The sequence below is a fragment of the Panthera onca genome, chromosome F2 (assembly GCF_046562875.1).
Source record: "Panthera onca isolate mPanOnc1 chromosome F2, mPanOnc1 haplotype 2, whole genome shotgun sequence".
Lineage (NCBI taxonomy): Eukaryota > Metazoa > Chordata > Mammalia > Carnivora > Felidae > Panthera > Panthera onca.
The window spans coordinates 41,748,513-42,036,870 of NC_138356.1; the positions used below are offsets into that span (position 1 = coordinate 41,748,513).

The following is a 288,358-nucleotide window of genomic DNA, read 5'->3' on the forward strand; positions in this document are numbered from 1 at the left end:
TATACACCAGTTTATTTTTTATTTTTTGGCTGTTACAAATAAAGGTGCTGTGAACATTCTTGTTGTGAACACTTTTTTGTGGACAAACATATTCATTCCTTTTGGGTATATACCTAAGATTGGAATTTTGGGGTCATAGAGTAGGTATATATTTTAGTTTTATTTAAAAAACAAAAATAACGGGGTGCCTGAGTGACTCGGTTAAGCATCTGACTCTTGATTTCGGCTCAGGTCATGATCCCAGTGTCATGGGATCAAGTCCCATGCTTAAGATTCTCTTTCTCTCCCTCTGCCCCTCTCCTCTGCTCGTGCTTTCTCTCGAAATAAAATATGAAATAAATAAAATAACCAACTTGTGATGAGCACTGGTGTTGTATGTAACTGTTGAATCAATTCTACACCTGAAATATTACACAGTATGTTAACTAGCTGGAATTTAAATAAAAACTTGAAAAAAACAAAAACGAAACCTGTCAGACTTTTTTTGAAAGGTCCATCTACAAAAGAATGGGTAAATACATTGTGGTATAGTCCTATTATGGAATACTGTGTTGTAGTTAAAATGAAGTAGAACCACATGTATCAACAATGGATAAGTTTCAAAAATATAATGTTTGGAAAAAAGTAAATTGTAACATTCGGTATGATACCATTTATATAAAGTTCAAAAGCATGTGAAACAAATATCACATATAGTTATTGGTACATACTTAGAATAGCATAAAAGCATATTTTGCAAAAATAATCATTGATTTTTACTATCCAAAGGTAATAGTACCTTGGGATGGGGCAGGAAGATGAACGGGATCATATCATACTTTCTGGTTCTCTGATTTCTAACTTTGTCTAAGGAGCTTCTCCTGAAGTATTTATCTCATTTACTCCTTCACCCCTGGCCTGTACTTCTGTACTAGTTAAGATTGGGCAGAATCAGGATTCAGGAAACAGGAGCTGCTCACTCAGCTTCTGAGCCCCCTCTGGTGGCAGCATGGTGCTGGAGGGGCCCCAGGAGGCCCCAGCGGGGCAGGTCCTGGCGGAGGCCGCCCCTGACCTGCCCGCTACCGCAGCCTCCAGATGACTTCCAGCCCTTCCTTCCCACCTACTTCCTAAACTTAGTTCTGTGATCTGGCCCAAGCTCTCCACCCAACCCCAAGTACAAACCCTCTTAAAACTGAGCTGTATCTTAAAATGTTTTGTTCCATTCGGGTTTTTTTTTTTTTTTCTTCAGGGACTCTCAGTTTACATTTGTGCGATTTCCTTTGTCTTCTCTATCATGCCTTCTCTAATGATTTTATTTATTTCTATTTTATCTTCTTCACTTTTCTTGTTTTCCACAGTGTCCTTTAGCGTGATGCCTCTTCTCTCTTGTGTTTCTTGTAATGTGGTTTCTGAAACGTTGTGTTTTTCTTATTTTCTAAATCTACCAGTTCCTGTTTCAAGTCTTCCTGTTGTCTGTGGCCCTCTACTGCCCGACCATCCCTTCCTTGAGTTATTTCTGCCCCTCAGCTTCTTGCATGGCCACAGCCTGGTTACATGTTTTAAATGTTATAATAGGATATTGGTTAAATTTTTCTTCTGCTTTTTGGCAACATTTTTCTGATGAGTTTTCATAGTCTGCGGGAAAGTTTTGCTACTCCCTTTCAGATTTTTTTCTGACAGTACCTTTGTACAGATGTTTTTTCTTACGGTGCCTCTGACTGGATGTTGAGTTACAACTTTTTATCATTTATTTTTACATGCGTTGGATTTTTCAAAACCAGCGATTTGCAAGAGAATGCTGGTGCCTGGAGTGAGGAAGCCTTCCTCCACAGGCTGTCTTCGTTTCTCAGCTCAAGGGCTCCCTCCGGTGTTCCCACGGAGATGTCCACTTTCTTTACTACATGGTGCCTCTGTAGCTGGGCTTCCTCTTTATTTAGGATTCCAGCCTGGCTCAGGAGGCCTCCTACGACCGGCTCCTTCCCCTGATGGAGCCCCCGACAACGAGGGCCCTGCCCTTCCTGCCAGCACGCTCCTCACTCTTTCCTAACTTGCACCTGTGAGCCCTCCAGGCACTTGATTTTTTTCTTCCTCCTCTTTCCTTGTCCTGCTCATGGCAGTTCCCAGCCAGACTGGGTCCTCTCTTCCTGGGGTTGAATTTCCACTGTGGATTGCTGGGACCTGCACCACCCGGACCTCCATGCGGTTTCTGGTCTTCCCTGTGGCAGCTGGCAAACCACACATTGTAGTTCACTCTGCTGGTTCAGGGGTGACGCCACACACAATATGAAGTTTGGGACCTTTCTCATTTCCTCATTTCTCTGAAGATGTAAGTTTGTAGAGGAGTTTCACACCTTCATGCTTGTTGCTGAATGGTTTTCAGGAGAATTGCAAAGACTCTGAACAAAGCTGTCAACATGCCCCTGTCAGGCTGCTCTGGAGCCGATGGGCAATCATTCAGAGCCCTCCACAGTCTGGTTGTCCTCCCAGCTCTCTGGTGTGACCACTGCTCCGGCCAAACTGGTCTACCTGCCATCCCGGGAACTCATCGTGCCAATTTCTTTCTCTGTGTTCCTGCTTTTTCCATGGCTGCAGTGTTCCCTTCAGGGGCCTCTGTGTGGTAGCTGTTGTTTTGGTGACTCAGCCAGCATGCATTTCTCCCTCTCCCTTTCTTCTGCTGTCAGAACCTACCCACCGTCCACCAACAGGGATAGGTGCACAATACGAGCTTATTAATCATGGTGTCCCTTCCGTGGGCAACAGTTGTTTCAGGGAGAGTTGAGTGGTCCAAGCAGGGCCAGAGTCCCTCCCTGAATTTTCCTTCCCTGAGAGCCAGCTGATCTCTTGCTCGAAGAGTCTCTTGCTCCAAGGTCACTGTATCAAGCAGTGTTCATTTGGAGGAACACCCCATCGGCAGTATGAAAGGCTGTGGTGACAGTAGAGCAGAGAGAGAGAGTTTCCTTAAGTCCTGGATCCACTCTGAGGTTCCTAATAACATAAACCAGTCTATTACAGTCTATTACAGGTTAGCATAAGAAACTGAGTCAGTTTTATCACGTGCAACTGAAAGCACCTTTGTTTCCTATCATCCTGGTGCTTTTACCTATTTTAACACACAACACACTGTTTAGTAATTATAATTGCATGGTTATTGTATTTGTCCGTATCCCCCACTGTAAGCCCTTTATTACAGGGCCCACACTTGTTCACCATTGGGTGCCCAGTACCTAGCATTGTGCCTGGCCAGCATTTGGCAGTCAATAGATATTCAACTGAAATTACATTTCTGCCTTTCTTAGTTCCTCCCGTCACTCAAAGTCTTAGAGTCCAAGTCATTTGTGGAGCCTTCCACGTCAAGTGAGAGAATCCATGTAAAATGTCCAGCACTGTGTGCAGCACTGATGTGTGAGCAAAGCTCTCATCAGAGCTGCATCCTTCTCGCCCCTAATTCCTTGAGTCGGAAGTGGTATCTCCCTCCTTTATCTCATTTAATCCAGTGCTTATACCAGAGTTATTTGCATTTTTCTTTTAAATTTTCAAATATTACAAATGCCAAGAAGCAAGGACCTGGCACAGTGCCTCATACAAAAGAATCTCCAGTTGTAGAATATCCAGCTGGATGCATAATGATCAATACTTTAGAGGTGACATAGAAGCTGGTGGTCTGTTATTAGCTATGGGAGTCCTCATGTTAAGTGAGCCATGGGGTAGATCCAGAGGAACCTGAAAAAAGAGGAAAGCTGAATCATACATTTGCAGAATGTATGGATGAATGCTGTTTAAAAATCTAATTAAGCTGTGACAACTGACCATGGCTGAAAAATAGCTGTGATTATTCCCTATCCCCAATATCTCACTACTTGGTAAAGACTGTTAACTTGTCCAAACTGAATACTTGGAATTAGAAATGAGGCACAAGGGAAGTGTAAGTCAGAGTTCGTAATGCCTTCAGTTCTGATAAGGGGAAACTGAATGTTGCCAAGAGGCTGGAAGCTCTGGGTCCAGAACTAGGTTTCCTACCTCTCACAATTGGCCTCATACCTTTCTTTGGCTGTATCTTCCATATGTGGTTAGTATAGTCTGACCGGTTAAACCTTCTGATAGAATGTAAACTCCAAAAGGCCAGGGACTTGGTCTGTGTTGTTCAGTGTTCAGTCTCCCAATACCTGAAACAGTGTCCGATCACTATGGGGCCATAGGAGGAACTCTGTTGAATTCGTCTCTCTACTGGAGACATTTACTGGCTATATACTGGATACAGCTTTTTTACCTTTTATGTACCTTGCTGAAATATTTATGTGCACAGATTGCCTTATCTGATCCAGATGTTAAAAGAATTTTCACATCCAAGTCCCGTGATGTCAGTGAATTCCAGTATCTTATTCACTAAGGTAACTCTAGTGCCCCAAACACTCTGTCAGTATTTATGGAATGAATGATTTGGAATGAATGATTTAAGTATTTGTTGAGTGAAGCTTAAATTGAGCAAAGAAACGGAAGTGAGTGGCTCAGATTTAGTAAGAACACTATACTACATTTGTCTGAACAGTGTTAGAGTTTACAAATGCTCTCATAAATACCCCTTCATTTGAGCCTTGCAACAGTCCTTGAAGCTTTATTTGGTAAGTTTTATAGATGAGCAAAAAGGCTCAGAGGAATCAAAGGGATTGTCTAAGATGGCATAGCTTGCAGGTTGGAACTGAACCCAAGACTTGACTCCAGGTTTTCTGATCGTTCTGCTTTTTCATGGAGACCAATAGAAGGTGAGACAAGGGTAATAGAAAACAACGTTTTATAATTGGAACTGTAGAATCTTGGAAATGGAAGTGGCCTTGTACATCAACATTTCCGAACTCCTCCCTCATTTTTCAAAATAGGAAAGTAAGATTCAGAGAGGTCCTGTGATGTATCCAAAGGGACACCTCCAGCTGAAGAAGGAATTACACCTTAGCTGGCTCCTCCCCTTACTGCCTCTGGTTTGTCCTCAGGTTTCACTCTCAGCTGGAGAGAATGGATGGAGCTTGCAGGAGGCCAAGCTGCCCTCTGCTTCCCTGCATCAGAGCCCCTGGAAGCCTCTGGAACTCCAGCCCCTCTGGAAGCCTCCAGCTCTGACAGGAGTGTGGCCCTGGCTGAAGGTTCTTCTGTCTCCCTCTTTCTGTCATTTCTTTTTCCTTCTTTCTTAATTACCTTGCAGGTGAAGGGTGAGAATTGTGGAAGAGGCATCTAGCCAAGGTTCCCTGCTCCCTCCCCTGGTTTTGATAAAGGTTGCCGAGAGTTAGTAAAAGTAACCTCATTTCACTCTCCATTTATTTACTGGCTTTGAACTGTTCACAACTCAGAACCTAGTTTTGTTTTTCTTTCTTTCTCTGATGCCCTCTGCTGTAGACCCTGCATACTGAGGGTTTGCGTTGCCTGGAATCTAATGGAATCTTGCCTCTGTCCAGTAGGAGTGAGTTTACCAGGCCTTAGAGAAGATAATTCCATTGATTGGCCTTGTACGTCACTCTTTATGAGTGAGAACCTGACAAACAAGAGCACAAGCCTCAATCTTACCAGTAATCAGAGAAATGCAATGAAATGCCATTTTTCAACCATCCAATAGGCCAAAAAAAAAAAAAAAAAAAAAAAAGATAATATTTTGTGCTGGCAAGAGGGTGAGAAAATGAACACTCAGATATTGCTGCTGTAAACATGAATTGCTGTATCTTTTGGGAATGCAGCCTACTATCTATTAAAAAAAAATACAGAGATTACATTCAGCAGTGTTATTTTTGTTCATTCATCCTGTGGAAATCAATGTTCCAGTTTGTAAGGTCATGTGTTCAAGAAAGTTTACCACAGCATTATTTATAATGGCAAAAGCCTAAACACAATTTGAATTTCTGTCAGGAAGTGTGGTTTATCTGTAGTACAGAATATGTCGTGCAATTATTTTTTAAAAACGGAATTAGGCTTCCTTGTGTGGACTAAGAAAGCTGTGTTATCATGTGAGTATAGTAATAGTTGCAGACTAATATTAATGAAATGGTCTTACATTTTGGGGAAAATAAATCTTCATACGTGTGTCTACAGGATTACATGAGTATGGAGAAAGAAGTGACAGGATACCATCTCAGCTAGACTTGTTACAACAAACATGCATTGATACTGTGATTTTTTTTTTTTTTTTAAATAAAGTGAAAAAATGTGAGAGAATGAGTTTGAGAGATAGAAACTAGATTATAACCCATCTGTCTATCCCTTACTACTTGTGAGAGGTTTGGTCAATTACCTAACCTCAGTCCTCATCTGTAAAAAGGGAATAATATCTACCTCAGTGTGTTTGATTAAAGGACGTATACAAAGCATGTCTCATATTGTAATCCTTCTGTTTCTTTTTCCTTCTACATGAGCAGTTTGGAGTAGAATATTAGAACACGCATAAAATGTGTTGGCAATGTTACCAGGCTGTATTATCCCAATGTTCTCAACTTGACATGGGCTTACCAAAGAGGTGGATTAGTGCTTCTCTGGGAAAAAATATCCAGGTGATAATCTCTCTTTCCCTCCTTAATCCTTACAGAAACAAAATAAGAGTAATGCATGATGTTGCCTTGGCCCTCTGGGGGTTATTTACCTGGAACCTCAGTCAGTAACCCAGGTGAGAAGTAGGAAGGGGTGAAGGCCTCTGAATAGCCAAAACAGATGTTCTAAAGTTCAAGGTCTTACTGGATCATTTATTCTTATTTTAGACAACCCCAATAAGCTTTTCCAGCCCTAACACATTAGTGAGGACGCTATGACAGGCAGCACCCTGACAGCAGCCAGGAGGGACAGCTGGTCTGAGCCCAGGGGTGCCTGGAAGATGCAAGGACTGTGCAAGCTGGATGGTCTGGAGCCAGGCCCTGTTTTCACAATGCATAACTTATCTTCATGGTGGTGATGCTGAGTTATTAGGGAGAAATTAATTCATGCTTAACATAATATTTTTAAAATTCTTCATTTACTTAAATAATCTCTATACCCACCATGGGGCTCAAACTCATGACCCAGTGATCAAGAGTTGCATGCTCTTCCTGCTGAGCCAGCCAGGTGCTCCTCATCCTTTATATGATCTTATAAATGCCCTAATTAGAGTGTAATGCAGTCCAGAAGTATTACCACCAGAGATGATTAAACTTTTTCAGCTTTGCTGCTTAAAAGGTAAGTTTTGGGGGTGTCTGGGTGGCTCAGTTGGTTGAGTGTCCGACTTCAGCTCAGGTCATGATCTCATGGTTTGTGGGTTCGAGCCCCACATTGGTCTCTGTGCTGACAACTCAGGGCCTGGAACCCACTTGTGCTCTGTCTCTCCCTGTCTCTCAAAAATAAATAAATGTAAAAAAATAAAATAAAAAGTAAGTTTTGGTTTCCTATTAGTGACAGAATATAACAGAGGTCTTTATACTGTGAGGGCAAGATAGAAAGCTGCATAGTCAAGAGTGACATTAGAGAGAGGTAAGAGAGGCATTAGAGATTGTTCAAAAAGGATATTGACCTGGAATAATGGAATGATTTCCTACAAATGAGTTATTTGCTTTTTTGCTAAAATAAGGTCCACAATCTATAATCCAAAATCCTTGGGACCTGGGGGGTTTTGGAACTCAAAATTTTTCAGATCTCTTGAAAGGTAGCATGTATATAACATTGTATGTTATATAATAGCCCCAGCAGGGTTTAACTCAGCAAATCATAATCAAACATACTAATACTTCTACAGTGAAACATCCATTAGGACAAATAGTATGTAGTTTATTTAAATAATAATAAACCACTAAATGAAACAGTGGGATAAAAATAGATTGTAAATACTCTAATGTTATTTTTTTAAAATTGTTTAATGTCTATTCATTTTTTAGAGAGAGAGAGAGACTGAGCATAAGTGGAGGAGAAACAGAGCACACAGAATCCAAAGCAGGCTCCAGGCTCTGAGCTGTCAGCACAGAGCCCGACGTGGGGCTGAAACTCACGAACCGCAAGATTGTGACCTGAGCTGAAGTTGAGTGCTTAACTGACTGAGCCACTCAGGCGCTCCTAATACTCTTATTTCTAAGAAAACATTTTATAAGTCTTTTAAATATGCCAGTTCAGATTCAGCTAAATATGCCTGTACATGTGCAAACCATGAACATCTATTACCTCTGGTTGCCTGAGCATCCAGAGAGGAACCTCAGTGCCTACTGCTGGCAGCAGGCTAAAAGGAGCTGGGTTACCGATGACATCAGGAGCTGGATCAAGGGAAGCACTCTAATAGGGGCTTCTTTAAAGACTTCTCCCCATGTCAGATGGTTAATTAATTTAGATTTCCATTTAAGCAGTTCCTCATTAATTACAAAAACCAACATAAACTCACGTTCATTGATAAATGTGCACGGTTCAAGGCCAACTACTGACACACCACACATTTTCACCATATCATTTAGGTATTTTTTTCCACCTGTTTACAATTTCATGTTCATCATCACCATTATCCTCATGATTACCTGTATTTAACATTTTTTTAGTGTTTATTTTTGAGAGAGAGGGGGACAGAGGATCTGAAGCGGGCTCTGCACTGACAGCAGTGAGCCCAATGTGGGGTTCAAACTCACGATCCGCGCGATCATGACCCGAGCCAAAGTCTGATGGTTTACCGACTAAGCCACCCAGGCGCCCATGATCATCTACATTTAAAACCGTTTCACACACCCATAAGGTTGGCTACCATTAAAAAAACAGGTATTGGTGACGATGTAGAGAAATCCGAGCCCTTGTGCACTGTTGGTGGGAATGTTAAAATGATGTAGTTACTGTGGAAAATAGGATGACATTTTCTCAGAAGACAGAATCACCACATAGTCAACAGTTCCATACAGTCAGATTTCTGGGTACTCAGAAGAATTAAAAGCAGGGTCTCGGATATATATGCACCCATTTTCATAGCAGCATTATTCACAATATCTTAAATATGGAAGCAACCCAAGTGTCCACTGACGAATGGATAAGCGAAATGTAGAACATACAATGGAATGTTAATTAGCCTTAAAAAAGAAGGAAGTCTTGCAATATGCTACCACATGGATGAGACTTGGGGACACTATGCAAAGTGAAACAGGCTAGTCACAATAAAGATAAATACTGTATGATTCCGCTTATAGAAGGTACTTCAAGTAGTCAAAATAAAAAACAGAAATTTTAATAGTGGTTGCCGGGGGTGGGGGGGTGGGGGGGGAAGAATAGGGAGTTACTGTTTCTAGGTGTAGAGTTTCCGTTTTACAAGATGAAAAGAGTAATGGGGAAGCTTAGTGGCAAAGGTTGCACAACAATGTGAACGTACTTAATACCAATGAACTGTGCACTCAGAAATGGTTTAGATGGTAAATATTACATGCATTTTTTTAATGTTTTCTTTACTTTTTGAGAGAGTGTGAGCAGGGGAAGGGAAAAGAGAAAGGGACAGAAGATCCAAAGCAGGCTCTGCACGGACAGCAGAGAGCTCGATGTGGGACTTGAACTCCCAAACTGTGAGATCATGACCTGAGCTGAAGTCGGACACTCAACAGACTGAGCCACCCAGGCACTCCAATTTTATGTGTATTTTGCCACAATTATAAAAACCTTTGTGCACACAAAATCTTCAAAAACACTTCAGCAATTTTCTCACTCAAGACGTACAACAGGAGGACTGTTCGCAATGAGGAACATTCTTTGATGTCAGCCTAATACTTTTAGCTGAGCTGACAAACTTTTGGCATAAGATGGTCTTCTCATTAGTGATATGAAATCCTTCAAAGTTTTTATAGATTTGGTTTCAAACATCACCCTAAGCCAAAGTCCATGCCAAGCATTTTCAAAAATAAATTTCTATTTTTGAAGTAATCTTAGATTTACAGACAAGTTGCAAAGACAGCACAGAGTCCCGTGTGTTTGGGACCCATCTTCTGCTAACATTAAATAACCATAGCACATTTGTCAAACTAAGAAATTAGGGGTGCCTGGCTAGCTCTGTCAGAAGAGCTTGCCACTCTTAAGTTTGGTGTTGTGAGTTTGAGCCCCATATTGGGTGTACTTAAAAATAAAATATTTAAAAAAAAATAAAAATAAAGTTTACTCAGATTCACTAGTTAACATTTTTTAAAAAGCTAAGAAATTAATAATGGCACAGTACAATTTACTAACGTCCACATTTTATCAGATTTCACCAGTTTTCCGCTAATGGCTTTTTTTTTTTTTTTTTCCTGTTCTGGGATCCCGTCCAGGACATTTCACTACGTTTAATCATCGTGTCTCCTTTGCCTCATCAAGTCTATGGCACTTTCTCAGTCTATCCTTGTTTTCCACAACCTTGAAACTTTTGAGGAGTGCTGGTCACATATTTTATAAAATGTCCCTCGATTTGAGTCTGTCTGTTTTTATGTTTCTCATAATCAGTGTGTGGTTATGCATCACATCAATGCCAAGCATTAAAAGAATTTTTTTTGATATTTATTTTTGAGAGAGACAGAGTGTGAGTGGGCGAGGGGCAGAGAGAGGGGGAGACACAAAATCCGAAGCGGGCTCCAGGCTACTAGGTGTCAGCATAGAGCCAGACATAGGGCTCAAACTCACGAACTGTGAGATCATGACCTGAGACGAAGTCAGATGCCCAACTGACTCAGCCACCCAGGAGCCCCATCAATGCCAAGCATTTAAAAAAAAAATTATTTTTTTTTTACTGTTTATTTTTGAGCAAGAGAGAGAGAGAGAGACGGAGCGTGAGTGGGGGAGGGGCAGAGAGAGTGAGGGAGATGCAGAATCTGAAACAAGCTTCAGGGTCTGAGCTGTCAGCACAGAGTCCGACACCAAGCTTGAACTTGGGAATAACAAGATCATGACCTGAGCCAAAGTCGGATGCCTAACTGACTGAGCCACCCAGGTGCCCCTAGCATTTTTAATAGTAATTTATCAACATCATTCCAAGCTTTAGTTAACTGTATTAATGGCATCCCGAAGGCAGGAATGCCCCAGCCCCAGGAAGTCTTTTTATTTCTTTTTTCAAGATTTTATTTCTAGGTAATCTCTACACCCAACATGGGGCTTGAACTCACAACCCCAAGATTAAGAGTCACACGCCTCCACCCACTAGCCAGCCAGGCACCCCTTCCAAGAAGTCTTTGACTCCGAGGCCCTTATTAACTGCAGCAAGCAAGCACCTAAGACAGTTTTAATGTTTTAGGTGCTTTTGCTTCATCACAGAGGATACGATTGCACATCGGCATCACGAGAAGTTATGGCGGTTGTGGGGAGTACCTCTGTAGGAACAGTAAAACCTCACAGGCCTTCCTGACCAGCCTGCCTTCAGGAAGTCCCACTCCTGCCATACAGTCATTATTGACCAGTGGGAGGATTTCTCTGGTTACCGTGTTTTGTTTGCATAGAAAAACCCAGGGAAATTACATACACCTTTTGAATAGTTTGCCTGTTGCTCTTTCTCATTCACTGGTCACCCACCAGTGTTACTGAGGTTTTTCCAGGAATGCAGCTTCGGGAAAGAGCTGTTTCATCAGCATTGTCCGTTTTCTCAAGAAAAATGTTTCACTCAGATAGGATTTCATCAGATTCATTAATATAATTTTCCGATGCTTCCTGATCATTAGAAGCTTCTCCCAGCTGATCTGCAGATTTTACACAACGATGCCTCTTCGAGTTCTGTAGCTACCTTGATGAATGTTCAGATGCACCTTCAAGGTGCAGTTCCTCAGGATGTGTTCTAGCTGTATTCTAGTTACATATTCACTTTCACTCAAGCAAAACGTGGTCAAGATCTTAAATTCTGGGGGGGCAGCTGGCTGGCTCACTCGTTAGAGCACGTGGCTCTTGATCTCAGGGTTGTGAGTTCGAGCCCCACATTGGGGGTAGAGATTACTTTTAAAAAATCTTAAATTTTTGTCCTATGCAGTGTTTTCTTATTTTTATTGATTCTTGTTCATCCATCAGTATAAAACTTAGCTTCTGTTTCTTCAGCTCATATGTAGTAATGACTCTAGTCCATAATCTTTAGTAAAATGCCTCACAAACACATCAGGATCAAGCTTCTGTAATAACTTCACTCTCTGTGCTATTGTGAATGAGAGGTGCTTCTTTTCTTCTTTTTGTCTTCTCACTATTACCAGAAAGGTGTCTTTGACTCTGATGTTTCATGGTTACCAAAGAACAACAACAAAAAAAAGGCAACAGAATACCAGCACTCAGCAGATATTTTGAGAGGGATGTTGTGACAGCTGAGTCTTTGGTCAGTTCAAGCCTGTTTTGCTGCAAAATAAGTTTTGGTGCCAAACTTATGGGATAACTTTTGGTTTTAAGGGCTTTTCAGATCAGAATTTCAGATAAGGAATTGGGGGCCTAATTTTTTTGCAGAGAATTTTTTATGCAGTGGAAGAAATATCAGTTTCCTGATATATTAAGAAATGCTTCCTGAGCACTGAGGACAGGGACTCCTAATTTTTTTAACCAGAGACCCCTTTAGTCTTGGAACAATGTATACATAATGGTCAAAGGTTCTGACTGCTGTGGATAACCAGCCTAATCACACTGAAAGGTTGTCATTTATAGGAAGAAACATTTTGACTGGCATACCAACTCAGGTTATACAGAAAATATATTGGCTTTATATTGTAGTTTAAATTTTTTTAATGTTTATTTATTTTTGAGAGACAGAGTGTGAGTGGGGGAGGGGTAGAGACAGAGGGAGACACAGAATCCGAAGCAGCTCCAGGCTCTGAGCTGTCAGCACAGAGCCCGACGCAGGGCTCGCACTCACGAACCGTGAGATCATGACCTGAGCCAAAGTCGGATGCTTAACCGACTGAGCCACCCAGGTGCCCCTGTATTATAGTTTAAATATATATTGAACATAACACACATTCCTTTTTACTAATCTTGCCGGAAGTCCGAGGGTGTTAGGCTGCAAACTTCCACATATGTGTCAGGCTCTGCACTCAGAAATAAACGTATGGCCCTTACTGGTGCCTGGGTGGCTCAGTCAGTTAAGCGTCTGACTCTTGATTTCAGCTCAGGTCATGATCTTATGGTTCATGGGATCGAGCCCCCCATCGAGCTCTGTGCTGGTGGCATGGAGCCTGCTTGGGATTCCTTCTCGCCGTCTCTCTCTGCCCCTCCCCTACTCTCTCTTTCTAGATAGATAGATAGATCTCTCTCTGAAAATAAATAAACATTAAAAAAAAAAAAAAGGAAAGAAATGTATGGCCCTTAAAAGTACAAAAGTGAGTAACATGAGAACTCACACATACAAAGGTGAGTCATAGGTGTCCATGGTTCAGGACTTACAATTTAGAATGAGACCTGAATAGAACCCAGATCATGTCATCATAGGGCAAAAAGCAAGTAGAGATAAAAGGGGGACTTGAGAGCAGTGAGTGATGAAGAGTTTGCCCAGAAGAAGCAGGGAAGACCTGTCGGAAGTGACGCCAGTACTAGACCTTGTAGGATAAGGGGGATGTGGGGGATCCCCCTCCCCTGACACCTGTCAGTAATACATCTAATTCAGCTGCAATAAAGACAGTTTCCCATTCTGCCTTGCAGCGAGGGGAGGCCACTGACTGAATTTGAGTTAGTGCAATATAGGCAGAAATGGGGTATATAACTTAGGCAGTGAGGCATGAAAGTGTGGCTGGTCTGAAGGTCACAAAATAGCAGAGGGAAGTAGCAAGATCGGTATAAAAAAAGAGCAGAAATAAAGCCTTGTGCAATTTCTTAGAGCCTGATGCAATGCTTTTCTCTCTGTGATTTCTCAATAGCAATTCAACACTGAATCTGAGGTGGTCCTAACACAACAAACAACACAGAGGCAAGCCAGACCCTTGTCCCGTGAGATCAGTACCACTTAACAACTAGAAACTTCCTTAATAGAACCATTGTCCACTAGTCCACCCGCCCAAGGGGAGGGCCAGTGCCCTGCCTCATAAATGGCCCAGTCCCTTTTCTATCCCACTATCATCCTGTCGGCCACTTAGGTTTTACTTAGTATTTACATGTAAAAGAATTACTACAGAATAGGCCCAATTTCAGCTTACTCTACCTATTAAACAAGAACAGCCACAAAGAATGGACGCAGAAGACAGATCACTGGACAGTGTAGTATCAGCTTATAAATTCCTGTGGTAAAACTTAACCCCACTACAATAATCTAAGGATTGCAATCCTCTGGTGCCTACCTTTTCCAGAGTATCCCGTATGAGAGCGGCAGAGGCATTTACCAACATCTTTGCATTAGCCGCACATCCTCTGGTACTTTAACACCCTTCCTGGAACACCCTTCCTGGAACTTCAGCTACAGCAGAGGCGTTGCTATGGTATACAACAGGAACCCACATCTCCCAGTTTCCAGATTAGTGTATTTTCCTCCAATATAACAACTGAGAGAAGTAAAAGTAAGCTCTGTCAAAATTTGACAATGAAATGTATAACGCTTTTGGTCTGAAATGGATTATTTTTGTGTAATGATAAGATGGTTGAATTATAAGTATATTGACAATGGCACCCTGCCCCCAAACTGGCTCTAAAATAGAAAATGCAAAAGGGTTGTCTGGGTAGCTTAGTTGGCTGAGTGTCTGATTCTTGACTTCAGCTCTGGTCATGATCCCAGGGTCATGGGATCGAGCCCTGCATCAGGCTTCACACTGGGTGTGGGGCCTGCTTGGGATTCTCTCTCTGCCCCTCTCCCTGCTCATGCGCTCTCTCTCTCTGAAAAATAATAACAAATAAGAAAAAAGAAAATGCAAGGATAAAAAGGAAAAGAAAATCCAAAAAAAAGTAAATAAATAAGGAAAAGAAAATGCAACCACAAAGAATCTCTAAGAAAAAATTTAATGTATCAACACTATAGAGATTTTAGAAAACATCAATAAGTGTAAAAATTCTACTTAAAAAGTAGGGCAAAAATTCAGTTGCAACATAAAAGTAGGTCATCCACTCTTTGTCAAATCTTCCCCTAAATTTTATAACCTCATGTGTTAATGGCTTACCAATCCAATTTTATAGCAAGGGTATAAGAAATAATTCTTAAGTTTATTCACTTTCCTTTAAGAATGTACATCAATTTTGGGGTGCCTGGGTGGCTCAGTCGGTTAGGCGTCCAATTTCGGCTCGGGTCATGATGTCTCAGTTCCTTGAGTTTGAGTCCTGTGTCAGGCTCTGTGCTGAAAGCTCAGAGCCTGGAGCCTGCTTCGGATTCGGTGTCTCCCTCTCTGTTCCTCCCCCGCTTGCACCCTGTTTCTCTCTCTCTCTCTCAAACATAAATAAATATTAAAAAAAAAAAAAAAAAAAGAATATACATCAATCTTGTTCTCATGTTTGCTACTTAGGTACAAGGTATCAACAGCAGCCTCTGTGTGCTAATAGCAATCCCCTTACCCCCGAGAATTTCTGCAGCACTCTGGGGCTGCAAATGGACATTCTCTAGCACACGTTGTTGCCAAACGCTTTCTTTGTCAAATGTTTTAGGATCAGCAAAGCTGTCTCTTTGTTTCTTTTCAGTTGTTTTTTAGTTGCAAGGCTTTCTAACTTGCTCTGGATTACTGGATAAATATCTGTAATCTTTCTTTTCCCCCCCTCAGAAAAAATATTGCCTGACCTGTAAAACTCAAGAACTTCTAAGCATGTTGGACTCCCCTCCTGATCACTGCCATCAACACGATCCAGGCTCATCTGGGAGAAGGCACTCTTCTTCGTGCTCCCTGGGGCCCAGGCTTGGTTTGAAGCAGGTAACCCTGGCCTGGGCCTCCCAGGATTTCCGAGGCAGTGGTGACAGGGTAGGTCCTGGGAGGCTGGCTGAGAAAGAAGTTGTCCGGGGAAGCCACCACAACAGACTCTATTAGTGTTATTTTAGAGGCTTTGTTTATCACAGATAAAGCCTGGTCAGCTCTTTAATTACCAATCCATTTTTCACCTTTGTAAACTTCTCTAGAGGCTATTTTTAGCCTATGAGATAGCTGTATAAAATATCACTTCATTGATTTCTGTATGATGATTTACTCTTGAATATAGTTTTCGAATGTTTCTTTGACACGAATAATTTTATTCCTGTAATTCATTGTTCAGAGCACCCCACATGGAGGTTGGTAGAGTGTATCCTTTTTCTGTCCCCAGGCCTGCCCGAACTAAAAAGCCTCCTTTTCCTATCCTCTTCACCCCCACCTCTATTACACATAGTTCTGTCCTCACAGGACCCCCAATACCCTCCTCTCCAACGCAGACTCCACATTTTGCCCCAGGGAGGTGTTCAGTAAATGCCGAGCAACTGATAACATCCATCTCCCTTTTCATTCCTTATATTTGGATAGGAGATTAATTTTAATTTAGTTAAACATTAAATTTTATGCAAAACCACCAGGCCAGGGTGTATTGAAGCAACTTTAGGACATATTCTCTTCAGGTAAATCATTCAACATCAAAACAACAACAACAACAACAACAACAACAACAACAACAAAAAGTTCAAAGTTTTATTCCTCTTATAGGAAACAAACCCCTCACTTCTTGTAGGAATCCCTTTGGTTCCTATCCCTTTGAATACGTAGTTTTTAGCTTATAGAACTTGAAAATAAAATATCACCCCACTAGATGCACCAGCATAATCATTTGAATAAAAGCATTTAAAAATACCCATCACTTTCCTCCTTATCAAATGTACCCCATAATTACTGATTGTTACTTATTCTCAAGTAAGAAATCAAGTACTTGGGAATGTCATTTGTTTGGTGTAGTCGCCATGATTTGCTCTATCCTTTTCAGAGAGACCAGGCATTCATATCTTTGAGCCCACCCACTGCTTTTGTCTATACTTAGTCCATCCCAGCGGCAGAGAGGCTCCTGTAAGACCTTTCAAGAGTGATGTCCCCTCTTCCCAATCCACCAGGCCCCCCGACCGGTGCGGAACAGTACTAGGTCTCCCACAGGCCAGTGTTCTGCTTCTGCAGACATCCTGAGTTCCAGATGGTTTGTATTATCTGAGTTCATTATCCACAATCAACACTATAAACCAGTCAAGTTAGCAACAAAGTCTAAAATACAGCAGTGAATTTAAAAATAAAATATAGTAGAGAAACACTCAGAAATCTACACTTGGAGCAATATATTAGGACCAAAATTTCTAAATAAAATGGAGCTGATTCAGGAAGTATCCATGGAGATGATAGATATATAGATAGATATTTTTTTAATATACAATCTCTTATAGCCTTACTCACTTTGGCAGGTCACACTCCAAGTTTAGAGGAGGTAGCCAAGCAAGAAGGAAGAATCTTAATAGTCCCAGTTTCAAATGAAAACGTGAGTTAAGGTCATGCTGAGGATCTGCTAAATGCAAGACACTGGCGATGCTCCAGTGAGTGACCACCACCTGTGGCCAAGCTCCAAGAACCCCTAAGTGAAGTAGGATTACATGTGTTCGGAGAGATAAGCGTGCTGCCCAGAGAAGGGCCTCATTGCATCGGGTCTCATTGCATCTAAGATACCACGAATTGTAAGAAAGCCCATTTTATGTGTCACTAAGAAAGAACAAACAGTCACTTGTGCTATGGCATGCCACTGACTGTGGGACACATGTGGATATCACAGGTGTTAAAGTGAGAATCAATGTGCATCTTAAAAGTGGTGGAACACGGAAGTTTCCACAACAAGGGGAATGGAAGGAAAGAAATGTAGGCAATTCAGAGGGAATAGAATACCTAGCAGGAAAAACAGATTTTTTTTAAATTTTTTTTTTTAACATTTATTTATTTTTGAGACAGAGAGAGACAGAGCATGAACAGGGGAGGGGCAGAGAGAGAGGGAGACACAGAATCGGAAGCAGGCTCCAGGCTCTGCGCTGTCAGCACAGAGCCGGACGCGGGGCTCGAACTCACGGACCGTGAGATCGTGACCTGAGCTGAAGTCGGACGCTTAACCGACTGAGCCACCCAGGCGCCCCGAAAAACAGATTTTTAAAAAACTCTTTTTTTTTTAATGTTTATTTTGAGAAAGAGAGAGAGGGAGCAGAGGAGGGGGAGAGAGAGAGAGGGAGAGAGAGACTCCTAAGCAGGCTCCCTGTTAGGGCAGAGCCTGACTCGGGGCTCAAAGTCACGAACCATGAAATCAGGACCTGAGACGGAATCAAGAGTCGGACGCTTAGCCAACCGAGCCACGCAGGCACCCCAGGAGAAGCAGATTTAAACAAGAGCAGCAGATAAAAATTTTGGACCACATAACACCAGATGTTAGGACATTGCAAGACAAATTTAGTGAGCTCCAAGCACCCCTTCTACTGGCTTGCGAGAGAGCCCCTTGTGTCCCTCTCCCAGGATCAGGCAAGAATGCCAGCAGATGGTACAATAAAAGGGGGGGGGGGCAGCTGGAGCTGGATCCCACTGTGGCTGCCGTCACTGCCAGGCAGCCCCACGTTGCAGGAGCTCCAGTGCCCTTCCAGAGCTCTGCCTCCCAGCTCTCAGCCCCTTGCCCTCAGAGAGCTGTTGCCTCAAGGGCTGGGTTTTACACTGAACAGCCTCTGCCAGCAACCCCCCATGTGGGGTACCACACTCAGCGGGGGGCTGAACCTCCATAAACAAAGGTCTTTCACTCCTGTCCCTGCTCATGGTCTCAGCCACGCTCCTGGGCTCCCAGCACTCATCTCTACCCATTCTCTAGGGCATACCCAGCTTAACCCTGGTCAGTGAGGCTGAACTAAAAGCTCTTTGATTGCTCTACTAGGAGCCAAGAGGGCATAAAGAGAACCCAACCCAAATCAGTTTAAGCAAAAAGAGAAATCTTACTCACCTACACAATAGTCCAAAGGTAGAGCTTGATCAAGGCAGTAGGGTATATTACCAAGCAGGGCCGTCTCTCCTTCCCTTCTTCACTTCCTCCACACGGGCTCTGCTCCCAAGAGCTTCCCCGTTTCTGGGCTGAGAGCATGGTTGTAGTTCTAGGTTCAGGTGTTCCTTGACTGAAGTCAGGTGGAAATGGGCCTCAGACTCTCTCTCTCTGCAGGCCCAGAAAGAATCTCAAATGCATCTCATTAGCTTTGGGTAGCTCACAATCCTATCCATGGGCTCACCGCTGTGGCCAAGGGGAGTGCATTTCTGCCAGGCCAGGCCTCATTCATACACTTACTCCCAGATCTGGGAACGTTCAGGCCATCTGTAACTAATGTGGATCATGGCAGGAGAATAGAGGATCCCTAGCTGAAAATAGGGATGCTACCATCAGAAGGAAAATGGTTGAGAATTTCCACAAAACAACCCATCTCTGCTTCACTCGATGTTTTCCCTAGTAGACATATTCTTCCTCTTGATAACATCCTCCAGTGGTGTGATGGTGGCTGCAGTAAGGGAAGGGTGCCACAGGAGCCCACGCAGGCTTCTCCCTTGCCTTTGTCAGAGAGAAGACACAATCATCTGCTGAGAGATCAGGACAGCTTTGGGTTTGAGTGGTCTCTCAAAGTGTGTTCCCCGGACCCACAGCAGCAGCCACACCTAGGAACTTGCTAGAAATACACATACTGGGGCCCCAACCCAGAATTACTGATTACACACTTTGGAGGTGGGACCCCGTGATCTGTGTTTGAACGAGCTCTCTAGGTCATCTTTTTTTCCCTCCAAGTTTTTATTTAAATTCCAGTTAACATACAGTGTAGTATTAGTTTCAGGTGTAGATTTTTTTTAATTTTTTAAATTTATTTTTTATTATTTTTTTTAACATTTTATTTTTATTTTTGAGACAGGGAGAGACAGAGCATGAACAGGGGAGGGTCAGAGAGAGGGAGACACAGAATCCGAAACAAGCTCCAGGCTCTGAGCTGTCAGCACAGAGCCCGACATGGGGCTCGAACTCACAGACCGTGAGATCATGACCTGAGCCGAAGTCGGACGCCCAACCGACTGAGCCACCCAGGCGCCCCTGTAGAATTTTTTAAAATAATTTTTTAAGTTTATTTATTTAATCTCTACACTCAACATCGGGCTCGCACTCACGACGCATGCTCTTCCGACTGAGCCAGCTAGGTGCCTGTCAGGTGTAGAATTTAGTGATTCACCCCTTATATATAACACCTGGTGCTCGTCACAGCAAGCACACTCCTTAATCCCCACCCACCACTTATTTAGCTCATCCCCTGCCCCTACCTCCCCTCGGGTAACCATCACTTTGTTTTCTGTAGTTAAGTCTTCTTCGGTTTTCCACTCTTTACCCCCACCATGTTCGTTTCTTTTGTTTCTTAAATTTCACACGTGAGTGAAATCATATGGTATTTGTCTTTCTCTTGACTGACTTATTTTGCCTATCATTAGACTCTCTAGCTCCACCACATTGTTGCAAATGGCAAGATTTCATTCCTTTTTATGGCTGAGTAATATTCCATTGTATATATATACCACGTCTTCTTTATCCATTCATCAGTCCATGGACACTGGGGCTGTTTCCATAATTTGGCTATTGTAGATAATGCTACTATAAACACAGAGGTGCATGTATCCCTTCAAATTCGTATTTTTGTATCCTTTGGGTAAATACCTAGTAGTGCAATTGCTGGATCATAGGGTAGTTCTATTTTTAATATTTTTTTAATGTTTATTTATTTTTGAGACAGAGAGAGACAGAGCATGAATGGGCGAGGGGCAGAGAGAGAGGGAGACACAGAATCCGAAGCAGGCTCCAGGCTCCGAACTGTCAGCACAGAGCCCGACTCGGGGCTCGAACTCACAGACCGTGAGATCATGACCTGAGCCGAAGTCGGACGCTCAACCGACTGAGCCACCCAGGCGCCCCTATTTTTAATTTTTTGAGGAGGCTTTATACTGTTTTCCAGAGTGCCTGAAGAGCCCTCCTGTAATTCTGATGCTCACTCAAATTTCAGAACTGTTTGGTTAGAGCTTTGCTACTCAAAATGTGGCCCATGAACTCACAGCATGGACATCACTTGGGATCTTATTAGAAATGCAGCATCTCTGGGCGCTTGGGTGGCTCAGTCGGTTAGGTGTCTGACTTTGGCTCTGGTCAAGATCTCATTGTTCATGAGTTCCAGCCCCACGTCTGACTCTGTGCTGACAGCTCAGAGTTTGAAGCCTGCTTCTGATTCTGTGTGTCTCTCTCTCTGGCTCTCTCTCGTTCAGGCTTTGTCTCTCTCTCAAAAATAAATAAGCATTAAAAAAAAAAAAAAAAAGAAATGCAGCATCTCTGGCCCCACCCTAGACCTACTGGATCTGAACCTGCATCCTTACTAAGATTGCCCAGATGGTTCGTTTGCACATTAAAGTTTGATAGCATTGGACTTGGGGGCTCGAAGAGAGTAGAGAAAGGGAAGTGCATAGAGTTGATCAGAGGCATGCAGAATGGCCAAAGAATGGCACTTGAGCTTGTATACCCTAAGTATCCCATGGTCCTGCTCCCCACAATTGTGTGATTTTGTACAGTAGCTCTTGAGCAGCTCGATCATAGGAACAAAGTCCTAGACTGAGGTTGACATGAAGTCATGTCATGAAGTCATGACATGAAGTCATGTTGGAAAGATAAGAGATTCAGTTGAGCATGTAGTTGTGGGAATGGCCAAATGGTGCAGAAAGAGGTGTAGGCTGAATGGGGGGATGGTGGCCACAGAGAAAGTGGGTGGGAGCCTGAATATTTCTAGTAACTTGAAGCAAGTAAAGTGGGAGAAACAGCTACATGGAGGAGTAGTGGTACTGGGTTGACTGACGAAGGATCTGCCCCCATGTTCTCTGGGTCACTGGCAGTTGGCTTTCTTTGTGGCTGTAGAATTCATAGCAGCTGTCTCTTTCAAAACCAGCAGCAAACTGCTTCAAGTCCGTGACCCCTAGAGTCTCTTTCACAGAGTTTGCCTGATTGGTCAGTCCCATCGAGGAGAATCTCTTTTTTGATCTTGAAGTCCACTGATTAAGGCTGTGATTACATCTGCAAAATCCCTACCTTTGCCATAGAATGTAACCTAATCTAGGAGCAACATCCCCTTTGTCATATTCTATTGGTGGGAAGCAACAGGTTCAGCCCTCACTGAAAGGGAAGGGATTGGTTGTAGAAGCTGTAACTTACACAGGTCGTCTTAGGTGGGTGTCCACCACAGACTGTGAGAAACCCGGCTCTCATTTTCTATCACACATTCACTGTTCAGTCCTGGTATACACATAAAATAATGACATAATTGCTATGTCTCACTGCTATGTCTGTGAGAAATAGATCTACTAATTAGAGCAGGTTATTTGTGCAGTTTTGTCCCAGCTTTGCATACCTGGTCAAAATACTGACTTCCTGTTGCTTAGTTCTCCCCCACCCCTTTCCTTTCAGTGTGGTTATGTACTCATTTCTAATAGGTTCAATTGCCCTTGCTTCACCTTTGGGGTTCTTCCTCTCCTCCAAACACCCTGGTTGATTTTCATTTTTTATTGGGAGGTATTGGAAGCATTTCTATGGTGGTGTTTTTTTTTTTTTTTTTTTTTTTTTTTTTTTTTTGCATTTCTATGGTTCTAAAAGCTGAAGTTGTACAAACGGGGATGCTCAGAGAAATGAGGCACTCCCTCATCCTCAGAGACCTGATCCACCTCCTCCCTTGTGTCCAACTCTTTTTTTACCCATCCTCTGTAGGTGACCAGTCTCTTTAGCTTCTGGCTTATTCTTCCAATATTCCGCACAAATAGATATGTGTGTGTTTTCTAACATTCTTTCTTACATGAAGGGTAACTTACTATATTCTTTTGCACTTTGCTTTTTTTTTTTTTTTTCATTTAAAAGTCTCAGAAATTAATCCAAATCAGTTCGTAGAGGTTATCCTCATTTTTTTTTGGATTGATATGCATAGACCTCCATTGTGTGGATGTGTCATAATTTTTCCTTCTATTTTTAGCACTTGATATTTATTTATTTATTTATTTATTTATCTATCTATCTATCTATGTACAAGTTAGTTAATATACAGTGTAGTCTTGACTTCAGGAGTAGAACCCAGTGATTCATCTCTTACATACGATACCCAGTGCTCATCCTGAAAAGTGCACTCCTTAATGCCCATCATTCATTTAACCCATCCCTCCACACACCTCCCCTCCACCAACCCCTCAGTCTGTTCCCTGTATTTAAGAGTCTCTTATGGTTTGCCCCGTCTCTGTTTTTGTCTTATTTTTCCATTCCTTCCCCTATATTTATCTGTTGAGTTTCTCAAATTCCACATACAAATGGAATCATAGGATAACTGTCTTTCTCTGACTTATTTTGCTTAGCATAATACCCAATTCCATCCACGTGTTGCAAATGGCAAGATTTCATTCTTTTTCATTGCCAGGTAGTATTCCATTGCATATATGTGTCACATCTTCTTAATCCATTCATCAGTTGATGGACATTTGGGCTCTTTCCATAATTTGGCTATTGTTGATAGTGCTGCTATAAACATTGAGGTACATGTGCCCCTTCGAATCAGCATTTTTGTATCCTTTGGATAAATTCCTCGTAGCGCAATTGCTGAGTCATAGGGTAGTTCTATTTTTAATTTTTTGAGGAACCTTCATACTGTTTTCCAGAGTGGCTGCACCAGTTTGCATTCCCACCAATAGTGCAAAAGGATTCCCCTTTCTCCACATCCTCTCCAACATCTGTTGTTTCCTGAGTTAATTTTAGCCATTCTGACTGTTGTGAGGTGGTAGCTCATTGTCGTTTTGATTTGTATTTCCCTGATGAGTGATGTTGAGCATCTTTTTATTGTCTGTTTGCCATCTGGATGTCTTCTTGGGAAAAGTGTCTATTCATGTCTTTTGCCCATTTCTCCACTAGATTATTTGTTTTGGGGTGTTGAGCTTGGTAAGTTCTTTATAGATTTTGGATACTAACCCTTTATCTGATAGGTCATTTATGAATATCTTCTCCCATTCTGTCGGTTGCCTTTTAGTTTTGTTGATTGTTTCCTTTTCTGCTCTTTTTGTCTTGATGAGGTCCCAATAGCTCATTTTTGCTTTCATTTCCTTTGCCTCTGGAGACATGTCAGGTAAGAGGTTGCTGCCTGTTTTCTCCTCTAGGATTTTGATGGTTTCCTGCCTCACATTTAGGTCTTTTCTTCCATTTTGAATTTATTTTTGTGTATGATGTAAGAAAGCGGTCCAGTTTCATTCTTCTGCACGCTGCTGTCCAGTTCTCTCAGAACCATTTGCTAAAGAGAACTTTTTCCATTGGATATTCTTTCTTGCTTTGTTGAAGAGAGTTGGCCATATATTTGTGGGTCCATTTCTGGGTTCTCTATTCTATTCCATTGATCTTTGTGCCTATTTTGGTGCCAGTATCACAATGTTCTGATTACAGCTTTATAATACAGATTAAAGTCCAGGATTGTGATGCTTCCAGCTTTGGTTTTCTTTTTCAGCATTACTTTGGCTATTTGGGGTCCTTTGTGTTTCCATACAATTTTTAGGATTGTTTGTTCTAGCTCCGTGAAGAATGCTAGGGTTTTTTTTTTTTGATAGGGATTGCATTGAATGTGTAGATTGGTTTGGATAGTATTGACATTGTAACAATATTTTTTCTTCCAATCCATGAACATGGAATATTTTTCCATTTCTTTGTGTCTTCTTCAATTTCTTTCATAAGATTTCTATAGTTTTCAGTGTACAGACCTTTTACCTCTTTGGTTAGGTTTATTCCTAGGTGTTGATGATTTTTGGTGTGCCATAATATTTTCAATCATTCTCTCCTGTATAAGGATATAGGTGGTTTTCGAGATGCTGCATTCACAGACAATGCTGAAATGAATAACCTTCTGGTAAGTACAAAGGAACTAGATAATCTTTTTTATTTTTTAATGTTTATTTTGAGAGAGAGAGAGAGGGAGGGGGAGAGGCAGAGAAGGAGAGAGAAAATCCCAAGCAGGCTCTGCGCCGTCAGCATAGAGCCCGACTTGGGGCTCCATCTCATGATCATGACCTGAGCCAAAATCAAGAGTCAGATGCTTAAACGACTGAACCACCCAGGCACCCCAGGAGCTAGATAATCTTAAGCCACATGTCAAACTGAAACTTTGACATGCCCATCCCCACAAAACACCTTCACTTCTAACTTACCTTACAGACTCCATGTAGTCACTGCCTTTGAGATGTGATGGAGCTGCTAGATACCTCAGTCACTCCTTTACCTTGTTAAGTAGGCCTGGCAAACACTTCTCAGCAATGACTACTCACCTGCTGTTCCAGGGTTGGGTCTTTCATTTCAAGATGCTCTTTCCACCTTTGGGGTAACCCCTCTTCATTCCCAGTCGCAATCTTTACCTCTCAGCTCAGAGTCTCAGAAATGATAAAAATCTGTCTTGACATAGGCTAGTTCTAGAATGAAGAGCTTCCCCAAGGATTCATTAACATGGGAGATATTCTTTGGGTTGTCTGAATGTTTACTGGCCTAATTAAACTAGAGCTCCACAATAAGGGTATTAATGGACACCAGGAACGTTCATATTGCCCTAAAATGTTTGCATAAGCTTGTGTCTGTATTTAACTGGGAAAGAGCCATTGAGAATTCGCCAACCTAGCTTTACAAAGGCTAAGAACTAGTGTATTAAATTCTGTATTAAATTCTCTATTTGGGGACACCTGGGTGGCTCAGTCAGTTGAACATCTGACTCCAGCTCAGGTCATGATCTCACGGTTTGTGGGTTTGAGCCCCGTGTGGGGCTCTATGCTGACAGTTTGGAGCCTGGAGCCTGCTTTGGATTCTGTGTCTCGCTCGCTCTCTGCCCCTCCCCTGCTCACACTCTGTCTCTCTCTCTCAAAATAAATGAACATTAAAAAAAAATTTTTTTTAATCTGTTTTTTTTTTTTAAACACAGATTGGTCGGAAGGAAAGGTACTGGGCTGGAAGTCATTCTCAAATTCATGTTCACTTAAATGTTCATGCATTTCAGGTGAAAAATTTTAACATACTAATTTTATACAAGTTTCAAAAACAGTATTTAAAGTGAATAGTAAACATATATTCTGGGCAAGTAAAACTAAACAGCAAGTAATTTCATTCAGTTGTATCTAGTTTTAAGGCTGATGACCATAAAGATAAAATAAGAGAATCAGACGAATGTGAAGTTAAAGAACATTTTATTTACTGACAGATTAAAAACCACAACTCCAAGTAGTGCAAAACGCACCACTGAACTCAATTACAAAGAACTGGTGTTAATACACAATGTTTAAGCAATGCTACACTTATTTTTGGCAAAGTGCTGTATTGTTTAGTCTGTGTATAAAACTGACCATCTATGAACCAATCAGTATAAAAAATTCTATAAAAACAAATTTAGACAGTGGCTCAAGAAAACAAGCTGCCATTTATGCATAGATGATGTACAGTATATAATCTAACCAAATGTCCCTTTTGAGTTTTCAAGTTGAAAAAAATCTGTGTTTAGGAATACATCAAGAAGGCACATAGTACAATCTACAATACTCTTCAGTCTCTATAACTGATGCCCTGTCTTTGAAAAGCAAATGTGTTCACAATTTTACTTGAGACAAAAAAACCAAGCCACTCAAAAAAGTAATAACAACACACAATTATTGATTAAAATTCCAAACTTCTGGAGGAAAATGCAACCAAAAAGCAAGCAAAAACCACTCATACACATCAAGCTTAGATACACACACATCTAGCTCCCCAAGTACTGATTTGGTTTTTAGAAGTCCATCTAGAAAACAAATACTAAAACTTCAGGCAAATACAGAGCAAAATGGGGCATTTAACAATTATACAATTAAAAAAATATGTTGTAAGGAAAATTCTAAACGATATATAAAACATCCACTGAAGCTGCCTTCCTTTGAATAGTAACCTCTCCTCCCCCATAAAGGATACTGTTGCAAAGAGAAAGAAATATCCTTATCTGTATGCTTTCCGGTCCCTCTTTCTCCACCCCAAACCACTGTAACTGGTGTCGTATTTCAAGTGAAATTGGTACGTGGCAAGGCTGACACCACTGAATTAGGTAGGTTTCCTAAATAAAGCATTTCATATAAAATTTTCAGCATTAAAATAAGTAGATAAGGATGCCATTGATAATGCATCAACATGGCTGACAGTGAAGCCATCCATGAGAACAGCCCAACTTTTAAAAGAATTTAGCCAGCATGAATGGGCCTTATAAAATGAAGATAGTTTTAAGGTAACATTACAAACATGCTAGTGTCTCCAGTACAAGGAGCAGTCTCTTAACTGATTCTAAAAACAAAGACACTTGGAAACTCTTAAACTTTCTCCACTAACCTATTTAAACTTCAATGTTTATCTTCTAGTTGGAGTCCTTCATTTTTTTGTTTGTTTGTTTACAATTCAAAGAAAAACAGGATAAGAAAGACACTCTTTTTTGTTCTTTTTTTCTCAAGATATAGAAAGACAATATATTTCCTTGAAGAAGAGGATAGCGAAAACACTTACATTCAATGAAGATGTAAAGATAACAAACCACTGTACTACACAGATTTGAGAAGGAAAAACAACAGGCGATGCTGAGCGCCCTCTCAAGTTTTCAGTAAACTGTGTTCTCACTAGAATCAAAGCACTGATAAAACAGAGAAGGTATGTAAACAGGAACAGCCTGCATGGGAACTGGGAAAATGTACAGGAAATTAATGTAGAAACAGCTCGCTGGAGTAGAAAGTCAAACATCCAATCACTGTGAACCTTTCTGTAAAAAAAATCCCCCACCTGCCCGGCCATATAAATGCATTGCCACAGAAGATAAATAATGCAGGGTTAATCTTCAGCTCACAGTGCAATACATAATTAGTGGAGAAAGAAAAAGTAACAAACATAGAATACACATTATAAAATGTTTTATTAATGAAAACACAAACTTTGAGAAACACGGTGCGTTATAAAAACTAAGGGACTCATCCATGAAGCACTGCTTGTGCACCACACATTCCAGACTTTTTCCAAGTAACGTTCTATATATTATCAGTTTAGAAGTAGAGCACTAAATTCGGAGGGGTCTTATTTCTCACTGCTTGAACTTTTAAGAAATATGCACTGAAGCACATTTATGTAAACCACTAATATTTACAAGAGCAAAAATAATAATTAACTTATAATAAATTGCATTTTGGCCATGTTTCAAGGAATACTTAACAGGTCAACATCATCCTGGTACCACACGTAGTAGATGCCAAACAAACCCCTAATGACCAAGAACTTCAAATGAATTACGTAACCACTTTCTTCCATTCTAACATGTGCCAATTTAAGACAGAAAACTTAGATACTGATACAAAAACCACAGTATGATATGACAGATGGCATGATAACCCTAAAAAAAATCCCAAGCCTGAAAGTATTTGTTTTCCAGGTATAAACCATAAAAAACTAGGTCCAGAGAAGGCCAGAAAAAAAGTCAATAACTGACAGAGATGTAGATGTATTTCAGGTATCAGGAAATTTGAAAAATAATAGTAAAAAAAAAAAAAAAAATCCTAGCTATGTTATACACAAATCTGTTCATGCTGCCAAACAAATTCTCATGGCTGAACTTCTGTAGCTTGTGAGGTACTAACAACTTGCATGTAATATATGAAAAAAGAGACCCCCATATAGTCAGAGGCTTACATCCAGAAAACATTTAGCTGGTATATTTTCAAGTTACCAACATATGGCCCTAGAGACAGACACGATGTAAAACATACACACCTTCATGAAAACTCTACCTCACCTCTCAACTCTCGTAAACACAAATAGTAACAAAATAACTTCTAGCTCAGTTTGACAAAACTTTACAGACTTGGCCCCTAGTTAGAAAACAAATAAATAAAGGGGTGGTTCAAATGGAAAGGGAATAAGGAAAGCAGGGGGTCTAAACTCTTGTTCTAAAGAGACATTCCTGGCACTTCGTCACAGCCAGTGGAAGAACCACCTACCGCCACCATCTGACGATGCTGTGTGACGTCTTCCACCTCCAAACTTCCCAGCCCTGGTCAGAAAAGAGCTCAGCTCTTCACTTGAAAAAGTCTCCCATAGTTCCCTGCATCCAGCTGCTACAGGGTTATTAGAAAATATAATACTTCACATAACTATATGCTGCTTTTTCCCTTGAAAACCTTGTATAGACATGTATTTACTTAATTAGGGTTGCAGAGGCATTGGAAAAATAAGCTCTTTGACCACAAAGATGATACTACTGTTTGTCAGTAGAATGTGCTTTGGATTGTCTATGTTTAGTTTAGTTTGAGAGGAAATTGGTGAATGTGGATGGCTCAGCAAAACCCATCACAATCGCTAAAAAAATAAAGTGACCGGCTAGAGGTAAGATAGATTTTCTCTAAATGATAAATAACTGGCCTCCATGTGACTCGAGCCCTGAACCCTGGCCTCATTAGCACCAACACTCTGAAGAACAGTTGTGGCCCCACCCCCACCATCAGGTTCAGTAGAGAGGCCCCTGGGATTTCACACAAGGTTCAGTCCTGGACAGCCCACTTCCATCAGTACACAGTGCGCACAACGACCGTGAGGGAGGTAAATACTACTACTCCCCCATAGGTGGAGGAAACAGAGGCCAAAGTGGTTAAAGATTCTGCCTGAAGCCCGAGTTAGGGAAAAAAAAAAAAAGAGAACTCAAGGAAGCCAACCCGTCACTCTTCATCTAGATGCTAGGAAAAGTTGTCACCAGGAATTCCTTCTCAGCCTCGCTTGCCACTCAGCAGGGCAGGCTCCACAGCAGATGATCCGTCACCGTATCAGAAATACAAAGCCTACCTCTTTTTCCTTGGACAGTTATAAATAAGAAGTCACTAAAGTGCCTGGACAGGTACTTCTGAATTTACAGCTGATGTGAAGTGCCAAGTGGGCAGAGCCGGCAGGAAAGAATCCACACAAGTCAAATGGTGGACTAATGGGGTAGGTGGAGACATACATTTTCCCAAACACAATTTCACAGATCTGACGGATCCCCTCTGCATGTGAGACAGCGCTTCTGTCCCACGATCCTTGTAATGTCTCTGTACCACGTCACACAGTCACATCGGAATTACTGAAAGCACTGTTCACTAACACTTAATGTACCTGAATTCCAAAATGAACTGTATGGCTAATCTGGAAAAAAAAAAAAAAAAAAAAACAACCTGTACACACAGAAATATATCAAGTTTTCTTTCAAGAGAAAGTTCAGCCATAATTCCATTATATCCATGGCAACTATCACCTGTTAATGCTCATGTTAGTGTGTAAAAATGTATTCGCTATATACACAAAAGATTATCAAGTACTGGTCAATAAAGTGTATGGCTGACCCTGAGAATAAATTTTTGCTTACTCGAAATATTGATTAATACAAAATAAAATGAAATTGAAAGATGCCTATCCTCATACTTGGGAAGAAATGTCTTTAGAATGCTAACTCATATACACCTTAACAGATTTAAAGACATCCCAAAACACCAAACACTGTAACTGTATTGATATGTTTCCAAAAATATTCTGAAAAAATTTACAAAAAAGTAAATGTTAAAAGCAAGGCATTATGTGATACACAGCATGTAAATCTGGTTTTCAAGATAGTGTCTAAACACATTGATAAAACTATGTGATTGGTCATCAGTTGGCTGAAACAGCATCTTCATTGTCCGTACACATACATCCACACACATATGCACAAACCAAGAGAAACCAATCAACCTTGAAATTCTTAGTAATTGTACTGACGTGGGCAGGGCTGATGGACGGCCCAGCCACTGTGCTTGACTTGCCTAGAGTGGCAGTCCCTGGTAAGATTTTGGCGACGAAGGCTATTTCTGTTTAAAGACTGTCTTTCACTATGTTCTTTTATCCACTGGGAAGGGCGAAAGCTCTTGGGTTGTTCCAGAAAAGCTGTATGAGCAGCAAGAGCTGCAACATAGCAGTGAATGTGCTGCCCCATCTCATCCTGAGCTTCCACTCTGAAACAGAAAAACACGAGGATGCATTCAGTAACAGAGTACGTTATTCATGAACTTGAAGAAGTTACTTAGTGATTCAATTTGCCACACTGATTTGTGGTTGAAAGAGATCTTACTGTCTGATGGCTGACAGACAAGTTTATATTTTGTAACCACAATGACTGATAATGTTAGAAAGGAGAAACCACCTTTTCACAGAAATATGCCATATAATCCACAGCGGGGGTTGGGGGGGATTAAGTAGACTGTCTTTTAAAAAGTGCTTTACATTTTGAATGAATTTCAATTATGCAGCATTAGATAAGTTTTTCTGTGAGGAGAACTAACATTTACTGCATATCTGTATTTGCAAATATAATGTATTTAATTCTCGACATAATCTTAAAAGGAAAACATATTAATTCTCAAATTTTACTGATCAGGAAGCTGAGGCTCAACAACGATAAAGTCACAACTACTACCTCATACAACCAAGATTCTAATACAGGTCTTACTCCAAAGACTGTTATGAAGCAGGTTGACACTGGTGAACTATGCTAACTGCACCTTCACACGTTTTCTGTCTCTAAGTAACGGTTCCAGGAAATAAGCTGCAGGTCTCTATGTAATAGAAACATGCATAGAAAATTCTACTCATTTAACATTTTTATAGATAAAAAGCTACCTGCTTACTATAAAATTTATATCACAACAGGGCACAGTTTGGAATGGCATTTGCATAGAAATGTTACAAAGACCTGAGGAGAACATATCTTAAAATCCGGCTACAAACCATGTGGTTATTATCTGTCTTATATATTAAAAGCTAATTTAATAGGATAGATGTAAACTAAATTAACACATAACATGAAGAGTTTTAAGAGTTTTAGGGTTATTTTACACAACATGGGCAGTTACAAATTGTGGCTATAATCACTAGAGGAAAATGCTATTATTTTTTAAAGATTTTTAAAAAAAATAGTAGAATTAAAGGGAATCACATTAAGAAACTAATAGAAAGAAGTTAATACAAAGAGAGCAGTTTTTAAAAGGTGGGCATTTTGAGTTCTTAACCTTCCTGTTCAGACTGATAACACATATCACACAGTCTCAAAGGGAATATACTTACTCTGTGCCAGTGAGTCTTATAAGCAGCTTTTCCTGGCCCTACAAATGTTAAATGGTGAACTATTAAATCACTAGTAAGATTTAAAATGCTACTTAATTTTACTGTTAGGACATGGTGCATTTTCTATATTAAAACTGGCTTACTATGGGTCATTAAAGGCACATGTATTACTTGAGATTATGATAGCACATAAACCTTCATAAACAATACTTATAAAGGTCAAAATGCAATAAAACACACACTCTGAAGCCCATCTACAGTAATTATGAAGCACCTTATTCTTACATGCTTTATGTAATGCTTTATGGTAATATTCCCAAGGATAGACAGGATGGAAGCAATCTAACTTCTGAAAGACATGATTTGTTTCCTGCTCAGAAAATACAGATATTTACTACATAGCCATCCTAATGTTGGTAACACCTGATCTATCTTGATTTAGTGGGCTTTTGTAAATAAGAATTTGAAATCCAGAAATAAAGATGTTAAAAACATTTAGTTTTTATAAAACTAAGATAGTTTGCAGTACTTTCCTATGTTCAGAAAGAATTCATATGAAGTTAAGGGTATTCTTTTGATCCTATATATATGGAAAAGCACATATTTGTTTAACTTTCTTACATGTTATACCAAAACATATAACAAGATATAAAAACAAACAAGATACAGACAATGAGCATAATGACTGCATCAAAACCTCAAACACATAACCAGACGCAGCGCATGGTCTTGGACTGGATGCTTGTCTGGGCAAAACTAGGTGAAATATTCTGGGCTCTGGTGCAGAAAACAGAGTATAGTTTGGGTAGTAGATGAAATGAAATTTTACTGGGAAAAAAAAAGGTGGAGACCATTGCCTAAAGAAGCAGATTACACAACTATATACAAGTATATACAACTTGATCCCTTTAGGTTAAAAATGTGTGTGTGTGTGTGTGTGTGCACGCGTGTACAAACTTGTGGGCATATAGAGAAAAAACCACCTGGAAGGATACACTCTAGGGTGTTAACAGCATCCATCTCTAGGTAGTACAAGTGTCTTTTTAAATTTTTTAATTTTTACATATTTGCATTTTCTAACTTCCTGCAATGCATATGTACTGCTTCTGTAATAATGTTATTTATAAAGTGCTGTATATACATACACACATGCTTTAAACACTGAGAAGTAAGTACACAAATCCCAGTAAGTTTATAGTGACTATTAATCATGGGAAACTCTTGAGTCCAATTCCACAGAGGTGAGATCAGAACCAGGTGGGAAGGATTTCTAAGAAGTGAAGAAATTAATTTGAATAGACTATATGGCAATTTAATCAATACCATGTCTAAAAAATCTCATTTTAAATTTTTGTTGAAATGCCTGAGACACTGATCTCTTGATAAACTTACAGCATTGAACAAAGTGCCAGTTAAAGTAACATTTCCCATCAAAGATCTTACCCAGTACAAAGCCTGGGTAACTATATAAGCAAATTATTTTTCAATTTGGTAAAGGATATGTTTATCCTCATAGAAGATGACGAGATTATCTACAATATTAAGACTTATGAGTGCAGCAAACTCTGGTAAAGTTAAATTAATGAGCTGCCTGGGTTTTGTTTATTATCTGGCAAACAGGAAATAGTAGAAAATATATACAATGATCCAGTTAGTCAAGGTAGAGCCTGGACAATCTAAAAAGAGGCCCTTTGGACTACAGGACTAACTACAGGAACATTCTGAGCTGCTCCAAAGATTCCAATTCACCTGTAGCCTTAACAGGTATTTAGAGAATTAAGTCGGTACCAACATCACCAAAACATCGTAATACCACAGGCACAGCTCACTACCATGCATCATGACTAGCCAGAATTCGAGCTGATTAACAAGGCCATAGACTTTATTTTAGCAGGTGGGAGCAATCTTGAAAATGCTCGCTGGATAAAGGTGACAGTATTTCTGTAAGTTTGCTTGGGAACATGTCAATCTTTATTGACAAGGTACTCTCTCCCTGAACCTTTCCAAGCCCTCAACCCATCTGCCATTCAAACAGAGCCTTTCAGACCCCTTGAACTCCACACAACAAAAAAGTATTGTTTGGGTATGAAGCCTTTCCTCCGTAAAACAGAAAACTCATACTTGAGATCTGCCAGGTTTTTGAGGTTAAGTGACATTTGATGCAACCCAGTTAAGACCACTTGGAAGAAAATAAGAGTTTTATTTTAAGATATACTATTCTTGTTGAATTTGATACACCAAATAACTCAGTGTATAAAGTGCCAGAGTTATATTCTAAGACACTTAGCAGAAATGCTAGTCTTTTCTTTCTGGTCACCAGCAGAGTACGGGTGTGTGTGTGCGTGTGTGTGTGTGTGTGTGTGTGTGTGTGTATAATGTTTATTTATTTTTGAGAGACAGAGACAGAGAGTGGAGGGGTGGGGGCAGAGAGAGAAGGAGACACAGAATCTGAAGGAGGCTCCAGGCTCTGAGCTGTCAGCACAGAGCCCGACACGGGGCTCGAACTCACAGACCGTGAGATCATGACCTGAGCCGAAGTCGGCCGGCCACTTAACTGACTGAGCCACCCAGCCGCCCCAACCAGCAGAGTACTATAAATGCAACAGTTCTGCATTATATAATTGGGGCTGTATTCTAATGAATTTTTTTGAAAATGTAAAATGAACACTTTTTTTTATACCATCTACTACCTTGTGCACTATAGACATGCCTTCATAAATCTCTAATATTACTCTGCATCTTCTAAAAAATTAGCTTCAAGTTGTAGTAGAAACAAATAAAATGCATGCCGAACAGACTGCCCATGGACAGAATAAAATACAGTTGGCCCCTGAGCAACTCAGGGGTTAGGGGCACCAGCCCCTGTGCAGTTCAAAATCTATGTACAACTTTGGACTCCCCAAAAACTTAACTGCGAATAGCCTACTGCTGACTGGGAAGCTTACCAATAACATTAACGGCCAATTAACACATATTTTGCATGTTATATGTATTACCTGCTGTGTGCTTACAATAAAGTAAGCCAGAGAAAAGAAAATGTTAAGAAAACCATAAGGAACAGAAAATACATTTACAGTACTGTACTGTGTTCATAAAAAAAAAAAAAAAAGAAAAAAGAAAAAAAGAAAAACAACTCTGTGTATAAGGACACCCATGCGGTTCAAACCCACGTTGTACAAGGGTCAGCTGCACTTACAACGTACCTGGGGCTACTTGGGTTATGAAATTCATCAGCCCCACAGCTGGCCTCACTGACAGCAGGGCAGGAGTTATGCACAGCATAGACAGACATGCTGGGATGTTCGATGAGAAGGTTTTCCATAGGACTGGTTTCCACCTTGAGAGTGGTTAATCCACCTGCAGTAAAACATGGGGGAGGGGTGATAAACCAGCTCTCCTCCATTGGACAGGACTCAAATTGGAGGAAGCAGGAATCGCTTGTATCAGCCAAGCACTCAAGAGATGCAGGTAAACAGGAAAAGACTGAAGGGTGCTCAGTAGGTGACTCTTCACTGATGTCTTCTTCTTCATCTTCTGCTGCTGAGAAACCAGTGCAAGTGTCTACATCACAGTCCACATACGTTGGTGAAGTCCCATGGGAGGACGGGCATCACAATGACAGCAGATTGAGAGCACAGAAAAAGAAGAGATGATACTGTTAGCTGATGTTCACATTTCTCCTTTCATTTAGGTCAGACACAAAAGCATCTACATTCACTCAATGATTATAAAAGAACTTCTGAGCACCTAGTGTGTGTGTATGTGTGGTGTATCACTGCATCAGATGTATTACGGTGGCTTTGCAGGAGACGATTTTTCTATCCTGCTAAAGTAAACATGATGAGCAATGTGGGTTACAAGGATTTCCTATTAAAGTGCATCTGATCTGAGCAGGGTATGAGAGTTGCAAAACTGGAAGATCTGACGTCAATCAATTTCACTGACTGATTATCTGGCACAGGATGTTTCCTGCAATTATTTTAGACAAATTCTTGCTTATTTACTTTAAAGGCTTAAAAACCTTCAAAGTTACTGGTTTACTTCTGCAAAAACTCAGATGCAAGAGTTTCCATTTTTGCTGTGATGATTAACTGCTGAGAATACCTTACCTATGAAGTCAACAAGAATCCATTCATCATCTTCTTTCTCACTAAATTCTGGTTCTTGATTGGAAGAAGTATTGACTTCGCCCACAAACATTTTATTCAGTCTCTGGAACATCGTTAAGGCAAGATTGAGACTTTGGCGGGATGTCTTTATAGCTGAGATTTCAAAACACTGTCTTCAGTCAGCCTGATGGCACGACAGGAGATTAAAGTGCACGAGGTGCTTATTCAACTTAGGTGGGAAGCAAGAAGAATCATTATCCCTAAAATAAAACAGGAAAAGAAGGTTATTTCAAATCAGTATATATTTATATAATGTGTGTGGTTTTAAAAGCATGTGCCCACACACACACGTGCACACCCCTCTAGAAGAAAGCTCATGCCTTAGTCTACAGTTACAGCCGTTCCCTTCCAGCAGGCATCAAACACAAGAAATGCAGTACCTTTCATCTATAAACCATTATGAATTGAGTTCTCAATGCAACCTGTGAACATCTTACATGTGAAATGAAAGGCTCTTTTCCACATCTGTGCTTTTATAAGGGATCAATCTGAATTATGTATTTCAAGGTGACATACTCCTTTCCCGTAAGAAGAGAAAAACTAGATACTAACGGTCTTGCTATATGATATTCAACTGCCCCGAAGCTGCCAAAGGAAGGCTGCAGCAGGGCCAGATGTCTGCCATGTTTCCCTGGCTCATTTTCTCTTCTGTTCTGTTCTTCTACAGGGCTGCAAGCAGACCCAATTCCATTTAAAATCAGTAGGTACAGCATGATTTGGCCTTCAAAACAATTTCTACAGCTGGCACAGGGAAATTTATGCCATAGAAAACTGAGGACGACAGCAACTAGAACTGGAAACCATTCACCGCGTGGTGGCAAGCAGGAAGGTGTTGTAGTCAGTGTGCCTGGGTTCAAATGCCGTCTCTGCTGCTTTTAGGAAGCGCTCTGCGCGAGTTAGGAAGTTACACTACTTCAGCTGGCAATAGTTCTACCTCATGGAGTTCTGTGAGTTCTAAATGAGGAACTCCAGGCTTGTCTGATCTTATTCCAGAAATCCAGATTTATATATCCATTTCTCCCTGGTTACTTGATAGGCATATCAATCCTAACACATACCAAAGAGAACTTTTAATTATTTCCCCACAAACTTACACTGTCCTTCTTTCTCTTCTCAGCAAGGAGAAGCAGCAGCACCCAGCGGTTACCCTTGACTCCTTCCACTCCCTACCCAACCCCTCAACCAAATTCTCACCAAGTCCTGTTGACTCTAGCTGAGCACGTGCCTCAAATCTGCCCACTTCTTGCCACCACTTTTATCCTAGTTGAAACCAATCTGGTGTCCCTTTGGACTTTGCCAATTACCACCTCCTAGATGGTCTCCCTGACCCCACTCTTGTGAAATGAGATAATGCAGGCAACCTACTTAGCAAGGCACTTGGCACAAATTCTCAGTCAGTGTCAACTATTATTCTACAAATATTTACTGAGTACGTATCATGCATCAAGCAGAGTGCTAAGCACAGGGGAAGACAGGTAATGTGATGAATGCCATGGAAAAAGTACTGAGTGTTCCTCAGATCTACACAGGTAGACGTCAGGAAGGATTCCTGCAGTAAATTACTTTGATCTGGAGTGGTTGAGAAGATCAAGAATGGAGGAAGGGGGAGAAGGAACACCAGAAACCTGCAGATGAGTGAGAATGTGGCAGCTTCTGTATGGCTGAAGATCCAGATGGACAGGTGTGAGAGCGCGCTAGGGGTGCTAAGCAGGAAACAGATCCTGTAGGACCATGTAAGCCAGAAATGAAAAGTCAAGGATGACCCACGTTTATGGCTTGGCCAACTGGGGAGATGGCGGGACCATTTAGTGGAAGAGGCATACTGCAGAAGGCATAGGCTGGGCATCTTGGACAAGCTGAATTTGGGAATCTGCAAGTCATGAACCTGGAGATGTCTAGTAGACTGCTAGATATAGGGCTCTGGAGTTCAAGGGCATGGTCTCAGCTGGGGGCACTGATTTGGGAGTTGTCAACAAAAGGGAGTGACAGAAACCATGAGTAGATGAGACCATCCAGGGATAGTGAAAAGCATCTTCCTAAATGATACTCTTTCTCACCAGCATCAGCCTTGAATCTAACTTCAGACTCTTGACATTTCACTTTCTTTTATTTATTTATTTATTTATTTTGAGAGAGAGAGAGAGAGACAGAAGGCGAGCACACACGCAAGCATGTGTATGCACACGAGTGGGGGAGGGGCAGAGAGCAAGGAGACAGAATCTTAAGCAGGCTCCACTCTCAGTACAGAGCCTGATGCGGGGCTTGATATCACGACTCTGAAATCATGACCTGAGCCAAAATCAAGAGCTGGATGCTCAAGCAAAGGAGCCACCCGGGCGCCACGACCCTTCTTCACTTTCAAACAATCATCATTTTTAGCAGTACATGTAGTTACAATCTGTATTTGATGAGATTCTTGGTTGAATTCTTTATGTGCAAATGGGAGTGCTACAACTGTTTGGCATGCTACTACGAATGTGTAATACTACGAGTGTGTGTTCAAATAAATGACATCTGAGCACTGTTGTGGTCACAATCCATCATCATCAGCCATTAATTATTAAAAGAGAGTCAACAGGAAATGTTACTTGCATAACCAGTCTTCCTGAAAGCCTTCTGGAAAGCAGCAGGGCCAAACCATGAAGGCTGGAGCTCTAGTACAGAATTCAAATTCAGCTTTATGTTCCATGTAAAAGAAATTAGGAGAAAAGTGGGCTTGTGTAGTTTGCTGGACCTACTACTGTGGTGTAGGTGATGAGCTACCACAAGTTCTGACATAAGTAAAGGTTTTGAGCACGTAAGTGAGGAGGGAAAAAAAGATACTTAAAAAATCCCCCCTTATCTTAAATTACAAAGGCATACATTGGTCCCAAGTACAATTCTGTGTCTGCTGAAATAGTTGAGAGAATAATCCCAATTCTCCAGAGTATAGGGCTGACTGCAGGCCCTGCATCAGCTAGGAAGGCAGAGCTGCTGGGCAGGAAGCAGAGCACCTCACAAGAAAACCCCTGCTCATCCTGAGTGAGCACCGTGTTCCCCCAAGAGCGATGTCACATCAGGGTAACTTAACAGGGCCCAGGCCAGTTAGTTAGGTGGCAGCGAGAAGGCAGAGAACAATGCTGGGGCCACGGTGGTCGGGCAGCTAGCTGCAGGTTCCTGACTGCAAACTGCGCTCCTCTAGCTCCAGCTCCAAACCCATGTGATGGAAGCCAGCTTACGCCTGGAACATATACAATTCTGCCACAGGAAAGGTGTCTCTGGAGGAACTTTCCACAGGGCAGCACAAGTCAATCTTCTTTTGGTTTCCTGAAGTCAGTGGCTGCCTTAAGATATCCCCTATTTCCTGCAAGAGCAACCATCCGTGGGTGGGCAGAGTATTCAGGAGCCCAGCCAGGCAAGGGAAGAGCTCATTCTCATCTGTCCTGAGTCAGAGCTGGTATTTACATGACACACCTTTTGAAGCCTGCGGGCAGGACACAGAGTTGTCTTAGGGAAGGAGTGCTGGCCTGGGCCCCAGCAGTAGGGGGTTCTGGCTTTCACTCTACCACAGGTGGCTCAGACTAAACAATTTAGCCCTCCTGAGCCTCAGTCTTACCACTGGAAAAATGGATCACATCTTTACTCTCTCCACAGACTCTAGCACAATGAAGAAGTGGGGTTGGGCTAACTATGCAAAGTTCCTTTACCCTGCTTTCTGTAGGTGTCACAAAGGAAAAGGAGCTGTCGGGAGAGACCCCAACATGCTAGAACGGTTCGTGAGGTGGCTGCAAGGCACCCTGGGTGGATGAACACTTGAAATATGACTTGTATGACCAAAAAACTGAATTTCAAATTTTATTTAATTTTAACCCATTTAAAATTCAAATTTGGAAGTTGACAATTGAGCTATTCTTGGAAAAAATTCAAGTATGTTCAGAACAATTGATTAAGCATGTCCAATGAAATTTTTACATGTGAATTAAGATGTGATATAGGTTAAAATATATACCAGAGTATATTTAAATTTTTTTTTAATCTTTATTTTTGAGAGAGAGACAGAGTGTGAGCAGGGGAGGAGCAGAGAGAGAGGGAAACACAGAATCAGAAGCAGACTCCAGGCTCTGAGCTGTCAGCACAGAGCCCTATGCGGGGCTCGAACTCACGGACCATGAGATCATGACCTGAGCTGAAGTTGGACACTCAACTGACTGAACCACCCAGGCGCCCCTACCAGAGTATATTTTAAAGACTTAATACCCCCTCAAAAAGAATGTAAGATAGCTCAATAATTTAAACAGGGTGCCTAGGTGGCTCAGCCAACTCTTGTTTTTTGACTCAGGTTCTCACAGTTTGTGAGTTGAAGCCCCACATAGGCTCTGCACAGATAGCATGGAGCCTGCTTGGGATTCTCTCTTTCCCCCCCTCTCTCTGCCCCTCCCCCTCCCTCTACTTTCAAAATAAAGAAATATTTTAAAAAATTCAAACATACATGTAATTCACATTACATATTATACTGGACAATGCAGTTCTAGAAAAATCTCTCCAGAATCTTGAGAGCCTATCCTGCTGACGACCCAGGGACCGTCCCTCTCCAGTCTCTGCTATTCTTCACCTTGGCTCCTGCCCAGGAATGGAGGCTCTTGATGGGCCTGGTTCTATGTGAAGCCGTAAGTCAAAGCAGAACTTCAGACTTCACTCCTCACTACATGTCACAGACTTTTTAAAAAATTTTAAGTTTTTAAAAGGTAAACCCCCAACATGGGGCTCAAATTCATCCTGAGATCTAGTTGGATGCTCTACTGGACTGAGCCAGCCAGTCACCCCTGTTGTGGACTTGTTGATATTTACAACTCTAGGGCAATGGATAAAACTAAAATGAGAATTCCAGAGAAAGAAGTTGTCCTAAGAGGACAAATTTACAAATAAAATTCTGGAATTCAGCAAAGAGGGAGGGGCAAAGAAGACTGGTAAGGTAGTACTGCTGTTTGAGGCATGTGCAAGCTTTCCACACGATAACTAACCAACCTCAGCCAACCTGCCAGGGCAGTTTCATCCCAGTAGAGAAAAGAAACAAAGTATCTGGGCACCAGCATTTTAAGAAGGCAGCTTTGTCCCTGTCTCACTCACTCACTTACTCAAACTCACTCTCTCTCTCTCTTTCTCTCTCTCTCACACACACACACACACGTCTTTTTCCTTATAAAATTAACTACATTATAGGAAGTTTGGAAAATAAATAAGGAAAACAATTATTCCACTGCCTTGTTACAATCACTGTTGGTGTATTATGCATTTCCTTCTAGCTTCTTCTACACATAAGGTTTCTTTTTACCATAAAGTCTAGTGAAGGCACAATGCTGTTTCCTGCTTTGTTACTTAACATTTTATCATTAATGTTTTTCATATTATTACATGAGTTAGAAATGCTCAGTGGGCAGAAAGGTGGTTTAATACCTTTAAGTTTAATACTTAAGAGGAAGAGCATTCTAGTTCGAGAACTCAGAAAAGGCGTTGCTAGTCTAGAAGAGCTTGTTAGTATAATTTATCTTATTTTTGAGACAGGCAAACAACCAACAGGTAGTGTGGCTCTGGAGTTACCCTGCTGTGTATGAAATCTTGGCTACGCTACTTGCAACTTGTATGAAGTTAAGATATTTAGTAACCTTTTGGTGCCTCAGTTTTTTCATCCCTAAAATGGAGAAGATAGTGCCATGTGAGGATTAAGTGTGTATCCCTTAGAATAGAGCCTGCCACATAGCAGGCAGCCAGTAAGTATTAACTCAGAATATGAAATATAACTTGGAATATTTAACTCCATTCCATGCCAGCTGTGTGACTGTAAGCCATTTAGCACCTTTGGGTCAGAATGCCTTTATCTACAAAATGTTTATATAATAATTACAGCTACAATCTACTGAATACTTGTGATATATAACAGTGAGTTGAGGTACTTATTTGTCACATTTTACTAATAAGGAAACTAGGCTCAGAAATTAAGTAACTTGCTTGAGAGTGATAGAGTTGGTCAGGTGTGGAGCCAGCAATAGAGCATAAGTCTGTGTGGTTCCAAGTGTCTTGCTTTTCCCTGCACATCATTTTGCTCAGGCTCCTTCCAGCCTCAACTCGGGCTCTATGAATTTCAGAGAACAGTGCTTTTCAGTTGGTTTTGGCTGCCAGTAGGCGGCTCCAAAAACAACATTTTTAAATTAAAAAAAAACAAAAAACAAAAACCCACAACTTTGATGATCTAACTTCGAACTATGTGTACAGTTGTGGCTTCTTGACAGTTTCGAAATATCAGGTGGCTGAACTAACACGTCTTCACTGAAAAGCAGCCTCAAAATGATTTTTCTCTTTATATCCCACCCTCCCTATTTTAGAAAAATAAATACGCTCGTTCAATTTAAAATTGATTTTAAACTGCAGAAAAACCAAGCCAAGAAAGCTGCCCTTGCTTGCTCCACTCCTACTCCGCCTATTCAACTGGTCATGGGGAGCTTTTCCTCTCAGGGACCCACCACTGTCTGCCCTGAAGGCTGAATGCCAGTGGACAAAGACAGCAATAAGCGGTAACTCCTAGCCTGTTAACCTCAAATTTTGAAAGTAGGACCATTCCCAAGAGAAACAGGAGGGAACAATTGAGTGAGCAAGCAAGCATTCACAGAAAAGAACAAAAGATGGGATGAAAAAACAAAAGAGACCTTGGTCATATAAATTAATGAGGTCTTGGTTCCAGATAGGAGCTCTTAAAAATTATGCTGCACATTCAGAATGATAGTGGCTGTGACTTAAAAATCAAAAGCTTCCCGGGGATTTTCACATCTGCAATGAAAAATGTATTTCAATTACCACGCAAATGATTTCAGGATCTGGGGGTACCTCATTATTAGGACTGTTCAATGACCCTATGGGTCACTTTCTCCTCCCCTTTTCGGAAACTACTCTGCATTCAGAAAAGGCTCTTTTAGCAACAAATGCCCAAGTTCTTGGAAGTTACAGATGGAAAGGGGCTCTTCCTTAACCCACTCTAATTTGGAACTGGCACAGAAGATGACGAAAGACGTAATTGCGAAATACAATACAAAATGAGGCATGCCCACATATAAATTCATCTGCAACTTTGAAAGAGAAAACACCGTTTCCTTTTAATTGGCTGTGTGGCCTCGAGTAAAATAACTTAATCTCTCTGGGCCTCGGGTTTCCTATCCACAAGATAATAAAGTCTACTTCAGAGGGTCTCTGCGAGGAGCAACGGAGATAATGCACGTGAAGCCCTCGATGTCGTATCTGGCACAGAGTAAGGTCCCAATCGGCGTCAGCGACCAAAACGATTAGGATTTTACTCCTGACGGGCAAATACAGTGTCCTTTCCACAGGTGCAATCTCCTATAGTGATGTGTAAGATCAGGCAGGGTCAGGGGACATGCGGCGGACAGGCGGACACCTGGGACACTCAGGCGCTGGTCGCCGGGCAAGAAAGGGGGGTTCCCCGGCGCCGCAGGACCCTTGGTGCTACCGGGAGCGAGCCGGTGTCGCGAGGGCTGACGGAGGAGGCGAGGAGCGCAGGGCCGCCGGGCCGGCGGAGCGGGGCGCCGAGGTCGCTCCTCCCGCAGCCCCCGACGCCAGTCCAACGGCCGAGTGCTGGAGCAGGAGGAGGAGGAGGAGGAGGAGGAGTAAGGGGAGGAGGAGGTCCCGCCGCGGCCAAGAAAACAGGCCAAGCTCGCGGGAGGAGACAGAAACTGAACACCCACCCGCCGCCCAGCGCCGGGCTCGTCCGCCTCCGCCCGCACCCGGGGCCTCGGGCCGGCCGCCGCCAGGGGAGGAGGCGGGAGGCGCGGAGGGTGCCCGGCCCGAGGCCCGCGGGACGGCGGGAGAGAGCGGCCCGGGGCGCCGGCCCCGCCCGCACTTACGTGGGCCCCACCGGCAGCGGGGACCGGCGGCGAGGGAAGCGGGCGCGCCGCTCGGAGGGGACCGGCGCGCACGGGCGCGGGGCTCTGCTGAGGTAGCTGCGGCTCCCCGGCCAGCGGGCGCAGAGCGCGGGGCGCGGGGCGCGGGGCGCGGGGCAGGTCCGGCGGTCGTGGTGCTGAGCTGCTGGCCGCCGGCCGCCCGTCTCGCTCCTTTTGTTGTTGTGCAGCGCTCGGAACAGCTGATCGGCCGCTGCGCCCGCCCGTCGGGCCCGCCCGCCCGGCCGCCCCGCCCCGGGGCCGCGCCAGGCCCGATCCCACCAATCGGCGGCGCGGGGGGCCCGGGGCCGCCCTGCGAGAGGTTGTCACTAACGCACGTGACCTGGCGCGGAGCCGGGCGACGCTCTCAAGTTAGAAACAAGCCCGGGCAACAAAAGCCGAGGGGCGAGAAGAGGGGCGAGCGGAAGGGAGGGCGAGAAGGGTGTGAGAGGGTGGGTGCCGGCACTGGGGCCACTGGGAGGGGAGGGGAGGCCAGGCGAGCCTGGGGGCGAACAGAAATGGGAACCCGCGGGAGTGTGAGGAGAATGGGAAAGGTGAGAGGAAGAGCCCGACCCCAGTGGCCCGTCTGCCCCAGTAAGGGGGCAGGGGCCAAGGGGTTGGGACACTGAGGGACACAGCAGTTTTTGCTGTGAGCAGAAAAAAAAAGAAAAAAAAAGGCGTTGAGAGTGATGGAGGCCAGAGACCCCAAGAGGCCTGTTCAGGCCAATATAGGGGTAAAGCCTTAGACATGGCTCTGTAAAGGCAGCTCCAGGCCCGCTTCTTGGGCTTCTTGGGAAGGAAAGTCTGGTTCTAGGTACAGGGGATGCTGGCCCCCTTAGCCTCCTTTTTGAGCCAGGCCCCAGCACCCTGTGGTGACTGACACTGGGAGCTGACCGAACTTGCCTGCAGGCTCAGGATTCAACCTGCAGGCAGGCGGAGCAGAAGAGGCCATGAGACCAAACCTGAAGTCAGTGAGGTCAGTGATCTGGCCGGGCTTCTGCTCCAGCAGACTTGAAGAACCCTGGAGGGAGGGGAGCGTGGAGAGCTGCTTCTTCCCTAGGCTCTGCATCCAAGCTCGAGAGTGACCCACGGAAGCTCTGACCTCTTACTGTTGTCATACCTGCATACCGTTGGCATTCACATGGGGCCTACCTGCTCACCAGTTATTTATAGTGAGAAGAGAATGAAAGGGTGAGCCAACAGATGCTTTCCAAATCAAAGTTCTGTATGCAGATGGATGGATTAACTGTGTCTGGCAGAGACAAGGGAGTCATGTTGATGCATCTCTTCTCTCCTGGTTCCTGTTTGGACTGAGATGCAATTCTCTGACCCAGGGCGAAATTTATAGCAACTGCTCACAGATATAATCATACAGTGTCTGAAGGGCTCTCACCATTCTGACTCTCACAAGAATCCTGGTTTTAAAGGATGTAACTCAAAGTTCAGGGGATTTTCTGATACCCAGAAGTAATAACAAAAATAAGGTAGCCATTTGAACTTTCCTCAGGAGGTAGACTGAGGCTGTAACTTGGATTGGACAATCTCATGGAATTGAGTGTGCTTTAGATTTTAGGTTTTGGCAAATCAGGCTCACCCCAATATTTTCTAATATCATTGCTATCTTTGGAGCTCCATAAACTCTTGCTCCTTCTTAGGAATCCATGAAGAGACCATCTTCCCATTCAGAATAAAGGCACGATAATTCTAAAGGTCTAATTCGTAATTTGAGACCTACCTTTTCCAATCTGATAAGGTTTATCACTGTTAAAGGCAAAATGTGAAAGCATACAATACTTTGTTATGATGGAGAAAACAATGTGAGGTAGATGATGCTTCCAAAGAGGGTCACAATAATATTTCTTGCATCATGAAGTGGAGACTGTTTTTCTTCCCCTTGAATCTGGGCTGGACCTGTGACTGCCTTGACCAATAGAATGTGGCAGACATAATGTTTCTAGCATGTCTAAGACCAGACACTAAGCAAACCTGACAACCTCTGCTTTGCATTCTGGGGAAAGCCTGCTACCGCATAAGAAGAGAACACCATGCTGCAAGGAAACCCAAGCATATAGTTATGTGGAGAGGCCACATGGAAAGAGAGACATACCTGGCCAGCCCCTAGATTATTTAGCTCATGGTACCTGAGATACCAGACATAGGGGTGAAAAAGCCCTCTAGGAAGTTCCAACTCCAGCAGACGCCACAGGGAACAACGATGAGCCATCCTCACTGAGCCCTGTCAAACTGCAGAATCACAAACAAATAAATGACTGTTGTTTTAAGGCACTAAATGTTGGCATGGTTTTACAAGCAGCAATAGATAACCAAAACGCAAAGCTAAACAATAGGAAGGCCCCTGGCAGACAGATCAACCTTCTCTAAACTCCACAAAGTAGAATTTGGGGGATAAAAAAAAACTTCTTATCTCAGGGGTCATTTGCTTTCTGTTTACCCTCTCACTGATTTGTAATCTCCCCACCCGGTGCTTGTTTATCCCAGTAGCGTACCAAGGGGGTGAGAGAGGGGGTGTGGGAGAAGTCTGCCCCTATGAGGGAGAAGTATTCTATCCCTGTGCATTGTTTGGAACTGTTGGAGCATGAAAATAATAAAAAGCAAACTGACTTTTACTTAGTTTTATTATTGTTTGAAAATTTTCTACAGACAAGCACACACACAGAAATTTTCTGCTTACTGTCTGCACCGGGAGTGGATTGCTCCCACTGACTCCCTCCTCGGGTATGCCACTGGTTTACATAGATGCATGCGGTCAGACCCAGGAGTAATGTCATCTCCACAACATAGAGCTGTCTGAATACAACCAAACTGTCAAATCACACAGCTGCACACCAGCTTCTCGTCTGTCTGCTGACAAAGACCCAGCCAGGTTCCCTGCCTGGGCAGACCCAGTGAATCCAACCATCCTTTAATAGGCAGGATAATTCTCAGCAGGTTGCTATAGTACCCTCGTCCAGGCTGACTCCCTGCTGTGGGGGTGACCCTTTCCCCATCTGTCAGAGTCCTCCTGTCTGTTTTCCATGGAGCTCAATACACTCCCTTATCTACCCTAACAAAAGGGATTCAACCTCAAGTTTTGTTGTGAAGGACCACAGGGCAGGGCCACATTTATGCCAACATCCAGAAACAATACAGTTAATGCCCCTGCCTCCTGCTTACAAAGGCAGGCTGTGGCCATTGCCCTGCCAGTTGCTTCAAGGCTGCTAAAGAATGTTGCTTCCTATCAAGCCACAGATGGAGAACCCCACTGGGTGGCTACTCAGGGCAAGCTCAGAACAATAAAGCAACAAGTCGCCCAGTCTATACTGAGGAGGGTCTGAAAGTGAAGTCCGCTCAGGCAATTTACAATCGGTCCATCAGCAAATGCAGCCTGTTGGGCTTGTATCGTCCATCCAGCATGCTGTCAAGTGTCTGGGAAAGACAGAAGAGTTTTTGTTTAATTGCATTTTAGAAGAGCAATCACTTGGAATTCCAGTGAAATCTGTTCTAAGAGAAGAAAAGAAAGGGTCTCTCATGGTCTCCAGAAAGCCTGAAACAGAAGGAAGCCAGAGGTTTGGTGCTCTACTTTCTGAAATAAAAAAACAGAAAACAAATCTAACTGGGATGCCCTTACCATCTCAGGAAGAAGTCAGAAATGATACCAGGGCCATAGGTGTTAACAGCTTTCCAAGCCCCTGGAACCTTATAACTCTTGCATATTCGTTTTTTTTTTTTTTTTTAACCCTATATCCTACCTATGTTCACATGGTGATTAGAAACAAAATCCTCAAAATGAAAAGAGCCTGTGTTCTGGCTGAGGCACCAGAAAGGAGAAGGGAGGTGGGCCTAGCCCATTCAGCAGCCAGTATTTGGGGAGAAGAGCCCTTGGGGCTGTGGTGGCATAGGCTGGATTATGAGTGATCGATGACAGTCTCCCAGACACACAGTGCTCTCTCCAGTTCCTCTAAAGTCCTGAATTTAAAGGCTTCTTAGTTTTTAGGTGAATGCACAAATAAGTACTCAATTATTTTAAACTGTATTAAAACTTAGCTGCAGAGCAGAAAGGGAATCATCCTTATGATGATTATCCTTAATCACATCCTTAATACATATGGCCTGGATACATGATACAGAATGTCCCTGTATACACCATCCCAGCCCTAGGGAGCCGCAAAGCCCTGGGGACCAGTTACGTGGGGTAGACCCAACCGGGTGAAAGGGCAGTTGCAGTGGCTACCTGTGTGAGTGCAGGTCAGGTCTTCTACAACTCCTGCTGCCAAAGCTAACTCGTCACTCACATGCCTACTTCTGGGTCACTGCCCAACTGTTGCCATGTGCCAGAGGCAGCCCCGGGTGGGGTCTGTAGTCATGAATTGCTCTATTATGGGGACAGCTTGAGTAGAATGTGTCTTTCTGCTCTTCTTAAAAGGATGATGCAGATAATATGATTGGTACTTACATAAGCTGTACACCACTTACATGGTCTTCCTATTTAAGGAAACTTGTTTTTGGGTTATTCTTTTTGCTGGAATTAACTACCTTAAATATCTACTACATTTTGCAAGATTAATTTACGTTCTTAAATGTCCAGATTGTTCATGGCTTTGGCAAAAGACCTAAGCATGTTGATAATCTGAGGCAGGAGGGTTTTTGGTTTCTGTTCTTTTGGGGCCTCTTCTGCTTTAGTCCTCTTTGGTAGGAATAGCCATTTCTTTCCCTTTGTAGCTCAGGAAGAGGGAACACATAAATATATAGACCTGTAGTGGTTAAGCCCCATCCACCCATTCATTCAGGTCTATTGTATTCACAGAATCCATTCATGCCTCCAATAATTATTTAATGAGCACCTAGTTTATGCCAGGCACCAGAGACTCAGTAGTGAACAAAACAAACTCTCAGCCATCAAGAAGTTTCCACCTAGTGGAAGAGAAACAATAAGCAAGTAAATATATAATGCAATGAGTGCTGCAAAGAAAAACAAAGCTGGGTAAAGGGTTAGAGAGGCTGGTGGGGACATAGGATGGTCAGGCAGGCGTCTTTGATGAGGTAGCACTTGAGCAGCCAGAACAGGAGGGCAGACATGAGGGGAAAGGGTAGCCTAGGCAGCCAGAAGAGCCACTGCAAAGGCTGGAGGCAGAAGAGTTTTTGTGCTCGAGGAATAGCACTGTTCTTGAACGAAACAGTGTCAACTGAGAATTGGGTGTGATCTGGTATCTGTTGGTTACCTGAGCAGACCCACAGATCTATGAGAACTTTAAATTCCTTTGCAGTCTTTTGGGTTTCTGCAACACTTCCAGAAAGGCACATAGGTCCCTAGGAAGTAACTTTTCATGTTTACCATAGCATGGAACTAAATTTCAGAGCCTGGAGAACAGGAGTCATGGAATGGGCCTCAGGTAATCAATTACATTGCATGCTGGGAAGGCAAAACCACTTTGGAGCATGTGGTAAGCAAGAGGAGGAAACTGGGGGGTTCCTGCTCCGTATGGGGACATTACTTACCTTCTGAGTCCCTCAGTGTCCTCAACTGGAAGAGCAGGAAAATAATACCAACTTGGAGAGACAATGAAATCAGTAAAGTGTCTGGGACATTAGGTGTTCGATAAATATTTGTTTTCACCTGCACACAGACCTTTTCCTAAGGACTTTATTGTAAGGGTTTTGTTTCTAATCACCTTGTGGAAATAGGATTTTTTTTTAAAGGAAAAATCTAAAGCTTAAAAGCTTTAATAGCTTCTCAGAACTTGAGCCTAAAAAAACCCAACAAGGTTAAGGACAAAATGCTCTCATCTTCTTTAATAAGTCTATACAAGCAAGCCACAGAGGTCTAGACCCATGTTTGAATTTGTCCCTACTTAACCTGCATTTTGTATTATCTGAACGTTTAAAGCCACAGTTTGGAAAATAAGCCCTTCCCCAACACACACCGATACCCCTGAGTTACTTTACCTGCTCAAACACAAGTGCAACTGAAACCAATCAAGCCTGGAGGCCATACCGTCCATAATTAAGAATAGCATTTAAAGTGAGAAGCAGCTGTTTCTAATGGTTAAGAGTACTAGTTTTGGAATCAGACCTTAGTGCAAGCTCTATGACCTTGGATTTGACCTCTCTTAGCCTTAGTTTTTCATTTGCAAGTGGAGATAAGATTGTCTCTACCAGGTGGTCCTGAGGATTAAATGAGATCATGCATATAAAGCATTTAATATAATGCTTGACACTATAGTATGAGGTTATTAAAATGTTATAAGGGTAACCTGAGAGTACTGAGTTCTACAACCTTTAGGAGAGTGATATGTGAGACAGCGGGTCGAGAAGGTGAATTTTGAGCCAAGCCCTGAATGATGTAAAGGAGTAAGTAAGCTCTGTGAGGCTCTATCCAGTGACTAGTAGTAGAGGCAGAAGGAACAGTAAGTGTGTGCATAGAGGGCCAGCAGTGTGGCTGGAGGGTGGTGAGGGAGGAGGGCAGTGGAAGATGAGGTCAGAAAGGTCATGAGGAAACGTGCAAGCAGGGATGAGAAGTTTGGATTTCATTCTAAATGTGATGGGCCATTAGAGTTTCAGACATGTTGAGTTTGAGATGCTCTTTGGAAATCTAGGGGGAAATCTTGTGGGCAATTGCATATTTGAGTGCAGAGCTAAAGGCACAGGTAGGGGCTGGTAACATAAATGTGTGACTTACCAGCTTTTAAATAATATTTAAAGCCACAGAATTGGATGGAATGACCAGAGAGAGGATCTAAACAGAGAAGAGGGCTGAGGCCTGGGCCTAGGGCTCTGATATTTAGAAGAAAGAAGGATAAGGAATATTAGCGGAGAAGACTGAGAAGTAGCAGCTGATTAGGTGAGAGAAAAATTAGAGTGAGGTAACCTGGAATCTAAGTGCCAAAAATGCCTTTAGAAAGGAAATTGGGACTGAGTGTGGAGAAGTCAAATATGATTAAGGACAGTCAAATGGTCTCTGGCTCCAGCAAGATGGTGGTCAGTGGTGCTAAGAGTATCAATTTGCTATGGCTACCATAACAGAGTGCTGCAGAAGGGTGACTTAAACACCAGGCATTTATTTTCTCACGGTTCTGGAAGCTGGAAGTCCAAGATCAAGGTGTTGAAGGATTGGTTTCTCCTGAGGCCTCTTTCCGTGACTTGCAGATGGCTGCCTTCTCCCTGTGTCCTTGCATGGACTTCCTTCTGTGTTGTCTGCATCCTAGTTTCTTCTGGTAAATATGGCAGATTGGGATTGGTCCCAATCAGACTGTCTTGGTTTAACCTAAACCTCTTTAAAGGCCTTGTCTACAAATATAATCACCTTCTGAGGTGCTGAGGGCTAGGGCTTCCACATATTAATTTTGGGGCTGGGGGGGGGTGGTCACACACAATTCAGCCTGTACACTAAGCAATTCTTTTTTTTTTTTTAATTCTTTTATATAATAGAGTGAGCAGGGTAGGGAGGCAGAGGGAGAGAGAATCTTTTTTTTAAAGTTTATTTGAGAGAGAGAGAAGGAGAGAGGGAGGGAGAGAGAGGGAGAGAAAGAATCCCAAATAGGCTCCGTGCTGTGAGCACAGAGCCTGACGTGGGGCTCAGTCTCACGAACCCTTCATGACCTGAGCCGAAATTAAGAGTGGGACACTTAAGGGACTGAGCCACCCAGCTGCCCTGAGAGAGAGAGAGAGAGAGAGAGAGAGAATCTTAATCAGGCTGCACTCTCACACGGAGCCTGATCCAGGGCTGGATCCCACCACTCTCGGGATCATGACCTGAGCCAAAATCAAGAGTCAGACAGTCAACCAACCGAGCCACCCAGGTGCCCCTAAGCAATTCTTTTTTAGGAATTTTGTTGTGAAGGAGAACAGAACAAAGGATTAAGGTGGAACTAAAGACATTCTCTCCAAATGGGGAGACAGGGAGGTTTTGTATTTATTTTGGATTTTTACTACGGGAGAAGTTCCAGTCGCTGGTATTGCTGGTGAGAACGGCACGATAGAGAATCTGAGACTGTGGCTGCAGGAGAGAGGGGGTTATTTCAGGAGAAAGTTCTTGAATACCAGAGAAGGGATGGGATCAAAAGGGGTTAAATGACTTATCCAGGTCACTAACTTGTGATCTTAACCCCAAAACATACTGTCCCACTGACTACATTTCAATACCTGTTCTTGGGAGCAGCAATAACCAGAACAATCCCCTAGGAAGGAAGGAGAGTAACACAACAAAGGAAACGTGTTCACATATGGAATTATAGCTGTCCTGGCCACCTATTACCACTTGCAGGGGTGAGGGAGGTTGTGAGGGGTTCACAGAAGGGGAAGGAGGAGAAACGGGTGAGGCTCTATTTGACTGATTGATGAAAGAAAACACCCTCAGGAAGTCCAGTCCCCAAAGTGGTTGAATATTTCTGATCTGTGCCCTGGAATTGGCCTATTTATCTGGACTAAGCTTGGCTTCAGGTCACCACCAGTTTCAGACAGTTACATCATCAGCTTTCCGTATGCAGATTGCTACCCTCTTTCACCAGAGCCAAGAAGCATGTGGCTTTGTGATTTTGCTTCTACAAACTCTCTTATCATAGCACTTGCATGCTGGAGCCCAGATGTTAAACAAATCAATCAGTAAATAAACCTTGGCCTCACATTTTGTACGGACAAATTTAACACATACACACACACACACACACACACACACACACACACACACCACACAGTGTCTCTTAGCGGCTGCATAGCCTCCCAGTCATAGGATCTCCGCCTGTAAACACTTCATTCTCTTTTGCTACCTTCCCTCCCTCCTTCCTTCCTTCCTTCCTTCTTTCCTTCCTTCCTTTCCTTTCTCTTTTTCTTTCTTCCTTTCTTTCTTTCCTTTTCTTTCTTTTTTCTTTCTTTCTTCTTTCTTTCTCTTTCTTTCTTTTCTTCTTTATTGAGCTACAACTCACCTGTTACAGAATCCACCCATTTGTAGTGTACAAGTCCTTGTCTTTCAGTGTATGTTTTTTGTTTTGTCAACACTTCATTCTTGACACTGTGGTTTTCACTTCAGCGGACAGGTCAATCTCCCGCTGTTGGGATGGCTCTGCTATTTCAGTCACAGCAATAACCCAACCTAAGGAGTTTATCTGAAGGCAAATGTCACTCTGTGACTTCCCTGGGGCCTGGTGAGCAGCTGATGAACCATCCCAATTCACCGATGAAATACAGTGTTGGTTGCATGGGCGACTGTTGTGGAATGAATAAACATGGAACTGAATGAGCAGGTTTTCCTACAGTGAGGGACGGACAATCTACTTGGTGCTCAATGGCATCTCAGTATTTTTTATTTATTCATTTATTTTTAATTTTTTTTTAACGTTTATTTATTTTTGAGACAGAGAGAGACAGAGCATGAATGGGGGAGGGTCAGAGAGAGAGGGAGACACAGAATCCGAAACAGGCTCCAGGCTCTGAGCAGTCAGCACAGAGCCTGACGCGGGGCTTGAACTCACGGACTGCGAGATCACGACCTGAGCGGAAGTCGGACGCTTAACCGACTGAGCCACCCAGGCGCCCCGGCATCTCAGTATTTTTAATCCAAATGGTAGAACACCAAATCCCTTACATTTGTCTCATATCTTCTTACCAACCCTTTCCCTTAAATACTCCATCTCATTATCCTCCAAAGTGTTTGTTTTGAAACCACGAATGTCCTCTTTCCTCTCATGGAAACCACCTGTAGCAGCAACAACTGGGGCTGATGCAAACATTTGTTTTTGATAACAGTGTATTTTGAACGTCTGTGGTTTCAATTTCTATTTTCGTCCTTTACTGTCGTAATTTTTTTTATCTCTTCATACTTTGTACAGATAGTTTTGCTTTTCCCAGGCTTTTCTACTCTGCTGAATACATCAGTTACATAAACTGAACTCAGAACTTCTAAATTTCCAAAATCAGTACCATTGTCCCATGACTTAATTTTTCAGTATGTTTTCATCTGCAATATTTATTTTATTTTTTGAAGTTTTTTTTTTTTTTTTTTTTTTTTTTGAGAGAGAGAGAGAGAGAGGGGAGGGGCACGAGCAGGGGAGGGGCAGAGAGAGAGGGAGAGAGAGAATCTCAAACAGGTTCTGTACCATCACTGCAGAGCCTGATGCCGGGCTCCAGCTCACAGACCATGAGATCATGACCTGAGTCGAAATCAAGAATCAGATGTTTAACTGACAGAACCACCCAGGTGCCCCTCATCTGCAATATTTAAATTGGTCTTCACAACAATTCAGTGAATAAAGTTGGGACAACCTTTATTATTCCCATTTTATAGATCAGAAAACTGTGGTCTCCTGGCTGGCCTGTAGCAAAAATTATATTTAAAAAATGGGTGAGGCACCTGGGTGGCTCAGTCGTTAAGTGTCTGACTTCGGCTCAGGTCATGATCTGACAGTTTGTGAGTTTCAGCTCCAAATCAAGCTCTCTGCTGTCAGCATGGAGCCTGCGTCTTTGGATCCTCTGTCCCTCTGTCTTTGCCCCTCTCCTGCTCGTTTGCTCTCTCTCTAAAATAAATAAACATTAAAAAGAAAAAAAGGGCGATTTCAATTCCAGTCTAGGACTGTTTCCTTACCATACAACTGGCCATAATATAGGACTAGGGTTCTCCAACTTCAGCTGAATCGGAATCATTCAGAGGCTCATTACAGCACAGAATGCTGGGCTCCACCTCCAGCATTTGTGATTCCATAGGCCTGGGGTTGGGCCCAAGGATGTTCTCATTCACACCCCTGCTCCTCCACTTTCTCCCTTGCCTACCCCTCCCTTCTCAGCTTTCCTTGCAGCTTGGGGTGGTCATGTGACATAGTTCTGGACAATAAGATATAAGCAGAAGTTTTCTGAGAAAACCTGTGTTTTCCTGATGTGAAGGGTTATACTTGGCTCTTCACCCTTCCTAATTCTTCCTGCTTAGAACTGATATGTTATGCTCAGAGGTACAGTAGTCATCTTAGGACCAACACATTAAAACCAGCAGGATAGGGATGCTGGGTGGCTCAGTCAGTTGAGCATCTGACTCTTGATTTCGGCTCAGGTCATGATGTCACAGTTTGTGAGTTTGAGCCCTGAGTCAGGCTCTGTGCTCTGTGCTGAGAACACTGAGCCTTCTTGAGATTCCCTCTCTCCCTCTCTCTGCCCCTCCCCTGCTCTCTCTCTCTTTCAAAATAAATAAATAAACTTAAAAAAAAAAAACCCAGCAGGATAGAAAGATACAAAGAAGCTTTGTGTCTGACAGTTCTGAGTTGCTTACCTATAGACTTGTATCTGTGTGAGAAAAATAAATCTCTATTTAGGCCACTGTAGTCAGGTTCTCTGTTACTTGCAGCCAGATGCATCCCTACCCAATACAAAGGAATGGGATAGAATGGTGCATGAGAGTCTAGGGGACCGCATGAGAAATGACGTTTAACAAGCATTTGTGAGGCCTTGTTCTTCAGCTGACACTGTGCCAGGTGAATAAGACATGGTTCCTATCCCCAAAGTGTTCATACTCCAGGTGAAAAAGCCACAGGGTAAATACATGAATAATAATACATTGTGACAAGCACAGAGGTATAAGCAAGATGCTGTGAAACCCAGAGAAGGAACCCTGCCTAGGGAGGTCAGGGGAGGCTCCCAGGAGGTGATATTTGAGCAAAGCCCTGAAGGATAAGTAAAGTTCTGCCAGGTAGAGAAGAGAAAAAAAGCTTTCTACAAAGCATAAGAGACTCTTAAAAACTGAGAACAAACTGAGGGTTGATGGGGGGTGGGAGGGAGGGGAGGGTGGGTGATGGGTATTGAGGAGGAAACCTTTTGGGATGAGCACTGGGTGTTGTATGGAAACCAATTTGACAATAAATTTCATATATTGAAAAAAAAAAGATACAGATAAAAAAAAAAAAAAAAGCTTTCTAGGCTTGTGTCCCTTCTCACCCCTATCCTTCAGAGCCAGAGGCTGGCCTAGCTGGGTGGGGGCATGCTGGAACAAGCTGCTGGCAGAGTCAATAGCTCTGCAGGAAGCTCAAAGTCCAAAGAACCAGGAGGGAAGTTGTGAGGGTTGGCAAAACCCCCTGACAGCAGGTCTAGGGAGCCAGAAATCTGGGGCAGAAAGACAAGAGCAAGAGATCACAGGGCAAGTGGGGAGGGGCAGGGCAGGAGCCCAAGAAGATGGGTCAAGGCTTGCTTCTCAAGGAAGTAAGAAATTCTGAGCACTAAATACCCCATTTCATTTCTTATCATTCAGCTTCATTTCAGCCCCAGGCCCTATCTTATTAGGCTTGTATGAAATTAATCTTAGTCCTTCCTGGGGCTTCCCCCCACACCCACGGCTGTGCTAAAATCCTGGTGTGCTATTCAGCCTGCAGGGCTGTGCAGTCCCCTGCACCACTGTCTCAATGACACAAAACCCTGGCTGTAGAATCTCTTCTCCTTGGTGTATCATGGGTAATCCCACCAAGTGCCTGCTATACCTTTTGGTGCATCTAGAAAGCAGGGCACAGGTTCCCTGATGCTGGTGGGTCCCAGAGACCTCTTTCCTCTCCCCAGGCCCAGGCATCTCATCTTGGTTTTAGGGAAATACCTCCCTCTGGCCCTGCTTCCTCCAGGGGCACACTCCCACCTATTCAGCTCAGTGGGCTTAGGGCTTGGGAAATGCAAGCCAGGAGGGCAGTGTCTCCAGGCCAACTCTGCTGTTCACCTGCCTAACCTCCCCTGAGACTAAGAACAGATTCTTTTAGAATGGGTGGAGGAAAAGGGGGAAGTGCAGGGAGTAACGTTTTAAACTTTCGAACTGTTATTGGGCCACCTATTGATGGTGACGGTGTGGTTTAAAGGATCAAGGGTGGAACATACACATCCCAAAAGCTGTGAAGACAGAGTCAGGAAATGGCCTAATATGTCTGAAGAATGGTGAGTTCCTGGGGAGAGAGAAGCAAGAAGCTGAATGGGATGCGATGGGACAGCCTCGGATGACGGTTTCTTGAATCTAGATTTTATTCTGTAGGCAACAAAATTCAGGAAAGGTCCGTAAGCTATGCAGAGACAAGATCCTGTGTTGTTTTGTGTTTTGTTTCCCAAAGGGACAACTCTGATAGAAAGGTGGAAGATTACGTTGTGAAGAGCCTATGGTTGGCCATAGAAAGAAGCCAGGTAGGGGCGCCTGGGTGGCTCAGTCAGTTGGGCAGCCGACTTCGGCTCAGGTCATGATCTCGCGGTCCATGAGTTCGAGCCTCGCGTCGGGCTCTGTGCTGACAGCTCAGACCCTGGAGCCTGTTTCAGATTCTGTGTCTCCTTCTCTCTGACCCTCCCCACGTTCATGCTCTGTCTCTCTCTGTCTCAAAAAAATAAATAAACGTTAAAAAAATTAAAAAAAAAAAAAGAAAAGAAAGAAGCCAGGTAAGGGCTGGTAAGAGTAACACTGGAGATAGAAGAGCACAATCACAGTTGTAGGATAAAATCAACAGAATCTGGTCACTGATTGGCTATGAGGGAAGGATGGGGACCGACAGAAGCTGAAGAAGATTCCGAGATTTCTATCTTGGGAGACTGGGTAGTTGGTGAAGACATGTACCTGAAGGTAAGAAGAAGAGAATGGACATGGGTAGGGGGTGGAGATGGGTGACAGGAAGGAGAGAATTAAAGGTATTTAGGGCTGGTTATATGACAAGCACTGTTTTACATATATTTGTTTCAAAAAAACCCTATGAAGTAGTATTACTATGTTCATTTCACAGGTAAGAAAGCTAAGGCTCAGAGATGCCGTTGCTCACGCCAGGTTACTCCGAGTTGTGGAGTCAGGATTGGAAAAGATATCTACCTGAACCACAATCCATGCGATCCCCCCAATGCTTCTAAAGTGCTATCCAGTTGCGATATCAGGAGTCACTTGTGACTCTGGGTCTGGAGTCTGGAAAACTGGCAGGAGGCACAGGCATCAGTTTGGGAGTCTTTATTACATAGAAGTCATGGAGATTCTTGAAGTCATGGGAGCAGATGAGGTCAGCTAGGAAAGGTGTGTGCATGAAAAGAGAAGACAAGGACAGATTCTGGGGAAGTTCATATTTAAGGGTTATGCCAGCTATGCTATAGAGAACAGAAAAAACAAGATTAGGATTTGTATTTCTCTCATCACAGAAGTTCTGAGGTGGGGTTCTCAGGGTTAGTATGTTGTCTTCATTAGAGACATAGGCCCTCTCTTTTCTTCCACCATATTTAGTGTGTGTGTGTTTCATCCTCAAATTTGTTTCAATCATAAAATGGCCACATCAGATCCCACCATCACATTTCAGGCAGCAGGAGAGCGGAAGAGGACAGCCAAGTGAGCCTCTTTTAAGAATGTCTTTCCAAGAGCCTAAATGTCCATCAACTGATGAATGGATAAAGAAATTGTGGTTTATATACACAATGGAATACTACGTGGCAATGGGAAAGAATGAAATACGGCCTTTTGTAGCAACGTGGATGGAACTGGAGAGTGTGATGCTAAGTGAAATAAGCCATACAGAGAAAGACAGATACCATATGGTTTCACTCTTATGTGGATCCTGAGAAACTTAACAGAAACCCATGGGGGAGGAGAAGGGAAAAAAAAAAAAAAAAGAGGTTAGAGTGGGAGAGAGCCAAAGCATAAGAGACTGTTAAAAACTGAGAACAAACTGAGGGTTGATGGGGGGTGGGAGGGAGGGGAGGGTGGGGGATGGGTATTGAGGAGGGCACCTTTTGGGATGAGCACTGGGTGTTGTATGGAAACCAATTTGACAATAAATTTCATATATTGGAAAAAAAAAAAAAAAAAGAATGTCTTTCCAGAAGACCCACCCTGTAATTTTTGCTTACACTAGCCAGAACTCAGTCACATGCCCTATCTTCAAAGGAGGCTGGGAAATGTAGTTCTTTAGCTAGGCCCCTTATTCCTTTAACCAAATCACGTTCTCTTGATACAGAAGAAGGGAGAATGGAAACTGCATACACAACTGTAATCTCTGCCATTAAGGGGGTAGGCAGAGGAAAGAAAAAAATAAAGAATATTTGGGGCAGGGGAGAAAATGATGCTATAAAAACTGTAATAGTTAGGATGCTTTTCATTTCAAAGAATTGAGAACTCAGCCCAAGCTAGTTTAAACTTTGCTCAAGTAACCAAAAAATTTCCCAGGTAGGCCAGGTGTGTTCCCTGGGTCTCTGACTCTGAGAATGTATTTTCTTGGCTCTGCCCCCTCTGTATTGGCTTTGCATTCAGGATGGCTTAACAAATGGTAATTAAATGGCTGAAGTAGTTTCTGGTACTCACATAGGCATACCTCACTGTCCTGAGCAAAACAGACCGTCTTCCCAGCACAACTGAAACTCATTCATTCATTCAGAAAAATCCTAAGTAACTACTGTGTGCCTTTTCTAGATGTCGGGGATAATGTGAATAAAACAAATAGTAATCCTGCTCCGTTGGACCTTGTTTAGTCAGCTACTGCTGTGTGACACATTTCTCCAAAACCCAGGGCTTAAAACAAACATTTATTATTATTATATAAATAATAATATTTATTATTATTATGTTTCTGTGGATCAGGAATTTGGGCATGACTTGGGGACTCTGGGTGCCTCTGACTTGAAGTATCACATAAGGCTGTAGTCATCTCAAGGTCTGCTAGAAGAGGATCTATTTCCCAGCTCACTCAATGTAGTTGTTAGCTTCATGTCTTCCTGGCTGTTGGCCAGAGACATCAACTCATTGCAATGTGGGCCTTTCCAATGGGCTAGAGGTCAAGTAAGAAGCAGGATAGCAGTTAGTCTTTTGTAACTTAATCTTAGAAGTGATGTCCAATCACTTTTTCCACATTCTGTTTGTTTTGAAATAAGTCACTAAGTTCAGCTCACACTCAAGGGGAGGGGATTATCTAAGGGCAGGAATACTGGGAGGTCAGGATCATGGGAAACCACTTTAAGGTTTCTACCATAGAGCTATATTCTAGTCAGTGGAGAGAGACAATAAACAATATATACATCATATGTAAGTGACAACAAGCGCTATGGAGAAAAATAAAGCAGAGTAAAGGAAGGCCTCTTTCATGAGATGACATTTGAGTAGAGACTGAAGCAGACGAGGCAGCAAGGGAATCTGTGGAAGAGCATTTCAGGTAGAGTGCAGAACAGGTGCAAACCTCCTGAGACAGGAGCATGCTTGGTTATCTTGACTGAATCATACAACCAACTTGGCTGGAGCAGAGTAAGCAAGGGAGAAAATAATCAAAAAGGTGAGGTGGGAGACAGATTATGTGCTGACTTACGGGACGTGGTAAAGACTTTATTGGAAGGTTCCAAGCCGTGGTGTGACACCTTTTAAAAGGCTGTGGTATGGGGAACAGATGGTGAAAGGACCAAGAGGGAAAGCAGGAAGACCAGTTGAGATTCTACTGCAGTAGCCTAGGTGACAGATCTTGGATTGGGTGGAAGTGAAAAGTGATTGGATTCCAGATACATTTGATAAGATTTTCTAATAGACTGGAGATTTAGGGTATGACAGAGTGGAGTCAAAGATAACTCCAAAGTTTTTAGTGTATCTATAAGGTTGAAGTTGCCTTTTGCTGGGATAGGGAGGACAAGTCTAGGAGGGTAAATCAAAGATTTGACTTTGGTCTTGTGGCCACGTGTGAAGTTTGAGATGCCTGTTATATATCCTAGTAGAGATGGTGCAGAGGAAGTTGGGAGTATGGAGTTGAGGGGTGAGGTCCCAGTCGGCAATGGAAATTTGGGAGTCACCAGCATGGAGTTGGCATTTATAGCCAAGGATTAAATGAGATTAATCACCTGGGGAATAAGACTTAATGAACAAGAGGAGACATCTCTCAGAACCTTTGGAAATGGGAGGATTAGGAGGATTAGGAGGATAAGGAGGGTCTGGTGAAGGGGACTGAGAAGGAGCAGCCCATGAGAAACAGCAGATGATGCTAGGGAGGTAAAATCAACAGGGTCCACCTTGGAGGTCACGGGGAGAGGTGCTCTCCACCTTCCAGATGCTTCCAGGTCACGTGGGAGCCGTAAGATTTCCAAGGTCGTAGAAGATCATTGATGAGTTTACAGAGAACACCTTGTAAAGAGTCCTAGACTCAACAGCTGGATGATGGTGAATTTTGGAAAATAGTGGAGTTTAAAAAAGCAACCTGGGTATGAGCTTCTCTTTCAAGAATTTCTTCTTTTTTTAAAGTTTATTTATGTATATTGAGATAGAGATAGATAGAGCGGGGGAGGGACAGAAAGAGGGGGAGGGAGAGAATCCCAACCAGGTTCTGCACTGTTAGCATGGAGCCCGACATGGGGCTCAAACCCATGAACCATGAGATCATGACCTGAGCCAAAATCAAGAGTTTGATGCTCATCTGACAGAGCCACCCATATGACCCTCTTTCAAGAATTTCAATGTGAGAAACAATAGAAGTACAGGGGAAAAGCACTTATTAAGTTATACAAAGTAGAAAATCTCTATATCAATAAACAAACACTATAGCATTAAAACCCAGGCCACAGAAAGAGGGAAATTGTTTTCAGAAAATATGATAAGGTTTAGAATCTTTAAAATGGAAAAAAAACTTGGGGCACTTGGGTGGTTCAGTCGGTTGAGTGGCCAGCTCTTGATTTCGGCTCAGGTCATGATCTCACGGTTCATGAGATCGAGTACTGCATCAGGCTTTGTGCTGCTGGCACTGAGCCTGCTTGGGATTCTCTCTCTTCTTTTCTCTCTGCCCTTCCCCCGCCATTCGTGTTCTCTCTGTCTCTGTGTCTCTTAAAATAAACTAATCAACTTAAAAAAATTTTTTTAAATGGAAAAAAACTCATGCAAATCGATAAGAAGAACATTAAGACCCTAACAGGCAAATGGACAAAGGACACAAACAGACAATTCACAAAGGAGGAACTATAGCTAGTAAACAAAGATAGAGAAAAATGTCTGGCACCATTAGCAAGGAAAGAAATACAGACTGAAACCACAAGATGACGTGTTTTAAACTATCAAATTAGCAAAAGCTGTTTATTCCCTTTAACCCGGCAGTTCCAGTTTAGAGAATCCTAAGAAACTAAGCCACACTGCAGATGAAAGAGCTGGCCACAGTTTTATTTACAACAGTAAGAGGAAATAATCCAAATGCTAAACACCAAAAAAATGGCTTAGAAAATTTTGGTACATTCACACAAATGTTAGTATTAATCACATGCACACCACATGCACACACACAAAAAAAATGGGAAGAATTTATGGTAACACAGTATCTTAGTGCATTTCGGTTGCTGTAAGAAAATACCAGAGACTAGGTTGTTTAAAAAAATTTTTTAACGTTTATTTATTTTTGAGAGAGAGAGAGACAGAGCATGAGCAAGGGAGGGGCAGAGAGAGAGAGGGAGACACAGAATCTGAAGCAGGCTCCAGGCTCTGAGCTGTCAGCACAGAACCTGATGTGGGGCTCGAACTCACGAATCGAACCGCAAGATCATGACCTGAGCCAAAGCTGGATGCAAGTTGGACGCATAACTGACTGAGCCACCCAGGCGCCCCAAGACTAGGTTGTTTATAAACAATGGAAATTTATTTCTCACAGTTCTGGAGCCTGGAAGTCCAAGATCAGGGTGCCAGCATGGTCGGGTAAGGGTCCTCTTCAGGTCGCACACTTGTGATATCTTCACATTGTAAAAGAGGGAAGCAAGCTGTCTGAGGATTCTTTTATAAGAACACTAATCCCGTTTATGAAGGCTCCACCCTCATGGCCTACTGACCAAAGGCCCCACCTCCTAATACTACCACCTAGAGCATCAAGTTTTCAACACGTAAATCTGGGGTGGGAGGCCCAATTATTCAGATGATAGCACACAGGAAAATGCCTGTATCACATTAATTGAAAGCAAAAAGTAGGATTGCAAATTGTACATACTTTATATTCTCACCCCTGGGAAAAACATTTATAGAAGAAAGGAGACCTATCAAAATGTTCCCGCCAGGTCTCTCGGGAAGACTGGCTACCTTTCTTTCTTTGTTGTCCTCTGTGCTGGCTTCCACGTGTCAAGTCCTGGGATTACAAAGATAATTCAGAAATTTCTGCCCTTGAGGAGTCTGCATCTAACTAAAACTTAAAAAACAAACAAACTGTTCTTTGGGAGTAAATAATAAAGTCTCAAAAGGTATGAACATTAATTGGGATCCCAAAATATCAGAGCAAAAATGAGCCACCAAGTGAACACCAGCCACACAGCTGGGCCTTCGGGGGCCCTGCCTAGACCTGCAGCCCTAGGGTCCAAGTGATCGGGTGCTGGGTGGGCAGTCGTAGCTGTCAGTTGAGTTCTTCTTGGAGCCCCCAGCGCTGGAGTTGAGGTGGCCCTGACCCCCAAAGGACTGAGAGTCAAGGAATAGCTAATGGAATTGGAGGATAGAGCTGAAGCTTCCAAACAATACGTGTTATCTAATTTCCTGTAACAGGTTTGGCGCAACCTTGCCTCCACAGGCCTTTGCTTAAAAGCACTTGGGCAATAACGTATGGGTCATTGTTGTCCTTTCCTTTCCTCTGCGGTTGCTTCTCTATCCTACTGATTTGGCAAAGACTGGCTTTGGAGGTTCTTGCTGTGATGTCAGGGTCAGGCTGGTGGGAATGCTTCTGTTTTCGGGGTTCTCGTGGATAAAGAGCACAGACAGCCATAACTTCTATTTCTCTAGTCCTTTATGTGTATTTCACATGTGTTTTTTAAAATTCTGACTCACCTGAAAATTGAAGAATGATGTTGTTAGTTGTGAAACCAACCAGCTATTATTTATTTTCTGGCAAGTGTCACCTCAACCTTCCTTCCCTCACGTATCAAATTGCAGCCATTTGACAAATGCTAAATAAGAAAAATAGTGGCTCTGATAGCATCAGGGAGAAAGCTCTCCTGGAAAGCTGTTTTCTGAAAAGATGAAAGAGGTTATTTTTCAAAATGATTAAGTGATTTTTAGTCAATAGCATGCAAGACAGATTTAGAGAACAGAGATGTGATCTTTAAAATTGGTCATAAAGGTCAAGCTAAAGGAAAATGAGCTTCTAATTACAAAAATAAGTACATTTAAAAAATTCAATTCTCAAGAGGAATTCTCAGGAATTGCCATTGTAATTAGGATTGCACCGTTTAAAGACAAACTGGGTTCAAATTCTGGCTTTGCCACTACTAGCTGTGTGACCTTGATTGAGCAAGCTACTTAATTTCTCTGTGTCATCATTTTTTCCTCTTCTGTGAAATGGGGACAATTATAGGACCTACCTTATAAAGTTGCTATGAGAACTAAATGGGTTAGCATTGATTTTTTTTTAATGTTTATTTATTTATTTTGTGAGAGAGAAAAAGAGTGTGCACTCACACAAGAGGGAGAGGAAGAGGGAGAATCCCAAACAGGCTCCAGGCTTTCAGCACCGAGTCTGATATGGGGCTTGATCTCACAAACTATGAGATCATCACCTGAGCTGAAATCAAGAGTTGGGTGCTCAACCGACTGAGCCACCCAGGTGCCCCAAATGGATTAGTATTCATAAACAGCTCTGAGCAGCACCTGGTATATGATACCTGCTATATATGTTTCTTGTTAAACAAAAATATTAATAAAATAAAAGTGCTGATTTTTTCTTGCTATCACTTGTTAATAAGGCAATCATCAGAAGTAAAAACTAGCATGTAAAATAGTTCTGTGACAAAATATTGGAGTATTCATTTATGTTTCCTCTTTCTCTAGGCATCCTTCTCTCCCCCTTTCAAGCAGGGAGCCAGGCTTGCTCATGCCTGTGGCTTGAGGGATTCTTGCGGGCTGGGAAGTCCATGGGCGCCTGAACCCAGTAGCTCTTCCATTCTTTAAGGAAAGCCTAAGCCCAGTGAAGTGACAGGTGATGCTGAGTGTCCCTGGAGAGGTGGAGGTGAGTGAGGAATGTGGGTGCAGGAAGACATTTCCTGGAGGAGCCCTATGAGCTAGCATGCCCCTGCAGAGCCCCAAGTGGTGGCATCCCCTCAGAGGGATGGCTGTGCTGTGCTGCAAGGAAGGCACACCCTTCCTCCCATGCCTCGTGGCCCAGATAACCTTTTCAACAAATGTTGCTAGAACAATTAGAAATCACAGACCAAAACCAAAAAAGAAACCCCCAAATCTTGGCCTATGTCTCACACCTTACACAAAAATTAACTCATGGACTTAAATGTGAAACTACAACACTTTCAGAAAAGAACATAAGGAGAAAAATCTCAGAATCTAGGATTCTCTGACTTGCACCAAAAGTATCTGTAAAGGGAAAAATGGTTAAACCAAACTTCATCAAAATTACAAACTTGCTCTGAGAAACACCCTGTTAAAAGAATAAAAAGAGAAGCTACAAACCAGGAGCAAATATTTGCAAATCACATATTCCACAAAGGACCAGTATCTAGAATATAAAAGAACTCTCAAGACTCAACAATAAAAAGTAAATCATATTATAAAATGGGTAAAATGAAGAAACACTTCACCAAAGAGGAATACAGATGGCAAAGAAACACATGAAAAGATGTTCACCATCATTAGCCATTATGGAAATGCAAATTAAAGCCACAGTGAAATATTGGGGCACCTGGGTGGCTCAGTGGGTTAAACATCCAACTTCGGCTCAGGTCATGATCTTGCAGTCCGTGGGTTTGAGCCCCGCATCGGGCTTTGTGCTGACAGCTCAGAGCCTGGAGCTTGCTTCGGATTCTGTGTCTCCCTCTCTCTGTCCCTCCCCTGCTTGTGCTTTGTCTCTCTTTCTCAAAAATAAATAAGCATTAAAAAAAAATTAAAAAAAAAAAACCCAGTGAAATATTATGTACACCTATCAGAATGGCTAAACAAACAAAAGTAGTGACAATAACAAATTCTGATGAGGATGCAGAGAAACTGGGCCACTCATACATTGCTGGTAGGAATGTAAAATGGCACAACGACTCTGAAAACTAGTTTGGCCATTTCTTTTAAAACTAAACATGTAACTATCACATGACTCAGCAATTGCACTCCCAAGCATTTAGAGAAATGAAGACTCATATTCACACAGAAACCCACACATGAATGTTTACAGGAGCTTTATTTGTAATAGCCCAGACGTCTTTCAATGTGTGAATGTTTAAACAAACTATGGTGCATGGAAAACTACTCAGTAGCAAAAGGGAACAAACTATTGATAAAAGCAATGTCCTGGGGCACCTGGGTGCCTGGGTGGCTCAGTGAGTTAAGCGTCCAACTTCATTCAGCTCAGGTCACGATCTCATGGTTTGTGAGTTTGAGCTCTGCGTCGGGCTCTCTGCTGTCAGCACAGAACCTGCTTTGGATCCTCTGTCTCCTTTTCTCTCTGCCCCTCCACTCTCTCCTGCTCTCTTTTTCTCTCTCAAAAATAAGCACTTAGAAAAATTAAGAAAATAAATAGAATCAATGACCTGGATGAATCTCCAGAGAATTATGCTGAGTGAAAAAAAGCTAACTCCCAAAGTTACATACTGTATCATTCCATTTATACATTCTTGAAATGACAAGAATGAAATTACGGACAAGAAGAACACATTAGAGGTTGCTGGGGGTCCTCTGCTGGGGCCAGAGGTGGGTGTGGCTATGAAAAAAGCAGCAAGAGGGATCCTTGCAGCAATGAAAATGTTCTGTATCTTGACTCTTTCAAAGTCAATATCCCAGTTCTGATCCTGTACTAGAGTTTTGAAAGATGCTATACCATTGGGGGAAACCGGTAAAGGATACCGGAGATCTCTCTGTATTACTTCTTATAATTGCATATGAATCTACAGTTATCTCAAAATAAAAAGTTTAATTAAAAAATCTTTGCAAGGAGTGTCTTGATATACTTCCAAATAGAAGTCTCATACAGATTAATATTTTATCAGCAAGATCCCAGCCCAAGATCCTTCAGAGGCAAGTTTATCGGTGGATGGAACTATCTTTTTCAGAGGGTCTTTGTAGACTGAAAGTGCTAATGGTCCCTCCCAAACTAAATTCACTCCCTTTATTGTGGATAAAATGAAATCCAGTGTATATAAAAACATCTGGAGAAAGTTGTATAAATCCAGATATTTTTACACCCCTAAAAATAGATATCCATAAGGCATTATAACTATGTGAAACATATGTGCATAGCAAGAGCACATGCTTATAAATAGTTTGGAGAATATTATAGATCTCACCTGTGTGTTTCAGCTCTCAGGTCCTAGAGAGAGAACAGCTTCCAGTTAGTAACTGAGACTTGGTTGTAGGGATTCCTTCAGAAGGGTAGAATGACTGACCATCTGTTGAGTACCTCCCCTGTGCTAGGGGCTTTACATTATCCAGTTTAATCTCTAGCCCTATGCTAGGAGGTGGGCGATATTATCACTGGAACAGGTACTGAGTCTCTGAATGCCTCAGTGAAGACATTTGCCTCAAGCATTGACCTGAAATTGAAACCCAAGGCATTCAAGGTCCCAAACGAGTAAGTGGCAGCCAGGAAGTCAAACCCAGGTTTGTTTCCAAAACTCTAGCTCCTCACTGCTGTCTTTCTGGCCTTCCAAATTTACTATGTGGGGTGCTTGCCAGCCCCACCTGTGTCATGCAAATACTAAATTGTCCGTAGGATAGAGCAAGCCTTTCTCTGCCTGCCCTGATGCTGCTGGGGCCAGCAGAGACAGAGATGGGGGATGGGTGGGATGGAGGGTCCCCTTTCATCCACATGCTGCAGGTGGCTTTCTTGAGTCTATTTTCCCCGTTAAAGCTGTCCTAATTGATCATTTTTGCCAGATTTTATCTTCCTAGGAGGGAGGTGTGGGAGGAGAAAAGAGTAGATGAAGGCACAGTGAGATGTCTACTGAACTATTCCTTCGTTCAAGGCTTCCCCATTTGTACCCTCATTGAAAGTTCCAGGTGTGCCTCCCAGGTCCTGAGTTTGAATCTCACCAAGGCTCAGGCAAAGGGGAGCCAAGGCAGTTAGAAAGAGCACACTTTCACAGAATTCCTGTGACCTGCAGCTGCTGGTCTCCCAGAAACTTTTTTGTTGCTCGTGTTTGCTAGACTTTTATATGGTGCTCTTTTGACTGTATTTACAGGATCTAAGATTGGGAATAGAGAAAGAGAGGGAGGGAGGGCTTGGGGGAGGAAAGAGGCAGAACGAATGCTGGGACATGGCTCATCTGAAGGGACTGCCTTCAGGTCATTTCCAGTCAGATATTCAGGTTATTAATTTTTTTCTGTCTACAATTTTATTTTATTTTATTTTCAGCATCATTAGCTGATTCTTTCTTAGGATCATGTGTTGTTGTTTTATAGCCTTCTGTTTTCTTTTTTTAATGTTGAGTTTTGAGAGAGAGAGAGAGAGGGATAGAACACAAGTGGGGGAGGGGCTGAGAGAGAGGGAGACAGAGGATCTAAAGCGGGCTCTGTGCTGAGAACAGACAGCCCAATGAGGGGCTTGAACTCACAAACCACGAGATCATGACCTGAGCCCAAGTTGGACGCTTAACCGACTGAGCCACCCAGGCGCCCTAAGCCTTCTGTTTTCATTTCATGAATGTGATTCCCTACTGGATAGCTGAAATCAACCTTTCCTGCACACTGGATTCACCTGGAAACTTTAAAAATACTGATGCTTGAGTCCCAAGAAATTCTGACTTAACTGGGGGTTAGTGAAGTCTAGGGAGCAGTTAAATGTGGTCTGGGGAGCAGTAGGTATCTTGATCTGCAAAAGCTCCTGGGCTATTCCAGAATGGAGACTGAGAATTGTGTCTCTGAGGATCTGAAATCCCTAATTTTCACATCCTCATTGTTCTGGTATCTGTGTTTTCTCAGGTGCAAGGTCCTCATTTTGTGGAGGTTTCTGTCTCTTTTGGATGGTGCTGGCCTTTTTCAGAGGCTGGGTGAGCTCACCTGCTACCTGGACTTTATCTCTGCCTCCACCCTGAGTCTGCTGTGGTCTGGCTATGTTAATGCCCATGTGGAGGTTCTGGGATGGGGGGGCCTCAGCTCCTCACATGGTTTCCCATCTCCCCTTCCTTAAGGAAGCCATTATGGAGAGGGGCCTTTCTTACTTCCAGGAGTGGCTATATTGTTTTTACTTTTCTCCCTCCGTTCCTTCCTTCCTTTTCGTATCTTTAAAATTTCTTCTCAAGGTCTTATAAGGAGGTAGAGATTTCAGCATGAGTTTAGGTCACATTCTTAAAACCTGATGATTTTACTTTTTAACTTTACACACTTCTGTGTTATTTGAATTTTCCCCCCACAAACATATTACTTTTGTAATAATCTTTTGAAATATATTTTTAAAATATTTATTTATGTATTTTGAGAAAGAGAGAGGGAGAGAGCTTGGGCAAGCATGGGGGTGGGGGGCAGAGAGAGAGGGAGAGAGAGAGAGTCCCGAGCAGACCCTGCTGCTGTCAGCTCAGAGCCCAACATGGGGCTCGATCCCATGAACTGTGAGATCATGACCTGAGCCAAAATCAAGAGTCGGACACTCAACCGACCGAGCCACCTTAAAATATTAGGTGCTCCTTAAAATATTTTTATAAAAAGGTGCTCCTTAAAATATTTTTATAAAAATTTATTACACTCATAAAGTCTATGTAATAATCTGGAAAGATGTTCATGATATAATGCTAAGGAGAAAAGTAGAAATATGTGTAGGAGGATGACAATAATGTAAAACAAGGCAGTGACAAAAACCAAACTTTATCCATGAAAAACAAACTGGGATGAAATACATATATGAATATAAATATAAATATAAATAATTTATATATATTATATATATTATATATATAAATAATTATTATTATAAATAATAATTTATATTTATATTTATATTTATATTTATATTTATATATATTTTATAATGCTGGGGAAGTCGAACTACTCATGTTGAAGGAGTTTAGTCCACTGCAGAAATTGCCCATGTTAAGAAATGGTTTGTGAGAGATACCCAAGCTCAAAGAAGCTGACTGGGGTACCTGAGGAAGGTGTGCCTGTGGTTATTGTCAGAAGAAAACTAACATTGTCACCTGATACCTTAACTGTATTGGGCATGAAGCCATAGTTTAGTTGATCTTTGTTTACCTCTATTCCCATTTTTTTCAGCAAGAGTGCCTTTTATTGGTTTGGGCATCCATCCTTCCATAGCCCATGAAGTGTCTGGGGCTCCACCTTTGCCTCAAGAGGAATAGCACATGATCTAAGCCCACGCCAATCAGCATTTCACATTCCTCTTGCCTCATGATTGGTTCAAAGGTGAGCAAGTAATTTAAGCGAGTTAAATTGAAGCCACTGTAAAGAGGCTCCTTTTTTTTCATGTTGTACTTGGACCTTGTGGCTGCAGCAACTGTAGCTGTAGCCATCTTGCTTCCACGTGGAGCCTGAGAATTACACAGTACATGGAAAGCAGCAAACCACTTGAACCCCAATCTGGCCATGGTGAGGCCAGGTCTTCTGCAACTTAGATTTTCAGTAAGCCAGGTGAGTTGGGCTCTTAGATGCTTATAATCAAGATAGTTTTACAAACTGTGCTTATGGAGATTTGTTTAAAAATTTTTTTTAACATTTATTTATTTTTGAGACAGTGAGAGACCGAGCATCAACGGGGGAGGGTCAGAGAGAGAGGGGGACACAGAATCTGAAACAGGCTCCAGGCTCTGAGCTGTCAGCACAGAGCCCGACGCAGGGCTCGAACTCATGGACCATGAGATCATGACCTGAGCTGAAGTCAGACGCTTAACCGACTGAGCCACCCAGGCACCCCTATGGAGATTTGTTTTAAAAGGAAGACTAGAAAATAAGAATTGTTACCTTTTATTCAGTGCTTTCTTAAATTTTTTTTTTTTTCAACGTTTTTTATTTATTTTTGGGACAGAGAGAGACAGAGCATGAACGGGGGAGGGGCAGTGAGAGAGGGAGACACAGAATCGGAAACAGGCTCCAGGCTCCGAGCCATCAGCCCAGGGCCCGACGCGGGGCTCGAACTCACGGACCGCGAGATCGTGACCTGGCTGAAGTCGGACGCTCAACCGACTGCGCCACCCAGGCGCCCCTATTCAGTGCTTTCTTAAGAGAGTTGATAAGAGCTCTGTTTCTTGACCTCCACCCCTATTGGTTGGACAGATGTATCCCTCCCATGCAGAAACAGTCATTTGTTTGCTTAACCTAGCATGATGAAAATATTGCCGCATGGCATCCCACTCCTATTTCTGATTCCAGATTTACCCAACTATCTTCCGACCTGTGATTTAGTCCCTTGACTGGGTTGATATTCAGGTAGGTACCCTCCCGTTGTCCATGAACATACTAGCATTACATGTGCTTGGTCAGCCTCCTATGAATTTGGTTAAGCAAGTAGTTGCTAGAGTTTGCATAAACTGGAAACCTTGAGATTCTGGCTGCAAAGCTGAGAAGAGTCCCAAATCACCGGTGACCCACAGTAATACAGAGGAGCCAACCAACTTAAGACTCATTATATCTCTAACTTTAACAGGCTCATTCACATAAAGAGAAGATTCATAAAGGCAGAGTGTGAACATTCAGTATTGTGGTTCTGACAACACTAGTCGGCTCCGGGACACAGCACACCTGGATTTCCTGGCACTGCTTTCAGTATAATCTTGGGCAGGTCACCATCTCCCTCAGCCTCTGTTTTGAAGCCTCTGTCTTCTCCTACTATAAAGTGGAGATAATAATTTTCTCATGGGGTTGTTGCAAGAACTAAGTAGAAGAATATACATGAAGCTTGAGCACAATAAAAGCTACTTAGCAGCGGATTTTACAGGAAGCTAATGAATCTTCATAGTCTGCAGGCCAGGCAGTCTGCATCCAAAGGGTGTCCAGGGCCCAGGGTTTATTCATTCCACCTGGTTCCCTGAACTTAGCTGGGCTGAAGAATCACCAGAAGGTTCTTATTAAAGTGGAAATTCCATGGCTCACCTCAGAGCTACCAAATTAGGCTCTCTAGAGGAAGGACTTGGGACTCTATTCTTGCTATTCTTCCCAAATGAATTTGGTGAGTAGGTAGATAATTGCTCTTCAACTTGTGGCCTCTGGTATAGTAAGAGTTCAATACAAGTTGGCTAAGATTGTAATAATTATTTTTATTACAATAGAGACCTCAATCTTGGGTTTCACAGAGGAGGCAGAATTTAAACTAAGCCGTGGAGAACAGACAGAACTTTGTAAAAAGGGAACAAGGGAGGAAGCTCTGCTGTGTATATCTTCTACAAAAAAATGTGATAAAATGCAACCTCTGTAGTTCCTTTTATATGAACTGAAAGACACATTTACTGAGATCACATAAAGAGTAAAGTTGTTATCTCACCTAAAAGAATTTTGGTTAATTTTGCCTTTGGTTAACTATTGTTGCCAAAATTTGGTGTCAGCTGAGTCAAAGGTCTTTTCTTTTTTTCTTTTCTTTTTTCTTTTTTCTTTTCCTTTTCTTTTCTTTCCTTCTTTCTCTCCCTTTTCTTTCTTCTTTCTTTCTTCTTTCTTTCTTTCTTTCTTTCTTTCTTTCTTTCTTTCTTTCTTTCTTTCTCCCTTCTCCTCTTCCCTTCCCTTATATGAAAGCTCTCTAGCTTACTTAAGCAAATGTGAAACCATCGCACTTGGAACCCACCTGACAAAGACCCAACACGGCCACAGAAGTATCTAGTCAAAAGAAAAAAGTACATATCAACAATAAAGAACATTTTAAAAATGTTTATTTTGAGAGAGAGAGCATGCAAGACAGGGAGGATGAGCAGGGGAGGGGCAGAGAGAGAGAGAGAGGGAGAGAGGGAGAGAGAATCCCAAGCAGACTCCTCACTGTCAGCACAGAGCCTGACATGGGGCTCGATCTTACAAACCATGCGATCATGACCTGAGCTGAAGTCGGACACTTAACTGACTGAGCCACCCAAGTGCCCCTCAACAGTGAAGAACTTTAACATCATTGACGAGCTGGCACATGTTCATACTCTGCATTGGCACTTTTTTCCCAAAAGTAAATGGAAGAATAAAGCTTCATGACTCATTGAATCTGGGGAAGGAAAGAAGAAAACCCTACCAAAAAGACTGCAGATTTTGTGTCTGAATTGAATGGAAACTAATTTCCCATGTGTAATATTTGAATATCTACTATACTTTCTACTAAATACATAACCATAAGCTTCAAAGGTTCTGAAACATGGAGAACCAATTAGTTTTTAATTGTATGGAAATTCTAAACATACACAAATGTAGAGTAGTGTAATGAATTCCCGTGCACCTACCATCCAACTTCAACAACTATTAACATGTTACTAATTTTGAGAAGCAGGTTAAAAATCGATAAAGACCAGTGCTTATAAGTTAAAGAATTTGAAAGGGTGAAAACAGTCACTCCAATAATTTGGGAGAGGAAAACAACTGCTTTTAGGTCAACTTCCTAAATAATTTGGGCAAGAAATATTTTTATAGTTAAAGCACAGTGTAAAACAGAAAAAGACAATGTTAAGCTTTTAGGGTGGCTCCTTTGTGCAATATCACTTCACTCAAATCCCCTCAAATACTATAATATGAAGAGAAACTTGTTTTCTATTAAATTTCCTTCTTCAGCTCAGAGGGCAAAACAGTTCAATTCAATCCGCCAGAATTGTTGAGCCTTTGTAGACCCTGTGCTAGACCTTGTGTCGGGGAATTTCCCCATGCTATGGGAGACCAGAGGAAAGAGTTGCAAAGAATGACCAATTATCTGGAAGGCTTTACTGAGACAGTGGTGTTTGAGTGGCATCTTCAAGAGTGGACTCTATGTCTAAAAGCAGATGGGGAAGGAGACAGAAGCCCAGGCTGAGGGAACTGAATGTGCAAAAGATGGGAGGCAGAAAGGCATAGGGTGAATTTGAGGGTGTGGTACATTACAGACTTTGTGATGAAAAGACCATTTAAGAACTGGAATAATCTTAAAGGTGACATCATGGAGTAAAGCATTGGTTATGTCTGCTGATAGACCTGACTGGTCACCTACTACCTTGGCTGACAGTGCTGGTTGCCAACCCAAGAGCCATTCCCATCGTGTTTTCCTTGCTGGTAGAGCTGCCTCCCTCTCTAAAGGCTAAAAATTAAACAGCCTCTCTTGCAGCTAGGGGATGGCCACGTGATCCAACTCTGGCAAAAGAAACCTGAAAGGAAATCTGCAGGTGGACTTCTGGAAAGAGTTTTCTCCCTAATAAAAAAAAAAGACTCTAAAGCAAAAACTTCTTTTTGCCTTTGAACACAGTTACATGACATTGAGTTTTAAAGCTATGGCAGACATCTTGTGTCCAGAAGGCACAAGTTCAGGATGAACGCCAAGGTGGTAAGGATGGCAGAGGAGGAAGATGGAAAGTGACTCAGACCTCAAAGACATCATTATGTTACTCTACATGTGCCACCCTATGTTTGGAACTCTATGTTGTATGAAATAATATATTTTCCTTATTGTTTAAGCCATTTTGATTTGCTTCGCCCCTGAGTTAACATCAGCCCAGAAGACAGAAAAGAAGTCACTCTCCTACTTAGATTATTTCTCCTTATTACAGCCTTTTCTTACTTTTAAGATTTGTTTAGAATATACGAGTATATGTAGACAGCAAGAACAATTCTTCTGTAGTTTTGAAAAACCTCGTACCAAGCCAAATCATGCATGACAAATAAAAGGGCTTATGGGAAGAACAGAGTTAAGAACAGGCACTCAAAATCTTACGAAGTTTGTAAGCAGAGCCCTAATAAAAATAACCATCCTAATAAATATCCTGGCACACTTCACTCTCCATTCGCATTTGCAACCAAACACATGGCCTTTCTTTGCAGCCTGTATCCTGGCACCCCTGTTTCCTCCTTAGAGATGAGGGTCCTTAAAGGCATTTGCTTCCAAAACAGATGCTCATCACCATAATTAAAAATACAATCTAGTTTTCTTGGGGCTCAATTGGTTAGGCGTCCAACTCTTGATTTCAGCTCAGGTCAAGATGTTGGGGTTTGTGGGTTCAAGGCCCGTGCTGGGCTCTGCGCTGACTGCACAGAACCTGCTGGGGATTCTCTCTCTCCCTCTCTCTGTTCCTCCTCTGCTTGCTCGCTCTTTCTCTCTCAAAATAAATTTAAAAACTTATAAAAAATACAATCTAACTTTCTTGAATCACTTTATTTAAACATAAGAAGGGTCTTCATAATTTGCCATCTGCACTGCCAACTTCCCCAGACGGCTTCAGGTAGTGGAAAATGCAGAGGTTCTTGAAGCCACAAAACCAGCCCCTATATCCACTCAAGGAAGGCGCTGATGTGGGATTTTCAGCTCTTTCCTTGGGGTCCTCAAATATGATGAACACTTCCTCTTTGTGAGAAGGTCTGCCCTGATCATTTCAAAATACTAACATACTGGAAAAGTTGTGTATGAACCAACTGCATTTCTGTGTCATGTTGATATTCACCTGTCACATGTGAGCCAGTATCATTAAAAGAACACCTGTGTGGTTAAAATGGTAAATCTTATGTATATTTTACCACAATTAAGAAAAGATGCTGGGGGCGCCTGGTGGCTTAGTTGGTTAAGCATCTGGCTCAGGTTCATGGGATCAAGCCCCGTGCCAAGCTCTTTGCTGACAGAAAGAAGTCTGCTTGGGATTTTGTCTTGGCCTCTCTCTTTGCCCTTCTGCTTGCATGCATGCACACACTCTCTCTCAAAAAACAAAAAAAAAGACTAACTGGGCACATGAAACAGACAAATTGAGGACTGGAAAGAGCTCTCATTTATGTGGTGGTGTCTCTCAACATTTACTTTGTTAATCGTTAAAGCTGACAAACTAAAAAAAAAAAAAAGGAACTCCATTGTGAACAGATGGTGCTCCTAACACTCCTGTACCCATCACTCAGCTTCAGAAATTAAACTCCTGATACCATTGAGTTCCTTTGCCTTTCCCTGAAAGCACTGCTTCTTTGTCACCTAGGGGTAACAACTATCCAGGATGGTGTTTACATTCTGATGTATTTCTTTACTGTATTTCTAAATTTGGATATATCCCTGGGGACATATAGTTTTGAAATTTTAAGCCAACGTAATCATACTATATGCAGTATTCTTCAACTTGTACTGGTTATTCTCGGTTTGTTCGCCCTTACAGATGAACAAGCAAATCAGAGATGCATTCTTCCTAGTACTGTATTAATATGCCTTGATGTTTTGCTCCTAGTCTCTTTCAGAAATTATGGTAGGACATTGTGAGATAATAAAAACTATACACTGATCTCTGCTCTTGGTTCCTGACACAGGGCTCCTGAAATCCTTGTAATTTCCTGGGTGATAGGAGTGTCTTTTATTCTAAGAAGGCAACCCTGGGTGCCTCCAGGTTGAGGGCTGGTCACCAGAAACACCGAGCCATGATTAGAAGTTTGGAATTTTCAGCTCTGCTCCCCTCCCCCATTCTTTTGAAAAGGGAGAAGGGCTGAAAACGGAGTTAATGACTCATCATGCCTACGGTGATGAAGCCTCCAAAAAAATGCCAATAGTACTGGGGGTGGGGGTGGGGTTCAGAGAGGTTCCAGGCTGGTGAACACATCCATCCTGGGAGGATGATTTTGTACCACAACTCCATGGAGACAAAAGTTCCTGTGCACAGGATCCTCCCAGATCTTGCCTTATGTATCTCTTTATCTGGCTGTTCATCTGTATACTTTATCACATCCCTCAATAAACTGGTAAATGTAAGTGTTTCCCTGAGTTCTGTGAGCTGCTCTAGCAAATTAACCAACCCCAAGGAGGGGGTCACTGGAACCTCCTATCAATAGTCAGTAGTTCAGAAGCACAGGTAATAACCTGAGCTTAACAACTGGCATCTGAAATGAGGGTGTGTTTCTGGCTAGATAGTGTCAGGATTGAGTCAAATTGTAAGACATCCAGCTGGTGCTGGAGACTTGCTTGTTGTTGTGGGAGAACCCCTCCCCCCACACATTTGGTGACCAGAAGTGTCAGAAGTGAAGTGTTTTGTGTGAGTAGTAAAAGAAACACTCAGGAGACAGACTGAACTGAGGGTTTCCCCCCTCCCACAACAGGAGGGAAAGACCAGGTTTTTCATTTTAGACATACACTCACTCCTCTCCCTTGGAGCTTCCTGCCCTGAAGGAGGTCTGCTGTCCAAGAGTGCTGATTTGTGGGACTCATTATGTCTCCAGCCACGCCAGGACAGAGCAAACCATTAGAATAGGAGGTGCACTGGCATTAGAATATGTTTAGAATTAGTTCTTAGCACACAAATATTCATAAGAGGAACAGCAGTCACTATTGACTGGAATAGTTCCCGGCTGGCAGATGTACCCAGATTTAGGCTGGCTAGCTAACTGAGTCCTGGAATAGGAAACCCCAAGAGACGAAGGCTGGAGACAGAGGGGAAATGAGAGATGAACTGCAAAAAACTCACTGGGGTTGAAACATCAATTTGGTATTCTGCACAGTAAATTCTGACATTTTCTTGTTTATATCAGCCTCCTTCTCTTAGCCTGGCTTACTACGCTGGTATTTAATTGTGATGTTTCTGAGTTAATTTATTCAACGTTATTAGCCTTGCTACATGCTGTAGACTGGATATTTGTGTCCCCCCCAAATTCATATGTTGAAATCCTAATCCCTAATATGATGGCTTTTGGAGATGGTGCCTTTGGAATGTGATTAGGTCATGAAGATGAAACCCTCACGAATGGGATCAGTGCCCTTACAAAAGAGACCCCAGAGAGCTCTCTTGCCCTATCATCTGCTGTCTGAGGACACAGTGAGAAGATGGCCGTCTACGAACCAGGGAGTGAGTCCTCACCAGACACTGAATCTGTCGGCACCTTGATCTTGGACTTCTCTGACTCCAGAACAGTGAGAAATTTCTGTTGTTTATAAACCACCCAGTCTATGATGTTCTTTATAGCAGCCTGAACAGATTTTCACAGTGTTGTGATTAATGTATTGAGACTGTTTTCCTAGTAGGTCCAGGTTAGAATCTATGCACTGTTTCACTTGCATATACAGTATATTGATTTTTATATCATAGAGCGTTGGTTGACAGTTTACACAAGACTCACCACATTACTATATGTTACAGTAAAGTTATCTGGAGAGAATACAAAAAATGATTTTGGCTTACCATTAGAGAAACCATTTGTAAAACTCATGTAAAGCTTATCAAGGAGTCTGGATTGGTTTTGTTTTACACTATATGGGATGGAGAAATGTCAGTGGAGCTCATTAAGGCCAGATGCTCTGGCCAGCTACTGAAAAACAGAAGCTGGCTACTCTTGGAATTTGATCTAAAGCTGGACAGATTTGCTTTGTTATAGGGTCTAAAGTTGTTTTCTTTTAAAATTGAATAAAACCTCCATATACAGAAATAATTATTATAATGTAGTAGCCTCCACTACAATATCTCCCCACCAAGTGCCTCATCTAAGTGTATAAAACTATTGGGTAGACAAGAGTAATTGGGATGAATTTCTTAACATTTGCGTATGTGGCCTGTGGATTCTGGAGCCTGTGCCTTGGCAACTGAAGTTGAATGATGATGGCTGTTGACCTCTGATGTACTTCTTTTTAATCAGGAACTTTTTTTTCTCAGTCTTAGCTCTCACGGGCCCATTCTAATGACCTATGGCTTGTTCACAGACAACAACATAAAAGAGAGACATAGAATCAGAGAAAGGGACAGGGGCAAGAGTGAGAACTATGTTCGGCAAAGGACCATTTTTTTATTGACTTTTCTTTTTTCCCTGGAAATTGGGAAAAACCTGTAAAAGGCAATAGCAAATAGTGAGGAGGCTGCTGAGGTGATGGTCCTAGAATCTATGTTGCATTTCTTAGCTTCATTCCCTATTGCACAATCTGATTGATAAATGTTTTAGATAGAAATGAACGTGTACTTTTAAGTTATGGGACCTAGTGGATTTTCTGGGATGAGCACTGGATTGGGAGCCAGGAAACCTGGCTTTGAACGATCCAGCCAATTATCTGCATTAGTTTCTTCACATATAAAATGAAATACTCCAAAGTATAAAATGAAGTGAAATACACCATCTATTAATTAATGGATAAATAAAATATGAAATATCAACATAATGGAATATCATTCAGCCATAAAAGGGAATAAAGTACTGACACATGCTACAACATGCATGGGCCATGAAAACATGATGCTAGGTGAGAGAAGCAAGACACAAAAGGTCATATTTTATGATTCCTTTTTAAGAATATGTAGAATAGACAAATCCATACAGATAGGAAGCAGATTAGAGGTTGCAAGGGGTTAAGGACAGGAGGAAATGGGGTGTGATTATTTAATGGGTACAGGAGTTCTGGAATAATGAAAGTTTTGAAACTACAGAGAGGTGTTGTTTATACAATACTGTGAAAACCCCAAATGTTACTGACTTTATTATTTTTTTAAATGTTTTTATTTATTTTTGAGAGAGACAGAGCATGAGCAGGAAAGGGGCAGAGAGAGAGGGAGACACAGAATCTGAAGCAGGCTCCAGGCTCTGAGCTGTCAGCACAGAGCCTGACGCGGGGCTTGAACTCACAGACTATGAGATCATGACCTGAGCTGAAGTCGGACGCTTAACCGACTGAGCCACCCAGGCACCCCTAAATGTTACTGACTTTAAAGTGTACTAAATGTACACTTTAAAATGGCTAATGATGAGGCGCCTGGGTGGCTCAGTTGGTTAAAGTGTCCAACTTGGGCTCAGGTCATAATCTCACAATTCAGATTTGAGCCCTGCATAGGGGTTTCTGCTTTCAGCACAGAGCCTGCTTCTCCCTCTCTCTCTCTGCCCCTCCCCGGCTTGTTCTCTCTCTCAAAAATAAATAAACATTACAAAAATAAAAGCCACTGAATTGCATGCTTTAAATGTTAAGTTGTATGGTATGTGAATTATGTCTCAATAAGGCTGTTATTTAAAGAAAGGAAGGAAGGAAGGAAGGAAGGAAGGAAGGAAGGAAGGAAGGAAGGAAGAAAGAAAGAAAAAAAGAAAGAAAGAAAGAAATTTCCACCCAGCTCAAATATGTGGTGAGGCTCAAATGAGTTGTTTTCCAAATAAGAAAGGTATTTCAAACTATATAATGCTGATTATTTTTAGACTTCACTACTTCCTTCAGCTGGAAGCTGATAGGCTAAGGGCTCTCCAGTGACAACTGGCACTCGTGCAGATTGAAAGACAGAGCTCTGGCTCTGAAGCCTGAAGATCAGGTGAGAGGGAGCAGTTTGAAGTTTGGGAGTGGTGAGGGAGAGAACTACAGCTGGACCATAAGCTCCTTGAGGTCAGAGATTGCTTCTCTGTCTTGTTCTGTTGCAAGCGCAGTGCTTAATACGACGTCTGGCTCAATACATACGAATGAATGAGAAAATGAGCAATGAATGAGTAAGTAGTGAAATTAATGAACCGAGGGTCCCTGAATGAAAACAGTGAGACACTGCCCAGCCAATAAACCATTTCACCAGCCAACACATTCAGATTTTTGCTTTGATGCTGACAGTGGATGGGGGGGGGGGGGGGGGATCTGGGTGTCATACTTAATCCATTACCAAGGGAGTGCTAAGTCTCTTTCAAGTGTTGCAGATCACAGTGGTTCTTATTTCCCCTTAAGACCACAAAGAAGAAAAGTTTTACCCTACATTGACTTTAGCAGTGTCATAGCTAAGATTGCTTCATCTTCTATTAGTTGTCATGAGCCAAGGAGAGGCTGGTCTCCAGAACAAAAGCACCACAAGGTGTGGTCTAGTCATGCTGGGAGTACCAAAGGCCCGTGGGTCAAGCCCGGATGTCAGCTTTGCTGCAAGACAAAGGCAAAGTATTCATAAGGTAGTTTGGAACTAGGGCAACAATTTTGTGTGGTCCTTGCATTGTAAGTCACTGCAGTGGGGACAGGAGTCACCTCAGGAAGAAGCGACTACTCTATTATTCCATCTTTATCAGAGAACTGAGACATGGAGAACCCTCCACTTTCTACTATGGGTTCTGAAGGTTCCCCTCTTTTTCACTAAACTTGAAAAAAAAATCCTTGCCATTCAGAGAGTTCTAATTAGAACCCCTCTGAAGGACCACTCAGGTCTTACACATAAATAACAACCATGAATATGTAACCAATGGACTTCAGGATGTGAACTACTCAGAGTAAGAGCTACTTCATTCAAGGCTTGGATATTTCCATTTAGAAAAGGATTCTGGCCTAAGAGAGATTTCCTTATGACATGGAAAAAAGGACACAATTAGTTAAGAAAAGATCTAGAACACTCAGTATAACTTAACTGGGAGCCAAAACCTTCTTGTCGTTGGATGAACTCCAGATTTTTCCATTTATGCTCAGACAGTAAGTCCTTTCTACCCAGAAGACTTGTAGCAGTGATAGCAGAAGTCTTAACCAGGAAGGGAATTTTCTTCACCTTTTATTTCCCTTCCTTTATCTCCAGGCTTTCTTGGACCACGTGTACAGGAGCTAAACAGCACAAATGCAAAACTTCAAAAGCTTCAAAAAAATTATTTGCCTAAGGGAACCGTATATACCACATAAAGTAGATCATCTTTCCATCCCCTCCTCCACTTATTGCTTCCAAACCAGACATCTAAAAAGCCAGGAAGCCAACAAAGGAACAAATAAACAAACACAAACCACCAGTAAGACCAGCCCCTCTAATAAAAAAACATCTCCCAATCTCTAGCCCCTTGTATTTGCATAAACATGTTAAAATATGTTTGGCTATTACTTTTGATTATTCTGCCTTTGATGTCATTTATTTTAGATCATAAATCTGAAGACCAGGGGCCTGTGTTTATTTGGGGAACAGTTTGAACGATGTTACAGCATGGACTTTGGAGCCAGGCAGAGCTAGACTGGAATCAGGCTCCTTGTTTACCAGCTGCCTAAACTGATAAACAGGACAAGTGACTTAGTTTTTCTAATCTTCATCTGTAAAATGGGGATAATAATACTTGCCTTAGATTTGTTATAAGGATCTAATAACATTGTATATAAATGGGAAAATAATCTAGGATGATCCTCTGTCTCTATCTACACCCTCCTCTCCAGGTAACCAATTCTATTTGCTTCTTATCCCTTTGGAGTTTATTTATGCAAATATAAGCAAATTTAAAAATACATATATTATTTGTATACTTATAAATGTATTCTTCTTTTGCCTACTTACTTACATAAAAGGAGCATACAACTGTTCTGTATCTTATTTTTTTCATTTAATCTATCTTGGAAATCTTTCCATATCAGTACAAGAAGAGCTTCCTCATTTTTTTTTTAAACAGCAGGATAAGATTCCATTGTGTGTCTGTAGCACAGTTTATTTAACTGTCCCTTATTGGAAGACACTTGGATTATTTCCGACTTCCTATCATAAAGCTGTAGTGAATATCCTTGTACATAGTGCCATTTTGTATGTGTGTGTGTAAAGGATTTATGCATTTGTAATGTTTTTTAAACAATTTTATTAAAGTGTAGTTAACTGCATTTATAATTTTGGTTTTTCTTTTATTGCCAAATCGCCCTCCAATGGGGTTCTTCCATTTTGCACTCCCCAGCAACGTATAAGAATGTGCACTAAACTCCTGGAAGTCTGTACTTCCAAAAGGTAGGGGTAGAGGGCCCAGAGAGGACTTCATTTTCTTTCTTTAAAAATTATATGGGAGAGGGGCGCCTGGGTTTCTCAGTTAAATATTCAGGCTCTACACTTGGTGTGGAGTCAGCTTAAGATTCTCTCTCTCTCTCTCTCTCTCTCTTTCTCTCTCTCCCTCTACCCCTCCCTAGCTCATGTGCCTGCATGTGCACTCTCTCTCAAAAAAAAAATAAAAAATAAATTAAAATGATTATATGTTAAGAAAAAATTTACATGTAGATATATCCTTAATGTAAAACATATCAAGCAGTAGAAATATATGGTAAAAATGTAAAATTCTCCTTGGTGAATTTCTTCCCTGCCACCCATCTCAGCCCCTCTCACGCTGCAAACTATTTGGTGTGTCAATTACCAATTTTCAAATCCAATGGCCATTTCTCAGCCCTCATCCTTCTTGAGATTTCCAAAGATCTCTTGCCAAGATTCTCTTTTTCTTTGGCTTCTGTGACACAAACATTCTTCTAGTTCCCTCATATTTCTCTGATCCTTTACCATTTTCTCTGGCTTCTCTTTCTTCTCTTGCCTTGAAAAACAGGCTTAATAACACGTAATATTTATTTAATGCCAATGATGCACAAGAACAACAGAATTCCAGACCACAAGGAACATAAGGTCTTGGAGGGTGTGGCAGATTGTCGGATAAGCTATAGCCGCAACAATTCTTCCGGTCTAAGTGCACTAGTCTGCTGGGCCTACTGTAACAAAATACCACAGATCAGGGGGCTTAAACAGAAATTTATTTTCTCACAGTTCTGGAGGCCAGAAGTCCAAGATCAAGGGTTGGTTTCTTCTGAGGCCCCTCTCCTTGGCTTGTAGATGGCTGTCTTCATGTTCACATGGCATTTGTCCTTCTATGTGTATCTGTGTCCTAATCCCCTCCTCTTACAAAGACAACAATTATATTGGGTGGTGCTCACCTTACTGGAAAGGACAGCAAAATGACCTTGGAAAGGAGCGTGCTAGTTGGTATGAACTGATCCTGCTGTGCTCCCCCAAATTCGTATGTTGAAATCCTAACCCCCAGAACCTCAGGATGTAACTGTATTTGGAGACAGGGTCTTTAAAGGGGTAATTAAGTTAAAATGAGGTTTTCAGGGTGGGCCCTAATCTAATATGACTGGTGTCCTTATAAGGGAAGGAGGTTAGGACACTGGCACACACAAAGGGAAGATGATGGGAAACACAGGTAGGAAAAGATGGCCACCCACACACCAAAGAGAGGGGCTTCGGAAGAAGCCAAGCCCACTGACACCCTGATCTTGGACTGCTGGCTGCAGAGCTGTGAGCAAATAAACATCCGTTGTGTAAGCCACCTGGTCTGGGGTACTTTGTTATGGAAGCCATAGCAAATGAATATAGAGGATCATGCCATTTGCTTTGCAATAAGTCTGGAAGATAACTTGTTTCAGAAAGAATGTGCGTTTGAGAACATTAATCCGAAAAGGCCCATCTCAGGGCTCCCCATGTGGAGTCCATCCTCCATGCTGAGGAGAGGAACCAGATGCAGCACGAGGGAGCAAGTTCCCTGCTGCTTTTGCACACAGCTCTGGGGCAGGCCCTGACCTGGGGCCAGGGTCACCCCTGCCAGGATTTCAGCAGGCACTTCAACAAAACAGAAAGAGAGAGGGAGGGAGGGAGGAAATGGAAAGGACAGGTTTGTAATGTAATGTAAAAGGGAAAACTATCTTTCCTTCCACAACAGGTATGCTTGGAACACCTCAATGATACTCCTAAAGTAGGATGTATTTTGACTCAGAATCCTTTCAGTGACTTTAACAGAGGATGTTTTGCTAGGTTTTAAGAAGTATGCAGATCTCCACAGTCGTTCTTGTTATAACATGTAGAGTAGCTGGCTCTCAATTAGTTGTTTTATTAAAAGGATTCACAGGGTTACCTATTATTAGTGTATATTATTTTTCTCAATGCTTCAGACACTTGGGCATTTACTTTACTGTTGTCATAGAAACCCAGATCTGTAATAAGCAGCTCTTTTAATTCTCATAATTAGCCTTATATAAAGGAATATTTTAATGAGGTGAAGAATTTGGAGAGCCCCATCAGAGGAATGCAGGAAGAAGAACCCTATTCTCCAAATGCTTACAAAATTAGCTTAGATTCTCCTTTGTTACCATTGCCTTCTTTGACAATTGCTGAGTGTTCATTAGTCAGGCTTTCCTAAGGACCTGTGGTTTTCCATAAAGGTTGGAGGTTTGCTTATTTCTGGGCAACTGCAATTCCATCCACCCCAGTCTCCCCCTTACACCCAGGCTGTCCTGGTTAGACGGAGAGGCAACTTCTCCTTTTTGCTGTAAATCAGAAAAAGTCTAGGTTTATCTTTAAGTGTCACAGACGATACAGGCTTTTTTTTTTTTTTTTAAAATCAGTCGAGAAAAAATAATTATGCCTTTCTACATGTGGGATATTTGGAAGCCATGAATCTTGTCTTTTTTTTTTTAATCTTGTCTTTCTTATATTCACTGCTTATAAAAGTATTTTGGGGGAATATTTATTAATTAATTTTCATGACAGGTAACCCATGCACACAGCACAAAAATCAAGAGGCAGAGAGTGAAATAGTGTCCTTTCTATGCCTGTCCCCAGGTGGCAACCACTGTTACTTAGTTTCCTTTGTATTCTTCCAAAGCTACTCTCTGCCACCAAATACACACACACACACACACACACACACACACACACACACACACACTGGCAGCATGTTATCCACACTGTATGGCATCTTGCTTTTTCACTTTCTGCTGAAAAATTTGGATGCTCCAGTTTGGATGTTATTCTATTTTTTTTTTTAATTTTTTTTTAACGTTTATTTTATTTTTGAGACAGAGAGAGACAGAGCATGAACGGGGGAGGGGCAGAGAGAGAGGGAGACACAGAATCAGAAACAGGCTCCGGGCTCTGAGCCATCAGCCCAGAGCCTGACGCGGGGCTCGAACTCACGGACCGTGAGATCGTGACCTGAGCTGAAGTCGGACGCTTAACCGACTGAGCCACCCAGGCGCCCCGATGTTATTCTATTTTATTACATAAAGAACTGCTTTGTTCTTTATAAAGGCTTTGCCCTGTAATTATTTGACAGTCATGTACTGAGTGCTACAGCCATTGTGTGGGGCCCTGGCATATGAGGTAAGGACCATGAAGTCCCCATTCTCAGGAACCCACACTAGTAGAAGAGGTGACTACCTGTCTAGTGAGCAGCACTGTGATGAATCAGGTGGAAGGGGAGGGGGAAACACCTGGTAGGGAGTCTGGCTCTGCTCAGAAGGATCACAGGGGTTCACAGGGGAGAGGCTTCAGCTGCATCTTGAAGAGAAAGCCAGGGGCCCACAGGTAGACAAGGAGGGCAAGTACGTTTCAGGTAAAGGAAACAAGAAGTACCAGGTCCTCTAGAGCAGAAACTGGCATGACATTTTAGGGAACTGAAAGTGGTTTGTTATGGCTGGGGAGCAGGGTGTGTGTATAAATGAGACCAGACCAGTGGCTCTCCAATTTTTTGACTGCAACCCAGAGTTAAGAAATACATTTTACATCACCACACAGCATGTGCAAAACGGAAACAAAATTTCATGAAACAATATCCTCATTAAATGTACTGTTTTTTTTTCCTACTGAATTCTATTCTTTTTTTTTTTTTTTTTTTTTAATGCCAGCTGTGATTCACTGCACTAATTTCACAAACCACTAATAGACACTATCTGCAAGTTGGGAAACTATGGACTATAGTGTCTAAAGACTCTGATTGTTGACTAAACAGCCTTTCCCTAATTTATATGACTGTGAACACTTTTTAAATTAGAATAGAATGACAAGAGTAAAGAAGCTTATTTGGAAATTTATTTGGCACCTACAGCATCTTAGACATTGTGCTATGTGCTAGAGGTACGGGTCAAGGCAAAATAACATGGTCTCTACCCTCACAGAACCAAAATTTGGTCTCACAGATGAATTATGTGCTACAATAACTTAAAAATGTGCATTTTAGTGTAACAGTAAAACATGTCTATTATAAAGAAAAATTCCAACTATGTAATAGTTGGAATGGTTAATCCCCTCTTCTTACAAGAAAAAAAAATCCTTAGGTGTGATATTGCCACTGTGACTATAAAATGTCATATTTTGAGATGTATAATGAAGTATTTTGGGGTGAAATGACATTTAATGTCTAGGATTCACTTTAAAATATCCTAGCCAAACCAAGAGGGAGATAGGAAACAAGAAGGCAAAATATGATGCTTATTGGAGTTAGGTGAAAGATTCATGGGGGATATTTTGGGGGGGGTTATTTATTTATTTTGAGAGAGATAGAGTACAAGCAGGGGAGGGGCAGAGACAGAGAGAGAGAGAGAATCTCAAGCAGGCTGTCAGCGCAGAGCCTGAAGCGGGGGCTCAAAGCCGCAAAAGTAAGATCATGACCTGAGCTGAAATCAAGAATCAGAGGCTTAACTGAGCCACTCAGGTGCCCATGGAGGATTACTATACTTGACTTTTGTGTATGGAGGGAAATTTTCACAATAGAACCTATAAAAAAAGAAAAATATGACATGATGTAGAATGTGGTTTATAACTCAGGTTTGGTGTTTTATACTAAATGCTAATATGTGTTCATTTTTCTTTTTATTTAGATATAAGTAAATTTTTCAGTAAATATAAGTAAATGCACCAAAGGGATGATGGAGTCCCAACAAACCATTCAAAGCACTAAGCTCTTCCTTCACAAAGTGCCCAAGAAGCTTCTTCTAAAGAGCAAGCTTGTGTCTACAGAGCACAAAGTAAAGCAAAATCATATAATCATCTGATGACAGGGAGTAGGGTGCACAATTCAGATAATTCAGTCTTTCCATGTATATTCTGACCTGAATTGTTCAGTTTGGCTGTTTCAAAACTTACAGTGCTTTAATAATTGTACATTCTTGGGGTGCCTGGGTGACTCAGTTAGTTAAGCGTCAGGCTCTTGATTTTGATCTCAGGATTCGTGAGTTTAAGCCCACATCAGGTTCTGCGCTGACAGGGCAGAGACTGCTTGGGATTCTCTCTCCCCTGTCTCTCTCTCCCTACCCTGTTTGCTCTCTCTCTCAAAATAGATAAATAAACTTAAAAATTTTTTTAAAAAAGAAAAAAAAATCCTCTGACCTTTTTGTGCATAAAGTTTCTGTATTTATTTCACTAGGGTAGAAGGACTAAATTTCCGGTTGGTTGAATCTCTGACCCATTGGGAACTGTTTTGGGGGAGTGTGACTTAGTTTCCCAGAGTTTGATCACCCTTCTATGATGGTTAATTTTATCAACTTGATTTGGCTAAGGGAGACCCAGACAGCTGGTAAAACATTATTTCTGAGTGTGCCTGTGAGGGTGTCTCTGGAAGAGATTAGCATTTGAACCAGTAGACTGAGTAAAGAAGGTCACCCTTGCCAATGAGGTGGGGATCCTCCAGTCTACACTGAGGGTGTAGAGGAAGAAGAATGGAATAAGGCAGAGAAAGAATAAATTTGCTCTCTCAACTTGAGCTGAGACATTTCTCTTCCTGCCCCTCAGATATTGGTGCTCCCGGTTGTTGGATTTCTGCCTCACCAGGGACCAACACCATCATTCCCCCCTATCCCCAGCCCCCATTTCAGGCCTTTGAGCTTTCCTGGCTCTCCAGCTTGCAGATCAGGCTCCATAATCACAGGAGCCAATTCCTAGGATAAATATCCTCCTAATATCCTACTGCACAAGGCATTCCTGGTTCCGTTTCTCTGGAGAACTCTTGACTAATACGCCTATCTTGAACAATAGGTCCAATCAAATTTCTGATCAAATGCAGAAAAGTTGAGGCCCTGAGCCTCTGGTGCTTCACCCTGGTAATGCCACTTTGTGATGACACCCTGCTGAGCAGCCAGCCGGCTGGTCTCTCCAGATCTTAACTGCAACACGGAGAGCTTTCAGGTGACTGAGGACACTGAACAATGTTCTTACTGCTGAGGTGACATAATCACTTTGGGCATATTTGTCAGATGCCTTTTGCCTGATTCTCCCAAGGCTATCCAGAGATTAGACTAAGATTCCAAGATTCTGGCATAGACTTCTGCTTCAATTTGGCTGTCCAGCTGGACTCTTAAACCTCTGAAGGAGCTGAAGAGAAAACTGTGAGGAAGTTGGATATGATCACACCTGAGGGAGAAGGTTTGATTTAAGTTGCTCACCATTCATCCAACAGATATTCCCTTCCCAGAGTGTCTGCAGATCGAAAGCTTCAGGGTGGTGGTGCATGGGGGCCACAGAGTTGAATGAAGTTCTGCCACCATATTTAAGATAGAGCCGGAATAGTTGGAACAACGTAAGCTTCATCAGTGTTCTCTGGAGAAGCAGGGCATTAAATTAAATTAATCAATTAAGTTATTTAATTTTTTTAAAATATAATTTATTGTCAAATTGGCTTACATACAACACCCAGTGCTCATCCCAACAAGTGCCCTCTCAATGCCCATCACCCATTTTCCCCTCTCCCCCACTCCCCCATCCACCCTCAGTTTGTTCTCTGTATTTATGAGTCTCTTGTGGTTTGCCTTCCTCCCTCTCTGTTTGTAACTATGTTTTCCCCTTCCCTTCCCCCATGGTCTTCTGTTAAGTTTCTCAAGATCCACATATGAGTGAAAACATGATATGTGTCCTTTTCTGACTGACTTATTTCACTCAGCATAATACCTTTCAGTTCCATCCATGTTGCTGCAAATGGCATGATTTCATTCTTTCTCATTGCCAAGTAGTATTCCACTGTATATATAAACCTCATCTTTATCCATTCATCAATTGATGGACATTTAGGCTCTTTCCATAATTTGGTTATTGTTGAAAGTGTTGCTATAAATATTGGGGTACAGGTGCCCCTGTGAATCAGCACTCCTGTAGCCCTTGGGTAAATTCCTAGTAGTGCTATTGTTGGGTCATAGGGTAGTTCTATTTTTAATCTCTTGAGGAACCTCCACACTGTTTTCCAGAGCAGCTGCACCAGTTTGCATTCCCACCAACAGTGCAAGAGGGTTCCCGTTTCTCCACATCCTCGCCAGCATCTGTTGTTTCCTGAGTTGTTAATTTTAGCCACTCTGACTGCTGTGAGGTGGCATCTCCGTGTGGCTTTGATTTGTATTTTGAAGCAGGGCATTTTATAGCAATTGTGTTTATCTAGGGTTACACATATACGGGGAATCAGATTAACTTACTTGTATTTAATTGGAAAGAAATTTGGAGACAGTGAAAAGAGGATTTACTGACTCCTATGGTTGCTAGTGTATATTTGTGGAAATGCCGTGTTTGACTTTATTTGTGAGTGGTTTTATATTTCCAGTATATTTGGTTCCTGATCTACTTGTAAAATGTTTCTGAGCCTGTTCTGCATTCTTCTAACACTTCCTGATAAAAATATCTTTTGCTCTCAGTCTAGAGCTTTGTTTCTCTGGAAGGATATATGTTACTTTCTTTCTTCTCTATTCATTTTCTATTCAGGCCAAGGCAATTCCCATTATTTGTTGAACATGTGCTGCGAGTGCCTCAGAGCAGAAACTGAGTCTCACTGTCTTTCTTTTTCCCTCTGTGCACATGGGAGAGCAACGAAGAAGACTTAACTTTTATTGAGCACTTACTACACAGACTTAAGCCCTGCATCCAGTGTATTTATTATCTGGTAGGGAGAGATGGCCAAGAATGCAAACAGCCAAAATAAGAAGCAAAGTCTATAACAGGCTACTAGGAGTCACAGAGTTCTGAGAAGGATCCTATTTGGTCTGAAGGTGTAGTAAAATTTTTATAGATGGATATGAAATTGAATTGGGCCTGGAATGATTGTTAGGATTTCAATGTTTCTTTCACATTATTGGTCACCCTTTATGCAAGGTGCTGGGATTCAAAGTCTATGTCTAGCTGAGGACTTAGAGTCTAGCAGAGGAGACAACATATATACTCATTGAGACTCTTTTGGGAGCAAGTAAACAAAACCAGCTCATGCAGGCTTAAGCAAAAAAGGCACTTGAATGGCTGGTACAATTGTGAGTTCCAGGAAAGAAGGTGACATCAGGTGGTATCAGTCAAATAATGTGATCCCTGCCTGGGTTTCCGTCCCCCCCGACCCCCCATTTCAACTGGCTTCCTTTATGTGGAAGTGGTTAGAAGTCAAGGTGTGGAAACTGGCCACAGATAACTTCTGGATGACATCATCTCAGCTAGTAGACCTAAGAGAGAGAGATCTTTTCACTTTCCACATATATGATCCTGAGAAAAGATGCTGATTGGCCTGGTTTGGGTCATGTGCCCATAACTATAGCCTGATGGTCCTGGAGCCGCACTGGGATTCATGCCAGATCCAGATGAGTGAAGGAAGGGCAATTATCTAACTGCACGGTGGATCTGTTGCCAAAAAAAGTGAGGGGCCATGGTAGAAGGGATATTGGGTAGATGAGTACAGCAGATACCCTCGACAAATGTAAACAAAAAAGTTAGAATAAAATGTGGCAAGGGCTGTAATAGACATGTGCATTAAGTGCCATAAGAATGCTGATAAAGGAGTGTGATTTATGTCATGGAGAGGACATTCCTGAGGGAGTAAAATACATAAGCAGTGGACAGAGGTAAGAAAGCAATGGAGAACTTATAGTCCAATTTGGTTCACTATTGGGTAGGTCTACCAAGAGGAACAGAAGGGACAGAAGATGATGGGGAAGGTTTTGGGAATATGTCTGAAGTGGGACACATTTGGACCCCACTGGGAAAGGCTTTTAATGCGAGCTCAGTCTTTACTTAAGTTGGTGGATTCAAAGGGAGGGACGTGATTGAAATTGTACTTCAAAAATGCTCCCCGATAAGTGTGGGTGGCATACGGTAATGCTCTCCACTTCCTAACCCCTCACCCTGCTGGCCACTCCTCCCCCACCTTCAGAGCCCTGGGCCCCCTGGTAACTCCCCATGGCTTCTGCCTCTTCAGCCTTCAACTCTCCTGCACCTTCAATTTTGTACCATCTGGGGAAACCCTAACTCAGAGCAGGCCCCTCCTTCCATGCTCTCTCCAAACCTGACTCCAGTAGCTGAGCAGTGCTGGAGAAAGTCACCCATGACCAGCCCTTAGCACTGCAAGACAAACCACCTTCACTCCTCATTCCCTTTCCCACATGCTGACTTCAAACCTTCTCCACTCTTTTCAACTTCTCTCCTTCAGTCTCACCCCCCTGCTGCCCCCAGCTGGTGGATCTCACCTTCTACTTCACAAGAGAACTGAATCCCCAATTGCCCTCATCTCTCCTTCTCTTCCTTTTGCTTTTTAGGGGCAGTTCCTCTTCCTGTCTCAGCCCAGCCACTGCACCCATGCTTTGGACTCTGCTGCTCTGCCTCAAGCAAGTTGCCCTTAGACGATCCCTTCATTCTTCTGTGACCCCTCTTTTCAATCGGTATCTTCCCCATCAACATCAAACATATTCAATTCTCTCATCTTAATCAAACTTCTTGACGGACTTAGCTACAACCACCCACATTTCCTCCTCTTTTACTTACTCCTCAACCCACCCTGTCTGACTTCTACTACCATATTTCCATTGATCAGTTCTTGCTAAGGGGATCAGTTCACTTATTCACCTTTAACATTCTTAATTAACTACTTTCTCCTTTGATAAACTTTCTTTTCCTTGACTCCATGAGGCCACACTCTCTTGCTATCTTCCAAACTCTCTAGTCATTATTATTTTTTTGTGGTAAAACATACATAACATAAAACTTGTGTTTTTAACCATTTTTAAATATACAATTCCGTGTCATTAACAACATTCACCATGTTGTGCAACCATCACCACTATCTCTTTCCAAAACTTTATCACCCTGAACAGAAACTCTGTTCCCATTAATACATAGCTTCCCGTCTCTCCCTTCCCCAAACCCTGCTAGCTCCTATGAACTCGCCTATTTTAGATGCCTCATGTAGGGGCGTCTGGGTGGCTCAGTCAGTTAAGCGGCCGACTTCGGCTCAGGTCATGATCTCACGGTCCGTGAGTTCGAGCCCCGCGTTGGGCTCTGTGCTGACAGCTCAGAGCCTGGAGCCTGTTTCGGATTCTGTGTCTCCCTCTCTCTGACCCTCCCCTGTTCATGCTCTGTCTCTCCCTGTCTCAAAAATAAATAAAACGTTAGAAAAAATTAAAAAAAATAGATACCTCATGTAAGTGGAATCATATAATTTGTCCTTTTGAGTTTGGCTTATTTCACCTATAATGTTTCCAAGGCTCATCCATTTTTAGCATGTAAGAACTTCCTTTCTTTTTATGACTGAATAACATTCCACTGTATAGGTATACTACATCTGTTGATACACCTTTTGGCTTTTGTAAATAATGCTACAATGAACATTGGCATACAAGTATCTGTTTGAGTCCTTGTTTTCAATTAATTTGGACATATACCTAAGAGTGAAATTGCTGGGTCATATGGTAATTATATGTTTAGCTTTTTGAGGAAACCCCATACTGTATTCCACAGTGGCTATGCCATTTTCTGATCCCACCAGCAATATATGAGGGGTCCAATTTCTCCACATCCTCACCAACACATTATTTTACATTCTATAAATTATAGTCATTATATTAGTTTGCTCAGTCTGCCATAACAGAATGCCACATATAGGTGCCTTAAACAACATACATTTCTTTTCTCGCAGTTCTCAAGGCTAGAGGTCCAAGATCAAGATGCCAGTAGGGTTGGTTTCTGATTAGGTCTCTCTTCCTGGCTTGCAGACAGCAACTTCTCACTGTGCCCTCACATGGCTTTTTTTCTGTGCATATGCAAGTAGAGAGAAGGTGTCCCTTTCTCTTCTTATAAGGACATCACTGCTATTGGATTAGGGCCTCACTCTTAGTACTTCATTTAACTTGAATTACCTCCTTACAGGCCCCATCTCCAAATACTGTAACATTGGGGGTTAGGGCTCCAACATACAATTTGGGTGGGGAAACACAAATCAGTCCCTAACAGTCATCGTAATAGGTGTGAGGTAATATTTCATTGTGGTTTTCTCTAGACATTTTTTTTTATCTCCTTTGATGATTCAACTTCTTTGATGAATCTCGTTTTAATGTTGTAGGTGTCAAGACTTGTCAAGACTTGTCCAGAAGCCCTCTCCTCTTCTCATCCCATACTCTCTCTCTAGGCCATTTTGTTTTCCCCTATGATTTCAGTTACATGCCAATGAGTCCTAATTTTAAAATGGAGGGGCGCCTGTGTGGCTCAGTGTGTTGAGCATCTGACTCAATTTTGGCTCAAGTCATGATCCCAGGGTCTTGGGATCGAGCCCCTACATTCATTTCTACACTGAGCAGGGAGCCTGGTTGAGATTCTCTCTCTCTCTCTGCCCCTCCCCACCACTGGTGTGGTCTCTCTCTCTCTCTAAAATGAAGAAGAAGAAGAAGAAGAAGAAGGAGAAGGAGAAGGAGAAGGAGAAGGAGAAGGAGAAGGAGAAGGAGAAGAAGAAGAAGAACAACAACAACAACAACAACAACAACTCCTCTCTTCTGAATTCCAGACTTCTATTATCAACTCTATTCAATACTGGGATGCTTTATGTGTTGTCTATGTGTAAATAAACTTTTGTAGTGCTTACTATGTGCCAGGTACCATTTTAAGTGCTTTAGGTTCAGCTCATTTTCTCCTCATGACAACCGTATGAGAAAGGTCATATTATTCCTAGTTACAGGTGAGGGGGCTGTGGCTAACAGATTTACATTAATGTGAGTGTGCTCCCGTAGCTGGTAAGGAGCACAGCCTAGCTTCAAACCCAGGCAGATGGCTTCATAGTCCATGCTTAACTACTTTGTGATGCTGTTTCTCAAATAGCCCCTTAAACTCAGCTCATCCAGTGTCAAAGTTCTGATTTTCCTTCCTGTATTAGTTTCCTAGAGCTACTATCACAAAGTACCACCAACTGGGTGGCTTAAAAAAACAGAGATTTGTTGTCTCCCAGTTTTGCAGGCTACAAGTCTGAGGTCTAGGTGTTGGCAGGGCTGGCTCCTGCTGAAGGCAATGAGGAATATTCTGTGTCATGCCTCTCTCCTGGCCTCTGGTAGCATAGGTATGCCTTGAACTATAGATGGTGTTCTCCCTGTGTCTCACATGGTCTTCTCTCTGTGCTTGTCTCTTTCCAAAATCCACTCCCCCCTTTCAAAAGGTTATTTATTTTGAGAGAGAGAGAGAGAGCGAGCAGGGGAGGAACAGGAAGAGAGGGAGACAGAGAGAATCCCAAGCAGGCTCTGTGCTCTGTGTAGAGCCTGACACAGGGCTTGATCTCAAGACCATGAGATTGTGACCTGAGCCAAAATCAAGAGTTGGACGCTTAACTGAGCCACCTAGGTGCTCCCCAAATTCTCCTTTTAGTAAGGACAGCAGTCATTTTGGATTAGGACCCACACTAATGTTAACTTGGTTACCTCTGTAAAGACCCTATTTCCAAATAAGGTCACATGCTGAGATACTGGCAGTTAAGATTTTAACATACCTTTTCTGAGAGGACACAGTTCAACCGATAACAATCCCCAAACCTGGCCTACCATGTTTTCCTAGCTCAGTGAATACCTTAATCATTTGTTCAAGTCAGAAACCTAGGAGTCATCCTGGCACTTCACTCTCCTTCCCCCCTGCCCCACCATGTCCAATGCACTGCCAAGTTCCGTTATGGCTCCTAAGTCACTCTTCATATCTTCACTGCCCTCCATCTCTATTGCCACCATGATAGGTCGTGCTCTCATTCTCTCTCACCTGGACTTCCACAATAGCCTAGAAGTGGTTTCTACCCACCCTCCAATTCAATCTCTATGTTGTAGCCAGAGTGATCTTCCAAACCAGTTCTGGCATCTGACTGTATCCACCCATCCTCATTCCCTTCCTGAATTAAAATGCTTTGTTGGCTTCCCACTTGCTGTTAGGATATAAACCAAAATCCTTAACCTGGCCCATGAAGCCTCCCATGATCTGCCCTGGCTGCCCTCCCTAGCCCCACGCAGGCCACAATTCCCCTTCCTGTGCTTCTCTTTGTTTCTGGAGGAGCCTGGCTCCCTCCCACCACTGGCACTTCACCCTTCCATCTTCTGTGTTTAAATGCTCTCTCCAGCCCTTTCTCTCCTCTTTCTAATCTCCTTGATCTCTCAGCTCCTGTCCCTTTCTCTGGGAAACCTTCCCTGGCTCTCAAAGTTGGTTCAGTTTCCTTTATTATACTCTCTTATTGACCTGTGTTCCTTTTCTTCACCACTTTTCCTTCTGTTTGAATTAGGCTCATTCTCAGTGGCCTTCACCAAACTGTCAGCTCCACGAAGAAAAGACCTGTTCTGTTCACTACTGTAGGCACTGCGCCTGTCGTGGACTACACACATTCAGTACGTATTTGCTGAGCAAATGAATAGATAGAGAGCTGCTTATTCTTCATTTGCCCTTACCTAATCCATTCCCTACTTCTCTGTACAGGGAGGCTGACCCTTGCAGATTGCAGACCTGATTCTGTTTGGCCGTCTGGCTTCTGAGTTGGAGCAGAGCATGGCTCCAATAGATCACAATGGCAGAAGAAGAGAGACGTTTCCCAGCTGTTTCCTTTCATGGTTGTAGCTCCTAAGGGGCAGGCAGCTCTGGAATATTTTGGCCCTAGGCATGGTTGTAGTTTCCCACTGCTACTAGTTTCTGGATGTCTCCATATTGCTTAAAAGAATTCTTTACCTTGCCCACAACTCTGTGAGTAGATCTCCCGTGACCTGGCTAATAACACAGAAAGACCAGTTAAAAGACTACTGTCCAGGCAGTGAGGGCCCGTACCAGATACTCAGAAGAGAAATATGGGGAGAGGTATATGATAAATGAATCCTATACAGTTTAGTAACTGATTCCATGTATGAACTGCATGCTCTCTGGAGCCAGGAATTGTATTTCATTCATTCTTTAACCCCAATGCCTAGCTCTTAGTACATGCTCAATAAATAGTGGTGGAATGATTGTTTGGAAGGGTCAACAAAGGTTTAAGCCTGTGTGATTTCCCTTAAAGAAAGGGGAAATCAAGTCAACTTACAAGCAGTAAAGTAACAGTAAGAATGACACAGAAAGATACTGTGGAAATAGAATCATTTTTAGGGTCAGATGGATCTAAAGCCCAATTTTCCCACCCAACCTTGGGCAAATGACTTGACATCTCTTTTTGAGGTCAGTTTCCTACTTTGTAAAATGCGAGTAAAACTCTCCAACTCATAGAGCTGCTATGAGGAATACTTGAGATTATATATTCAGAGCATACACCCACCCTGAGTGAGACCCTCACCAAGCTAGACATCTTGAGGTGTGACACAGAGACCCAAAGACATCAGGGACATTCAGAGGGTTTCTCTTGAAGTATATTTCAGGTCACCATGAAACAAACCATTAGTTGTGGCTGTTATGCTCCTTCCTGGAATACCACTGCAGATTTTAAAATCTTCCTCAACCTTCCCGCTGTGGAATCCTAGAAAGTTACAGCTTGTGCCATTGTTCCTCAGTAGCTTGCATTTTAGCTCTCAGAACTCTGGGCTCTTCAGAGCGGGGCTGACGCTATGAGCCTTCCTCCTTTTATTGTGCTTTTACCTTAGGCACTTGTGTTAACACCAGTGGGAATACATTAACTCTGTAGCAGAGATGGAATTCAGACTCAAACCTTCCTTTCACCTTTGGTGCCCTTTATATCTTTTTCTCCTCTATTCTTCTCTGAATTCCCTTGGTCAAACCAATGCTATGGGTCTCAAAGATATAATTTCCCAACTGGACAGCTGCCTTCATATTTTAGTCTGTTAAGAGGTCTCAAAATGGTTGTTTCTATTACTCTGTACTGAATTTGCTGAAAGAACCATAAATGCTTCCCCAGGAGACAATGCAGTTATGGGGATTGGGCAAACAAGAAGTTCCCTTTCAGAATATTTGTAATTCAGATAATGACCTCTGTTGACCTGCTGCCCAGGATTAACCTTCCCTTCTAAGTCATGACAGTTGACTTTCTTATCATTCTAGTTGTCACTCCTTTCTCCTTTAAGACATCTCTGTAAGACCTGTCTTTCAAAGCACCTCTGTCAAGTTTTATTTCAGCATTCCAAGCCTCAGGTGTCCAAGAACACTGGTTCATCATGCAGGCTACTCTGGTTGAATATTCATAGCTTCACACACGTGCTATTTCTGTAAGTTTACCAAAGCAAGTTAGCGACTTCATGCAGAGAAAGTATGCTTTAAGGTGCAGATATTATGTATCTGAAATATGTATTAACATGTGGAAATAGTAAGATTGAAATACCCCTTAAAATTCACAAAATCCAATATAGAGGCAAAAAAAAAAAAAAAAAAAACCCAATAAAAAAATGTTGCAATGAGTTTTCATTTGAAGCATACAATTCATTCTTTCCTGTAACCTCCTTTTCTGGATTTTTTAGTCTATAGTTTCTTAGGTTTATATGAAAATACTCTTGCTTAAAAAAAAAAAAGAAAATACTCTTACTACCTCATGGAAATATTTGCATTCTAACCAAATAATTTCAGAACTTTTCAAAGGCTGAAGATCCGTTGCCTCCATTATTTTTGAGGTTCCTAGTATAGTACATTTTTTTAAATGAGGTTTGAAAATTACTGTGTTTTAGGGGCGCCTGGGTGGCGCAGTCGGTTAAGCGTCCGACTTCAGCCGGGTCACGATCTCGCGGTCCGTGAGTTCGAGCCCCGCGTCAGGCTCCGGGCTGATGGCTCGGAGCCTGGAGCCTGTTTCCGATTCTGTGTCTCCCTCTCTCTCTGCCCCTCCCCCGTTCATGCTCTGTCTCTCTCTGTCCCAAAAAAATAAATAAAAAACGTTGAAAAAATAAAAAAAATAAAAAAATAAAAAAAAAAATAAGAAAATTACTGTGTTTTGAATGTTTACATTTTTAATAATCAATGCCTTTAATACAAAAAAAAATTACAATACAAAACAGTTGTGCTAGTCAGAAGAAAATTTAAAGATTTAATTTTTAGAAGCTACTTTATTAAGTTTGTTTGTTTGTTTTTGAGAGAGAGAGAGCAAGCGCATGAGGGGCTAAGAGAGTAGAGAGAGAGAATCCCAAGCAGGGTCCAGGCCAATTCAGGGCTTGATCTCATGAACCATGAGATCATGACCTGAGCTGAAATCAAGAATCAGATGCTTAACTGACTGAGACACGCAGGCACCCCAAGATTTACTTTTTAAAATCTATAGTACACTAAAGGTGATATAGTTTAGTCAGGGATCTCAATTTTAAATTTGGATGAGGCTGTCTTATTTCAATCCCATCAGCATATTTTTGTGTAATCTCTTTTGGAGGTAATGTCAAAAGCCTAAATGCAAGCCCCTTTATAAATGTAAGGACTGGGCCAGATAGCTTTCCAGCTCTGTGCCCGCTTCTTCTCCTCTTCCTTTCCCTCACCATAAACTGAGAATATTTAATCAATAATGGGGAAAGTACATTATTATTTAGTAATACATAGCGAATTAAAGATGTTGATCATCAGGTCTTATCCATTACCAGTTGTGTAAAGAAAAACCTTGAATAATCCTAGCTTGGGAAGTGTAACAAAGGGCAAATTCTAAGACCAGTTTCTCCCCCAGATGCTGAAGCCTAGGCTTTTCTTTCTTTCTTTCTTTCTTTCTTTCTTTCTTTCTTTCTTTCTTTTATTGAGAGAGAGAGGGAGCAAGTGAGTGAGGGCGGTGGGGTGGGGGAGGTGGGTAGAGAGAGAGAATCCCACAAGGGGCAGAGAGAGAGAAGGAGAGAGAAGTGGGGCTCACCCAAAGCAGGGCGCGTGTTCACCCGATGCGGGCCTTGAACTCACAAACTGTGAGATCAGGACTTGAGCCAAAGTCAGATGCTTAACTGGGTGAGCCACCCAGGTACCCAAAGCTTAGGCTTTTCTTAGCTAACTTTTATAGTATTGGTTTGATAAATCTTGTTTAGATCACAAGCTCCTTACAAGGAACTCTATTTATCCTGAGCTGTTACTAAAAACGGTAATTAATGTTATTGGGTAGTTCCCATTTAAACTGTTCAAGATTTTTTTTAAAGTTTATTTTTATTTATTTTGGGAGAGAGAAAGACAGCAGTCACACGTGCAAGAGAGCTGGAGGGAGGCAGAGAGAGAATCCCAAGCAGGCTCTGCACTGTCAGCCCAGAGCCTGATTCAGGGCTCCATCTCATGAACTGGGAGATCATGACTTGAGCTGAGATCAAGAGTTGGCCACTTAACTGACTGAGCCACCCAGGCACCACTCAACTGTTTAAGATTTAAACAATTGTCCATTTATGATATGGGCTCACTAACACTTACACATACATATTATAAATGTGGAAATATTCTGAACTCTGTGCTTGTGAACACAGACGCCATCACTGTTAGCCAACATATAATACATACATACAAGGACACATAAGTAAATACTGTTCACTCAAATGACTGCCTTTGATTTGGAAACACTCTGTCTCAATTTTAGTAGCATAGGAAAGACACTCAACCATCTGTGTGTAATTTGTAGCTGAAATTACCCTTTCCTGTAGATGAGTTGGCTGTTTCATGGTATAGTTGGAAAACTATAGAAACCAGGTATAGTTGGACTTAGATCCTTAGCCATCTTGTCCAGGGAACTACTGGGTCAGTGTGGCATGGGAGAGAGAGGGTGGGTGGTGCAGGAGAGACCCTCAAAGCAGCAGCAGAGAAAGGTCTAGGGACCAGAGTCATCCTAAGAGGCTAAGAAATCTCACTGTAACCTCATCTGCTCCAGGCCAGCTGGGGCAGAAAGTGGATAAATGAAGGTCAAGCAGCCTGGGTCTGAAGTTGAGCTTCTCCTTTTTGTAAAGGAGAAAGAGCCAAGTGGAGATGTAATTTCAGCAGAGATCACACAACAGGGTAGAGAACGGAGTGTTTAGAGAATAAAAGGAATTGATATGTATTATTTCTCTATTACACACCCAGAAAAATCATTTTGAGTGTCAACTTCCCCTTAAACATATTTAAAAGCTTATTAAACAAGTAATAACTATTTACTAATGTTATTTTAAAACATTTTATGCATTTTTAAAGTAATTTTTCTTCTTAACAAAGAATGCTTCTCCCCACAAAACACACTGTATTGCATTAATATGACTGCAAATTCCCCAGCACATAGTATAGACCAGAAAGGCAAAGTGGTCTTATGCATTGCTTTTCTGAAAAAGAAAACAGAATTGTCCTGTTTTTGTTTTTAATGTTTATTTCTTTCTGAGAGAGAGAAAGAGAGAGAGGGGGAGAGAAAGAGCAGGGGAGGGGCGGTGAGAGAGGGAGACACAGAATCCAAAGCAGGCTCTAAGCTCTGAGTTGTTAGCAGAGAGCCAAATACGGGGCTCGAACTCACAGACTGTGAGATCATGACCTGAACTGAAGTTGGGACACTTAACTGACTGAGCCACCAGGCGCCCCTGGAATTGTCTTTTTAAGAAATACAATTGGGGGGGGGGGCCTGGGTGGCTTAGTCAGTTAAGAGTCCAGCTTCAGTTCAGGTCACGATCTCAGGGTTTGTGGATTCGAGCCCCATATCAGGCTCTATCTATGCTGACAGCTCAGAGCCTACTTGGGATTCTCTCTTTCTCCTTCTTTCTCTGCCCCTCCCCCACTCACACTTTCTCTTTCAAAATAAATAAATAAACTTAAAAAAAAGGAAATACAATTGGTAAGTTGAAAACAATGAAAAGGAAAATATATCCATTAGAAAAAAGAGACCCTAATGATTGAACTTCTTGTTCTCCTTTAATAAATGTTAGTTTCTCTAGGTGGGTGTTACCACCTAGAATGACAGTAATCCTGAATAATGCAAACACAGGTATAATTATTTGGAACATCAACTGTTTTAACTAAGATGGCTGCAAAGTGGTTTTGTGTTGTTTGTTGTCTGTTTTTGTAACTGGAGATCTAGATTATAATTTTCAAGGGCTCTATGGATAAATGCTCCAATGTAAAGTGAGGGACTTTAATTGGAACACACTTTAAGATCTTTTCTTATTCTAAAACTAGGATTCTACTTTCATAAAATTTAGAAAGTTTTGTAGCAATATTTGTAGGTATTTCCCCCCAGAATTTCTTTCATTTCTCTTTGACAACAAAAAAATGAAAAGGAATATGCTCCTGAGGGAATCTGCGACTGTTTGCTCAGACAAAATCAGCCATCATTCAAGGTTACACAGTGATTGTGTGGTAGAGAACAGATTGGCAATTACTTGGTTTTAAATTCTGAACTTGAAATTAAAATGAGAAAAAGTTCCATTAAGTGTCTTAAAAACCCCCACTGGTGTGAGTCCATCTATAGTTGCAAATGAGGGTCTTTAGCTGTGCCAAGTGGGCTCTCCAGGGAGCAGGTGCTGAGATGGGGAAGGGGTGGAAAAGGCTTCTGGAGGAGTAAAAGGTGAAGACAAAGGGGAGGCAAGCCAGCTTGGGCAGGGGGAGCCCTCCAACCCAGGCCAACTTGACAAAGGCTTTGCCAAAATCAGAGATGCTCAAAGCACAGCTTACATGGTAAAGAGCCCTTTATCTGGCGAAAAGATCTAGCTCTTGTACAGGGCTTGCCTCAGGCATTGCTGGGGACTTCCCTGGGAAGAGCAGAACCCCTCCATACCCCCCTCCAAAAACAAAAACCAAAAAACACCAAAAGAACAAAAAAACCTACAGCAGATCCTGAAGGAGTATAGTATAAGCTGGAGGCTATCAGTCAACCTATGCTGCTCCCAGCTGGTGGGAAGGTGGGGGTAGAGAGGGATACCAGTGCCCTGTGCTGGGTGAGCCTCCCCTCACTCTCAAACCCCTCAAATCTCACCCATTTCCCTGACCAGCATCTTCTCCCTTACCCTAGAAGTCTAGTTTCTTCTCACTTTTTAAAAAATTTTTGTTTAATGTTTATTCGAGGGACAAAGAGCTTGTGGGAGAAGGGCAGAAAGAGAGACACACACAGAATCTAAAGCAGGCTGCAGGCTCCCGAGCTGTCAGCACAGAGCCCCACGCAGGGCTCAAACCCACAAACCATGAGATCACGACCTGACCTGAAGTTGGATGCTCAACCGACTTAGCCGCCCAGGCGCCACTCTTCTCACATTTTTATCCACAGAGCAGTTAGTACGATAAAAATAATTCTTCTTTCCTGGTGAGAGGAGTCAACTTTTATATTCAAAGAGTTCTACCTACTACCTGGTCTTTCCCCTGGCTATAAATATGAAATATAAAGCTGCTCCCTTAATATGAGAAAGTGGTTGTGGCAAATTCTTGCTCTAAATAGGACTTTCTCCTTTATTTTTTTTAAATGTTTGTTTTTGAGAGAGAGGCAGGGGAGGGGCAGGGAGGGAGGGAGACAGAGAATCCGAAACAGGCTCCAGGCTCTGAGCTGTCAGCACAGAGCCCGATGCGGGACTTCAACTCATAAATTGTGAGATCATGACCTGAGCCAAAGTCAGATGCTCAACTGACTGAGCCACCCAAGCACCCCAGGATTTTGTCCTTCTTCTATTATTATTATTATTTTTACCAGTTATTTATTCTTGAGAGACAGAAAGAGACAGAGCACAAGGGGGGCGGGAGGGGCAGAGCAAGAGGGAGACACAGAATCTGAAGCAGGCTCCAGGCTCAGAGCTGTCAGCACAGAGCCCGATGCGGGGCTTGAACCCACAAACCACGAGATCATGACATGAGCTGAAGTTGGATACTTAACTGACTGAGCCACCAAGGTGCCCCTCTCCTTCTTATTATAAACACAAACAACTAAGGATGCCCAAAACAGGGAGTGACATTTGGGAGCAAAAGCTGACAGGTTTACTGCCCTGGATACACTCCCCGCCCTTCTGACTTCTTGCCTTCTCAGCTTTGGGGTTTAATGGTTTACCTACACCAGAGACTGATTTAGGGTAGGAGTGGTAGAAGCTGAAGAATCATTTTCTTAAATATTCACAACTAAATCCCTAAAACAGCATTTTGAGGAATCTGACTACATCCCTTGCCTCTACTTGCCATTTGATAAATGTTGATTGTGCTATTTAATTAATTCTGTAGAGAACAGGAATTTTACTCCATAAATTCAAAAGTACAAGAAATAGCATATTCGTGATTTTTAAAAAACCAAATGGGCACCCCTGTGTCTTTCCTGTATTGAAATTTGGGAGTTTTATTGATATGTATAATTTTGAGGGATTCTTTTATAGGATAGATTCTTAAACATGGGATTTTTAGGACAGAAGGTCAATATATTTCAAATCTGAACATACAGTTCCATATACTGCCCCACACCCAGAAGTATGAAAGTTCCTGATTATCTACACCCTCACCAGCCTGGAAGTTATCAATCTTTTCAACTTTTGCCAAGCAGATGGGCAAAAATTCAATTTTGTTATTATTTTAATTTGCGTTTCCCTGGCTACTGGTAATAGTGAGCAACTTTTTTAAAAGTCTATTTATTGAGAGAGAGAGAGAGAGAGAGAGAGAGAGAGAGAGAGAATCCTAGGCAAGTTCTGCACTGCCAGCACAGAGCCTGATGTGGGGTTTAAACCATGAGCCGTGAGATCGTGACCTGAGCCGAAATCAAGAATCAGAGGCCCAACCAAATGAGCCCCCCGGGGATCCCCCAGGATGGAGCAGCTTGTAATGTCTCTACGGCACCTGCACTTCCTTTGGTCCACTGGCTCATTTGTCTTCTTACTGATTTATAAAAGCCTTATGTAAGTAAGGGCTCTTAACTCTCTTTTGTGTAGTGTGCGACAAATATTTTCTTTTACCACTTGTCTTTTGACTGTCTATGGGCTAGCAAAGACAGAACCTCCTGCCCCTCAGCTCACAGTCCAAAGGGGGCATCAGATGAAAGATGGATAATAATAAGACCACTTGATAAAGGTATATACAGATAATACATCACAATAAATGCCACAGGGGGCACTCCTAATATCTTCAGCAGGCAAAACTTGTTTTCATGTTAAAAAAATGCTTTTTAATGTGTAATGAACACAAGGTAACTCCATTGATGGCCACTGGCATACTTTTGTCATGAAGTCAGGCATAAAGATCACTACTTTAAGATTTTGCAAGAACTTGACCACTTTTAACCTCATTCAATTTCTACCACTTGTCACATGTCCTCTCTCAACCTGCCACCCCCAAATTCCATTCTTCCTCCAAGTGTTTCTATCCAGTCTTCTATTTTCAAAGTAATGGTATTTGTTAGTTTGTGATAGAGATTTTGGATAGATCTCCAGTGAGTCTTAGACTCTGAATATGCACATCAAAGAAACTGGAGAAGCCTTAGTGTCTTCAAATACTTGACTTTGCAAAGAGAAGTTTCAGACTTTAATATTTTTAAATTGGAGAATCTATTTTCTTGTTTAGTATTCACTTGTTTACCAAATATTAGATTGCATACCTTCTATATGCTTAGGCACTGTTTTAAATAGTGTGGATGTAACATTATATCCACATGTTCATGGAATTTACATCTTAGTTGGGTGAGAGAGAGACATTAAATGATAAAAATAGGGGCACCTGGGTGGCTCAGTTGGTTAAGTGTCTGACTCTTGATCTCAGCTCAGGTCATGGTCTCATGGTTCGTGGGATTGAGCCCTGTGTTGGGTTCTGCACTGACAGCATAGAGCCTGCTTGGGATTTTGTCTCTCCTTCTCTCTGTCCCTCCCTCACTCTCTTTCAAAATCAATAAATAAACTTAAAAAATGGTAACATAGGGGCGCCTGGGTGGCTCAGTCGGTTAAGCGTCCGACTTCAGCTCAGGTCACGATCTCGCGGTCCATGAGTTCGAGCCCCGCGTTGGGCTCTGTGCTGACTGCTTAGAGCCTGGAGCCTGTTTCAGATTCTGTGTCTCCCTCTCTCTCTGACCCTCCCTCGTTCATGCTCTGTCTCTCTCTGTCTCAAAAATAAATAAACGTTAAAAAAAATTAAAAAAAAAAAGGTAACATAAGTTTATGTCAATGGTGATACATACTATAAAGAAGAATAAGACAAGATAAGAAGAGTGGTATGAGTTGAACTGTGTCCCCCCAAAATATGCTGATCTCGCAGTACCTGTGAATGTGACCTTATTTGCAAATCGGATCTTTGCAGATGATCAAGTCATGATAAGGCCATTAGTGCGGGCCCTAATCCAATAACAAGCGTCCTTATGAAAGGGGAAATTTGACACAGAGAGACATGTACACAGGGGGAACACGGCGTGAAGATGAAGGCACAGATCTGGATTATGCTTCTACAAGCCAAGGAACATCAAAGATTGCCAGCAAACCACCAGAAGCTAGGAGTGGGACATGGAATAGGTTCTCCCTCATGGTCTTCAGAAGAAACTGACTCTGGGGTACCTGGGTGGCTCAGTCAGGTAAGTGACTGACTTTAGCACAGGTCATGATCTTGCAGTCCATGAGTTCGAGCCCCATGTCAGGCTCTGTGTTGACAGCTCAGAGCCTGGAGCCTGCTTTGGATTTTGTGTCTCCCTCTCTCTCTGCCCCTCCCTGGTTCATGCTCTGTCTCTCTCTCTCTCTCTAAAAAATGAATAAACATTTTTAAAAAATTAAAAAAAAAAGAACAAACTGACTCTATCAACACTTTAAACTCAGACTTCTAGCTTCCAGAACTGTGACACAATAAATTTCTATTGTATAAAACTTTTAGATTGTATTTTGTTATGACTGCCCTAGGACACTAATACCAAGAGGGATATTCAGATTTTAGATGGGGTGATGAGGGAAGTTTCCATATGAAAAGAGAACAGAATACAGTCAAGAGGATAACTGGGAGAAGCATAGACCAGACAGAGGGAAGAACAGGTGCAAATACTCTCTGGTGGGAGCACATGAGTGGCAAGTGTAAGGATCACCAAGGTCAGGTTTCCTGATGCATTGTGAGCAAAGGGAAGGAAAGGGGGCAGTTAGAGATAAGGTCAGACCACATAGAGACCAACTGGCCATGTGTGGACAGTCGTCTTCTTCCCTGGGAAAGAAGAGAAGCCGTTAGAGGGCTGTGGGCAGAAAAATGCCATCATCATTGTCAAAAGCAGCACATTGAGTTTTTTGTTAAGGAGAAAACAAATTCCAAGTTCCTGATTTATGGTTTCACTTATGCATCTGTTTTAGCCAGGACTCCTGGGGTTGCAAGTGACACAGAATCAACTCAAACTCTCCTAAGCAATGGAGGGAAGTTATTAGCTCATATAACCAAAAAGCTCATGAGTAATTTAGGCAGAGCTGTGGATAAAACCTGTATCATCAATAATCTGTCTCCTTTTCTACTTCTTTCAATTCTCCTTTCCTCTGTGTTGACTTTATTTGCAGGTAGGCTTTTATTATTATGTGGCAAAAGAACCACTAGAGGCTCTAGACTTTCATGCTTCTTAGTATTAGAAATCTCAGGAGAGATTCTTTCTCTCCTACCATTCAAACAACCCCTCAAAGAGTGCCGTTGGCTTCCTTGGGTCATGGGCCTTGTCCTACAATAATCAGTGGTGGTTTCTAGAGATAGTTCTCTGACTAGCCTAAATCACATGTCCACTTCTGTGGCAAGGAAGCAGACCCACAGATTGTACTATCTAGGTAGATGAGGTGCATTTACCAAAAGAAAGAGTTACGTCAGGGCCACAAAGTTGTACAGCTTCAGAACTCTTATTCCTGTTCGAGTCAGTATGAATGGGACTCACTGCAGCATACAATCCCTGAGAGAGCATACATGGTGGTCCCTGGTTCTCTAACCTAAGGAATGGGGAAAGGAAGCTGTACATGCAAAAATAACAGGCGTCCCCTGTTAGATGTAGAAGGCAGAAGTCATGAGCATCCACTGATGTAGTCCATACAGGTCAACATTCCAGGAAGAGAGCAGGATGGAGAGGAGAAAGAACAGATCTGACTGGAAAGGTCAAAAGATATTTTGCCAGAAGTCTCTACAGGATTTCTACCAACCTCCAGGTATTTAGCTGGTATTGTGCTACCTAGATTGATCCCGTTCTTCTTGACCATATTTCATAATTCATAGATGCTGGATATGTATTAAAATATGCCAAAGTGCCTATCTGCTGATTCATGGGATACCCTGACAACTAGACAAGTTGTGTCAATTCCTGCTTTTCTAGTTTCAGAGTTATTTGCTGCTTTATTCCCCCTCCCCAGTCAACTCCTAAAAATGTACAATCCAATTATACATACTTGGAACAACTCCCTAATTAAGTAATGAGATCCTTAAAGAAAGGCACTTCTGTCATACTGCTATCGCCTCTACTACTCATCTTGGTTTTTAAAAATCTAGAAATTTTGAAATATGAAAAACACCATGGAGAAAAAGATAATGTGTATCCATATATCCACCACCCTGATTTAGAAAATGTTAATATTTTGGGGCGTCTGGGTGGCTCAGTCGGCTGGGTGTCAGACTTCAGCTCAGGTCATGATCTTGCGGTCGGTGGGTTCGAGCCCCGTGTTGGGCTCTGTGCTGGTGGCTCGGAGCCTGGAGCCTGCTTCACATTCTGTGTTTCCCTCTCTCTCTGCTCCTCTCCCTCTCGCACTCTGTCTCTCTCTGTCTCTCAAAAATGAATAAATGTCAAAAAAAATTTAAATAATTTAATATTGTGACATTTGTTAAATAAAATATCACAGATAGAGTGTAAGCCTTCTTGTCACTTCTCATTACCTCCTACTCATTCATTCATTAATGCCGTCATTCATTACTTTCATTTTAAAAAGATTTATTGAGGGTGCCTGGGTGGCCCAGATGGTTGAGCATCTGACTCCAGCTCATAGGTCAGGTCATAGTCTCACAGTTTGTGAGTTCAAGTCTCACATCGGGCTTGCTGCTGTCAGCGTGGAGCCTGCTTTGGATCCTCTGTCCACCCACCCCGCACCTCTTCCACTCTCACTCTCTCTCTCAAAAATAAACATTTTAAAAAATAAAATAAATAAAATAAAAAGATTTATTGAACAACTATATACTATGTTATAACACCATGGGATAAAAACAAATAAGATTGAGACTTACTTCCTTTCCTCAAGGTTCTCCCAATCTAGTAATGATATCCCCCAAATGATTGATAGTCTATTTTTAGTAGGTAGGTGTGAACATATAAAAGGGGGATGGACTAAAGAAATGACAGCTTCTGCATTGAAAAATTGACAATATAAGACCACAGTGGAAACCAAAGAGTGAGATGGATAAAATTCCAATTGCATTAACATAGTGACCACTTTGCCTCGTTTCTGATAGAATTGTATGGTAAATGCCCTTTTAGCAAATGAAAAACCTGCCACCAAATAGTTATTTGACACTGGTCAATTTTTATTACAGTTTTTGGTGCCTAGTCCATACTGAGCATAGAGACAGTATTAAAAGCTCAAAAAAAAAAAATCAATAGATAACTTTCAGGCCTAAAATTGTATAATTTTATACATTTTAAAAATTGTAATTGAAGAGAAAGAACTAAATACACTACACTGAAAAGCATAATACATTCAAATTCTTCTTATTCATAATTGACAATAAGTTCTCTAAAATCAGGTAACTGTAAGGCTTGCCTATTAAATGAGTAGTGGAAACTTTTCACAAGGGAAACTACTCTTTCAAGCTTGAATTTCTTCATATTCTGCCATTCTGCTGGGTCTGGTTTGCCTGGGTCTGCAATCGGGAAGACTGCAAGCCTATGTAGTGTCTTGGTGCAAATTAGGAAGTACCCCTTCTGGGCTCAGACAGCCCTGCCAGCTAGTGCCTCTGTGTGAAAAACTAGGCTCCCTTTCCGCAGAGACAGCCCCAAAGCAGCCCACACCAGCCCCACTCACCACCTTGGCCCAGCATGTTTGTGCACTGCACACTTTGTACAACCAGGTGCCTTGTTTCCAGTGCCAAAAGACATGGCTTTCAGCACACTACACCAAACACCTCCCAAGGCCGGGCACTTGGCCAGGCACTGGAAATAAAAGGGGGAGTAAGACAGAGTCTACCTTTGGTGTCTGGGAAGAGGGCCAAATAAACAGATCACCACAATAAGACCTAGTACAGTGATCAAGGAGAAACATAAACAGGATCACAAATGAAGGAACCACTCATTCTTCTTGGATGGGGCTGTGGTCATGGAAAACTCAGAAAGGAAGAGGCTTCTGCATTGGGGTTCATAGAATGAGTAGACGTTCATGAGGTGGGAAAAGAGCATTAGGACACTGATGACAAGGATAAGATTGAGAGTCTCTTCCTGCACCCCTGCTTTCTCAGGAAAGCACAGGGCTGCAGCTTTATCACTTTGACCTAGATTTTGGGTCCCACCATTTATGTTGGGTTTGTCTATGTCTCTTTTTGTCACTGAAGTGATCCAGACAAGCTTAGCAGTGAGGCTTGTATAAACAGTGTAAAAAACAGTGTTCATTTGCCAGGACTGTCCCTCCACATAGTTCTCTTGGGAGTCTGCAGAGGCAGGAGGTGGCTGGTCAAAGGCCAGGGATTTGGGAACATGGCCAAATGGCCTCCTTGAAGATATAGCACACAAGGACATTCCAGGAAGAGGGAGCAGTATAATACCACAGTATTTTGTTTGCCAGATGGAAATATCCTAGTGACAAACATTTAATTTGGCTGCAGGTGTGACCCATGATTATGCAATAGAATTGTGGATCAGCTAGAATGTAATTTTTCAAAGACGTAGACTGCTCATTTCCCTAGAAGGATCAGTTACTTTTGCCCAGAAAAGCTGTTCTAAGACCACAGACTACATTTCTAACTCTAATGAACCTTTCCCCCTGTTGGCCTGTGCTACTGGTTGCTAGAAGAATCAGGAGGAAGCATGTGTAGAGCATAGCTCCACAGAAGCCACTGTGACTCTCAGAAAAACAACTAGGTGTGTGTCCTTCTGGCAGGAAGTTAGAGAGGGCTTCTCTGGGTCATTAAGGGAGAGTGGTCATATGCAGTCATCAGACTGATTGTATAGGGTGGGGGCATCAGAGGCCATCACCTTTATTTCTTCCCCTATGGTAGGGACTCTGATGTTGCTGTGATGTACTAAAACGACAGTGTCCCCTGAACCTGTTTGTGGAGTTCAAGGAGGACTAGAAGCTTCACTGAGCACTGTTCTGCACAATAAGGATATCAACAACAAACCTGCTGACTGTGTTTTTACTGATTAGTTCCAAACTAGCTATTCCAGGCCACACACTCATAAACTAGGTTCTCCTTTGATGACCCCTGTGTTGAAATAAAAGGAGGTGGTGAGTTTTGCAGCACCAGTCCTCAGGAACTGCCTAAGAGCCCTCATTGCAACAATCTGATAACAGCAGAGAGCACTGAGAAATACCTCCCCACCCATGTTTTCGATCCTCCAGTGCTCCAAACATTCTTTCTGAGGCTCTCACTGACTAGGGAATGGAAAACCTTAGCCCATATTAGTACCTAGGTAAGAGTCATCAATGAGAACAAGAGACAAACTCAAAAACACTTTGTAAACAAAAGAACATTCCTACTAAGTAGCCAGGCACATTAAAATATGGCATGTTAAAAAAAAAATAATAACCAGACCAAGGATATGTTGGCCTGTATTTAAGGACCCTGCAAAAGGGGATCACATGTCAATGAATATCACTGAGAAAGTATCATAAAAACTTCACATTCTTCAGCTTAGGAATGTGAAAAAGATAACCCCATTCCAACAGTTGCATATGCCAAAACTACAGGAACCATCATTTATTTCTCTCCTCTCCACTACTTTTCCCCATCAGTCTGTCAGCAAGTCAATCTCCAAATTATATATTGATCTGTCCATTTCTTTTTATGTCCTCTACCATCATCCCAGTCCAAGCCACAATAATCTCTTGCCCAGACAACCTCAATATCCCACCTACTGGTTTTTCTATACTCACTTTGGCTCCCCTCTACCTCTGATTTCAGTATGGGAACGTCTTTCTGAGCATAAACTAATGGAAGAAATTAAGAAAGTAAGAATTATATACATTTGACAACAAAGAAAGCTTAAAATCTTGAATGTTAAAAAACATCACCACACAAAGCCCTTAGCAGAAGTGAGAGGGTTGGGGCAAAGAAAAAATTTACTTTTTACTATATTATCACTTATTACTATACTTACTATATTATTTCTGTATTATTTAATTCATTCAGTGAGTATGTATTTTAAAACTTCTTTTTTTTTAATGTTTATTCATTTTGAGAGAGAGAGAGAGACAGTGCGAGCAGGGAAGGGGCAGGAAGAGAGGGAGACAGAATCTGAAGTAGGCTCCAGGCTCTGAGCTGTCAGCACAGAGTCCAACGCGGGACTCAAACCCATGAATGGCGAGATCATGACCTGAGCAGAAGCTGGACGCTCAACCGACTGAGCCACCCAGACACCCCTCAGTGAGTATGTGTTTTAAAATAAAAAAAAAAAATTGACACAAAAACCATATTATAAACAACAAAAAATAAAGTATTAACGTAGTTGACACAAATATAAGACTAATTAGATTTGAGAGCCTTAATATATAAAAGCTCATACAGATCAAAAAGAAAAACATTAAGACCATCAGCATTAAAATGGGTAAGGAAAAAAAAATTATACTTTGAAATAAACTACTAGGTTTTTAACAAAAAAAACAATGAGTAAGGATGTTGACAATAAATCACTAGAAATCAAATATAAATACGTAGTAAACAAAAAATGTCCTATTTCACTGATGATTAAATAAATGAAAAATAAAAGTGAGATATCACTTTTGACATGTTAACATAGGAAGAGTGTTAAAAAATTTAATAGATCTGGGGCACCTGGGTGGCTCAGTTGGTTGAGCGTCCGACTTCAATTCAGATCACGATCTCATGGTTCATGAGTTCAAGTTCTGCATCTGGCTCAAGTGCTGTCAGTGCAGACCCCACTTGGGATCCTCTGTCCCCACTCTCCCCTGTGCCCCTCCCCTGTCTCTCTCTCTCAAAAACAAATAAAAATAAACAAATTAAATAAAATAAAGTTCACAGCTCTGTATTAAAGTTCTTAAAAAGAATTAATAAATCTATGACTTTCATCCACATTTTGTGGGAAGACATAATTTCTTTGGTAAGAATCGTGACAATGCCAGACGTCTCAAAAGTTCACAGCATTTGACTAGTGATTTTACTTCTAGGAATTTATCACAAGGTAATAATCACAGATATGCACAGAGATTCAACTACAGTGGTTCATCTAAGAATTATTTATAAAATCAAAAATTGGGGAAAACATAAGGATCAAATAACAAGAGCACAGTCAAGTCAATGGTGTTATCAGTAAGATAAGTAATAACATTGTCATCAAAAATGTTTATGAAGGCTCAATATAATAAAAATACCTATTTTTGTAAGTTAGATATAAATTTAACATAACTAAAAAAATAACTTTAGAATTTTTTAAATAGAAAAACTGATCCTAAAATTCAAATGGAAAAATAAATAAGAATGGCCAGGAAAATACTGGCAAGGGAAAAAAAGCAATGAGAAAGAACCAGTATTACCAGATATATATGAAAACATATTTTAAACTTGCAATAGGTAAGAGAGTACAGTGCTAGAATACTAATAGACAAATGGAACAGTATACACAGAAAACACATACATTAGTTCATTCCATGAAAGAGGAAGCATCTCAAGTCAAAGGGGGAAAAGGTGGACTGATGAATAAATGATGAACTAGATAGAAAGAAAAAAGTTGGATCCATGCTTTGCAACATTTATTTCCTCCAAAACAAACAAACAAAAAGCCAAGAAAGAAAAAAAACCAAAAGTTAAAAGTATAGAAGTACTAGAAGAAAACAAACAATAATTAAAAAAAATTTAATGGGAAGGTCTTTATAATGATGATTCAAAATCCAGAAGCATTGAAAGTAAGTATTGATAAAGTCTGACTAAATACAAATATATTACAAAATTTCTACATGGGAAGATTTTACAGGAAAAGTCAAAGCCACAACAAACTGGGAAAAAAAGTTGTGATCTATGTCCCAGACATAGGACTAATCTCCCTCATGTACACAGAGCTCCTACAAAGCAATACAGAAGGCCTGTAACCTATAGAAAAGTGAGTAAAGCTTATGAAAAGACAGTCTACAGGAAATGATATAAGAGTAATTCTAAAACTATGAAAAAATGCTCATCTTCCCTCTGAATAATAGAAATGTAAATTAAAATTATACTGAAATACTACTTTTTAACTTATCCAATTGGCAAAAATGTCAAAACTTTTGAGAGAACTGGGTTCTCTCACATCTAGTAGGAGTGCAAATGCCATAAACCTTATCAAGGGAACTTAGCAGCATCTATCAAAAACACAATTTTGACCCAGAAATTGTACTTCTGGGAATTTATTTATACATTAGCATACAAAAGTAATGTACAAAGCTAATAATTTCAGTGCCAGTTGTCACAGGAAATGAATAGAAAAAAAAACAAGTGTTTCCCACTAGAAGACCGGTTAAATTAACCAGTATGTACCTATAAAAAATTGGTGAAACTCACTATGACCTTCTATGGAAATACCTATAAGAGAAATTATGCTAATGTCATAATGTGAACAATATACTATCTTTTATATGAAAAGGTGGGGAGAGAGTAGAATCTATGTTCATATTTGTATATATGTATGTAAATAAAGGAAATGACTGTATTAGTATTCATGGCCATATAATGAATTATCCTAAACCTTAATGGGCTAAAACAACTGATATTTAATACCTCAGGGTTTCTGAGGGCCAAGGATCAGGAAGCCGCTTTGCCGGGTGGCTCTGGGGAGCTGTGGCACAGGGTCTCTCATGCAGTTGCAGTGAAGTTGTCAGGGTTGCAGTTCATCCGAAGGGGCTGGAACATCCACTTTTAATTTTCTTTTTTTAATGTTTAATTTTTGAGAGAGAGAGAGAGACAGCGCGCATGAGTGGGGGAGGGGCAGAGAGAGAGACACACACACACACACACAGAATCTGAAGCAGGTTACAGGCTCCAGGCTCCACACTGTCAGCACAGAACCCGTCACTGGGCTTGAACTCACAAACTTCGAGATCATGCCCTGAGCCAAAGTCGGACGCTTAACCTACTGAGCCACCCAGGTGCCCCAAAACTAAACAGATGCTTCAATACAGAGAACAAACTGGTGGTTGCCAGAGGAGAGGTTGGTGGGGGTAATGGGTGAAATATATAAAGGGGATTAAGAGGTACAAACTTCTGTATAAAATAAATGAATATAGAGATGAAAAGTACAGCACAGGAAATATAATCAGTAATATTGTAATAACGTTGTATGGTGACAGATGACGACTATACTTACCGTGCTGGGCACTGAGTAATGTACAGAGTTGTTGAATCACTATATTGTAGAACTGAACTAATATAACACTGTATGTTAACTGTGCTTAAAAAAAAAAAACAAAAACAAAACCCAACCAGCTCAGCTTCAAGGGGGTGGGGAATAGACCACCTCTGATGAGAGTAGCTGCAAAAAAATCTGTGGCCATATTTAACACAGGAATATATTACTTATTCCAAAAGAATAAAAATGTTCATAAGTAAATCTTAATGATATGGGAAAATGCATGTTATACTGTGATAAGCAGAGAGCAAAACTGTACACAACTTATGATTTATATCTCTACCACCATTGTCTCCTGGCTTCCCTGCTGCCTCCCTGACTACTCTATTTTTAGTATTTTTTCCTGTCTCCACTAGAGATAATGGCTCAACTCAAAATGCTTAAATAGTAAGGAATATGGATTCTTTCACATAACAGAAAGTTAGGAGGAAGGCAGCTCCAATGGCCGAAAATGCATCTACTGCTAATGTCAGCAGGGCTCCAGGGCCAGGTCAGCATTTCAGCTAGATGCTCCACGCCAGTTTCCCTCATGGCTGCATGATGGCTGCTTCAGTCACGAGCATCACATTCAAAACTGACAACATCCAGAGGAAGAAGAGGTATGTGCCTTCCTTGTGTCTCTCTGACCCCTCATCTCTTCATTTTGAAAAATTTTAAATGCACAGAAAAGTTGGGAGTGGTACAATGGCGACCCATATACACTCTACCTAGATTCAACAACTGATGACATTTGCCACACGGCACAATTGCTTAGCCTCCCACCTTCACTCTTTTTCCTGTATCATTTGACAGTAAGTTGCAGACATCATGACACTGTACACCTACATGATTCAGCCTGTATTTCCTAAGAATATATATGTCTCCTAAAGATCCACAACAACAGCATACTTAAGACAAATTAACAGTAACTCCCTAATATCACTTAATATACAGTCTATGTTCAAATTTCCTCATTAGTCCCTAAAATATATTTTATAGCTCATCTTTTTCAAACCAGAATCCAATCAAGTTGCATACACTGCATTTGGTTTTATATTTCTTTGGTCTTTTTTTTTTTTTAAGTTTATTTATTTTTGAGAGAGAGAGAGAGACAGAGAGAGAGAGACAGAGTGCAAGCAGGTTAGGGGCAGAGAGAGGGGGAGACACAGAATCTGAAGCAGGCTCCAGGCTCTCAGCTGTCAGCACAGAGTTCGATGCGGGGCTCGAACCCACAAACAGTGAGATCATGGCCTAGGCTGAAGTCGGACACTTAACTGACTGAGCTGCCCAGGTGCTGTGATATTTCTTTGGTCTTTTTAAATTTAAAACATTCCCCCAATTCATTTCTCATGACATTGTGTTTTTCTTTTGAATTATTCTGATATATTTCCTCATGATGCCATTTATCTTGTTCCTCTTATCTTTATATATCTTGTGAACTTCAAAATTATATTTAGAAGCTTAATTAGATTTCTGTTAAACCTTTTTGGCAATAATATTTCATAAGTGAAATTGTATATTGTACCTTTATTACTGAGGCAAATTTCTCAGAAGCCCCACAGTAGACTTTTTCTTCAGTGTCATTGACCAGAGCAGGGAAACATGCACTGGCCTGGACCAATCACTGGTGATGGGAGTGGAAACACCATGCTTAGGTTCTTTTGTAAGATGTACGTCTGTGGGCTGAGGATGGTATCTGGCTCTTCTAAGGGAGGAAGGGGAATACATGTACAAAAAGGGTTCTGCCAGGTGGAGGAAGCAGGAAGCATCCTTTCTCTGACCCCTTCTGTGCATCAGCAAGTTCCGCTGGTGCTACCTTCACCACATGATATTCACCCACTTTTCTCCATCTCCACTGCTACACCTGTCCACGTCCCCAACAACACTGGCCCAGGCTCCAAGCAGAAGCTCCTAACCAGTCCTCCTGCTTCCAGTCTATTCTCCAAATACGCACCAGAGCTGTCTTCTAAAATCTGGGTTTTTGGATTAGGCCAAACCCCTGCTTTAATCCCTCCAGGGCCTTCCTCGTGCACTTAAAATCCTTAATTCTCAACTTGGCCTACAAAAGATCACAGCACCAAGGTTCCTGCTTACCTCTCCATTTTCACGTGGTCCACCCTCCTGCACATTCGGTAAATGCCAGCTACAAGGCTTTCACTCTTTGAATGCGCCGGACCCTTTACTGATTCGGGGCTTGTGCACATGCAGTTTTCTTTTGTGGAACACTACCCCCACCTCCATGCACACACACACTCTTCGCCTGGTAGCAGAATGCAGTAGTTGTTACGGGCTCGAATTGTGTTTCCCCCAAATTCATATGTTGAAGTCCTAACGAACCTCCAGTACCTCAGAATGTAACTGTTATTTAGAGATAAAGTTTTCAAAGACACAATTAAAGTAAAATAAGGTCATTAGGGTGGGCCCTAATCCAATGACTGGTGTCCTTATAAAAGATAATATGAGGACACAGATATAGAGGGAAGAGCATGTGAAAACACAGGGAGAAAGTGACCATCTACAAGTCAAGGAGAGAAGCCTCAGAAGAAATCAACCCTGCTGACACTTTGATCTTGGACATCTAGCCTCTAGAACTGTAAGAAAATAAACTTCTGTTGTTTAAGCCACCTGGTCTATGGTACTTCATTACAGCTGCCCTAGCAAACTAACACAGCAGGTAAGCAGGTAGACTGGAACAACCTTCCCAGATGTAAATCCTGACTCTGCCAAATACTAGCTGTGTAATTTTGGGCAACTTACTTAACATTTTCATGTTTTGGTTCCCTTTTCCATAAAATGGGGATGACAACAATAGCACCAACACAGTGGCAGCCATCCAGTCTTCCCTAGACTGAGGGGTTTCCCGGGATACAGGACTTTCAGGGCTAAAACCTGAACAGTCCCCCTGAACTGAGCATGGTTGTTGTGAGACGGAATTAATATGGGCAGCACACTAGAAGAATGCCCAGCACGTGGTAAGCACTCAATAAGTAACAGGTTTGGCACTATTATTATTATTATTTATCATATTTCATATCTCTGTTTAACTGTACTTTCTCAGAGATACTTTTCCTGACTCCATAATCTGGATTAGGACTCGCTATTAAATTTTTTCATAGTATAAAGTTCATTTTTTTTTCGTTAGTGGTACCCCAATATCCATTCTCCTCATTTTCAGTAATAATAGGACCCGTGATTTCTAACTGGGCACATGGCTGCCTGGAATAAAAACTACTTCCCAGCTTCCCTTGTAGAAAACTAAATTCTGACTAATGCGATATGAGCAGATGTGACACATGCAGATTCTGGCTTGTACCCTTAAAGCAGGAGATTCTTAACCCAAGGAAGTTGTGCACGGAATTCATGGAGTCGGTGAACTGGAATGGGAAAAAAATTACAGCTGTGTTTTCATGAATGGCTAATGGAAATTTAGCATTTGCTTCAATTAGGAATACAGGCAACGAAGCATAAAAGTATTAGCAGTAACTATGATCTTGTCACCAAATGAAATCACAGATGTTTTCATATCACATAATAGTTTTGTAAATATCTAATATATCATGTTCATCACCACTATGAAATTTGAAATTAGACTCACTGCAACTCTTATTAGTTAATGCTTAATGAAGCACATGCATTGCTATATGCCATGGCATAGAAATGACTTCTTTAAAAAAATTTTTTTTAACATTTATTTATTATTGAGAGACAGAGAGAGTGAGCAGGGGAGGGGTAGAGACAGGGGGGAGACACAGAATCTAAAGTAGGCTCCAGGCTCTGAGCTGTCAGCACAGAGCCCGACGCGGGGCTCGAACTCATGATCTGTGAGATCATGACCTGAGCCGAAGTCAGTCACCTAACCAACTGAGCCACCCGGGCGCCCCAGAAATGACTTCTTATTTATTTAATTTATTTAATTTGAGACAGAGACAGCAAACGCTTCCTCTCAGAGGGAGAGGGAAAGAGAGAGAGAGAATCTTAGCCAGGTTCCACACTCAGCACGGGGCATGGCATGGGGTTCGACCCCACAACCTGAGCTGAAATCAAGAGTCAGATGTTCAACCAAATGAGCCCCACCCCCCCCCACCCCCCCACCCCCCCCCCCCCCGCCAAACCAAATGACTACTCTCTTAAAGAGAAGGGCATCTTGCCCCTTCTGCTTTCACTCTTGCTGCTGGCTGCCATGTGGAACTAACAGTGGGCCATCCTGGACGTACAGGTGAAGGCTCCACTCCTCAGATGGTAGAATGAGCAGACTGCAAGAGCCTGGGGCTCAGCGATCTTGGAATCTCCAGGCAACCTGAGACTGCTTGCACCCAAACTGCCAGAGGACTCAATGTCTACTTTGTCTGCAGCACTGTTATTTTGTGTCTTAATTTGAGCAGCTGAACTCATAACCTCATTAACACAATAGCAGTTATCACATTTTGTAATTATATATTTATTTGTGATGACTTTTTGTGTAAATGTCTTTACTACTAAAGAATAAAGCTCGGGGCGCCTAGGTGGCTCAGTTGATTGGGTGTCCGACTTCGGCTCAGGCCATGATCTCGCGGTCCGTGAGTTCGAGCCCCGCGTCGGGCTCTGTGCTGACAGCTCAGAGCCTGGAGCCTGTTTCAGATTCTGTGTCTCCCTCTCTCTCTGACCCTCCCCCGTTCATGCTCTGTCTCTCTCTGTCTCAAAAATAAACGTTAAAAAAAAATTAAAAAAAAAAAAAAGAATAAAGCTCTTTGAAGACATGGAACATGTCTATTTGCTTACCCTAGAATCCTGGTTCCTGGTACAGTGTAGGAACATAATAGACTTTCAATAAATGCTTTAGAATGAATGAAATAATAGCATAATAAATGTTTATGACCATGTTTGGCTATTCAAATATTATAGAGGCAATATATAAAAACAAGCAAAAAGCCTATGCACAGAGAAAAGGTTAGATCTAATACCAAAATGTAAACAGTAACTGTTTGAATTATTGGTTTTAGCATGATTTTCCCCCTACATTTGCCTATATTTTCCATATTTCCTTTAATCATATATATGTATAGCATTAAAGAATATGTGTGTGTGTATAATTAAAGAATATAAAGTATATACATATATATCATTAAAAGAAGTCTAAAATATATAGGCAAATGTGTGTATGTATGTATATGTATACTATATATATTATATATATACATAAATATATATATATAGTGTGTGTATGTGTGTGTGTGTGTGTGTGTGTGTATATATATATATATATATATATATATATATATATATATATATATACATATATATATATAATGAAAAACATGTAACAAAACAAAATGGACCAAAAAGTCGGTTGATCCCTGAGGGCCTTGGAGAAGGAGGAGAAAGTGTGTGGAGTATTTTTCTCCTGGGAGATTTAACCAGCTGTGGTCTGGTGTAGACCTTCTCAGACCATTTAGATGCTCAAGGTGTCATGTAAAAGCCAAAATGCCAGACTGACTTTTAACAGAAGGAATGAAACTCACTTCTTGGCAGAGGCCATGAAAAAAATGAGAGGGGGAGAAATATTATGGGACAATAAGGCATAGCTCTTTAAAATATAGCAATCAACCACAGGACAATCTTTATTGAGCTAAAGCTTGGAAAGAAATGTTATTATATTTCATCCACAATTACACAGATGGAACACCTCACCATGGAGAGTCATATATTCAGAAAGGATATAGTGAGCAACTGTCACAGCTAAAGGCCAAGTTAACAAATTGTGCCTCTATGGTTATTTACTTATAAAAGTCAATTTTGGAGTTAAGCACTGAGGTTTTGCCTTGATTGCAATCTTGACTGAATGAAAGTGTATGCCTATTTCAAATATATTCGTTTTGATATCAAGTAATTAGACTAAGGAAATATTTTATGTGCTCATAACTCTAAAAAATTAATTTCAACGGGCACCTGGGTGGCTCAGTTCGTTGAGCGTCTGACTCTTGGTTTTGGCTTAGGTCATGATCTCATGGATTTGTGGGTTTGAACCCTCCATTGGGCTCTGCTCTGACAGCGCAGAGCCTGCTTGAGATTTTCTGTCTCCCTCTCTCTCTGCCCCTCTCCTGCTTGCTCTCTCTCTCTCAAAAGAAACTTAAAAAAAAACATTAATTTCAAGATTAGCAAATAACAGATGTTCTTATAAATGTTAGTTGGTGACAGTGTGTTATCCACAGCATAATTTTAAAAGTCCTTAATTTTTCCTCTACTTCCATTAATTGGAATTCTGCCTTAAAGTTTATGTATCTATAGGCTCATAACACTTTTAGTATGCATGACTTTGATTTGCATTAATTTGTGATTACTAGAAATGGTATTTTTCAATACAGATTGATTGGCCTGGAAGTGAGAAAACTAAATATGTCCATCAGACAGATATGAAACTGGGTAATGGAAATAAAATAGAAGATAAGTTAATAATAGCTAATGGTAGCTGTTAAAGAATAGTTTTTAACAAAACTGTAGAAACATGACTCTCATACAGCTATAAAATGAAGACATGTCAAAAATTTCATTTAAAGAGTGCCTCTTGATCTTAGGGTTGTAAGTTTGAGCCCTATGTTGGGTGTAGAGATTACTTAACAAATAAAATATTAAAAAAAATTTTTCATTTAACTCATTAGTTAGTGTGGGAACCAGTAAGACGTTGCAATCAATTCAAAGAAATAATCAAAGTACCAGACTATATGGGCAGTCAGGAATGCTTAAGTAAATCTGCTTAACACATACGAAACTGGTCAATATCCATAGAATAATAACCAACTGAAACTCCTATGAACATAATTTGTATGTTTATGGTCAAGAATAATGTGCACTGTTGTCAATATTCTGTAACTTAGAGAAATGTAAAATAGCTCAAAGATGATGAAAGGCACCAAGAACTCTTAGACTCAAATAACCTGAACAATGTCTAGCTTACCATTGGGACACAATCGTTTTGCTCCTTTTAAACTCTTTTGTTTTTTAATTTTTAAATTATATTTTAGAGAGAGAGAGAGTGTGGGAGCTGGGGAAAGGGGCAGAGGGAGAGAGAATCCCAAGCAGGCTCCAAGCTCAGCATGGAGTCTGATGCAGGGTTCGATCCCACGACCCTGGGATCATGACCTGAGCTGAAATCAAGAATTGGCCACTCAACCAGCTGAGTCACCCAGGTGCCCCTAAAAAGTCTTTCTTAATGTTTTCCGTACATAGCTGACTTGTGTTGAGTGCTATTTACGGGCGAGACACTGCCTAGGTGCCTTAAATACATCAGCTCATTTAATTTGTACAAGAACCTTATGAAGTAGGTTTTATTATTATTTCCATTTCGTAGGGCAAGTATCTGAGGCACAAGAAAAGGTAAATCTGTCACCAAAGGTCGCAGAGATAGTAGGAAGTGGGACCAGGATCTGAATCCAGGTTTTGTATCAGCTACAAAACCAAGTATGTGAGTATGTAAAGGAAGAGAAATTGATGGACCTGATCAGTCACATTACATTAGATATAGAAGAGGGAAGACAGAAGGATGACTCCACAGTACTTCCCCTGGTTGTGAGAAGGGAATTACTGTCCAGTTAAATAAAGAAACTAAAAAGGGGAGTTAGTGGACTTTGAAGTCATGGCAAGATGTCCAGATGGAAAATTCCAGCTGGGCAGGAGATCAGAACTAGAGATGTAGATGCATGATTTTTTTTTTCTTTTACATATCAGGCTTAAATTGTGGTATCAAAAACACTAATAGTGTGTGTCTGTCAGAGCTAAAGAGAGAGAAGAGAACATTATGAAGGAGGGACTGAGGTCCTGCATAGGCTGCAGAGGCAGTCTTGGCAGTAAAACCAAAGCAGGGTTAATTGGAGAGAGTTGGTAGGACCATGCATACACTCCTTTGGGTTTAAGGAGAAACATTAAACTGGAGTCACAAATGCAAATAGGGTTGAGGCTGAAAAGTAAATAGAGGGCATATATCACGGAAGGGCTTTATCCAATGAGTAGTAAAGGCTGTCAAGCAAGCAAGGATCATGATCGGATGTACACTTTTTTTTTTTTTTTATGTTATGTTTATTTATTTTTGAGAGAGCGAGATAGAGTGAGAGCAGGGGAGGGGCAGAGAGAGGGAGACAAAAATCCGGAGCAGGCTCCAGGCTCTTAGCTGTCAGCACAGAGCCCAACGTTGGGGCTCGAACTCAGGGCAGTGAGATCATGATCTGAGCTGAAGTCGGACGCTCAACCGACTGAGTCACCCAGGCACCCCCGGATGTACACTTTAGAAAGAACCAGCCTGGCTACTGCATGAATAGACCGGGCAAATCTGGGAGGCAGGCGGTATCACTGGGATCCAGAGGTAGGCAGAGATGGATGGCTTGGACCAGGTCAGGTCATGGCAACTAGACCCAGCTTTAATATTTGAGAGACTGCGGGTAAGAGTACCAAAGGAGGCTCACATACTATGTGAATACTGAAAAGTTATAAATTAAGCTAGTAAACTGTCAAATAAAATATTCTCTATCCTCCTACCTTGATAAATACATCTTCAGAAGGACCCGGAAGGAAGGAGGAGAGACAGCGTGGGGTCCGCCGATTTCGGCGGGGCTTTTCTGGAACCCACAAAGCAGAAGAGCGCGGCGGCGACGACCCAGATGCAGAGGAGCACAGCGACACCTGGCTCCCTTCCGAGCGGCGTCCCCAGGCCGTCAGCCCGCCGCTGAGAAGTGGGCGGGTGGACCTGAGGAGGCGTGGCGGGGTCGGAGGGCACGCGACGTCGGTGTCATGGCGGCCTCCGTGCTGGGTTCCACCTGCGGCCCGCTGCGGCTCGGCATTACCGGCCTGTGCCGCCGCCGGCCGCCCCGGGGCCTGTGGGCTCGTGCGCGGCGGCTCCCGGGGCTCGCGGGGTCCGGGCGGAGCGTGGCCGCGGCCAGCGGATCGGGCGCCTCGGGCACCGACCGCTATTGCATGGAGCTGCTGCGGTGAGCGAGCCCGGCCTGCGCTGGCAGGTGGTCCGGGAGTGGCCCGGAGAGACCCGGGTGGGCGCGGCGGGACTCGGGGCTGGCCGGGGCGAGCCGGTTGGCGGGGACTGAGGCCACCGGAACTTTCGCGCAGGCCACGAAATCGTGGCAAAACTTCTCGTCTGTCACCTTGACTGAACCTTAATTTTTACCTAAACCTACTGCACGCACAGCTTTGTAAAAGTTTGACGGACGACTAGTAATTTTTACCTGAGTTCTTCTGTGTCAGGCACAATGCAAAGTACAAGTAGTTTACTTAATCTTCTTTACAGATTGTGATGCACAAATGTAGACCTACCGTTTAGGGTTATGAGGATTAACGCGTTTAGAACAGGGCCTGGCACAAAGCAAGGGCACAGTTAGTACAGTATAAGCCATTATTATCTTTTTTAATGGATGAAGATACGAAGGTTTAGAGAGATAAGGGAATATACCAGAGGTTGAGTAGAATAGTCTCATAAAGTTAGGGCCTAATGACAATTTTGTTCAGCCTTGATAACACCGGAAGGACTTGGCGCATGGCAGTCGCTGTTAATCATGCGCGGAATCATTAGAAGAATCAGGTCACCAGGTGACCTAGTGAGTCTGGGCAGGGGCCAGTTTTGGAATTATGCCTGACTGCAAAGATCAATGGCTTAGCCTCTGGTGCCCTTCTGCCGCCTTTGACTTATAACCTTGGTGAAAGGCTCAAAAAAGTACCTGGTCTGAAGAACTTCTGGGAAATGCTAGAATAATTAAGCTACCTTGGATTTGACTGGACTAGTAAATCCAAATTTTTTATATTCAATTTTAGCAAAATGTAGCATAACAACAGAATTCTCATGCATTTCAGCATTTTGTTTTGTTTTTAATCACTTTTTAAAATAATGTTTCTGCCCTATTTGTGGATTACTTACAGGGGAAACAAGATAACAATAGTGGAAATCAGAGCAATAAGCCAAAATTCCTAAAAAGTTACACACATTTTTATATATTTTAAAGTATAATTTTTTGATAAACACAAGTTATCAAAATGTATACCGCCCATATCCACTTACTTGTTCAGGGCAATTTTTGACACCAGGAGCGTCCTAACTTCTCTATCCGGAGGTGAATAATCACTCTTCCTAATTTCTTATGTATTACTATATTGAAGTAATAGTATCATCACTATGTTATAGTATATGTATATATAGTTATTATACTATTCTTTTAGTAATAGTTTATGGGTATCACATGACAGTTTTCTCAAATATGTATTCACAAATGGGCAGATACTTAGTCTGTCTATGTAGATATTTGAGTGGAATGGAGCCTTCTGACTAGTGATTTATTAAAAAGCCTGGATTTCACAGGCATACTTCATCTGCATTTATTAATCCTAGGTTCATCATTTGGAAAAGTTGCATTAAAATTCAGCTATTTGCTCTTTTGTAAATTTCTACTCCTATGTTATAGCCTGGTTATGAGGGTTAAATGCGATGATGTATGTAAAAATGCTGCACATAACAAACGCACAATAGTAGTTTCATTCAAAAACAAAATGAAACTTGAAAGGAAGACTGCACTTTCTGAATTCAGATTGTCCATTAATCTTTGAAAAATTTGGCCTCTGAAATTATTCATGCAAGGTTGTTTTGGACATGTATCTTATGCAAGGCTTCCAAATATTGGAAAAGATACCAGGCCAGAAATTCGGGTTAGCCATCCAGAGCTCTGCTAGGAATCTAGGTTCCTGGGAATATCTCAAACCTAATTTACATAGGCATCTTGGGGCTTGTTTCTGAGGAACCCCAAGGCTGCCTCAGGCTTTGGAATTAGTGCTATAAAGGGGTAAAGAGATGTTAGTGAGGATGTCTGACAGTGCACCTGTTTTCCATCCTATCTCCACCTCATTGGAGAACCACTTTTTTTGTGCTTCAGTGGCACAGGTCCGTGGAAATAGCACAGCAGTCCTGACAGCAGATATGCTTATTTATCATATGTCTGTGTCTCCCTACCAGACTGAGGTCTATACCTATCTTCAGTGTCTAGACAGTGCTGGTGCATAGCGGGCCCTGAATAAATGTTGCAATTAGTGAATGAATGAAATGCCCTATTGCTGTATAAAACCATCATAGTGTGGCATTTCTATCTGAAAGAGTTCAATAATTAGACCTTGGTTGGCTACTTAAGATATCCTTGTATACCAGTAATCAGTATTTATAACACTGATCCTGAGTGATGAAAAAATGGTTAAGTAATCAGTATATCTTACTCAATATAAAGAAGTTGGTAATATTGTTAGAAAAATTTCCAACCAAAATTAAACACACACACACACACACACACACACAACACAGAACACAACAACTTTACAGAGAAACCCTTATTTGTGTAGAGTATCTTATTTCCCAAAGGTTGTTACCATACTAGTATGTCTTCATTTTTCATTTCCCTGTAAGAAACCTGATGTACTTCACATATTGATTATTTTTAGGAGATATGAAACAGGTAGGTTATCAAGCCTCATTTTGGAAATTAGGAAATAGACGTGGCGGATATCACTTCTGTCAGCTAATTGGATAGAAATTAAGATTGTAATCTTGATTGCTATTCAGTGTTTTCTCTCTGTTTCATATTAATTTCCGAACACTTTTGACGTTCAGAGACTTTTAATATTAAAATTTAATTTTAAAACATATCTATATGTATTTAAAAGTATAAATTAGGGGCGCCTGGGTGGCTCAGTCAGTCGAGTGTCCAACTTCAGCTCAGGTCATGATCTTGCAGTTTGTGAGTTCAAGCTCCGCACCAGGCTTGCTACTCTCAGTGCTTAGCCTGCTTTGGATCTTCTGTCCCCACCTCTCTCTGTCCCTACCCAACTTGTGCCCTCTCTTTCAAAAATAAATAAAACATTAAAAAAAATTAAAGTATAAATTAGAGAGCTGTTTTGCCCACACTGTCCATTTTGTAGCTGAAACCACTCATGGTGAGATTTTTTAGTAGAGCTGTTTTGTGATAGATAGCAGGGTCACTTGTGATCCCTTCCTTTTGTTTACGTGGAAGTTGGAGGAAATTGTGAAGGGTGTGGCTAGAAGAGGTTTAAATTCTGTTAGGAAGATAACAAAAAGTGAACCAGTTGAAATCTGGGAGTAGTCTAAATTTCAGCATCTAAACTCCATGGAATCAAGTTGGACCTAACTTTATTTAGTTTACTGTTTTATAGGAAATAATGTTATAATAAAGTTCCAGTGTATTATAGTGAAAGTAGCCTTGTCAATAGGCAGTCATCCTATGATGTATATATAATAAGGACTATGCTGTTTTAAACTTTTTATTTTGAAGCAATTTCATTACTTTTTAAAAAAATTTATTTATTTTGAGAAAGAGGGAGAGAGAGTGGGGGAGGGGCAGAGAGAGGGAGAGAGAGAATCCCAAGCAAGTCCCGTGCTGTCAGCGCAGAGCACCATCCCTCTCTGAGCTTGATCCCATGAAGGCGAGAGCATGACCTGAGCTGAAAACAAAAGTCAGACACTCAACTGATGGGAGCCACCCAGGCACCCCTGAAGTAATTTCAAATTGACATAGAAATTACAGAAATAGTACACAGAGATCCAGTATACTGTTCATCCAAATTACCTCATTGTTAACATTGTGAACATTTCAGAATAAGGTGTGGACACGATGTCCCATTACCTCCCCTTAATATTTTGGTGTGCCTGCCTGCCTGCCTGCCTTCCTTCCTTCCTTCCTTCCTTCTTCCCTCCCTCCCTTCCTTTCTTTTTCTTTCTTTTTTTAAGTTTATTTATTTTGAGAGAGAGAGAGCGAGAGCCAGAGCATGAATGGGGGAGGGGCAGAGAGAGAGGGAGAGAGAGAATCCCAAGCAGGTTCTGCTCTGTTAGCACAGAGCTTGACGTGGGGCTCAAACTGACGAACTGTGAGATCATGACCTGAGCCCATAAAATGCTTAACCAGATGCTTAACCGACTGAGCCACACAGGTGCCCCTAGTGTGTATTTCTTAACCCAGGGTTCCTCTCCCATATAACTATAGTACAATCAACAAAATCAGGATATTAAAATTGATCCAATTTACTGTCAAATCCACAGACTCCATTCAAATTTTGCTGATTATTCAATTATTTCTTTCATATATCTAGGATCATATGCTACATTTAGTTGTCAAATCTCTTTACTCTTTTCTAGGCTGAAACAATTTCTCAGTCTTTCCTTATCTTTCATGAGTGTGACATTGTTTTGAAGAGAGCAGGCCAGTTACTGTGTAGAATGTCTCTCAGTTTGGGTTTATTTAATGTTTCCTTATGATTTATACCTTTTTGGCAGGAATATTACAGGAATATGCTGTGCTTTTCTCACTATCATTTCAGGAAGCACATGATGTTGATTACCCTATTTCTGTGGTGTGAACCTTTTATTACTTGGTTGAGAAGGTATCTTCTGGGTTTCTGCCTTGTAAATTTAGTTGATGAGAATATTAGTGTATATTGGGCTCGGAGATTACACTGTGTCTCTATGTGAATATGGATAGTTAGCATTTACCTACATGTATCTGTCTACTTTCTCTTGTTTAAAAAAAAGGAAAAAAAAGGGGCAACTGGGTGGCTCAGTCGGTGAAGCGTTGGACTTCGGCTCAGGTCATGATCTTGTGGTTCATGGGTTGGAGCCCCGCATTGGGCTCTGTGCTGACAGCTCAGAGCCTGGAGCCTGTTTCAGATCCTGTGTCTCCCTCTCTGTGTGCTCCTCCCCTACTCATACTCTGTCTCTCAAAATATCAATAAAAATTTAAAAAAATAAAAAATAAAGAAAAAAAACTTTAAAAATGGGGTTATAGAAGGTCAGCAAAGGGTGGGTTTGAGATTTTGGGTGGGTTTAAGTGGGCATTTTGGCAACATGGCTTCTCCTTTGGCATGTTTAACTATGATGTTTAACACATCCTTGCAGTTGAAGACACTTTTATTTTTATTTTTTATTTTCTTTTTAAGATTTATTTATTTTTGAGAGACAGAGAGACAGAGCACAAATGGGAGAGGGGCAGAGAGAGAGGGAGACACAGAAGCCAAAGCAGGCTCCAGGCTCTGAGCTGTCAGCACAGAGCTGACACGGGGCTCAAACTCACAGACTGTGAGGTCATGACCTGAGCCGAAGTCGGATGCTTAACCGACTGAGCCACCCAGGTGCCCCTGAAGACACTTTTAAAATACAATTCTCTCCTAATGATGCCTTGAGCCCTGCCACTCGATGGGAGAATCAGCAGAACCTGTAGGATCTTATTTGGAATTGACATTCTCTATTGTCATTTTGTTCCTGTTTATTTTTAAATTTTCTTTTTTTTTCACTGGAAAGGAATGATGATGTTCAGTTTTAAAAGGTAAAAGTGTACAAGTTGCTTTGTTACAATACAACTAAATGTGTACACAAAGGAAAAGAAAGAATGTTAATTAGTAATAAGTGTTTTGTGAGGAGATACTTCACAGCATATGTAAATATTCTATCAAACTTTTACCCATTTAACATTTTAAGACCTTTATTGATGATTTTTGTCTGACTCAATTACTTTGTTATCAAATGAGGACTTAAAAAATATTTCATCATGTCTTCTAGACTTATCAGTTGGCATTGTATGGTTGTCGGGTTTTTCCCTTCCCTTCCTATTCATTCATACATTTATTTATACTGGTATGGGCTTATGGTGTTCTATTACAATGTCACTATCATTTTTTTGATGCTCAGATTGACTCAGACTTGGCGAATGGGAACTTTGTCAGGCCAGTTTCTTTTTCTTTCTAATTATTTTTAAAATTAATTAAAACATTTTTTTTTATTTTTGAGAGAGAGAGAGAGAGACCATGAGCGGGATGGGGGAGAGGGGCAGAGGGAGACAGAGAATCTCAAGCAGGCCCCATGTTTACTGCAGAGCCGGATGGATGCAGGGCTTGATCCTATGACCCTGGGATTATAACATGAGCCAAAATCAAGAGTTGGACGCTCAACCGACTGAGCCACACAGGTGCCCCTGTCAGGCCAGTTTCTTTGTTGTTTTGACAAGTCCCTCTACTCTGAACGTTTCATTACTTTCTGCTCAAGATGTCTCTGGCCTATCTGGTATTTTTCCTGCCCCAGCCCTGGACTTAGTCATTCCTCCAATGAGCCCTCGTTTCTTTCAGTAGAGAATGGTATTTAGAAACCAAAGGTCTAGGTGTTAGGTGTGTTCACTGATACTGGGGGCTTAGGAGATATCATTGCTTCCATGTTCTCTCAGCAGATGCTGCTAGGAAACATAAATATACACACACACCCACACTCCTATATTATTTTCTGTTTTTGTGTCTTATCTGTGTCTTTATCTATGTATTAAAGAGGTGCCTGGGTCGTTCAGTTGGTTAAGTGTCTGACTCTTGATTTTGGCTCAGGTCATGATCTCATGGTTCGTGAAACTGAGCCCCTTTTTGGGCTCTGTCCTGCCCATGTGGAGCCTGCTTGGTATTCTCTCTCTCCCTCTCTCTCTGCCCCTCCCCTGCATGTGTGCACTCTTTCTCTCAAAATAAATAAATAAACTTAAAACAAACAAACAAACAAACAGTGAGTTCATACCATTACTTGCTGGGATTACTTTCTTGAGTAGTCCACCTCAGTAGCTCATTTGAATTCTTACCAAAACCACAGTGACTTGGAGACAATTAAAATTATAAGTACTATAGGGGCACCTGGGTAGCTCAGTTGGTTGGGCATCTGGCTTCAGCTCAGGTCATGATCTCCCAGTTTGTGAGTTTGAGCCCCGTGTCAGTCTCTGTGCTAACAGCTCAGAGCCTGGAGCCTGTTTCACATTATGTGTCTCCTTCTCTCTCTGCTCCTCTCCCACTCGTGCTCTGTCTCTCTCACTCTCTTTCAAAAATAAATAACACATTAAAATTTTAAAAAATTATAAGTACTACATAAGTAAAAATAATAGAGATTATTTCTTTTTAACTGGTCTGGGATTGGGGGCAGATACATTTTTGTAATTATAAAGAAATAAGTAAGAGATTTCAGGCCTATTTTTTTTTAAATTTTTTTAACGTTTTTATTTATTTTTGAGACAGAGAGAGACAGAGCATGAACGGGTGAGGGTCAGAGAGAGGGAGACACAGAATCTGAAACAGGCTCCAGGGTCGGAGCGGTCAGCATAGAGCCCGATGTGGGGCTCGAACTCACAAACTGTGAGATCGTGACCTGAGCCAAAGCCGGACTAATTCTGGTCAGCATTTTTTTTGTGTGTACAGTTTAGAACGTGAAAAGTAAGGGTCTTTTTTTTTTTTGCCTATTTGTTATAGGAAACGAGACTACGAAGGCTATTTGTGCTCCCTGCTGCTCCCTGCAGACTCCAGAAGCTCTGCCTTTGCACTGAGGGCCTTCAATGTGGAACTGGCTCAGGCTGGTATTAAATACCTTCAAAAATTATTTGCAAAAATGGTGAAAATATTTAATGCTGAACAATAAAGAAATATATTTATAATTTATATGCTGGATGTGTTTAAGGTCTCCGCTGGTGATTTCTTTGTCCTTCTTCTAGTTAGGCTTATCAATTAAATTCCAAAAATAAACCAGCTAACAAACTTAACAATTCTGGAACTACCATTCTGGAATTTTAATTTCTTTTATCTAAGGTTATTATAAAACTATGCAATTAACATTTATGTTTGTCTGTTAGTTGAGTAGGTTAATCACAGTCTCACTGTTTATAGCAGTTTTCAAAGCACTTTTTAAATGACGTTTTAGCTTTAACGTGAAGTAGGCAATAGAAGTAATTATAGCAAACCCAGGTCTTAGATCATGCTAACTCGCTTTTGTCTAAAAAATTACAAAGGAAGGAAAGAGCCTTCTTTTTCTTAGAATGAAAGATCATGGGCTGACGTAACATGAATTGGAGGATGGAAATGTGGGAGTTGAAGTGGTGTGGCTTTGGTCTTCTCAGTAAATTAGATGGAGGGCTCAGACATTAAGAGTGAGGGAGCAGGGGAGGGTTTGAAATCTCAAAGAAAGTGCAAATTTTGGCAGGGCTTCTCCAGTGGATAGGATAGGAAGTGAGCTAGGAAGGAGTGAAAGGATGTGAGTAGAGCACTGAGGCACAACTGAGGTGAGACACTGAATCTGCACACAGTCTGATAGATTCTGGCTGTATTTTTGTTGGTGTCTTTCTAGATGTCACGAGTCCATTTTTTTTTTTTTTTTTACCTTATCCTTTTTCAGGCATAAACTGAACATCTGCATCTTCAGCACAGTGTAGCAGTAAAGAGTCCCCATTGTGATCTTCCATTATCGCTTTACAGTGATTACAATTCCATTTTTAATGAACAAACCATTAGGGTTCTCCCTGAATTGTCTGTCACCTTGTAGGAGTGTTTTGCTGCTGCTTTACACACACAGTCTTGTTCATTCATTCATTCATTCATTCATTCAATAAGTATTTGATTATCTCAGATATGCTAGGTACTGTTTTAGATCCTGGAGTATAACACTGAATAAAACATATAAAGCCCATGTACTCAAGGAACAAAACAAGTACTGTGTAATGTATCAGATAGAAGCAAGTACTATGGAAAAAAAAATTAAGGGGGATGGGGAAGGCTTGGTGTTGCAGGGGTTCTGATTTTACAGTGGTCAGGAAAAACCTGAGAAGGTAGCATTCGAGCAAAGATTTGAAGGAGGCAAGGGAGTAAGGTATGTGAGCAAAGAGTATTCTACACAGAAGGAACAGGAAGCACAAAGGCTCTGAGGTGCAAATGTACCTGATAAAAGGCCAGTGTGGTATAGCAGATGAGGGAGGAAGGGCATGGGAGGTTAGTTTAGAGGTATCTGGGCCCGAAAGGCAAGGTCTTGGAGACCAGTGCAGTCACTTTGGCTTTTACTTGGAGATGGGAAACCATTGGAAGGTTCTGAGCAGAAAAGGACATCAAAGCTTGGTCACATTTTTAAAAGATTACTCTTGATATTTATTGAGAATAGACCATATACCACCGGGATCTGAATACTAAACATTACTAAGAGACCCACCCACCACCAAGACCATTAACAAAAATAACTTTTCATGTGGAAATAATTGCACACACACAAAGGTAAGAATAGTACAAAAAATACCCATAGACCCTTTCGTTAGTATTCTGCCACACATGCTTTGTCGTTTTGTCTATATATTTCATTCTATGAATCATTTTAGAGTACCTTCACTACCCATGGCCCTTATCCCTTTAATCTTGAGTATGTATTTCACAAGTGAGAATATTCTCTTATGTAACCACAGTAATCAATTTGAGTAAATTTGGTGTTTATACAATGTTTAATCTGTTTGGTTTCCAATTTTGTCAAATGATCCAATGTCCTTTATGGCATTTTTTTCCCCTTCTGTACAGGAGCCAATCTAGGATCATGTATTGCATTAATTTTCATATCTCTAACCTTTAATTTGGAACATTTTCACAGCCTTTGTCTTTTATGACATTGACATTTTTAAAACAATACTTTTCCTTTTATTTTTTATTTTTAAAATACTTTTAAAAATTAGAATGTTTCTCATTTGGAGTTGTTTTGTTTTTTGTCATATTATGCATTCCTAGTCTAATACTACTAAGTGATGTATGTCCTTTTCAGCAAATCATAAGGAGGTATGAAATATCCATCTGTCTCTTATTGGTGATACTAATTTTGGTCACAGTCAAAATATTAATATTTTTTCCTTGTTAAATGTGAGTAGACATTTTAAGACCATGGTCCTCATCAGAATTTACCTCCTAGATGGGCAACAGGTACATGAAAAGTTGCTCAATACAACTAACATCAGGGAAATGCAAATCAAAACCACAGCAAGATAACACCTCACACATGTTAGAATGACTGGAATCAAAAACACAAGAAATAACAAGCATTGGCAAGGATGTGGAGAAAAGGGGACCCTTGTACACTGTTGGTAAGAATGTGAGCTGGTGCAGTCACCATGGAAAATAGTAAGGAGATTCTTCAAAAAATTAAAAATAGAACTACCCGGGGCGCCTGGGTGGCTCAGTCGGTTGAGCGTCCGACTTCAGCTCAGGTCACGATCTCATGGTCCGTGAGTCCGTGAGTTCGAGCCCCGCGTCGGGCTCTGGGCTGATGGCTCAGAGCCTGGATCCTGCTTCCGATTCTGTGTCTCCCTCTCTCTCTGCCCCTCCCCGTTCATGCTCTGTCTCTCTCTGTCTCAAAAATAAATAAAAACGTTAAAAAAAAATTAAAAAAAAAAATAGAACTACCCTATGACCCAGTAATTCCACTTCTGGATATTTATCTGAAGAAAATGAAAACACTGGCTTGAAAAGATATCTGCACCCCCTTGTTCGCTGCAGCATTATTTACAGTAGCCAAGATACAGAAGCAACCTAAGTATCTGTTGATAGGTGAATGGATAAAGAAAATGTGTAAATATACATTAGAACATTTTTCAGCCATAAAAAAGAAGGAAATCTTGCCATCTGTGACAAGTTGGATGGACTTTGAGGGCATTATTCTAAATAAGTCAGACAAATATATGATCTTACTCATGTGGAATCTAAAAAAAAAAATCCCCAAAATTCATAGATTAGACTGGTGGTTGCAGAGATAGGGCGTGGGTGTAAGAGAAATGGGTGAAGGTGATCAAAAAGTATAAACTTCCAGTTATAAGTAAGTCATGAGGCTGTAATATATAGCATGGTGACTATATTATATATTTGAAAGTTGCTAAGAGAGTAGATCTTAAAGGTCTCATCACAAGAAGAAAAGGATTAGTAACTGCATATGGTAATGGAGACTTACTGTGGTGATCATCCACAGTTCATACAGATATCAAGTTATGTTGTACACCTGAAACTAGTATATGTCAATTGTCTTGAAAAAAACCTTACCTCCTAGATTTAGCATGCATTGGTTACTCCTGCCTGAATCTAACAAGGCCATTCTTAATCAGTAGTGGGGAGATGGTATAATAATTTTCTTTTTAAAAATTACTTTGTGAGTGAATAAATTTATTTAAATGGACATACAGTAAAAGTCACTTTTTGTGGTGTACAGTTCTATAGGTTTTGAAACATGCGTAGAGTCATGCGTTCACCATTGTGGTCATGAAAAAAGAACAATTCCATCAACCCAAAAAATTCCCTCACGTGCCCCTTTGTAGTCAACCAATCCCCTCCCCCATAATCTTTTGCAAGTCCTTCTGGTTCCGTTATGAGTTGTGAGTGTGCACAGCATAAGATACACTACTACTCCTTTTTTTTTCTTTTTTAGAGTTTGCGAGTGAGGGAGAGGGATCAGATGAGGGAGGGGTGTAGAGGGAGAGAGAGAGGGAGAGAAAGAGAGAATACATAAGCAGGCTCCACGCTCAGCATGGAGCCCAATGTGGGGCTTGATCCTGGGATCATGACCTGAGCCAAAATCAAGAATCAGACGCTCAGCTGACTGAGCCAGCCAGGCACCCCTAAACTACCACTTTTTTGAGCCATAATTTCTCTATTTGTAAATGGGTATATTGGTAATGACCCTGTGGGTATGTAGTGAGGACTGAGATCAGATAATCTCTGGGACAGTACCTAGCAAAGGGCCTGGCACTCGTAGACATTTGGTAAATGTTACTTCCTTCACTGCTTCCTCTAGAAAGCCCCTGGCTCTATTTCCTAGGTTCATCTCCAGACTTACACATAATTTTACCATCACTAATCTAATGAAGATTGTTTTTCTTCTCTTATGCTTACTTTTAAAAACGTTTTTATTATGGAAAATTTTTGAATATATATAGAATTGGAGAATGTAGTATAGTAAACTTCCATAAACCCATCACCCAGCTCCACCTGTTACTAGCTCATGGCCAATCTTGATTTTTCATCTCTCTCCCCACCTACCCCATCCTCACCTCCAAGTTATTTTGAAGTAAGTCTCAGATAAATTTTTCCGTCTGTAAATATTGCCATATGTATCTCTAAAAGATAACTCATTTAAAAAATAACTACAAAACCATTGTCCAACATTAAAAATTTAATAATTCCTTAGTATCATTAAACATCTAGTGTTCAGATTTTTCCTAGTTTTCTCTTCCTCTTCAAATCAGGATTCAGATAAAGTCCACATACTGCAACTGGTTCATCTATCAAATTTCTTTTAATCTAATTGTCTGCCCCCACTCTTTTTCTTGGCAATTTATTTCTAGAAGACGATCTCCTATTTTTGAATGCAGACCTTGAAAATATTGGAAGTAACTTGCAGTTTTATTTAGGAACCTCTTAATGACAAGAATTTGATTGATATATAGCTTCAAGGAAAAATTAAAACAAATATACAGAGTTAAACTTCGTTTTTGGCTGAATCATGTGGTTATGCAGTCACAAATACTGATTTTGAGACTGTGAAGGAAGAGTGCATTTATTAAGGTTTTTGAATGCTGTTTACAGGTTAAGGACTCAGTCTCTGAGAAAACAATTGGACTGATGCGAATGGAGTTTTGGAGAAAAACTGTGGATGACATATACAGTGACAACCCACCCCAGCAGCCTGTGGCCATTGAGCTGTGGAAGGTAAAAGCAAAATGCTACTTTAAAAGAATTCTTAACGTATATTCATTTTTTGAGAGACAGAGACAGAGTGTGAGTGTGGGAGGAGCAGAGAGAGAGAGGGAGACACAAAGTCTGAAGCAGGCTCCAGGCTCTGTGCTGTCAGCACAGAACCCGATGTGGGGCTCGAACTCCTGGACCATGAGATCATGACCTGAGACGAAGTCAGACACTTAACCGACTGAGCCACCCAGGAGCCCCACAAAATGCTACCTTTAATTTGTAAGTGTTATTTGAACATACTTAAAAAAAATTATTTTTAATGTTTATTTATATTTGAGAGAGAGAGCATGTTTGGGGAAGGGGCAGAGAGATGAGACAGAATCTGAAGCAGGCTCCAGGATCTGAGCTGCAAGCTGTCAGCACAGAGCCCAATGTGGGGCTTGAACTCATGAGCAGTGAGATCATGACCTGAGCTGAAGTCAGACGTTTAACCGACTGAGCCACCCAGGCACCCCTTGAGCATGCTTTTTGATGCATACAATTTGGCTAGTGGCTATGGGGAATCTATCCTGAAAAAATCTTAGGCTCATGTAATGTTCAAAGCTGTTAGTTTTGATAGGAATTTTAAATCATCTGCTAATAACCTGCACAGATCTTTGCTGAATTTCTTTATTAAAGGAAAAAAAACAAAAGAATCTGGTCCCTTTGTGTTACCAACTACTTATTTGTTTTCCACATATTTGGTTGTAGAAATTAAACACCATACATTTTAGAAAATGTTTTATTTATTTTTAAGAGAGAGAGCATGAATGGGGAAGGGATGGGGGTTGGGGGGCAGAAGATCCAAGGCAGGCTCTGAGCTGTCAGGACAGAGCCTGATGTGGGGCTCAAACCCATGAACTGTGAGATCATGACCAGAGCTGAAGTTAGACGTTCAACTACTGATCCACCCAGGCACCCCAAACCCCATACATTTTGAAGCAGTGGCAGGTTAATTGTTCTATTTGCCCAGCAGCTCCTTATTCTAGTGCTCCAATCCATTCTGTGGGCTGTAGAAAAACGCATACTGATCTTTTGTGAAGGGAGACTTGCGATCACCATTGTCCAGACACAAATGTAAAACTGCCTTGTTGCATATTCATTGATGAATTTTAAGTATTAGAGAATGGAAACTTATGGGCTGGAGAATTATTCGGACAGCTAGATGTATACAGTGAATAGTTTCACATTAAAGCAGTTATATGGATCCCTCATTCATAAACAGCCACGCAGAGTTCTGAAATGTGCTGCACCATGACTGGAGGAAGGGAATTAGGTGCGTTTTGTCACTGATCTGTGTCCCTACTGTAGTGTGATGAGTGCTAAAAGACAGGTTCTGTAACGGAGCCACGGACAGGCCTGACAGGGGTGCCCCTCTTCTCAGGTCTGTGTACCAGCAGAGGCAGGCCCCGTTCCTGGGCCCCCGACTGACTTCACAGAGCCCCAGTAAGGATGGAAAAAGCCAGGCCCCCCCAAGTCTGGGACTGAGAAGAAAAAGTGGATGGGAAGCTGTGAGTATTAGATTAGTTGTTTATCTCTGTTTACCTCACTTTAAGAACCTCAACCTTGGGGACTCCATTTAGAGAAAAATTTTCTCTAAAATCTAGAAAAACTATTCTTTTACACTCAGACATCCCCGCAGTGGGGGTTTATGCTAAGGCTTGCATCCTTAGAGATTCCTTCAAGACAAATTTATCTTGTCTTGGCCTCTCTCAAAAAAAAAAAAAACAGAAGACCCATCTGAATTGTAGAATGTTTACACATGTGCCAATTGATCCGATTTTAATAGCTCTTTAAATGTTGATGATTGCTGTTGACCAGCTTTCTGATATGACCAGTGTTGAAGGTTAATATGAATATTTGAAAGAAGCAGGTGGTGGTCATAGCAGATGTCTTGATTGCATGTTTACCCTTCCACACTCTGTTGGAGCACATGCTTTTTGCACACTGTCCAGTAAAACTTTTCATTGGTTCTTTAGAGAGCATCAGGTTCTTTTAGAAGATTAAGTGGGGAAAGAGTGACAGTGTATTGTGCAGGGAGAACTCTTCTGCCACAGTGATTCATTAGTGCTTTTAGGATGCAAGATAATTGCATATCTATAATTACATGTGTATTTCATATGGTTTTCTCCATTTCTCTGTGTATTAATGTTAGTTGCAAGCTTGAACTTATGTTTATAGCCAAGGTTTTTATTCTGTTTGGCTTCTGTTTTAAAAATTGTTGAGGGGCGCCTGGGTGGCGCAGTCGGTTAAGCGTCCGACTTCAGCCAGGTCACGATCTCGCGGTCCGTGAGTTCGAGCCCCGCGTCAGGCTCTGGGCTGATGGCTCGGAGCCTGGAGCCTGTTTCCGATTCTGTGTCTCCCTCTCTCTCTGCCCCTCCCCCGTTCATGCTCTGTCTCTCTCTGTCCCAAAAATAAATAAAAAACGTTGAAAAAAAAAAAATAAATAAAAATTGTTGATACTTTATTCAGCAGATTTTCAGCTGCTTATTAAATCCTTGTGTTTTTTTTTTTTTTACCTTGATCTCTGATTTCCTTCAGAATCAGACAGAAGAATTATATTTTATGGTCAAGGAACTATAGCTGTTATGGCTTCAGCCTTGAGTAAACAAAATCTGACTTTCTATGGTTAAATATGTATTTAGTACTTTTATGTGCCAGGAATGGTACTTGATGGTGGTTACAAAGATCAAACATGCCTTGTGCCCCACTCAGACATGTACAAAATAGAACAAGATCAGGACTCTGTAATGACTGAGGAATCCCAAGCTGATTCCTGGGACTGGGGAGAGGCCTGCAGGGAGTCCTGCCATGTAATAGCAACAGTGCTGAGAGAGCTTTGCAACCAACACCGTGCAGCTCCTTTAGCTTCTGTTAGTTCCTGGAAGGCAGAATGGGCTCTGTTCTCTGTGCTTCCAGTTAGTATCATTAGTCATTAGTATCAATGATGTCTTAGAGTCTTAGATGGAGTATAGGATATTCCTGAGACTTTGTTTCACTACCATATTTATTTTTTCTTCCCTTTTTAAAAAATTTATGTATTTTGAGAGAGAGAGAGAGAGAGAGAGAGAGGGCAGGGGAGGGGCAGAGAGAGAGGGAGAGAGAATCCCAAGCGTGCGGAGCCTCATGCTGGCTCAAACTCCTGAACTGTGAGATCATGATCTGAGCTGAAATCAAGAGTTGGACACTTAACTGACTGAGCCATCCAGGTGCCCCTGCCATATTTATTTTTTATGAAAATATATCTTACTTATTGTTGACTTGGCAAGAAAACAATGTTTTTAAAACTTATTTGGAAATAATTTCAAACTGTCAGAAAGGTTGCAAAATTTAAAACGGTACAAAGAACACTTGCATAATCTACATCCAGATTCACCTGTTGTTAACATTTTTATCCTGTTAATGATTTGTGCAGTGCCCACATACAAGTTCATGTGTGCTCTGTGTGTGTGTGCATTTTCACACTCATAATTTTTATCTGAATCACTTGAGTATAAGTTCTATACTTCATGGCCCTTCATCCCTGAATACTTTAAGTATTTCCTAAGAATAGGGATATTCTCTTATGTTATCTGAATAGCTACTAACTTTTGTAAATTTAAGTTTGATGTAACATTTTTATATAATTTTCCATTTATATTCCACTTTTGTCAGTTTCCCCAGTAATGTCCACAATAGTATTTTCCCCTCGAGTATAGGATCCAGTCTAGGATCATGTATTAGTTGTCACGTCTCTTTCTCCTGCTTTAATCTGGAACATTTCTGTAGCTTCTATCTTCTATGACATTGATTGACTTTTTTTTTAAAAGTTCATTTTTATTTATTTTGAGAAAGATACAGAGAGCAAGCGGGGGAGGGACAGAGAGAGAGAAGGAGACAGAATCCCAACCAGGCTCCACGCTTTCAGTGCAGAGTGTGATGCAGTGCTGGAACTCATGAACTGTGAGATTATAACCTGAGCCAAAATCAAGAGTCAGACACTTGCAGTGTCTGGGTGGCTCAGTCAATTAAGTGTCCGACTTCACCTCAGGTCATGATCTCACCATTCGTGAGTTTGAGCCCCGCATCAGGCTCTGTGCTGACAGCTCAGAGCCTGGAGCCTACTTTGGATTCTGTGTCTCCCTCTCTCTCTACCCTCCCCCGATCATGCTCTGTCTGCCTCTCTCCCTCTCAAGAATAAACGTTAAAAAAAATTTTTTTTTAATTATCAAAAAAAAAAAAAAAAAAAAAATCGGACATTTAACCAATTGAGCCACCCAGGTGCCCTGTCATTGACAGTTTTGAAGAGACTTCCCCTGCTTTTTTAGAACATTCCTCATTTGGGAATTGTCTGATGTTTTCTCATGACTAATTCAGTTTATACATGTTTGGCCAGAATACTGCAAAGGTGATGTGTTCTTCTTAGGGTATCACATCTGTTGGCACACTTTGTCCATCTGTTCTTTGTTGGCACTGTTTTCATCACCTGGTCAAGATGTTGCTTGGGTTCCCAGTCTGTAATTATAATTCCTCTCATAAATTAATCAACTTTAAGGCTATGCACATATCTTGCTCCATGTCAGTTTCTTCCTAAACTTAGCATTCATTGATGGTTCTTGTCTGGTTCAGTCTTTATTTGTTATGATTGCAAAAAGGTAATTTCCAGACTCTAGCACTCGGTCAACATTACTGGTTGGCACTTGGCATTCTAATATAAGGAAGAGCTCTCAATCTCTTGTATTTGTTTATTGATTATTGCTATGAACTCGTGAATTCCTGTTGTTTTCCAGTATTTTATAATTCATTACTATATATGATTATTTTGATGTTCAAGTTGTCCCAGACTTGGATAGTGGGAGTCTTATCAAACTGGGTCCTATGTCCTTATGACATGCATCCTCATCACTTTTTGGGACACTTTGTATTTTCTGGCACAGTAAAATATTCTAGGATCACCTTGAATCTCCCCTGCCTCTGTTTCTCCAGAGTCCCGTTTCCTTCGGGGGGAGTGGAACTGGAGACCAAGATCTGGGCACTAGGTGTGCTTTTTCCTACTGGAATCTCTATTTGCTAAGATAAAACTGTACCCTACAGATTATTTTCTTTGAACTTTTAGTTACTCTTTTCGTGTTTGGAGAAGTGGTTATTTTCACTAAGTAAAATTTTTGTCCTATGGAAAAAAGTTTGTGTGTAATAAATAAGCATAGAAGTCAAGATGAATCACATAACAGAAGCTTGTTATTTAATTCTTGTTTTGTTTTTATTTTTAAAGTGGAATTGTTAAATTACTAATAGCATAAGAAAAAAAGTCTAGTGGAAATGTTTTGGATGTATTATCTATACTTGGAAATGTTTTGAAATGTTTTCTAGGGACATTTTCTTTTCCCCTGATACTTTAACATAGCTATCTGGTGATAGTTATTACAAGTTTCCTTACCTAGTTTTGTATTTGGTTTGTTCATTTTCAGTCTGCTGAAGTCATTTCTAGTACTTTCTAAAAATTTACAACACTCTTGTTTTTTTCAGGCTGTCAAAAGACATAATCTGACTAAAAGATGGCTTATGAAAATCATTGATGAAAGAGTAAGTTGAAATTGCTCAAGTCGTAAGTGTTTTCTTCCTTTTTATCTGTAAGCTAATTCCTCAGGGAGGAAATGTTTTAATATGTGTGTTACATTCTGGAGGAAGGAGATTTTAGAGAACTGTCATTGTATCCATTCTCTATCATTACATGCGCTCATTTCAGCCCCCTGCCCCTGCACCTTGAGTCAGACAGGCAAACACAGGTACCTAGGCAGAGACGGGTATGCGCACCCTACCCCCACTCTACTATTTTGTTTGGTTTTTAAATGGAAATGTTTGGACTTATACAAAAGTAGAGAGAATAGTGTAATATACTTTCATGTATTTGTTACCCAGCTTTAATTAGTTATAAATACATATCCAATCTTGTTTCATCTATATTCTACCAAATCTTCTCATTAAATGCCACTGGATTATTTTATTTTATTATTATTTTTTTGCCACTGGATTATTTTAAAATAAACCAGCATATTATTAGCTTGCAAATATATATTATATCTTGAAAAGATTTTTAAAAATGCTTTTAGAAAACATACCCACAATAAATGATCATACCTTAAAAAAATTACAGATAATTCCTTAATATCATCAAAACTTGAGTAGTCATACACATACCTTTATGTACACGCAATATTTGGATCTCTGTCCAGATAGTTGAGGGAATAGGAAAGTCTGATGGTTCTATTCTAGTGAATGGAATGCTATACTATGTTCTAAGAACTGAGTTCTACTTCCAACCAAGCATACAAATTACTCTCTGGCCTGGGCTAATTTATGTAATCTTTCTGACACATGGTTGGCTCAGTGTCCTCATTGGCCTGATATTTATCACATACTGTTGTCATGAAAATGTGAGTTCACTTAGTTTATTTGGATACAGCCTATTAATAATCATAGGCTATAGTAATTACAAACCAAAACAGGAGATAACGACTTGAGCATTTAAAAGAAATAGTTGTTGGGGCACCTGGGTGGCTCAGTCAGTTAAGTGTCCGACTGCGGCTCAGGTCATAATCTCGTGGTTCACAGGTTCAAGCCCCACATCAGGCTCTGTGCTGACAGCTCAGAGCCTGGAGCCTGCTTTGTGGATTCTGTCTCCCTCTCTCTCTCTGGCCCTCCCCTGCTCGTACTCTGTCTCTCTCAAAAATAGATAAAGCCTTTAAAAATAAATAAATAAAAGAAATAGTTGTTGGCCTACAGAGTTAATTAGCACTAAGAAGATCTATTTTTCAGGTGTTTTCTGTTTTTATGAGGTAAAGACAATTAGAAAATTCAAGACAGAGATAACTTTTTGGTTTAATGGAAAATAACATTTGGCATTTGTAGGGAGGGATATTTAAGAGTAAAAGACTAGGCTCAAGTCTCCCACATTGATCTTTAGATTTAGTGCAATTCCTATAAAAACTCCAGCTGCCTTGTTGCAGAAATTAACAAGCTGATCCTGAAATCCATATGGAAACACCAGAGACCCAGAATCGCTAAAGCAATCCTGCTAAAGAAGAAAGCTCCAAAGTTATAGTAATCAAACTGTGGATTATTGGCACAGCATAGGCATATAGATCAATGGAACAGAATTGAAAGTCCAGAAATAAACCCATAAATTTATAGTTGATTTTTTTGATAGGGGTGTGAAGATAATCCAATGGGTAAAGAATAGCCTTTTCAACAAATAACATCAGGACGACTAGATATCTGCATGCAAAGAATGAATTTGGATTCCTATCTAACACCTATCTAACACCATATGAAAAAACTAACTCAAAATAGGTCAAACACCTAATGTAACACCTAAATGTAAGAGTTAAAACTATAAAACAGGAGAAAACATAGATATAAATCTTTGTGACTTCAGGTTAGGCAGTGATTTCTTAGATACAATATCAAAAGGATAAGCAATAAAAGAAAAAGCAGGTAATTGGACTTAAACAAAATTAAAAATTTCAAGAAAGTGAGAAAGCAGTCCATGGAATTGGAGAAAGTATTTGCAAGTTATATATATATATATATATTTGATAAGGAATAAGTACCTAGAATATGTAAAACTCTTAAAACTCAACAATAAAAAGACAGATCACCCAATTTAAAAATGGGGAAAGGATTTGAGTAAACGTTTCTGCAAGGGAGATCTACCTATGACCAGTAAGCACCTAAAAGGATGCTCAACATCTTTTCATTATGGAAATGTGAATTAAAACCAGAATAAATTACTCCTTTACACTCATCAGGATGGCTATAATAAAAATATGAACAATAATGAGTGTTGGTGAGGATATAGATAAATTAGAAACTTTCATACGTTGCTGATGGGAATGTGAAATGGTATAGCTGCTTTGGAAAAAATTTGGCAGTTCTTCAGAAAGTTAAACATAGAGTTACCAAAGACCCAGCAGTATCACTCCTATATTTATACCCAAGAAATGAAAACATGTGTCTGCACAAAATCTGTAACAAATGTTCACAGCAGCATTATTCATAGTAGTCCAAAAGTGGGAACAACCCATAGTCTACCAATGAGTGAATAAAAACATAGTGTGGTATATCCATACAATGGAATATTATTAATACTTTCTCCAGTTAAAAAGAATCAGGTACTGATATGTGCTCCAACATGGATGACCCTTAAAAATGTGCTAACTGAAAGAAGCCAGATACAAAAAAACTACATATTGTATCACTGCATTTTTATAAAATGTCCTGAGCAAACAAATCCATGGAGACAGAAAGTAGGTGAGTGGTTTGTTGGGGGATGAGAGAAGGAAGAAGTGGGAAGTGACTGCTTAATGGATACAGGGTTTCTCTTTGAGGCGGGAAAACAGTATGAGATTAGATAGTGGTGATGGTTGTACAACTTTGTGAATATACTGAAAACCACTGAATTGTACATTTTAAAAGGGTACATTTTACAGTATGTGAATTATGACTCAATTTTTAAAAAATGTAAAAGATTGGACATAATTTTTTCCCCTGGGATCATTGCTAGTGCCATTTTCTTCTGATTAAAAAATAAAGAGGAAGGGGTATATTTCCTTGGCAGTAGGGTCTTTGTGGATGTATTATTATAAAAGTGGCTAGATGTTCTTAGCCTGAGATTTACATTTTTCAGTTTCTGGAATATAGTGTGATCAGGTAAAGTAATCACCCCCGTTACTTTATGGAGCTTGGTTTCTTTGGGGTAGGGCCTGGTTATGATCTCCTTTCCTTTTCTACGCACCTTTTCTTTATTAAAAACATGGGCTTAACAGTTAAAATGTATAGATTTGAATCCTATCCCCACCATTTACTAGCTATGTGACCTGTGGCTCCATTTCCTCATCTGCAACATGGAAAAAGCATTAATTCTTTATTTTGGGGGGGGGGGGTAGGTTTCTAGGATTAAAAAGATAATGTCTAAAGTGCTTAAGTCAGAGCTCAGTTAAGTCAGTGTCTCATGATTCCTTGGGCTTTTGAAGGAATTAAAAATTAAGCTAACCCCATGTCTGGGGTGATTTGTGCATTGAGATTGTTCCCAAGGTATTATTTTGAGGGGTGATTTGTAATTACTGAATGTGTAGGACTTTAATATTTTAATTTTATTTTAATCTTATCGTGTACTAAACAATATATACTAATTATTTTTATTCTTTATTAATTCTTCAGGGCAAAAAAATGGTGCTTTTCTTTATAAAATATTGATAATTCATCAAACTTTATTTGCATTTTGTTTGACTATAGGAAAAAAATTTGGATGACAAACCATATCGTAATATCCAGGAACTGGAAAACTATGCTGAAAACACTCAGAGCTCTCTTCTTTATTTAACACTAGAAATATTGGGTAAGTCATTTTTCCAGTTTTATAATTCTGTTTTCAAAGAAAATACCTCTCAGACTTCACTCTTTCATAATCTGACAGTCTAATTGGTTTAACACGAAGGTTTTCTTCACACCATCTGTAAAGGAATGGTTTTTTGTTTGTTTTTCTTTAGCAGAAAGGGGAATATATATATCTTTCTTTGGAGTGCAGACTAATCAAAATACTCAGGCTCTCATAAAAGTACTTTAGCTACCTCATGGGAATGCTGTAATTAATAATCTGGTAATTACAGGTGATTTTTCTTTTTCAAGTGTCTCCTACAATTTGGAAGACCTGGGGCCTGACTCTTCCTTCCCTGTCAATAAAACTTCCCCGTGTAAAAAAAATAAAAAGTAGAAAATATAAAACTGCGTTTCTCAAAGTTCTTGCAAGACTTTTCTTTCTCTGTCCTCTTAAAAATCAATAAAACAAACAAATTTAGATGATCCTTTTCCTCATCTACTTTGTTTTAAGTTGGTGAGGTCTTATTGTAATGAGGAGATTGTTTGGATCAAGGACAATACCCTCTCTTTTGAAGAAGGTAATATATCTTTATGTCACCCTAAAGGAGTAACACAAGTCCCTATTGAGATTCCCAGGCTCATTCCGCCTGTGTGCCCGGTGACATGTTTGCCAACACAATGAAAGGAGGGAGCAAAGAGCAGACGGTTTGTCAAGCGTATACTTAAAATGAGGTCATATGGAAATTGCATTGAGGAGAAGAAATGGAAGACTTGTAATGTTTTTCCAAGATAGCTGATTAAAATTCCAAATGTGTTCTCAGTGTTCTGTAGTCTGAGGAAAACACTTTCATTTAAAAGTTGAGGTTCGGAAACCTGTTCAGTGGTAAACAGTCAGCTTGTCTTTGTGCCCAGTTTTGCTCACATAAGTCTTGTTTTTCAGATATAACACACAAGATAAACACCTACTTTTACATGTTTAGGTGATTTCTCCAAGCTGCCTCTATTGATCTGTTGTGCATGTAAGCCATGTTGCTTCATTTCTAAAATCCTAGGTGTAAAGGATCTTCATGCAGATCATGCCGCAAGTCACATTGGAAAAGCACAGGGCATTGTCACTTGCTTGAGAGCAACGCCCTATCATGGTAGCAGAAGAAGAGTGTTCCTTCCCATGGAAATTTGTATGCTGGTAAGGCTGTTACTTGTTTCCTCTAATAATTTACTTCAGGAACATGGGGAGGGACATTATCTCTTGGTTCTTTGCTTCATCTGTTCAAGTAACTGCTTTGAAATGAATGCTAATTGCTTTTTTGCTCCAGTTATCACATCAGAATTTTATCAGTCGGGCACCTGAGACCAGTGGTGGATCCATGTTTCCTTGCTTGTATAATTTTGTTCTACCCACAACTGTTGGTAATTAACATCTTGTCGCATGTTCTTCTAGGAGTGTGTGTGTATGTGTGTCTGTAGGTGCAAACACAAGTGTGTGTACATGTATTTTCAAAAACAAAATAAACATTGTACTGTAGATTCTATTCTGTCACCTGTTGTTCTTGAACTAAGGTAAAGTGTGCTTTTAGATTCCTAACGTAATGTGTATTTTCCCACACAGCATGGCGTTTCACAAGAGGATTTTCTACGGCAGAACCAAGCTAAAAATGTGAGAGATGTGATATATGACATTGCCAGCCAGGCACACTTGCACCTAAAGCATGTAAGTAGGCTCTCTGCCAAATTATTTAGGAAACTACTATTTCTAGATGTGGCTGTTCCTCGAGCATAGTTAGGGTTCCTGGTCTTTACTCCATTTCTCATTGAAATCCCAGATTTATCTCAGGCACTCTTGAAAACTTTCTCCAGTTTTTTATGGTCTCCCTGTCTCCCTCTCAGCAGATGAACACATCCTTTACCGAGCAAGCCCAGCCTCAGCTTCCTCGGTGAGCTCCTTTGTGCTCTGTGCACCCACCAGCTCTCACTCTCAGGGGACAGGCCCTGCCAGGGCTGATGGCTCCTCTCCCAGGAGCTCATGTTCTCAGTGTCCGCAGCTGGCCTGATAACTCACCCCTTTTCTAGGCAGCCTTCGGATATTCTGTGGCACATTTCCCCCCTCCCGGTTAAACTTTTGTGAGTAAGTGGCTACATTCATTGTTACCTCAAGGCCAGCAGCACCATGGCACCGTTCATTGTGCTATCATTTCGCTTCCATCCTGCCTATTCTAATAATAGGCATCACTAAATAATCTCCTTATTGCCACATTAGGGGGCACTTAAAACTCTCATTCATGCTAACTCTTTCTGCTATTGACATCATAGACGTTTTTGCTCCTTGAAACTTTCTTTTCTTTTTTTTTAATTTACATCCAAGCTAGTTGTTTTTTTTAATTTTTTTTTAACGTTTATTTATTTTTGAGACAGAGAGAGACAAAGCATGAACGGGGGAGGGTCAGAGAGAGGGAGACGCAGAATCTGAAACAGGCTCCAGGCTCCAAGCTGTCAGCACAGTGCCTGATGCGGGGCTTGAACTCACGGACCGCGAGATCATGACCCGAGCTGAAGTCGGCCGCTTAACCGACCGAGCCACCCAGGCGCCCCTTTAATTTTTTTTTAAAGTTTATTTATTTTGAGAGAGGGGAGGGGCAGAGAGCGAGGGAGAGAGAAAATCCCAAACAGGCTCTGCACTCTCAGCACAGAGCCCAATTCGGGGCCTGAACTCATGAACTGTGAGATCAGACCTGAGTCAAAATCAAGAATCAGCCACTTAACTGACTGAGCCACCCAGGCAACCCTTTAAGATTTTATTTTTAAGTAACCTCTACACCTGATGTGGGGCTTGAACTCACAACCGTGACATCAAGTCTCAGGCTCCAATAACTGAGACAGCCAGGTGCCCCCTTCTCCCCTTTATTGAAACTACATCCTTCATCTGAATCATGCTATTCCTTCCTGATTCTCCTAGAACCATTACTTCATTTTAGTGTCTCCTGAAAACTTGGTGGAAACTTTTTATCTCCCTGATTCTCATGATGCTCTTTCTCCCTGGTTCTTCTTGTGAACCTTTTTCTTTTCCGTTTGTTTGTTTGTTTGTTTGTTTGTTTTCTGAGCCTCAGTGGATCCTAAAGACCTTGTCATTTACCTGCAGACCTCAGGTCCCTTGTACTTGCTGTTTTTCTGCTTGGAAGATGTTCTTCACCCCCAACTCCTCCACTCCCAAACCCATAGGCAGTATCAAATATCACCTTATCAGAAAGATTCTTCCTGGCTACCTTATCTAAAATAACAGCCTCCTGGGGCGCCTGGGTGGCGCAGTCGGTTAAGCGTCCGACTCAGCCAGGTCACGATCTCACGGTCCGTGAGTTCGAGCCCCGCGTCAGGCTCTGGGCTGATGGCTCAGAGCCTGGAGCCTGTTTCCGATTCTGTGTCTCCCTCTCTCTCTGTCCCTCCCCCGTTCATGCTCTGTCTCTCTCTGTCCCAAAAAATAAAATAAACGTTGAAAAAAAAAAAAATTAAAATAACAGCCTCCTTTTCCATTCCCTCAGTCCCTTTACCTGGCCTAGCACTTCTCACTGCCTGACACAGAATGTAAATGACTTTGTTTGGTTCTATGCTGCATTCTTCAACATCTAAAGTGCCTGGTACATTATAGGCACTCAGTAAATTTTTGTGAAATATTAAATAGGTAATCAGATTGTAAGCTTTTTGAGGGCCAAGATTCTATATTAATCTTTTTCTAAATTTTCTGAAGCATAGTTCTCCACCCCAATGGAGGTATAGGTAAAATACATGGAACTTTAGATGAGAAATCACTTAAAACTAGCAGAGTTTTACATGAGGTCTGAGAACACAACAGAATCATAAATGCAGGAATGCCCTGAGTTGGAACCTGACCAGTCCCAGTTGATGGACACTTAAGGCATCTGAAAAATACAGATTCCCAGGCCTTACCCCCTGGTGATACAGTAAACCTGGGATGGGGCCAGGAATTAAAATTTCCAAATGATTTTAAACACCAGGTTTGAAAACTACTGGTTTGTAGGTTATGTGAAATAGGATCCTGGAACACAGGCTTGGAAGCGTGGACCGAAGGAAGATAATAGAGTTCGGGAAGATTTGAGAGGCACTGGAGCACAGTGGATGACAGTGCAGACTCTGAAACCAGAATCTGACTTTCAGTCCTAGCTCTGCCATTTCCTGATCACATGATCTTCACCTCTGCGCCTCACTTGCCACCTCTGGGAAAGAGGGTCATATTAGGGCTGAACTCAAAGAGCTGTGATTTAGATAAATGAGTTAATGTGTGTAAGACTTTATAACCATGCCTGGCATATCATAAGTGACATGTGAGTGGGCTCCCTTCATTATCGCCACCATCAAGTAGAGCAGTGACAGTAGTGTTGCACATTAGAGAACCTGGCCAGCAGTGTTTGAGACGAATTTGGGGGGTGGGAGATCAGTTAGGAGGCTTATTTAGGAGAGAGAGAAAGAAGGTCTGACTTAGGGTAAATGTTTAGATATGTTTATATAGATTTATACACACACACAACAGAGGAGGAATCAACTAGACTTGACGGATTGGGTGGTAGCAGGATCGGGAAGAGGGAAGGCTGCACGGAGTTCAGGTTTAGGTGATGATGGTGCCGTTCAGAGACTACTGTGAAAAGCAGCGGTGTGCTGGTGCTAACCAGGAGCCTCTGGGCCAGCTGTTGGACATCTCTGAATTTAAGGGGATTTGAGGCCACCTAGGGAGATGGGCTATTGAAGACTGCAGGATTGGGACTTTGAAGGGAGGTCAGAACTGGAGATAAAGATTGGGGAGTCATCCACATAGAAAGCCTCTGGTTAAAGTTCTAAGTGTGGGTGGTGTTGCCCGAGAAGAAAGTACATCTAGACATGAGGACCAAGGGCAGGACCCAAGGCCCACCTCCACTTCTCAGGTAGAAGGGAAAAAAGGGCCAGTTACTAAGAAGAAGGGAAAGGAACTAATGGCCAAAGAAGTACGTGCACTGAGAGTCAGTGTCTTGGAAACCAAAGGAGGAGAAAATTCTAAGAAAGGGGAATATTAAAGTTTTGCATGCTACAGAGAGGTTGAAAAGATGGGTATGGCGGTTAGTAAATTTTGGGTGATCTTGAAAAGACCAATTTTAGTAGATGGTTGAGGGTAAGACCAGAGTGCAGGGGGTTAAGATGTCAGGAGGTAGAGGCAGTATCTGACCATGTAAACGAAGACCCGCAGACAAGAGTGGGCTTGGTGAGGGCAGGATGATGGGCATCAGCGTGAGTGGATCAGGGCTTCGTGGTCCAGGGTAGTAGGGAGTTAGGCGGGATATAAGAGGTTGGAACCAAGATGTAGAAGCCCTGGGATTCCAAAATGAAGAGATAAGACTTGGTGTATCAAGGGGTTAAGTTAAAGTAAAAATTAAAATAAATTAAAAAAAATTTTAAACAGAAAGTAAAATAATTCATTTGGCAGCCTGTATAAACTGAATTAAAGGTCGAGAACCGGGCAGGAAGATCAGTTAGGAGGCTCTTACATTCGTGTAACCAGGAGATACTGACGATCGAAGCTAGGGAGGTGCAGGGACTTCTTAATGCAAGTATTTCCTCACTCACCCCTCACCACAGAGCTGGAGGGCCAAAGTTGTGGGTGTTATTAGGCAGCTGGAAAAGGCCAAAGCCAATCCATAAGAAAGAATGAGATTCTTATTAAAGTACCTTTTCCGGAGTCTTTTAGGCTTAGGAGATTAATTTTAATTGGCAGGAGAGCTATTTTCTGAACTTTCAGAGAAGACCTAGCTGTGTTGTTAAACTTCTGGTATTGCTTTGTGTTCACTTTCAGAAGGAGAGTGTTTATCTCCAGAAATGTTTATGTTTGAAACCGGTTTCCTTTTGTCTTCCTTTGTAGGCTAGGTCCTTCCACAAAAGTGTTCCTGTGAAAGCATTTCCTGCTTTTCTTCAGACGGTAAGTGGATTAACAGAAGTAACTGGTTAATTACTGAAGCAGATGTGTACGATCTCTTTTTCTGTTTTATAAAGTTCCCAATGAAGTTCTTTAGTTTGGAGTCTTTGTGTTTGCTTCCCTCCCTTAATGGTGGGTTTTGTGAGTTACATTCAGCTTTTGATTACAGTCATGCCTGTAGTTTGCAGAGGCGGGTGAGTGGAGTCGCCAGACTCCATAGGTCTATACGTGTGCGTGTGTGTGCACACACACACACACACACACACACACACCACTAGCCAGACTTTCCCTTTGAACCAAATCCTAATTTGTGAATGTCCAGTTGAGCTCTAATTATGAGGTCATGTTTCACCTGTATTTAATGGAATCTTCTCCTAGTTGTAAAAACTAAATTCTCAGAATGGAGACTTAGACAATATAAAAATAATAAAAGAAAATAACAATCACCTATCATTCTGGGACCCAGACATAACCACTATTTATTCTGTTCTTTTTTTTTTTAAATGAATTTCTGTATATAGTTGAAATCACACTTTACATGCCATTGTCTTACTTATCAAGCGTCTAGCCACATCATTAAATATATTTGTAACTACAATATTTAATGGCTATATAATATTCTATCATGTTTGTACCTTGGCTTCATTAACTATTCCTTAAATTGGATATTATAAACTATTAAAAATGAACATAGAATTCTTAGAGATGGAAAGTTGATCATAAAATATTAACTATCACTTAATGTTACAGAACATTATGAATAATGTGAGCTCTTTTTTCTAAAAAAAAAAAGACAGCATGTGAAAGTACATCAAAATATCTTCAAAGTTTTTTCTTTCATTCGCTTTAAAATTTTTTTTCATTTTTTTAATGTTTTGTTTTTTTTGAGAGAGAGAGAGAGATCGTGAGCAGGAAGGGGCACAAAGAGGGGGAGACAGAGGAGCTGATAGCAGTGAGCCTGATGTGGGGCTTGAACTCATGAACCATGAGATCATGACCTGAGCTGGTCAGATGCTCAACTGACTGAACCACCCAGGCATCCCTCTTTTAAAAATTTTAATGCTACAAATGAATCGGATATATCTATATATGTATGCATGTGTTACAAAGCCTAACATCACAAATACCCATGAACTCACCACTCAATCCAGGAGCTAGAATGTCACCATTAAATCCCACTCATGTGTTTTCCCCCATCTCATCCCCCTGCCTCTGCCTGCCTCCTCCAAGTAGGTATCTTGAATTTTGAATTTATTAACCTTTTTCTTCTATTCCACAAAGGATTTTCCCCATTTTATATATTCCTAAACAATACATTGTTTACTTTTATTTTTGAGCTTTATAAAAATGGATCATACCTGTTTATGTCTTCTAGGTCACGCACGCACACACACACACACACACACACACACACACACTCATCCATATTACTTCATCTAGCTATAGTACACTCATTTCACTGCAGTATATTTCATTTTGTGAATAGTATACCTTTTTTTTTTTTTTTGATCAGAGACATTCTAGATTGTTTCCAGGTTTCTTGCTAATATAACAGCAGCTGTGCACATTCATGCACACATCTCCTGTTATATATAAGTTTAGGGTTTAAAAAGTAGATGCTGAGTTTGTACGTATCCTCATCTGTCTTTAAGTGTATAGAAAAAAAGTCTGGAGAAAATACAATCCTTCTTGTTGTCTTTTGGCTCATAGTGCAGAGAATCCACAGCAGGATCTCTGTTGGATCACACAGGTTGTACTGCAGACATTAGGGGGAGCTGTGCATGTGGACCTAGAGGGCAAGAGGTGCCTCTTAGGAGTTTGTGCAAAACCAAGTGGATTCTCTGTTAAATAAATAAATATTTAATAAAATAAATTTTATTGAAATAAGATTAAAAGGTACAGATTAATAAAAATAACTGAAAACCATAAAGAACACTGTGTTCCATCCTGTTCCTCAATCCTCATGAAAGCTGTATCGAGTTTTATGTGACGGGAGGAGGCATGGGGTGATATTTATAGGGACCTGTGATGGTTCTCCCAGGTTGCAAATTGTTTTCTAGCAAGAACATGGAGATCCATTAAATTTTTCCACAAAATAAGTTTATAAATGAACAACTTGAGCTCCTCATTTCTGTGGGAGTGGGGTGGGGTGATGGAATTCACTGTCCTTGACTGAAACACCCCTTTTGTTTTCTACAGAATCTAGTAAAAGACCTGACAAACAGTAATTTCTCTAATCTTTTACACATTTCTGCCATAACCGTATAAATTATGATCAGGATTGGCTTGGTATTTCTAGTACTAGCTTTTTGATCCTGTTTTACTGGCCTAATAGAAACTTCTTAGAAGATGCCTTTGGGGCATCTGGGTGGCTCACTTGGTTAAGCATCTGACTCTTGGGTTTCGGCTCAGGTCATGGTCTTTTTTTTTTCCTTTTAATTTTTTTAAATCTTTATTTACTTTTGAGAGACAGAGACAGAGTGTGAGCCAGGGAGGAACAGGGAGAGAGGGAGACACAGAACCCGAAGCAGACTTCAGACTCCGAGCTGTCAGCACAGAACCTGACACGGGGCTTCAACTCACAGAGCATGAGGTCATGACTGAGCTGAAGTCTGATGCTTAACCGATGAGCATCAGAGCCACCCAGGCTCCCCATTTTCTTTTAAAAACTTAATTATTCTATGATCTAATGACCATTCTTTTCCTTTTCCAGGTTGCCCTGGAGGACTATTTAAAGAAAATTCAACAAGTGGATTTTGACATATTCCACCCATCTTTACAGCAGAAGAATACACTACTACCATTATCTTTGTATGTTCAATCATGGAGAAAAAGATATTAAAATAATTTTATGGCACTGATCTTTACTTTTATTAGTTTTACAAAAGTATACTAGTTAACGGTTCTTGTTTACAAATAACAGGAGGTGTTTACTTAAGAATTTTTAGGATGGGTGTGTGCAGCTCACAGGCTTGATGAGATGTTGCTGGGGGACCAGAGTGCCACAACACTGCCCAGGCTCTGCCACAGGCACCAGGGCTGTCACCAGCAGCCCAGACAGTGTCGGTGTCTGCTGTGCTCTGTCAGGTCGGAGCCCCCGGGAGGGAGTGTGGTTTGAGCTGTACTGATGCTGCAGGCCGTGTTCAGCCACCAGGGGGCAGGAGAGTTAACGTCTCCTCCCTGCCTCACCCCAGGAGAAGAGCACAGGGGCTCAAGGAGCACCCAGCTTGCGTGTGGAGCAGCCACAAATCGAGGGGCCAGTACAGCTGGGGGTCATGAAGAGCGAAGTTAATATTTGAGGAGTGTCAATCACTATCGTGAGGGCTTTATCTCCCTAACATTTCGTCTTTACGACCCTGTGAAAATTTACCATGATAAAAGAACTTCTTTAAGGTAAGCTAGCTGGCTGTCAAGAGCTAGAACCCTAATTTGACTTTAAAAAGCTGACTTGAAAGTTTCACTGTTTTTTTTAACCCCGTCGCTTTACAATCTGTCCCTCAGCGTTATGACCAAAACTTCATTAACAAAATGTGTATTAATGTAAAGTATATTACCAAAATTGTATTGAGCATTCATAAAGGGGATACTACATTTTTAAAAACTAGTATACTAGCTGAGCTACTAGTATAAGCTCTGGCTGTATACTTTCATCCATGTTCTCATTTGATTTTGAAAAAGAGAACTAAGGATTTTGGGGGGTAATTAAAAAATATTAATCATAAAATATATACTAACCACAAAAAACGTAGTTGTGTGCACTTGCTGGTCATTGGAAGATCTGGACTCTGAGTCTCTGACTGCAAGGCCAGGGTTATGCCACAGTTTCCTTTTCCCGCCCTTTCAGTGGTCCTGTCTCCTGCCCACTCACACCTCTGGTGTTCCGTCCCTCCATCTCATCTCTAAACCTTCGGTTGGAATTAGTGCCTACTTCCATTGTGAATCAGTGATGGCTTAAAATACTACATTTTTGCAAAAAAAACTCAAACCGAGAGCTGCTTGAGGGCAAGACTACGTTGTTTTATTCATCGTGGGGTCCCACAGCACCCAGAATGGCTTCTGATATAGAGTACGTAGAGAATAACAAGTGTGTGTCTGTGTGAACATGCAAGGTGGTTGTATGTGTGAGTATACTCTTGACAGTGATGCTGAAGGAATATCCTTATAGTTTGATTCTGTGACTTTAGAGCCTTTTAGCTTATCTACAAGCAGCTAGTACAAGGAAATGGGACACGTTCCTCTTGGGATTCGGAATGGCCCAGAGCTGAAGAGTTCATCAGAGACATTCTTTGTTAGGAAGCATTGCCTGTGGGTCTTCCCAGGTCAAATCTGGCAGCAATCGTCTACTAAGCATCTTGGTTCCTGTCTAAGGGTCTTAAAAAGAAGGGTTTAAACACGCAAGTGGATTACTGGATTCCTTATTGGCTCAGAAACCAATTTACTATTAGGTAAATAATTTCAAAATACTCTCTAAGCCATTTTAAATTTGATGCTTAGAAATTTGGATGAACTCAAGTTTGCAGTCTCCTGGAGATTAAAGTGGGGTCTTACTCAGTGACATTTACCGTACTATTAACTTCATGGCAGAAAAGACACTCCCTTAGATGGTGCCAACATTGTTTTTCACTTTTCAAATTTCTGGGATTTTTTTTTATTAGAGCATTGTAAAGGAGTCCGATACGTTTTCAAGCCATGTAAGATGTATTTTGGTATTGAACAGGTGGAGAGCAACAGATGACCAATGTTAAGTATAAATTACAGATTAATCTCAATGTAGGTAAAGGTGCACATCGTCATAAAATACGTTCTGAGTAGTTCCCACTCAACTGGCAGGACTCTTCCTCTCTTTTTGATTAAATGTCTCCTTTTGACAAAATTAAATTACTCTTGAGAAACGTAACAGCAGCTAACACTCAGCGGAGCCCGAATTTGGACAGACGAAAGCTCTGTACCATTATGCATTAATCTTCACAGAGTTACTTCTCTGTATTTATTTTCCAAAGGATAAAACTGCCTCAGAGATGTTCAGTTTGAGGTCACATAGCCATTATAACTAGAGCTGGATGTCAAACCCACATTAGTTCATTGCCAAAGCCCACAACCCATGTATTTTTACCATTCTTGAGACTGTAAAATAAACGGCCAAGTTTAAAAGCTCCAGGGCACGACTTTTTAAAAAAGGAGTATTATTGTATGTATTTTAGGTACAGATTAGGTTAAAAAGTACGGTTACATAAATTCCAACTACAAATTAGGTGAGAGAAATAAATAGGCAACTGGAATAGATACTAAGTGCTGGCCATGGGGTCTATACAGGAGAGACACGTCGCCACTTTGGAGGTCAAAAAGGTCTCCCAGAGAAGGCAGCATGTGACAGTGTCAGGAAGGTTGGGTAGGACCCAGAGTTTGGGGAGGGGTGTAGCTGTAGGGAGGTCCTGGCTGAGGAGGCAGTGGGAACAAAGGCCAGGAGGCAAAACGGATAACCTGTGTGAAGACCCAATATTTTGGCTTTAACTTAAAAAAGAACAGAATGTAATGTCCAGAGTTCTCAGAAAAGTCTGTGAATAAAATGTGGCCACATCCTCTGGTCCAGTGAGACATTCTGAATGAAGATCAAAGAGTTGTGAGTTTATATTTTGCCTGTTTCACCAAATCCCTACGTGCCCTTGGATCTGTTTTAGCTCTTATAAATAGGATTTCGCTGAAGACACTGGCCTAATAACCTTGTCCAGAAAGATCCACAAAGTTGTAAACATTATGCAGACAGTTATTGAAAACAAAACATTATCCTGTTTGTACCTGTAAGGAGGACTGAGCAAGAAACCACTAACACCCAGAATTGAGAAGGGTAATGGCAGTGGGTTGGAAGGAGGGGGGAGGAGCTGGGGAGTGAGGGAAGAATCCATTAAGTAACTGGCACTTCAACAAGGCCTGCTTTCTCCTCTGAGAAACATATTTCTTGGCTGCCTAAAAAGGTATTTCTAAAAAATTCAGACCCTTCAGATCAGAAAGAGGGTGATAAGCAGGGAATGTCATTACATTTATGGAACAATGGATAGATGGATGTGAATTTTTCCATCAAATCGGTATATACCAGGTAAAGGGGTTTGTTCAGTAAAAGGGATATTTGGCACATTAAATATGTAACTCATCTGTAGTATAAGCTGAGTAAAGACATTTTAAAAGTTTAGATACAGAGCAGTATGGTGTTTTCAAGCACTTCTTATAAGAGTGTGGGCTTCTTATAAGAGTGTGGACTGCCTGGGTGCAAAACCCAGGTCCACCACCCTGATAGCTGTGTAACTGCAGCGAGTTACATGAACTCCAGTGTCTCAGTTGCTCCATTTATAAAATGGGCAAAATTATATCTATCTCAACAGTTGTTATGAGGAGTGAATGAATTAATACACGTAAAGTGCCTAAAACGATGACTTAGATGTTCTAAATAAACATTAAATGATGTGTCCGTAATACACAGAAGTCACACACCGGCAGCCCAAACCAAATGAGGCCGGCAGGCAGGGCCTCTGAAAAAGAACAAGACACTGAATGCCTTTGGGCAGAATGTGTACTCTGCATCTGGCCTCAGGCCCCAGGACAGGGGTCTCCCACCCAGCCCGACTCCTGTGTCGGTGTACTTGCCTGCTCTCTAAGCAGTCGTGCTTGCTGGAGAATTTGTGGGTGGTAGATTAATAACAAGGGAACGCCAATCTGAGGCTGGCTTCACAAGCAGGCCCACTTTCTCCCCCAACCATATGGTAACTGTTGTTGGTGCATCTGTCCCTCGCTCAAAGTTCTCTGAGTGCAAGACAATGTTTTATTCATCTCTGTGTCCCCAGAACCTCCCATAAACCCTGGTGCCGCTCCATGCACCTTTGTATCTGAATGAACATGCTGTGGCATAGGGGTGATGGGCGCTGAGGGGATGTGAACACGATGGGGCTCGTATGTGCAGGCCGAACTGGGGGTGCGTGTCAAGGGTGTGGCTGCTGCATGGTACACAATGGCGTTCAAGAAACAAGGCTGTTGGGCACCGTGCAAAGCAGGGTGTGAGTGAGGAAGTAAAGATAAAGAAATCACAGACACACTCAGGTGTCTGGATTTTAAGAACGGGCACGAAATTTGAAAATAAATACTTCGCAAATGGTCCAGAATACATGTGTTTTGTGTATATGCACACGGATATTATTTGCAGTATTACTGGTGTAATCATTTCTTGGATAAGGAGTACCTTTGAGTCAAATATGAGATACAGTGTCTTTATTCTTAGTTGATAAGTCTGAGGGGAACTTTGATTACCTGTACAAATACTGTTTTCCTCTGAGTCACCCTTTTCTCATTAAACAGTCCTGTTTGGTGTACTGTGCACTTTCCCTTTTTATTTTTAATCACGATTAATCTTCCCAGCTGCTTAGTTATATAATAATATCCCGTGTGTTTAAAACACAGGCCTACAGATTGAATTTCTCAGACAGCAAGTTAGAACCACAGGATCTCTTTTACGGGTGCTACAAAGATTTTTTAGGAAGTCGACATTAACGATTTGAGGAGCTATTTCACCCTCTTATATTAATTCCTTGCTGCAGTGGTTTTATCCTATATTAATCTTGTAGGTTGACAAACGAGTTGAGAAAGTTCTCATTTCAATGAATGAACATAAAGACACTTCCTCCATTCCTTGTGAGCTCCTCCATATGGCTGTTAGAAATCTGTTTCAGTCCTGGTTTGGAAGAATGTATAATGTACTCTTTCCTGAGACAGATTTTTTTCCCCCTGAGATTTTTTTTTTTTTTTTTGGTAACTAATGTGTTTGTTTTTTTACACAAGTAATGTACGTGTGTTCACTGCAGAAATATTGGGAAAAAAAATAAATACAAAAATATAAAGGAAAAATATTTTTAAAATCAACTATAACTTTACCAGGTAAGAGATGACTACCATTAACATTTTGGTCTATGTTCTTCCAACTTCTTCCTTGGCATACAAAATATACAAAATTGGTATCTTCTGTGTGTTGTTTTTAGTCTGCATTTTAGTTTAGTAATACAATGTAAAGTAATACAGTGTAAAAAGATATTAGAAAAATATTCTTAATTTTTATTCTACAGAACATTAGTGGGAGTATGTTTTCTTTCTTATTTTGCAATGATAATCTAAGTTGCACCTAGGGCCCTCAGCCTCCTGAGGTCAACCTTCCCTTTTTTTAAAAAGCTTTCTTTTTAACACTTTTATCTTTTTATTTTTTTAAATATTTATTTTTTGAGAGAGCACCAGTGGGGGAAGGGCAGAGAGAGGGAGACAGAGTGACGGGATGACAGCAGCAAGCCTGATGTGGGGCTCAAACCCATGAGCCGCAAGATCATGACCTGAGCTGAAGTCGGATGCTCAACTGACTGAGCCACCCAAGTGCCCTTTAAATTTTTATTTTAGAAAGAGAAAGCGAGCAGGGGAGAGAGAGAGAGACAGAGTGAGAGAGAGAGAGAGAGAGAGAGAGGATGTTAAGCAGGCTCCACACAGCGTGGAGCCCGATGAAGGGCTCGGATCCCACAACCCTGGGATCATGACCTGAGCCTAAATCAAGAGTTGGACATTCTGGGGCACCTGGGTGGCTCAGTCAGTTGAGCGTCCAACTCTTGATTTTGGTGGTTCATGAGTTCGAGCCCCACATGGGCACTGTGAGTGCAGAACCTGCTTGGGATTCTCTCTCTCCCTTTCTCTCTGCCCCTACCCCGCTTATGCTCTCTCTCTTTCAAAATAAATAAATAAACTTAAAAAAAAAAAAAAAGAAGAGTTGGATGCTCACCCAACTGAGACACCCAGGTGCCCTTCAACCTTTCCTTTAATAACCAAATAAAGTGGTATAGGACATCCCATGGGATGGATGTTCCTTGAAAAGCCAGCATAATAAACTTTGTCAATATTTGTAAGATTTCCAGGCTAGAATGGAACACAGGATTTCTATACTTCTATCACTTCTCCATACAGTTTCATTTGCCTTTCAATTTCTTTCCGTATTTTTAAAACAATTTCTTTTAATATTTTTGTGTTTTGATATTTTCACATTTAAACCACATGAAATGAATTTGAGGCAAGATGTGAAATGTGGATCTACAGACAGTTGCCCGATTGAACCAATGCCATCAGCCATGCTAAGCATATACTCAATATCCAAGTTGAATCTGAAGGGTAATTTAAATAATTTAGAGGAGGTCACTTTTTAAAGGAATGTTCTAACTTTGTTAAAAATAAAAGATGCTTTGAGAATTGGGCAGTCACTCTCAACACATTACACAGTTCTAAATCTCCTTGACTATTTTCTTTTTTTCTTGTGGTCTTGGACAGGTACAAAGTAAAACAGGATTTTCATTTTGTTTCCTGACGAGTTAGCTCAGTGGTGAGCCATCGTAAGAGAAGTGGCATGCTGGGTGCCGGGCTTGACCAAGGAATGTGAGACAGATTAACAATAATTTAGCTCTATCCAAACGAATGTTCACTTAAGTAAAATTTCACGATTCATTTAGTGTGGATGGAGCTGGTGCCCATGAGGACCATTTTCCCCACTCAAGGCATCGTCTCCTTCTGTGGGAGTGGGACCAGTTTCCATTACTGGTTATGTGAGGAGATGCTTGTGGGATCTGTTATTTCTGTGATGTTTAGTGTCTCATATAGATGGAGACCCCGCCCAGTTGTTCAGCTCACCTTTTAAACTAGTTCTGGGGGCACGAGTTCTTATTCTCTCCAGCTTTTTCATGAGCGGGCCTCTGTGTGTGTGTGGTGGCAGGGGGGTGGGGGGGGTGGGGGGGGGTGGGGGTGGGTGGGGGGGGAGGGGGCGGGGATGGTGAGCAATAGATGACACTTGTGTTGCCTGAATGTCAGAGGCAAAATTACACCAGTATGTGCCTACAATGTGTGGGCTCTGAAGGAAAAACCCAGCTGGGTCCTGGTGAGAACTGGAGGTGAAAGACACTTATTTTGCTCCTGCCAGAGGAAGACTTAGTATTGCAACTAATCGCCAGTGCAGCTACAGTGGTCCTGGCTCATGGAATGTTCCTAGAAAATACACCTAGGAGGACGGAGAAGCAAGAAGGAAGAGGAAATTGAGGCAGGCATGGATCTGAGGGATGACTGCTTCCCGGAAAGGCTGCTCTCTTGTCCTGACCACGGAGCAGTCCACTGAGAGGCCTGGGCCTGGTTCTGCAGTTGTCCAGAATGCCCAGCGCATGAGAGGTTGTTTTCTGGGGCAAAGGTCACTTTCTCGTCACTGGTAAATTTTCTCCCGTAATTAAATGGAAAAAAAAAAAAAAGCATCTGGTTCTTCCTCCATCTTTTTCCCTCTTTGTTCAAGGGAGAAAGGAGAAGCATCCTTGTCTTGATTTTTAAATTTTTCAATCTTGATGCAAACTCCCCAGATGGGAGGATTTTTTGTTTGTTTGTTTTTTCCCAGTGACATTTCTGGGATATAACTCATTAGATATGTGGTAGCAACTTAAATCACTATTTACATTGACATGGCACTTCCTGGTGGGAGTTTTATCTTCCCTGAACCAAGGAAACCACACTAGGGAGAAGAGAATGTGGTTAAATGTTAAGTGTGACCCTATCTTAGGGATAGACCTCTTAATTCTGATTGTGAACATCAGCAATTTCTTCATGCACATCACTGAGTACATCCAGTGGTTCCAACTCCTCATTGTCTACACCTGGAATGAGTTGCCCAGGGAGTTAAAAAAAAAAAAAAGATTTGTTAGTCACTCAGCAAACTGGATGCTCTGTTAGGGGCTGGGGAAGCAAGGATATCTATGGTGCCACAGCACCCCTTGTCATGCCAACAGTTTGGTTTTATGAGCCTTCCAGCAAATTCTTCCCTTTTGCTTATGCAAGTTTGAGAGTTGAATTTCTGTCACTCATAACCACAATAGTCTGGCCAACTGAGGGGCTGAGAGCCTGAAGGAATGAGATATATGTGCCATATCCTTTGCTGAGTTAAAAGGCACAACCGTCATCTTGCTGCTATATGACAGTGGGGACCAAGTGTGTGCTTATGAGTCTGTTTGCACGCACAGAGATAAATGGCAAACTTTCATCATAGCCACTGTACATGCACTTTAGTTAAGGTAGGAAATTGCCTATAGATGTTGAATGTACCTAGTATTAGGAAAGAGAAGTTAGGCTAAATAGGGGAGCTTCCAGTAGAGCAACATTTTGGCCAATCATTTTTTAAAACATCTGTGAATGTGGAAACATCTTTGGAAATCCAGATTTTCATCATTTTGGTTTTCTTAGAGTGCCTCCCCTGTCTTGGGTTGCTGCCCCCTATTTGGGAGAGGAAGAAAGGAGTTATCAGTTGTGGCAGATAAGATTCAGTCAGTATCAATTCATAATGAAAGTGAAATAAATTTTATTTTAAATCTTTGTTTTTGATGAACTAACTCCAATATAAACACAATGTGTATATCTAAATATTTAAAGGGCCAATAGGTCTGATTAATGGACTTTTTAAAATTGTGAGCTTTGGTCATAACCCTATCTTGGCATATATTCCACGGGCAACTGAAAAGACTATGTATTTTGCTGTTGTTGGGTGAAGTGTTCCACAAACGTCAATTAAATCCTGTTACTTGATGATGTTTTATAACCTTGCTGATCCTGTCTAGCTGTTCTGTCAGCTGTAGAGAGAGGCATGTTGGATTCTCCACCTATAACTGTGGATTTGTCTACTTCTCCTTTTCATTCTATTACCTTTCGCTTTACATATTTTGTAGCTGTTTGGTGCCTCCATCATATTTAAGATTGCTATATCTCCTTGGTGGATTTAATCCTTTTGTCACTACATAATATGCCTATCACTGGTAAATTTCTTCACTCTGAAGTGTACTTTATTGATATTATAATAGCCACTCCTGTTTTCTTTTGATTAATGTTTGCATGTTTTTTTTTCTATCTTTTTACTTTCAACCTACCTATATTGTTATATTTAAGTGAGTTTCTTGTAGACAGCATTCAGTTGGGTCATATTTTCTAATCCATTCTGCCAATCTCTTTCAGTTGATGGATTTAGATTATTTACATTTTTGAATTATTTTTATTTATTTATTGAAGTATAGTTGATATACAATGTTATATTAGTTTCAGGTGTACAGCATAGTGATTTGATAATTCTATACATTATGCTATGCTCACCAGGATAAATGTAGTTACCATCTGTCACCATACAATGTTATTACAATATTATTGCCTATATTCCCTATGCTGTAGCTTTCATCCCTGTGACTTATTTATTTTATAATTGGAAGTTTGTACCTTTAATCCCCTTCACCTATTTTGCCCCCTCGCTCCAACTCCTTCCCCTCTGGAAACTACCAGTTTGTTCTCTATTTATGATTCTGTTTCTGTTTGTTTTGTTTTTTAGATTCCACACAGAAGTGAAACTGTATGGTATTTGTCTTTGTCCTGTCTTATTTGATTTAGCATAATACCATCTAGGTCTATCCATGTTGTTGCAACTGGCAAGATCTCATCCTTTTTATGGCTAGTTCTCCATTGTATGTATATACCACATCTTCTTATCCATTCATCTATTGATAAATACTTGGGTTGCTTCCATATCTTGGCTATTGTAAATAATGCTGCCATAAACACTGGAGTTCATATGTCTTTTTGAATTAGTGTTTTTGTTTTCTTCAGGTAAATACCTACTAGGAAAATTACTAGATCATAGGGTATTATATTTTTAATTTTTTGAGGAATCTCCATAGCTTAAATCCTTTTACATCGTTTTGCCTTCCCCTGCTTATAAATGCTTTTAAATATTTCCTCTATATACATTTAGAGGCACAAGAGACAGTGTTATAATTTTTGCTTTAACCATTAAACATAATTCAGAAGCTTAAGAGGAGAAGGAAATGTATTTACTCATAACTTTTACCTTCTGTTGTTCTTTCTCTCTTTGTGATATTCTGAGATTCCTTCCTTTTTCATTTCCTTTTTGTTTGGAGAACTTCCTTTAGCCATTCTCTTAAGATAAGTCTGCTGATGACAAATTCATTTAGTTTTTCTTCAGCTGATAATGTCTTGATTTTCCCATTTTATTTTTCTTTCTTTCTTTCTTTCTTTCTTTCTTTCTTTCTTTCTTTCTTCTCTCTCTTTCTTTCTTCCTTTCTTCCTTTCCTTTCCTTTCCTTTCCTTTCCTTTCCTTTCCTTTCCTTTCCTTTCTAAGTAGGTTCCATGCCCAGTGTGGAGCTCAATGCAGGACTTGAACTCACAACCCTGAGATCAAGACCTGAGCTGAGATCAAGAGACAGATACTTAACCAACTGAGTCACTTAAGCACCCCTCCCTGCATTCTTGAATGATATTTTCACTGGACATAGAATTCTGGGTTGTCAGTTTTTTCACTTCAGCACTTGCAAATTGTACCATTTCCTTCTGGCCTCCATGGTTTCTGATAGGAAATCTGCTATCCTTCAAATTGTTTTTGTTTTGTATAAGGTATTGCTTCTGACTGCTTTCAAGATTCTTTTGTCTTAGTTTTTTAAAAAATCAGCTCTAAATTTAATTATACTCAGCAGGCATAAAATTATATTGAAACAGATAGAAGTACAAACACTATATTCAGTTTTGAGAAATTTGACGTGGTATGGATTTCTTTGGTTTATCCTGTTTCTGATTTGCTTACATCTTGAATCTGTAGGTTTCTGTCTTTTGCCAAATTTGGAAAGTTTTCAGCCATTATTTCTACAAGTATTTTTTCAGCTTTGCTCTCTTTTTCCTCTCCTACTGGGATTTGGATGACACAAATATTAGACTTTTGTGTTATGGGCCCACAGGTCCCTGAGCCTCTGTTGTTGTTGTTTTTTTTTCTTTTTTTTCCTTCTTTTCTTTCTTCTCTTCCTTTCTTCTCTTTTTTTTTTTCTTTCCAGTCTGTTTTCTTTCTTATTCATATTGGGCAATTTCTATTGCTGTATATTCCAGTTCATAGATTTTATTTTTCTCTGGTCCCTGAATCCTGCTATTGAGCCCGACCACTGAGTTAACTTTAGTTACTGTATTTTTTAGTCCTTAAGTTTCCATTTGGTTCTTCTTTATATCTTCTTATTTCTGTACTGAGACTATATTTCCTTACTCAGACTTTCAATTTTTTCACGTTCCAAGCATGTCTGTAATTGGCTTTTTAAGATGGCTTTTTTAGAACCTTTGTCAGGTAATTCTAACATCTCTGTCATTTTAGTGTTGGCATATATTGATTTTTTTTCTTCTGAGAGTTTTCTAATATTTGGTATATGAGTGGTTTTCAATTGAAAAGTTGGGCATTTTGGATATTATGAGAGTCTGGATCCTACTTAAACCTGTGTTTTAACTGGCTTAAAAAAATTTTTTTTAATGTTTATTTATTTTTGAGAGAGAGAAAGAGAGCATGAGCAGAGCAGGGGAAGAGAGAAAGGGAGACATAGAATCCAAAGCAGCTCCAGGCTCTGAGCTGTCAGCACACAGCCTGCCGCGGGGCTCGAACCCACAGACCGTGAGATCATGACCTGAACCAAAGTCGGGCGCCCAACCAACCAAGCCACCCAGGCACCCCTTAACTGGCTTTTCTGATGCCAATCTGGCAGAGGAAGAGAGGAGCACTGCCTTGTTACTGCCAAGGTCAGAGAGGGTGGGGGTGAGGGGGGTAGGAGCCCACATTCACCACTTGACCTGAGTTCACACTGTTAGGGGCTCCTAGTTACTTCTGGGCAGCGATGGGAGTTCTACATCCCACTGGGCATCCACTCATACATACCACCCTGGCTGGGAGGGGCAGAAGTGCCTTGCTACCGCTGACATCACAGGAAGGTGGCCTAATTATCCCTGGGCAGTGGCGAAAGTCCTAACTCTCCACTAGGCCTCCTTTGACACCACTCCAGCAGGGAGGGGGAGGAGTCCCTTGTTACTGCTGTCTGTGGGTGGAGTTCAGATTCCCCATATGGTCTCCACTGACACTGTGGTGGCAGGGGCCTTGTTACTGTCATGTGAGGATAAAAGTCCCAGCTGTCTATGGCCTTCCCTGATAGCACCTCAGCGTGTGTGTGTGTGTGTGTGTGTGTGTGTGTGTGTGTGTTGCAGTTGGAGCCCTTTGATATAGCTTGGTGAAGCAGGAAGTCTAGGCTCCTGATCCCCCTTTTGCTGCTGTGGGTGAGAGTGGGGCCACTGTTCTTCCTGTGGTTTTTAGCTGGAGCAAGTAGTTACTGTCTAAAAGGTTTTCGTCTTGTTAGGCTGCCCCTTTCCTGGACTTCTGCTTAGAAAGAATAGGCCTGTGTTGGGGAGTTTTTGTTTGCTCCTATTGGCACTTCTAGGTTGCCAGCTTCTTAAAGCTAGGAGTCTGTGTATATGAAGCTAAAAGAAAACTCAGAGGACTCATTGCCAGGTTGTGCCTTGGATCCCACAGTCTCTGGTCTGGTTGTCTTCTCTCCACCTTTCAGAGTCTTCTCTTTTTTTTGAGAGAGAGAGAGAGAGAGAGAGATGGTGCAAGTGAGGGGCAGAGAGAGAGGGAGAGGGTGGTGTGGCAGGGGGAGAGATATTGAGAGAGAGAGAGAGAGAGAGAGAGAGAGAGAGAGAAATGGGGCTCACCCAATGTGGGACTTGAACTCACGAACCGAACCGTGAGATCATGACCTGAGTCGAAGTCAGATGCTTAACGACTGAGCCACCCAGGCACCCTCAGAGTCTTCTTATGTCTTATAAATAATGTCCAAGGTTTTTAGTTGTACTTAGTGGGAGCATTAGGAAACAGCACATCTAACTCCATCTTCCTGGAAGTGGAAGCCAAGACATAATTTAAAAATATTAGTTGGCTTCATGTTTTTGGAATTGTCCAGAGACCTATTTCCCGTGGTATGCTAACCTCCCCCGCCAGAATAGTGTCTGGCATACGGTAGGAGCTTCATAACATTCAGTGACTGAATCGCCACTTTACCTATGAGAAAATTTAAGGAATTAAATAATCTCTCCCAGGTCTCAAGGCTGGCTAGTAAATAGGAAGAATGGAGATTTGAACTAGGGCATTCTGATTCCAAAGCCCAGGCTCTCAGATGCATCACTAGGGCACTTGTGAAATTCAAGGCCCCTTTTGTTCTCTTAGGACAAAGGACAAGTGAGAGGGAGCCTCCACTTGAGACAGCAACAAAGTGACAACATGACACTTTTCTAGTGAATTAACAATGTCCTTGCATTTACAAGAAAATGTCCAGTGCTGTCATCTCTTTTTCCTTCCATTCGCTGCCAAATTTCCTGTCTAGTGTCCCAATTACTCCTTAAGTCCCGTGCAAATGGGATTCCACTGCAATTTCTCTCCTGCAGCTACCCTTTCTTTTCAGCCCCCAAACCAAAAGCCACAGTGTCTTCCCAATTCTCACCCTTTTAAATCTTTCTGCGGTGCTTCCTAACGCTGCTCACCACTTCCTGAACTGTATCCGTAGTCTTGGCTCTCACGGACCTCTACTTTCTGGGGTCACCGTTATCCTGCTGCTTGCTATCCGTCTCCTCCTTCGGCCCCATCCTTTCAATGGCAGTCTCATCCTCAAATTGCTTACCCAAGTCCATGGCCTCAACAAGACTGGCAAATTCACTCACTCACTCATTCCTTTCTTCAGTGTTCATTTATTGGGCACCTGCTGAGTAGCAGCCACTGTTCTAGAGCAGAGGGAGAGAGGTAAGGTGGCCATTCTCAGGGAATTTATAATCTAGAGGAAGATACAGAGTGTAACAAAGAGCAACAAGTCATGGACTTGTCACGGACTTAGTTATGGAGCCAGATGCCATTTCAACAATATTAATCAAACCTGTAAACTTTTGTGTGCATCACCACAATGACTTATTAGATTCTAAAATTACTGAGGGTAAGAATTGTGTTATTTCCATAAGACCAATGCTACCACCTTATATTTATTTATACTATGGTTTGCTTTAAAGATGTGCTTTCACATAGCTAGTGATTTTAAAACTCCTTTGAATTATTAAATATTTTTTTCTAAGAACTTTATTTACAAATACTTCAAAGCGGTTTAGTGTGTGCTTGATGTTACACAATGACTTTGAAACCTGTCCAGCCACAGCCACATACCAGCCACACTGTCTGGGGCAGACTTCACTTCTCTGCACCTTGTTTATTCTTGTCCCAGAAGCTCCTTAACTCGTGAACCTCATACCCACACAATGACTCAGTTCAAAGCAGGTGTCTTGAGGGTCCTCTGTATCCTAAGGAGGGGAGGGCCTTTTTTTTTTTTTTTTTTTTTTTTTTTTTGAGAGACACTGAACATAGAACAAGAACGTGGCTCTAGAACCAGGCAGCTTGAATTTATGCGCTGGCTCCTTCACTTCCTAGTGTTTGACCCCCAGCAAGTTATTTAACCTCTCTGTGCCTCAATGTTTTCATCCATAAAGTGGGGTAATGACAGTGCCTACTCCCTAGAACTGTTGTGAAGATTAAATGAGTTAACACTGGCACTTAGTAAGTGCTACATGCATGCTGGCCATTTTAATCTATCCATATACATACCTATCTCACTTTGAGAGAAAACTGGGTCGCTATATTTTATCTGTTGGTATCTTATAGACATTAAGGTTTGAATCTTGGACTTTTATATCTTGGATGCTTTAATGATTTCAGGTTATCAAACAAATAACTTTAAGAGAGGAAATACATTTTTGTCTCTTGCGACTTCAAAGAATGAGCTTCTAAAAATAAGTGCTGAGTTTCTACTTTAGATTATGAAAAAAAGATATATATATACATGTACACATATAGATATATATACACATATCTATATATAAACAAAAAAAAGCACATAAAAATCCATGAATTCAGAAGCTATATTTAAAATAAATAGGCCAGATGGCAGGTAATTAAGATACACTAAAACTGTTAATGTCGCACATAAGGATTAAAATGTATCAACAACCAGAGCTGGGCAGAGAATTTCTGGTGTCATAATTCGCTTCTATAGCACTTTGCTGTGTAATTCACCTGCAATTAAAAGCAGAAAAAGCCTCTCCCACTCTTCTCCTTTTCTCAGGTCTGTGATTTGGAAGCATGTTTCCCATGACTTTTTCCCCCTCTAATCACTCTCCCTATATTATTTGTCTAAATCAGAGGGAGAAAATAACAAAGCAACAAGCAGTAAAAAGCAATTTCTATTACAGGGAAACAAAACTGGTGATAATCCAGATCCCTTAGAAGTGAAATCTACAGGGGCGCCTGGGTGGCTCAGGAGGTTAAGCGTCCGACTTGGCTCAGGTCATGATCTCGCAGTGTGTGAGTTAGAGCCCCGCGTCGGGCTCTGTGCTGACAGCTCAGAGCCTGGAGCCTGCTTCCGATTCTGGGTCTCCCTCTCTCTCTGCCCCTCCCCTGCTCATGCTCTGTCTCTCTCTGTCTCAAAAATAAATAAAAATATTTTTAAAAAAAATTAAAAAAAAAGTGAAATCTACACTCTGTGGTAAAACCAACTTGCTTTGCGTCTGTTAGCACCCTACTGTCATTTGAAAGCCTAAGGCAGACTTCACCAGCACAGAGCCCCCATTAGTCAGCCAGCATCACAGTCTCCCATGCACACCACCACAGGTTGTCCTGGGGGCTCCGGGCCTGCAGGGGAATTCAAGAGGTTGGCCATTCACCAAGGCGGACCCAACGGCCTTTGCAGCTTCTCCACGAGGGCTTCAAGAGTCCTGCATCCTGTTCAGTGGGCACAGGGAAAATGGCCTCCGTCCTAAAAATAGCCAGCCTGGCTCCATTTGGCTGTAAGTACTTCCTGGCAGAATTCCTGCCAGGAATGAGTTTGGATGGTTGGTGGAGAGGTATCCCTCCTACTTTCAGAGGTGGTGACTGGGTGGCCTGTGGGAATCTTAAGGGAAGTGGGCTAAAGCCCTTCCTGGTCCCTGGGCTTGGCTCCAGCAAAGCCCAGAGGCACCTCGGAGCCAGCTGTGACTAATGCCAGCCTTACGCCCGGGCCTTGTTTGAGGCTGAGGAATGAGCTATATTGGCAGCGAGTTTGGTGCCAGTCACGAGGGGTTTTCTTGCTCCTCACATCCGCTTCTTTCAAGTCTTCTTTCATTCAGCACAGACTGGTTTTATCTTCAAGGGAAAGGAGTAACAAAAGATGCCGGTTTCCACCTCAGCAATTTTTAACCCCTCTTCCCCAGAAGTTAATCTTTGTATGAATCTCTGCACCAGCACAACGCCTTCTCAACGCTCAATAAAATGATAGTTTCCTTTCCTTGCATATGTCCTGCCTTCCCCATCCTGGCCATTTGCTAAGACCCAGGGCCTTCCTGCTGGGCTGCCCCCACTTTGCAGCCCCACCTGGACCTGCCCAGGGCTGCTCCCCCTGCTAGAACCCTCTCAACCCTCATCAGAACTGAACTATCCTTTGTCCCACTCCCTAAACAGCTTAATTTTCATGTTGAAGCCACGGTATCCTTTATAGTAATCTGTATTTTATAGTACATTTGAGAGCCATTGGGTATCTGTTAGTACTGAGTTAACCTTGTGCCAGAGGCCTTCGATGCCAAATAAAGCTGTGATTGATGCTGAGATTTTGGAAGTGTCTGGGCAGTTGGAAAAGGGGAGCTCAGTGGACTGTGCTTCTCAGCTCACAGGTTTCTACTATTAGGGCTCAGAAGCCCTGACCAGCATTTCCTTTTAAAGAGAGACCTTTGTGATGGGCCCAACCTCTTGCCAGAACTTTCCAAGACAAAGAACTTGATGCTCCTGGCTCTGTAGCAAGGCAGAGCAAAACAGCCAAATGGGCATTACCGGGACACAGGTGACCACGTTGTCTTGATCCACCAGCCTGAGGCCAGGCGTGTCTGCCCAGTAGTAGTAGCCTGTGCTGCAGGATGGGGTGTCCACAGGTTCTACCATGGAAGGCCCCAGAACAAGGGTGACTACAAATAACCTTCACAGGCAGCAAGAAAGCGGTACACGGCAGTGAGGACAGTGGGTAGGAGGCACTCAGAAGAAGAGCCCAGTCCCAAGTAGTGAGGAAAAGCATGGTCTTGCACATGCACCCCAGGCTGTGTTTCTGTACTTCTAGAGGACAACCCTGTTTCCTCCTGTTTTCTCCTCCCAGACTGCCAGAGCCCCTAAGAGGAGAGAAGTGGGGCCCCTAGAGGAGAAGCCAGCCGGCTGCTTTCTATGGAAGGCGAGGAGGGGTGAGCAATGCCCCTGCTCCCATGGGCAGCTCCGAGGTGCAGACACCAGCGTGGTCCCAGAAGAGCCCCCAGGTGTGAGCTGGCCATCCCACTTCAGCCTTGCTCTACCTGCTCTGTCACCTCTCCTGCCCAGGAGAGTCTCTTTCTCTGCCCGCCCCTTCCATGTTGCCCTTTCTCGGAGCCCTCTCCTTATACTCCTTCTTGCTGATTCCATCCACAGCCATGGCACCCTCTAACACCTTCTCTGGGCATCTTTTGTGTAACATTTAAAATAAAAAATGGGTCTGAATCTGATCAGGGCTTCCAATTTGTAGGTCATACAGGAGACAGAGGAACATGTTAAAGCACACCAAGAGCATGGAAAACTCTATGGGCAAAGAATTCCATTTCTTCAAAAATAAAGGGAAAAGATGGGGGGTGGGGGAGAGAATCCACATAGTAAAAGACACTTAAAACCCTATCAAACAATCCCAATCTATGGTCTAAAATGAATTCTGATTCAAATAAACTGTTTTTTTTTAATGGAAATTTGAACCTGACTTGATATTAATAATTTATTACTCAATTTGTAAGGCACAATAATGGTATTGTGCTTATGTTTCTTAAAAAAGAGTCCTTATCTTTTGAAATTCATACTGAAATATTTATTATGAAAGATATGATGTCTGGAATTTGCTTCAAAACCAGTGCAGGGAGAAGTGGGTGCAGGTTGGGAGAAAACGAGATGGACCATGATATCATCATTGTCAAGGCTGGGTGATGGGAACACGGGTGCTCATTATGTTCTTTCTACTTTTGCTTATTTTTTAAGTTCTCTATAATAAGAAGTTAAAAAATAGAAAGAAAAAAGGAAGAAAAGTCTATGTTCCAGCTAATTAGTCTCAATCATTGCCAGGGCTACATACAAGTATGTGAAGATAACCTGAGAAGATTTTTGTTACTGACTTGTGTGGCTTTTCTGGTGCCCTCTGACCCCTAACTGGGTTGATCTTTGACCTGTTTTTTTGTTTTGTTTTTGAGAGAGAGAGGGTGCAAGTGAGCTAGGGGCAGAGAGAGAGAGAGAGAGAGAGAGAGAGAGAGGGGGAATATCCCAGGAGGGGCTGAGAAAGAGAGAGGCGGGGGGAGAGAGAGAAAGTGGGGCTCACCCAAAGTGGGGCTAGTGCTCACTCAGTGTGGGACTCGAACTCACGAACTGTGAGATTGTGACCTGAGCCAAAGTCAGATGCTTAATGACTCAGCCACCCAGGCACCCCGTCCAAATTCCCCATTTCTATTAATGGATGAGTAGTTCCTTTGCTGCTATCACAGACTAGAGCCAGACTATTGAGCCATCTTCAACTCCCCACTCTTCTCTCTGTATATCCATTTAGTCAGCAGGTTCCATGGATTCTTCTTTCACAGTGTCCCTCAGACTCATCTCTTCCTTTTCACTCTTATAGTGATCCTCCAATCCCAGGTGTGGGTTCTTTCTGTCCTGTGTGCCTTTACTTTCTCACGAGCTCCTGTCCTTAGTGTCATCCTTCCAGCCATCTCATTACCCTTGGCCATTAGAGAGTGCCATTAGATCAAGAGCCTCAGGTTTAGTCTGAAGCCAAAAGAGGGGAAATCGTGATGTAGGCATTGCAAGGTGCCTGACAATCTCAAAGGAGTCTCATTCAGAGGAACCTGGGATGATGTTTATCAGGCAACCAACAAAAAGGGCTCCACACCTCAAAGAGTCTAACGTGCAAAACATTATTTCTCAATACATCCTTCACCAATTGTTGATATGTCCATAATACCCCAGACCTGGTTGATCATCAAGCAGAATTCAAGGTCAAAAGGATTCCATTCAAGTGGGTTGACAGACAAATGAAAGAACTCATATGACAGAAGGAAGATCCAGAGATTTCTGCTAATTTCTCTAGTATGCTCTATAGTAGAGCAATAATACGTCAGGTTTTCTAAACCAAGGACATAAGATTTGACAAATCATTTTCAGATTTGTTCATTCATTCATATGAAATTTGTACAAAAGTGTACAAAAATCATATTGTTATATACTTAAAAATCATCTTTATTGAGGAAAATTTACATTAAATGAAATTGGAACCGTCCAGGAAAATTCAGGCTATGGGGTCACCAGGGCCAAACAGCCTCAAGATGCTTGAAAATAAAACTAATTTCTTTGAGGCCCCCAAAGAGACCTTTATTATCAGCCTAGATTAGCACCCCCTTCTTTTGAGGAGGGATTTTCTCCTTCCTAGGTCAATCATAAGCATCTCTTGGGGCAGGGGTGGGTAAATGAACCAGTGGTTCCCTAGAATTTTCTAATTGGTTCTGGTAAGGAAGTGTCCTCTGTCTTCTTTGGAGGAAATTAAGGATGTAGCCATTCAGGTTGTGGGTCTTGTGCAGCCAGCCAGCCTGAAAGAATGAAGCCAACATAAGAGAGATTTGAAGGACTGGAGTTCTTGGTTCCAAGCATGACTGAGGCCAGCTGCATCCCTACCTCTCTAGTTACTTGGGCTTAGAAAGCGTTTGGTTTTAACTGGTAGCTTTAGTCTTTTGTTTTTGTTTTTAATCAATTACCATAAATGAATCTCTGACAAACACAGATCAGTGATAGCATGAGCAGGGCAAAGTAACCACGTGAAATCAAAACAATAAAAGAAGAGAGCCACTTGCTGGGGTCTCCTGGAAGGCAGTAGAAAGACTTCAACTCTTTAAAAGTTTTAAGCAAGGGTAGTGATTGACACCTCCTAGAAAATGACCTTGTCATGTCATAAAAGGAGCTGCTGATTTTACTTGAGAGAGAGAGAATGAGTGTGCATGTAAGTGGGGGAAGGACGGAGAGAGAGAGAGAATCCCAAGCAGGCTCCATGCTCAGGGGCTCAGCGTGGAGCCCAACACTGGGTTCAATCCCACGACCCTGGGATCATGACCTGAGCCAAAATCAGGAGTTGGACGCTCAACTGACTAAGCCACCCAGGTACCTCTAAAGGAGTCCATTTTATTTTATTAAAAAATTTTTTTGATGTTTATTTATTTTTGAGAGAGAGAGAGAGAGACAGAAAGACAACATGAGCAGGGGAGGGGCAAAGAGAGAGAGAGGGAAACACAGAATCTGAGGCAGGCTTCAGGTTCTGAGCTGTCAGCACAGAGCCCAACATGGGGCTCGAACCCACAAACTTTGAGATCATGACCTGAGCCAAAGTCGGACGCCTAACCGACTGAGCCACCCAGGTGCCCCTAAAGGATGTGATTTTCAAATGAGGCCTCAGTGATACTGTTACCTAATGTTACATCATGAGAAAGATCAACCTTTGACCAGAAAGAAGCAGGTTCCCCCTCCCTCCCCTGCATAATTCACAATTTTCTCAAATTCTTAATAAAAGTTGCATATCTTTAGGGAGAAGCTGCCTAATGCCAGATTTTTCACTAACATTAAAATGCCATTTGCCTCAAGTTCTTCCTCTGCTCCAGACTTCTCAGGGCAGCTATGTTGGTTGCAGGGTAATTTCCAGATGCCTCAGTTGGGCACTCAGGGCTTCCAGAAATGGGCCTGACCTTCAACTTCATTTCCTACAGCTCAACAAAATAAACATCTTATACTGACAGTGCTATTCTCTGCATCCCTTCATGCTGGTCATGCTCACGCCTTTCCACAGCGTGGTTTAAGCTACTGACTCTGAAACCAGTCTGTGGTGCTTTGTTATAGCTGCCCTAGCCAACCGACAGAGAGGGCTAACATCCGGAGAGGAAGCAGGGCAGCAGGTACAACAGAGACTGGCAAGCACTATGCCAGGAGGCGCATCCACCTCAGCTGTGGGGAACTTTCTCAGGGGGAGTTACTCTGGGTTGTAAAGCTCTTGAGAAGTGCCTGCCTTTCCCAAGGAGCCCAGGGGCAGTGGTCTTCCTGTGTATTTCACCTTCCTACTTCCACCCCATACAACCAGGTTAAGCACCTTGGAGCCTGTGTCAGGTGCATGCCTGACCCAGGGAGATGAACTTCAGACAGTGGGCCACTGAGCAAGCCCATCTCCCTTAGCAGGGGGAGCCGGTGGGGTGGGGGGAGGAAGCCGAGAGCTACTAAAGGAGACCACAATGGCCACTCATAAAACAAACTGGTGAGGCGCAGAAGAGGTCAGAATAAGCAGTCAGGCGGGCAGAAGGAGCCAGTGGAGAGAACGAGAAGTGGAGGCAGGAGCCATAGGTGTGTGTGGGGGTCTCTGAGCAGCAGGGAGCTATGAGGGTTTCTGCTGGGACTGGTTCCCCTGAGGCAGGCACCTCCCCTGCTGCCATGGAGCCTATTAGCATCTTCATTTCCCAGGAATGGACGGGAGAGGACTTTCTGTGAGGCTAATTACTTTTAGGACATGGGTCCCTTTTCATGACCTTCCCAGATTCAGCACACTGAAGGAACTAGCTGGAGGATCAGAGAGGGGAGGCAGCGGCCAGGCCATCTGACTCACCAGGCCCTTCCCACCCCTTCCTGTGCCTTCCCTCTGCCCGGTAGGCATTTCCTTCCTGTCCCATCCTTTGCAGGGAGCATCACCTCCCCTGGGTGATCTTCCCAGACCTGGGGCAGCACACATCTTCCCTTGTACCTTGTTGTGTCCCAATTGCGACTATTTTAATAATCTGATTAATTATTAGTAATCAGTTAATTGTTGTAGAGCATAAGCTCTGGGGGTACAGAGTCCACTTTTGCACTTAGTATCCCCAGGACTTAGCACAGTGCCTGGTACACATAGGTTCTCAGTACATATTCATTGAGTGAAGGACCGATAGGTACTCATTATGCACATAAGGAAAGATGAGGCGATTTGCTTAAAGTCACACATCCAACAAGTGACCTGAGGAGAAAGTCGGATGGATGTGATGTAACCAGCACTTGGGTGTCACAGACTTTCAGTCTGGAGTTCTCCCTTGTCCAGCAAGAGAGCAGACACAGAACTGAATACGAGAGAGGCTAATGTCTGGGAGGAGACAAGAGCCCCGAACAGGTGTTTTGTCTCTGTATTTATTGAGCTCACAAGATATTACCCACATGGTGAACGAAAGAAAACAAGATCTTACACACGTGGTGAATGTGAAGAAAACAAGATCTTACACACATGATGAATGTGGAGAAAACAATCAGTAATCATAACTTGTATGCGTAAGAAGCAAAGGGTCTGCGGGGGGGGGTGGCATGTGGATTTGTAATCAAAGTACAATAGTATATTAGTGTCAGATGGAAAGTAATTTCCTGCAGGTGATATTACAAGTTACTTGTGATTCCATTACAATATCTCACTACCTAACCTTGGGCACTTTTCCCTGTGGTGGTGGCTTTCCACCCTAAGCTTTTTTTCTGATCCATTTATGGAAGTAGAACCTATTTCCCCACACTTAGGCAAACACACAGGCACACACATTCCCCTAAACCCCCCAAACCCTGCTGCGGACCTTTTCTCAAAAGAATAGAATACATTATGATTAATTGACTGACCGACGGGGGCAGAGAAACCAATTCTTGTAAATGCACTTGGGTGCCTATCATGGGAGTGAGCTCTTATAACCAAACTTCCACAGAAATAGAATTTGAGAGAGTACTGGGGAACAGAGGGAATATATTAGAGGCTGTTTTCCTTTTACAGATCTTATTTTTTTTTTAATTTTTTAAATCTTTTATTTATTTTTGAGACAGAGAGAGACACAGCATAAGCAGGGGAGGTGCAGAGAGAGAGAGAGGGAGACACAGAATCCGAAGCAGGCTCCAGGCTCTGAGCTGTCAGCACAGAACCTGATGCCTGCATCGAACCCACAAACCGTGAAATCATGACCTGAGCCAAAGTTGGACACTTAACCAACTGAGCCACCCAGGCGCCCCTACAGATCTTATTTTAAATATAGTATATAGGCTCAGGTCCAAGTAATTCTGGTTTAGATCTACTTGATCTCTACACTAAAAACTGCACTGCTTGGTCCTGAATCACACTTGACAAATTACAATACCATCTGACAACTCCATAGTAGCATTTTGGCCAAAGACAGATTTCTGACGGCCCCTAGTAACTGGGATCAGATTTGCAGCACAAAAGCCTATTAGCTGTCACATGAAAATTGGACAGAGATCTGCTATTTTGGTAAACTAATGCTGCCTTCAGGATCATCCAGGGTCCACTTGACCCATAAAATTCCCTTAGATTGTGTGATTCTAAGAATGAGAAAAACTAGATTTTGATCTGAGTTCAAAAACTTTCACCACTCAAAAGGAATCTGGGGCTATCTTTTCACATGCCTTTTCATTCCATACTTTAAAAAAGACCTGAAGAATGAGAAAAATCCTATGAGCCCTGGCTCAGAGAATAGCAAGAGAACTAGACACTGTCACTAAGGTGATGGAAAGCTTCATCCAGAAGGTTCATAAAATCAGACAGGCAGTGGTTGAGGATGGAACCCTCTAGATGCCATACAGGCCTCTCAAGGTAGAACACAGGTCATCTTTGAAGAGTGTTGTACCTGCATTCCTATAGACCTCTTTAGAATCTTCAACATTATCAAAAAGATTTGAGGGACAAACATGGAAATCAAGAGATTAGGTAATTTAGCTAATACCCCTGTATCTGGTTCTACAGGCTCTGCAGATTGGGGCTGGAACCTGTTTTCTTGGCATAATTTTGAGTAAATTAGCTCTTGGTTTAGAAATGGATAACACACCCTGATCATAATCTATTCTACTACTACCTGTCTGTGTTGCAGTATTCAAATGTGTGACCTCCAGAGATCAGAAGCTAGTGCATAGCCATTGCCCTATCACATGAGCAACAGTTGATTGGGCAACAGAAGGAATGAGAAGCTTCCTTTCATCTGACTATAGGTTATGTTCTCTGAACTGCCTTTAGATCAACCCAGATTATGGGGAAGATCTGGATTTCACAGAATACTGTCCTATGGACTGACATTGTCTGCTCTCAGCCAAAATGGGACTGAAAGAGAAACACCTGACTGATACTTAACAGTAAAAACCAGCTCAAATCGAAAAAGAAAAAAAGCAGCCCTACCTTTAACCATGCTGGGAGGACAGACAGATAAGGCCGGCTGCAAAATAAACAGAAAATATTTTTCTGTCAAGGCTGTAAAATGCCTCAATAACCCTCTCTGAGTGCTAATTGATTCGTATCAATGACGCCCCCAGACCTACCTTGCTATTTACCTTTATCACTGTGGATAGCCCACTGCTCAGCCACAAACAGCACTCAATTCTCAGTTAATCTCAGCTTCTCCTAATGCTGCCTGAGAACCAGCAGTCAATCTGGAAGTGGCCCCTTCTCTTACACTCTCCTCAGAATCCTGAGGAAAGATGCTGTGGTCCTCTGGAGCCCCCTCCCTCACTGCAATCAGGTCAGTACATCCTAATGTCCAGCCACAGGAAGTCTATGGCTGTAAGGTGGTCACCACCATCGCCTGAGGGAGGGGTGTGCTATCTTCTGGGTGAACAGAGGGTTGTTTTGGGGGGTTACCAGGGGCCAAATTTCATGCTTACACCTTCCCCTTTCTCCTTTCTACATTGCTTTTTCCTGTTTCTGGCTGCTTCTTACACATTTGTAGGAGTCCATATTTCTGCTATCCAGACTCTTCACCCCCATATCTGATACTTGGTACTTTTTTTTTTCTTTCTTGTTGTAAGACACTCTGTTCCCTTTTATATTTCCCCTAAAATCCCCTAGACCTTTTCTTCATTCTATCATTTGGCTATGACAATTGCACTTTTCTGGCTGCTGTATCATTTCTCAGCCTTTGTGTCCTTGACCTATGCCTTTCATTTAAACTTCTGTGCAGCCATATGACTGCTTGCTGTTTAAAACCTTTCGTTGGCTTTCACCTTAAGTGTTTTTATTTTAAAACTTTTTAAAAAATGTTTTATTTATTTTTGACAGAGAGAGAGAGAGACAGAGCATGAGCAGGGGAGGGGCAGAGAGAGAGGGAGGCACAGAATCCGAAGCAGGCTCCAGGCTCTGAGCTGTCAGCACAGAGCCCAACGCGGGGCTTGAACTCACAGGCTGTGAGATCATGACCGGAGCCGAAGTCGGACGCTCAACTGACTCAGCCACCCAGGCTCCCCAAGTGTTGTTAAAACATTTAAAAAACATTGCCTACCATTCTGTACTTCCTTGAAAAGAGATCCAAATATCCTTCCCTTGTCCTTTTATTTTACTTTGCATTTCTTTGTAACACACAGTCGCCAAGTGCTGGGTAACGCTGACCACCTCCCCCCCCTCCCCCCCCCCCCCCCCCCCCGGCCTTTGAGGCCCCCATTTCCACTCTTACCACAGTATCCGCAGTGAGGCAGCGTCTTCCGATTTGGATTTCGCAACCTCCAATCTTTCTTGCACATTCGGTTCAGGGCCGGGGAGTGGCACACACCCGATTACAACAAAACGCCATTTCTCAAGACTCCCCTCGTCCAGCTAACTGTGGAAAGTCCAGCCTCGCTCCGGGGCGTTGGGAGACGAAGGCCGAAGGCCAACGCTCACCAGCCCTCCGTCCCTCCCTCCCGCCGCAGGGCGGAGTATCTCGTCCACACGCGGGGTCTTATCGCAGGTGCCTGCACTTGCCACGCGCAGCGCCCCCTGCAGTCCTCCCTGCTGCAGGAGCCCTAGAGTCCAGGGCGCCCACCTGGCTTGACGGCCTCTACCCGCTGTGATCACTCTCTCACCTCTGCTGCAGACTGGCCGATCCTGGACCCCTACAGCCCTGCCAGGACTGGAGAGGGACAGGCATGTACATTAGGTGGCGTCCCAATGTGACGCCTCGCCCATGCTAGGTTCTTTCTAGATTCCCTCCGGAAAATGGAAGTGAAAGGTTCAAAGTCGTTACCTTCCCCCAAGTGGTGCAAGAGCTGAATATTCTTCTATTGTACACTGACTGGTTCTGCTTCTTTCTACCCCGACTTCACTCAGTTCCCACCCCACAACCCCCCCCCCCCCCCCCCCACGTTGTAAATCCACCAGGATGGGTCTGCAGTGGTAGCTCCTCTCTGCCAACTCCCCTTGTTCACAGTGTGCTGGAGATTCTGGCTCTACTACTCACACAGTGAGTGACCTAAGGCGTTGGCTTCAGAAATCGGGCATAAGATTATTTTCAGCCAAACTACCTTCTTAAAGATCCCTCTGAAATTCCCTTCCGGTGCCACTGTATTTAGAAGAAATGTACATAGGTTATCAACTATTTAGGAGAGAAAGGAAGGGGGAGTTGTCAATATTCTTACTTTTCATATTTGATAACAGAATTTTTCCCTCTACAATTTATATCTCCAACCATCCTCTTAAACCTCAGAGCTTTAGTGCTTTTTTCCTGGATGGAAGCAGTCGTTCTCAGAAAGTTCCAGCATGGCTGTGCCCCACTTGCTCCCTCAAACCCCAGTGGTACCCTTCCATGGGAGAAGTGGGATGTGGCACAACCGGCAATGGGCACCTGTCTTCCAAGCTGGTGGTAGTTCCTATCTTGGGGGTGGGGCAAGGTTAGTCAGCTCACAGCCTGGGGATCATTTGCGCTTGTTGAGTTCAGTGTGGGGTCAGCTGGGCTCAGAATAAGCTTCTCTATCGTGTGTGCTTTTTGTGAAAATATTTTGAAAAATATTCTTCTTCTTTTTTAAAGTTTATTGATTTGCTTTTGAGAGGGAGAGAGCAAGCAGGGGAGGGGCAAAGAGAGAAGGAGAGAGAATCCCAAGCAGGCTTCACACTGTCAGCACAGAACTGGATGCAGGGCTCGAACCCACAAACCGTGAGATCATGACCTGAGCTGAAACCACGAGTCAGATGCTTAACTGACTGAGCCACCTAGGTGCCCTGAAAAATACTATTCTTCTTCTTCTTCTTTTTTTTTTTTAACGTTTTATTTTATTTTTGTGTGTGTGAGAGAGAGAATACGAGCAGGGAGGGGCAGAGAGAGAGGGAGACACAGAATCTGAAGCACAGAGCCCGACGTGGAGCTTGCACTCACAAGCCATGAGATCATGACCTGAGCCGAAGTGGGACACTCAACCAACTCAGCCACCCAGGCACCCCTGAAAAATACTATTCTTAATTAACTTCACAATAGTGAGGACTGTGTTTTGTGTTTAAATACTGGCTGCCACTTATTATACTATTGTGCAGTTTACTGTACTTTCCTACTGGTTGGGCAAATATCTGCCTCCCCGGTCCCCCCGACGATGGGCTCTTCCCAGCCCTTCCTCTGGGATGTCTTCCCCTACCTCCTGTGTCCCGAGCACAGTGTGAGGGCTCCAGGACCTTGTGCCTCAGCAGGTGTCACCTTCTGATTGGTGTGGGAAGCTCTTGTTAGGTATTTCAGATCACACGCGAGTCTACCCACCGGGCCCCCCCTTTCCCAAATAACCCATTGTGGTGGGGGAGAACCCCCTGCACAGGAAGCAGCCCTCTCTGTATCACATTGGAGTTTTCCATCTAGAGGCCCCATCTCTAGAATTTCTCATTCCTCGCCTACTTAAGTAGCATGGTTGTACCCGCTACTCAAGTGTTATGATGTTAATATCCTTCTTCTCCTGCTCTGCCTTTATCTCATGTTCTACTGGTTTCTCTGGTTCTATGCTTCAATATCTCTTTTCTGGGAGACTTGACATTTCTACAGTGAACCTCTTACTCTTATCCCATCTCACCTTTCCCTTGTTAATTCCCCTGGGTGGTCTCCTCTCCCTCCTTTTCCTCCTCTGCTGGCTTGAGACAAACTTGAATCACGGTCCTCTCGTTTCCTCTTAAGAGCAATCTTCTCCCACTTACTATTTCTTGCTGCTGCTCTTGTTTATTGCTTACTGTCATGAAAGTCATCTGTCCCATCCTCCCAACACCCACACCAAGCTGAGATCTATCTTCTATGTTTTCTCCTGGAAGCTTTTCCAGGAAAACTCCCCATTCTTTTACGTACACCCCCCCCCCCCAGAAATTCTTCCCTTCATTCTTTCGGACAAATGAAAATAACTCATTTGTTCCTCTTCCCCTTTCTTTCATATGCCCTTCAGCCAAGCCCGACTTTGCCCACCTCCTTCTAATTTTGTCATGCTCTTGAGCAATTTGCCTAACTGTATGTTAGCTGTAAACAACTGGTCTTGTTTATCTTTCATGCTTATACTTTCTCACTTACATCTAGACCAGTGTTCCCAACGTCACATTGCACCCAAGGGTTTTGAATCACACCTGTGTGTCTTCTACTGTGTCTAAATGGAATTATCTAGCATGTGGTTAACCTCAAATTCCTCTTTGACATAGTTATTTTTTTCAGTATATGAAATTTATTGTCAAATTAGTTTCTGTACAACACCCAGTGCTCATCCCAAAAGGTGCCCTCCTCAATACCCATCACCCACCCTCCCCTCCCTCCCACCCCCCATCAACCCTCAGTTTGGTCTCAGTTTTTAAGAGTCTCTTATGCTCTCTCCCACTCTAACCTCTTTTTTTTTTTTTTTCCTTCCCCTCCCCCATGGGTTTCTGTTAAGTTTCTCAGGATCCACATAAGAGTGAAAACATATGGTATCTGTCTTTCTCTGTATGGCTTATTTCACTTAGCATCACACTCTCCAGTTCCATCCATGTTGCTACAAAGGGCCATATTTCATTCTTTCTCATTGCCACGTAGTACTCCATTGTGTATATAAACCACAACTTCTTTATCCATTCGTCAGTTGATGGACATTTAGGGTCTTTCCATAATTTGGCTATTGTTGAGAGTGCTGCTATAAACATTGGGGTACAAGTGCCCCTATGCATCAGTACTCCTGTATCCCTGGGGTAAATTCCTAGCAGTGCTACTGCTGGGTCATAGGGTAAGTCTATTTTTAATTTTCTTTGACATAGTTTGATTCTGTACTAATCATCTCCAGGCTAGACCCCAAGCTTGGTCAAGCACCTTTTATTAGGCTCATAAGGCCTCTTAAAACTCTCCTACATCCATCCTTATGTGTAGAAATAATATCCAAAATACAACTGATCCTTGAACAACATGGGTTTGAATGCATGGGTCCACTTATATGTAAATTTTTTTCAATAAATATATTGGAAATGTTTTTGAAGATTTGTGAAAATTTAGAGAAAGTTACAAACTGTGTAGCCTAGAAATATCGAAGAAAATTAAGTATGTCATGAATGTATAAAATATGTATAGATTCTAGGCTATTTTATCACTACCATAAAATATACACAAATGTCTTATAAAAAGTTAAAACTTATCAAAATTTATGCACACAAACACCGATTGTACATGTTGCTATTCGCAGTTGAGAAAATATAAACAAACGTAAATATGTGGTATTAAATCATAATTGCATAAAATTACTGTGCTACTGCAATAATTTCATAGCCACCTCCTGTTGCTGCTGTTGCACTGAGCTCCAATGTGAGTACCCGTTTAAAAAGTCATGTGACGCTAATCATCTCCGTGAAGAGCTTCTTTCCAGTGATTGTGTATCACCGTAAACACTGATCTCTCATGGTTCCCACATATTTTTCATCATGTGAGGACAGTACCATAAACCTGGAATAACATCCTGAGACCCATGTGAAGTGCCACTAGTGATGCCACAAGTGCTCCCAAGAAGCAGAGAAAAGTTGTGACATTACAAGAGGAAGTTGAATTGCAAGGTACGTACCATAGACTAAGGTCTGCACCTTGCAGTTGCCCACCATTTCAAGATAAATGAATCCAGCGTCAGGATCATTGTAAAAAAAGAGAAGGAAATTCATGAAGTTGTTGCTGCAGCTATGCCAGCAGGTGCAAAAACCTTGCACTCTTTGCAAAATACTGTTTTATTTTATATATTGAAAATGCAGCTTTCATGTGGGTGCAGGATTGCTAGAAGAATGGCACACCTATGGGCTCTAATATGATTCGAGAAAAAGCAAAGTCATTATATGACAACTTAAAGCAAAAGAAAGGTGGAAGATCTAAAGCTGGAGAATTTAGTGCCAGTAAAGGATGGTTTAATAATTTTAGAAAGAGGCTTGGCTTAAAAAATGTCAAGATAACAGGAGGAGCAGTTTCTGATGACCGAGAGGTAACAGATGACATCCCAGACACCAATAAGAAAACTGTTGAGGACAAAAGATATATGAAAAGATGCTCAATATAACTAATCATCAGGGAAATGTAAATTAAAATCACTATTACCTTACACCTGTTGGACTGTCTAATATCAAAAAGACAAGAAATAACAAATGTTGGCGAGAATGTGGAGAAGGAACACTTGTGCACTGTTGGGAATGTAAATTGGTACAGCCGCTGTGGACAACAGTAGGGAAATTCCTAAAAAAAATTAAAAATAGAAATACCATATGATCCAGTAATTCCACTACTGGTATTTACCCAAAGAAAATGCAAACACTAACTCAAAAAGATAATGCACCTCTATGTTTATTGCAGCATTATTTACAATAGCCAAGATATGGAAGCAACCTAAATGTTTACTGATAGTGAATGGATAAGGAGATGTGGCATATTATATATATATATATATATATATATATATATATATATATATTTATATATTTATTTATATATATTTATTTATAAATATAAATTTATTTATATATATTTATATATATTTATATGTAAATATATATTTATATATATTTATATGTAAATATATATTTATATGTAAATATATATTTATATGTAAATAAATATATATATATATATAAAATAGAGTATAACTTGGTTATAGAAAAGAATGAGATCTTGCCATTTTGAGAACATGGATGGACCTAGAGAGTATTATGCTAAGTGAAATATCTCAAATACCATATGATTTCACTTACAGGTAGAATCTAAAAACCAAACAAACATTTAAAAAAGCAGAAACAAGGGCGCCTGGGTGGCTCAGTCAGTTAAGCATCTGACTTCAGCTCAGGTCATGATCTCATGGTTTGTGAGTTTGAGCCCTGAGTTGGGCTCTGTACCGACAGCCCCTCTCTTTCTGTCCCTCCCCCACTCATGCTTGTGCTCTCTCTCTCTTTCTCTCAAAATGAATAAATATTTTAAAAAAGAAAAGAAAAATATATAAACTTAAAAAAGAAAAGACAAGAAAAGAAGAGCGCCTGGATGGCTCAGTCAGTTGAGCACCTGACTCTTTACTTCAGCTCAGGTCATGATCCCAGGGTTGTGGGATGGAGCCCCGCATCAGGCTCCATGCTGAGTGTGGAGCCTACTTGGGATCATCTCTCTCCCTCTGCCCCTCTACCCGTACACCCCACCCCTCCCTGCTCTCTATGTAAAATAAAATAAACAAAACAAAAAAGAAAAAAAGAAAAGAAAAGAAAAGAAAATCACTGAGGAGAATCAGGATATCTACCTGAAAAAATTTTAATGCAGGTCAAAGTACCCTATGCTGTGGGGAAAAAATGCCACAAAGGACATTTATTAGTAAAGAAGAGAAGCGAGCACCAGGATTTAAGGCAGGAAGGGATAGGCAAATGCAAATGTAGTTTATGGGTTTATGATCAGGACTGCCCTTATTTATAAAGTTGTTAACCCCCAAGCCTTGAAGGAATGAGATAAAACACAAGCTATCAGGTATTTGGTTGTACAACAAGAAGGCATGGACAACGAGAAACACTTTTCTGTATTTATTCCATCAATGCTTTGTCCCTGAAGTCAGGAAGTACCCTGTCAATAAGGGACTGCCTTCTAAAGTTGTTTTGATATTGGACAAATGCTCTGACCGCCTAGAACTCCATGAGTTCAAAAGTGAAGGTGTTTACTTGTCCCCAAATATAACGTTTCTAATTCAGCCTTTAGATCAGGGAGTCGTGAAGACCTTTAAAGCTTATTACACATGGCACTCTGTGGAAAAGATTGTCAACACTACAGAGGAGAACCCCAACAGACAGAACAGCATGAAAGTTTGGAAGAGTTACACCACTGAAGATACTGTTGTTACAGAAAAAGCTATGTAAGCCATCAAGCCTGAAACAATAAATTCCTGCTGCAGAAAACTGTGTCTAGATGTTGTGCATGACTTCACAGGATTTACAGCAGAACCAATCATGGAAATCATGAAAGAGATTGTGGATATAGCAAAAAAAAAAAAAAGAAAAGAAAGAAAAGAAAAAGGTGGAAAGTGAAAGGTTTCAAGATATGGATCTTGGAGAAATTCAAGAGCTAACAGACACCACACCAGAGGAATTAACAGAAGAACACCCAATGGAGATGAGTTAGTCCAAACCAGGGCCAGCTGATGAGGAAGAAGACGTACAAGAAGCGGTGCCAGAAAACAAACTGACATTAGACAAACTTGTGGAAGGGTTCTGGTTATTCAAGACTGCTCTTGACTTCTGTTATGACACGGACCCTTCTGAGACATGGGCACTGAAACGGAAGCAAATGGTGGAAGAAGGATTGGTACCATATAGAAATAGTTTTAGAGAAATAAAAAAAAGTGAGACAGTCAGGAATTTGATGCATTTCCATAAAGTTCCACTCAGTGTGCCTGCCTCACCTGCCTCTACTTCCACGTCTGCCACACCTTGTGTCTCTGCCACCCCTGGGAGAGCAAGACCAACCCCTATTCCTCCTCAGCCTATGTGAAGACGAGGAGGATGCAGACCGTGATGATGATCCACTTCCACTTACTGAATAGTAAATAATCATCATGCTGTATAGCTGAAAAACCTATCTGTTGTGTATGTGTGTGTCTTTGTGTGAAAACCTGATAACTGTCCAGCAAGAACTGTAGGAGACGTTTTGGTGCCATCATCATCATCACGCCTAAGTATTCATTGTGGAGAACATCGTGTGCCAGACTTGTATGGAAGTAGATAGCTTATCCTCACATAGGCATGAAGTGAGTGATAGTTAATAGAAAATAAGTAATATGTTAGTTATCTTACTGTTTTATAACCTTGCTTTCAGAGAATTACATTGCCATACAGTGTGCCTCTCTCATAATTGGAGAAACTACACATTAGCCTGTTATCACAGGCAAGTGGTTTTTTAAAAATGTAACAATGCTTCTAATACTGTATTATAAATATGATGGTAATGTGGTATGCCGTAAAAACGTTTGTAACCATTCATTAGTGTACAAACTAGGCTACTGTGAAGCAATCCTACTGATTACAGTGGGATACCATAGAGCAATCATATTGCTGCTTCTTCACTATCAATGCATGAATTGTTGTATTTGTAAATAAGAATTTCTTTTTCTTATTATCTTTTCATTTTTGATGCCCAGTGTTAACAATAATAATAGCTACAGTGTTTTGTATCATACGAGACAATATTGACATAGGTAATGACAGATGATTCATCTTGTAAACAGAAAATATAAACTTATGGTATTGATAAATATGGTACAGTACTGCAAATGCATTTTCTCTTCCTTATGCCTTTCTTAATAATTTCCTTTCCTCTAGCTTCCCTTGTTGTAAGAATAGAGTGTAAAATACTTATACAAAATATTTGTTACTTGACTTTATTTTATCCGTGAGTCTTTTGGTCAACAGTAGGCTGTTAGTAAAGTTTTGGGGGAGTAAAAAGTTATACACAGATGTCCCACCACGTGGGGATTGGCACCCCATCCTCTGTGTTTGTTGTTCAAGGGTCAACCATATATTAATTTACACCTTCTAGTCTAGACTCTACAACTTGCTTTGGTTGGCATTAAGATAATTTGGCATTTCAGCAACTGGCCAAGTGAAAACTGCTTTTAATATTTGCCATCGATTCTTTCTGGTTTTAATATCTTAAAAGTTACTACAAAATATTCCAAGTCACAAGAGGTATTTCTAAACCATTAGATGTAAAACATCAAACTATCACTGTAAACTTGATGTTACACTGATGGAATCAAAATCTTAGGAAATCATTAACAATTTTATAAGTCATTTGTTTATACATCAGATACGCTTTTTCACTCCTTTATTCATGCAAAGCAACAAGGAAAAACCTGACTTTTATTAGCACAGCTTTTAGTTTCTCTACTGGCAGATTTAGATAAAATAGCCCTGAGAACTGCTTTTAAAAGATAGAAGCCTATAAAATTGAGAAGCCAAATATGAAAATTGAAAAGCCAAAATATGCTTTATTATAACAAGTTAAAAATAAACTGGTTTCAAAAAAGGCCAGCTACTCAAAAATATAATCTTGTAACCTCACTGCCCTTGCTATAGCAGTTTGCTCTCCTTCTATTTCTTGACACACTGCTCTGTATAATTACGTTCATTTATTTCGCAACATTCCGTTTGTACATGTGAATACCAAAGTTTCTATTTACATATTTTATTTTTCTGAAACACACCATGGTGTATCATATTGGCTCAAATGTGCAAGCGTAGGATTGTATGTAACAGTGGCCACTTATTTTTCCTAACACAGAAATACATTTTAAAGTAATTTCTAGAGAACTGAGTGCTTCAAATCCACTTCAAGCCCTTTCACTAAAACTCTCTCACAGTTTAATAAATTTCATTCATGAAGTCCTCATCCAGACTGAGGTCTAAGTCTCCTACCTCAAGTTTACTCTATGTCAGGTCCTACCACTGTTAAAGCAAGTTGATTTGCGATTTACTTGTAAGTTATTATTTTTTTAATGTTTTTATTTATTTTTGAGACAGAGACAGAGCATGAGCAGGGGAGGGGAAGAGAGAGAGGGAGACACAGAATCCGAAGCAGGCTCCAAGCTCTGAGCTGTCAGCACAGAGCCCAACGCAGGGCTCGAACCCACAGACCGTGAGATCATGACCTGTGCCAAGGCCAGACGCTCAGCCGACTGAACCACCCAGGCGCCCCAGATTTACTTGTAAGTTAAACTAAAGCTCTGAAAATAACTTTACGCCTTTACTTTTTAATCATCATTAAATAAGAACAAGTGGGAACCAAGTTATCTTGGGAAACCTAACACTTGGGTGTTCTGACAAATATCAACTGATAATGGTTTCCAAATCCCCTTGGGGTCTTAGGGTGAAGTTAGGATGAGTGAGGGGCGGGCCTGGTTCCTGCTTTCCAACCCTGCCTCCGGACCTCTCCTTTTATCTGTCTTATTTGTATATGCTACCAGTGAGTTCATTTTGCCTGCTTGCTCTTTTTTCTCTCCTCTACCTCCCTTTCTTTGTTAGGAGTTACATAATGTGCAGTCCTTCCCTTCTCCATCTGCACAATTCAGTCCTACAGACGTTAGGTGGGCCAGAACAAAGCAGGGGTCTGTGCAAAGGAGCAGCTGGTGTGGGGTGTCAGAGACTAGAGGAGAGTGTGTGGAGGGGGTGTGATGGGTGGGGGAGGGCAGATAGCCTGGTGCAAGGAATCAGAGCCCAAAGACAGCAATGTGTCCACATGGGGGGAGCAGCTTGGCCTGGTGGTTGGAACCTGAGCAGAATGAGAGAGGGTATCCTTCCATGGGAGCAGCATAGTTCTATATCCCAAGCATGGTGAAAAGGTCATTCACACAGGAAGGAGGCTGGGGGCCTGGTGTCAAAGCGCAAGCAGGGTGAGGAGGGTGCTCAGGTATGAGGAAGTCAGAGACCTCACAGGGTGAAGGGTCCTTGTGTGCGGATGGCTCAGAGTGGGATGTCAGAGATAGGCAGGGTGATGAGAGTATCCCCACAGAAAAGGAGTCCACTAATGAGGACTGGAACCCAAGTGTGGAGGGTATCCATATGTGAGGGCAGCCTAGAATGAGGTGTTAGAGAACAATCATGGTGAAGACATCCACAGAAGGGTGGAAGTGGGGGAGGCCCAGCATGGGGTATTAGAGCCTAAGTGGGATAAGGGGGGCATCCATGATAGGAAAAGCCTGGTATGAAGCATCAGAGCCTGAATGGGGTTAGAGGTATCCATATGAGAGAGAGGTAGCAGTGGTGATGAGAGACAAGTTACCTACAGGGAGACTGATCAAATAATTTAAATATACTAAAGCTAATGAGAACCAGTCTTTTACTCTCAGAGAAGAGAGAAACCCTATAGTGTTGTTATATTTGGAGTATCAGTATGAAGTCATAATTTCAATAGAGATAGGTAGAAATCTAGATTTCTATCTACACACACACATACACATGTTCCCTAGATTTGTCTCCTAAACGGGCCTGGGGGTGGTACTCTTCCCAAAGCAACAGGCACACCTACTGCCCAGACCTTGGCTTTAAAGCACTCTCCACTAAAAAACACAACAGCTCTTTGGAGAAATGGCCAATTCCTGGGTTGCAGCAGGGAAAATTCAAGATGAGTCTAGAACATACTATTGTAGCAAAAATGTAAAGGACTCAAATAATGACTTGTCAGTAGACCACAGGAGCCAACTTGCCACTGACCAAATTTAGGGACAATAGGAGCATCAAAATAAATTCTGATAATAAAGGGTAATGAAGTATGGTTCCTGGGCCAGCAGCAACAGCAGCACCTGGAAACTGGTCTGAAATGCAAATTTTCAGGTCCTACTCCGACCTACAAAATCAGGAACTCTGGAGATGAGAGTCTAGCAGTCTATTGTTTTCAGAAGCCCTCCAAGGCATTCTCAGACACTCAAGTTTGAGAACCACTGAACTAAGAAACCATGAGTCCATTAAAGAAATGAACAAAATGAAAGTTTGATGAGGAATATAATTTCTACATAGTCTCCAAAGTATAACTTCACAAAATACTTATCAGAAAAAGTGACTTTATAATGAAAAAGTCTAGCATATACCACCCAATGAAGTGATCAAAGTGAACATAAGTAATGGGACAAATTGAAATTGAGCACACCTGACATGATGAGGAAACACAGCTTCTGTGATACTCCTGCTACACAGATGCGTAACTGAATTTAATAATAAGGAATTATCAGACAAACTTCCACTGAGGGGCATCCTAAAGATCACTGGTGCATCATCTTTAGAAATACCAAGGTCATGAAAATCATGAGAATCGTGAGTTTAAACAGCTCATTCTTTTCCACAGTAGTAGACACATTAAAAGTGCTCAATACATGTTTATGAGGTACAAAGTTTGCCTTAAGTAGCTCTGGAATTTTGGTTTCTTCAAGTCATCAAAATATTCCTATAAAATATATAAAAAATTTAAACTTAACAGTTTTACCCTATTACTTGAACAATAGTTTATCTAGGGGTGCTTGGGTGGCTCTGTCGGTTAAGCCTCCAGCTCTTGGTTTTGGCTCAGGTCACAATCTCACGGTTCATGAGTTCAAGCCCCCAGTCAGGCTCTGTGCTGTCAGGGAAAAGCCTGCTAGGGATTCTCTTTTCCTGTCTTTGCCCTGCTAGCTCATGCTCTCTCGCTCTTAAAAAAACCACACACACACACACCCAAAAAAACAAACAAAAAAAACCTTAGTTTATCTTGAGACATTCTGATAGTAATTGGAGTACAAAACCAAATATATATTAAGGCAGCTCCAAATAACAATAAACCATGTCATCAGCATATGGAATATTTTTCTGAGTCTGCCCGCAGTACATCCAAAAGGTTTTTTACCCTACTGGCTTGAAACAGAAGGCTGATAGGAACGCACTGCTGTTTCACTTGCCTGGAAATTTGCCAACGAATGATTTAATTTACTAGGAAATCATTTCCAACTCTAATTTTGGAGGTAATATTAACGATATGTTCTGGGTATCAATAACCAAGAGTCCTAATCAGACTCAGTGTTAGAAGAAAACACTGAAGTAAATCTTCATGATCTTATGTTAGGCAATGACACCAGAAGCACAATCAATAAAAGAAAAAATTGATAAACTGGACTTCATTAAACTCGTGCTTCAAACAATACCACCAAGAAAGTGAAAAGACAACTTACAGAATGGGAGAAAACATTTGTAAATGGTGCTTTTGATGAGAGTATTGTATTCAGATTACATAAATAACTCCTACAACTCACTGATAACAACCTAGAACAAAGGATGTAATAGACACTTCTAAGAAGACATGCAAATAGCCAATAAGCACATGAAAAGATCCACACCGTCATTAACCCTTAGGAAAATGTAAATGAAAACCAGAGAGACTTCACATGCTGTAATCAGAGACAGCAGGTGTTGGGAAAGAGGAACCCTCCTGTACTGCTAATGGGAAAGTAAAATGGTGCAACCACTTTGGAAAAGTTTGGCGATGCCTCAAAAAGTTAAACATAGAGGTAACATATAACCCAGCAGTTCCATTTTGAGGTATATACTCAAGAGAAAGGAACACAGGTCAACACAAAAGCCTGAACACAAAATGTTCACAGCAACATTATTCATAATAGCCCCAAAGTGGAAACAACCCAAATGTCAACTGATGAATAAATACAGGACATCCATATCATAGAATATTATCCGGCAATACAAAGGAAGAAGTACTCATGCTTGATACATGAAGGAAACTTAAAAACATAAAAAGTGAAAGAAACCAGTCAGCAAAGACCAAATAATGTATGATTTCATTTGTGAAATGTCTAGATAAGGACATCTACAGAGATAGAAAGTGGATTAGCGGCTGCTTAGGGTCAGGGGATTGGGGAAGGAGCAAGGAGAGACTGCTAATGGTGCAGCATTTCTTTTTTATGGTGATGAAAATGTTCTGGAAATAGTGGCACGGTTTTAGAGAATATACCAAAAGCCACTGACTTTTATACTTTAAATCAGTTAATTGTGTGGTATGTGAATTATATCTCAAAGCTGCTAAAAATAAAGAATAGTAAAGTATGTATTTTCTCTCAACACTAAGATAACAGGAGCATACAAAGTCTGATTAAAGTGGTACTTACTGCTACTTTGTTCTTGAAAAAACTACTAGAGAATCATTTTAACTAGTATAAATAATGTAACAATAACAGTTTGGATGCTGAAGCAAAGACAATGTTAGCAATATTTTCAACCAACTTCCTCTACTCTTTAATTCTTGATAAATTAAAATGACAGGGTTATCATGCCAACCAATTGTATATATGAGTATACTGTTGTAAAAATTTTCAATTAGTGCAGATGCCAAGTATAACGTAATTTTTAAGAAATTTGACTGATGTTTAAGAGAATGCCACTGATACTAACCTTTACAAAAACGTACCTTTAAAGTTTAGAACACCCAACACTAAATCTACGGAGCCTGACAGAACAGATAATTAATAAATGATCTAAAATAACGTTATATTTTTTATTTGAGAGAGCAAGCACACGTACAAGCAAGGGAAAGGCAGAGAGTGGGAGAGAGAGAATCCCAAGCAGGCTCCACCCTGTCAGCCTGCAGCCACACACAATCCTATAAACTGTGTGTGAGATCATGATCTGGGCCCAAATCAGAGTCAGACGCTCAACCAACTGGGCCACCCAGATGCCCCAAGGCTTTCTTTCAAAACTAAGTTATTTTAGGGGTGCCCGAGTGGCCCTTGATTTTTGGCCCAGGTCATGATCTCATGGTTCCAGGGTTCGAGCACTTTGTCGGGATGAGTGTGGGCCCTGACTGAGATTCTCTCACTCCCGCTCTTCCTCTGCTCCTCTCCTCTGCTGGCGCACACTCTAAAAATAAAAATAAAAAGAAATAAAATAAGAAATAAAGCCTTAAAATTACCATCAATAAATTTCATGCATTTTAATCCTAGACTTCACTCTTAAGTTTTATTTATCTTGTAAAATGTATAGCAATCTAATACGTGTGGATGTGCAAATCATTGCTATTATACGCTTTAAAGATACAAAGTATTTGAGAACAAAATTAGCCTATCTGAGAGAAAAGAGTGTGGCTAAAGTACTAGAACCTTTCAAGAATCATTAGGTATACAATTGAATACTTATAACTGAATATTACAATTCAATATTATAATTGAATATAAGAATTTCAGCATGAAGGTAATAAAGATATAGAAACAAAATGACTTTGACTATGGACATTTTATGTACTGTAATAAGGTGTATTCAATTTAATATTTTTGGTTGGCATCTATGGAATCTTGCTTCCTTTACATCAAAAGTTACCAATTTGGTTAATGTACTGCAGGTACAGTCCAAGTAAATTTTATTCAAGAGGAATGGCATGAGAAATAGGCACCAAAGATTTACAGAAGCTTTAAACATTACAGAACAAATTCTGGAAGAAAATACATCTTGGATTCCATTTTGCATGTAAACTCTATTAAAAGGAGGGAAATTCTGTTTACTGCTCTGTCCCTAGTGCTTAGAACAATGCCTGGCACATAAAAGGTACCCCACAGCTACTGAAAGAGGTAAAATATGCAGAATATCTTCATTACCTTAGAAAGGGAGAAAAATCTTCAAGTCACAGTATGCAAGAAACAGAGAGTTAAGTTGTAAAATATTTTTTATTGTAAGAACAGTCAACAGAGGTTGACAATGCAAATGTCATCCCAGATTTCCCCTTGGTTCTTGAATTTGCTGGGTTGCTATGTACCAGAAAGTCTCCATTAGCACTTCTCAGGCTTCATGGTCTTTTTGAGATATGTTGATTAATTATACTGCAATTATACTGTATATATTGCTTGGAAACAAATGTCCATATGATATTAAAACAAACAAAAAAACCTGTTGTGGCTTTGTTTCACATTTCCTACAGGGAAATCTATGTATCTCAGATGCTTTCACAATCTAACAGTAAAGTTAGTGCCTTAACCAAACCCAAAAATTCTCTGTCATATTACTGAATCAGTCATGACATCTGCAATATATCCAGATTTAAATATTTAAAAACACAGAAGTTTGGAATTTAAAATAAACTTTAGGCTGATTTTTTCATATTTGAAAGACTGTAGTTATTTGCAGCATACAAATGGAGAGAATAGTGCAAAATGCATCAAGTTTTATATGATAAATATACTTTCAACCTAAATGGCTGCCTCAAAAGCAAAAAGTGAAAAATTACTAATTCTCAAAAGCAATCTAGGCTGACTCAATAAAGTTTACAATTTAGAAAGATCAATTGCTACTCTATTTCTATAGATTGCAAAATGATTTCAGAAACAGATTAACATATAATTGTTTTACAAAAATAGAAGTATCATTTGGGACTTTACAAAACTTTATAAAATATAACACTATATTTGCAAATTCAAGATAGTTTCACACTGAAATAGACAATACTTCCACCAATATAAGTCTAGTCAAACTTAACTGGTCCGTCTTCATCATTCTTACACATTATTTCTTGCAAGTCTTCAGCCCAAGTAGATCTATGCTCTATCGTGGGATTTTTTTTTTTTTTTAAAGAGATTGTTTAATTTCAAAAGTTTTGTAAGATTTTTCATTCTAGAAATAATGTTAAAGCAGATGAATTTATACCTACAAATATGCTTTACTAAAAGTAGAAACTAATGCAGTGTGACAATTCTGTATTTGATAAATTTCAAATCAAATCCCTAAGAATGACAACCTATTAATTTAAAATATATATTTGACAATTTGGTACCTATAAAACATAAAAATATAATCACAACTATTTTATGGAAAAATATTCATATAAAATGAAGAAGCTCTAAATTTAGTTATTTGTAGCTTGCAGATGAGAAGTATTTTCTAAGTATACCCATTCATAAACGCTCATTTTATCACCTCAAAGAGCACCAGTGTATTTTCAAAACAAACTAAAAGTGAGAAGGTAGGGGCTTATTTCATGTAACAGTGCTATTATGATAAGGCACCACTTGGTATATGAAAAAGCCGAACAAAGTATTTTCAAATCACGTTTTTTTGTTACTGGTGTCTTAACCATTACATAGAATGGTTAGGAAAAAAGCTAATAATATTAGCTAACTGCGTTATACAACTTTTTCCATCATTTTTTGCTTTTCGTATTTCCATATAACAGAACATATACTAAACATCAATGTAATACATGATCTGTTAAAAAAAATCTTTTCTCAACCTTCCAACAAAATAACCTAAAATTAAACAAGAATAAGAAACCAAAAATTTATCTGGTAGATTTGCAAAAGTCTATCCCTGTAGAAGAGCGGGGAGTTGGGTGGGGGTGGGGGGACAAAATGACAGGACCTATTGTCTATAGAATATATCGAGGCACATAGGTTAAAAGATTCTCAGGCAAATCCACGGCTAGAGCAAAACTGAGAGAAAGCTCAGAATTCTATGTTCCCCCAGAGCTGATTTCTCAGGTAGTCACACCCAATTAAATATTTCAAAATATGTCCTTAGTCACTACTATCATCATCATCATCATCATCATCAGATACATCATTTAAAGGAGACTTCAATGATTGACTGTAAGAGTCTGATCTAGTAGGCTGGCACGTGGCCATGTCCCCGGTGGAAAGCAGGTCATAGCAGAAGTCACAAATCCGCACAGGCTTAGAGGACTGGCTTGGAAGAAGAAATCTCTTTTCAGAGCAGGGCCCACAGACAACAAAACCACATTTGCGGCAATGGTGACGACGATTAACAGGTGTGAATTTTGCTTTCTGACAACGCATACATACAGTTGCCTCAGAGTCAGGAACCCAGACAGCAGCATGTTCATTACTGGGTGTCTTCCCACTTTTGGAGAGTAAGTCAGTAACACATTTATTTATGTGATTCATCCATTCTGATTTCTCAGTGGCAGTGGCAGCATAAACTGCAAATGATTTAGTTGGTGTCTTGATAAGCCATCCATTCCTTAAGTCTCCCTCATCTTTGATGGAATCAATAGTGACATTTTCCAGGGGAATAATATGTTGTTTGTTATATTTTTTCTTCTGGATGACAATATTGCCATATACAAGAATATCATTAAATAAGAAAAACTGCCTTGCTTTGGGCTTTTTTCTGCACAACTTAGTCAATACTCCTTCTCCAATAAGAACCCTTCCTGGTATAGTTAAGGGTTGACCAGCTGCTCCAAAACAGTTTTCTACTATATTTATACGTCTAGTATTTGCTTCGCTGTTTGCCAAGCGATCCACCATCTTCTGCTAGTAGCCTTTGGGAAAAAAAGAAGAAGAAATTAGCACATAGAAATTGGAAATTTATGTAAGTTAAAGATTATATAACCTAAATTTAACAAATCCATACTTTTACTTATAGGCAAAGTACTCCAACAAAATTGTTTCCCTCTAAGAAAATTACAAAGCATACAAAAAAGGTTAACCATCTCAATATAGCACTATACTACTGAATTAGGTACTTATGAAAAGCATAAACTTCTTACAGACATAAAGGAATAAGCAGCTGGATGATAAATAGAAGTCCTCTCTGCAAAATAATAATCCCAGTCCCATGAAATTTAATCTCAGAGGGGTTCTGAATAAGAGAAATTAATTAAGCTATTACCATTGAGCTAAGGCCTTATTCCTCTCATCTGGATTACCAGACTGTCTCCTGACGTGTCTCCTTGCCTTTGGTCTTGCCCCATAAATCAATCTTCAGGCAGTGATTTCTCAAATGCAAATCTCACCATGTCATTATTCAAAAGAACTCCCTTTGATCTATAAAATGCAGAATTTTTAGCATGGCATACAAGGCTGTTCATTATCTAGTTCTTGCTTACCCTCTTAGACTCATCAGAAGTCACTCTTCACCTCAAACTTGTTCTAATATCCTACTATTTACAGTCCATTTCATCACATGTACCTTCTCTTATGCTGTCGTATATCCTTTAATACTTACTACTCACACCTAACTCTTACTGATCCTTCAAGACTCAGTTTAGGTTATATCTAATTCAGAAGTCTCCCTTAAACTCTATTAGACTAAATACATTCCTCTATGCTCTTTACATTCCATGTACCTTTTGGTTTCATTCTTACCAAAGGATGAAATCTGTCTCCTTCAAGGCTGCTATGGAACCTAAAAGACAGAGGCTATCTGATCTTTATCTCCGAAAATGACACCCTCCAGCACAGCAAAGGTGCTCAAAAATGTTGACAAGAACATTTTGGCATTTCATATTAATCTAATCTTAAATGACCATAGATTTAATCTCTAGATCCAATATTGACTTCATTCAAGTCCTTGAGTTGTGCCCTATTTCAAACTTACTAACCTAATACTACCACAACCAAGTCATATTAAAGAGGAGCATTTAAAGTTTAAAGATTAAGAACACAGTCTAAATTCCAGTATTCAGTTCATAAATTGATGACACTGTACCCCTTTTTGGTCTCCATTACAAAGATTCTGATTATTCCTGAATTTGTCTCTCCTCCAATCTTGGGTCCTTATAAAGCTCTCTTGCCCTCCACAAGGGTAGGCTCTACCCTTAAAGTTGTTCCAAAGAATTTATATGATAATGCATGGCTCCAAACTGTGATGACTTCTTTTTCTAATTGCAGCAAATGTGCCAACCAATTAAAGGTTTACTGTTCTATGCACAGTGCGTCACAGGAGAGGAAATAAAAACACCTCATTAACACTAAAAGAGTCTCAATCTCATTCATAATTCAATGATATACAACATTAGGATATTTTTTACTAATCCGATTAACACAAATTTTTTAAATTTCCTAAGATGAAGTACTACTGAGGATACAGGGAAACAGGCACTCTTGTACACTACAGAAAATATGTATACTCACTGATCTAAGTATTTTATCAAAAGAAATTCCAGTCGAGTGCATAAACATATGTGCAAGTATATCCAACATAGCACTGTTTGTAACACACACAAAAAAGTTGGAGAAGCTCCAAATGTGTCCACAAGAGAAACTGGCTGAACAATTTATGATACACTCATAATAATATGCTAAGTATATGTTAATAATGAGATAGGTCTAAACATAGTGATATGGGAAAATGCTCAAGATATTTAGGTGGGAAAAGAGTTGAATGTCATAATCTCATTTGTTTCAAATATATACTGTGTTTCATCAAATCTAAGATACTGTAAGACACATCCTCATTTTATGTGCCACTGAAAATGAAAAATGCTGACAATTACATCATGGCATGCCCCTGATTATATGACACCCCAAATTGAGACATCAGTAAAACATGTTCATCTTTACACACAGTGAAATATGGTTTAACATATAATCATAGGCACTTATAAATATGTAAGCACACACATAGAAAATAAAACTAGAAAACTATATAATGTCAACAATGGTTACTTATCTCTAAGAAGTACAATTATAGATAATTTTCATACTTTACACTATCTTTAAACATTCAACAAGTATTTATTTTGTTAATCACTAATCTAGGTGCAGGAGAAAAAATAATATACAACACATGCAATGTCCTTGCTCAAGGCTTACATCCTAGCTGGTGAGAAGGGAAACAGAAAACAAAATCGAGAACCAAGTTGTAAATTAATGTACTGATTTTTTAAAGTGATTTTTTAAAAAATGTTTATTTTTGAGAGAGACAAAGACAGCGTGAGCAGGGAAGGGTAAAAGAGAGAGGGAGACAAAGTAGGCTCCAGTCTCCATGCTGTCAGCAGAGAGCCCAATGCAGGGCTCGAACTCACCAACCATGAGATCATGACCTGAGCTGAAGTCGGATGCTTAACGGGCTGAGCCACCCAGGCACCCCTTAAAGTGATTTTTGAAAAAAAGAACTAAGAAGCTACTCAGACTAGATGGTCAGGGAAGGCCTTTCTAAAGTGGTATTCTTTCAGCTGATAAGGAGGAACTAGATACACAGACATGAGGCGTGGAGACAGAGAAGTATATTTCAAGCAAAAGAAGTAACTGAAGGTCCTAAGGCAGAAGAGATTGGTGCTTTTAGAGAACTGAAAGTATCTATTTATTTCCATCTAAATCAACGGCAGATTTTACTTCTTTGGACATACAGATATTAATCAGCTCAAATGCAGTGCAAACAGGTTTCCTATTATTGCTACTACTGGAATTAATACCATCCAAATTTGTGCAATACTTTTTACATTCATTATTTTCTGACTTTAATGGTCTCAAATTCCTGTGAAGTAATTAAACAAGTTTTTACATCTTCCAAAGAAGCATCTAATAATATTTGCTGAAATGTGAGCTGAAGGAGAAACTAAGGCACAAAGACAGACATTCAATAATGTCCAAGGCAAAACAGCCTGGAAGTTATTCTACTCATTGGGAGTCCAAGCACCCAGCTGAGCATTGCATGCATTACTGTATATCCTACTCAGGGCAACCTTACAATAGAAATGCACTATTAGCTCCATTTTATAGATGGGTAAACAGATATAAAGGAGTTAAGAACGCTGTCCAAGGCTGTCACAGAACTGGGGCTCCAATGTGATTCCTCTGTGCTGTTACCAGTATATTATGGTACACTAATTATTCCTTAAGGCTCCATTGATTCTACAAGAATTAAGAAAGCTATTGCTAACCTTTGGACCTTCACTGCAAACCCTAAAAAAAAGAAAGAAAAGAATACCAACTTGAGAAAAAATAACCTGAAAGGACAAGTCATCATGCTTTATTTAGCCAGTCTCCTGAATGGATCATTCTTCAAATTTTACAATTTTAAGCCTGAATCTCTGTTCATAAATCTTGCCCCATTTAAGAATGAAGAAACAAAAGAGATGTTTGGGCATCATTAATTGATATTTGGCTAGAACAAATAGCTTTCAAAGTTTGACAGTGACCCACATAAAAAATACATTTCATACTGCAGGATTACAAATACATACTCATAATTCTTCCAACTATAAATAATGTATTCTGTTATCTTCATTTATTTTAATCATAGTTGCAAGCCCACTTGATTGATTTCACTAATGGATTGTGACCTATATTTGAACAACAATGAGCATAAAGACCTCTCCATTATCCCTGTTGGTCCTAAAATATTTCTGTATGGACATGAAGAAGGACATGAAGAAGGGAAGCACTGAGCTAAAAAACCCAGGAATACACAAATGCCCTGTGCGCGCAAGCACACACACATAACAGAAATAGTTGGGTGTCCAGCAGGGACAGCACATAGAGGGATGGGAGAATAGGGGGAAGTCACCAAAAGCAAAATCAAAGTACCACTTTTAGCTGGATTACTGCTAGATACCCCAAAGCAAGGTTCTTTGGTAAACTGGATTAGGGTACTACCCTTTCACTCAGGGCCTCAACAGGGCCTCTGCCTTCCCCCAAAGCCCAAATTCAAATTTACCAAGAGCACAGTGAGGTGCCTCAAGCAGTAAGAACTCTTAAAGACTTTTGTGAGAATATAGAATGTAAGATTACTCAGCCAGTCAAGGAAGGAGTCCTTTGCATAACTTACTCAATGAGGGGCACAGAAAAAGGAGAAGACAACTCTAAGACATGGCCTAATTAAATTTTTATCTACTTTTCTTAGGAAGGAATACCACTGACTATACGAAGAGTTAGGAAGAAAGCTTCCCCATCCTCTGGCAGAGATGATTTCTTTAGAACAGTTTCCAAGAAATAAAATTACTTGGTCAAAAGGCATGAATATTTAAGGCTGTTACCTTTTACAAAATTTCCCTTCTGAGAGGTAACACCAATTTACCAAGCAGCACAATGACTGTACATACCTAATCTTGTCTCACATATTTTTCCTCAAAAATGTCAGCAAACTAGATACCAAAAATGGCATGTCACTCTATTACTTTCATTTACTTTTTTATTTAACATTTATTGAACACTTTTTAGATGGCATTCTTATTCTCCTCTCAGAGCACAGTCTACTGAAGGAGAAAGGCAGTAAACGATTCTGAAAGGTGAAGTGCAATGAAGGAAATCAGCAGGGTGTCAAGATACAGGGAAAAACTCATTTACTAAGTAATTCAAAAAGGGTTCACTGAGATGGTGCAACACACTGAGTCTTAAAGGATAGGGAGGTCAGCCATGCAAAGGACCTAATACTACGGGCAAAGGTCCTGAGACAAAAAATAATATACTACTTTTTTTTTTTTAGTATAATTTATTGTCAAGTTGTCTAACATACAGTGTGTACAGTGTGCTCTTGGTTTTGGGGGTAGATTCCCATGATTTATCGCTTACATACAACACCCAGTGCTCATCCCAACAAATGCCCTCTTCAAATCCCATCTTTTACTTTTAATTTAATTCAGTGTTTTATTTCACAGCTACCTAGTGAAGCCAACCACTTTCTAAAGTGTTTATTAACCACCTGTATTTCTAAGCTTGTATATTTAGGAATTATTAATTTGTATGAGTGTTTCACACATAAAGGCTATTAACCCATTTATTTCTTTGCTTTTCCTAGTATATTAAACTGTATTTTATGGTGGTTGACACAGAGGCAGTTTTATTTCTTAGTTAAACTTAGACATTTCCCTTTGTGATCTGTCTTCCATTACTCCTAAGCTCTCCTTATCCAGATATCAGGTGCACCTACAGGTTTCATCTACTATTAGAAAGTAGAGCCTTCCCAGGAAACCTTTTGTAAACCGAAAAGGCTAAAAGCAAAAAAGCAATTCCCATTAATTTATATGGAAACATTTTTGGGTGTTCCCAGACCAAAAAAATCCCCCACTTTTAGGCTTTTCTGATACCTTAGGACAAATCTTGCTAATGTATACACAAAAATAAATCAAGATAAAACACAGATGCATTATCTAAGACACAGTTCAAAACTATGTGGCTTGATGCAGAGATGCTGAACTCCAGGAGAGGAGCTTGGTGGTGCCACTGTCACTGCTCGGGGTATGTACTAACTCTATGATGGCTCACTGCAAAACAAATACTATTTTCTTTCTTTTCTCATTTCTTTTCTTTTTTCTCTTCTTTCTCTTTCTCTATTCTAAATGTTTATTTTTGAGAGGGGGGAGGTATAGAGAAAAAGGGGAACAGAGGATACAAAGTGGGCTCTGCAATGACAGCAGAGAGCCCAATGCAGGGCTTGAACCCACAAACTGTGAGATCACGGCCCAAGCCACTTAACCAACTCAGCCACCCAGGTGCCCCTATTTATTTACTTATTTATTTATTTATTTATTTTAATTTTTAAGGAATCTTTACACCCAATGTGGGGCTCAACCTCACAACCTGGAGATCAACGGTTGCATGCTTGGGGTGCCTGGCTGGCTCAGTTGGTAGAGCATGCAACTCTTGATCCTGGGTTCATGAATTTAAGCCCCACGTTGGGTATGGAGCCTAGTTAAAAAAAAAAAGAGAGAGAGAGAGAGATGCATGCTCTACTGACTGAGCCAGCCAGGTGCCACAAAACAAACACTATTTTCACTTGTTTCACCTTTTTTTGTAAAAATAAAAATCCACCTTGGGTTTCTTTCAGCCAGTGAACAGAAGTACTAATGCAGGTCTTTCATAAAGTTCAAAAAGTGGGGGATACCTGTATTTATTATCTATGTTTATGATATGAACTTTATGTTTAATTCTGTTATCCACCTGAAATTTATTCTGACATAGGTAAAAATTCCTTTTTTCTTTTTGAACATTTGCATTCTAAAAGAGCTAGCCAACTGCTTTAGAATGGCCAAATACTAAGTGACCTCAGGTTTCCTCACTTGTAAATGGGAATAATAATAGCAACAGCTTTGTCAGGAAGAGGATTAAATGATAATGCATATAAAATGTTCAGCAAGTAGTCAAAAAGTGGCAACATTTATTAATGGTATTAATCTAAGCTACTGATTTACAACACCCTCTTTATAGTGAACTTTTATATATTCTAACATCTGCTTCTGGGCTGTTTGGTCTAATCCATTATCCTGTTTTCTAATTCTTGTGTGATTACTATGCATCTGGTAGGACTAATCCAGGCTATCCTCATTACTTAACCTTTTAAAAACGTCTTACCTAATCTCCTCTGTTTATTTGTCCAGGTGAAATTTACTAGGAGAGTACTTCCCAACCTTAGCTGCACACTGGAACCACAGGAAAGCACTGACTTTCAATATACCGGAAAAAACCAACCATCTCAATCTACTAAGTTTAAAATACCCCCTTACTATATTTTAAGCCATTTTATGACTAATTTATAGAAATAAGAATAAAGGAATAATAAAAAAAAAGATTTTAAAAACTATAAGAATTTAAACAGCAAATGTCTTATCCCACATTTGTTATTGAAGGTATATATATCCAAAAAAGCAACTAATTGCTCATAAGTTATAACACCTGAGTCTATAATATATTCATTTCTTTTGTAAAAAATTTAGAAAACTATTTTTGGGAGAGGGAGAAGGAGAGGGGGAGGGGGAAGAGGGGGGAGGAGGGGATGGGGGGAGGGAGGGGAAAAAAGAGAGAGAGAGAGAGAGAGAGAGAGAGAGAGAGAAAGAGAAACAGTGTGAGCTGGAAAGGGTCAGAGAGAGAGGGAGACAGAATCCAAAGCAGACTCTAGGCTATCAGCACAGAGCTTGAGGCAGGGCTCAAACCCACGAACCTTGAGATCATGACCTGACCCAAAGTTGTTGGCTTAACTGACTGAGCCACCCAGGTGCCCCTGTAATATATTCATTTCTGTCTTCAGTACTGTTTATTTATTAATTCTGAGTTGGAAAAACCTCATCTAGAAAATCATCTGAACACTCAGAGACTTCACTATAATGATTTGCCAATATTATTAGTTTAAGTATTGCTGTTTCTTTACACTCATCTTCTGACTAGTTCTGAAATGCCTACCTCTTTTGATTTTTTTCTTTGCAGTTAAAGATGGAAAATTAAAAATTGAAAAATCTAAATTCTCAAATATGTTAAATGTAGGCTTAAAACAAACAAAAGAATAAGAAGGATGAATATCTGCACACTGTTTTTGTATCTTTTTGAAAGATGATGCAGTACTTTCGGCAAGGCCATTATAAAACTGAAAGGTATGATAGGACACCAAAATAGTTAAATGCTTCAAAATGAAGAAAAGCAAGATCATTAAGATCCCGTATAGAGAAAAAGAATCGCAAGCAGGCTCCAGGCTGCATGTGGAGCCCAACATGGGGCTTGAACCACAATCCTGGGACCATGCCCTGAGATGAAATCAAGAGTCAGATGCTCAACAATTGAGCCACCCAGGCACCCCTTATTCTACTTTTTATTAAGTAATTTTCTTTTTTGTTTTGCAGATCTCTAAGAAATAAAGGTTACAAAACATCAATTACTATGATAATTGAACTGCTTAAAATAGAAACTCAAAAACCAAAATGGAAGCCAATGGACTAATGATAAATACAAAGGGTTACAGAAATACTGATTCCTAGGTCCCTCCCCCAAAATAAAATACTCTAATTTTATTGGTCTGGGGTATGAAAGGTATGGCTGGACACTGGAATATTTTAAAAAGCTCCCTGGGTAACTCTTTATTTTTTATTTTTATTAAAAAAATTTTTTTTACTGCTTATTTATTTTTGAGAGAGAGAACACGAGTGGTAGAGGGGCAAAGAGAGAGAGGGAATCACAGAATCCAAACAAAGCAGGCTTCAGGCTCTGAGCTGTCAGCACACAGCCTGGGGATGCGGGGCTCAAACCACCAACCGTGAGATCATGACCTGAGCTGAAGTCAGACGTCTAACTGCTTAATCAACTGAGCCACCCAGGCGCCCCTCCTGCAGGTAATTCTAATGTGCAGCCAAGGCTTAGGACCATTTTTCAATTACAATAACTAAAGAACAAAATCCACTTAAATTTTTATGGACTTCATGCTACAACCATATGTTAATTTAGAGTAAGTTCCCATCTTCCTTTTTCTTTTTTAAGATTTTATTTTTAAGCAATCTCTACACCCAACATGGGGCTCAAATTCACAACCCCAAAATCAAGAGTCACATGCTCCACTGAGCAAGCCAGCCAGACACCCCAACATCCTAAGTTTTTATTGTTCCTAGCCAGGTTGATAATCTCTTTTCCTAAGGTTTCAAATCTTCCTTGGTAGCCCAATAATTTTGTAGGTTTCTTCTAACAAGAGACATTTCTTTAGTAGGTTCCCAGGTATTTCATGCTTTTTGTTGCTATTTTGAATCTAATCTTTTCCCCATTGTATTTTCTAATTTGTTATTACTACTATTGATAAGAAAACTACTGATATTTCTGTTTTTTCTCCCCCATGCCCAGCCATTTCACAGAAATTTATAAATTCCCAGTTTTCCAAATGATTTCCCCTTTGTCTTCTTTTTCAGCAAACAGCGTCTGGCAGCACTATTTCATAATTACAAAGGGAAGAACTAAGGCAAAAGAATAAAAAACAAAAACCAAAAAAAAAAAAAAACCGAAAAAATGGTAAAAACAAAAAAAAAACCTTTTAACTTTCATAAAGCCAGATTTACATACCAATTAAAAAAATTAAACAATCCAAAGCTTCAAGTTATCTCCTTCACAACTGCAGACAAGAACTACATTTCAATTGTTCAAGCTCCACCTTAGTCTTTGGTTACATCTTGTTTCTCAATATGCTCTTCAGTGGAGGCCTACCACCTGTTAAAAATGTAACACTAGAAGAGGCAAAAATTCTTCTAAAAAAAAGAGAACACTACTTACAATGGAGAAGAGAGCCCAACAGTCACAGTACTATGGCCCAGTTCTCAATGAAAATCAAAACTTACTATCTCATCTTTGCAGTTGAGTTTAAAACAAAAAGTCATCTAATTAATTTCTTACATATACCCATGACATCTGATATCAGTGAACTTCAATATTCAACTGTGCATTATAGTTGGAAAAACTAATAAACTATGAACCAAAAGACCTGGATTCTAATCTCAGCTCAGGCACTAAAATGAGAGATTTCATAAAAATTACCTAACTGCTTAGGGTGGGGGCATACACCATTTTACACACACACACACACACACACACACACACACACACACACATTTTAAATTTATATCCAAGTTAGTTAGCAGATAGTGCAATAATGATTTCAGGAGTAGAATCCAGTGATTCATCCCCTATGTATAACACCCAGTGCTCATCCCAGCAAGTGTCTTTCCTAATGCCCCTTGCCCATTTAGCCCATCCCCACCACAACCCCTCCAGTAATCCTCAGTTTGTTCTCTATATTTAAGAGTCTCTTATGTTTAGTCCTCCTCCCTGTTTTTATATTATTTTTGCCTTCCTTCCCTTATGTTCATTTTTATATCCACATATGTTTAATTCCACATCTGTTTAAATTCCACATGAGTGAAGTCATATTTGTCTTTCTCTGACTTATTTCACTTAGCGTAATACACTCCAGTTCCATCCACGTTGTTGCAAATGGCAAGATTTCATTCTTTTTGATTGCCGAATAATACTCCACTGTATATATATATATATATATATATACACCACATCTTCTTTATCCATTTATCTGTCGATGGACATTTAGGATCTTTCCATACTTGGGCTATTGTCAATAGTGCCACTATACACATTGGGATGCATATGCCCCTTTGAAACAGCACACCTGTATCTTTTGGACAAATACCTAGTAATGCAATTGCTGGTTTGTAAGGTAGTTCTATTTTTAATTTTTTGAGGAACCTCCATATGGTTTTCCAGAGTGGCTGTACCAGTTTGCATTTCCACCAATGGTGCAAAAGGGTTCCTCTTTCTCTGCATCCTTGTCAATATCTGTCATTGCCTGGGTTGTTGATTTTAGTCATTCTGGCTGGTGTGATGTGGTATCTCATTGTGGTTTTTTATTATTCTTTTAATGTTTATTTTTGAGAGACAGAGCATGAGCAGGGGAGGGGCAGAGAGAGGGGAAGACACCAAATCCAAAGCAGGCTCCAGGTTTTGAGCTGTCAGCAGAGCCCAACGCAGGGCTTGAACCCAAGAACCATGAGATCATGACCTGAGCCTAAGTCAGACGCTTAACTGGCTGAGCCACCCAGGCGCCCCCTCATTGTGGTTTTGATTTGTATTTCCCTGATGATGATGTTGAGAATTTTTCATGTTGTCTGTCATCTGGATGTTTTCTTTGGAAAAGTGTCTATTCATGTCTTTTGCCCATTTCTTCACTGGATTATTGTTTTTTAGGCGTTGACTTTGATAAGTTCTTTAGTTTTTGGATACTAACCCTTTGTCCGATATGTCATTTGCAAATAACTTCTCCCATTCTGTCGGATCCCTTTTACTTTTGCTGATTGCTTCCTTCACCGTGTAGAAGCTTTTTATCTTGATGAGGTCCCAATAGTTCATTTTTGCTTTTGTTTCCCTTGCCTCCAGAGACATTTTGAGTAAGAAGTTGCTGTGGCCAAGGTTAAAGAGGTTTTTGCCTACTTTCTCCTCTAGGATTCTGATGGCTTCCTGTCTTACATTTACGTCTTTCCTCCATTTTGAGTTTATTTTTGCCTATGGTATAAGAAAGTGGTCCAGGTTCATCCTTCTGATGTTGCTGTCCAGTTTTCCCAACACAATTTGCAGAAGAAACTGTCTTTATTCCACTGGATATTCTTTCCTGTTTTGTCAAAGATTAGTTGGCCATACGTTTGTGGGTCAATTTCTGCGTTCTCTATTTTGTTTCACTGATCTAAGTGTCTATTTTTGTGCCAGTACCATTCTGCCTTGATGATTACAGCTTTGTAAGACAACTTGAAGTCCAGAATTGTGATGCTTCCAGCTTTCGTTTTCAGGATCGCTTTGGGTATTTGGGGTCTTTTCTAGTTCCATACAAATTTTAGGACTGTTTGTTCTAACTCTGTGAAGAATTCCAGTGTTGATAGAAATTGCATTGAATATGTAGATTGCTTTGAGGAGTATCGACATTTTAACAATATTTTCTCTTCCAATCCATGAGCATGGAATATTTTTTCATTTTTTGGTGTCTTCTTCAACTTCTTTCAACTAGCTTGCTATAGTTTTCAATGTGTAGCTTTTTCACCTCTTTGGCTAGGTTTATTCCTAGTTATTTTATGGGTTTTGGTGCAAATGTAAATGGGATCGATTCCTTGATTTCACTTTCTGCTGCTTCATTATTGGTGTATAGAAATGTAACCGATTTTTGTGCATTGATTTTATATCCTGCGACTCTGCTGAATTCATGGATCAGTTCTAGCAGTTTTTTGGTGGAATCTTGGATTTTCCATATATAGTATCATGTTGCCTGTGAACAGTGAAAGTTTGACTTCCTCCTTGCCAACTGGGATGCCTTTTATTTCTTTGTGTTGTCGGCCTGCTGAGGCTAGGACTTCCAATATTACGTTGAATAACAGTGATGAGAGTGGACATCCCTGTCGTGTTCCTGACCTTAGGGGGGGAAGCTGTTTTTCCCCACTGAGAATGATATTAGTGGTGGATCTTTCACATATGGCTTTTATGATCTTGAGGTATGATCTTCTTAAATTTTTTTTTTTAATGTTTATTTTTAAAGGAGAGACAGAGTGTGAGCAGGGAAGGGGCAGAGAGAGAGGGAGACACAGAATCTGAAGCAGGCTCCAGGCTCTGAGATGTCAGCACAGAGCCCGACGTGGGGCTCAAACTCACAAACTGCGAGATCATGACCTGAGCCAAAGTTGGGACGCTCAACCGACTGAGCCACCCAGGTGCCCCCTTGAGGTATGATCTTCTATCCCTACTTTCTTGATGGTTTTTATTATGAAAGGATGCTGTATTTTGTCAAATGTTTTCTCTATATCTATTGAGAGGATCATGTGGTTCTTGTCCTTTCTTTTATTAATGTGATGTATCATATTGATTGATTTGTGGATACTGAACCAGCTCTAAATCCCAAGTGTAAGTCCCATTTGATCATCGTGAATAATTCTTTTAAAGTATTATTGGATCTGGTTGGCTAGCATCTTGTTGAGAATTTCTGCATCCATGTTCATCAGGGAAATTGGTCTATAGTTCTCCTTTTTGGTGGAGTTTTTGTCTGGTTTTGGAATCAAGGTAATGTTGGCCTCAAAGAACAAGTTTGGAAGTTTTCCTTCCATTTCTATTTTTTGGAACACCTTCAAGAGAATAGGTGTTAACTCTTCCTTAAATGTTTGGTAGAATTTCCCTGGGAAGCCAACCAGTCCTGGATTCTTGTTTGTTGGGAGATTTTTGATTATGGATTCGATTTCTTTACTGGTTATGGGTCTGTTCAAATTTTCTATTTCTTTCTGTTTCAGTTTTGGTAGTTTATATGTTTCTAGGAATTTGTCCAGTTCTTTCAGATTGCCCATTTTATTGGCATATAGTTGCTCACAGTATTCTCTTATTATTGTATTTCTGCAGTGTTGGTTGTGATCTCCCCTCTTTCATTCTTGATTTTATTTGGGTCCTTTCCTTTTTGTTTTCGATCAAACTGGCCAGTGGTTTATCAATTTTGTGAATTCTTTCAAAGAACCAGCTTCTGGTTTCACTGATCTGTTCTACTGGTTTTTAAAAATTTTGATAGCATTGATTTCTGCTCTAATCTTTATTACTTCCTGTCTTCTGCTGGTTTGGGGTATTATTTGCTGTTCTTTTTCCAACTCTTTGAGGTGTAAGGTTAGATTGTGTATCTGAGACCTTTTTTCTTCTTTAGGAAGGCCTGGATTGCCATATATTTCCCCCTTATGACTGCTTTTGCTGCATCCCACAAGTTTTGGGCTGTCATGTTATCATTTTCATTGGCTTCCATGTACTTTTTAATTTCCTCATTAACCAATTCATTCTTTGATAGGATGTACTTTTTTTTTATTAAAAAAATTTTTTTTAATGTTTTTATTTTTGAGAGAGACTACGAATGGGGGAGGGTCAGAGAGAGAGAGGGAGATACAGAATCTGAAGCAGGCTTTTGCTTATCTGGAAAAACTCTCTCCTTCAATTCTGAATGATAACCTTGTCAGGTAGAGCATTCTTCGTTGAAAGTTACTACTACCTTTCGGCATTGCAATACACTGTGCCACACTCCCCTCTGGTGTGCAAAGCTTCTACTGAAAAGTACGCTGACAGTGCCTTCTTTTGTTACCAGTTGTTTTTTCTCTTGCTGCTTTTAAGGTGCTCTAATTTTTTACATTTTACTTATTTATTAATTTATACTTATTTTTGAGACAGAGAGAGAGAGTGCACTTGAGTGGGGTAAGGGCAGAGAGAGAAAGGGGAAGAGGATTTGAAGCAGGCTCTACGCTGATAGCAGAGAGCCTGATGTGGGGCTTGAACTAATGAACAGTGAGATCATGACCTGAGCTGAAGTCGGATGCTTAACTAACTGAGCCACCCAGGTACCCCGAACATTTTAATTACAATATGTCTTGGTGTGGGTCTTTTGGGGTTCATCTCATTTGGAACTCTCTGGGCTTCCCTGATCTGAATGTCTGTTTCCTTCCCAGGTTAAGAAAGTTTTCAGCCATTAGGTCTTCAAATAAGTTTTCTCTCCTTTCTTCTCCTTCTGGGACCCTGATAATGCAAATGCTATTCTGCCTGATATTATCCAATAGGTCATTTAAACTATCTTCATTTTTTAGAATTCTTTTTTCTTTTTGCTGCTGTGTTGGGGTGAGTTATACACTCCCCTGACTTCTAGACTACTGATCCCTTCTTCTGCTTCATCTAGTCTGCTGCTGAACAGCTCTAGAGTATTTTTCAGTCCACTTATTGTATTCTTCAGTTCTGTGACTTGTTTAGTACTTTCTTACTTCTCTATCTCTGAAGTCTTCACTGGGTTCATTCTTCTCCCAAGTTCAGTGAGCATCTTTATGATCATTACTTTATCAGGGCAGAACCCCCTGGTTCCTCAGGGAGAAGCTCCATTTGTGAGATCCATCCCAACTGAGGGTTCCCGCAATGAGGGTGGAGTTTTTGGCAAGACTGTATCTCTGCCTTTTCTACCTGTCTCAATGTGGTCCTTTTAACAGTTTGTTGTGAAGGAGTTGTTTGGCTAGTTTTCAAGTTTTATTCAGAGGAAACTGTCCCATAGGTAGCTGTAGATTTGATGTGTCCATTGGAGGAGGGAGTTCCTATGCCAGCATCTTGAACACTCTTCCACAACATATTACAGAAATTAGTAATGATTTTTTAAAAAGTACATTTCTTAGATAAGAAAAAGAGGGACAAGCTTTTGTATTTTAATTTTAAACTCATATAAAGCTGAGTTGAGAGGAACTGAAACCAAAATTTTAAACCACATATAGAGAGAAGCCACAGTAATTTTTTAAGAAGTCTCCTCTAGGCACCAATCTGCCCATTACTGAAGAGCAGACTCAAATGCATTATTCTACAGGCTTAGCCAGAAAAGGAAAAAAGAAAAATTAACATGTACTCAACACCTATACAAGTGTTAGGCATTTCCACATTTTACTGTTTTAATGATCTAAATTTTGTTAAGTGGTAATTACATACGTTTTACAAAAAAATAAATTGAGTCATGTATAGTTAAACAATTTTCCCATGGTCTCACAGCTAGTTTTTATAAAAATGCAATTTTTTTCTAATATACATTGTTACCTTCAGAAATAAACATTATAGAAATATTTAACTTATGTGAACCTTATTATGTATTTGGGGAAAGCCACTGAGGAAAAGAACTGAAATATGGTAATAAGTATTAAAATGCTAAAAGTAATCATTCAAATACTATAAGGGAGTAAAAAGTAAAAGCTGTGACTACTTTAGGGTGTCAGTAAAGGCAATATCAAACAGGTTAGGCTTGGTAGAGAAATTCACCATGGTGTGTAAGAACTAAGTCATAGTTGAGAATTTTAAAAAAATTGGAAAAACAGAATAAAGACACCGGGAGTTACAAAAGATCTTTAGAAAAGTTGGAGATACAGGGAAGAATAAGGACCTCAGGTTTTAAACAAGACCTCCAGATTTTAACTAGCATTTAAGCCATATAACCCAAGGCAAGATTAATATTCTTTAACTATACTATAATCAGGTTAACTCCTTATTCAAAAACCAAAGGTTCCCTGGCCAACCAAATCAAATCAAAAATCTTTAACCTGGCATTCAAAGCCCATCAGTCATGCTTAAGCTTGTCCTCAGTCTATTTTTCTAGTTTTACCTCTTTCTATATGTTCTATTATAATCAAACCAGATTACCACCTGTTCCTAGAATATACTCTGGCTTCCTCACCTACCTCTGAGCCCAATATGTGCCCCTCTCCCCTGCCATTCTGAAATCTTACCAATTCTTCAAGATGTAGTCAGCTCAGTAGCTTCACACCCAGAGATATTGTTTCATCTTTAAATTCTCCTATCATTTTATCTGTACCACTTCACGGCACTTTATGTTCTATCAGGTTTGAATCAAGATTTATATACCTACTTTTCCCTAAAATATTTGGAGGTTCCTAGAAGAATATTATTTCGTACAATTTTGTATTCCCCAAAACACTTACAAAAATGCTTGCATATATATGCCATCAATCTGTACTGAGGTGAGTATAACCAGCAGAAGCAGAAGCTTCTCAACCTAGAGTTTAAAGAAAATCAAAGACTTCATTTTTGACATCTGTACTAATATTCACAGAAAACAGGAACCACACCCTATACATCAACTGCTTCACTAGACCCACAGAATTTAAATTTACAAGCAAATGTTCAGGTCCATTCAGCTAGCATCTAATTATAAATTCTAAGTATTGAGCATGGCAGATCCTGTTTTAAAAAAATCTCAATCTCATGATAATATATAAAAATTATTTCTTCTCTTGCCAAGAAGCACAGCTGTTTAGTTAGCAAACAAAAAATGATGATGTGTGCATATTTTTACCATCAACAAAATTCAGATAAAAAAGTGCATCATTTCAAAAAGTATTTGTACAGGGGCAGCTGTACAGGGCTGACTGCTGAAAACAACAACAAAAAAACCCACCGTATAATATTGAAAAACAAAGCTAGTAAAGCTCAACTAAAATGCTACTGTGGAGTTGATTATTCCATCACATCCCTAATAAATTTTCTTTAGTATTTTTCAAAGCAGTTATAATCTGCTCACCACATTCAAGGCTTTATGCTTTGTGTCAGAGGGAAAGAATGAATGAGATGCTGGGAATCAAGACACGTTACCACAAAATTTTAATGAAAAGCACAATAAGATAAATACTGTGATAAAAATAATAAAGTGGTAAGGAAGCAAAAAAGGAAGAGTGAAGATATGGCTTAAAGAATGTAGCATTTGAACACTTGAAATAGGTGTGAACAATATGTGGAACCTCAGAAAGTAAAACAATGGTAAAGGCACAAAGCTCTACAGGAAAATATCTGTTTCAAAAAAAAAAGTCACATGTGCGGTGCCTGAGTGGCTCAGTTTGTTGAGCGTCTGTCTTCAGTTCAGGTCATGATCTCACGGTTCGTGAGTTTGAGCCCCACTTCGGGCTCTGTGCTGACAGCCTGGAGCCTGGAGCCTGCTTCAGATTCTGTATCTTCCCCTCTTTCTGCCCCTCCCCCGCTCCACTCTGTCTCTCTCTTAAAAATAAACATTATAAATAAAATAAGACAGAAATTCACACGTACGTCTGCAGCCGAGGCTAGACAGAGACATTTAGTAGAAAAATGGGGAGAGAAAAAAATAAGACTACGGTGAGTTTTTGTTCCTCAGTTTTTTCTGAAGCTTTTGGAAGGAGTGGTCTGGTAAGAATTGGTAAGAGTGAAGTTTGCAACAGAAAAAGAAAGAATAGAGATCAGGTCCAGGATTGCTATGACTGACTAGATATGGAAGAATAAAGCTGAAATTAACTCCACAGATTTTTGGTCTAAGCAGCGAGGAAGCTGGTAAAACTAGTATTAACTTTCAATAAACATGAAGTAGTAGCAAACATTTATTGACCCTTACTTTGTACAAAGTAGTGATAAAAGAAGCACTCAAAACTAGGGGCGCCTGGGTGGCTCGGTCGGTTAAATGTCTGGCTTTGGCTCAGGTCATGATCTCATGGCTTGTGAGTATAAGCCCTGCATTGGGCTCTGTGCTGACAGTTCAGAACCCGGGAGTCTGCTTCAGATTCTGTGTCTCCCCCTCTCTGTGGCCCTTCCCCGCTCATGCTGTCTCTTTCTCAAAAATAAATACTAAACATTATAAAAAAAAAATAAAGGAGCAGAGAAGAACAAACTAAAAATATTTTCAAAAAATTAAGAGTGATAAAGCCCAGGGCCAAAAAGTTTAGTTGGGAGATAACTGTAGACAGGGGGAACATCTAGAAACAACTCTATAATGACTAGAAATTCAAGCTGGGCCTTAATGCAATAGTAGGTCAAACTATTTGGGGGAGAGGGAGAGAGGAAGACAAGGGGGACGATGATGTACAAACATTTTCCCCACAGAAGAAACAGTTGAGTCCATGCTAGAGGGGGTAGGGCCAGGAGAAAGTACAGTGGTTGAATAGAAATCTGGTAAGATAGGGAAAAGCAAACCGCAAAGAAAAGTAAGTATCAGACTGAACAGTTTAGACTTTATTATACAGGCAACAGGAAGATTAAGGCCTTCAAATAGGAAAATATCAATCCATATACAAAAGCAGTACACAGGATGGACTGGAGAGACTCCTGAAACTAGACTGAAGGCAAACAAAAAAACCCCAAAACCCAGAAAATTAACAAAAGCCTGAGTCACAATAATTAACAGCAGAAATAAGAAGGGGAAGAGAGAATTAGTGAGGTATAGAGGACAGTATTTAGAGACCAACTGAACATGTGGATGAAAAGTAAGTGAAAGATGACTTCAAAGGTCTAAGCATAAGCCACTGGCAGGTGCTGGTTTTGCTTCAGGAGGGACAAGAAATCAGTTTGGGACATATTTATCTTGAAGTACCTTCAGCATATCCACAAGACAGACATCTGTCAGACAAACAGAAATGCTAGGATGAGCAGGGAGCTCCAGGACTAAAAAGATGGAGTAGTCATTCATGTAGAGATACTGACTGATACTCTGGAAGAAAGAAGAGTGCAAAGGACTGACCTCTCAGGAACACCTAGAGAGGAAGCAAGAGAAGGGGAGAAAACAGAGCACAAAGCACCTTTTCAACATAATTGCACATGTCTCACAAGCCTCACAGACTAAATAACCTTATTGTGCCAAAAGGCCACAATAAGCAGTGAAACATGTGGACAAATCGAGGACTAATGGTAATGTATAATAATAAAATACTTCAGAAAGCAATGCCCTTTGACCCTGGAATTTTTAATCACAGAAATTTATCCTGAGAAAGAAACTCTTGAGGAGGGCAGGGGGAGGGGCACACATCTGTGCATAAAAAATTTTCCCTCTGGCATTAACTCTAATAGTGAAAATGGAATCTAAATTCCTAGCCATAGACAGGAATGGTTAAATGTAACATGAAAAGCCAAATATCTTAAAAGAAAACATTTACCACATAAAATTTTAAAACTTCAACATTGAAAGGAAAAAGCATTAATGTTAAGAAAAATATCTGTAACCTATGACAAAGGGTCAACATTTTTAAGATACAAAGGGCCCATGTAATTAAATCAATAAGAAAAAAGTAAAATATCCCCAAAGAAAAATGGGTAAGATACAAATGGCAATTTCCAAAACAAATAAGAATGACCAGTAAATAGAAAAATGTTGGTTCTCAGTACTAATCAAAGAAATAAAAAGGGAAATGATGTATTATTCACCTCTCCATGATATGGGGAAAATGGGCACTCATATTCTTGACAAAACACACTGGAACAACTTTTCTGAATGCCATTTTTGGCAACAGAAGCACTTTAGAAAGTTTACACAAAAATTCTATTTCCAAGTATATATGCAAAAAAATTTAAATCATTGTACAAAGTTATTCACATACTGTGGCTTTGTCTTAGTAATGTTGAAAAGTCAGAAATAACCTAAACATTCAACAATAGGAGACTGGTTAAGTAAATAATGGCATTATCTATATAATGGATTTTTTTGACAGAACAGAGATTAATATTTAATGTGGAAAGTTGTTAAATAAGGCAGTTTCTTAAATAAAGGTTTCTAAACAGCACATATAAACTTTTTTTCTTTTTAAGTCTAGAAAATACACATCAAAAATTTAGTATAGGTTGTCTCTGAGCACTAGGGTAAAATATGCTAATATTGCCCAATTGTTATTTTTTTAATGTTTTTATTCATTTTGAGAGAGAGACAAAGTGCGAGTGAGGGAGGGCCAGAGAGAGAGGGAGACAGAGTCCAAAGCAGGCTCCAGGCTCAGAGCTGTCAGTGTGGAGCCCAATGCAGGGGGCTCAAACTCATGAACTGTGATATCATGACCTGAGCCAAAGTCGGACGCTTAATCCACTGAGCCCCCCAGGCACTCCTGTACTGCCTAATTATTTTATAATGAACACATATTCTCTGATTAAAAAAAAAAAAAAAAAAAAAAAGAATAAACCTTCTTAACTAACAAAACGCAAAGAACATGTAGAAAAAATCAGGTGTAAAAAAACAAATGCAAAGTTATAGGTACAATTGATAAAAAAAAAAAAAGATCTTTTTAATTCCCCCCCTCCCCCCAACTACTGTTAAATTAAACAAGTATAAAGAATTAAGGATAGGGGCACCTGGGTGGCTCAGTCGGTTAAGCGTCCGAATTTGGCCCACGTCACAATCTCACAGTCTGTGAGTCTGAGCCCCACGTTGGGCTCTGCGCTGACAGCTCAGAGCCTGGAGCTTGCTTCGGATTCTGTGTCTCCCTCTCTCTCTGCCCCTCCCCTGCTCAGGTTCTGTCTCTCTCTGTCCCAAAAATAAATAAAAATATATTTTTTTTTAATTAAAAAAAAAAAGGATAGCTCCACTTACAAAAAATGTAAAGAAAGAAAGATGAAAAAGTTGATACAAAGAGGAAAATAGAAAATTCACATCACAAAATCTTAATCATATTAGAAGGAAGCATGTTCATCTCTAAGAGACAACAATGTCAAGATTGGGGTTTGCAACCTGAGTTAAAGTAAAAACAGAACAGAGAAAATGAGTCAACTTTGGGATGAGAAAAGGATTAGAAAGCAACTAGTACACAGGCAGCTGGAAAAGAAATATTTAAGTTACCAAAGCTGTGACTTTTATCAGGAGTGCTAGGCAGAAAAAGGAAATGGCGGTATTTACAGGTTGAGAATTGACCAGTTATACACAGCAAAGGTCAAGGAGAAGAATATGAGGTGCTAGTGAGTTCACAGAATATGAACTATAAGGTTCAGTACTGGAAAGAAGGAAGAAAAATAACAGCCTGGGAGGTGACAATGAGGACACAAAGCTGGTTCATCAGGTATGATGGAAAACAGAAACAGAAACACGGGCTCTTGAATCATCACCTCTGGTGATTTTAAGACTTGAGGTAGTTAAGGATGATGACAAGGTTAAGTAACTCAGTCATCCACGTAGGTTACTGATGTAGAGTAGAGGTGAAGGTCACTGGAGTTAGTGAACTGTAGTTACAAATGTGGCCCACCTTTATGGTCTGAAATGACTATAACTGTTACTTTAACCTCTGCAATCCTTTACTTTCCTTTGACTCAGATACATCCTTTTCAGCCTGAGAGATAGGAATCTGGGTGGCACTTAACTTCTCTCTGCATTTGATTCAACCACGAAATGAGGAGAATAAGGAGATGGGATAATGAATTAAATCAATGATTCTCAAACTCTGACAGAACATTAAAATCACGGGTGGTTTAAAAAAAACAAAACAAACAAACAAAAAAAAAAAACAGGCAAAACTACCTATGCCTGACCCCAAACCCAGTAATTCTGATTTGTTCTAGGGTGGAGTTCAGGCATCAGTATTTTTAAGAAGCTCCTCAAGGAATCCTAATGTGCCGGCAAGGCTGAGAACTAAACTGCCTATTTCTAAGGTTGCTTCCTTTTAAAATTCTATGATTCTATGTAAATGACAGCCACTTTGTTCATTTGCTAATATAACTTACTGAGTATCATGCACCAGGCACTTTCACAAACATATTTTAGTAGATCCTCACAACTCTTTGAGGCAATATTTGTGTCCATTTCAAAAATGAGTCCAGTGAAGTTTAGAGAAATGAAGCAACTTGTTCAGGAGTCACAAGCTAGTAAGGAGGAGAGCTAGAATTCAAATTTGTTGGTTATTTGTTCAAGTCTATCATATAAGCAACCTGCTTTTTCTAGCACTCACAGCAACTACTTGAATGCTTCCCAAATTGAGCATACCAATTTTTGGTTTATGGATCAATTGGAGAGAAAGTTACTTTGGATGGGGGCAGAAAATTGACCCCAAATTCTACAGTAATTTCATTATAGAATTACTAAACCCCTTCACCTAGAGAGACCTGCAACTTGAAACAGCACTCTGAAAGTGTATCTACATATATGCTTTATTCAGTTAAGCCAACAAGAACATTGCTATTAAGCATGCAGCTGGCATACAAAGCCAGTTCTCAAAGATAAGCTTATCAATAGAAAAGCAATTTTTAAATGCTTTGCATTGAGTAAGGCATTCTAAACCAAAATTTTAAGACAATTCTGAAAAATTGACAGAGAAATGAGAGTTGCTCTACCAAAGAGCTTCAATGTATAAACATGACCTTCAAATTTATCAGGCATTATCTCTATATTTTACACTTTGAAATGATTATTCTTTTGCTGACACACTGCTTCTTCTTTGTTGATTATACTTCAGCCCATTATCTACATGGAAATTTCATAAACATTCAAGTTCTGTATCCCTAGGCCAAAATTTATTGAGTTAACAAATTCTGAAAGAAAGAAAAAAAGAAAGAAAGAGGCATTAGAGAAGATTTAACTTCTATGCCCATGGAAAGGGCAATTTAATAAGAAATTCATGAAGTACATTTATATGGGACATATGTGTCTTCATCCATTCAAACCTTTACTGAGTGAGCATCTGCTGTGTTCTCGGCACACTGGGGATGAAGACGTAAATCAGATTCCGTGCGGTGTCTGTGGTCAAGGAGGTGCGAAGACAGATCAATGTAATATTTATTGGAATGCAATGTGATAAGTGATTTATTCTTGAGGAGAAAAGGGGGTTATGGTAAGGAGAACAGCATAGGAAAGGTTTCAAAAAGTTAGGCTCAAGTGAAAATTTCACCACAAGAACCCCTGTCAGTCAGCTCTCTAGGAAATAAGTATACTGAAGAACTAAAATCAAGAAGAGCAGCAAAGACAGAGGAGACAAGGTGGACAGAGATTGCCCCACAACTGGGAGTTATGTATTCTACAAAGTTATGCTACAGGAAAAACAAGAAGGCTTCAGAATCCTAAAGACCTCGGTGAAATACCAGTTTGGTTGCTAGATCTGTGAAGTTAGTTAAGTCACCTCATTTCTAGGTTAATTCTTCATCCAGAAAAACAAATGTGTATAATGGTGTTTACTTGACAGTGAAGCAAAACAAAAAGGATTTTTTTTTTTTTTTTAAGAACTAAGGAAATTAGCAACCAAATCTGAGCAGAAACTATCTTTACCTTTAGATTAAGAAAAGAAATTCTCCAAGACATGATTTAGGGTTTATCTTACTTGTGGTTAAGAGTCCCCTCAGTTCATTTAACAGAATTTTAAAGCTAAGATGCCTCTGTTTAAAAATATCAATTTACATTCATTTACTGGGGTAATTCAAGCTGAATCTCTGATGCCTTGGTGAGTACACCAGTTTTATTTTTTGAGGCGATAGCATGTGCTTTCCAATTAAGGACAGAAACTTAATACCATTCACCTCCAGCGCCGTCAGACCCAAATAGATTAAAAATAGAAGCCTTCGTTAATACTGAATTAACCTGAGGACCCCGTGAGCCACGAGAATACAGAAAAAAAGGTAAATGCTCAAAAAAATGGCAGGCATGCACCTTTAAAAAATGAAAAGGAGAAAAAAAACTTCGTAATGAAAAGATCACTTCACCTTATGACACATGCCTGTAAGTCCCTCAAAGTTCTTAAGTCTTTCTTTAGTCTCCTCTGTAACGTACTATAAAACACAACAAAGAAGCTATTTAACAACTTACATACTTTGTGAGTCTTACAAAAGGGCTTAGTTATCTGTAACCTTAATACTACCATTGCCATCGCACACTCACAAGTGATTGCTATGATGAAAAAACACACAAGGGAATTCAAGCAACATGAGCAGCAAGCTGTTGGCCCTCCGTAACATTTTAAAAAGAAAAAATAAATTCGGCAGAAGACCATACAACTTTAAAAGACTCGAAATAAACAATGCGTTGGAGCCAACGCTTCTATCCGAGCAAATTCTGCGGTGCCGTATTTTGCCAAGTCACATAAAAATATGCTGTTCGACTTACACCGTCCCTGATGCCCAGACACTGCAAACTTTTCGGAAAGAAAAACGATGGGGCCCCAGGACGCCACCGGCCGCGAACCGGACCCCAGTCCTCACGCCCCGCAACTTCTCTTCTCGCCGGACCTCGGGGCCCCGCTGGCGCCTCGGCCCGCCCCCCGCCCGCGGTCCCGCGGCCCCGGCAGGCACCAGCGCGGACCCTCCGGACGGCCCCCGAGCCCGCGGGCGCAGGCGGCTGTGTTCTACGGGCGGGCGAGGCTCGCTGCCGGCGCCCGCGGGCCAACGCCAGCGCGCGGGGAGCGGCCCGGGAGCGCCCCGTTTCTCACAGACCCCAACATGGCGTCGGCCGCCGCCCGCTACGACGACACCTCCCCGCGCCGCAGACGGCCCGGAGACCGCGGAGGCAAGCGCCGGAAAGTTTCGCTTCTCCTCTCCCGGCCCGCCAGGGACGGGCGCACAACCAACCTCGGGCTTCACCTACCCGGCCGGGCGCGGGCGGCGGCGACGGCAGCGAAGGTCCGACTCCTCGTCGTCCCGGGCGCCGGGCGCGGACTCTGCCCGTTCCTCCGCCCCAGTCTCCCAGGGTGTGTGCAGCCAGCGGCCCCGCGCAGGCGGCGCGATCCGGACGCGGCGGGCGGGCGGACGACCGGCACAGCCGCTCGCAGGTGACTCCCCCGCCCCTCCAGTCGAACCCCACAACGGCCGCCGGGGCTGGCCTCTCCCCTGCGCGTGCACGGGCGCGCCGCCGCCCACACGCCAGGCGCGAGCGCTCGGGCACGAGCACACCCACACCACTCACTCCCCCGCCCTTTCTTGCTTGTTCCCTCGCCCCGCCCGTGCGGCCCGCGCGACGTGCTCGAGGGGGCGGGGCCTCTGTAGTGGACACACCCACCTAGGCAGTCCGAGGCAGAGGGTTCGTTCCTCCGCTCCGTGTGCAGTCAGGCTCTCCGGGGCCCCTCGGGTGCACGTGGGAAGGCTTACCTGGTTTGCGTGGCTCTGGCACTCCTTTGGAAAGGATTGTTCATCTCTTTACGAGGTTCTTGGGAAGAAGGGAAGGAAGGCTGGGTTCCCTTTCCCCTACCACGAACGGGCCTCCCCAGGGAACTTAAGAACTTTCTACAGGCGGGAAAGAAAGGCTTTGTAAATGTAGATTCGCAAAGGCGTCCGGGCGTACGTCTGTTTGCTAGTTCCGCTTAGCGCGGCGTTCCTGCCCATCACATGTTTCATTTGCTCTCCGTAAAGCCCATACCTCTTGAAACCGAAAGGACTGCGGTTACAACACCTACCCCATGTACTTTGCACAGCCCTTTAAGGGCATGCCTTTATTGCCTGCCTTAGAACTCTCGTCTTCCCAGAACTTTTCTCTGACGCTGCAAAACCTCATCTACCTACTTCAACAGGCTTGGAAACAGTGATGATAGTATATAAGGTTAACCCGCCCTTCCTCATACCGCAGCAACTGTTTGCTAAGCGCGCTGATGGGTACATGCAGAAATATCAAAGATGTCTGAGAATGGACAAGGAATGGGGGAAGGGGACTGCGGCATACTCAACACAAAAAGTGTGTAGGTGTAAATTAGATTCGGGTATTATTTCAAGAATATTTAACCTTTGTTTGACAGTTCTTGAATTAGAGCCGCCAGCATCCGAGCTGCACATAACTGAGCACCCACCAAGGGAACATGAGCAGGCCTTGATCCTGATCCGCTTTCTTTTGATGTGGGATTCTATCATCTTTAGGTCTTCGGCTCCTATCCTCTCCTATTTCAACATCTCAGAAACAAAAATAAATTTTTTTTTTAATTAGTAGCTAGAACAAAACTAGCAAGGGTGAACTTTAAAAATTTTTAATGTTTTTATTTTTTATTTTAGAGAGAGAGAGAGAGAGAGAGAGAGAGAGACAGCTAGGGGGGAGGGGCAGAGAGAGAGGGGGCACAGAATCTGAAGCAGTCTCCAGCCTCTGAACTGTCAGCGCAGAGCCCAATCTGGGGTTCGAACTCACAAATCACTAGATCATGACCTGAGCCAAAGTTGGAGCTCAACCTACTGAGCCACCCAGGTGCCCGCCCCAAGGATGAACTTTTTTTAATGGGGAAACTTTTAGGATCATTACACAAATCTTAACATATGTTAGCTGTGGTTGTCTCTGTAGACAAGTACAAATGTCTCCAGGACACTTGTCTCAACCATCACCCTACCCCACCTTCATTCAGCCTCATCCCTCTATGTGCAAAGCACATTTCAGTGGGGGAAAAGATGGGCTTGATCATCTCCAAAATCTCTTTAAATTTTGAGATTAGGAATTGCTATGTCTAGTCACCAAACATTTTTGGTCATTCAGCCATCAGTGAACATATTTGCCCTCTCTCCCTTCCCAGCATACTTATTTAGCTTAACGTAAAATGCATGGAGTTAGAAACTAAAAGAACTATAATGAAAGTATCTACGTCATGGTCTCATTATGAAGGTGAAATGAGTTAATATTTGTAAAGCATAGTGCCTGGTACATGGTAAGTGCTATGTAAGTGCTAGATAAAAATTATTGTATAGGATGTATATTAATTGCATATGTAATAATGTATGTAATATATGGTATGCAGATATACATCTATTATTATATACCTAGTATACCTATATTAGGTACATTATAAAACATACACACAAAAAATCAGAAGTAATTATGTAAAACATTGTTTGTGTTTTCTTTCTGCACTCTGCGTGTTCTGTACCTTCCCTGGGTTGTAGCACAACCCTCTTTGGACCTCACTGATTTAGAGCTATACTGACAAATATGGTAGCCACTAACCACATGTAGTTATTAAAAATTCAGTTCCTCAGTCACACTGACCACATTTCAAGTACTTAATAGCCACATGACTACTGGACAGTGCAGATATAAAATATTTCCTTCGTTGCAGAATGTACTCTTGGATAGCACTGATAAAGCTGAAATAAACAAGGGACTAAGGCAGTAGGATCAACTTGTGACTAGGACCTGTAACCATGGCACCATGTTCAAATCCAGTGATAAGATCTTTCTCTGAGCCTCACATCTCCTCTATAAAATGGAAATAAAAATGGGAACTACCTCACGGACTGCTGAGCAGAGGAAATGAGATAAGGTATGTAAAGTCTCTGGCAGAATACTTAAAACATAGAGGAACTTGAAAATATTGGTAATATTTGAGTTTTACCCAATTTGATAAACCTGAAAGGTTTATAATTGTCCTTGATTCTAATGGGTAAGTTTTTCAAGGATATTTATTTTTTAAAAAGTTAAGAATTTGGTAAACTTTTAGTTGAAAAGAGCATTCAAGGGGAGATGGCAAACGCCTGGATTTTAATTACTCCTTGATTTCTTTGTTCTCCCCACCCATAGGCCCCCGTCTTCTCCCAGTTGTGCCCATCTCAGCAAAATGGCACTGCTACCCTCAAACCTGATGAGTCATCACCATCTCATCCTCTTTCCTATCTCCTTCATCCAGTCTCTTTGCTTCCAAAATATTGTAGGATCTGCCTGCAAAACACCTCATCTGAAATCCTCTCCTCTCCTTGTGTCCCCTCCACAGAGGGACAACACAGGATTGTTCAACTTCCCCACAGAAAGCCTTCTATGACTCCCCATGGAGGCTGCAATATGCAGTTGTACAGGTTGTAGTAGAACAACCCACTCTTTGGAAGACTGCCTTTCAAATTGGAACACTGTAAATTTTGTATTTTAAAAAAAAATTTTTTTTAACGTTTATTTATTTTTGAGACAGAGAGAGACAGAGCATGAATGGGGGAGGGTCAGAGAGAGAAGGAGACACAGAATCTGAAACAGGCTCCAGGCTCTGAGCTGTCAGCACAGAGCCCAATGTGAGGCTCGAACTCACGGACCGCGAGATCATGACCTGAGCCGCAGTCAGACGCTCAACTGACTGAGCCACCCAGGTGCCCCAAAATTTTGTATTTATTACAAGTATTCTCTGGCAGATTTCAGTGAAGTGCCTTGTTCTACTAAAAGTATTTTACAACAATTTCCCAACAAGATGGAAATGCTTTGAGAAGTGGATGCTCTTTTCTAATTTGCCCAAAGGTGCCACATGGGGTAGGAACATTTCTATTTCACTTTGAACAAAATGCCAGTTGATCACTAGGTCCTATAAACCCCAGCACAATACAACCTCTGCCATCGTCTCCACCATAAAATAATGCCAAGCTCCACCAAATTCCAGTCATATTGATCTCCTGTTGTTTTAAAAATATACCAAGCTCTTTTCTGCTAGGGGACCCGCTGTCCTGGCCACTTCTCTACCTAGAAAGTCAAGCCCATCGCACCCCACCCTTCACATAGCTGTGGCTCCTTGTCATCTTTCAGTTCTCTGTGCCCCGAGAGAGTGCCCCTGTTATTCTGGGTTACAGCCCTGTGTTTCCCTCATGGCACTTATAGATCTCCCTGGAGACAGTACGCTCCATGAGGACGGGGAGTTCACGGTCTTCTTTGTTCTATCCCCAGCTTCTCCATGGTCAACTTAGCACTATTGCCACCCCTCTGTGCGCTGTGGGAGAAAGTTTAGAATTCCATTTTCCAGAAGACTTTTCCTTAAATGTTTCCAGGTTAAATCCCGCCAATGGAGACATATGTGTGAAATTTGAAAAGCAGAAGAAAAGGAGAAACCATTATTCTCCAGTACAGCTTCAAACAGCTCAGATTAGAGGGGGCTGTTTCCATAGACTTCTGGGAAAATATCAGACAAACCTGAAAACATAATATTCCATTTTTGAAAGGGGTGGTGGGGCTGTATTCTTAAAAAGGGCAGTGGAAATGTTCCAGATTAAAAGAGGTGAGGGACTCCTGGGTGGCTCAGTCTGTTAAGCGTCCAACTCTTGGTTTTGGCTCAGGTCATGATCTCACAGTTTGTGGGTTTGAGCCCCACTTTGGGCTCTGCGCCGACGTGTGGAGCCTGCTTGGGATTCTCCCTCTCCCTTTCTCTCTACCCCTCCCTCTGCTTGTGCTGTCTCTGTCTCTCTCAGAATAAATAAATAAACAAACTTAAAAAATAAATAAATAAAATAAAAGAGGTGAAAAGACATGGCAACTAAATATAATACCTGACCCTAGACTAGGCCCTCTAGCGGAAGGGAAGAACACTACAAAGGACATTATTGGGCCAATTGAAAAAATCGGAATATGAACAGAAAAGTAGACAAAGGTATTATATTAAAGTTAAATTTACTGTCTTGGTCATTTAAGAGAAAGTCCCTATTAGGATATACACACTATTTAGGGGTAAAAGACGATGAGGTATATAATATACCCTCAAATGATTCAGAAAATATTTCATACATAACATATAATGTAAATATTACCTCTAAAAGAAAGAAATCACTTACATAACTGATAAAGCAAATGGAGTAAAATGTTAGTAGATGAATCTGGGTAAAGAGTTTATGGATGTTCTTGCTATAATTTCTGTTTGTGCAAACTGTGAGTTTGAAATTACCCCCCCCCCCCAAAAAAAAAAAAAACAAAAAAACAAAAAAACCCATTTAAAAAAAAAATATATATATATAATAAAGCACTAAAGAAACAATACTAAATAATTCAAAACAAACTAGGATAGCTGTCTTAAATATCCAGTCTCAAAATAGGTCCAGACTGACAGCAACATGATTAAAAAACAATGTACTTTATGTTTTCTAATTCCTCAGTGAACAAAAAGTGAATTTTTTCTTCTTGCAGAAGACAAGATGCTCCCTGGCTATAATCTATCATACACAGTGGGTCTTTCTAAACATTTAAATATGGGATGTTTGTGGCTTTGCTCGCCACTGTGTCGTACAAACTAGTTTGGCACAATCACATCCTGGGCTGCAGGAAGTAGGAACAGATACTATATTCCTTATAAAACTTCATTATGTGAAGAGAATAATCCAAGTTATAACCACATCCCCCAATTGCATCATTGTCTACTTTTTGCTTTAAAGCAAGAAGGCCTCGTGATTCGTGGAAATGTAGTTCTATGCTATTTTATTAGAGAGCCTTATAGTCATGTCTTAGAAGATCATTTAGAAATGTTTTCCGATTAAATGACAAAGAAAATTCTCTCAAAAATATTGCAAGACAGTAAAATGATCAGTGGTTGCCAGACATTAGGGGAAAGGGAGGGATAAATAGGATTTTTAGGGCAATGAAACTTCTATATGATACTATAATGGTGGATACATGTCACTATATAATTTGTCAAAATTTATAGCAGGGGGGAACTTAATATAAACTATGGACTTTGGGTGATAAGGACACGTCTGTGTAGGTTCATTGACTGTAACAAATGCACCACTCTGGTGCAGGCTGTTGAGAGTGGTGGAGGCTTGCTTGTGTAAGGGCAGGAGATTTATGGAACTCTGTACTTTCCACCCAATTTTGCTGTGAACCTAAAACTGCTCTAAAAAATAAAATCCATACAAAGGGAAAAAAATATTGCATATGTCTCTTGGAAAGGTTAGAATTTAAAGTTGGGGAGTTGAGAAGCTTTTTGGAAGGAATTTTAATTCATTTCTTGAAAGATTTATTGTAAATTGTATTTCTCGACTACTGCGCTTTTAACAATCTGTCAAGCTATCTTACCTGAGAATCAAAAAATGACATTTTTATTATTATTTTTTTTTATTTTAGAGAGAGAGCGTGAGCAGGAGAGAGGGGCAGAGGGAGAGAGAGAGAGAGAGAGAGAGAGAGAGAGAGAGAGAGAGAGACTCTTCAGCAGGCTCCACACTCAGGGCAGAGCCCAACACAGAGCTTGATTCTATAACTCTGGGATCGTGACCTGAGCCGAAATCAACCGTGAGCCACCAAGATGCCCTTCAAAAATGACATTTAAATTTGAACACAGAACCTTATTAATATAAAAAAAAATAAATTTTCTTGGCAGAAATTTGATGTTGGGACACCTGGATGGCTCAGTCAGTTGAGCATCTGACTCTTGATTTCAGCTCAGCTCCTGATTCCAGGGTTCTGGGATTGAGCCCCACGTTGGACTCTGCCTTGCATGGAACCTGCTTGGGATTCTCTGTTTCCCTCTCTCTCTGTCCCTCCTCTGCGTGTGCTTTCTCTCTCTCTCTCTCTCTCTCTCTCTCTCTCTCCCTCTCCCTCCCTCTCCCTCTCCCTCAAAATAAATAAATAAACTTAAATTTTTTTTATCTTGATCTTGGGAGTTTTAACATATGCATCTAGTATACATCAAGAATCTTGTGAATTTTTCCAACAGTGGGTATAAATTGATCAGGGATTTGTCTCACTTCAAACTGAGTTTATATATTTCCAACAGGGACATCACGTCATATTGGAAACTAAGGAACTAGTTCCATGCTCATCTCTGTTTTTCTAGAAACATAAGGCTCAACACCCCATCCTGAAATAAATTCCAGGTAGGATAGTAAATTACATGTAAAATATGGAAACTTTTGTATAAAAGGGACATGTAAAATATACAACTACATTAATTTTTTTTATCTTTGGTAGAATTATACATGATTCTTTTTCTTATGTGTTTTACCAATATTCTACAATAAGTATGTATTGTTTTATTAAAAAAAAACACAAGGCATAATCATGGGTAAGTTTTTCAATGAAGTAAAAATCATATTCAAGTACTCTATACACAAAAAGGCACAATGTCTGCTTTCTTCTGTAGAAAATTCCTAAATTATTTGCACATTACCTTCCCTGCCAGTTGAGTGGAATTATACAACAAATGCCTTATTTCTCAACATTAACTCTTGTAAATGACAAAACGTTGACCTCCACAAGCAGTTATTGAAAAAGTTTACCTTCTATAAACTAGCTTAAAATAAGTATGGAAACTGCAAAATGAGAATACCGTATTATGTTTTTAAAAGTTGGTGCCAGATTAAATAAAATCCAACAGTAACTTTAAATCCAAATATTATTGAAAGAATCTATTTTAAAAAGCAATATACTTTTCTGGAGTAGTAGTGTAAACAGGTCGTTCATACTTTTATGGAAAGGGAAGAAATTTAAGCATGATTTCATTAAAAATTCATTTTAAAATAAAAATAAAAACTTTCATAGTTTGAAGCCAGATAGACCTGAGTTCAAATTCTGATTCTACAACTTATTAGCTTATAACCTTGTGTAAATGGCTTAACTGTTCTGTTCAATTTTCTTGTTAGTAAAAATTGGTAAAAATGGGAAAATAATCCCCTATGCCCTAGGATTATAAAGATTGGGGCTAATATAAGCAAAGCACATAGCAAATAGTAGATGCCTGGAAAATAGAGGGTCTTAAATAAACAGTGGATGTGGTGGTAATGTTATAGTACTAAATGTTATTGCTGTTGAAATTATTAATAAAATATAAATTTTATCACTTATGTGACAAGGCAGGAAATAGTATATTAAACCTTGACATGCCTGATTTATAGATCTCTGGCCAGTTCTTGCAAAGGTCCTTCCTTCATATCTGTGCCTCTTTAGTGACTCTTCATACACTCTAGATTGACAACAAATGAAGAATGTTCACAAGCAGAACAAATCCTATGAAAACAAGCCATCATTCAGTTGTAACCACCCAACTGCACTCCTTACCTAGTCTCCCTCTGGCTCTGTATGGAGCAGCCCCCAGCACCCATCTCAGTCCCTGACTTCTATCCAAACCCACCCATATGTTTCTTCACTTCTTAGCCCAAGTTCAGCCACCAGACCCGGTGGGTGCCAGAACAGGCAGGCATGGCCAAATACAACAGGGCCCCTGGTTCTAGAAGAGGGGTGAGGTGCCTGGACCAAGAGCACTCTGGAGAAAATGTCCAAAGTCTTTGCAGAGTAGTAGCCCTGCTCTGCCTCATTTGAGCCTCAGCACATACAATCACTGTTTATTGAACTATGACTCACACATAAGGAAACCCGAATTTGGAAATGAAACTGAGTGGCAAGGCAGGAAACCAGCCAAGAAACAGGGAACACAGTCAAGAGACAGGCTTACAGCCAGAGACCATAGGACGTGGTGCAGAGTACTATTTCTAAAGCTGGGGTCAAAACTCCTAAAGGTTAGAAAGAACATTTTGATCTGGAAAACACTGAATAGCTTTTTAATGATAATGCAAAGGTATGAATGGTCTCCTCTGCATGCAGCACCTTCTTTCCATATTCTCCAAGTACTGAACCCTTTTACTGTCTTTTTTTTTTTCCCATATCATCTCCAGCATATCTTTACCTTATTTTCTCCTAGCTTCCGCCTTCCTGTGTGAGGAATCCTGACACACATTCTACTTTCCCAGAAATGGAGTGTCATGTATATGTATAGAAACATAAATATGCACATCTTGGATTTGAAAACCAAAATAATCCATGGACATCTACTTGGTGATAAGGTTGGGGTGGAAATATAAAATAGAGTAAATTAGTCCTATTTATCTATAAAGCAATTCATTAACTTATTAAAAATATCTATTGACTGCTATGAGTTAGATATTGTTCTTAGAGTTGGGGGTAGCATGGGGTATGGAGGGAAATCAGACAAGAACTATGTTTTTAAGGAGCCTAGATTCTAGCAAGGGGAGAAAGCACAGAAAATAAGATAATTACAGACAGTGATGAGTGCAGTAAAGGAAACAGATACGGTAAGTACAATGACATCACCCAGGAGTGTTTAGGGTGGGAGGTGTTTTATCCCCATAATATTCATCAACCCCACCACCACTATTACTGGTCTTTGAGAAGACTACTGATAGTCTCTCAGTCTAATGTAAACTGCTATGTAAATGAATCTTCAAGACACGTGTCATAGCCCTTCCCACCATCCCACATTCTCAACCAGATTATTTATTGTCCCTAAACTATTCTTCAATAAAAGTTCTGGAGCCATCACAGAGTACTTAATGGAAAGTGACTGGCTATTTTAAATAGAATAGTCCATACAGCTTCTCTAAGAAGACGACAATCGACAAGACAATCGAATTGAAAGATGAGAAAGAGGCAACTCCAGGAAGAGGTAGAGAAAAGTGTTCAAGGACAGGAAGAACATTATGCAAAGGCCCTGAGGCAGAAAGAGTTTATAGTGAACTCAGAGTAGAGAGATCAGTGTGGCAGGGGAGGAGCTGGTGTTAAGAGCTAAGTGAGGTAGGTAGAAGCCAGAAGCGTTCTGGGCTGAACCAGAGGGGCCTGGCTATAAGCAGGAGAGTGACGCTATTTGATTTACAGTTTTAACAGATTTAACTCAGAATTGAAAACAAAAATGGAAACAGGAAGACCTCTCAGCAAAACATCACAGTAGCTCAGAGGAAGGTGATGATAGCATGGCCTTGTGGGCAGCTTTGGAAGGAGAAATGGACAAATGAGGTATACCTTGGAGATAAAACAGGTAGGACTTGCTAACTGACTGCAAGAAGGCAAGGGAATGGGAGGAATGCAGAGTAACTCCCAGGCTTAGGCGTAAGCAGTTGAGCAGATCATGGCCTCATCGACTGGGATAAGGATGCCTAGGAAAGGAACTGGTTTGAGAAATGGAAGGAGAATCAAGAATAATTTGACATATTTGGTTTGAAATGCCTATTAGTGATCACAACTAGTGATGTCAAGTCTAGAGTAAGTGGAGAGATCAGGACTAGAACTATAAACTGGGGCACTGTCCACAGGAAATACAGTTAGGGATGATGTCAAGACATTTATTAGGATAAAACCTTATAAAATCAAGGATCTAAAGATGAATGAATATAATTTATCAAAAAGAAATAATGCTTTATGCACAAAGATATTTATGGCAGCATTATTTATGACATTAAGTAAAGGGGGAAAACACTAAATGTGTATTTTGAAGCAGTTGAGTGCTTTATCAATGAAATATTATTCAATAATTTAAAGTCTTGAGGCACCTGGCTGCATCAGTCTGTAGAGCATGTGACTCTTGATCTTGGGGTTGTAAGTTCGAGCCCCATGTTGCGTGTAGGGATTACTTAAAAATAAAATCTTCAAAAAATAATAATTTAAAGTCTTTACTAAGACATCTGTATAAGAAAGGGCTATATTTATATTAAAATTCTAAGTGGGGAAAAAACACTATAAACTTATCCACATGGCATGATCACTATATTAAAATATGAATAAAAGGTAAGAAGGAAATATGAAAGGTTAATCACGGTCATTCTTTTTCTTTGGACTTTTTCATATTTTCTATAATTCCCATTCTGTTTGATAGCTTAAGTGAGTCTTATGCTAAGGTAACAGACAACCCCCCAAATTTCTATGGCTTCACACATAAAATTTATTTTTTGCTCATCTCAAGTCCACTGTAGGTCAGGTCAGATATAGCAGATAATAAAAGATGGCCACTATCAGTATTTACCCTCCCTGTACCACATGCTACTCCCTATATCAAATGTAGGAGTCCAATTTCCCTTGCTTTGAATCTGGATTGGTCTTGGTGACTTGCCTTGATCAATAGAATATGGCACCAATGATGGTGTGTGACATCTGAGGATAGGTCATAAGAAAACTTTTAATTCCTCCTGGGTCTCTTGGGACACACACTCTTGGGCTGCTTCCTCTCAGAACCTAGGACCCATGCAGTAAGAAGCCCAAGACATACAGGTGCTGTGGTTGATAGCTCCAGAGCACCCAGTTGATAGCATCAATTCTAACCATTTTGGACTTCCAACTCAGGTGAGTGGTCAAAAGACTGCAGATTTAGCCAACAACTTTCTGCAACAGTATGAGAGACCCCTAGGGAGAATGGTCAAGCCGAGCCCACTCAGCACACACAGAACTATGGGAGGTAATACAAAATTATTGCTTTAAGCCAGTAAGTTTTAGAGTTATTTGACACACAGAAATTGATAACCAGAGTATGTGACTACTTACTTTCCAAGGAAGCTGCTTTGCTCTTGTGGCTCCATCATCTCAACAGCTGGCCATCATTATCATCCTAAAGGAGAAGGCAGAACTAAAAGTTTACACAGGACCTTTCTCTACCTCAGCCCAGAAGGGATAGATATCATATAGGCTGCCTACAGCCTATAGGTCAGCACAAGGTAAACAAGGAAATATAGTCTCTTGGGTATGAGGCAAGGAGAAAAAATGATATAATGTCTACTATGACTTTACATTACTTTCACTTTTTAATTGTAAAATATTCTAAACATAACAAAAGAATACAAAGACGAAAATAATAGGCATCCATGTACTCACTAACCAGACATCAAACTCTTACAACCACACAAAAAAAGCCTTATTAAATGGCTCTGGAGATCTTTCTGTAGATGTTGGGTGATAATAGCTGATTATAACCCTTCAAAGGATGTCGAGTTCAGACTCCTTAACAAACCCCTTCACTATTGAAAGGGCGGGCCTATGCAGGCCGACTCCATCTTGTTCTGTGTCCTTCACCTTGACCACACCTCCTCCTCTTGAGTAACCCCCCCCTCACCTGCCTAACAGGACTCGGACCCTTCCCCAGCCAATCGGCCGAGGCCATAGCCATTACCTCACCAACTGCCCCTAGGCCCCAATAAAACCTTTGTCCTTTTGAAACTCGCTCTCCCTGGTATCTCACCGCTGCGTCGGTGCAGGTAGGGGATTGAGCTCGAGCTAGCTCGAATAAAGGCTCTTTTGCTTTTACATCGGACTCGGCTCCCTGGCGGTATTTGGGGATCAGGAATTCTGGGCATAACATTTGGGGGCTCGTCCGGGATCCCCAAGACCCCTGAGAGAGCCCCCACCCGGAGAGCCTGACTGGCCACGGTTAGTGTCTGTTTCTTCTGTCTTTTCTGTGTGAGCTCATTTCTGGAATTCTGGTAGTGCCCGACGCGGTCTAAGTGGACGCACTGGAGGACCACGGGCTGGGAGTTTCGGAAGACGTTCCGATCCTCCCTTCTGGAGGGACGTGGAATCCCCTCAAAGGTCTGAGACGAGGCGGGTCGCTCCCACTGGTCGGCGTGAGGCCGTCGTCTTTGGAGGGACGTGGAATCCCCTCATCGGTTTTGGAGGGCTGTGGAATCCCCTCAAATGTCTAAGCTAGCTCTCAGTTTTGCTTCTATGGAGTTGGAAGACTTTCTAGGGGCCCTCTGTTTGTCTGTTTTTGTGTTTCTCTGTTTTGTTCTGTGGACTTACTGGATGGACATTATGGGACAGACTCAGACTACTCCTCTAAGTATTATGATTGATCACTTTAAGGATGTGAGGGGAAGAGCTAACAACCTCAGTGTGGAAGTCCGAAAGGGTCGGTTGCAGTTTTTTTGTTCTAGCGAGTGGCCAACTTTCAATGTCGGATGGCCACCAGAGGGGACCTTCGACCTCCCTACCATCCACCGAGTCAGGAGTATCATCTCTCAGCCTAAGATGGGCCATCTTGATCAGCTCCCTTACATTATCACTTGGCAGGACCTTGTAGAAGACCCACCCTCTTGGCTTAAGCCCTTCCTAGCCCTGCTCCCTCCGGAGCCAAACCCATTCTTGCTTTGCAGGGGACAAAGAAGAAGAAAAGTCTTACCCAGCCTTCAGCACCCCTCTACCCTGTCCTACAGGGGGGTACTGAAGAAAAATTAATTTTTTCCTCCCCCGTATAACCCCTCTAGGATGCTGGAAGAACACCATCCTCCCCCTCTGGGGGAGGCAGACGCTGTTCTGAGAGCGGGAGGCGGAAACGCTCCAGTGGGAAGCCCGCCCTTTACCAGACAAAGGTCTCAGAGGGAGCAACCCGCCTCCGCTGCCTACTCCACTATTCTGCCCCTGCGAGCCACCAAACCCCCAGACGCGGAGGGGAATCAGCCCCATCACTATTGGCCTTTCGCCACTAGTGACCTCTACAATTGGAAAGCTCATAATCCTAAGTTTTCCGAGAAACCGGCAGGGCTTATTGATTTATTAGACTCTGTTCTTTTTACCCATCAGCCCACGTGGGATGATTGCCAGCAGCTTTTGCAGGTCCTGTTCACGACTGAAGAAAGAGAAAGAATCCTCAATCAGGCCCGAAAACTAGTTCCGGGCGCAGACGGGAATCCCACCACCAACCAGGCTCAGATAGATGCCTCCTTCCCCTTAACTCGGCCCCAGTGGGATTTCAACACAGCAGAAGGTAAGGAGAGGCTCCGGGTCTACCGCCAGACTCTAATGGGGGGTCTCCGAATGGCTGCTAGAAAGCCAACCAATTTGGCCAAGGTAGGAAATGTACAACAGGGAAAAGATGAATCTCCGGCTGCCTTTTTAGGATGGATCATGGAGGCATTCTGTACCTATACCCCCATGGATCCAGAGGCTCCGGAAAGCAAGGCAGCTGTTATCATAGCCTTTGTAAACCAATCGGCCATAGACATTAGGAGAAAATTACAGAAAATAGATAGACTAGGAGAAAAAAGTCTGCAGGACTTACTGGTGGTAGCTAAAAAGGTATATAATAACCGGGAGCCTCCTGAGGACAAGCAGGCTCGCGCCATGGCGGCTGCCAGCAGTAAGCAGACTCGAGACCTGGCCAGAATACTACTAGCTACCACTGCTGACTTCCCTGAGGAACGAGACCGCCGTCTCCGGCAGCTGGCAGACGACGCAAGAAAAGGTAAAGGAACCACCAAGGGGGGGAAGCAGAGGCTGCAGAAGGATCAGTGCGCATACTGCAAGGAGATAGGGCATTGGGCCCAAGATTGTCTAAAAAGGGCCGGCGGGAAGGGAAGCAAGACTGATCGAGTAAAAGTCCTAGAGCTAGATGAACTAAGTGATTAGGGGAGTCAGGGTTCGGACCCTCTCCCCGAACCCAGGGTAACTGTTAAAGTGGAGGGGACCCCTGTTGACTTCCTTGTCGACACCGGAGCACAACATTCGGTCCTCTGCACCCCACAAGGAAAACCAGCTAGCAAGAAGTCCTGGGTACAAGGGGCAACTGGTATGAGCCAGTATTCATGGACTACCCGAAGAACAGTAGATTTGGGAACGGGCCGGGTATCCCACTCCTTTATGGTAATACCAGAATGCCCCTACCCGCTGTTAGGATGGGACTTACTGACCAAGATTGGAGCTCAGATAACTTTCAGACAAGGGGGGCCTCAGGTCACCGATGGCAAGGGCCACCCCATCCAGGTCCTGACCATGAAACTGGAGGATGAATACCTCCTCCACCAGGAGGCTCTCCCGAGAGAGAATAATATAGACAGATGGCTACAAGAATTCCCCTCGGTTTGGGCAGAGACAGGGGGGATGGGACTAGCCGCTCACAGGACCCCAGTCCTGGTAGAGCTCAAGCCAGGAGAGAGTCCGGTAAGGATCAAACAATACCCCATGTGTCAGGAGGCCTGGAAGGGGATCCAGCCACACATCCAGAGACTACGAAGCCTAGGGGTACTAGTTCCTTGCCAGTCTGCCTGGAACACCCCCTTACTGCTGGTCAAAAAGCCTCACACAAATGACTACCGACCGGTACAAGACCTCCGGGAAGTAAATAAGAGGGTCGTGGACATACACCCAACTGTTCCCAACCCATATACTCTCTTGAGCTCCTTGGCGCCCTCCAGGGTCTGGTATACTGTACTAGATTTAAAGGACGCCTTCAGTCTGCCGTTGGCACCCCAGAGCCAACCCTTGTTCACCTTTGAGTGGCATGATCTGGAGGAAGGCTACAGTGGGCAACTCTTACCTGGACACGGCTACCTCAGGGATTCAAAAACTCACCCACCATCTTCGACGAGGCACTACACGAGGACCTGGTATTTATAGACACCTTCTCTGGCTGGGTGGAGGCATACCCAGCCAAGCATGGAACGGCTCAGACGGTGGCTAAGAAGCTACTAGAAGACATCTTACCCAGGTATGGTTTTCCTACCATGGTAGGATCAGACAATGGACCAGCTTTTATCTCGCAGGTAACACAGGCAGTAGCCAAGGCGGTGGGGGCAAACTGGAAATTACATTGTGCTTATAGGCCCCAGAGCTCAGGATAGGTAGAAAGAATGAATAGAACCCTAAAAGAGACCCTTACCAAATTAACCGTGGAGACTGGCGGGGACTGGGTGACTCTCCTACCGTACGCCCTTTACCGGGTTAGAAACACTCCTTACACTCTGGGTTTTACTCCCTACGAGATCATGTTTGGCAGGCCACCCCCTGTTATTCCCAGCCTTCGAGCTGAACTTATTGCTGAGTTTAAAGATCAAGAACTTTTTCTTTCCTTGAGAGGGCTCCAGAGGGTGCACGAGGACATTTGGCCGCGCCTCCGTGCCATCTATGAGGCTGGCCCGACCCTGACACCTCATCAGTACAGGCCGGGAGACGGTCTATGCCAAGAGGCACCACCGAGAGACCCTCGAGCCGCACTGGAAGGGACCCTACATCGTGGTGTTGACAACCCCCACCGCTCTCAAGGTAGACGGCATCGCGACCTGGGTCCATCACACCCACGTTCGGCCACCAGACCCCTCCTCGATCCGGAAGGACTTTGTCACGCGATGGGCCATCAGTCGGGACCAACACAACCCGCTCAAGCTCAAGCTACAGCGCATTCGACCCACCTAATATTGGTAACTCTGTTAACTCTGCTTGTCATTGCTCATGCTGCCGGGAGTCCCCACGCCCCTCAAAACATCACCTGGCAGATCATAGACACCAGCTTGGGGACAATACTTAATCAGACCTCCCAGAGCCACCCCAGGGACACTTGGTTCCCAGAACTTTGCGTAAACCTCCAAACTCTGTTCCCCTTGTCACCATAAATGCAGCCGGTCCCATGATTGGGTCCCTCAGCTACATGACAAGGGGGGAATGAAAGGGCGGGCCTACGCAGGCCGACTCCATCTTGTTCTGTGTCCTTCACCTTGACCACACCTCCTCCCCTTGAGTAACCCCCCCCTCACCTGCCTAACAGGACTTGGACCCTTCCCCAGCCAATTGGCTGAGGCCATAGCCATTACCTCACCAACTGCCCCTAGGCCCCAATAAAACCTTTGTCCTTTTGAAACTTGCTCTCTCTCCCCGGTATCTCACCGCTGCGTCGGTGCAGGTAGGGGATTGAGCTCGAGCTAGCCTGAATAAAGGCTCTTTTGCTTTTATATCGGACTCGGCTCCCTGGCGGTATTTGGGGGATCACGAATTCTGGGCATAACAACTATGACTACTTTTCTGGGTAGTTTACAATTTTCCTCCCAACACTCCATAAAGGATGTTGGTTGTTTTTCCCTCCTTGTATCCATATACTCCTCTTTTGGTAAAACATTGCCCCCATTTTCTTTTGCATAACCATTTCTACCCCATTCTCAGCAAAACAGTTTACATGTGATTAATTCTCCCTCTGCTCCAGGGATGAGCTTACTTTTGCCCAGCATGCTACCCCATATTCCTGGATCCAGTAAATGGTCCCATTCCTGGAATGAAACCCAGGAGTTTATTTGATAATTGAAGAAAAAGATGTTCTCTGTCCTTCTGACATGAACAAGGAATCATATGACCTCAGGACTATTGACATTCATCTTGCAACCATGAAGGAAGTCTGCCTGGGGGTACAGCTTCCATAGTAGAAGCCAGAACAGAGAGAGGAAAAGAATGAGGCCCTTGACACCATCAAGACTTATCTCTATGGCCTGAATCATCTCTGGCCTGAACAACCTCTTGCCTTTTAGGTGAGACAATGAATTTCTTTTGTTAAATCAGTGTAAATTGGATTTTCTGTTGATTTCAACAAAAAGACTGATTGTTATTAATTAATACCAACAATGATCCAGCCACCCTGCACTACCTTCGGTTCTCTAGAATATGTGTATTTTCACTTCAAAATAAGGTGAAACTGAGCCGAAAATATATTGAGAATAGTTACCACAAAAAGAGTGGTCTGGGCCCCTGTTGTTATGGTTGCAGAACAAAATTATCATCTGCAGCATCTATGAAATATTTTAAAAAATCAAGAACATCTCATATTTTCAGCTGTTGAGGAGTGTCATTCCTTAAGTGTCATCCCTTAAGTCCACAAGTTGACTTGTGGACATCAGTAATTTTAGGGCATCGGTCTGGACAAATGACTATGGGAAGCTCTCTGAGGTCCAAATTTCTCTCAAAACTATCTGTTGAGAGGTGCTTGGCTGGCTCAGTTGGTAGAGCATGTGACTCTTGATCTCAGGGTCGTGAGTTCAAGCCTCATGTTGAGTGTAGAGTTTACTTAAAAACAAATAACAACAACAACAACAGCAGCAGCAACAACAAGCTATCTGTTGAGCAATTGGGTTTGATGCCCATGAGAATAAACTTTGGCACAGTGTAAAGACCTTCATCTGAGGCCTGACAGCTTGGATATGGAAAGTATGTGGACAAAAAAATTCCTGTTGAGTCAAAGTTATGCTTCTAACTTCCCAGTGTGGTCATACGAATGGGGAAGTGTGTGTCCCTTCAAGTATCTGCAACTCAGCTCCAGCCAGTGTGACTGAGTCAACTCGACAGGGTTTCGAGGTGACATAAAAGGGGAAAATGGAAAAACGTTTTTCAATCAGAGGAGCCAGACCCTCCCTTACCTTCATATTACAATTCTCTCATCTTTTCACCACATTTGAACAGCTAGAGAAGCCTCCAAGAAATGATATAACAACACTTAAAAGTTGCCAAGGTGGGGCGCCTTGGTGGCTCAGTTGGTTAAGTGGCTGACTTTTGATTTCGGCTCAGGTCATGATCTTGCAGTTGGTGGGATTGAGTCCCACGTTGGGCTTTGTGCTGACAGTAGGGAGCCTGCTTGGGATTCTCTTTCTCCCTCTCTCTGTGCCCCTCCCCTGCACACGCGCACATGCGCAGTCTCTCTCTCTCTCTCTCTCAAAAATAAACATGAAAAAAATGTTTTTAAAGTTGCCAAAGGGAGACCTTCCAGAAATAGTGTAGTAAATGAAACACATGTTTTGTAGTCTTCTCTGCCATACAAATCCATCCTTCCTTTTTTTTTTTTTAATTTTTTTTTTAACGTTTATTTATTTTTGAGACAGAGAGAGACAGAGCATGAACGGGGGAGGGTCAGAGAGAGAGGGAGACACAGAATCTGAAACAGGCTCCAGGCTCTGAGCAGTCAGCACAGAGCCCGACGCGGGGCTCGAACTCACGGACCACGAGATCATGACCTGAGCCGAAGTCGGACGCTCAACCGACTGAGCCACCCACGTGCCCCCAAATCCATCTTTTCTTGAGTCACTGTATATTTTTCCCTCTCTCCTTCAGCTCTCTTGGTGTAAACACATATTGAGGGTTTAAGATGAACTTTTTAAAGTTCAATAACAATGATGGACAAGGCAGATCTAGTAAACACAAAAAAGAATTTTTGAAGACTTAGTCATTTGGTAAGATGAGCACACACTATGACAGGCTCTACAAATGCAAGGCTATCTTGATATACACTTTTGCTGATTGCAAATCTCAGAAGAACATTTACAGTAGCTTATTTATAACTTCAGATCTAAGTTGCAGCACGGGTGTCAAAGTCAGTTTTAGACATCTCCATGGGATATTAAAGAAATAAAGATATTTTTGTTTGTTGTTGCTATTTTGGTCTCAGAATAAAAAGAATGTAGGAGAAAGTAAAAACATAATTAACACCTGTATTCCCAGAATGAAAAAATGTGATTATAGAACAGTGGTAGAAAATATATACAGAAAGTTGGCGAGATGACTCATAAGTACAAGCACAAAAATAGCTCAGCTTTTGTATACGGTGTGACAGATCTGCCAACAGCTAACTAATGTAATAGAATAATGAATCACTTGGGACTAGATTTATTTTAAAATCCCTGTAAGGCACACCTACATACGTAGTACCAGAAAAGGCCACCGACTGTCAGCAAACATGGCCATCATAATATGGGGGGTTGGGGAGTAAAAGCAAGGAGGTCATGCACTGGTAAGTTCCATGGTACCAGCTGCTCTTCACTTTTAAGTCGGCTCCCCTCACTTTCCCTCCACCTGTCTGTGCAGGGAGCACTGAGTGTTCAGTGGTTAAGCCCCAGGGGCCATGCCTGTGGCTGAGGCTGAGGTAGGTCTCCTTGGTTCTCCTTTTTCTCTACTACAGGCCTCGGGCTGCTGAGGGCCCTTCCCTCTTTCAAGGCAACACTACCCATTCTATCTCTGGCTTCACTTCTCCACTCCAAGGCTGGAGACACAGGTTGGCTTGTTTTACCCAGTCTGCGCATCACTCAAATAAGCACATGTGTCCTTTCCGTGCCAAGGTTTCACAGGGTCAGCTCAGGGAGGCGGGAGGGGAAAGAACGGCAAATGTGGGAAACCTCAGGCCTCAGGGAATCTTACCAAGTTCCCGCCTTTGGGGTTCTGGCTGTCATTCCCAGCTTCCCCAAAAATCCTTCTGCCTTCCATGTACTCTGAGTTCTCTGCCATGGTTGTATCCCGAGCTTGGAGCTCACCCCTCCCTGGGGTACCAGTGGGAGAGTGCTCCACACCCCTGCTCACTTTCCCCTGGGGTTGATGCATTCCTTGGCTCTGAGGCTCCAGCTGGGACCGAATGATGAGTCAACTTGTATCCCCTCTGATGCCATTTTTCTGAAATAAATAATTCCTGTTTCTGAGGGTCCCAGACTGGATGGCACTTCTTTCCAACTATTCTCTACTCCATAGAGAAATGACCGTCTCCATGCATTTCCTCAGCTGCTCCACAACAGAACTCAGAGTCAAGCTGCCTGGCTTCCAGCCCCTACTCTGCTACTTGTTTGCTAACTAGTGACATATGGCACATCACTGAACCTTTTTTAGCCTCAGTTTCCTCACCCATCTAGTTGTGGTGTGGTTTCAAAGATATAGGCCACTTAGCACAGTTCTAGGTACACAACAAGAATTCCCGTTGGGACTCTTGCCAATATCTGCTAGCCATGATCCAGCACCTAAAGAGGTAATGCCTGACACAGCAGAGGCCTCCTGGACTTTGCTCCATCATGGCAGCCAGCGTCCATTCAGGCCGGTCAGCACCGGTTGCTTTTGTGTTGAAAGCAAAGTCACTCAGAGAAGTGTGTACTAATAGGTGGTTAAAGCACAGGAGAGGTAGACAGGAACCACAAGCGGAAGCGTGGAGGGATGGGAAAGAGCAGGATGGAAAGGTGTCTTTTGTCTGTAGTGTGATAGGCAAACAGGATCTTAGTGGCTTACAGAACAGAGAAGTGTAGGGAAGGTTGTTGTAGTATTGTCTGTGGCTGCCATAACAAATGACCACAGAAAGGGTTTTAAAACAACAGAAAGTGACTCTCTCACAGTTCTGGAGGCCAGAAGTCTGGATTCCCTCTGAAGGTGTTAGCCAGGTTGTACTCCCTCTGAAGAGAATCATTCCTTGTTTCTTCCAGCTTCTAGCATCTCCAAGCTTTCCTTGGCTTCTGGCAACATAACTCCAGTCTTTACCACTGTCTTCACATGGCCTTGCCCCTGTGCGTCTCTGTGCCTCAAATCTCCTTCTGTCTTTCTCTTAAAAAATTTTTTTTTTTCAACGTTTTTTTTTTTTGTTTTTTTTTTGTTTTTTAATTTTTATTTTTGGGACAGAGAGAGACAGAGCATGAACGGGGGAGGGGCAGAGGGAGAGGGAGACACAGAATCGGAAACAGGCTCCAGGCTCCGAGCCATCAGCCCAGAGCCTGACACGGGGCTCGAACTCACGGACCGCGAGATCGTGACCTGGCTGAAGTCGGACGCTTAACCGACTGTGCCACCCAGGCGCCCCTCTTAAAATTTTTTTTTAATGTTTATTTATTTTTGAGAGAGACAGAGTGTGATCGGGGGAGGGGCAGAGAGAGAGGGAGACACAATCTGAAGCAGGGTCCAGGCTCTGAGTCGTCAGCACAGAGCCCCACGTGGGGCTCCAACTCATGAACTGTGAGATCGTGACCTAAACCGAATTGGCACTTAACCAACTAAGCCACCCAGGCACCCCTCCTTCTGTCTTTCTCTTATAAGGACATCTGTTGTTGGAGTTAGGGCCACCTCAATGCCAGGATGATTTTATCTTGAGATCCTTAATGTAATTATATCTGCAAGGACATTTTTCTTTCTCTTTTTAAAAAATTTATGTTTGTTTAAGTTTACTTACCTTGAGAAAGAGGGAGAGAGCACATGCACACACAGAGCATAGGAGGGGCAGAGAGAGAGGGAGAGAAATCCCAAGCAGGTTCCGCACTGTCAGCCCAGAGCCCCACACAGGGCTCAATTTCACGAATCGTGAGATCATGACCTGAGCTGAAATCAAGAGTCAGATGCTTAACCAACTGAGCCACCCAGGTGCCCCAGGAACTTTTTTTCAAAATAAGGTCATATTCACAGGTTGTAGGGGTTAGGACTTGAACACATTTTGGGGGTACCACTATTCAACCAACTATAATTATGTACTAAAGCAGAGATCTTTGCACACAGAGGGCACTTAATAAATATTGTGGCTGATATATGTCTACGGATTTTCAGAAGACTAATTCTATGACATCAAAGAGGATAATGTGGGAACCTCGGCACTTAGAAATGTTCCTCAGCACCATTCTTCTGTTCTGGCTCTAGGGGAGAATCAGTTTTTTCATTTTACCAGCTTCTGGAGGCTACCTATTTACATCTTCTTTCTCTGACCCTGGCCCTCCTGTTTCCCTTTTATAAGAACCCTTATGATTATGTTGGGCCCACCCAGATAATCCAGGGTAATCTTCCTGTTTCAAGATCCTTATTTTATTATATCAGCAGAGTCTCTTTTGCCATGTACGATAATATTATCAGGCTCTAGGGATTAAGATGTGAACCTCGTTGGGGCCATAATTCTGTTGACTGGAGTTGGGAACTGGGTTTCATCCTAAGAGCCCAGAACTCAGTGGTGGGTTTTAAGTAAGAGAATGGAATCAACAGAATCAGGATGACAGAAGCAGAAGAAGAATCACACTGGATTGCAAGGACAGAAGTGTTAACCACGACCAGAGGATTTTTAAAGTTAACATAGAATCACTCTAGACAATATTTGATATCTGGTTATGTGTAGGATAACTGGTACATAATAAGTTTTTCTTCTTTCAATCTGGGTTTGGTCTTTTTAAATTAATTCTTTATGGATTTTATGAGGCCCTGAGTCCCAGGACACCTTTGGTTATTGTTGGAGGTAGCCAGCTGGGCAAGGTGGACCCGGATGACTATTCAGAATTCAAGATTCTATGCCCACAATGAGTACGAGCCCAGGTGTACGTGTGCCTGGGAGAATTCTGCCTTAGCAGGCACAGGTCCACAACACCTTATCAAGCATTGTCCAGTAGAGAAAGATATTGGAATTGCTTCAAGGGTAGGGAAATGGCCAAAGAGCAATAAGAAGGAATGTCATAAAAGATCCAAGAATGTGGACTGTGTTGATTCCTAGAAATGCTTTATTAACACTAAGTGAAAGAGCACACAGAATTGTTCACACTGATTATATGCATATTTAAGGGATGTGAAAATTAATAAAGATTTGAATAGAGTTTTAAGCATTCTCTGAAGTTTGGGAAGTTTATTCAAACATGTCAGTACTTCTGGCAACAGCTTCCTTTCTCTGATCTTGCACAGAGTCAGTCAAAGTTGCCTGGAAAGCCCGCTAATGATTCCTTTTGGCTTGCCTCTTCCTTCTCCTATCTTTGCTGGGTTTCTCAACCCATTCCACTCTGCTTTAGCTCTTTTGACCCACCTCAGTGCTACTTTGTTTAGGTGACCCTGCTAGAATAAAACTCCTGAGTTCATTATCTGTCTGTATGTATGTCCCCAATCTGTCTGAGAGTCTTGGTTCCAACTTCATAGCCATGGGTGAGAACCTCAGGCTCCCTGCCCAGGCTACTCTGGGTCAGATAAGCAGGGACAGCCCACCAGGCTTCACCTCCAAGTAGAGGATTAGAGACATGGGATAATAATTCCTTTCTAGGGATGCCTGGCTGGCTCAGTTGGTAGAGCATGTGACTCTTGATCTAGGGGTTGTGAGTTCGAGTCCCACATTGGGTGTAGAATTTACTTAAAAAAAATAAAATCTTAAAAAAACCCAGTAATTCCTTTTCAGAAACTCTTTGCCTGAAAAAATTACAAGTTATTTACTAATCAACATAAGGAAAACTGCATTCAGCCAGAAATTTTCCATAGCAACACAAATTATAGCACTGACACTAAACATTGGGATCCAGAAAGGATATTAACCAATGGCCTCTTGAAAAAGGGTTGGGGTGGGGGGGGATAGTCAACCCTGAAGAAGGTCAAAATGCCCTTCAGGAGACTGAAAGACAATGTAGTTCTGATGTATAATTACCCATTATATTAAACCATATAGTACACGAGAGGCAGAATAGTGTAAAGATTTAAAAGCACAGATTCTGACTCCAGATTTTCTGGGCTCAAATCCCAGCTCTGCCACTTACTGGCTGCCGCTTTCAGAAAAGTGACTTAACTTAACAGCTCTTTATTTTAGTTTCTACACCTGCTCAATCAGAATAATAATAGCCTCTACCTTACTGGGTTGTTTTGAAGATTACATGAATAAATGTATAGAAAGCACTTAGAGGGGCATGTGGGTGGCTCAGTCGGGTGAGCATCCGACTTCAGCTCAGGTCATGATCTCGCAGTCTTGTGAGTTTGAGTCCCACGTAGGGCTCTGTGCCGACAGGTGGGAGCCTGGAGCCTGCTTTGGATTCTGTGTCTCCTTCTCTCTCTGCCCCTCCCCCACTCGTGCTCTGTCTCTCAAAAATGAATAAATGTTAAAACAAAATTAAAAAACACTTAGAACAGTCCCTGGGACATAGCAAACACTCAACACGTATTAGTTTTAATTTTACTGGAATGTGTCCAACACTCTACACCACTGACAGTGGAAACTGCTTAAGCAGCCCGTCTGGCGTCTGAAGTAAATGGCACCCATGAATGATAGATACATCACAGAGCAATGAAATTGTGTCTGTTGATACAGAGTTTCGCAAAGGCATCTTAAAAGTTGCTGGGTAGGGACCCGAAGCATATTCTGTCTGGTGTGTGGTTTTTTGGTTAGGCAAGATGCTAATGGGACCACAGCTGTAGAGTTCAATATGTTCATTCTGTCCCATGACCCCCAAATGAGGCCTTTGCTTCTCTAACCATCTCTGAGGTATATACCACTAGTCCTAAGGATGCCTGGCCACCATTATTTGCTACTATTGGGCTAAGGGCGCCATTATTGGAGAAACTGCCCCAACTCCATGGGCAACATTAGGATCCCCTTCCTGAATTAATAAGAATGCATTCTATCATCATTCAGGGTGCTGGATAAAGGTAATTCAAAGAAAATAGAGAAAAGTAGAATTGTTATAAAGACCTACTGATACACAACTTCAAATTGTTTGGAAGTGTAGCAAAATATTCCATGAGAAGAGGCAGAGATGGCCCTGCCTGCATAATCTTGGATAAGTCACCTTTATTTCACAAATTAAAGTTTGTTTCCTTATCAGCAAAGGGAGTAGGGAGGTTGCAGACAGTGACCTAGATCAGCCTTATTGGAAGACCAAATCCTTTCTTACCTAGAACATGCAGAATCTCACATGACGCATTAGAAACACTATCCTAGAGGGTCTGTAGTGAGGAGCATCTCATTTATGATGCCCCCAGTGCACCTGCAGCAAAGTTCACCTGGCTCAGACAAGGCTTTTCTCCTCAAGTCTCACACAGCACGTCCTCCCCTTAGCCTGTCCCAATGTTCTTGGGCCTAGATGCCATGTACATTTATGATATTCCAATTTGCAGACTCAAAACAATATGAATATGAATATTTATGCATGAGCTTGGAGCTACAGAGAGAAGAGCCCCTAAGAATTCCATGTTGGTCTGAGAGTCATCTCAAGCCTCTGCTCAATTCTTCTGGGTCCTTTATTTTGCTAAAACCTGAGTGATGGTCTCTGGTGTCATTTAATGCCCTATCTGGGTTAATCTCACTGCATTCCTTCTTAGGCATTCTCCACTCCACAGTCTCCACTTAGACAGTCACCTCCATGTAACTGGTTTCCTTTTCTGTACAAGATAGTATAGCAATTTCTTTACAGTGGCTGCATCATTTTACATTCCCATCAGCAAAGCACAAGGGTTCCAATTTCTCCACATCCACACCAACATTTGCGGTTTTCTATTCTTTTGTTAATAGCCATCCTAATGGATGAGAAACACTAGCAGATGTTAAGATCATTTGAGTGGGAGGGATTGTCAATACTACCTAAGTAGACACCTGCTGCCCAGACTATTTAATACCACAGTCAGGGGCCATCCTGGTCCCCTCAGGTTTCCTTGGGACTGTCCAAGCTCTTAGGTCACAAATCCAAATGACCCAGGGCATGTGGTTATACACTCCCAAGCTCCTCCTATTCCTTAAAGGCAGACTCAATCTGTCCCACACATTTGTCCTTAATGACTTCCCTGGTACCTTCAAAAAACCCAATGATTTGTATTACATTAGCTTTTCTTTTAAAAGCACTTAAAATTTTTTTTAATGTTTATTTATTTTTGAGAGACAGACAGACAGACAGACAGAGTGCAAGTGGGGGAGAGGCAGAGAGAGAGGGAGACACAGAATTTGAAGCAGGCTCCAGGTTCTGAGCTGTCAGCATGGAGCCTGACACCAGGCTAGAACTAATGAACCTTGAGATCACGACCTGAGCCAAGTCAGATGCTTAACTGGTTGCGCCACACAGGCACCCCTTAAAAAAACACTTTTTAAAATCAACAGCTTTATTGAGATATAATTCAATACCACAAAATTCATCATTTTAAAGTAACATTCTTAAAGGCAACTTTCTGTTTCCTAAGGGTAATTAACATGGTTGCTCCCACATTCACGGTCCCTTTCTGGAAGAGGAGTATTTTGTGATAGAGCAATAGTGTACTGTTTCTCAGCTAGATGCCTGTTTACAGGCATGGCCAGCTGTCTTGGTCAGGGTCCTTTGGTTGATTGAAACAAAGAGTCACTCAAATCTTTAGAAAAAGAGCATTTATGATAAAGATATTTGTTAACAGAAACTAGGAAGCCATCAGGAACCAAAGCTACTTTTTCTCTCTTTTTCTTGGGCTACTCTATCTCTGTCTCTGTTTCCTATAGCAACATTGTTTCTCTGTGTGCATCTGTTCTGCTCAAAATTTGACTTGCTGTTACCATTTTGTGTCCCCAATTCTAATTTGTCTTCACTCTTTCTAGGCATCCTTTCCTTTCCTGCTCCTGTTACTAGCAACTTTATTCTCTCAAAAGAGAATTCTGATTGGCCAGGCTTATCTTGCCCAGCCAGACCACAGGGTAAGTGTTGACCAGCTAATGTAATGCTGTCCTGGAATCAGGGGCCCACACTGGCCCAATTTTCTTTGCCATGAGCAGGGACTGAAGTCACATAATAAAGAAACACAGCTGTTGGTGTAATGTGAAGAGAACCCAGTGGGAACTACACACACAATGGGGTAAGTTACAGGAGGGAAGCCTATGGTTAGGAAACACAAATCTTGTTTTACAATGGGCAGTAATAATACCCTTTGCTCCTGAGGAGACATCATCTTTTATTATACTGGACTGTAAACATGACTGCCCTTTGCTCTGCAGGGAGACACTATTTCTATATTCCAAGGCTATTCACTGTATAAACATCCTTAGATGAGGCTAAGAAATATGATCTAGAATAAAGGGAGGTCAGTACCTGTCCTTGCAAGTCATACAGAAACACTGAAGATCCATGAAGAATTGTCTCCCAACAGTAGTTACCAGCAAATCTCTTCTCCTCACTCTGTGTGTGTGTGTGTGTGTGTGTGCGTGTGTGTAAATACTGTGATGATCATAGGATTCTATTGGGTACACTGTGATGGGCTGTTCATGAATTTTTTCAAAAAACCAACTCTTGGCTTCGTTGATCTGCTCTACAGTTTTTTTAGATTCTATATTGTTTATTTCTGCTCTGATCTTTATTATTTCTCTTCTTCTGCTGGATTTAGGCTGTCTTTGCTGTTCTGTTTCTATTTTTTTCAGGTGTGCTGTTAGATTTTGTATTTGGGATTTTTCTTGTTTCTTGAGATAGGCCTGGACTGCAATGTATTTTCCTCTCAGGATTGCCTTCGCTGCATCCCAAAGCGTTTGGAATGCTGTATTTTCATTTTCATTTGTTTCCATATATTTTTTAATTTCTTCTCTAATTGCCTGGTTGACCCACTCATTCGTTAGTAGGGTGTTCTTTAACCTCCATGCTTTTGGAGGTTTTCCAGACTTTTTCCTGTGGTTGATTTCAAGCTTCACAGCATTGTGGTCTGAAAGTATGCATGGTATGATCTCAATTCTTGTATACTTATGAAGGGCTGTTTTGTGACCCAGTATGTGATCTATCTTGGAGAAGGTTCCATGTGCACTCGAGAAGAAAGTATATTCTGTTGCTTTGGGATGCAGAGTTCTAAATATGTCTGTCAAGTCCATCTGATCCAATGTATCTTTCAGGGCCCTTGTTTCTTTATTGACCGTGTGTCTAGATGATCTATCCATTTCTGTAAGTGGAGTGTTAAAGTCCCCTGCAATGACCACATTCTTATCAATAAGGTTGCTTTTATTTGTGAGTAATCGTTTTATATATTTGGGGCTCCTGTATTCGGCGCATAGACGTTTATAACTGTTAGCTCTTCCTGATGGATAGACCCTGTGATTATTATATAATGCCCTTCTTCATCTCTTGTTACAGCCTTTAATTTAAAGTCTAGTTTGTCTGATATAAGTATGGCTACTCCAGCTTTCTTTTGACTTCCAGTGGCATGATAAATAGTTCTCCATCCCCTCACTCTCAATCTGAAGGTGTCCTCAGGTCTAAAATGAGTCTCTTGTAGACAGCAAATAGATGGGTCTTGTTTTTTTATCCATTCTGATACCCTATGTCTTTTGGTTGGCACATTTAGTCCATTTACATTCAGTGTTATTATAGAAAGATATGGGTTTAGAGTCATTGTGATGTCTGTAGGTTTCATGCTTGTAGCGATGTCTCTGGTAGTTTGTCTCACAGGATCCCCCTTAGGATCTCTTGTAGGGCTGGTTTAGTGGTGACGAATTCCTTCACTTTTTGTTTGTTTGGGAAGACCTTTATCTCTCCTTCTATTCTAAATGACAGACTTGCTGGATAAAGGATTCTCGGCTGCATATTTTTTCTGTTCATCACATGGAAGATCTCCTGCCATTCCTTTCTGGCCTGCCAAGTTTCAGTAGAGAGATCGGTCACGGGTCTTATAGGTCTCCCTTTATATGTTAGAGCACGTTTATCTCTAGCTGCTTTCAGAATTTTCTCTTTATCCTTGTATTTTGCCAGTTTCACTATGATATGTCGTGCAGAAGATCGATTCAAGTTACGTCTGAAGGGAGTTCTCTGTGCCTCTTGGATTTCAATGCCTTTTTCCTTCCCCAGATCCGGGAAGTTCTCAGCTATTATTTCTTCAAGTACACCTTCAGCACCTTTCCCTCTCTCTTCCTCCTCTGGAATACCAATTATGCGTATATTATTTCTCTTTAGTGCATCACTTAGTTCTCTAATTTTCCCCTCATACTCCTGGATTTTTTTTATCTCTTTTTCTCAGCTTCTTCTTTTTCCATAATTTTATCTTCTAGTTCACCTATTCTCTCCTCTGCCTCTTCAATCCGAGCCGTAGTTGTCTCCATTTTATTTTGCAGTTCATTGATAGCATTTTTTAGCTCCTCCTGGCTGTTCCTTAGTCCCTTGATCTCTGTAGCAAGAGATTCTGCTGTCCTTTATACTGTTTTCAAGCCCAGCAATTAATTTTATGACTATTATTCTAAATTCACTTTCTGTTATATTGTTTAAATCATTTTTGATCAGTTCATTAGCTGTTGTTATTTCCTGGACGTTTTTCTGAGGGGAATTCTTCTGTTTCGTGATTTTGGATAGTCCCTGGAGTGGTGCGGGACTGAGGGACACTTCCCCTGTGCTGTCTTGAATAACTTGCGTTGGTGGGCGGGGCCACAGTCAGACCTGATGTCTGCCCCCAGCCCACCGCTGGGGCCACAGTCAGACTGGCGTGTGCCTTCTCTTCCCCTCTCCTAGGGGCGGGATTCACTGTCTGGGCTACTTGCACACTGCCAGGCTTGTGGTGCTGGGGATCTGGCGTATTAGCCGGGGTGGATCAGCAAGGTGCACAGGGGTGGGAGGGGCAGGCTCAGCTCGCTTTTCCTTCGGAGATCCGCTTCGGGAGGGGCCCTGTAGCACCGGGAGGGAGTCAGACCCGCTCGGGGGATGGATCCGCAGAAGCACAGCGTTGGGTGTTTGCGCGGTGCAAGCAAGTTCCCTGGCAGGAACCGGTCCCCTTTGGGATTTTGGCTGGGGGATGGGCGAGGGAGATGGCGCTGGCGAGAGCCTTTGTTCCCCGCCAAACTGCGCTCTGTCGTGCGGGGCTCAACAACTCTCCCTCCCATTGTCCTCCAGCCCTCCCGTTCTCCAAGCAGAGCTGTTAGCTTATAACCTTCCAGATGTCAAGCCCGCTTGCTGTCGGAACACACTCCGTCCGGCCCCTCCACTTTTGCCAGCCAGATTTGGGGGCTCTGCTTGGCCGGCAGGCTGCCCCTCCGCCCTGGCTCCCTCCCGCCAGTCCGTGGAGCGCGCACCGCCTCACCGTCCTTCCTACCCTCTTCCGTGGGCCTCTCGTCTGCGCTTGGCTCCAGAGACTCCGTTCTGCTAGTCTTCTGGCAGTTTTCTGGGTTATTTAGGCAGGTGTAGGTGGAATCTAAGTGATCAGCAGGATGCCCGGTGAGCCCAGCGTCCTCCTACGCCGCCATCTTCCTCTATTCCGGGCTGTTCATGAATGTGAATGTGGACATTCTAAATTCTTTTCTGCATGGTGGTTATACCATTATAATAACCACAGCCATGCTTAACTGCACAGGTAACATGCCTATTGTCATTTTATTCTTTTAAGAATTACAGAAATAGATCAGCCTTTGCCTGCGCCCTTCTAGGCTCACTTGGTAAGAGTTGGCTAGTCCCACCTAAAAGAGTACGGATGGGCATCCACCTAGTGGAACCAGGCCATCCAGAATGGCAGGGAAGTCACCAGTTATAGGGGGTCTAGCACAGGGGTTATATGTTTAAATGCCTACATTGGCCAGGCAGGTAAGTAAATGAGTGAGGTGGCCAGTTGTAATAAATGGGATTTGTGTGGACTACAGCAAACAGGAGAGATCATCCTCAATCTCAAGGTGGCAGCTGCTACTCAGGTCGAGCAGATCGTTTCATTGTGAGAATGAGGGTTCTAAGTCACTTATTTTTTTTCACCCAAAGAACCTGAAATGAGATTTGTACGTGATATCACCCCCTCTTTAAATGTTGCAACCAATGCAAATTTAAAATACTGCAAGTGCCGTACCCCAATGTTTGTAGCAGCACTCTCAATGATAGCCAAATTGTGGAAAGAGCCTAAATGTCCATCAACTGATGAATGGAGAAAGAAATTGTGGTTTATAGACACAATGGAGTACTACATGGCAAGGAGAAAGAATGAAATATGGCCCTTTGTAGCAACGTGGATGGAGCTGGAGAGTGTGATGCTAAGTGAAATAAGCCATACAGAGAAAGACAGATACCATATGTTTTCACTCTTATGTGGATCCTGAGAAACTTAACAAAACCCATGGGGGGAGCGGAAGGAAAAAAAAAAAAAAGAGGTTAGAGTGGGAGAGAGCCAAAGCATAAGAGACTCTTAAAAACTGAGAACAAACTGAGGGTTGATGGGGGGTGGGAGGGAGGGGAGGGTGGGGGATGGGTATTGAGGAGGGCACCTGTTGGGATGAGCACTGGGTGTTGTATGGAAACCAATTTGACAATAAACTTCGTATATTGGAAAATAAAATAAAATAAAATAAAATAAAATAAAATAAAATAAAATACTGCAAGTGCCCAGAAAATAACCCATAGGAAAAGTGGTTGGAACTGACAGAGCCCCATTAAGGAGGGAGCCAGATCTGACAGATGCCTGATCCTCCAAGGAGGTAGCTAAAACTTTAGGTAACCATAATCTTAATGGGTAAACCCAATTAACCAAGCTAGAGAGTGTAGATGGGACTCTGCTAGAATTACATTCCTGTTCTCTTGCCCCACCCTCACGTATTCTTCCCAGGGGAAGAAGAATAGTTTATTTTGCAGGGGCAGGGAGTGTTTACAAAGAAGAGTTGTGGGGCACCTGGGTGGCTCAGTTGTTAAATACCTGACTTCCACTCAGGTCATGATCTCACGGTTCATGAGTTCAAGTCCCACACTGAGAGAACACAAATCCTGCTTCTGGTGAACACAAGCCCCACTTGGGATAAAAACACAAGCCCTGCTTTGGGTGAGCCCCGCTTTCTCTTTCTGTCTCTCCCTCTGCCCCTCTTGGGATTTTCTCTCTCTCTCTCTCTCTCTCTCTCTCTCTCTCTTTCTCTTCCCTTTATTCACTTGTGCCCCCCCCCCCACCAAAAAAAAAAAAAAAAAGAATTGTGCATATCTGGATCAGCTCACTACTCTCCTCTTTGAGATTTGTCTAGCTACAAAGAACACAAGATTTGGTCTACTCATCTCTGTCTATGCCATAAGTTCATAAGTTTTACAGTTGCCAGTTCATATGGCCTGAGGGGCAGGGAGGTATGTAGGGTCCTGTGGGCTGTTTAGTGCTACCAGAGATGGTGACAGCCCCTGAATGGCATTTGATATTGGCCTTTCTCCCTAATAAAGCTAACATGCTATACTGCATCCCACTGGCTCTTGAGCCTATTTGTCAAGTTTTTCTAAATGTGAGCAGGAATAAAGGTGTGGCATTTTAAAAATCCCTTCTAACTCAAATAGACATTATTATTGTTTGTACTTTACCAAGGTGAGAAAAGAGAGGCATTGGCTGATTGAGATTTTTGCCCCTAACGACCGTAAGTGTGGTTTTGCCTGCTTATCAGCCACTCCCTCTTCTGGATCAACAGCTTGATTTTACTTGGAACTTTCTCTGTACATTTGATAGGGGTGAGGTTGACTCACCCCTACCTCCAGGGGTAGGATATCTCAGGCCTGGCCAATCAGGGCAACAGAGCCACCTAGATACTGTGATTGGTTCAGGAATGAACACATTCTTGTGTTACAAGATCTTGATTAACCTTGTGTTAGACTTGATTAACCGTGATCCAGTGTAATATTTGGGAGAGTCTTCTCTTCCCAGCTGAGTCACCTAGAGGAAGAGATAGGAACTTGGAGCTGCTGGCAGCCATCTTGTTACCATGGGAGAGTGAGCATAGAGCCTGAAGAAAGGAAAGGAATATAATGGTTGTTTGCCAGTTATCAATTTATTGTCTCTTAGCCCCAGATTCAACCCCAATTTATTCAGCCCCAATTTATTGTCTGCTCTGCAAAAATGTACATGGGCCCTCAAATATTTTTTCTTTAGTAGCTGTCATAATGTTATACTTCATCAGCATCTACACTTTCCCCAGCATCCTAAGAAGATGAATTTCCAGCAAATTCCAGGGGGTAAATTTCCAGGAAGTTCCCCTGAAACAGCATGAGAGCTACTCCTCTGCCAATCAGTGAAATAGAGCTGTGACCTCTCCAACAAGGTCTGGATCTCAACTCAGGGTCAGGGGATGGGAATGGTTGGCTCGTCCTTGGGTACTCTATCCCAGCCCCAGGGGGAATATTGCTCCTTATATGTGCTACTCCTGCATTTTTTAGAATTCTCTTTATTTCTTGAAAGCCAAGAAATAAATTGTTATTCCAATCCCTTGTTATAGTTAATAATTCTTTAGATTAAAATTTCCCTGTTCAATGTCCACTCTCACCACTGTTGTTTAACATAGTGTTGGAAGTCCTAGCATCAGCAATCAGACAACAAAATGAAATTAAAGGCATCAAAATTGGCAAAGATGAAGTCAAACTTTCCCTTTTCACAGAAGACATGATACTGTACATGGAAAATCTGACCGACTCCACCAAAAGTCCGCTAGAATTGATACATGAATTCAGCAAAGTTGCAGGGCACAAAATCAATGTATAGAAATTGGTTGCATTTATATACACCAATAATGAAGCAACAGAGAGAGAAATAAAGAATCTGATCCCTTTCACAATTGCACCAAGAATCATAAAGTACCTAGGAATAAACCTAACCAAAGATGCAAAAGATCTGTATGCTGAAAACTATAGAAAGCTTATGAAGGAAATTGAAGAAGATACAAAGAAATGGAAAAATACTCCATGCTCATGGATTGGAAGAATAAATATCATTAAAATGTCAATACTACCCAAAGCAATCTACACATTCAAAGCAATCCCAATAAAAGCTGCACCAGCATTCTTCTCAAAGCTAGAGCAAGCAGTCCTAAGATTTGTACGGAACCACAAAAGACCCCGAATAGCCAAAGTAATATTGAAGAAGAAAACCAAAGTGGGAGGCATCACAATCCCAGACATTAGCCTCTACTACAAAGCTGTAATCATTAAGACAGTATGGTATTGGCACAAAAATAGATACATAGACTAATGGAATAGAATAGCGACCCCAGAATTGGACCCACAAATGTGTGGCCAACTAATCTTTGACAAAGAAGGAAAGAATATCCAATGGAAAAAAAGGCAGTCTCTTTAACAAATGGTGCTGGGAGAACTGGACAGCAACATTCAGAAGAATGAAACTAGACCACTTTCTTACACTATTCACAAAAATAAACTCAAAATGGATGAAGGACCTGAATGTGAGACAGGAAACCATCAAAAACCTAGAGGAGAAAGCAGGAAGAAACATCTTTGACCTCAGCTGCAGCAATTTCTTACTCGACACATCTCCAAAGGCAAGGGAATTAAAAGCAAAAATGAACTATTAGGACGTCATGAAGATAAAAAGCTTCTGCACTGCAAAGGAAACAATCAACAAAATTAAAAGGCAACCAACGGAATGGGAAAAGATATTTGCAAATGACATATTGGATAAAGGGCTAGTATCCAAAATCTATAAAGAACTCACCAAACTCCACACTTGAAAAACAAATAATCCAGTGAAGAAATGGGCAGAAGACATGAATAGACACTTTTCTAAAGAAGACATCCAGAAGACATCCAGATGGCCAACAGACACATGAAAAGATGGTCAACATCACTCCTCATCAGGGAAATACAAATCAAAACCACACTGAGATGCCACCTCATGCCGGTCAGAGTGGCTAAAATGAACAAATCAGGAGACTATATAGATGCTGGCGAGGATGTGGAGAAACGGGAACCCTCTTGCACTGTTGGTGGTGTAGCTGCTCTGGAAAACAGTGTGGAGGTTCCTCAAAAAATTTAAAAATAAATCTACCCTATGACCCAGGGAGGGGGGGAAGTTACAGAGAGGGAGGGAGGGAGGCAAACCATAAGAAACTCTTAAATACTGATAACAAACTGAGGGTTGATGGGGGTTGGGGAGAGGGGAAAGTGGGTGATGGGATTGAGGAGGGCACTTGTTGGGAGGAGCACTGGGTGTTGTATGGAAACCAATTTGACAATAAATTATATTTAAAACAAAGTTTAAAAAAATAAATAAATAAATAAAATTTCCCTGTTCAAATGATTGTGTGGCTTGTTTCTCCTGATGGGACACTGAATGACACAGATGGCAAGTGAGACCTAGCCCTAATGGCATTGGCTGGGCCAGAACCCTCCTCTTCCTCTGGACTTTTCAATTAGTAAATCAATACTTTTTTTCTTCATTTGAGCCATTTTGAGTTGGGTTTCCTGCCTCTGGCAAGTTGAAGAATCTCAATTATGTGAGCCATAAAAGGAGAATGAACAGTTAAAAGAACAAGAAATATCTACCTGGATAATAAAAGTCACCTTCTTAGGAGGTAGTATGAGAATTATTTACATTTTCACTGTGTGAAAGAAGAATTTAAATGTTACAGTCAAGGGGTGCCTGGGTGGCTCAGTTGGTTAAGCAACCGACTTGATTTCGGCTCAGGTCATGATCTCACGTTTGTGAGATTGAGCCCCGTGTTGGGCTCTGTCCCCTGCTTCTCTCTCTCTCTCTCAAAATAAGTAAATACACTGAAAAAAAAATGTTAAGGTCAATTCTAATTTTATGACCATGATGTAATTTGTCATCTGATGATCAAAGTAGGACCAATGGGTGGAAATTAGAGACAAAAATATCTGTTCATCATGAAGACCTGAAGAAGAACTTTCCAGGAATTCATTGTTCAGAGTGGAATGAACAGCCTCATCCACTGTGAGGGCCTGTCCTTGGAGGTGTTGGGGGATAAGGGGTGATAACCACTGTCAGGTAGGCTATGGAAGAGATTATTGCATTGGGTGGGAAATGCACTTAATGAACTGAAAGATCCCATCCAAATCTAAGATTCAACTTTTAAGTTTGTGGAAATTCTTTAGTCCAAATCCTATTAGACAGTCCTAGTGAAGAGAAAACCAGACAAGGGTAACATTGTACATTATGTGAATCACTTGGGATTGGAGCTTTGGGTCCTGCCAGATGCTATCATCAGATGCAGAGAAAATGGGCCAAGTCGCCAGATAGGGGGTTTAAATACACTTCTCTGCCCTGCTAAGAACATAATGTATTGCGTAAAAAACAGGAAAGCAATTACTGTAAATAAAATCATTCTGAAAATAAGCATATTAAACACTTGGCTTTGATTTGGCTTAAGCATATTTACCTGACTCAGATTGCATAAATGAGTAGGTAACTGAAAAGTGCTCCAAGATCCGGCTTCACCCAAAGTATGGAACATTGAGCTGGGAGACAGCCAACATGCACTTTATTCCTGCTTTTTATAGTGACCTTGGGGCAAGAGAGGGAGGCGTGGAGGGGAAGAAGAAAAAAACTCGGTGTTGCTGAACTTTGGTTTGTCCAAGTACAAGAATCAACAAAACAATAGTTGTACCTACATTACAGAATATGTAAAAGTGAAACAGGAAATGCCTACAAAAATAGAAAACAATGTATTCTTCTATGGACATAATTGATACAGTGACTCAGAAGATTTTTTTAATGCAAAGATTTCTGGTCATAAATTATACTGAAAGCTGCATTATTGGGCCAATATTTCCCAACACCTTCTGAATTAATATAACTTTTAAAAATACCTGATCCCAAACTAGCCAGTTATTAGCATACGATATAAATTGATTTAACATATATGAAAAACACACAGAAAGTGAAACTAAAACCTATAGAAAATCAGTACTCAAAGGTACAAGATATTCAGAAAGCCAAAGGCAACTTTGCATCTGACCTTATATGAAGTAATCCTCTAAACCAAACATTTCAGCAACTCAGACCATTTCCTTTTCACTATCAATAATTTTCATTTTCTTTTCTTTAAGAGGAAAAATAAATGCAACCACAACTCCGTCAGGGTCTTTGTGGAGGCAAACTTGCTTTCAAGTTTAACTATTTGCTTTGTCCTTCTGTTTACTATTGTTCCCTCTATTTATATTTTGAATATCGACTTGAGGAGGAAATCACTGTTAAAACCTAACTCTTACGGATATCCTCATTTCGGGAACTTTTTGCAATTGCCAATTTATTTCTCACACAGGATGAGGAACAACAGGAATTGATTAGGAGCTGAGAAGGGTAGAGACTGCCTCTGGATTGAGCCTTTACAATGTAGCTTCCCTGATTGGTTAAAATCAATTTCTAGATCAGACAGGCTCATCCACATTCAATTCATCCTAATGCTTTATGTACGATTGAGGGGATCATTCTCTGCAGCCCAGACCAATGCAAAAGATCCCACACTCTTGGAGCCTCAGAGGGAGAGGGCTTGGGAAAGCACAATTGCAGATATTCTCCAGAAGCCTAAAGCAATGAGAGGGGTACCAGAGAAAGCATTAGAAGTCAAACTTCTACTAATGGAAGGTTAATTATTGTACAGGCACTTGAAGTTGCCCAATTATAGGAAACACTTTAGAGATGAGACAGTAGAAATGGGGTGGTTAGGAATGAGAACCAAACACCGGGGGGGGGGGGGGGGGGGGTGGCTCCAGAAAGCCCCAGTGAGAAAGCTGGGGCTCTGTAACCTGGGTAGAACATTCAAGAGGCTGGTCTCCAGGGACCATCACTACAGGAGCTCTCCTCTGCATTTAGGACAGGGAAAGTACTAGGAACTCTTCGTCATCAACCCCTGGCATGAACCATAGAAGTTTTTGGCCAGGCAGTGGAAGTCATGGAATGGAGAGAATGTGGAGGCAGGGATGGTGAACATGGCCATTTTTGTTGGCCAATCGGAAGCCCGGGAGAACCGGTGGCCACCCATAAGAACATGCCCTGAGAGCAAAGCCAGCTTTCAAGGAAACTAGATTTCTCTGGATTGGGGTGGTGCTCCCATCACACTGGAAAATAAGAACAGAGTCCTCAATGGTACTGAAGACTTTGGGGTCTGTACAGTGGAGAACAGATCTAGTTGAAATCTACCATTAGCAATGGCTTGTTTTAATATGCTTGGAACATGGCTGATTCAGCATGGGTGTATTTTCTAAGGTTTAAAGGAAAAAGACACTTCCTTTCATAGTGCACGGTCCTGGGGAGGGCTTGGTTTGTTGGGAAATGAGGCCCTAGGAAGAAACAGGCTTTTAAGATTCAGGGATTTTCCCTCACCTAGGCCACAACTGTAAATTTTGCTCTTTCCCTCAGGAGAGGCGCTCTAGACCCAGGGAAGGGAGTGACGCAATGCCTGCTCCACAAAGATCCCAACACCACACAGAAAATCCCATTAACACCTTAACAGATGAGCCAAGGGGTGATGGGAGTGGGATGGGGCCTCCAAAGAAGACTGTCTTGTTTTCCTAGTCTCATGTCACAATTGAAAAATTTTCTTCTTGGTAAATGTTTTAGGTTAAAAGTAACCACCACCTAGGTTTTTCTGCATTTAGTCTAAAAAAAAAATAGTGGAAGTGAGGCCAAAAATCTTATAACTCTCCTAGGAAAGATAGTGTTATAGAAAACTGTAGGTTCCTTTATGTTTTATAATCCTCTCTTTTTCTATGTAAATAATTATACTGGGAACAAATGTAGAATGTTGGCACAGGTGTTTATCATGTTAAGATGGCCTCAGAAAATTCACTTAGATTAGGTAAGTATTTTCCTTGTTTCTGTTCTAACAAGTGTAGCTTGTTTATCAAAATCAAACGAGAAGACACTGCGTGACAGCATTAATCTTGTTTTTCCCAAAAGATTTCAACAGCTGTTAATTTTATGGAGTTACTTAAACACTCTACAGAGTGTCGCTTACTCACAAAACTTTGTTTAAGTATGCATATGGACAATTTTAAAAGAAAATGGAAAAAAAAAGGAAGAGACATCCGTATAGAATATATTACAAAATGACATTGACAAGACTATTAATGAGGGATACAATATTAGTTAAAAAGAGCAGGGCACAAAACTCTATATACAGTATAATTTTAATTTTAAATAAAAACTATGTGTTCGATTAAAATCATAGAGACAGAAAGTAGAATGGTGGCTGCCAGGAGCTGGAGGGAGGGAGTTAGTGATTAATGGGCACAGAGTTCCAGTGTGTTGAGGGGAGAAGTGTTTTGGACATGGATGGTGGTAGTATCTGCACAACAGTGTGAATGTACTTAATGCCACTGAACTGCACACTTAAAACTGAGTAAAATGAGGGGTGCCTGGGTGGCTCAGTCGGTTAAGCTTCCGGCTTTGGCTCAGGTCATGATCTCATGATCTGTGAGTTCGAGCCCCGAGTTGGGCTCTGTGCTGACAGCTCAGAGCCTGGAGCTGCTTCGGATTCTGTGTCTCCCCCTGTCTCTACCTCTCCCCCACTCACACTCTGTCTCTCAAAAGTAAATAAACATTAAAGAAAAAATTTAGCAACTGAGCAATATGATAAATTTTGTTATGTGTATTTTACCATAGTTTTTAAACATTACACATTCAATTTTCAAAACTAGAAGAAAATACAACAAAACACCAGGAGTTGTTACTTCGCGGTGGTGAGATTACAGACAGTTTATTTTCTTTATGCTGTTTTGTATTTTCCAAATTTTCTACAATAAACATTTTTTAAATTAAAAAATAGTTTTAGGGGCACCTGGGTGGCTCAGTCTATTAAGCATCCAACTGTTGACCTCAGTTCAGGTCATGAACGTTTGGTTTGTGAGATTGAGCCCTGAGTCGAGCTCTGAGCTGACAATGCAGAGCCTACTGGAGATTCTCTCTCTTCTGCTCTCTGCCCCTCCCCCACACGCATGCTCAAACTCTCTTCAAATAAACAACCTTAAGAAAAAATTTTTTAAACACCTGTCTTCAAATTCCAGTTTTCTCAGATTTCTCAAATCATCCATTTACTTTTCAACTTCCTCAAGATTTCTCAAGTGCAGCTACTAGGTTTTCTTCTTCTTGGGACACAATCTGTCTGATTTCCCATTAAGATTTTGCAGAATTAGGAAATCACATATTCCAAATATTCCAACAGAGCTCAGTTTTGGTCTATACTCAGAACACCAATATTTAACTCAGAAAGCGCGGCCACTGCACTTACGAGGTTTTCCAGCTGCCCCATAGCCACGGCTCAACTAATTTTCTCTGCATTTTCTCCCTCTGTGGTCTAAGAAGCTGTGGTCGATGAGGTTTCACACCTTTCCCCCGACCGCAGCCAGTTCATTGTTTCATTGTTCAGTGCTCTCTACACCTCTTCCCAATTCGGGGAACACTCAAGATGTAGCCAATGGACACTAATTTGAATTTTTCAATCTGTTAAGAAATTCACTCTGGGGAAGCAGAAGAGACTCCAGATCAGAATATTCCCACTAAGGCATCAGCTGCTCTCACCTGTATAAAACCCTTTATAAACAAGGAGCTATAGGAAATAAAGGACCGCCCCTCACCTTTTAAATGTTTCATAGCAACTGCAGACAAAGGGATTCAGAACCGACCAGAAATCTCTCTCAAACACCTGCAACAGCAGCCTCTTTTCCAGCCCAGCTCTAGAATTCAGGAAACAAAGTAGGTCTGTACACCATCCTCTGCTTCAGTCGAGGGCATGACTTCAGAAAACAAAGTAGGTCCTGGTAATGTGCGCAGCCCTCAAGATCCCTAACAAGCAACAGGTGAGTCGCCACTTAGCAGGATTTTCCAAAGCACTCCACAGTCATCACATCCTAGGCTTCCCAGTCTGTGACTTTAAGTTCTAGAAATTAGTTCTTTAAGAGCACAGCGACTTCGAAAAGCTTAATTTTCAACTAGGAGTCAACAATAGAGGCAGAAGATGGATTGTGCACAATTATTTAAATGACTATAAACTGCCCAGCTAGCTCAGTCGGTAAAGCATGAGACTCTTAAATGACTATATAGTATTCTACATCTTCTACTGCTGTTGAACATTTAGGTTTTCCCATTTTTTTTCCTTTTACCAATTAATTATCCCGTTATCAATAAGTAGTAATTATGTATTTTCATTGGGAGCTTCCCCTTTTTTTTTTTTAAGTTTTTTTTTTTAATTTGTTTTTAACAGAGAGAGAAACAGACCATGAGCAGGGGAGGGACAGAGAGAAGGGGAGACACAGAATCCAAAGCAGGCTCCAGGCTCCAAGCTGTCAGCACAGAGCCTGACGCGGGACTCGAACTTGTGAACTGCGAGATCATGACCTGAGCCAAAGTCAGGACGCTTAAAAGACTAAGCCACTAGGCGCCCCGGGGAACTTCCCTTCTGTAATGCATCTGTTATCTAAGCTCATGTTGTATATATGTGACTAGTTCAATTTAACATCCCTTTATATTAAAGGCTGTGCTATGTGTTTTGGGGGCAAGATTTACCTAGACTGTTAAAATTGGCTTTCTCTCTGGCATGGGTCGTCGTTTGCAGACCCCGTTGACCTCACTGCCTAGGATGGAAACTAGAACTGCCTTTAAATCATAATTGGTAATTTTTTTCACCTCTAGGCATGCTATTCTGTTCATAGCAACAACAGTAATAGTGATTCCATTAATAACAATAACAGATCATAGCAACTATCACTTGATGTTGCTTCTAATGACAGGCCCTATTCTAAGCACAGTTATTAAGTCAGTTAATTCTTCTGTCAACCTTGTGAGGTAGGTATATTAGTATTGTTGGATAACTTGTAAGGATAGCGACATAGTTTACACATCTAATAATTGGCCAGCCCATGATATGAACCCAGCCAGTTTGGCTCAAAGTCATGCTGCTATGTCTAATCTGAACAGGCTACACAAAGTCGGGGAAGTCTCTGTGGGTATTTGAGGGAACTACTGAAGATTTTTGCAAATGAGCAAAACTGGCAAATTCTTATTCTTACGATAAGCCTCAGCTCAATAACCTCACCTGTCTTTTTTATTTAATTGTTGATTTTCTGGGGCTTCTTCAACACTTTATTTATGTGTGTTTTGCATCCACTGTGTTTACCATAATGTGTCTATTTACCCTACTAAATGTAACATCCTGAGGGAAAGGATCCCAGATTGCTATTTTAGAAACTTTGATATTCAATCAAACACACTTATTCTTTTATTTATTTATCCATCCACTTATTGGAGGGAATTTAGCTGCTTTTCCATAATCTCCATTATTCTCTATGTCAAATCACCCCAAATCAATCCATGATCTAAGTGGAAACAATGTGCTTGCTAAAGCAAATCAGCCTGAAGGCACATCCTTCCATCCTGCTCTAGACTGAAACCCATCAACTACTTTTATGTAGAAATGAGGTAGCTACTTCTGTGTCCTGTAAATTCATGTCAACTACACAGCACAATGCCTGGCTCATCTATTCACCTGGATGAACCATCATGTAGCTCATTGAGCAAGTACTTTCCACCAGGCACTGTTTTAGGCTCTGGGATTATAGCAGTGATCAAAGCTAAAATCAAAGGTACTGAAGTTCCTGCCCTCATGAAGCTTTTGTTCTAGTATATCACATCCTACAATGCCAGCTAGTATAAATTCTATGATGAAAATGAGGTTGGTGTGACAGATGGAGAGAGGTGGAGAGGGCTCCAGTTTTGAACCCCTGCTAATGTACATAACTGGTACTTCAGAAATTTTGGAATGAATGCGTGTTACAGCTCAAGATAGAGATGTAGTCTCCTGTCCTAAGCTAGAACCAACTATTAGGTTATAATTCTATTCTGAAGGCTGAACATTTGCTTACGTAACCTATAGTTTAAAAAATAAAGTTGGCCTCTAGACCAAGAGGAAGCTAGGCCCTGCTGGGAAATATGTCAGTTGGATTCAAGAACTTTTGCTCACTTACTAAATTCAAACAGAATGATAACTTTTAGGATCAAGTTTATATGCATTTTTAAATTAATGAATTGTTGGGGCACCTGGGTGGCTCAGTCGGCTGAGCGTCCAACTTCAGCTCAGGTCATGATCTCACAGTCTGTGAGTTCGAGCCCTGCATCGGGCTCTGTGCTGACAGCTCGAAGCCTGGAGCCTGCTTCGGATTCTGTGTCTCCCTCTCTCTCTCTGCCCCTCCCCTGCTCATGCTCTGTCTCTCTCTGTCTCAAAAAAATAAAATAAAAATAAAAAATAAATGAATTGTTAAGATTTCCCTTTGTGGATTACTGAAGACAGATTTATCTTGCTCTGGCATGACAAAGAGAAAAAAAATTTAGGAGTGAAAAAATTAGGCATGCTGGGAATGGTCATAACTGGGATGTTAGCAAAATGCAGCACAGTCAGGGCTTATTCTTATTTAAAGTCATTCTGTGTCCTAGCCTGTCATCAGATGAGTGGCTTTGAAGTCTGCTGCCCCACTGATTTGTTTGGCTTCCGAGGATGGCCACTAATTAGGATATTATGTATCTAAAGAATGTAGCTCTTTCCAGGCCTTTGTGAGTTCTTAGAACAGTGAACCTTGAAAGGAAAGATTGAGATGGGCTTCCTGGCTTGAAGTTTTGGAGAAAACCCAGCTCCAAAGTGACCACTTTCCCCTGCTGTGCTCTCCCTTTAGCCCCTCCCCCTCTCCATGCCCTGCCTCCCAACAGAACTGCACTCATCTGCTAGTCTAATCTGCTTCTGTTGTCTTAGAGTTGCTTTCTCATGGCTCTTTCTTAGGCTTTTGTGGGACTCATAAAGCCGGGGTTTGTTTTGTTCATTACTTTTATCATCAGCACTTCACACAGTCAGTGCCTGACATATAGTAGGTGCTCAATAATTGCTAATTGAATTAAATGTGATAAAAGTATCCACTTGAACATCCTCTCTCAGGAGAAAGATAAATGTCTCCTGAGCCTGTATACATACATTATTTTCTTGAAGCAAGTGTTGCAAGCTTAAAGGAAGTGCTACAGCTTGTTGACATTTTAATTCATCCAGTGCCAGGGTGCCAAGGAATGCCAGGCTGCTTGTTCCTGCTTAACAGGCCAGCTCTGTGGGTGTGACAGGAGAGGCGGCTCTCCCAGCCTTGTGTTCCAAGTGCCAGAAGGAGAAGCCCATGGCAGGGATTTCCCTTTGCAAGGCATCTGGGCCTCTTCACAGTTCTGTGCTCTGCCTTTGCCAAGCAGGGGCCTTTTCTTGATTTTCACATATCTGCAAAAGAAGATTCAGCAGGTTTTTCCTTTTCAAAGTGCGCTTTGGAAATGACAAAAGCTATCCTACCCAAAGTGAAGAATGTCTCTGCTACTCATCATTACCTCTTTCCTGATTTCTTACCTCAGCTACTCAAATCCCCCCTCAAACCAGTATAAGAATACTAAGTTTAGGCAGACTTTAAATTGCTTTCCACTGCCTTGCAAAGCTTTGGAAAAGCTTTGCTACTGACTTCCCTTTGGGAACAATTTGGATCTGTTTATTTAAATTTCGAGGACCTGCTTCTCTCTTTTCTGATGAACAGAGAAACCAAAAGCTTGCCTCTTTGTTGAGGCAAAGGGCAAGACTGATCAGTTTGTAGCTTCAAAAAATATGGCACGTTAAAGGGATCAGGGATGTGTATAGAGAAAAATATCATTTTCTTCTGGTGACTGCTAACATTTTAGTCAGTATCCCATTGTAGGCTGTATGACTGAAGAAAAATTCAAGATCTTAGAAATCTCTCCCAGATGTTATGGTGATCAGAATTTAGAAAAAAGGAACTTTGAAAGTTGGTATCAATATTGTTTCTAATGGCAAAAAAAAGAAAGTTGGGAACTGGCTTTTTAATAGGATTTCCTTATAGTAAGGCTTTATAAAGCACGATATGGGTATGGTATGTTTCAGTAAAGGAAATCATGTAATATTAAAAAATACGTGGCCTGGGCATGGAGTAATCTCTTTAAGAGATGCCATCCATGGGATGCCTGGGTGGCTCCGTCGGTTGAGCGTCCAGCTTCGGCTCAGGTCATGATCCCACAGTTCGTGCGTTCGAGCCCAGCCTCGGGCTCTGTGCTGACAGCTCGGAGCCTGGAGCCTAGAGCCTGCTTCTGAGTCTGTGTCTGCCTCTCTCTCTCTCTGCCCCCCCCCCCCCCCCCCCCGATTGCACTCTGTCTCTGTCTCTCAAAAATAAATAAATGTTAAAGAAAATGTAAAAAAAAAATTAAAGAGATGTCATCCATAACGTCGACTCTAGGGAAAATCTCTGGTCCTTTAGCTATTGATTATACTGTTGCATATTGTTTCCATGTCACAGATAACAAATATTCTCCAGTTAGCATTGGTAAGAAGACCATCACTGAACTGGATGGGTACAGAAATTCCCACACTGGAGAAGCAAGCAAGTGGGAAGCAGATGGACTTTAGCTTCCTTCAGAACCAGAACTACAGCCCAGCCCATGCTGTTGCAGACTTGCAGCAGGACCTTGTTGGTTTCATATAATCGGTCTGAGTCTTAGTTTCTTCATTTGAGAGCTGAGGTCAGTAATACCTTGCAGAGGGATGCCTGGCTGACTCAGTCGATTGAGCCTCCGACTCTTGGATTCAGCTCAGGTCATGATCCCGGGGTTGTGAGTTCAAGGCCCCTTTCCAGCTTTGGCTGTCGGCATGGAGCCTGCTTGGGATTTCTTTCCCTCTGCCCCTCCTCTGCTCGTGTGCACTCTCTCTCTCTTTCAGATAAGTAAATAAACATTAAAAAAAGAAAATATCTTGCAGAATTTTGGGGTAGACCCTAGAGTTCACAAAGCTTGAATACTCATGCTTGGCATGCAATAAATGTGCAAAACATGTGGCTATCATGATTTGGGAAACTTCTCATAAAAATGCTATAAACATGCATCAGGAGCAAATTTTTGGCAGTATTTTATACCTGTATTGTGTCAAGATAATTCTCTAGCTCAAAAAAATTAAGTACAGAGATTTTACAGTCTCGTGAAAAGAAATTGCAAAGCAAATGACTTCACATCTTCTATAGAAAAAGAAATTATATATCAGAAATACCCAAACAGAGGACATGAGATTATCAAGGGAGAGTGCAATGGAAAGATAATGAACTTAGCAGTGGAGTTGAGGGTATTTGTAAGACAATGATTAATGTGATGTGTCATAGAGTCTTAGTTTGACAGGGAGGGAAGTAAAAATAGGTTGATAGAAAAGGAGACAGCAGAGGAGTCAGGATCCTGAAAGTCTTGCTGAAATAAAATACAGATATGGTGACGGTAATTGAAATGAAAAGTGATAGTTTGTGATCAGAGTAGGCTATTGAATTTAAGACTTCATAGGTAGAACAATTCTGGGTGATGACAAGGTTTAGGAGGTGGCCAGGGGAAGGATAGCTTAAGTGGCATTGAGGGGACATTCTTTTGAGACCACAGAACCAAGATCTTGAAGCTATCCAGCATAATGGCAGGATTTGGTGTGGAAAGGAAGATTGGGCAAAGTGCCAAAGGCTCCTTGAATGAGGAGGAGGAATGTCTGGAGGTCAGCACTTTGACGTTGACAGGATGTAGTGTAAAGGCTAGTTTAGCATTAGCCTGACTGGGTAAAGGAATTGTGTTATCTGAAACTGACATTGGGGTTCTCTCAACTCCTGGGTATAGTTTGTGGGGTGAAGGAGAATGAATGGCATCTCCTCAGGAAGATTGCCAAGGAAAAGTGGTGTCCTTGTAGGGATGAGCTGGAGTTCGTTTAGCCTAAGGAGGTGGAGGGAAGGACACATTGATGACATGATTATGGATGAGAGACATTTTAACATGCAATGAAGTTGTATAGGGCTCAGGTAAAGGTTACAGAGAGAAAGGAGCAGTAGGAAGTTGATCAATGGCAAGGAAGCTCAGAGCTCTTTGGGCGTTAGAGTAGGCAAAGAGATGACCAGGGCCGTCAGGGAGTGGAAGGGCTCACCTTTTGGCCATTGCTCAAAGATAATAGGAATCTGGTGCTTGGAAGAACTGGTGAGCTGTAAGTGTTCCAAAGACACAAGTTCAGAAGTCCTTCAGTTGATGGGAGAGCCATTAAGACTCAGGTATTTCTGGAAAAAAGCAGCCTTCTCTGGATTGGAGAGAGTAGATTTTCCCAATGAGGGAAGGGTATGGTCCGAGGCACAAGAGGGAGTTTCACACTACCAGGGACCAATGACTAAGTAGTTCAGTGGGGCTGGAACACAGTGTTTGTGGAAGAGTGACTGGTGGGGCCCGCAGGGCCTTACAGCGCCTGCTCAAGTGTTTGTAAGCAGAGATGTGCCGTGACTAGTTACGTGATGCCGGTGGGGACAGTGGCTGAATGCAGACTGTGGTTGGGGGGAGCTCCAGAATGCTGAGGTTCTGACCCTTGCTGCACTGACTCCATCCCACCCTAAATAGGAACAGATTTTTCTGTACATTTTGCTTTTGTCAGGACCTACGTGACCTACGTGAACATGCAGATGTAGTTTGTTATCCTCCCTTCTTGTAAATGGTGATTATTAACTGTACTAAATCTCTTGTAATTTAATCTAAGACCTCAAACTCACTAGAAACCAAATATATGTATGTCATTGAAGCTGCAGTGACCTCACCACCTGAAAATCCTTAAATGAGACATTGTTATTCTTGATTTATGAATTTATTCATGCCTGGACTTCTTTAATTAAAAATCCAGGGGTAAGTAATTCAGAAACAAAAGACAGACTAAATAAATAAAAGGTAACTGAAGTAAAAATCTAACTAGAGAGCCAATGCAGGATTTGAGGCTCCGAAGTGCTATAGGGATCAGTAAACTCACACAGTGACTGTTAGATGTGCTATTCTCAGAGTCATCCACCATTTGGATGTTTAAACATTCTGAATTCAGTCTGGGTTTCTCCACGATTGCTCAACAATTAAATATTAACTCATCATTATTTTATTCCTTTTGCTGTTTTGTAATAATAACAGCAGGAGTCTGTACAGGTTTGGAAGTTCAGTCATATGACCCATAAAGGACAGCTCATTTTGCTGACCTTATTATCAATTTGTCCTAAGATGTTCTCATGGAATACCAGGGCAATAACAGAGACTGTTTTTCTTATTTTACGTGCATGAGATACAACTTTTTTTTTTAATGTTTATTTATTCTTGAGAGAGAGAAAGAGAGAGAGACAGAGTGCGAGCAGTGGAGGGACAGAGAGGGAGGGAGACACAGAATGCAAAGCTCCAGGCTCCAGGCTCCGAGCTGTCAGCACAGAGCTTGATGCAGGGCTTGAACCCATGAACCGCGAGATCATGACCTGAGCCAAAGTCAGACGCTCAACCAACTGGTGCCACCCAGGTGCCCTGAGATACAACTTTTTTAGGCTGCATGCGGTATATAGGGTAGAGGCCATGTACATGAGTATATTTGTGCAGTGTGTGTGATCTTATGTCTGAGTGTGAACTGGTCTGTCTTGGGTAATATATCCAAAGTTCATTCATTGGTCAGAGTTTGAGATTTAGAGTTCTTTTTAACTCTAGCTTTTGCCTGCTATGCGGCTCGAGGTGAACACAATAATAGAAGTTTGTATCTGGAAGGGCTTAAGGTCACCTGACCCACTCCTGTGTGTCCAGATAAGGAATGTGAGATGCAAGGTGATGACCTACCTGAGGCCGTGAGACAGGGGCCTGCCGACAACCCAATTTCCTAGTTACTTGGTGGTATTTGCTAATTGGAATGATTGAGGTCCCAGTGTAATTTTGATAAAGAATTCTGAAATGAAGGTGTGTCCTTTAAAATGAATGTCTTAATGAAGAGAACAGAGAGCAAGAGATTCATCGTTGATGTTGGGTGTGGCTTCTCCTGACACATGGTTCTAGTGTTTGGGGACAGCTGGGTAGGAAGTAGAAGGACAGCTGCCCCTCGAGTCCATCCATCCGTGGGGCTTACATTCTACAATAGCACATGGGGGCAGAATTCCAGCAAAGTTAAGGCTCCTTCTGAAAATCCTTCAGGAAGAAACCAGCATACAGCCTCAGGAAGACAAACACAGCGTTTTCTCCAGTTTAGGAACAGGTGGCTGTTTCTTCATTTAAGCACCAGGTGAAGCCACTGGCTTGCATTTGGGGCCACGGTGTACCCCAGACACACATCTTTTTTTAAAAAAAAATTTTAATGTTTATTTATTTTGAGACAAAGAGTGCAAGTGGGGCAGGTGAGGGGGACAGACGATCCAAAGTGGGCTCTACACTGACAGCAGAGGGTCCGATGAGGGGCTGGAAATCACAGACTGTGAGATCGTGTCTTGAGCCAAAGTTGGACTCTCAACCGACTGAGCCTCCCAGGTGTCTCCCAAAACACATATTTTTTTTTTTTAATTTTTTTTTTCAACGTTTTTTATTTATTTTTGCGACAGAGAAAGACAGAGCATGAACGGGGGAGGGGCAGAGAGAGAGGGAGACACAGAATCTGAAACAGGCTCCAGGCTCCAAGCCATCAGCCCAGAGCCCGACGCGGGGCTCGAACTCACGGACCGCGAGATCGTGACCTGGCTGAAGTCGGACGCTTAACCGACTGCGCCACCCAGGCGCCCCCCAAAACACATATTTTAAGTATTGCGCAGTGAGATCCTCACCCCACCAGGGGCCCCGGACACAGTAGTGTAAACTCTAAGACGCAGAAGGCAGGCAGAAGCAGCCACACTACATAAAAACTAAAAACTATTTAAAGCCTTTTTTATTGAACTGTATAATTGAATTTAAGTATTTTAAGGCATATTTGCCCGTTTGATGCCACCAGAGACTATGATTTTGTTGAAACCAATTAATTCTTTAATTTTTTTTTTTTAACGTTTATTTATTTTTGAGACAGAGAGAGACACAGCATGAACGGGGGAGGGGCAGAGAGAGAGGGAGACACAGAATCGGAAGCAAGCTCCAGGCTCTGAGCCATCAGCCCAGAGCCCGACGCGGGGCTCGAACTCGCGGACCGCGAGATCGTGACCTGAGCTGAAGTCGGACGCTTAACCGACTGAGCCACCCAGGCCCCCCGAAACCAATTAATTCTAATATGAAAGTCAAATAAATGAGATGACCCATCCTCTCGATACTCTTCTCTCTCTCTTCTCCTATGCTTCCCTTTCCTTTCTTTCTCCAAATTTAGCTTTTTTTTTTTTTTCTGGGAGAATTCTTTTAACCACCCCTTCCCCCCACTAGCTGTATCTTGCTTAGAAAATGATACCCACTTTCTATGTCCCTCTGTTTACTCCTTTATCTCTCCCTTCGCCCAAGCTTGTCAACTACAGCTTGTTTATCTTCTAGGGTAAGGGTTTTTTTTATTTTATTTTTTTTAAATTTTTGAGTGTTTATTTTGTTTGTTTTTAGGCAAAAAATATTTGATGGCTTCTCCTCGCCTTAATTTTTTTTTTTTTTTTCAGTTAATGCTAATTTCCTAGCTGGTCATTTATTGGTTGTATGACTGGATACAATTTTCTTCACCTTTTTAAGCCTATTTCCTCTTCTGCGAAATAGGAGTAATAATAGCACCTTTCTGGTAGAGTTGTTTTTAAGAAGCCCATGAGATAATTAAAGTGCTTAGCTTGGAAATAGCAAATGTTTAACTAATGGTAACTATTAAGATTTTCAGTTTCTTGGGGGGTGGTGCCTGGGTGGCTCAGTCGGTTAAGCAACTGACTTGGCCTCAAGTCAGTTGCTTGGGCTCAGGTCATGATCTTATGGTTTGTGAGTTTGAGCCCTGCATCGGGCTCTATGCTGACAGCTCAGAGTCTGGATCCTGCTTTGGATTCTGTGTCTCCCTCTCTCTGCCCCTCACCTGCTCTCTCTCTCTTGAAAATAAATAAACATTAAAAAAATTAAGCTTTTCAGGTTTTTTAAAAATTAATTTATTTATTTTGAGAGACTGTGTGTGACTGAGGGATGGGCAGAAAGAGAGAGAGAGAGAGAGAGAGAGAGAGAGAGTCCCAAGCAGGCTCTGGCCTATCAGCACAGAGCCCAATGTGGGGCTTGAACCCATGAACCGTGAGATCACAACCTGAGTTGAAGTCAAGAGTCAGATGCTTAACTGACTGAGCCACCCAGGTGCCCCAAGATTTTGAGTTTTAAATTTAACACTTGTGGGTGCCTGGGTGGCTCAGTCAGCTGAATGTCCAACTGTTGATTTTGGCTCAGGTCATGATCTCACAGTTTGTGAGTTCGAGCTCCACATCAGGCTTTATGCTAACAGCACAGAACCTGCTTGGGATTCTCTCTCTCCCTCTCTCTCTGCCCTCCCTCCTGCTCTCTCTCTCACAATAAATAAACATTAAAAAATAATAAATTTAACACTTGTATTTTAAGTTACAGCAAATAGCTGCTGCCTGAAGATAAAAAAAATGGTTGGGCTATGAAACTATTCTGAATAGGGAGATATCCCCATAGATTTTTTTTTTTTTTTAGTCTTTAATGAACTTTATTTTTTGAAGTGTTTTAGGTTCATAGAAACATTGAGTAGAAAGTACAGAGTTCCCATGTGTGCCCTCTCCCCACCACTCACAGCCTTCCCCATAGTAATCATGGGGCATCAGAGTGATACCTTTGTTATAATCAATGAGCCTACATTGGCTTTTTATTTTTTTAACTATACTATTTGCAAATATAAATTTTTCTGTAAAGTGGTCGTCCTGTCATCCCTGTGTTCCGGGAGCCCTCCTAAGGACACCCTTTATCCGGCATGTTAGGATAAGGTATCAGGTCAGTGGGGCCCAGCTGTGCATTAACTTTCATTAACTATTCAAGATGCGGGAGTTCCTTGGAATTAGAAGGACTGGTAAGAATAGTACACCCAGTGTGTCCTGTGTGACTGCCTCTTTTCTTGTCTCTTCTACTTCGTGAAGTTCTTTAAGGGCCTCAAAATGCAAGCAGCTCGCACCCAACCATGGGGTGAGAGACAAAGCCAGCTTCAGAGAAGCCAGGGTTTACGCTGAAGGGACGTGGGCAGAATCTGCCAACAAATAATAACACGAAGCCATTCAGACCGAGTTCTGAGTAGGAGTGGTGAATGAGTAACGAGCATCCCCACCAGCCCTCTTCGTTCTGCCTGAGAGCACAGAATAAATGGTGCCCATGTGGGCCGCTCCCCAACCTCCAGTGACTGTTTCCTCGGCTGGCTGCCCCAGCGCCTCTTCCCTTGCCAGCCTGCAGGCACAAGTTTGGGGAGCCAGGCAGGAAGATTTGGCTAAGCATTAATTTTCAAGTCAAGCTCTGCCCAGATTAAAGAGGGGACGAGGAGACAATAGTACGTGGCTCTGTGTCTGGATGGTTAACATAGTTTTTTAAAGTTTATTTATTTTGAGAGAGAGAGAGAGAGAGAGAGAGAGAATGAGCAGGGGAAGGGCAGAGAGAGAAGGAGACAGAGGATCCTAAGTGGGCTCCAAACTGACAATGGACAGCCTGATGCAGAGCTTGAACTCGTGATCCCTGAGACCATGACCTGAGGTGAAGTCTGACGTTTAACCAACTGAGCCACCCAGGTGTCCCTGGATGGTTAGCATATTTGATGCTGATTTCTTTTTTACAAGGTCACCACACTTTAGTTGCAGAAATTATAATTTCTTCTCCCCAAACTACCGGGTGTCTTAAAAATTAATAGAAGTGGAATTTGAACCCAGGATGTGAAAGTGACTCAAGAACAAGTTCCCAGAGAGCCTTTTTTTTTTTAAGTTCATTTATTTATTTATTTAGAAAGAGAGAGAGAGAGAGAGAGAGAGTGCATGTACTAGTGCATGAGCAGAGAAAGGAGCAGAGAAAGAGGGAGAGAGAATCCCAAGCAGGTTCTGCTCTGTCAGTGAAGAGACGGATGAGGGGCTTGATCCTATGACTCGAGATCACGACCTGAGCCAACATCAAGAGGTGGTGGATTAACTGACTGAGCCACCCAGGCGTCCCCCAGAGAGCCTTCTGATAATCTTTGTCCATTAATTTACTAAAAGAGTAGAAAAACATCATAAAAGCAAAGGGTAAAGAGGAAATTTTTGTTTTTTCCAAAGTTTTCCATCTTAATGCCTATTGTCAAATGTTACATTTGTCGAGAAATGCATTATAACCTCATTTAAAAAATAATCTGAGAGGCGCCTGGTGGCTCAGTCGGTTGAGCATCCAATATAAGCTTGGGTCATGATCTTGCAGTTCAGGGGTTCAAGTCCCACATCGGGCTCTGTGCTGACAGCTTAGAGCCTGGAGCCTGCTTCGGACTCTGTGTCTCCCTCTCTCTGCCCCTCCCCTGCTCATGCTCTATGTGTCTCTCTCTCAAAAATGAATAAACATTAAAAAAAATTTTTTTTAAATAATCTGCTTAGTGAGCAATTCTCTTGGAGTAAATTGAATGACTTTTAGAGATGTCTAAAAAGACAGACTGGCAAGGACAGTGTTCTTGAAGGTCTGGTGTTGCTTTGTACTCAACCAGCAGAATAAAGCCCTGGCAGAAGATATCTCACCTTCTCTCTTTCACTTAGGAAAATTGGCTATCTGGTTCCCAGGACTTGGCCCCCCCCCCCCCATTTGGGGCTTAAATTATGGTGCCTGATCTACGAGCTCATCTAACCATGGATGTGAATGGTTTGACTGAAAAGTTGATTTAAATGTAGGTTACCGAACTTTCCTGGTGCTACAAAAGCTCATAATTTGTTTAGTCCTTACATTCAGGGAAACTCTTTTAACGAGTCTCATTTCACGTTTACACACAATAGATGATCTTGGCTGGAAAAGACAGGAAGCCCCCCCGTTCAGGCACCCTGCCTGTGTGGGGGGAGGGGTGGTTTGTCCAGCATAGGCCCCCTCTTTGGAAAACCCTCCTATTCTCTAACTACCAGGATCTGCTTTTTTCCCCATCAGCTTTCTCAGCTTTCTCTTATGATACTTTATCTATGTTTAACTGTGGCAGTAAATGGCTGTTAAAGGTTAAACATGAATATATAAAGCTGTACCCTCACTCCAGTCTTTCCTACTCCTTTCCTTGTTATTTTTTTCTTCCTTAGCATCTACTACCATCTAACACACTATTTATTTTGTTTACACACTGTGTTGTCTCTCTTGCAGAAGTTCAGCTTTATGAGGCCAGGGCTTTCTGTTTTGTTTATTGTGTTATCTCCAGCACTCCAAACAGTGCCTGGCACATAGTAAATGCTCAATAAATATTTGTGATGAACAAATAATGGCAGGCCATATCGCTCAAGCTCTGTTCACACCTCTTAGATCAGTGTCACTCAGAGTTGCTAAATATGAGACGAGAGGGGATATGGTTGTCATCACGGTCAGCTTCCTGGGTGTGCTCTGTGCAGTCGCATAGGGTCTCAGAAGGTCCTGTGCTGGATTTAATGCTCTGCTGTCACTGTGCCAAAATTCCTAATAACTGTTTTCTTTGAACTTCTGCTTCATAAGTGAAGTCCAGCGGGACAATGGAGGATGCACGTGAGAGACAGACTTACACAATATGAGTGTTCAATGCCACTCCTCACCATCCCATTTACATATAATGTTCATGATGCCCTCGGGACACAGCGTTCTGGTGGACCCACGATGTACAGGAGTTCAGTGAGACTAAAGCAGGTGCAAGGTTGGTATGTGATCTCTGCCTGGGTGAGCGGGAGCTCTAACAGCCTGGGGGACTGTACATTTTTGTTTGAATCAGGACTTGCTTTGAACACATAAAGAAGGTGAGAAACACGAGTGAACAAAGGACTCTTATCATATCCTTTGGCATTTCTGTTGGTACTCCGTTTTGTATTAAGTGAAATAATATCAGCTGAGTTAGTTTTGTACATTTCCACTGTTAAAAATGAAATACATATGCAAGTACCAACTCTGAAATAGAAACTTTGTAAAATGCTTTTATATTTGCGTTTAAAACTGGCATTGCACAATATAAAGATGAACAGTATAATTCATTCTAGTACTTTTCTTTTTAAAGTTTATTTTTTTTGAGAGAGAGAGCAAGTGAGCGTGTGCAAGCAGGGGAGGGGCAGAGAGCTGGGGGGGGGGGGGCGGAGGGGGGAGAGAATCCCAAGCAGACTCCATGCTGTCAGCCCAGAGCCTGAAGCAGAGCTCGAGCCCACAAACTGTGAGATCATGACCTGAGTCGACCATGATCCAGCCGGGTTAACTGACTGAGCCACCCAGGTGCCCTAATTCATGCTAATACTTTAAAAGTTTACTTTTCCTTTGCTGAGAACAATATTAAATAGTAAATTAAAAACACCCATGGAAGAAAGGAAAAAGCTTTATATTTCAGTACCTTTAACAGCACTTTTCCCTTACTTTTTGAACAAGGGGCCCCAGGATCGGGGCCCACAAATTATGTGGCCGGATCTGTTTGTCATGGCTGCAGTTGAGCACTTCAATCCACACTGTCAAATTCTGGGACTATGTTTCTAAAATAAAATTGTAAGGACAGGAAGCCCAACTTACCAACAGATTGCATTCTACTTTATTTTATAAGCCAGCTGCTTGGAACTTGGCATGTATTTTCTCATAGGAACACTGTTTTGAAGAGTGGTCAGTCTGCCGAGCTAGCTCTCAAAAACCTACTGAAGCAGTAATACGGCAGGTTGCTTTAGTATATTTGAATTATTGGATTAATGTAGCTGAAGACTATTAGTGCTGTTTGCCAAGTATTGCCCTCCAGGTTTGCACTGAACAGTTGGGTGGGAATTCTGGTTGGTTCTAGCCGTTAAGCTGTGAGTACTGGCATGTGCCACTCAGGGCATGAGCACTTAATGGACGGGGTGAGGCCCTCTGAGGTGCTTTTTCCCGTCTGTTGTAGTGACTGGCAATATTCCAGGGATGACTACTCCATCAGCCTGGGGCCCGGTGAGGGGATAACATGGAACAGAGCCCAGTTCCATGGCATGGAGCATTACCAGAGCATAACCTGACCTACTCTGATCGATAAAATCATTAATCAGAGTTCTTTGATTGCAAGCACTAGAAACCAATTACAGCTAATTAAGGCATAAAGGGATGTGTTAGATCCTGGGGCAGCTCAGAGGCTTGAAGAAACATCCAGGTCTTAGGCGGCAGAGCATCTCGAGGACTCTCAGTTATTTATGGGCACATACCAACATAATTCAGCTCCTGTGGTACTCCCCACAAGAATCAGATTTCAGGAAGAAAGGGCTGCATTGGTTTAGTCTGGGTCTGCCCCTCCGCCAGCCAGGAAGAGGGACCATAATGGACAGGCCTAGTAAGGACTGCCCCTAAAGAAACAAGGAGATATTTGTCTCCAAAAGCAACAGATGTCTATCATAACCCCACATGGCCACTATTGGAGCAGCCTTGGGGGATGGGTGGAGAGGAAAGAAATGTGCCTGGAACACTATTTCATAGGTTGGGGTCTGTAGTTTGGGGATGCTGAGACATGCTTCATGTCTGAACATCACCACGGCTGCTATGGGCTTTCCTAGCTTTGAGGCCAGTGCTTCTCAACCCTGGCTGCACACCTGGCCTGGTTGGGAGGTGGGGTGGGGAGAGGAGAAGGTTCTGTAAAAATAACCAATGCCCGGGGACTTCTCCCTGAGGTTATGATTTAACTGTCTTGTGAGCCTGGACATCAGTTTATTGACAGCTCCCCTGGTTAAGCGAACATGTAACCAGGATTACAGAGTGGATCTTCTTTGAACCCTTAACCTGGCCAAGCCCCACCATAAACACTTGGCCACTACCTCCCAGGGGTAGGAGGGCTATGTGTGGGGGTGTTCCTCTCTCATGGGTTTATTGTCTGAAAAGTAGTCAAGCTACTTATTCTTTCTCTAGAAGCTCAAGATAAGTGTTCTGCAGTGTCTTAGTCCCTCTTTATTTACCAAGTGAAATTTTAGGCTTGTTGCTGGAACAAATATACTGAGCTACTCACTACTCAGAGGAGGTGGAGAACAACCAGGAAGATTGGGCTGGAATTCCTTCATCCTTCTGTTATTTCTTCCCCTGCTGGGGCTGCCTGGTGACCCCTCTAGGGCTCCTCCTACCCCCAGTCCCTGCATGGAAAGAAAAAGGGACAGATAAAAATACTTCAGCTGTATATCCCCAGGCCACAACTAAGTGGTGAAGTCACACCTCTGGCCCCTAGTTGCAAAGCCTTGCCAAGGTGCATGGATTCCTTCAGTGGCCTGAGCCAACCTCCCTTTGGCTGGAGCATGAGACACCCTGGGAGCAGGGATTTGTTTTATTTTTGAATTGCAATTATTATGAGATCAATCACTGCTGCATCGCTTCCTCTCTTTTATCTTGACTTAGTGTGTTTCATGTTGGTTCCACTGTCCCCTCTCATCCAGCAGAGTGCTGAGGAAGAAGTGGCCACCCCAGCTTTGGGAGTCATTCCAGAGTGTGAGGCTCATGGTTCCTTGCAAGTTGTAGGTGGAGGCATGTGTGGGCACAACCACTTGGCAGAGGGCCTCTGTTGTGGGAAGGAGGAAGTGATAACTCTAGACCCTTCCGTGTGACTTAGGGTGCCACCTGGTACCAGCCGGCTGGAGAGGATGACAAGGAAAGCATCATCCTTTGGGTAGGAAGGAGTCACACTCCAGGGGCTTACTGGTCACAGCAGTAGCCTGTGCTGCTCCTGTGGATACACTTGGGTATATGCCCAGTGTCCCTGGCATTTTCCCTTTGCTTGTTTGGCCTCTTGGGGACATTCTTAAAATATATTCATGAACCCTGAGGAAGTCGCACTCAGTCTGCTTTTCTTTTTCTTTTTTAATTTTTTTTCAAATTTATTTATTTATTTTGAGAGGGGAGGAGCAGAGAGAGAGGGAGAGAAGGGGAGGGAGGAAGGGTGAGAGGGAGAGAGGGAGAGAGGGAGAGAGAGAGAGAGAGAGAGAGAGAGAGAGAGAGAGAATGAATCCCAAGCAGGCTCTGTCCTGTCAGTGCAGAGCTTGACATGGGGCTCTAACTCAGGAACTTTGAGATCATGACCTGAGCCAAAACCAAGAGTCAGATGCTTAACCAACTGAGCCACCCACATGCCCCATTAGTCTGTTTTTCTTTTATTACATGAGAGGGATGCCTTTTGTTATTAAAATTCTGAGTTTCTGTACATTTTCTTAGAATCATTCCATGTCAGCAGTAGAAGGATATTTGACATCATCTGATTCTCCCAAGGGAAATTTTCACCAGAAAAAGTTTGAAAACTCTATCTAGAAATCTCAGAATCAGCAGTGTAGGTCTTAACAGGGAAGTGGTGTGGTATAGAAACAGATCTTTGATGAGGAGTAGCCAGGCTTCTGACTCCCATGCTGACTGTTGACCTTAGGCACTGTCTCTGTGTTAACTTACCTGTGACCTAGGAGAGGTGGGCAATCTGGTGGTGAAGGACATGGGCTTTGGAGTCAGACCTGCATGGGGTTAAGACTTGCTTCAACCAGTTATGAATATGAGTAACTTGCACGAGTAACTTGACTTTGTCCAGGCCTCAGTTCCCTCATTTGTATCAAGAGGACTTAAGAATTTGTGCAAATTTGGGGTGCTTGGGTGGCTCAGTCGGTTAAGCATCCGACTTTGGCTCAGGTCATGACCTCGTGGTTTTTGAGTTCAAGCCCCACGTCAGGCTCTGTGCTGACAGCTCGGAGCCTGGAGCCTGCTTCGGGTTCTGTGTCTCCCTCTCTCTCTGCCCCTTTCATGCTCATGCTCTGTCTCTGTCTGTCAGTAATAAATAAACATTAAGAAAAAAGAAGAAGGAATTTGTGCAAATTTGCATTTACTTAACTTCCTTAACTCTTCAGTTCTCTTGGCTGTAAACTGGGGGTAATAATTGTACTTAACCTCAGGGTGTTGTTGGGAGGATTAAATGATACAAGGTTTTTGATACTTAGGCCAGTCCTGGGCACCTAGTGGTCCCTGGCAAAATTAAAGCTGTTTACATCAGGAATGAGGGTATCTGCCTTGTCTCCATTGTAGGTGGTTTTTTTGGATCAAATTAAGCATTGTTTTCAAAAGCACTGGGAAACCTGGAGATGGACATACATACAAGATGATTGTTTGGAAACACTTTTACTGTCTCTTTAAGGCTAAAATGTTTGCTTTCTGAAGGAGCATGACTTCCACTCAATATTCCGTTTGTTTTTCATGAACAATTTTGTGAGATATCATAAAAAATGTGAAATCAATAGTTTCTAAAAGCTTGTTTTTGAGAGCTTAAAAGGCAAGCTAGATTTCCAGGACATGCTCTATTAGTTCATTCCGTTCTATATTGTATTTTTAGCCAATCTATTTCTATTTATCTCTGTCTCTCTGTCTCTGTTTCTGTCTTCCCCCCACCCACTTTTTTCCTCTTTCCCTCTCTTCCTCTCCCTCTGTATTTCTTTCTGTCTCTCCTGACTCTCATATAAATGCCCACAGGCATCTCTCATCTTAAAAAATTAAGAAAAGCATCAGCAAGGGGCACCTGGGTGGCTCAGTCGGTTAAGTGTCCAACTTTTGATTTTGGCTCAGGCCATGATCTCATGGTTTGTGAGCTCAAGCCCTGCTTTAGGCTCTGTGCTGACAGCTTGGAGTCTGCTTGGCCTTCTTGGGATTCTCTCCCCCCTCACCCTGCCTCTCATCCCCCACTCAAAATAAATAAACTTAAAAAAAAAGCATCAGCAAATAAAATCCTCCCTTTTTTCCCTCTCCATCTACGGCCCCATCTCTTCACATCCCTTCTGTCCAAATACCTGGGGAGATAATGGAGACTTTTTATTCCCTTATCAGTTCTATCCGAGGACATTACAGCTTTTCACATTGTACTATTTCTAAAATTGTGCTGTATCTTATGTGTGTTCCAATAAAATGTTTTTTATAGATGCTGAAATTTGAATTTCCCATAATTTTCACTTGTCATGAAGAATTATTCTTTCAATTTTTTAAAACCATTTATTGATGTAGAAACTATTTTGGGCCCCTGGGCCAATCAGGAGCAGGAATTCAGCCCTAGTTTGCCAACCCTGGGGCTTTTAAACCTGTCAAAAGAAATTTGCCAGCCAGGCAGAGGACAAGCTCTATCATGAGTGTCTTAGCATCTGTATGTGTGAGAACTTGGCCTGACGCATCTGCTTATCAGATGTGCACTTCACTGACTTATTTACTTAGATGGTACCTCACATGACTGAATTTTAACTTTAGATTCTTAATTATTACTTCACATCTTCAGAAAGATCACACAATGACATGGCATTGAAATGAAAGTTCAGAAGATGGCTTGCGCATGCCAGGTGATGGAAATGAAACAGTAGATATGGCCAAGTCCCTCAGAATACATCCCCAAATTTTCAAAATTCTGAAAAGCTAGAGTAATGGACACTTTGTCAAAAACTTCAGAAACGTCAAGGGGACCTAGAAAATGCAAGCAATTCTATGATTCATCCACAGACCTTGAACTTATACTCTTAATTTTATAGGTATTATAGAAGTCAAGGTCACAAGTCCTGGTTATGGAAGGTGGGATGCCTTTGCATAATCTTGCAAAACTGCCAATGGCCAAAAATAATTTCCAAGGCTCTTCAGATGTTGAATACAAAGCAGGCTTTGACTTAATTATAACATAACATAACATAACATAACATAACATAACATAACATAACATAATATATCATTAATATAATATAAAGAAGAAAGTGACATGTTGGTATTTTGACCAATGTATGCTATTGATAGTTGAAAAATTTATGTAATTTAAGCAGAATTAGAGTAAGGGGAGCGGTGCCTAGGAAGAAATATACGAAGGAGGTCACTTTCGGGGTCTGGCACAAGTGAGAGTGAGTGCCTCCTTACATTTTGTGTCCTATGTACCTCACTTGTTCCACCCTAGATTGGCCCTGAGTTTAAATATAGCTTATTATTTCTTCCTCAATAGCTGAGAAATCCATGGTGTATCTTACAGTCCATGGTGCCTTAGAATCAAGGAAGCACAGTGGTTGAGGTTCTCCCAAGGGGCCGGGGTTCTGTCCCTGCCTCCTTATGGAGCCTCCTTGGCCTGGCTGCCTTGACGTATCTTTTCAGCTTGGGAGGCCAGTAGGCGCCCTAACTCTGTGTTCTCATCACACCCTGTGTTTATCGTTCTATGGGTCCTGATCTCAATGTAATTGTGTTCTCAAAATCTGTCTCCCCTCTAGACTATGAGCTCTTTGGGAAGAAAAACTCTTCATCTCTTTATTTTGCCATGGTCGATAGCCGTGTCTGGCAATACTCAGCGAATGCCAGGGCTGTGAGTGCATAAAGAAAACTGTTGAATGAGTAAACATTTTTCATGATAGAGGTCAAATAACGTTTAATGCTTGGAAGACACAGAGAATGCAAAATCTGACCTCGCAGAGCAAGTTGTTTTTGAAAATAATCTTCTTTAGTCTGGCCAACTTGAAATTATATCATGACCCTGCATTGGAAAATCTGAACTTTGACCTTTTCAGATGATGAATATGCATTATGATCTACCAACTCAGAGCAATGACAAAACTCTTGGCCTCCAAATGCTGTTGAGGGAGACAAGGGCAGCTTGAGATCAGGATTTGAGTAGTGGTGGTGTTATACCTTCTGTACATGGCCCAGTGGCAGAGTCGGTAAGCTATGACATTCTTTGGGGATGGAAAGTAAAATGAACTTCTTTGCTGGCGGAACTACTAATTTTTCTACTCTAACAGTTTGTATAGTCCCCTGGTGGCCTGATAAAATGTCCTCAGGGGCTAGGGGACCCTGCTGGGCCAAGCCCTGCCCTTGCCTTCAGTCTAGAGCTAACCTGATCATCCAGATAAAGAGAATACATTTTTTTACTTTTTAAGACTCACACCTCCAGCAATTTTTTTTTTTTTTAACAGCTCAAGAAAGTTAGTCAAAATGGGTGCAGTACTTGAGAATCTTTGGAAGAAAGATGCCAGTATCTACATACTAGTGCATAATATAAGGCTGCAGGTGCATTGTATAAGTCTGCAAGCTGTTTAAAATCCCTCTTATCCCGGAACGCCTGGGTGGCCGAATTGGTTGAACACCTGACTCTTGATTTTGGCTCAGGTCATGATCTCATAGTTCGTGGGTTCCAGCCCTGTGTCAGGCTTTGCGCTGACAATGCAGAGCCCGCTTGGGATTCTCTCTCTCTCTCTCTCTCTCTCTTTCTCTGCTCCTCCCCCGCTCACTCTCTCTGTTTCTCTCTCTCTCTCCAAATAAAGAAATAAACTTATAAAAATTAAAATAATAATAATAATAAAATCCCTCTTGTCCCATTAAAGTGAAGATGCTAACTTCCTAAAGGAAGCAGGACTTCCTAATTTTGCTGAGATCCCGAGACAAATTGTCTGATTTATATAAAAAGGCATAACTTATACCTGACTCCAGTTTCCAAAATGTGACATTCAGAGCTGATAGCCTTCTCTGACCTACCCTCCCTTAATAGCCACAGAATCTCCTGTCCATTTTGTCCTGAGAATACTTTATATCTGTTTATATTGGCTTCTTCTAATTTGAGAAGTCCTGAGTTGGTAGCACTTACAAAAGTAATTATGTAAGCATGTATATTTATATTTTTTGGTCAGCAGGGTGGAGGCCTGGACAGAAATGGGGAGGTGCTGATGGCTGGAGAGATTCACAGCAAGAGAGAGAAGATAAAAATCCTATCTCATTCCCCCTTCTAGAGATAACTGCTGGCAGAATGCCATTCAATCTTTTCTAAAGGCATGTATTTAGAACATTTTGTTATAAAAATAATACCCAATTAGCATAGAAAATGAAGGGGAAAACCCTGTAATCCCAGTATTTAGATAACCACTGTTACCATTATGCTGCCCTTTGTTTTTCTGCCCTGGATATGAAGGCAAACACTGAACATGCATTACAGCTTATGCGTTTTCCCAAACAAAAAGCAGAGCACAAACTTTAATTGTCCAAGACAGAAACGATAGCACACAGCATATGCACACATATCCCACATTTCAAACTTATTTATAAACGTGGATGAAAAATATCAAATAAAATATTAGTAATAGAATATAACTTAAGAAATGTACTATGGCCAGGTGAAGTTCATCCAGGAGTGCAGAGATAACAATATTAGGAAATCTATTAATATAATCAGTCTTATATAAAAACTTCTTATGATCGTGATACTGAAAAGTCATATAAAAATTTATAATGTGATTTGTAAAAAATCTCAAACTGAATTATGCTTAATTAGACAGTCCTGTTAAAGTCAGAAAAAGAGGGGTGCCTGGGTGTCTCAGTGGGTTGAGCATCCCAACTCGGGCGCAGGTCATGATCTCGTGGTTCATGAGTTCGAGTCCTGTGTAGTGCTCTGTGCTGACAGCTCAGAGCCTGGAGCCTGTTTCGGATTCTGTGTCTCCCTCTCCCTCTGCCCCTCCCCTGCTCATGTTCTGTCTCTCTCTGTCAAAAATAAGTAAACATTCAAAAAAATTTTTTAAAAAAGTCAGAAAAAGACATGTGTCACTGTCATCTCCTTGTTAAAAAGCGCTTGTCAACACAACGAACAAGATTGCTAAACAAGATGTCTAACTATTGGAGGTAAGGAGGCAAAATAATCTCTGTTTGAAGATGATGTGATTGCCTACTGCGAGAATCATTAAAATATTTTTTTGGAAGTAACACTCAACAAATGGTGGCCATCAGTACTAGTAATAAAACTATTGGGGTTTTTTTGGTGGTGGTGGGGATTAAAAGAAGTAATGGATATAAAGAGTTGTCACAATGCCTGGCGCATACTTATACCAATACATGAATACACTAGTATGTTGGTTAGTACATACACACTACTTACTGTCATCACTGCATTGTTATTATTTGTGTAGCATTCAAGCATTCCACGTATGATCTTAAACCACTTGGGTGCAAAGGCATCAGTTATGAACTGTGGGCAGGTGCCACTGGGGCATCCCTGTCTGCCTGTGTAGTGTTGCCCACAGGGACCCAGGTGAACTTGGTCTATGTGCCTGGGCTCCACTCTAAGAACTGAGTCTTCTGCCTGGGACCTGTCTTCTCTGACTATAATACTGTGGGACCCCCCCCTCCCGCTGCCCCCTATGGCTCAGGCCAGCCATAACCCTATCTCACCCTGCAAACCCCAAACCACTAAAAAGTAGGGTGAGAGATCAAGGGCTGGAGGTTCCAGTACCACCCAATTTTTCTGAGCTGTGGTACATGAAGCAAATCAGGTTACTTCCCAAAGTATTCCTTTTCTCATCCGTACAATAAGGTCAATGTAACTTAATCATCGATTCCTCTCAGGGCTGAATGCGGATCAAATGAGAGAATATAGAGACAACTTCTGGTGTGCAGTAGGCCTCTGACTCGGGTCACTTGATAGAATATAGGACACCCAGTTAAATTTGAATTTCAGATAGACAGCAAATGAATTTTTTAGTATAAGTATATCCCAGATACTCATAGGATACACTTATACTAAAAAATTATTGGCTATTTATCTGAAATTCAACTTTAACTGGGGATCCTATACTTTGATTTGCTAAATGTGGCACCCTTACCCCCTAACAGATGTCAGTTCCCTTTCCTTCTTACCATCTGTAAGCATGATTTTGTAACTCTGGCTGCCTCCCAGGTCACTGTGAGGATCTCATTAATTCCCATGAATGGATTCAACCAACAAAGCATTGTTGGGCTGGTACAGAAAGGTTTGTGAAAGGAAAGGAATACAGATTAACCAGGTTTCTGGCTTGGGCATTATGAAATGCCCTGAAAAAGGTTAAGTGCCATTCAAACATGAGCCGTTGGTATTGTAGTGACTATTTCATTTTTTTTGCAGGCCTCCTTTTGTTTATTTATTTTATTTTTTATTTTTATTTTTTTAAAATAAGCTTCACACTCAACACAGAGCCCAACACAGGGTCTGAACTTGAAATCAAGTTCTGAGCTGAGATCAAGAGTCAGACGCTGCTTAACCGACTAAGCAACCCAGGTGCCCCTACAGGCCTCCTTATTTTTTAAGTATTTTTTAATGTTTATTAATTTTTGAGAGAGAGAGAGACAGAGTGTGAGCAGGGGAGGGGCAGAGAGAGGGAGACACAGAATCCGAAGCAGGCTCCAGGCTCTGAGCTGTCAGCACAGAGCCCAACCTGGGGCTCGAACCCACGAACTGTGAGATCATGCACTGAGCTGAAGTCAGACGCTTAACCAGTGGAGCCACCCAGGTGCCCCTGCAGGCCTCCTTTTAAACTGGAAACTCCAAAAGAATGGCATTTGATCTCTTTCAGGAGCTTAATGTGGTATCTTCCACCTCTCCTAGATCCCTAGGAAGCCTGACATCAGTGCAGAGGGAGGGCTCGGGTCATCAGAAGGTCAGGGGAGAAGCTGGGATTAGCACCTCCAGGCTAACAAAGCCGCACTCCTCCAGCAACCCCTCCCTAGCTCTGCTCACACCTGTCCATGAGTCAGCACTTTATTCTAGGCCCTCTGAAGGCATGAACCCTCCTGCCTGCCCCACGGTAGAGATTCCTTTCTGGGCTCTTGAGAACGATAAAGTCAAAGAGCAGATTTTTGCCCTGGGCCACAACTTCAGATGTCCCCTGGGTGCTGTGTCGGCTACATCCCCTTCGCAGGAAGAGGCACAGCGGAGCCCAGGCCTTGTGCTGTCTACTCAACACCTCCCCAGTCCTGGTGGCCTGCTGAAGCCAAAAAAAGGCCTCCCCGTGTGGCCAGGTCCCTGTTGGGTAGGTAAAGTGATGAGCCACCTACCAGCGTCAGAGGACAGGGCGGATAAGTGCAGTGCACTTTCCTTCTGCCTTTTGGGGGTGCTTGGGGTGTGGGTGAGGCAAAACGGGTCAGTCATTTTAGGGAGGGAAGCACACCAAGCTGGGAGCTCTGCACAGACCTGTATCGGGTCAGATGACTTGCAGGGAGCAGCTCTCGCCCAGGGGAGAACAGAGCCCTGTAGACCAGTGCTGAGCTCTTGTGCACATACCATAACCCCATATGAGCACTTCTTTGTGCCCAGTTCCTTGTGCAAATTAGGTACGATGAACTGCCAGCTTCACCGGGTTGTGTGAGAAGGAACCAAAGCACTTAGTCTAGCACCTCGCTAATAAGACAAGGAAAAGCAACTCTGCAGTTGAGTTTAAGTGGTTTTCCCTGAGTAAGCTGAAAAGATTCCCCCATACCCTGCTTTCTACAGGTGTCCTGGGGATGGATGTCCTAGGAGA

At 41.5% G+C, this 288,358-nt stretch overlaps 3 protein-coding genes, 2 long non-coding RNA genes and 1 other non-coding gene across 21 annotated transcripts in view; 3 read left to right on the top strand and 3 right to left on the bottom strand.

Moving 5' to 3' along the window:
• Positions 1–26,058: 26,058 nt before the first annotated feature.
• Positions 26,059–180,969, bottom strand: TP53INP1 (tumor protein p53 inducible nuclear protein 1). Of its 4 annotated transcripts, XM_078441808.2 has the most exons (7): positions 180,379–180,969; positions 179,112–179,148; positions 114,446–114,591; positions 88,924–89,077; positions 36,117–36,376; positions 35,211–35,568; positions 26,059–30,899 (listed from the first exon to the last, which is right to left on the bottom strand). In XM_078441808.2, exons 5-7 carry the CDS (start codon positions 36,226–36,228, stop codon positions 30,650–30,652), a joined length of 720 nt encoding a protein of 239 aa, XP_078297934.1. In that variant the 5' UTR covers positions 36,229–36,376; positions 88,924–89,077; positions 114,446–114,591; positions 179,112–179,148; positions 180,379–180,969; the 3' UTR covers positions 26,059–30,649. The 4 variants fall into 4 exon arrangements, with proteins under 4 accessions (XP_078297934.1, XP_060466930.1, XP_060466937.1 ...); XM_060610955.3 differs by lacking the exons at positions 88,924–89,077; positions 114,446–114,591; positions 179,112–179,148; positions 180,379–180,969 and adding exons at positions 32,008–32,045; positions 44,066–44,315 and having other exon boundaries at positions 30,796–30,899; XM_060610947.3 differs by lacking the exons at positions 88,924–89,077; positions 114,446–114,591; positions 179,112–179,148; positions 180,379–180,969 and adding an exon at positions 44,066–44,315.
• On the top strand, positions 123,786–154,764 carry NDUFAF6 (NADH:ubiquinone oxidoreductase complex assembly factor 6). Of its 7 annotated transcripts, none has more exons than XM_060610934.2 (10): positions 125,051–125,134; positions 131,337–131,440; positions 136,455–136,577; positions 137,980–138,106; positions 142,101–142,157; positions 145,869–145,971; positions 147,005–147,138; positions 147,562–147,663; positions 151,849–151,905; positions 154,616–154,764. In XM_060610934.2, exons 3-10 carry the CDS (start codon positions 136,522–136,524, stop codon positions 154,742–154,744), a joined length of 765 nt encoding a protein of 254 aa, XP_060466917.1. In that variant the 5' UTR covers positions 125,051–125,134; positions 131,337–131,440; positions 136,455–136,521; the 3' UTR covers positions 154,745–154,764. The 7 variants fall into 7 exon arrangements, with proteins under 7 accessions (XP_060466914.2, XP_060466921.1, XP_060466919.1 ...); XM_060610932.2 differs by having other exon boundaries at positions 131,337–131,436; XM_060610931.3 differs by lacking the exons at positions 125,051–125,134; positions 137,980–138,106 and adding an exon at positions 123,786–124,006 and having other exon boundaries at positions 131,337–131,436.
• Positions 180,970–195,318: 14,349 nt separating the features above from the next.
• PLEKHF2 (pleckstrin homology and FYVE domain containing 2) lies at positions 195,319–223,756 on the bottom strand. Of its 7 annotated transcripts, XM_060610943.3 has the most exons (3): positions 223,657–223,756; positions 222,965–223,099; positions 195,319–197,943 (listed from the first exon to the last, which is right to left on the bottom strand). In XM_060610943.3, the coding sequence occupies exon 3, from the start codon at positions 197,927–197,929 to the stop codon at positions 197,177–197,179; it is 753 nt and encodes a 250-aa protein (XP_060466926.1). In that variant the 5' UTR covers positions 197,930–197,943; positions 222,965–223,099; positions 223,657–223,756; the 3' UTR covers positions 195,319–197,176. The 7 variants fall into 7 exon arrangements, with proteins under 7 accessions (XP_060466926.1, XP_081648300.1, XP_060466925.1 ...); XM_081792174.1 differs by lacking the exon at positions 223,657–223,756 and having other exon boundaries at positions 222,965–223,133; XM_060610942.3 differs by lacking the exons at positions 222,965–223,099; positions 223,657–223,756 and adding an exon at positions 222,449–222,906.
• A 6,403-nt stretch (positions 223,757–230,159) lies between these two features.
• On the bottom strand, positions 230,160–263,051 carry LOC144615082 (uncharacterized). Its single transcript, XR_013553473.2, has 3 exons — positions 262,781–263,051; positions 233,838–233,901; positions 230,160–230,475 (listed from the first exon to the last, which is right to left on the bottom strand). It is a non-coding gene; the product is annotated as an uncharacterized LOC144615082 (long non-coding RNA).
• TRNAK-CUU (transfer RNA lysine (anticodon CUU)) lies at positions 240,023–240,095 on the top strand. The gene has a single exon. It is a non-coding gene; the product is annotated as a tRNA-Lys (tRNA).
• A 20,640-nt stretch (positions 263,052–283,691) lies between the features above and the next one.
• LOC132664816 (uncharacterized) overlaps positions 283,692–288,358 on the top strand; it is a 4,887-nt gene continuing 220 nt past the window's right edge. Inside the window, exon 1 of the long non-coding RNA XR_009603858.1 lies at positions 283,692–283,762. This is a non-coding gene — a long non-coding RNA (uncharacterized LOC132664816). The remainder of the gene's footprint in view (positions 283,763–288,358) is intronic.

What these genes read in the sequence shown, in the direction of transcription:
- TP53INP1 (XM_078441808.2), bottom strand. Translation starts at nt 36,228, where the DNA reads ATGTTCCAGAGACTGAATAAAATGTTTGTGGGCGAAGTCAATACTTCT. An exon ending in GATTCTTGTTGACTTCATAG is followed by an intron (nt 35,569 to 36,116) that starts GTAAGGTATTCT and finishes ACTGTGATGTAG; the next exon opens with ACACTTGCACTGGTTTCTCA. An exon ending in CATAACCCAAGTAGCCCCAG is followed by an intron (nt 30,900 to 35,210) that starts GTACGTTGTAAG and finishes TTTCTGTTTCAG; the next exon opens with AGTGGAAGCTCAGGATGAGA.
- NDUFAF6 (XM_060610931.3), top strand. Translation starts at nt 123,810, where the DNA reads ATGGCGGCCTCCGTGCTGGGTTCCACCTGCGGCCCGCTGCGGCTCGGC. An exon ending in TATTGCATGGAGCTGCTGCG is followed by an intron (nt 124,007 to 131,336) that starts GTGAGCGAGCCC and finishes TATTTGTTATAG; the next exon opens with GAAACGAGACTACGAAGGCT. An exon ending in TTCCTGCTTTTCTTCAGACG is followed by an intron (nt 151,906 to 154,615) that starts GTAAGTGGATTA and finishes TTCCTTTTCCAG; the next exon opens with GTTGCCCTGGAGGACTATTT.
- PLEKHF2 (XM_060610943.3), bottom strand. Translation starts at nt 197,929, where the DNA reads ATGGTGGATCGCTTGGCAAACAGCGAAGCAAATACTAGACGTATAAAT.